Here is a 288358-nt window from a genome sequence, read left to right on the forward strand (position 1 = left end):
ATGCCGTTCGGACTTGCCAATGCTCCATCAGTGTTTCAGTCTTTTATGCATGACATCTTCCGTGAGTACCTGGATAAATTCCTGATTGTGTACTTGGATGACATTTTGATCTTCTCGGATGATTGGGAGTCTCATGTGAAGCAGGTCAGAACGGTTTTTCAGGTCCTGCGTGCTAATTCCTTGTTTGTGAAGGGATCAAAGTGTCTCTTTGGTGTGCAGAAGGTTTCATTTTTGGGGTTCATCTTTTCCCCTTCTACTATCGAGATGGATCCGGTTAAGGTCCAAGCCATCCATGATTGGACTCAGCCGACATCTCTGAAAAGTCTGCAAAAGTTCCTGGGCTTTGCTAATTTTTATCGTCGCTTCATCTGCAATTTTTCTAGTATTGCCAAACCATTGACCGATTTGACCAAGAAGGGTGCTGATTTGGTCAATTGGTCTTCTGCTGCTGTGGAAGCTTTTCAGGAGTTGAAGCGTCATTTTTGTTCTGCCCCTGTGTTGTGTCAACCAGATGTTTCTCTTCCGTTCCAGGTCGAGGTTGATGCTTCTGAGATTGGAGCAGGGGCGGTTTTGTCACAAAGAGGTTCTGGTTGCTCAGTGATGAAACCATGCGCTTTCTTTTCCAGGAAGTTTTCGCCTGCTGAGCGAAATTATGATGTGGGCAACCGAGAGTTGCTGGCCATGAAGTGGGCATTCGAGGAGTGGCGTCATTGGCTTGAGGGAGCTAAGCATCGCATGGTGGTATTGACTGATCATAAGAACTTGACTTATCTCGAGTCTGCCAAGCGCTTGAATCCTAGACAGGCCCGTTGGTCGTTGTTTTTTGCCCGTTTTGACTTTGTGATTTCGTACCTTCCGGGCTCTAAAAATGTGAAGGCGGATGCTCTGTCTAGGAGTTTTGTGCCCGACTCTCCGGGTTTATCTGAGCCGGCGGGTATCCTCAAGGAAGGAGTCATTGTGTCTGCCATCTCCCCTGATTTGCGGCGGGTGCTGCAAAAATTTCAGGCTAATAAACCTGATCGTTGTCCAGCGGAGAAACTGTTTGTCCCTGATAGGTGGACGAATAAAGTTATCTCTGAACTTCCTTGTTCGGTGTTGGCTGGTCATCCTGGAATCTTTGGTACCAGAGAGTTAGTGGCTAGATCCTTTTGGTGGCCGTCTCTGTCGCGGGATGTGCGTACTTTTGTGCAGTCCTGTGGGATTTGTGCTCGGGCTAAGCCCTGCTGTTCTCGTGCCAGTGGGTTGCTTTTGCCCTTGCCGGTCCCGAGAGGCCTTGGACACATATCTCTATGGATTTTATTTCTGACCTTCCCGTTTCTCAAAAGATGTCTGTCATTTGGGTGGTCTGTGATTGCTTTTCTAAGATGGTCCATCTGGTACCCTTGTCTAAATTGCCTTCCTCCTCTGATTTGGTGCCTTTGTTCTTCCAGCATGTGGTTCGTTTGCATGGCATTCCGGAGAACATCGTTTCTGACAGAGGTACCCAGTTTGTTTCGAGGTTTTGGCGAGCCTTTTGTGGTAGGATGGGCATTGACTTGTCTTTTTCCTCGGCTTTCCATCCTCAGACTAATGGCCAGACCGAACGAACCAATCAGACCTTGGAAACATATCTGAGATGCTTTGTTTCTGCTGATCAGGATGACTGGGTGTCCTTTTTGCCTTTGGCTGAGTTCGCCCTTAATAATCGGGCCAGCTCGGCTACCTTGGTTTCGCCGTTTTTCTGCAATTCTGGGTTCCATCCTCGTTTCTCTTCAGGACAGCTTGAGTCTTCGGACTGTCCTGGTGTGGATACTGTGGTGGACAGGTTGCAGCAGATTTGGACTCAGGTAGTGGACAATTTGACCTTGTCCCAGGAGAAGGCTCAACTTTTCGCTAATCGCAGACGCCGTGTGGGTCCCCGACTTCGTGTTGGGGATCTGGTTTGGTTATCTCCTCGTCATATTCCTATGAAGGTTTCCTCTCCTAAGTTTAAACCTCGTTTTATTGGTCCGTATAGGATTTCTGAGGTTCTTAATCCTGTGTCTTTTCGTCTGACCCTCCCAGATTCTTTTTCCATACATAATGTATTCCATAGGTCGTTGTTGCGGAGATACGTGGCACCTATGGTTCCATCTGTTGAGCCTCCTGCCCCGGTTTTGGTGGAGGGGGAGTTGGAGTATATTGTGGAGAAGATTTTGGATTCTTGTGTTTCTAGACGGAAACTCCAGTATCTGGTTAAATGGAAGGGTTATGCTCAGGAAGATAATTCCTGGGTTTTTGCCTCTGATGTCCATGCTCCCGATCTTGTTCGTGCCTTTCATGTGGCTCATCCTGGTCGGCCTGGGGGCTCTGGTGAGGGTTCGGTGACCCCTCCTCAAGGGGGGGGTACTGTTGTGAATTCTGTGGCAGAGTTCACTCCTGTGGTCACTAGTGGTACTTCGGCTGATTCTCTCTGGGAGCTATTGTTTGTGGAGGAAAGTGGTACTGCAGCTTCTGAGTTTCCTCCCTCAGGTGATCTGGTGAGGTCGTTAGCTGCTTCTCTACTTAACTCCACCTGATGCTTTGATCCATGCTTCCTGTCAATGTTCCAGTGTTGGACTTGTGTTTCTCTGGATCATTCCTGTGGCCTGCTGCTCTGCATAGCTAAGTGCTTCTTTGCTATTTGTTGCTATTTTTTCTGTCCAGCTTGTCTATTTGTTTTGCTGGAAGCTCTGGGACGCAAAGGGTGTACCTCCGTGCCGTTAGTTCGGTACGGAGGGTCTTTTTGCCCCCTTTGCGTGGTTTTCTTTAGGGTTTTATGTAGACCGCAAAGTTATCTTTACTCTCCTCGTTCTGTCTAGAATATCGGGCCTCACTTTGCTGAATCTATTTCATCCCTACGTTTGTCTTTTCATCTTACTCACAGTCATTATATGTGGGGGGCTGCCTTTTCCTTTGGGGTATTTCTCTGAGGCAAGGTAGGCTGATTTTTCTATCTTCAGGCTAGTTAGTTTCTCAGGCTGTGCCGAGTTGCATAGGGAGCGTTAGGCGCAATCCACAGCTGCCTCTAGTTGTGTTTGGAGAGGATCAGGAATTGCGGTCTACAGAGTTCCCACGTCTCAGAGCTCGTTCTACTATTTTGGGTTATTGTCAGATCACTGTATGTGCTCTGATCGCTATGTACATTGTGTTACTGAATTGCCTATCATAACAAATGGCCACACATGATGCTCCATACTGTATAATGGCCGCGCATGATGCTCCATACTGTATAATGGCCACACATGATGCTCCATACTGTATAATGACCCCACATGATGCTCCATACTGTATAATGGCCTCACATGATGCTCCATACTGTATAATGGCCACACATGATGCTCCATACTGTATAATGGCCACACATGATGCTCCATACTGTATAATGGCCGCACATGATGCTCCATACTGTATAATGGCCACACATGATGCTCCATACTGTATAATGACCCCACATGATGCTCCATACTGTATAATGGCCACACATGATGCTCCATACTGTATAATGGCCACACATGATGTTCAATACTGTATAATGGCCACACATGATGCTCCATACTGTATAATGGCCACACATGATGCTCTATACTGTATAATGGCCACACATGATGCTCAATACTGTATAATGGCCCCACATGATGCTCCATACTGTATAATTACCCCACATGATGCTCAATACTGTATGATGCCCCCTCCCATCTTGTATGCATGGCTAATCTCCCTCCCATCCCATATGCATGGCTCATATTCCCCCCTCCTCCTGTATGCATGGCTCATATTCCCCCCCTACAGTATGCATGGCTCATATTTCCCCCCTCCTGTATGATGGCTCATAATCCCCCCCTCCTGTATGCATGGCTCATAATTCCCCCCCACCTCCTGTATGCATGGCTCATATTCCACCACCGTCCCCCTCCTGTATGTATGGCTCATAATTCCCCCCCTGTATGCATGGCTCATAATTCCCCCCCCCTCCTGTATGCATGGCTCATATTCCCCCCCTCCTGTATGCATGGCTCATAATTCCCCCCTGTATGCATGGCTCATATCCCCCCTCCTGTATGCATGGCTCATAATTCCCCCCCTCCTGTATGCGTGGCTCATAATTCCCCCCCTGTATGCATGGCTCATATTCCCCCCCTCCTGTATGCATGACTCATAATTCCCCCCCTGTATGCATGGCTCATAACCCCCCTCCTGTATGCATGGCTCATAATTCCCCCCCTCCTGTATGCATGGCTCATAATTTCCCCCCTGTATGCATGGCTCATATCCCCCCCTCCTGTATGCATGGCTCATAATTCCCCACCCCCTGTATGCATGGCTCATATCCCCCCTCCTGTATGCATGGCTCATAATTCCCCCCCTCCTGTATGCATGGCTCATATTTCCCCCGCTGTATGCATGGCTCATATTCCCCCCCCCTGTATGCATGGATCATAATCCCCCCGTATGCATGGCTCACCTCTCCACCCCCCCCCGCTCCTTCTCTCATGGCTCTGCTCCCCGTCCTCTTTCTTCCCCCGTCCCTCATACTCACCTGTCCCGCCGACATCCCTCTGGCTCTGTCTCAACTCCCGGCGCAGCACCTTCTTCCTGAGTGAGCGGTCATGTGGTACCGCTCATTAAGGTTCATGAATATGCGCATATTCATGACCTTAATGAGAAGTACCACGTGGTCGGTCGGGAGGTGACCCAGGACTTTAAAAAAAAAAAAAAAACCTTGCTCAGGTGCCGCCACCCCGCATCGTCCCCGCCCTAGGCACGTGCCCTCAAGTGCCTAGTGGCAAATATGGCCCTGGTAACCGTGCACTTCCATTACTCTTATATATATATGATCCAGTCCTGTCTCAGTATACTAGCATTTTTTCATGTATATTTGTATATGTGTGTATATATCTTTATGTAGGATTCCTAGTCCACAGATTCAGGTGGACCTGTCGTTATTTTTCCCCTTCATTTACAGATTGTGTGTATATACTTTGTATATATTTATTTGCACCAGGAGGACCCCACGCTATATAGATTAGTCACAGATGTTCTTTATTATTTTGAATTTCCATTCTGGTTTTATTTATTTGGTTTCTTTTCTCTCTATTTACAGCGATTGGTGACAAAGGCTCCGGCGTTTTTCTTGTATGTCGCTTATTGTTTAAGATTCTGTTACGCTCCCAGATTATGCTATAATACATTTTGATTTTTTTTGCATGATATCCACAAGAGAGTGCGGTGAACTTTAAAAATGATCTAGATTGGGGCCATTCGGTCCATTACACCAGCACCTCGCCTTATCAGGTAGAGTGCACGCTAAATTTATATCTATCCACCTTTATGGAGGACAGAGAGAACTGTGAGGACCTTATCAGAAGCCATAGGCAGTAAGGAACTACAACACCACCGCACTATGAGGAAGGCTTTTAACTCCACCTGGTAAAGGGTGCTCTGAACTTGCTTCCAAGCCGTCCGGACCCTGCCTGTACCTGTGGGCTGGTGCCCTGGACTGTGGATGCCTGAAGTCTACAGTAAACCTGGTAAAGATACTGCAAACCTGTGTCCTCCATTCTTTACTGCACCATTCACCATCTTCCATCTACACACCGGGAGCCCTGGGGACATACTTCACCTGTAGGAAGTTATACGATCTAGCTGCCATAACATCACCCCAGAGGACCCCTTAAAGCAGCGTCGGTCACCCTGACCGAATACCACAGGTGGCGTCACAAACACAAACTATAATCAATACCCCTTTTTACATGGGTGCCCAGGGCTACAGACCGGGTCGCCACCATGACATCCCCTGTGAATACCGGACCCGGAACCGGGTACCCCACGGCCCTGGCGGGCGACTATTATATTGGGCGGTAAGGGGAGACGTTATTGTACCACACAGCAGGTGCAGTAATAGGGACACATATGGCAGCAGCGGCTCAGTATTGGGGTATCAGGTGCAGTAATAGGGACACATACGGCAGCAGCGGCTCAGTATTGGGGTATCAGGTGCAGTAATAGGGACACACACGGCAGCAGCGGCTCAGTATTGGGGTATCAGGTGCAGTAATAGGGACACATACGGCAGCAGCAGCTCAGTATTGGGGTATCAGGTGCAGTAATAGGGACACATACGGCAGCAGTGGCTCAGTATTGGGGTATCAGGTGCAGTAGTAGGGACACATACGGCAGCGGCGGCTCAGTATTGGGGTATTAGGTGCAGTAATAGGGGCACATATGGCAGCAGCGGCTCAGTATTGGGGTATCAGGTGCAGTAATAGGGACACCTACAGCAGCGGCTCAGTACTGGGGTATCAGGTGCAGTAATAGGGACACATACGGCAGCAGCGGCTCAGTATTGGGGCATCAGGTGCAGTAATAGGGACACATACTGCAGCAGCGGCTCAGTATTGGGGCATCAGGTGCAGTAATAGGGACACATACGGCAGCAGCGGCTCAGTATTGGGGTATCAGGTGCAGTAATAGGGACACATACGGCAGCAGTGGCTCAGTATTGGGGTATCAGGGGCAGTAACAGGGACACATACGGCAGCAGTGGCTCAGTATTGGGGTATCAGGGGCAGTAACAGGGACACATACAACAGCAGCGGCTCAGTATTGGGGTATCAGGTGCAGTAATAGGGACACATACGGCAGCGGCGGCTCAGTATTGGGGTATCAGGTGCAGTAATAGGGACACATACGGCAGCAGCGACTCAGTATTGGGGTATTAGGTGCAGTAATAGGGGCACATATGGCAGCAGCGGCTCAGTATTGGGGTATCAGGGGCAGTAATAGGGACACCTACAGCAGCGGCTCAGTACTGGGGTATCAGGTGCAGTGATAGGGACACATACGGCAGCAGCGGCTCAGTATTGGGGCATCAGGTGCAGTAATAGGGACACATACGGCAGCAGCGGCTCAGTATTGGGGCATCAGGTGCAGTAATAGGGACACATACGGCAGCAGCGGCTCAGTATTGGGGTATCAGGTGCAGTAATAGGGACACATACGGCAGCAGTGGCTCAGTATTGGGGTATCAGGGGCAGTAACAGGGACACATATGGCAGCAGTGGCTCAGTATTGGGGTATCAGGGGCAGTAACAGGGACACATACAACAGCAGCGGCTCAGTATTGGGGTATCAGGTGCAGTAATAGGGACACATACGGCAGCAGCGGCTCAGTATTGGGGTATCAGGTGTAGTAATAGGGACACATACGGCAGCAGCGGCTCAGTATTGGGGTATCGGGCAGTAATAGGGACACATACGGCAGCAGCGGCTCAGTATTGTGATATCAGGTGAAGTAATAGGGACACATACGGCAGCAGCGGCTCAGTATTGGGGTATCAGGTGCAGTAATAAGGACACATACGGCAGCAGCGGCTCAGTATTGGGGTATCAGGTGCAGTAATAGGGACACATACGGCAGCAGCGGCTCAGTATTGGGGTATCAGGTGCAGTAATAGGGACACATATGGCAGCAGTGGCTCAGTATAGGGGTATCAGGGGCAGTAATAGGGACACATACGGCAGCAGCGGCTCAGTATTGGGGTATCAGGGGCAGTAATAGGGACACATACGGCAGCAGTGGCTCAGTATTGGGGTATAAGGGGCAGTAATAGGGACACATACGGCAGCAGCGGCTCAGTATTGTGATATCAGGTGCAGTAATAGGGACACATACGGCAGCAGCGGCTCAGTATTGGGGTATCAGGTGCAGTAATAGGGACACATATGGCAGCAGTGGCTCAGTATTGGGGTATCAGGTGCAGTAATAGGGACACATACGGCAGCAGCGGCTCAATATTGGGGTATTAGGGGCAGTAACAGGGACACATACGGCAGCAGTGGCTCAGTATTGGGGTATCAGGGGCAGTAACAGGGACACATATGGCAGCAGCGGCTCAGTATTGGGGTATCAGGGGCAGTAATAGGGACACATACGGCAGCAGCGGCTCAGTATTGGGATATCAGGGGCAGTAACAGGGACACATGGCAGCAGCGGCTCAGTATTGGGGTATCAGGGGCAGTAACAGGGACACATATGGTAGCAGCGGCTCAGTATTGGGGTATCAGGGGCAGTAATAGGGACACATACGGCAGCAGCGGCTCAATATTGGGATATCAGGGGCAGTAACAGGGACACATATGGCAGCAGCGGCTCAGTATTGGGGTATCAGGGGCAGTAATAGGGACACATACGGCAGCAGCGGCTCAGTATTGGGGTATCAGGGGCAGTAACAGGGACACATATGGCAGCAGCGGCTCAGTATTGGGGTATCAGCAGAATGAGGAGTTTGTGCAGATTGTGGATAGATATAGATGATGCTGGAAATGTGAGAATTCAGATGTGGCTTTGTTATAATCTCTGCAGATCAGTCATGTTTGGAGAAGTTGTCATGTTGGTCTGGACCAGATGGAGTAGATGAGAAAAGTGAACGATTCCTTCAGAAAGAACATCAGCGGTAAGTCACCATCTATAACTGCTGTAATATCTTATATGGCTGCAGGACCGGTATCTACCTCTACAGTATAAGGTCTCCATATAGGAATATCAGTGTTTTTGTATATAGATGTATTTTAAATCACAGCGCGTCATCTGCTGATGTTCCCCTATACTCACAATTAGGGTGCACCACGTAGCTGTAGTCAGGATTAGCTGGTTAGGGGCCCACTCATATTTTTTCCCCCCACCCCAAGCTGAAGCCCTAACTGCACCTCTAGTCACAATACCTTCTGTTACATTTGTGGAGAGTACACGCTTAAGCTCCACAGATGCACCATGACAGCTCTCATCATGAAAGCCTATGATTTTGCTCATGACAAATCCTGGGCTCCTCACATCTGTTGTGTGAGATGTGCTGTTGATCTTAGAGGTTAACTGAGAGGTTCTCGCAAGTCAATGCCGTTTGCTGTCCTAATGATCAATGATTTGGCAGGAGCAGAAGGATCATGTGACGAACTGTTACTTCTCTGCTAAGAATAAGAAGTCCACTGAATATCCCAATCTGTCTTCAGCTATGAGACCGGTGCCACATGATGACGCTTGTTATAATCCGGTGACCTTGGAGCCGCATGGAACTTTCTCTGAGTTGGTGGAAGCTGTACTCACCGCAAATCCTGAACTTAACACCGCAACTAGAAGTAGCCGTGGGGTGTGCCTAACAAATCCTAGACACCTTGACACAGCCGGAGGACTAAATACCCCTATAGATAGAAATAGGAAATCTACCTTGCCTCAGAGCAGAACCCCAAAGGATAGGCAGCCCCCCACAAATATTGACTGTGAGTAGTAGAGGAAAAGACACACGCAGGCAGGAAACAGGATTTAGCAAAAGAGGCCACTCTAGCTAAAATAGGAAAGGATAGGACAGAATCCTAAGCGGTCAGTATTAAAACCCTTCCAAAAATATCCACAGCAGAAAATACAAAAAATTCCACCATCTAACTAAAGATGTGGAGCGTATATCTGCAACTCCAGAGAATCCAACAAGACTGAGAAAATACTGACACAGTCTAAGCTGGACAAGAGAATACAAATGAATAGCACAGAATTATTAAGCACACAGCATGTGTGCCACAGAAACAAAAACCACTTATCTTTGCTGAATTGGCAGCAAGGCAGGAGGAACCAGACAAAGATCCAAAACCTCCCAGAACCATGGGCAACTGGCAAGGACTAAAGAATCCTGCACACCTAAATATCCCAGTCAGAACTGCAATCAGCAGATACACCTGGCCAGGACTGCAACTCAGGGACAACTGCATTCCCACCTACAACCACTGGAGGGAACCCAAAAGCAGAATTCACAACAGTACCCCCCCCCCCCTTGAGGAGCGGTCACCGAACCCTCACCAGGGCCCCCACGACGATCAGGACGAGCCAGATGAAAGGCACGGACCAAATCAGCAGCATGGACATCAGATGCAAAAACCCAAGAATTATCCTCCTGGCCATAACCCTTCCATTTGACAAGGTACTGAAGCCTCCGCCTCGAAAAACGAGAATCCAAAATCTTCTCAACCACATACTCCAACTCTCCATCAACCAACACAGGGGCCGGAGGATCAACAGAGGGAACAACGGGCACCACATATTTCCGCAATAAAGATTTATGGAAGACATTATGGATAGCAAAAGAGGCCGGAAGGGCCAATCGAAAAGACACCAGATTAATAATCTCAGAAATCTTATAAGGATCAATAAACCGAGGCTTAAACTTAGGGGAAGAAACCTTCATAGGATATAAAAGATCACTGCACACGCTCAAAGCGAAGATATGCTCTCAAGTGGAAGTTTATTGATAGTTGATGCAGGAAAAAGCGACTGGTCAATTTTTGACGTTTCGGCTAAAGCATAGCCTTGGTCACAACGTCGCTGCAACAAATACAGAAATACAAATATTTACAAAAATATATACAATGAAATCGTGTTATGTACACTATATATAAACAATCTACATAAAGGAAACTTGTGATGAACATGTACAGAGAAATAGCTCTGTAAGACAATGTAACGAGATGTATTTTAAAATAAGATGATACACTGTAGAGGGATATCTATAAAAAGAGAAACTGGAAAAAGGAACTGGGTTCACCTGGGCATAGGTGTATATGTAAATGTGACCGTAGAATAGTACATGCAATATGACACACATAGATGTTAAGAACAAAGTTTCAAAGGTAAAAGGTGGCCTATGTGGTTCTATCGTGCCAGAGAGTAGTGTCTAACTGAATTGGGGCGACAAGAGGAGTAGCCCACCTAGAGTGCAGAGTCCGTCTCAGTTTAAGGGTAGTGCAGGTGTAGCACTGGTATGAGGTAGCGGCCTGGTAGGGATGAATGATAGAAATGAAAACCACTGTACACTGCAGGTTATGATAAAATTCGTGGAGAAGAACAAGGACCTACCCTGTGGAAGGCTTGAATTCAGGGCTGAGCAATGTCTCTTTGCAAGAGTGATAAAATGGGTAAAGCTCCAGGTACTGTGCCGAAGGCCTGTTGAGAGGCATGATAATGAATACATATGTTCATATTTTCATAACTATGTGTTGTAGTAGTTACAGGTTAAAAAAAGGGGCACCTGACCTGTGGGTATGTGAAACGGCAAAGGTACTTTACTAAGTGGTGTGCCCGGAAAATCACGAGTAGGAGTATTTACTAGATGATTCTTGGGGTACCGCAACCAAGTATACAGCACTGGCAGGAAAAGAAAATGTGTGGCGTTAAATAAGGGGGTAGAAAGAGGGGGGTTTGAATAAAATGACAATACTCATCTGCTGGCTTTCACATACGTCCATGTAAGTTGTAACTGACGCAGCCGTGTCAGATTAGGAGTAAAGGCTGATGCTCCTGGTGGTCCCTTCAAGTGGGCAGCGGTTTGCGCTGTAAGGCGAACGGCGTTGCTGGAGACACAGCCGTGTCTCAATAGGTGCTAGCGCTGGTGCTGGGACTTCCCAAGGAGGGCCGGTGCCGACACTCCCGTGTCTCAGCTGTGCCCGGCGTGGAGGGGAAGTGAGCGCTGGTACGGAGCCGCGCTCAGATATAGAGCGCTGTAGGGTAATGTGGCCGGAAGTGTGGTGAACGCCGGCGCCTGCGCACATAAAGTAGGCTGACCGAGAGGAGAGCGAGAGTACAGAGGAAGGGGCGCGTGCGCAATGGAATGCTTGCAGACAATGATGTCTGCGCAAGTCAGGTGGTGATAAATGCTGTGTGGTCATTCTATGAGCAGCTAAGTTGTTGAGTTGGAGCAGAGTGTTGGGAAAGCTCAGAATGCATATGATTGTACTCAATATGTGCCTGTGCGATCAGTCAATATGCAAATGTTCTACCGGTTGGAGTAGAGTTTTGAGAACGGATCAAAATGCATAGAGTAACAACTGCAGTGATATACGTACGCTACTCACCTGGTAGCAGTGTTTTTTCAGGAGCCATGACAGCACAACGAGAGAGGGGATCCGCCCTTCAGGGACAGGAAACCTCAGACATAAAAGGGCGGCACCTCACTCACCCGCCAGTTGGTTTACAGAGTATGAAAGGACCTTCTAGGTTAGTAGCACATAAACAATATTAATATATGGTACAATTCACCCAGTGAATAAACTTAGGAATTTTTCTAAAGGAAGTGTTGAACCCATAAACAAAGAGGGTAGGGAATATAAGGGTGCTGTCATGGCTCCTGAAAAAACACTGCTACCAGGTGAGTAGCGTACGTATTTATTCAGTCGCCATGACAGCACAACGAGAGACTTTCAGAGAAGTGAAAAAGTGACTAGGGAGGGATAATAGCTTCCAGCACCCTTCTCCCAAACGTGAGGTCGGAGGAGCCACCTAGATCTAATCTATAGTGTCTAAGAAAGGTGGATGGAGAAGACCATGTGGCCGCCTTACAGATGTCCTCAATCGATACTTCTGCTCTTTCAGCCCAGGATGTGGCTACCGCACGAGTGGAGTGTGCCTTTATACCTTCTGGAATTTCCACGCCACCTGCGGTATAAGCAAGAGATATCGCCTCCCTAATCCATCTGGCTAGGGTATTTTTTGATACTCTAAGTCCCTTCCTAACCCCCTGGTAGGATAAAAATGAAGCGTGGTCTTTTTTCCAGGTGTCTGTTACCGAAATGTATTTGAGAAGGCACCTACGTACGTCCAAACAATGAAATCTCTGCTCCTTATTGTTAGAGGGATTAGGACAAAATGAAGGTAGGATCACCTCCTGGGATCTATGAAATTTTGAGGCAACCTTTGGAAGATAAAGAGGGTCAGGCCTCATCACCACTCTATCTTCCAAAAATTGCATATATGGACGTTGCCTGGATAATGCCTGAAGATCACTAACCCTTCTTGCCGATGTAAGGGCAACTAAGAGGGCTGTTTTGACCGACAGGATCTTGATTGGAACAGAGTCAATAGGCTCGAACGGAGCTTGTGTTAGAGCCGAGAGCACAAGATTTAGATCCCATGGCACTATCTTTTGTTTAACAACCGGCCTGGATCTGGTGACCGCTTTGAAAAACCTTGTTATCCAGTGATTACTGGCTATGTTGGAATTATATAGTGCCCCTAGAGCTGAAACCTGAACTCTAAGGGTGCTGGTGGCTAAGCCTAACTCTAGGCCCTTCTGTAAAAATTCTAGGATTTGAGCAATATCAGGTTTTTGATTGATTTGTGCTCCTGAACTTGCTAGGAACTTCCTCCATACCCTAACATAAATGCTAGTCGTGGAGGCTTTTTTACTTTTAAGTAGAGTATTTACAAGATTTTGGGAGAATCCCTTTCCTTTCAGAAGTGACCTCTCAAGTTCCACGCTGTCAGGTGCAAGTTGGTTACTCGTGGATGCAAGACTGGACCCTGGGAAAGGAGGTCCGGTATTTCTGGGAGGATCCATGGCTGGGAAATGGACATGCTTCTCAACCATGGGAACCATGACCTTCTGGGCCAGAACGGGGCTATTAAAATCACTCGGGCTCCGTCTTCCCGAATTTTCCTCAGAACTATAGGAATGAGATTCAGAGGAGGGAAAGCGTAGGCGAGACTGAAATTCCAGGGGATCAGAAGAGCGTCGACTGCGTACGGGTTGTCCCTTGGGTCTAGGGAACAGAATTGATGGAGTTTCTTGTTTCCTCGACTGGCAAACAGATCTATCTCTGGACATCCCCACAACCGTACGATCTGATTGAAGACAGCCGGTTTTAGAGACCAGTCCCCTTGTTTGAGCTCGTTGCGGCTTAAGTAATCGGCCATGGTATTTAGATTTCCCTTTATATGAAGGGCCGTAAGGGAGAGCAGGTGATTTTCGGCCATCTGAAAAATATGATTTGTAACGTTCATTAATGACCTAGACCGTGTACCTCCTTGGTGGTTCACATAAGCAACGGTCACCTGGTTGTCAGAGAGTAGTCTAACATGTCTACCCTGCAGAGGTATAAGGAACCTATCTAAGGCGCGTTCCACCGCCATCAATTCCTTCAAATTGGAGGACGTGTCTCGCTCCGATTGGGACCACAGACCCTGAATGTAATTGTCTTCCCAGTGTGCCCCCCAACCCGTGGGGCTAGCATCAGTTGTTATCACCCGTGTTATCTGATTTGTCCAAGGTACACCTCTACGAAGATTAGGGATGTGCGTCCACCAACTTAGGGAACCCGTGGCGTCTATAGATAGGGAAAATTTTTTATCAAGGTTAGCGCCCAGCCGCCGAAAATTATGCAGAACATCCCATTGCAGAGACCTGGAGTGAAACTGTGCCCACATCACCGCCGGAAAACAAGAAGTAAGTGAACCTAAGAGTGACATAGCATTTCTTAAGGAGACTACGGGATTATTAATTGCTCTGGAGGCCAGCCGACGAATAGAATCGACTTTTGAGTCTGGCAGGCGACATTCCTGCTGACCCGAATCCACCGTAAGACCCAAAAACTGCTGTGACGTTGAGGGCTGAAGACGCGACTTTTTGAGATTGATAATCCATCCTAAGTTGTGTAATGCTGCTATCACTTTCTCCAACTGCTCTTTACAGTGTGACTCTGAACGCCCAACAATCAATAAATCATCCAGGTAGGGAATTATTAGTATGTTTTGCTCATGAAGGTGTGCCATAACCTCTACCATAATCTTAGTGAAAACCCGAGGTGCGACTGCAACACCAAAGGGGAGTGCCTGATATTGAAAGTGCTCTACTGTGCCGGCAAGAGAAACCGCCACCCTGAGAAAGCGCTGATGAGTTGCATGTATCGGGACATGGTAATAGGCGTCTTTCAGATCTAAGACAACCATGAAGCAATTGTGAAAAAGAAGCTTTATTGCCGACTTCACAGATTCCATTTTAAAGGATGGGACCCGCAGGAATACATTCAGGCCCTTTAGATTGATGATGGTACGATATGATCCATCTGGCTTCTTTATCAGGAATAAAGGGGAGTAAAACCCCGTACCTTGTTCCTTCGTAGGTACTTTAACGAGAACCCCCTTTCTTTGGAGATCTCGAACTTCTGACTACAACGCCAATTGTTCTGCGGGAGAAGAACGGATAGGGGTTAATTTAAATTTGTCCTGGGGGGTATGGTGGAATTGGAACTTTAACCCCTCTTTAATGATACTGAGTATCCATGGACTATTGGTGATTTTCAACCAGGCTGGGTAGAAGGCCAACAGCCTACCGCCCACCTGGTCCGCCAGTCATTGAGGCTTTTTAGAGTCTCTAGAGGAGTTAAACATATAACCTCTACCTCTTCTTCTATAAGAGTTATATCTGGTCGAATCTCTATTTGAATCTCTGTCCGATCTTCGGCGATACAGCCCTCCTCTGTTGTAGTCTCGTCTATAGAAGGGTCTTGTTAGAAGAGGGAATCGCTTTTTATTGTCACCTGCTTTTTCTAGAAGCTCATCCAGGACTGGGCCAAACAAATGAACCCCCTCACAGGGGATGCCACATAGTTTCGATCTGGCCTGTAAGTCTCCTGGCCAGCATTTTATCCAAAGAGCTCTACGGGCCGCATTAGACAGTGCTGATGACCTTGCAGCTAGCCTAACGGAATCGGCTGACGCATCCGAAAGGAAGGCTGCTGCATCCTGAATCATAGACATAGATGATAGGATCTCGCACCTAGGAACCTTATCCTTGAGCTGGTCTTCTAGATTACCCAACCATACCATCAACGACCGGGCAGTGCAGGTGGCCGCAATCGCCGGTCTCAGGGAACCTGCTGATGTTTCCCAAGCTCCTTTAAGGAATACCTCAGCTTTCCTATCAAGCGGGTCCTTTAGGTTTCCCAGATCCTCAAATGGGAGAGACTTTTTTTACAAGCTTTGGCCACCGCCGCATCCAGCTTCGGGACCTTGTCCCAGGAGGAAGAAGCCTCTTCCTCAAAGGGATATCTTCTTTTGAATGCTGGTGGGAGTGACCCCTTCCTTTCGGGTTTCTTTCATTCTCTCGTAATCAGTGATTTAACTTTATCAACTACCGGAAATACTCTTTTGGATTTGCGATCTATGCCTTTAAACATTATGTCCTGAATGGAACATTCCGCCTGGGTCTCCTCAATGCCCATGGTGTTGTTGACAGCTTTGACTAAGCGGTTAATCCTATCAAGTGATAGACAGGCTCGACTAGATTCCATGTCCTCTGATGATGATGACGGATGAGAATCCGAGCTTACACCACCCGTGTCTGAATCCACATCTGAGGCTGGGGATAATATCTCCTTCCTCTTTTTTGAAACTGACTTCTGAGACCTCATGGAATCTCTGACCTCCTGTCTAACCAGATCCCTAAGAGTAGACGTAAGGTCAGGGGCCTCGTCCTCAATTAACCGTTGAATGCAGATGCTACACATTTTCTTTTCATGTCCATCTGGAAGTGGCTCCGTACAGATGGCACACTCCCTATGTTTGGATTTGGACACAGATTTCCTCCCCTAATAAGGAGAGAGGGAATACAAGGAGGGACAGCTATCAGAAACGTACTTTCACGAAGCTCACTTACCCATCCCTGCAGCAAAAGGTACCGTGATCGGGGGGTCCTTCTTAGCCGGAGATCTCTTACGGCCTGAGGACTTAGTTGGTTTCTGAGCCTCTTTAGCTCTACCAGCGCGACTACTGCCACTAGAACGCCGCTGGGAGCTGCTCAAAGGCTGTTCAGGTTGCTGCTGCTGCTCACCGCCCAGCTGCGGTGTTCCTTCCAGAGACTCCATATTGGAAATGGTGGACAGGAACAAGCTGTGGCTTCAGTACGCCGTTTAAATTCCTCCCCCTGGGTACCACCCCCGGATGGGGGCCAGCAGGGAAATCACTTGCCGACGACCGGTACTGCGCTGGTAGGGTCGTGACCGCTAGGCGTCCGCTTAAAGCGCTGGACCCCTCGTGGCCAGAAAATCCCTCCCCAGACGCCGGGCGCCGCCATTAGCCAGAAGAAGTCGCTACCGCGCATGCGCGGCCGCGTCATCGCCCTGCGCCGCTCGCGACGTCATCCGGACACGCCTCTTCCGGACGCCGCTGCGGCGCTGAGAGCGGACGCGCCGGACAAGGACGGCAGCTCTCCCTAGCCACCGCAGACCCCGGCGCAAGCGGCGGACCGACCCCGGAGGCCCCAGCAGAAGCGGCACCCTGGAGACCCCCAGGTAAAAAGCAGCTGTCGTAGAAGCAAGGCCCTTAATGCCTCGGGCCGCTTCCTCCTGCCGACACCTACACCAACAGTACCCCTGCCGTGTGGTGCTTCCATCTACCTGACCAGGCCGAGGTAGGGGGACCCCGCTACCTGCATCGGTCTGTCAGGCGTGGGATAAATTCTTTCTTCGACCCTCTTCTCGGGGCCTGTCTGAAGAGGTTCCACTGTCAGGGACAGGAAACCAACTGGCGGGTGAGTGAGGTGCCGCCCTTTTATGTCTGAGGTTTCCTGTCCCTGAAGGGCGGATCCCCTCTCTCGTTGTGCTGTCATGGCGACTGAATAAAAACAGTAGTACATGTATATATACAATCTGGTGTGTCAAGAGTTACAATTACAATAATGCAAAAAAATCCAAATAAACGCTCTACGATAGGACAATAATACTTCATATATAATCTTATTGTATCAAGAATTACGATATGAATAATAGAGCAACCCAAATAAGCGCTCTGCGATGGGACGACATGGATGAACATGGTCTGTCTGGAGATAAAATAGCATAGATGACTCAATTATGTATAAGTACAGTATGGTAAACTGCAGTCTGAGTAGGAGTCCAAACCGTGGAACTAGAAAAACCAGGTATAAAGGAAACTTAGGAAAAAGAGTTAAGAAAGAAAATAGAAGGAAACTTAGAAAAAAACTGCACTACGGAGGGAGATCTTACCAACTCCACAAAGAAGATTGCCGAGTGGTTGCGTGCGACTATTCAGTGGGTCTAGGGGAAAAAAACATTCATTTAGTTAGCCAGTCTATTTCACGATTGAGTCCTCTCGGACTAAGTGTGTCCAATGTGTAAATCCAGTATGTTTCACGTTCTTTTAGTAGTTGGACATGGTTACCACCCCGTCTTGGTCTGCGGACTTTTTCTAGAACCTGGAATCGTAATTGGGATATGTTGTGCCTGGCTTCCTTGAAGTGTGCCGGCAGAGGCAGCCATGTTTTTTCACATCTAATAGTAGATTTATGGCTAGTGATCCTATCCCTGATTGCCTGGATGGTTTCGCCCACGTAAAGTAGGCCACATGGGCATTTGATAATATATATCACAAAGTTGGATTCACAGGTGTGATAGTCCCTAATTGGGTATGATTTCCCCGTACGAGGATGAACCACTTCACTCCCTTTGATGTTCGAACAGCATGTGCAATTTAAGCATGGGAATGTGCCCCTTCTAGACAGTCCACAAAGAGTACGGGTAGTAGTTAGTTTCGGGGAGCCCACGTCGGCCCTAACCAGTCTATCCTTGATGTTAGGTGGTCTACGTAAACACATTAGAGGGGGATTTTTAAAGACCGTAATACCGGGGTATGCTTTAGTAAGTAAGGGCCATTGTTTGTGAATCAGGTTGTGAACTCTTTGCATGGATGGATGGTGACTGTGGACGAAAGGTAATCTGGGTGGTTTAGGTAAGGGGATGGGTGTGGGGTCCGTTTCGGATAAGACTTTGGTCATCTCAGTGTTGAGAAGTGTGCATGGGTATGCTCTGTCCTCAAACTTTTTGGACATTTCTTGTAGTCTGGTTTGTCTAATCGTGGGGTTGGATACAATTCTTGAAACTCTTTTAAATTGAGATCGGGGAAGGCTGTTTCTTGTGGATTTCGGATGACAGCTATTGTGCAGTAGAAGATTATTACGGTCGGTCGGTTTAGTATAGATATCAGTTGTAAGGGAACCATGAATGTCCTTGCACACTTTAGTGTCCAGAAATGTGATGGTCTTCATGTGATGTGAGATGGAGAATTTGAGCTCCGTTCGTATGTCATTAATGGCGTTGTAGAATTTGGTTAAGGAGGTGTGATCACCTTGCCAGATACAGAAAATGTCGTCTATGTAACGATACCATAGAAGAGCATGTTGTTGAAATAGCGTGTCGGGATAGACAAAGTCCCTTTCAAACCGATCCATATATAGATTTGCATACGCGGGCGCTACATTTGAACCCATAGCGGTTCCGCATATTTGAACATAAAAGTCATCCTCAAATAGAAAATAATTTTCTCTGAGTACCAGATTGAGCAGTTCGAGACAGAGATCTTGTGAGCGTGTATCTACACCTGCTTCTGATAAGGTAAGAGAGACTGCCTTGATACCTGTGTCATGTGTAATCGAGGTGTATAAACTGTTGACATCTAAGGTACATAGGATACTGTTGGCTGGGATTGTGTTGATATCCCTAATTTTTTTCAGGAAATCGCCTGTGTCAAGGATGAAGGATTTAGTTTGATGAGTGTAAGGCGTGAGTAATTTTTCTAAATAGATGGATACAGGATTGAGAATGGAATCCGTGGACGCCACGATAGGGAGTCCAGGGGGATTCAGTAGGTTTTTGTGGATTTTAGGGAGAATGTATAGAACTGGAGTAACCGGATGATCATTTGTCAAGAATGCTTTGGTTTTGGCGTCAATAGTTTGTAGTTGTGTGTGTTTGGTCAGAATGGTGTCAATCTTTCTCCGAATGTTGAAGACTGGGTCTGATTGAATTTTCCTATATCAATCAAAGAAACTGAAGAAAAAATCGTAACCATCGAGACGCAACTTACCTCCACTCTCACCAACTCCGAATTCAATACCTTAAAGAGCAAGGTTGACTCCATCCTATCATCACATCAAAAAACCTTGGAAGAAAGAAAACGGACTAAATTTCAAAGAGACACCGAAGATTATCTAACAAACAGAGTATATCGATGGGAAGAAACATCTCACAGGCGACCATATCCAAGATCACGCCGCCCGGCAGGAAGATATGCAGCTTCCGGGGACTCCTCACCGGCTGGGGGATCCTCACCAGGTTCCGGGAGCGATATCGGCGGAGCTTCTTCCACCACGAGAACGCCTTTTTTAGGCCCAAGCGGTCGCCCACCAGGAGGTCGAGAACGAAAGGATCGAGAACAACAGATGACTCTTCGATCACAGGTAGGGGTCCAAACCTAGTAGTGAACATCTCTGACTACTCTCTTTCCCCCCTTGAACTTAGGGTATTGAACAAGGGTTTGTCATTTTGCCCGACTCCCAAATGGGATTCCTTTCAGTTAGAAAAAGACTTACAAAGCTTTTACCGTAACTTGAGACTTAAAGTACACTTTGAGGACAATCCACACGTCACCAGTAACACATTAGGGACGGTACCAGACAGAGACAGTGGGCCTCTGATCACATTAGACCATTAGGTCTAAGGAACCCCAGCAAGTTCATGCCTCCCAAGACTAACCATGCAATAGAGACCTTTATCACTCTCCTTGACAGAGATATCAAAGAAACCATCCGTGACCAACGACTAGGTTTCCTTCCGGTCCGACACAATTTAACACCTCTAGAAAAACAAGCACTCACCTCACTTAAGGACAACAACCACATCGTAATCAAACCGGCAGATAAAGGTGGGGCCACCGTAGTGATGAATAAAAATCAATACATAGCCGAAATTAAACGACAACTGGCCGACACTATCACATATAGCAAAATTCAATCAGACCCAGTCTTCAACATTCGGAGAAAGATTGACACCATTCTGACCAAACACACACAACTACAAACTATTGACGCCAAAACCAAAGCATTCTTGACAAATGATCATCCGGTTACTCCAGTTCTATACATTCTCCCTAAAATCCACAAAAACCTACTGAATCCCCCTGGACGCCCTATCGTGGCGTCCACGGATTCCATTCTCAATCCTGTATCCATCTATTTAGAAAAATTACTCACGCCTTACACTCATCAAACTAAATCCTTCATCCTTGACACAGGCGATTTCCTGAAAAAAATTAGGGATATCAACACAATCCCAGCCAACAGTATCCTATGTACCTTAGATGTCAACAGTTTATACACCTCGATTACACATGACACAGGTATCAAGGCAGTCTCTCTTACCTTATCAGAAGCAGGTGTAGATACACGCTCACAAGATCTCTGTCTCGAACTGCTCAATCTGGTACTCAGAGAAAATTATTTTCTATTTGAGGATGACTTTTATGTTCAAATATGCAGAACCGCTATGGGTTCAAATGTAGCGCCCGCGTATGCAAATCTATATATGGATCGGTTTGAAAGGGACTTTGTCTATCCCGACACGCTATTTCAACAACATGCTCTTCTATGGTATCGTTACATAGACGACATTTTCTGTATCTGGCACGGTGATCACACCTCCTTAACCACATTCTACAACGCCATTAATGACATACGAACGGAGCTCAAATTCTCCATCTCACATCACATGGAGACCATCACATTTCTGGACACTAAAGTGTGCAAGGACATTCATGGTTCCCTTACAACTGATATCTATACTAAACCGACCGACCGTAATAATCTTCTACTGTACAATAGCTGTCATCCGAAATCCACAAGAAACTGCCTTCCCCGATCTCAATTTAAAAGAGTTTCAAGAATTGTATCCAACCCCACGATTAGACAAACCAGACTACAAGAAATGTCCAAAAAGTTTGAGGACAGAGCATACCCATGCACACTTCTCAACACTGAGATGACCAAAGTCTTATCCGAAACGGACCCCACACCCATCCCCTTACCTAAACCACCCAGATTACCTTTCGTCCACAGTCACCATCCATCCATGCAAAGAGTTCACAACCTGATTCACAAACAATGGCCCTTACTTACTAAAGCATACCCCGGTATTACGGTCTTTAAAAATCCCCCTCTAATGTGTTTACGTAGACCACCTAACATCAAGGATAGACTGGTTAGGGCCGACGTGGGCTCCCCGAAACTAACTACTACCCGTACTCTTAGTGGACTGTCTAGAAGGGGCACATTCCCATGCTTAAATTGCACATGCTGTTCGAACATCAAAGGGAGTGAAGTGGTTCATCCTCGTACGGGGAAATCATACCCAATTAGGGACTATCACACCTGTGAATCCAACTTTGTGATATATATTATCAAATGCCCATGTGGCCTACTTTACGTGGGCGAAACCATCCAGGCAATCAGGGATAGGATCACTAGCCATAAATCTACTATTAGATGTGAAAAAACATGGCTGCCTCTGCCGGCACACTTCAAGGAAGCCAGGCACAACATATCCCAATTACGATTCCAGGTTCTAGAAAAAGTCCGCAGACCAAGACGGGGTGGTAACCATGTCCAACTACTAAAAGAACGTGAAACATACTGGATTTACACATTGGACACACTTAGTCCGAGAGGACTCAATCGTGAAATAGACTGGCTAACTAAATGAATGTTTTTTTCCCCTAGACCCACTGAATAGTCGCACGCAACCACTCGGCAATCTTCTTTGTGGAGTTGGTAAGATCTCCCTCCGTAGTGCAGTTTTTTTCTAAGTTTCCTTCTATTTTCTTTCTTAACTCTTTTTCCTAAGTTTCCTTTATACCTGGTTTTTCTAGTTCCACGGTTTGGACTCCTACTCAGTTAGACTGCAGTTTACCATACTGTACTTATACATAATTGAGTCATCTATGCTATTTTATCTCCAGACAGACCATGTTCATCCATGTCGTCCCATCGCAGAGCGCTTATTTGGGTTGCTCTATTATTCATATCGTAATTCTTGATACAATAAGATTATATATGAAGTATTATTGTCCTATCGTAGAGCGTTTATTTGGATTTTTTTGCATTATTGTAATTGTAACTCTTGACACACCAGATTGTATATATACATGTACTACTGTTTATCACTGCAGTTGTTACTCTATGCATTTTGATCCGTTCTCAAAACTCTACTCCAACCGGTAGAACATTTGCATATTGACTGATCGCACAGGCACATATTGAGTACAATCATATGCATTCTGAGCTTTCCCAACACTCTGCTCCAACTCAACAACTTAGCTGCTCATAGAATGACCACACAGCATTTATCACCACCTGACTTGCGCAGACATCATTGTCTGCAAGCATTCCATTGCGCACGCGCCCCTTCCTCTGTACTCTCGCTCTCCTCTCGGTCAGCCTACTTTATGTGCGCAGGCGCCGGCGTTCACCACACAGCGCTCTATATCTGAGCGCGGCTCCGTACCAGCGCTCACTTCCCCTCCACGCCGGGCACAGCTGAGACACGGGAGTGTCGGCACCGGCCCTCCTTGGGAAGTCCCAGCACCAGCGCTAGCACCTATTGAGACACGGCTGTGTCTCCAGCAACGCCGTTCGCCTTACAGCGCAAACCGCTGCCCACTTGAAGGGACCACCAGGAGCATCAGCCTTTACTCCTAATCTGACACGGCTGCGTCAGTTACAACTTACATGGACGTATGTCAAAGCCAGCAGATGAGTATTGTCATTTTATTCAAACCCCCCTCTTTCTACCCCCTTATTTAACGCCACACATTTTCTTTTCCTGCCAGTGCTGTATACTTGGTTGCGGTACCCCAAGAATCATCTAGTAAATACTCCTACTCGTGATTTTCCGGGCACACCACTTAGTAAAGTACCTTTGCCGTTTCACATACCCACAGGTCAGGTGCCCCTTTTTTTAACCTGTAACTACTACAACACATAGTTATGAAAATATGAACATATGTATTCATTATCATGCCTCTCAACAGGCCTTGGGCACAGTACCTGGAGCTTTACCCATTTTATCACTCTTGCAAAGAGACATTGCTCAGCCCTGAATTCAAGCCTTCCACAGGGTAGGTCCTTGTTCTTCTCCACGAATTTTATCATAACCTGCAGTGTACAGTGGTTTTCATTTCTATCATTCATCCCTACCAGGCCGCTACCTCATACCAGTGCTACACCTGCACTACCCTTAAACTGAGACGGACTCTGCACTCTAGGTGGGCTACTCCTCTTGTCGCCCCAATTCAGTTAGACACTACTCTCTGGCACGATAGAACCACATAGGCCACCTTTTACCTTTGAAACTTTGTTCTTAACATCTATGTGTGTCATATTGCATGTACTATTCTAGGGTCACATTTACATATACACCTATGCCCAGGTGAACCCAGTTCCTTTTTCCAGTGTCTCTTTTTATAGATATCCCTCTACAGTGTATCATCTTATTTTAAAATACATCTCATTACATTGTCTTACAGAGCTATTTCTCTGTACATGTTCATCACAAGTTTCCTTTATGTAGATTGTTTATATATAGTGTACATAACACGATTTCATTGTATATATTTTTGTAAATATTTGTATTTCTGTATTTGTTGCAGCGACGTTGTGACCAAGGCTATGCTTTAGCCGAAACGTCAAAAATTGACCAGTCGCTTTTTCCTGCATCAACTATCAATAAACTTCCACTTGAGAGCATATCTTCGCTTTGAGCGTGTGCAGTGATCTTTTATATTCAGTGACTTCGGAACTCCTAGTTCCCTTCACTAGCACCGTCACCTCTACTCCAGTCGAGTGCTAGCCATCACTACCTTTGAAACCTTCATAGGAACATGACGGGAAGACAACCAGACCAGATCCCCAACCCGAAGCCGGGAACCAACACACCGACGACGGTTAGAAAAACGTTGAGCCTCCTCCTGAGACAACACCAAATTGTCCACCACATGAGCCCAAATCTGCTGCAACCTGTCAACCACAGAATCCACGCCAGGACAGTCAGAAGGCTCAACCTGCCCAGAAGAGAAACGAGGATGAAAACCAAAATTACAAAAGAAAGGCGAAACCAAAGTAGCCGAACTAGCCCGATTATTAAGGGCAAACTCGGCCAATGGCAAGAAGGCCACCCAATCATCCTGATCAGCAGACACAAAGCATCTCAAATAAGTCTCCAAAGTTTGATTAGTTTGCTCGGTCTGGCCATTTGTCTGAGGATGAAATGCAGAAGGAAAAGACAAATCAATGCCCAGCCTAGCACAAAAGGTCCGCCAAAACCTAGAAACAAACTGGGAACCTCTGTCGGACACAATATTCTCCGGAATACCATGCAAACGAACCACATGCTGAAAAAACAATGGAACCAAATCTGAAGAGGAAGGCAATTTAGGCAAAGGCACCAAATGAACCATCTTAGAGAACCGGTCACAAACAACCCAGATAACAGACATCTTCTGGGAAACCGGAAGATCAGAAATAAAATCCATAGAAATATGCGCCCAGGACCTCTCAGGGACTGGCAATGGCAAAAGCAACCCACTAGCACGGGAACAACAAGGCTTGGCCCGTGCACAAGTCCCACAGGACTGCACAAAAGAATGCACATCACGTGACAAAGAAGGCCACCAAAAGGACCTACCAACCAAATCTCTGGTACCAAAAATACTAGGGACTTTAAAATACTAGGGACTTTAACTACCCGGATATTAACTGGGAAACAGAAACCTGTGAAACCCATAAAGGCAACAGGTTTCTGCTAATAACCAAGAAAAATTATCTTTCACAATTGGTGCAGAATCCAACCAGAGGAGCAGCACTTTTAGACCTAATACTATCTAATAGACCTGACAGAATAACAAATCTGCAGGTAGTTGGGCATTTAGGAAATAGCGACCACAATATTGTGCAGTTTCACCTGTCTTTCACTAGGGGGACTTTCAGGGAGTCACAAAAACATTGAACTTTAGGAAGGCAAAGTTTGAACAGCTTAGAGATGCCCTTAATCTGGTAGACTGGGACAATATCCTCAGAAATGAGAATACAGATAATAAATGGGAAATGTTTAAGAACATCCTAAATAGGCAGTGTAAGCGGTTTATACCTTGTGGGAATAAAAGGACTAGAAATAGGAAAAACCCAATGTGGCTAAACAAAGAAGTAAGACAGGCAATTAACAGTAAAAAGAAAGCATTTGCACTACTAAAGCAGGATGGCACCATTGAAGCTCTAAAAAACTATAGGGAGAAAAATACTTTATCTAAAAAACTAATTAAAGCTGCCAAAAAGGAAACAGAGAAGCACATTGCTAAGGAGAGTAAAACTAATCCCAAACTGTTCTTCAACTATATCAATAGTAAAAGAATAAAAACTGAAAATGTAGGCCCCTTAAAAAATAGTGAGGAAAGAATGGTTGTAGATGACGAGGAAAAAGCTAACATATTAAACACCTTCTTCTCCACGGTATTCACGGTGGAAAATGAAATGCTAGGTGAAATCCCAAGAAACAATGAAAACCCTATATTAAGGGTCACCAATCTAACCCAAGAAGAGGTGCGAAACCGGCTAAATAAGATTAAAATAGATAAATCTCCGGGTCCGGATGGCATACACCCACGAGTACTAAGAGAACTAAGTAATGTAATAGATAAACCATTATTTCTTATTTTTAGTGACTCTATAGCGACAGGGTCTGTTCCGCAGGACTGGCGCATAGCAAATGTGGTGCCAATATTCAAAAAGGGCTCTAAAAGTGAACCTGGAAATTATAGGCCAGTAAGTCTAACCTCTATTGTTGGTAAAATATTTGAAGGGTTTCTGAGGGATGTTATTCTGGATTATCTCAATGAGAATAACTGTTTAACTCCATATCAGCATGGGTTTATGAGAAATCGCTCCTGTCAAACCAATCTAATCAGTTTTTATGAAGAGGTAAGCTATAGGCTGGACCACGGTGAGTCATTGGACGTGGTATATCTCGATTTTTCCAAAGCGTTTGATACCGTGCCGCACAAGAGGTTGGTACACAAAATGAGAATGCTTGGTCTGGGGGAAAATGTGTGTAAATGGGTTAGTAACTGGCTTAGTGATAGAAAGCAGAGGGTGGTTATAAATGGTATAGTCTCTAACTGGGTCGCTGTGACCAGTGGGGTACCGCAGGGGTCAGTATTGGGACCTGTTCTCTTCAACATATTCATTAATGATCTGGTAGAAGGTTTACACAGTAAAATATCGATATTTGCAGATGATACAAAACTATGTAAAGCAGTTAATACAAGAGAAGATAGTATTCTGCTACAGATGGATCTGGATAAGTTGGAAACTTGGGCTGAAAGGTGGCAGATGAGGTTTAACAATGATAAATGTAAGGTTATACACATGGGAAGAGGGAATCAATATCACCATTACACACTGAACGGGAAACCACTGGGTAAATCTGACAGGGAGAAGGACTTGGGGATCCTAGTTAATGATAAACTTACCTGGAGCAGCCAGTGCCAGGCAGCAGCTGCCAAGGCAAACAGGATCATGGGGTGCATTAAAAGAGGTCTGGATACACATGATGAGAGCATTATACTGCCTCTGTACAAATCCCTAGTTAGACCGCACATGGAGTACTGTGTCCAGTTTTGGGCACCGGTGCTCAGGAAGGATATAATGGAACTAGAGAGAGTACAAAGGAGGGCAACAAAATTAATAAAGGGGATGGGAGAACTACAATACCCAGATAGATTAGCGAAATTAGGATTATTTAGTCTAGAAAAAAGACGACTGAGGGGCGATCTAATAACCATGTATAAGTATATAAGGGGACAATACAAATATCTCGCTGAGGATCTGTTTATACCAAGGAAGGTGACGGGCACAAGGGGGCATTCTTTGCGTCTGGAGGAGAGAAGGTTTTTCCACCAACATAGAAGAGGATTCTTTACTGTTAGGGCAGTGAGAATCTGGAATTGCTTACCTGAGGAGGTGGTGATGGCGAACTCAGTCGAGGGGTTCAAGAGAGGCCTGGATGTCTTCCTGGAGCAGAACAATATTGTATCATACAATTATTAGGTTCTGTAGAAGGACGTAGATCTGGGTATTTATTATAATGGAATATAGGCTGAACTGGATGGACAAATGTCTTTTTTCGGCCTTACTAACTATGTTACTATGTTACTATGACCAGCCAACACAGAACAGTGAACCTCAGAAATCACTCTACTAGTCCATCTGTCAGGAACAAACAGTTTCCCCACTGGACAGCGGTCAGGTCTGTCAGCCTGAAATTCCTGAAGAACCCGTCGTAAATCAGGGGAAATGGCAGAAAGGACCACCCCTTCTTTCAGAATGCCGACCGGTTCAAGGACCTCAGGAGAATCAGGCAAAAAACTCCTAGAGAGGGCATCAGCCTTAATATTCTTAGAACCCGGAAGATACGAAACTACAAAATCAAAACGGGAAAAAATCAAGGACCATCGAGCCTGTCTAGGATTCAGCCGTTTGGCAGACTCGAGGTAAATCAGATTCTTATGATTGGTCAAGACCACAATACAGTGCTTAGCTCCCTCAAGCCAATGTCGCCACTCCTCAAACGCCCACTTCATAGCCAACAACTCCCGATTGCCGACATCATAATTGCGTTCAGCAGGCGAAAACTTACGAGAAAAGAAGGCACACGGTTTCATCAAAGAACCAACAGGATCCCTCTGAGACAAAATGGCCACTGCCCCAATCTCAGAAGCGTCAATCTCAACCTGAAACGGAAGAGAAACATCCGGTTGGCGCAACACCGGAGCAGAAGTAAATCTGCGTTTAAGCTCCTGAAAGGCAGAGACAGCCGCAGAGGACCAATTCGCCACATCAGCGCCTTTCTTCGTCAAATCAGTTAAGGGTTTAACCACACTAGAGAAGTTAGCAATGAAACGGCGATAAAAATTAGCAAAACCCAAAAATTTCTGAAGGCTCTTCACGGATGTGGGTTGAATCCAATCATGAATGGCCTGAACATTAGCCGGATCCATCTCCATAGATGAGGGAGAAAAAAATGAAGCCCAAAAAAGAAACCTTCTGCACCCCAAAGAGACACTTAGACCCCTTCACAAACAAAGCATTGTCACGAAGGATCTGAAACACCATCCTGACCTGTTGCACATAAGACTCCCAATCATTGGAAAAAATCAAAATATCGTCCAAATATACAATCAAGAATTTATCAAGATAAGTCCGGAAGATATCATGCATGAAGGACTGAAAAACAGATGGAGCATTAGTGAGCCCGAATGGCATCACAAGATATTCAAAATGACCTTCGGGCGTATTAAACACAGTTTTCCATTCATCACCCTGCTTAATACGAACAAGATTATATGCCCCCTGAAGGTCAATCTTAGTAAACCAACTAGCCCCCTTAATCCTAGCAAACAAATCAGAAAGCAAAGGTAAAGGGTATTGAAACTTGACCGTGATCTTATTCAAGAGGCGATAATCAATACAGGGTCTCAAGGAGCCATCCTTCTTAGCAACAAAAAAACATCCTGCTCCCAACGGTGAAGAAGATGGCCGAATATGCCCTTTCGCCAAAGACTCCCGTCAGGAATCCCCTGACCGCTGCCACCAATTCGTCACGATTCACACCGTGACCGTCACCCCTACGTCACAGGTTGGGGTGACTTTAGGCCAACAGACCGCTATCACATGTGCAGGGGGGCTTATCTTAGTTATCCCTCCACTGCTAACAATGTGATGAGAAAACACACACAAGGCTATTGACCTCTTAGTTTACAGCAGGGGCTTATTCTAGGTATCCCACTGCTTTCAATATACCACAAACTGCAGGGATTTATGTATATCCCGCTTACAGTTCCACTTAACACTTACAGCTCTCTGGCGCCCCCCTTACTCTCAGGTCAGATTAGGTACTGCACCCTGGGTAATTAGTCGCCAGAAAGGCTGCCTGCTATGTACTGGCTATTGGGCACGCTGCAGCGACGCGATAACTACTCCCACTCAGGCAGGAACAATAATTATCAACGCCGCAGTCGCTACAGCCTCACTCAACAGTCTGCACACTTATCGCTGCCACCAGCTTCGATTAAACGGGTCCGAAGCTAACCCAACACAGTAGCGTAATTCTCTTCCAGAGACAGGGTACGTTTAGAGCAGGAGAATGAACTAAATATATTAAATATTATATCCCATAAAAAATTAGGCAGTGCTTTATCAAAAATATTTTATAAAGATGTTACAAATGAGTCAATTGCAAATATGTACAAGGGTAATTATGAAATAAACAGGGATTAAATGAGGAAAGGTAACACTCACATGTTCAAAGAATGGCAGGCAACCATACGTCCCAGCTCATTGGGATGTGCTGCTGGCTTCAGGAGAAGACAAGAAGTCCAGAAGAAGAAATCAAGCAGAAGACTGAGCTGGGGATGTGTGCAGACAGTTATAGCTAAGCCTGTAACATCCCAGAAAGGGGTTGGATCACCTCGTCCCTCCTACCTCTTCAGTTAAATCATTTTATTCTAATCTATATCTAATTTCGATAACTCCGTTACAAAACATGTCATAGTCCTAACAAACCCATCATTCATCTCGGATTAACGTGGGCATTCTAATGAGATCAAATATGTCCTATCTGGGATACATATTTACAGAGAAATCCCTACTTCTTTACCAGATGGAGTTAGAAGCCCGAGTTTCAAGGGATGGGTAGATACACCGAGTGGGAATACGAATATATATTTTCGTGTTCTTAACGTAAACATTGTGCATAATATCGTACAAAAACCAAACAAAGAATCTTTCATGAATTTTGGAGCCATTTTTCCAGTTCTAGCTGGAGGAAGATTCTAACCTGGTCGTAAATACCTTTCGGCCATAAAACCTCTCTTCCCCCATACATTGGCAAAGCAGCTCTTGGCTGAGTGAAAGGGAAGGAATTTGAAGCTACAAACTGTTGCAGCATCACTCCAAGAAGGGGGGCTTAGCCCACGCAGGCTAGCAAGAGAACTACTTATGATATTTCATACCATATTGTGACAACTCCTTAATATAATTACGCATGGCGGTATGTTCAGGCACAGACAGGTTGAAAAGTCGGCCTTTAGGAAACTTACAGCCTGGAATCAAGTCAATAGCACAATCACAGTCCCTGTGCGGTGGAAGGGAACTGGACTTGGGCTGATCGAATACATCCTGAAAATCAGACAAAAACTTAGGAATTTCAGAAGAGGAAGAAGAGGAGATTGACATCAAAGGAACATCATTATGAATCCCCTGACAACCCCAACTGTTGTGAATTCTGTGGCTGAATTCACTCCTGTGGTCACAAGTGGTACTGCAGCTTCTGAGCTTCCTCCCTCAGGTGTTCTGGTGAGCTCGTTAGCTGCTTCGTTACTTAACTCCACCTGATGCTGCTATCCTGGCTCCTTGTCAATGTTCCAGTGTTGGATCTGAGCTTCTCCTGATTGTTCCTGTGACCTGCTGCTCTGTATAGCTAAGTGCTTTTTTGCTATTTTGTTGCTTTTTTTCTGTCCAGCTTGTCTTTGGTTTTGCTGGAAGCTCTGAGACGCAAAGGGTGTACCGCCGTGCCGTTAGTTCGGCACGGTGGTTTTTTTTTGCCCCCTTTGCGTGGTTTTTGCTTTAGGGTTATTTGTAGACTGCAAAGTTGCTTTACTGTCCTCGCTCTGTCTAAGAATATCGGGCCCCACTTTGCTGAATCTATTTCATCCTACATTTTGTCTTTTCATCTTACTCACAGTCATTATATGTGGGGGGGCTGCCTTTTCCTTTGGGGTATTTCTCTGGGGCAAGTCAGGCCTATTTTTCTATCTTCAGGCTAGCTAGTTTCTTAGGCTGTGCCGAGTTGCATAGGTAGTTGTTAGGCGCAATCCACAGCCGCTTTTAGTTGTGTTTACGATAGGATCAGGTGTGCAGTCTACAGAGCTTCCACGTCTCAGAGCTCGTTCTTTTGTTTTTGGGTATTTGTCAGATCACTGTGTGCGCTCTGATTGCTAGGCACACTGTGTCTCTGGATTGCCTTCATAACACCTTTCATTAGCACACATAACAGTACAAGGAGCCGAACTAATGATTCTCAATAGAGGGAAAGAAAAAGTTCTGACATCATTTTTTTTTTTTCTCTGCTCTGTGTTCATTTTTTTTTTTTTTCCCCTAGACATTTGGGTGTTTCTGGACACAGGTGTGGACATGGATATTCAGGGTCTGTGCTCTTCAATGGATAATCTCGTTATAAATGTACAAAAGATTCAAGATACTATTGATCAGAAATCGATGTTAGAACCAAGAATTCCTATTCCTGATTTGTTTTTTGGAGATAGAACTAAGTTTCTGAGTTTCAAAAATAATTGTAAGCTATTTCTGGCCTTGAAACCTCGTTCTTCTGGTAATCCTGTTCAACAAGTTTTGATTATTATTTCTTTTTTGCGCGGCGACCCTCAAGACTGGGCATTTTCTCTTGCGCCAGGGGACCCTGCATTGAGTACTGTCGATGCGTTTTTCCTGGCGCTTGGATTACTGTACGATGAGCCTAATTCAGTGGATCAGGCTGAGAAAAATTTGCTGGCTTTGTGTCAGGGTCAGGATAACATAGAGGTATATTGTCAGAAATTTAGGAAATGGTCAGTACTCACTCAGTGGAATGAATCTGCGCTGGCAGCTTTGTTCAGAAAGGGTCTCTCTGAGGCTCTTAAGGATATCATGGTGGGATTTCCTATGCCTGCTGGTTTGAATGAGTCTTTGTCTTTGGCCATTCAGATCGGTCGACGCTTGCGCGAGCGTAAATCTGTGCACCATTTGGCGGTATTGCCTGAGGTTAAACCTGAGCCTATGCAGTGCGATAGGACTATGACCAGAGTTGAACGGCAGGAATACAGACGTCTGAATGGTCTGTGTTTCTACTGTGGTGATTCCACTCATGCTATTTCTGATTGTCCTAAGCGCACTAAGCGGTCCGCTAGGTCTGCCACCATTGGTATGGTACAGTCCAAATTCCTTCTGTCCATTACCTTGATATGCTCTTTGTCGTCGTTTTCTGTCATGGCGTTTGTGGATTCAGGCGCTGCCCTGAATCTGATGGATTTGGATTATGCTAAACGTTGTGGGTTTTTCTTGGAGCCTTTGCGGTGTCCTATTCCATTGAGAGGAATTGATGCTACACCTTTGGCCAAGAATAAACCTCAGTACTGGGCCCAGCTGACCATGTGCATGGCTCCTGCACATCAGGAAGTTATTCGCTTTCTGGTGTTGCATCATCTGCATGATGTGGTCGTGTTGGGGTTGCCATGGCTGCAAACCCATAATCCAGTATTGGATTGGAATTCCATGTCGGTATCCAGCTGGGGTTGTCAGGGGGTACATGGTGATGTTCCATTTGTGTCGATTTCGTCATCCACCCCTTCTGAGGTCCCAGAGTTCTTGTCTGATTATCAGGATGTATTTGAAGAGCCCAAGTCCGATGCCCTACCTCCGCATAGGGATTGTGATTGTGCTATCAATTTGATTCCTGGTAGTAAATTCCCTAAAGGTCGATTATTTAATTTATCCGTGCCCGAAAACGCCGCTATGCGCAGTTATGTGAAGGAATCCCTGGAGAAGGGACATATTCGCCCATCGTCATCACCACTGGGAGCAGGGTTCTTCTTTGTAGCCAAGAAGGATGGTTCGCTGAGACCGTGTATTGATTACCGCCTTCTTAATAAGATCACTGTTAAATTTCAGTATCCCTTGCCATTGTTATCTGACTTGTTTGCTCGGATTAAGGGGGCTAGTTGGTTCACTAAGATAGATCTTCGTGGTGCGTATAATCTGGTGAGAATCAGGCAAGGAGATGAATGGAAAACTGCATTCAATACGCCCGAGGGTCATTTTGAGTATCTAGTGATGCCGTTCGGACTTGCCAATGCTCCATCTGTGTTTCAGTCTTTTATGCATGACATCTTCCGTGAGTATCTGGATAAATTCCTGATTGTTTACTTGGATGACATTTTGATCTTTTCGGATGATTGGGAGTCTCATGTGAAGCAGGTCAGAATGGTTTTTCAGGTCCTGCGTGCTAATTCTTTGTTTGTGAAGGGATCAAAGTGTCTCTTCGGTGTGTAGAAAGTTTCATTTTTGGGGTTCATCTTTTCCCCTTCTACTATCGAGATGGATCCAGTTAAGGTCCAAGCCATCCAGGATTGGATTCAGCCGACATCTCTGAAAAGTCTGCAAAAGTTCCTGGGCTTTGCTAATTTTTATCGTCGCTTCATCTGTAATTTTTCTAGCATTGCCAAACCATTGACCGATTTGACCAAGAAGGGTGCTGATTTGGTTAATTGGTCTTCTGCTGCTCTGGAAGCTTTTCAGGAGTTGAAGCATCGTTTTTGTTCTGCCCCTGTGTTGTGTCAACCAGATGTTTCTCTCTCCAGGTCGAGGTTGATGCTTCTGAGATTGGAGCAGGGGCGGTTTTGTCACAGAGAGGTTCTGATTGCTCAGTGATGAAACCATGTGCTTTCTTTTCCAGGAAGTTTTCGCCCGCTGAGCGTAATTATGATGTGGGCAACCGAGAGTTGCTGGCCATGAAGTGGGCATTCGAGGAGTGGCGTCATTGGCTTGAAGGAGCTAAGCATCGCGTGGTGGTATTGACTGATCATAAGAACTTGACTTATCTCGAGTCTGCCAAGCGCTTGAATCCTAGACAGGCCCGTTGGTCGTTATTTTTTGCCCGCTTCGACTTTGTGATTTCGTACCTTCCGGGCTCTAAAAATGTGAAGGCGGATGCTCTGTCTAGGAGTTTTGTGCCCGACTCTCCGGGTTTATCTGAGCCAGCGGGTATCCTCAAGGAAGGAGTCATTGTGTCTGCCATCTCCCCTGATATGCGGCGGGTGCTGCAAAAATTTCAGGCGAATAAACCTGACCGTTGTCCAGCGGAGAAACTGTTCGTCTCTGATAGGTGGACTAATAAAGTTATCTCTGAACTTCATTGTTCGGTGTTGGCTGGTCATCCTGGAATCTTTGGTACTAGAGAGTTAGTGGCTAGATCCTTCTGGTGGCCATCTCTGTCACGGGATGTACGTACTTTTGTGCAGTCCTGTGGGATTTGTGCTCGGGCTAAGCCCTGCTGTTCTCGTGCCAGTGGGTTGCTTTTGCCCTTGCCGGTCCCAAAGAGGCCTTGGACACATTTCAATGGATTTCATTTCTGACCTTCCTGTTTCTCAAAAGATGTCAGTCATTTGGGTGGTCTGTGATCGCTTTTCTAAAATGGTCCATCTGGTGCCCTTGGCTACATTGCCTTCCTCCTCTGATTTGGTACCTTTGTTCTTTCAGCATGTGGTTCGGTTGCATGGCATTCCTGAGAATATTGTTTCTGACAGAGGTTCCCAGTTTGTTTCAAGGTTTTGGCGAGCCTTTTGTGGTAGGATGGGCATTGACCTATCCTTTTCCTCGGCTTTCCATCCTCAGACTAATGGCCAGACCGAACGAACCAATCAGACCTTGGAAACATATCTGAGATGTTTTGTTTCTGCAGACCAGGATGATTGGGTGTCCTTTTTGCCGTTGGCTGAGTTCGCCCTTAATAATCGGGCCAGCTCGGCTACCTTGGTTTCTCCTTTTTTTTGCAATTCTGGGTTCCATCCTCGTTTCTCTTCAGGACAGGTTGAGTCTTCGGACTGTCCTGGTGTGGATTCTGTGGTGGACAGGTTGCAGCAGATCTGGACTCAGGTAGTGGACAATGTGACCTTGTCCCAGTAGAAGGCTCAACTTTTCGCTAATCGCAGACGCCGTGTGGGTCCCCGACTTCGTGTTGGGCATCTGGTTTGTTTATCTTCTCGTCATATTCCTATGAAGGTTTCCTCTCCTAAATTTAAACCTCGTTTTATTGGTCCGTATAGGATTTCTGAGGTTCTCAATCCTGTGTCTTTTCGTCTGACCCTCCCAGACTCCTTTTCCATACATAATGTATTCCATAGGTCGTTGTTGCGGAGATACGTGGCACCTATGGTTCCATCTGTTGAGCCTCCTGCCCCGGTTTTGGTGGAGGGGGAATTGGAGTATATTGTGGAGAAGATTTTGGATTCTCGTGTTTCTAGACGGAAACTCCAGTATCTGGTTAAATGGAAGGGTTATGCTCAGGAAGATAATTCCTGGGTTTTTGCCTCTGATGTCCATGCTCCAGATCTTGTTCGTGCCTTTCATGTGGCTCATCCTGGTCGGCCTGGGGGCTCTGGTGAGGGTTCGGTGACCCCTCCTCAAGGGGGGGTACTGTTGTGAATTCTGTGGCTGAATTCACTCCTGTGGTCACAAGTGGTACTGCAGCTTCTGAGCTTCCTCCCTCAGGTGTTCTGGTGAGCTCGTTAGCTGCTTCGTTACTTAACTCCACCTGATGCTGCTATCCTGGCTTCTTGTCAATGTTCCAGTGTTGGATCTGAGCTTCTCCTGATTGTTCCTGTGACCTGCTGCTCTGTATAGCTAAGTGCTTTTTTGCTATTTTGTTGCTTTTTTTTCTGTCCAGCTTGTCTTTGGTTTTGCTGGAAGCTCTGAGACGCAAAGGGTGTACCGCCGTGCCGTTAGTTCGGCACGGTGGGTTTTTTTTGCCCCCTTTGCGTGGTTTTTGCTTTAGGGTTTTTTGTAGACTGCAAAGTTGCTTTACTGTCCTCGCTCTGTCTAAGAATATCGGGCCCCACTTTGCTGAATCTATTTCATCCTACGTTTTGTCTTTTCATCTTACTCACAGTCATTATATGTGGGGGAGCTGCCTTTTCCTTTGGGGTATTTCTCTGGGGCAAGTCAGGCCTATTTTTCTATCTTCAGGCTAGCTAGTTTCTTAGGCTGTGCCGAGTTGCATAGGTAGTTGTTAGGCGCAATCCACAGCCGCTTTTAGTTGTGTTTAGGATAGGATCAGGTGTGCAGTCTACAGAGTTTCCACGTCTCAGAGCTCGTTCTTTTGTTTTTGGGTATTTGTCAGATCACTGTGTGCGCTCTGATTGCTAGGCACACTGTGTCTCTGGATTGCCTTCATAACACCTTTCATTAGCACACATAACACCCAACTAGTCACAGACATAGACTTCCAGTCCAACACAGGATTATGTACCTGCAACCACGGAAAACCCAGCACGATAGCATCATGCAAATTATGCAACACCAGATATCGACAATCTTCCTCATGGGCTGGCGCCATGCGCATGGTCACCTGTGTCCAAAACTGGGGCTTATTTTTAGCCAAAGGTGTAGCATCAATGCCCCTTAAAGGAATAGGGTTCTGCAAAGACTGCAAGGAAAAACCACAACACCTGGCAAATTCAAAGTCCATTAAGTTCAAGGCGGCGCCTGAATCCACAAACGCCATGACAGAAAATGATGACAATGAGCAGATCAAGAACACAGATAACAGAAATTTAGGTTGTACAGTACTGATGGTAAATGAACTGGCAATCCTCTTTGTCCGCTTAGGGCAGACAGAAATGACATGAGAAGCATCGCCACAATAATAACACAACCTATTCTGACGTCTGAAACCTTGTCGTTCCGTTCTAGACAGAATCCTATCACACTGCATTGGCTCAGGAATTTGCTCTGAGGACAACGCCACAGCGCGCAAAGTTCTGCGCTCCCGCAAGTGCCGGTCAATCTGAATGGCCAGAGACATAGAATCACTCAGACCGAAAGGTGTGGGAAACCCCACCATAACATCTTTAACGGATTCAGAAAGACCCTTTCTGAAAATTGCCGCCAAAGCATCATCATTCCATTTAGTCAACACAGACCATTTTCTAAATTTCTGACAATACAATTCTGCCGCCTCTTGACCCTGAGACAGGGCCAACAAGGTCTTCTCCGCTTGATCCAGAGAATTAGGTTCATCATATAATAATCCAAAAGCCTGAAAAAAGGAGTCTACATTAAACAAAGCCGGATTTCCAGATTCCAGGGAAAATGCCCAATCCTGTGCATCGCCACGCAGCAGGGAGATGATGATTTTAACCTGTTGAATGGAATCACCAGAGGATCGAGGTCTCAGAGCAAAAAACAGTTTACAGTTGTTTTTAAAACTCAAAAATTTGGACCTGTCACCAAAAAACAAATCAGGAGTAGGAATCTTTGGCTCTAAAACAGGAGTCTGAACAATATAATCAGAAATACCCTGTACCCTAGCAGCAAACTGGTCCACACGAGAAGCTAATTCCTGAATATCCATGCTAGCACAAGACTCCTCAGCCACCCAGAGAAAAAGAGCGAAGAGAAGAGAAAGCAGACTGCAGAAAAAAAAATGGCTCAACACCTTTCTTCCCTTCTTCTGAGATGCATTTAACTCATTATTGGCCAGTTGTACTGTTATGATCCGGTGACCTTGGAGCCGCATGGAACTTTCTCTGAGTTGGTGGAAGCTGTACTGACCGCAAATCCTGAACTTAACACAGCAACTAGAAGTAGCCGTGGGGTGTGCCTAACAAATCCTAGACACCTTGACACAGCCGGAGGACTAAATACCCCTATAGATGGGGGCGTGGCCTAGCAGGCGATGTGAACAGACGTGCAACAGAGCTCTCCCGCTTCATTATCTCTGTATTAACCCCTTAGAGGCGCCGCCGAGCGCAAATCATACTCTCAGGAGTGCACATAGTCTCGGGGAGCGAGGTGTGACCCGAAGGAACGGAATCTTATCTGAGGATGACACGCAGGAGACAGAAGGAGCTGACAGCTGCGGGAAGCTCACAGGCCCAAGATGGCGCTGAGACTGCAGAGGAGGCGGCGAGGGCAAGCGCTGCTTATCAGAGGAAGATGGATGTGATTGCTAAGTTGGAGCGATTTGCCAGGTCAGAGGAGGCTGTAAATCTACAGTCAGAGGCTGGAAGTGTGGAGTCTGGAGCAGCTGGTGCCCCCGGAGATCAGCAGGAAGGAGGGGCTCAGCTACAGTGCAGTGGGTCAGACCAGGGATCTCCTACAAGGGCCGCAGGAGCTGTTCTGCCTGCACAGTCTGACATGCCAGAAATGGAGGAGCCGACTCTGAAGGACATATTTTCAGTGGTGATGTACTGTAAGTCTGCCCTGGGGGCTCTAAACCTACGAGCGGATGAATTAAAGGGAGAGATGGTCGCTTTAAACTCTGCTATGCGTAAAGTTGAAAAGAGAGTGGAAGAGGTGGAAGAAAGGGTTGGGAGTGCAGAAGATCGGATTGGTGAATTGTTAAACAGGGAAAAAAAGTATATTCAACGTATTGCTGATCTGGAGTTTAAGACTGATGACCTTGAAAACCGATCCCGCAGGAACAACCTAAGGATTGTGGGGGTCCCAGAAAAGGCGGAAGGGAGCAACCCCACGGCTTATATTGAGGCATGGCTAAAAAACGCTGTGGGTGGAGATGGCCTTACTAAGATGTTTGCCGTTGAAAGAGCGCACCGTGTGCCCACCAGACCCCTCCCCCCCGGCTCGGCCCCAAGAGTTATCTTGGCTAAAATTCTGAACTATCAGGACCGAGACATTTTGTTGAGGAAAGCCAGGAATTGTGATGAGCTGACCATTGATGGTAATCGGGTCTCCCTTTATCCGGATTACTCTGCGGCGGTCCAAAAGCTTCGGATGAAGTTTGGAGAGGTCAAGAGGAGGTTGCGAGACTTAGATGTCCGTTATTCAATGATTTACCCAGCAAAATTAAGGGTGGTGGCTCTGGATCGGGTGCATTTTTTCCAAAATCCAGAGGAGGCGTCACAATGGCTGGATCTCAATACTAAGCATGTCAAAACGGGGCAGACCCGCTGAAACTGATTTAAGTGCTACTGAGGCAATTGTTAACCCTTCACTGTTATGTTTGGTTTGATAGTTAACTGGTACTTATACTGTGACTTTATGGTATATTGATATCATCAGGTTGTGTTCGGCGGCGCAACGAAATTTGCATTTTGGCTATGGTGGGCGGGGGAGCTGAAGGAACGCAGAGTTTTTATCGTTAGGCTGTGAAACAGCGTTCCCAGATCTCAAATTGAGAGGGAGAGTTTATTTTGATATTCTAAGAGTAGAGAGGAGTTGGGTGGGCTTAAAGAGAGGGGAGAGATAGAGAGTTATTTCAGTTGGGAATTGGGGATGGGGGGGGGGAGGAGGGAGGGGGTGGGAGTTGGGGTTGAGACCTTAGGGAGCTTGAACTCATTCATTGTTTCTATAAGCTATAATGGGTGGGGAGGTTAAAATCCTAAGTTGGAATGTTAGGGGCCTTGCAAATGCTACTAAAAGAACAGCTATTTTCCAATATGTACTGAAACAGAGGCCTTCAGTGATATGTCTGCAGGAAACTCACCTAGTGAAGGAAAAGGTTGCTATTCTACAGAAGAGATGGGTGAGAAAGGCGTATCACTCAACGTTCTCAAATTATGCCAGAGGTGTGTCAATTATGATACACGTTAGTGTTCCGTTTGAAGAGATTGAGGTAACCACCGATAAAGACGGCCAATTTGTGTTTTTAGTATGCAAGATATTTAACAGGTTAATTTGTATTGTGTCAATTTATATTCCACCACCATATTCCAAGAAAAAGATACAGGAGATTCTGGAAATTACGGGTAGGTGGGATGGGGTGCCCCTCCTTATAGTGGGGGATGTGAACAATATATCTAATGATCACTGGGACAAGGGTAGACATGCAGAGTTGAGAAGTGAAGGGAACTCTACTCCTTTTGGAAATTATCTAAGAGAAATAGGATGGATAGATTTGTGGCGGGTGCGTAATCCTAGGACATATGCCTACTCATGTTATTCAGCAACATACGGATCTTTATCTCGCATTGATGTGGCTTTGGGAAATGGGGGGGTGAATAATCTAATACATGAGGTGGAGTATAGGCCTAGAGTAATATCGGACCATAGCCCAGTACTGGTCTCTGTACAAATGACTGGGAAGAGTGGTCTGACGGGGTTGGGATGGAAATTTCACCCCTCCTGGCTACAGTATTTGGATATGGAACAGGTGGGAACTGAACTCGGGGAGTTTTTCAGGATAAATGAAGGGAGTGCGGGGAATCTTGTAGTGTGGGACACCATGAAGGCATACCTGAGAGGAATTTTATTCCGGGACATCTCGAGACATAAAACTAAGTCTAAAATTCAAGACAATGCAGTGATGGAGGAACTGAGGGTGGCGGAAGAGACACTGGCCTCTCAGAATTCAAGAGAAGCACAACTTCGTATGAGGGTGGCTCAGGTAGCGGTCGATGAACTCCATATGCGTAGGGCAGATAGGTTGAGAGCCTTTCAAAAGGAAACATTTTATTCTGAGGGAGAGAAGGTAGGACATTTGCTCTCGGTGGTGGTTTCTGCGCAGCGGGATTCTTCACATGTATACTCCATAAGAACAGAGGAAGGTAAAACGGTTACTCAGGGGGGGGAAATTTTAGACGTTTTTCAGAGATTTTATAGTAAATTATATTCCTCTAGGGTGGATAAAAGTCCTGAGGAAATGAATAGATATCTGAAAGAGGTTGACTTACCCAGACTAGGTAGAGAGGAAAGGGAGTGGATGGATAGACCGCTTGGGGAGGAAGAATTGAAGGCGGCTTTGGCGAATATGGCGGGGGGCAAGGCTCCGGGGACGGACGGTATCCCAGTAGAGGTTTATAAAATTCTTAATGCAGAGTTAATGCCCAAATTGGAGCGAGTGTTCTCTGAGTCGTTGGAGAGGGGAGTGCTGCCCCCATCAATGAGAGAGGCCATCGTGGTGGTTATTCCTAAAGCTGATAAAGATCCTCAACAGCCGGAGTCGTATAGACCAATTTCACTTCTAACGGCTGACATAAAGATTTTGGCGAAGGCCCTGGCGAACAGGCTGACCCAAGTGATCGATAAATTGATTCACCCAGACCAGTCTGGCTTTATGCCCAATAAATCCACGGCAATTAACTTGAGAAGGCTATTTTTAAATATGCAAATTCCTGCAGACAATGCCGGAAAAAGAGTTGTGGTGTCTTTAGATGCCCACAAGGCCTTTGATTGTGTGGAGTGGAGTTACTTGTGGTCGGTACTGGATCGCCTGGGGTTTGGTCCAAAATTCATCTCCTGGGTTAAGTTGCTGTACTCGTTCCCAATGGCAAAAATTAGAGTTAATAATAATTTGTCAGAGAGTTTCCCGCTGTTTAGGGGTACCAGACAGGGGTGTCCGCTGTCCCCGTTGCTCTTCGCTCTGGCCGTGGAGCCGTTAGCGGCTAAAATAAGAGGTGCTCAGGAGGTTAGAGGTTACATCTATGGTAGGAGGGAAGACAAAATTGCATTATATGCTGACGATATTTTGTTGTTCCTGGAGGATTCTGAAAGGTCCCTGTGCAATGCGGTTGCTTTGATTGAGGAGTTTGGTCGGTTTTCGGGTCTCACAATAAACTGGGATAAGTCTTGTATGTTGTTGATTGAGGGGGACAGTATGGGCAGTGGAGAGAGGGCGATAACCACAAAATTAAAGATTGTTCAAAAATTCAAATATTTGGGTATTCAGATTGCTCTTCCTCTAACTACCTTTGAGGAACTGAATTTAAGTCCATTAATGCAGAAAATTCGTACCAAGATTGCGGCATGGAACAAATTACATTTATCGGTGGTTGGTAGGGTGAACCTCTTAAAGATGATTGTAATGCCACAGTTGTTGTACGTGCTACATAACTCTCCCATTTGGATTACACAATGCAGATTCCGTAAGATTAGGTCTTTGTTTGGGGAATTAATATGGGGAGGAAAGAGTCCTAGGTTTAAACAGGAGATACTTCAGAGGGCCAAAACAGAGGGGGGTCTTGCACTTCCTAATCCATGGCTATACTTCTTAGCAGCACAGTGTCAACATCTCAAAGGATGGGGGGAGGAGGCAGGGAGTGTGCAAATACCTAATAGCTTGAGGTTCTTACTACAGGCAGACATTTTGAGTGACAGTTTGGAGGGAGGACAATTCAAAAAAATGGGTTCACATGGGTGCACTATCAAATTAATTCACAGAGTATGGGAAAAAGTCAAACTCATTAGGGAAGTGAGTGGGTTCACCAGATTCTCGCCTATTTGGGACAACATTTATCTACCGGAATTTAGGCAGAGGGAGGGTTTTCACTTTTGGTCTGCAGCAGGTATTAAATGGCTGGGGCAGCTGATAAGTCAGGGCAGACTTAAAACATTTGATGAGTTGCAGGAAGAATTTCAGTTGCCACGGTCTGAATTGTTCCAGTATAATCGTATCTCTCATGCTTATCAGGCACAGAATAAAAGGGGAGCCATAGTGGTACAGATTGATCTCATGATCGACTATATCCTTAAGAATAGCTGCACGAAGGGGGCGATTTCAGAAATATATGGGTTTCTACTTTTTTCTTTCCTGGAAAAATATCCCATCCGAGCCAAAGGGAAATGGGAAGCTGAATTGGGAATAATTGACAATGATAGATGGGAGTCGGTCCTAGAATATGTGCCCAAGATATCAATGAGTGAACCAGGCAGGCTATCACAGTTATTCGTAATCCATAGGGCCTATAGAACCCCTGACAGGTTGTTCAAGGCTGGGCTTAGGCAGAACTCGGACTGCCCTCGCTGCTCACAATCCCAGGCGGGGATATTGCATATGATGTGGCAGTGCCCTAGACTGTCCTCCTTCTGGATAGTTGTTTTAAATCGTATTGAACTGGTGTATGGATGTTCTGTCCCTAGGGTTCCACTGACTTGCATATTGGGATATGTGGAGGAAATTGTTACGGACAACATGTTTAAAATAGCTATTGCACGATTGTTATTCATTGCTAGGAAATTGATCGCCAAATTTTGGATTAGAGAGGAACCTCCAACAAGAAGAGACTTTCTTAAGCAAGCGGAGCATATACTTACTTTGGAGAAAAGTATCTACACCAAAAGGAATAAGCTGGACATCTTCCACAAGCTGTGGCAACCGTGGATGGACTTGAATTAGGATGATAAATGAGAATATAGGGAACCTAGTATTCAATGGAAATATAACGGATGTTTATTCAAATGGTTGTATGATGATGGGAAGTGGGGTGGCTCTGGCTGAGGTCTCGGGTTGGGCAGGGTGGGGGGGCTCTGGGTCGGGGGGGAAAAAGTTATCTGTAAATGTTTAATGAAACATTGCCATGAGAAATATTCTGATTGTTTATTCTTTGCGGATAATAAAAATCTATCTGATAAAAAAAAAAAAATACCCCTATAGATGGAAATAGGAAATCTACCTTGCCTCAGAGCAGAACCCCAAAGGATAGGCAGCCCCCCACAAATATTGACTACTAGATTGTGGCCCGATTCTAACGCATCGGGCATTCTAGAATATGCATGTCCCCGTAGTATATGGACAACGATGATTCCAGAATTCGCGGCAGATTGTGCCCGTGGCTGATTGGTCGAGGCAACCTTTATGACATCATCGTCGCCATGGCAACCATTATGACATCTACGTCGATACTGTGCCCGTCGCTGAATCAGAAACGTGGGATTTCTACGTCCTTTATGACATCATCATCGCTGTGCCCGTTGCTGATTGGTCGAGGCCTGGCGGCCTCGACCAATCAGAGACGCGGGATGTCTACGTCCTTTATGACATTATCGTCGCTGTGCCCGTCGCTGATTGGTCGAGGCCTTGGCGGCCTCGACCAATCAGACGCGGGATTTCCAGGACAGACAGACGGAAAAACCCTTAGACAATTATATATATAGACTAGATTGTGGCCCGATTCTAACGCATCGGGTATTCTAGAATATGCATGTCCCCGTAGTATATGGACAACGATGATTCCAGAATTCGCGGCAGACTGTGCCCATCGCTGATTGGTCGAGGCAACCTTTATGACACCATCGTCGCCATGGCAACCATTATGACATCTACATCGATACTGTGCCCGTCGCTGAATCAGAAACGTGAGATGTCTACGTCCTTTATGACATCATCGTCGCTGTGCCCGTTGCGGATTGGTCGAGGCCTAGCGGCCTCGACCAATCAGAGACGCGGGATTTCTACGTCGATGCTGTGTCGGTCTCTGATTGGTCGAGGCCTGGCGGCCTCGATCAATCAGAGACGCGGGATTTCCAGGACAGACAGACAGAAAGACAGACAGACACACAGACAGACAGACAGACGGAAAAACCCTTAGACAATTATATATATAGATGAGTAGTAGAGGAAAAGACACACGCAGGCAGGAAACAGGATTTGGCAAAAGAGGCCACTCTAGCTAAAATAGGAAAGGATAGGACAGAATCCTAAGCGGTCAGTATTAAAACCCTTCCAAAAATATCCACAGCAGAAAATACAAAAAATTCCACCATCTAACTAAAGATGTGGAGCGTATATCTGCAACTCCAGAGAATCCAACAAGACTGAGAAAACACTGACACAGTCTAAGCTGGACAAGAGAAAACAAATGAATAGCACAGAATTATTAAGCACACAGAATGTGTGCCACAGAAACAAACACAAAACACTTATCTTTGCTGAATTGGCAGCAAGGCAGGAGGAACCAGACAAAGATCCAAAACCTCCCAGAACCATGGGCAACTGGCAAGGACTCAAGAATCCTGCACACCTAAATATCCCAGTCAGAACTGCAATCAGCAGATACACCTGGCCAGGACTGCAACTGAGGGACAACTGCATTCCCACCTACAACCACTGGAGGGAACCCAAAAGCAGAATTCACAACAGACGCTCTTCCAGTATCAAAGCCACTAGAGTCATGGAGCCTAGAGCAGGCAGCCAACAAAGATGTTGCAGTCCATGGGTCAGAGACGGGGAACAACGCTGATTCTTAGCCATGTATGTCTGGTGAGCCTCATGTTCTAACACAGCCAGAACTGAATGACTTGTTCCGGGACTTACGTTTCTCAAAACCAAATGCAGAGTTCGTGGATTCAAGACTTCAAGGATGGCATTTTCTGCCTCTATCTACAATTAAGAGCTGGCTCAGGGATAGGAAACAAAGGGTGGTTATTAATGGAGCACACTCGGACTGGGTCGTGGTTAGCAGTGGGGGTACCACAGGGGTCAGTATTGGGCCCTCTTCTTTTTAACATATTTATTAATGATCTTGTAGGGGGCATACAGAGCAGAATTTCAATATTTGCAGATGACACTAAACTCTGCAGGGTAATCAATACTGAGGAGGAAAATTTTATATTACAGGATGATTTTTTTAAACTTGAAACTTGGGCTGATAAATGGCAAATGAGCTTTAATGGGGATAAATGTAAGGTCATGCACTTGGGTAGAAGTAATAAGATGAATAACTATGTGCTTAATTCTAAAACTCTGGGCAAAACCATCAATGAAAAAGACCTGGGAGTATGGGTGGATGAAAAACTCATGTTCAGTGGCCAGTGTCAGGCAGCTGCTACAAGGGCAAATAAAATAATGGGATGCATTAAAAGAGGCATAGATGCTCATGAGGAGAACATAATTTTACCTCTATACAAGTCACTAGTGCGACCACACTTAGAATACTGTGCACAGTTCTGGTCTCCGGTGTATAAGAAAGACATAGCTGAACTGGAGCGGGTGCAGAGAAGAGCGACCAAGGTTATTAGAGGACTGGGGGGTCTGCAATACCAAGATAGATTATTACTCTTGGGGCTAATTAGTTTGGAAAAACGAAGACTAAGGAGAGATCTTATTTTAATGTATAAATATATGAGGGGACAGTACAAAGACCTTTCTGATGATCTTTTTAATCATAGACCTGAAACAGGGACAAGGGGGCATCCTCTACGTCTGGAGGAAAAAAGGTTTAGGCATAATAACAGACGCGGATTCTTTACTGTAAGAGCATTGAGACTATGGAACTCTCTGCCAAATGATGTTGTAATGAGTGATTCATTACTTAAATTTAAGAGGGGACTGGATGCCTTTCTGGAAAAGTATAATGTTACAGGGTATATATACTAAAACATAATAAATGAAAATTGGAGGGAAACTCAATTTAAAATGATGCATGGAGCAATCTCTGCTTTTAATATTCATAAACCAGATATAAGACCTAACAGACTTACAGCCTGCCCTAGATGTCAGCAACCTAGCTCTGATTTATTACATGGCCTATGGTCCTGCGGTTACATAGTCCCGTTTTGGGGCCTAGTTTCTGGATTACCAGCCTTTGGAGTAATGTGACAATGGCGATCTTACATTATTGGGAGAATATGAGTGGCGAGAGTTGCGGAGGGAGGGGTCCCCCAATACTAATACATACTATACTTATCATCGTCTACCCCTCAGTTGTCAGATTTAATAGCTCGACTTACATGGCGGTGGAGCAAGGGGACGCACTCACAAATAAGGAGGTACAAGCGGGCAAATTTCTTAAAAAATGGAGACAGTTTCTTGGAAAACGTGCGGGGCCGATGCAAGGCGGAAGATGATAACTCCCTTCTCTTCCACTAGATGGTTCCTCTTGGAAAAATTGAAGAATAATCTGGGTCCACTACAATTACCAGAGGATTGTTCTTTCCATGATTAGCGTTAGATGTTTTACTACTTTAATGGATAATGGGAAGGCGGGCTAGACTGCCGGTTGGAATGGGTTAGGCGACTCGGTGAAGGCTCCCAGCTCCTTTTCTTACTCTCCTCCCTCCCTTTCCCCCTTCCCTTCTTCTTTTATTTCTTTGTTTGTTTTTGTATTTTTGACAATTCTCTCCGCTATCCCATATAGACGTTATAATATTGGCTAAGATTACCTTCGTTATCTCCAAAAGAAGATATTCTTAATCGGTAACCTTTACAAGTACAATGTACAATGTCTAAATCCTATGATTGATGCCAATGGATTGTTGTTTCATATGGTTGTAAATGCAAATTTTCAATAAAAATTTATATTAAAAACAAAAACAAAAGGCCATTCAGAAATTGGGGGAGATTCACAAGGAGCGGACTGCTGCTGTCCACACTGCCAAAAGTACCAATACCGGGTTTACAGTCAACAGTATCACTGGGCTTGATTAGCAGCAAACTCGCCTGACCTTAACCTCATAGAGAATCTATGGAGTATTGTCAAGAGGAAGATGAGAGACACCAGACCCAACAATGCAGATGAGCTGAAGGCTGCTATCAAAGCAACCTGGGCTTCCATAACCCCTCAGCAGTGCCGCAGGCTGATCGCCTCAATGCCACGCCACATTGATGCAGTAATTGATGGAAAAGGACCAAGTATTGAGGGCATTTACTGAACATACATTTCAGTAGGACAACATTTCGGATTTTACAATCATTTTTCAAGCTGGTGATATAAAGTATTCTAATTTACTGAGATAATGACTTTTGGGATTTCATTGGCTGTAAGCCATAATCATCAACATTAACAGAAATAAACACATGAAATAGATTACTCTGTGTGTAATGACTCTGTGTGTGATGTAGTTAACTTTTTGATGATATTCTAATTTTGTGAGAAGCACCTGTACATATATAGAAATTAAAGCAATTTTTTACAAATAGTGTATATATATATATATAATTACTGCTTTCTCATTGACTTCATACATTGTGCTCACTATGGGGACATAAAAGAGGGGCATTTCACAATTTAAGTAAAGGATGAAACTTTCCAAAGACAAAAAGATTAATGTTAACGATGTCATGATTTTTAATGATTGATTACTTGGGTCATTGATGATTACCTCTTCAATATTTGTCACAGTTGTAAATAGTAAACTCTGCAACTAAGGAGTTAAATGATCTATGGAGAAGAAAAAAGACCCGTGAGGTAATAAACATATCCAGTATTTCCATTCCTATGATGGAGGATTAGTGGTGAGCGAGCGTGCTCTGATGAGGTGTTAACTCAGCATGCTCAAGTGCTAATCCAACATTTCGGCGTGCCATAAAAGTATGCTCGAGACGCCGCAGGGATTTCTGAAATCTCAGCTTTTTTTTTTAAAGCAGCGCTTTGTCAAGTCTCTCAGTTTTGCAGCGTATTTCACCCATTCAAGTGAATGATAAAAAACGCCGGTAAAAACAGCAAAACGTATATTCGGCGTGAGGAAAAAAACTGCAGCATTCTGTGATTACAGTCCAAAATCGGACACTGGCAAGAAACAGTCGCACGCCTTATGGAGCATCAGAGGGACAAGCGGTTTTTACAGATACATTCCATTTCTGTAGCAAAGAAGCCTGTAAATGGTCGTGTAAAAGATTAATAGCTGCGGAATAACAGGACGGATTCTACACGGACAGAACACGGAGGACAAGTGAGAAAACCTCGCCCCACTCTCCTGGATTATTGGTACACAAGTGTGAGCAAACCCGAAATATTGCCGGGCAGCAAGTATCTGTGCAGAGCCGATGCTGGAAAATTCTATCACAAGATTCCGTGATGACATCACTGGTGATTGTCGGCCAGGATGACATCACTGGTGATTGTCGGCCATTGTGACATCACTGGTGATTGTCGGCCACTGTGACATCACTGGTGATTGTCAGCCAGGATGACATTACTGGTGATTGTCGGCCACTGTGACATCACTGGTGATTGTCAGCCAGGATGACATCACTGGTGATTGTCGGCCACTGTGACATCACATTTTATGAAGAGGTAAGCTATAGGCTGGACCACGGTGAGTCATTGGACGTGGTATATCTCGATTTTTCCAAAGCGTTTGATACCGTGCCGCACAAGAGGTTGGTACACAAAATGAGAATGCTTGGTCTGGGGGAAAATGTGTGTAAATGGGTTAGTAACTGGCTTAGTGATAGAAAGCAGAGGGTGGTTATAAATGGTATAGTCTCTAACTGGGTCGCTGTGACCAGTGGGGTACCGCAGGGGTCAGTATTGGGACCTGTTCTCTTCAACATATTCATTAATGATCTGGTAGAAGGTTTACACAGTAAAATATCGATATTTGCAGATGATACAAAACTATGTAAAGCAGTTAATACGAGAGAAGATAGTATTCTGCTACAGATGGATCTGGATAAGTTGGAAACTTGGGCTGAAAGGTGGCAGATGAGGTTTAACAATGATAAATGTAAGGTTATACACATGGGAAGAGGGAATCAATATCACCATTACACACTGAACGGGAAACCACTGGGTAAATCTGACAGGGAGAAGGACTTGGGGATCCTAGTTAATGATAAACTTACGTGGAGCAGCCAGTGCCAGGCAGCAGCTGCCAAGGCAAACAGGATCATGGGGTGCATTAAAAGAGGTCTGGATACACATGATGAGAGCATTATACTGCCTCTGTACAAATCCCTAGTTAGACCGCACATGGAGTACTGTGTCCAGTTTTGGGCACCGGTGCTCAGGAAGGATATAATGGAACTAGAGAGAGTACAAAGGAGGGCAACAAAATTAATAAAGGGGATGGGAGAACTACAATACCCATATAGATTAGCGAAATTAGGATTATTTAGTCTAGAAAAAAGACGACTGAGGGGCGATCTAATAACCATGTATAAGTATATAAGGGGACAATACAAATATCTCGCTGAGGATCTGTTTATACCAAGGAAGGTGACGGGCACAATGGGGCATTCTTTGCGTCTGGAGGAGAGAAGGTTTTTCCACCAACATAGAAGAGGATTCTTTACTGTTAGGGCAGTGAGAATCTGGAATTGCTGCCTGAGGAGGTGGTGATGGCGAACTCAGTCGGGGGGTTCAAGAGAGGCCTGGATGTGTTCCTGGAGCAGAACAATATTGTATCATACAATTATTAGGTTCTGTAGAAGGACGTAGATCTGGGGATTTATTATGATGGAATATAGGCTGAACTGGATGGACAAATGTCTTTTTTCGGCCTTACTAACTATGTTACTATGTTACTGGTGATTGTCGGCCATTGTGACATCACTGGTGATTGTCGGCCACTGTGACATCACTGGTGATTGTCGGCCATTGTGACATCACTGGTGATTGTCGGCCATTGTGACATCACTGGTGATTGTCGGCCACTGTGACATCACTGGTGATTGTCGGCCACTGTGACATCACTGGTGATTGTCGGCCACTGTGACATCACTGGTGATTGTCGGCCAGGATGACATCACTGGTGATTGTCGGCCAGGATGACATCACTGGTGATTGTCGGCCATTGTGACATCACTGGTGATTGTCGGCCATTGTGACATCACTGGTGATTGTCGGCCACTGTGACATCACTGGTGATTGTCAGCCAGGATGACATCACTGGTGATTGTCGGCCAGGATGACATCACTGGTGATTGTCGGCCACTGTGACATCACTGGTGATTGTCGGCCATTGTGACATCACTGGTGATTGTCGGCCACTGTGACATCACTGGTGATTGTCGGCCATTGTGACATCACTGGTGATTGTCAGCCAGGATGACATCACTGGTGATTGTCGGCCATTGTGACATCACTGGTGATTGTCGGCCAGGATGACATCACTGGTGATTGTCGGCCATTGTGACATCACTGGTGATTGTCGGCCAGGATGACATCACTGGTAATTGTCGGCCACTGTGACATCACTGGTGATTGTCGGCCATTGTGACATCACTGGTGATTGTCAGCCAGGATGACATCACTGGTGATTGTCGGCCATTGTGACATCACTGGTGATTGTCGGCCAGGATGCCATCACTGGTGATTGTCGGCCATTGTGACATCACTGGTGATTGTCAGCCACTGTGACATCACTGGTGATTGTCGGCCATTGTGACATCACTGGTGATTGTCGGCCACTGTGACATCACTGGTGATTGTCGGCCAGGATGACATCACTGGTGATTGTCGGCCACTGTGACATCACTGGTGATTGTCGGCCATTGTGACATCACAGCCCCTATAAATAGAAGCCGTGCAGGGTGTTATGTCTGCTAATGAAAGGTGTTATGAAGGCAATCCAGAGACACAGTGTGCCTAGCGATCAGAGCGCACACAGTGATCTGACAAATACCCAAAAACAAAAGAACGAGCTCTGAGACGTGGAAACTCTGTAGACTGCACACCTGAACCTATCCTAGACACAACTAAAAGCGGCTGTGGATTGTGCCTAACAACTACCTATGCAACTCGGCACAGCCTAAGAAACTAGCTAGCCTGAAGATAGAAAAATAGGCCTGACTTGCCCCCAGAGAAATACCCCAAAGGAAAAGGCAGCCCCCCACATATAATGACTGTGAGTAAGATGAAAAGACAAAACGTAGGGATGAAATAGATTCAGCAAAGTGGGGCCCGATATTCTTAGACAGAGCGAGGACAGTAAAGCGAACTTTGCAGTCTACAAAAAACCCTAAAGCAAAAACCACGCAAAGGGGGCAAAAAGACCCACCGTGCCGGACTAACGGCACGGCGGTACACCCTTTGCGTCTCAGAGCTTCCAGCAAAACAAAAGACAAGCTGGACAGAAAAAAAGCAACAAAATAGCAAAAAAGCACTTAGCTATACAGAGCAGCAGGTCACAGGAACAATCAGGAGAAGCTCAGATCCAACACTGAAACATTGACAAGGAGCAAGGATAGCAGCATCAGGTGGAGTTAAGTAACGGAGCAGCTAACGAGCTCACCAGAACACCTGAGGGAGGAAGCTCAGAAGCTGCAGTACCACTTGTGACCACAGGAGTGAATTCAGCCACAGAATTCACAACAGTACCCCCCCTTGAGGAGGGGTCACCGAACCCTCACCAGAGCCCCCAGGCCGACCAGGATGAGCCGCATGAAAGGCACGAACAAGATCGGAAGCATGAACATCAGAGGCAAAAACCCAGGAATTATCTTCCTGAGCATAACCCTTCCATTTAACCAGATACTGGAGTTTCCGTCTAGAAACACGAGAATCCAAAATCTTCTCCACAATATACTCCAACTCCCCCTCCACCAAAACCGGGGCAGGAGGCTCAACAGATGGAACCATAGGTGCCACGTATCTCCGCAACAACGACCTATGGAATACATTATGTATGGAAAAGGAGTCTGGGAGGGTTAGACGAAAAGACACAGGATTGAGAACCTCAGAAATCCTATACGGACCAATAAAACGAGGTTTAAATTTAGGAGAGGAAACCTTCATAGGAATATGACGAGAAGATAACCAAACCAGATCCCCAACACGAAGTCGGGGACCCACACGGCGTCTGCGATTAGTGAAAAGTTGAGCCTTCTCCAGGGACAAGGTCAAATTGTCCACTACCTGAGTCCAGATCTGCTGCAACCTGTCCACCACAGAATCCACACCAGGACAGTCCGAAGACTCAACCTGTCCTGAAGAGAAACGAGGATGGAATCCAGAATTGCAAAAAAATGGAGAAACCAAGGTAGCCGAGCTGGCCCGATTATTAAGGGCGAACTCAGCCAACGGCAAAAAGGACACCCAATCATCCTGGTCTGCAGAAACAAAACATCTCAGATATGTTTCCAAGGTCTGATTGGTTCGTTCGGTCTGGCCATTAGTCTGAGGATGGAAAGCCGAGGAAAAGGATAGGTCAATGCCCATCCTACCACAAAAGGCTCGCCAAAACCTTGAAACAAACTGGGAACCTCTGTCAGAAACAATATTCTCAGGAATGCCATGCAACCGAACCACATGCTGAAAGAACAAAGGTACCAAATCAGAGGAGGAAGGCAATTTAGCCAAGGGCACCAGATGGACCATTTTAGAAAAGCGATCACAGACCACCCAAATGACTGACATCTTTTGAGAAACAGGAAGGTCAGAAATGAAATCCATTGAAATGTGTCCAAGGCCTCTTTGGGACCGGCAAGGGCAAAAGCAACCCACTGGCACGAGAACAGCAGGGCTTAGCCCGAGCACAAATCCCACAGGACTGCACAAAAGTACGTACATCCCGTGACAGAGATGGCCACCAGAAGGATCTAGCCACTAACTCTCTGGTACCAAAGATTCCAGGATGACCAGCCAACACCGAACAATGAAGTTCAGAGATAAGTTTATTAGTCCACCTATCAGGGACGAACAGTTTCTCCGCTGGACAACGATCAGGTTTATTCGCCTGAAATTTTTGCAGCACCCGCCGCAAATCAGGGGAGATGGCAGACACAATGACTCCTTCCTTGAGGATACCCGCTGGCTCAGATAAACCCGGAGAGTCGGGCACAAAACTCCTAGACAGAGCATCCGCCTTCACATTTTTAGAGCCCGGAAGGTACGAAATCACAAAGTCGAAGCGGGCAAAAAATAACGACCAACGGGCCTGTCTAGGATTCAAGCGCTTGGCAGACTCGAGATAAGTCAAGTTCTTATGATCAGTCAATACCACCACGCGATGCTTAGCTCCTTCAAGCCAATGACGCCACTCCTCGAATGCCCACTTCATGGCCAGCAACTCTCGGTTGCCCACATCATAATTACGCTCAGCGGGCGAAAACTTCCTGGAAAAGAAAGCACATGGTTTCATCACTGAGCAATCAGAACCTCTCTGTGACAAAACCGCCCCTGCTCCAATCTCAGAAGCATCAACCTCGACCTGGAACGGAAGAGAAACATCTGGCTGACACAACACAGGGGCAGAACAAAAACGACGCTTCAACTCCTGAAAAGCTTCCACAGCAGCAGAAGACCAATTAACCAAATCAGCACCCTTCTTGGTCAAATCGGTCAATGGTTTGGCAATGCTAGAAAAATTACAGATGAAGCGACGATAAAAATTAGCAAAGCCCAGGAACTTTTGCAGACTTTTCAGAGAAGTCGGCTGAATCCAACCCTGGATGGCTTGGACCTTAACTGGATCCATCTCGATAGTAGAAGGGGAAAAGATGAACCCCAAAAATGAAACCTTCTGCACACCGAAGAGACACTTTGATCCCTTCACAAACAAAGAATTAGCACGCAGGACCTGAAAAACCATTCTGACCTGCTTCACATGAGACTCCCAATCATCTGAGAAGATCAAAATGTCATCCAAGTAAACAATCAGGAATTTATCCAGATACTCACGGAAGATGTCATGCATGAAAGACTGAAACACAGAGGGAGCATTGGCAAGTCCGAACGGCATCACTAGATACTCAAAATGACCCTCGGGCGTATTGAATGCAGTTTTCCATTCATCTCCTTGCCTGATTCTCACCAGATTATACGCACCACGAAGATCTATCTTAGTGAACCAACTAGCCCCCTTAATCCGAGCAAACAAGTCAGATAACAATGGCAAGGGATACTGAAATTTAACAGTGATCTTATTAAGAAGGCGGTAATCAATACACGGTCTCAGCGAACCATCCTTCTTGGCTACAAAGAAGAACCCTGCTCCCAGTGGTGATGACGATTGGCGAATATGTCCCTTCTCCAGGGATTCCTTCACATAACTGCGCATAGCGGCGTGTTCGGGCACGGATAAATTAAATAATCGACCTTTAGGGAATTTACTACCAGGAATCAAATTGATAGCACAATCACAATCCCTATGCGGAGGTAGGGCATCGGACTTGGGCTCTTCAAATACATCCTGATAATCGGACAAGAACTCTGGGACCTCAGAAGGGGTGGATGACGAAATCGACAAAAATGGAACACCACCATGTACCCCCTGACAACCCCAGCTGGACACCGACATGGAATTCCAATCCAATACTGGATTATGGGTTTGTAGCCATGGCAACCCCAACACGACCACATCATGCAGATTATGCAACACCAGAAAGCGAATAACTTCCTGATGTGCAGGAGCCATGCACATGGTCAGCTGGGCCCAGTACTGAGGTTTATTCTTGGCCAAAGGTGTAGCATCAATTCCTCTCAATGGAATAGGACACCGCAAAGGCTCCAAGAAAAACCCACAACGTTTAGCATAATCCAAATCCATCAGATTCAGGGCAGCGCCTGAATCCACAAACGCCATGACAGAAAACGATGACAAAGAGCATATCAAGGTAATGGACAGAAGGAATTTGGACTGTACAGTACCAATGACGGCAGACCTAGCGGACCGTTTAGTGCGCTTAGGACAATCAGAAATAGCATGAGTGGAATCACCACAGTAAAAACACAGCCCATTCAGACGTCTGTATTCCTGCCGTTCAACTCTGGTCATAGTCCTATCGCACTGCATAGGCTCAGGTTTAACCTCAGGCAATACCGCCAAATGGTGCACAGATTTACGCTCGCGCAAGCGTCAACCGATCTGAATGGCCAAAGACATAGACTCATTCAAACCAGCAGGCATAGGAAATCCCACCATGACATCCTTAAGAGCCTCAGAGAGACCCTTTCTGAACAAAGCTGCCAGCGCAGATTCATTCCACTGAGTGAGTACTGACCATTTCCTAAATTTCTGACAATATACTTCTATATCATCCTGACCCTGGCATAAAGCCAGCAAATTTTTCTCAGCCTGATCCACTGAATTAGGCTCATCGTACAGTAATCCAAGCGCCAGGAAAAACGCATCGACACTACTCAATGCAGGGTCTCCTGGCGCAAGAGAAAATGCCCAGTCTTGAGGGTCGCCGCGCAAAAAAGAAATAATAATCAAAACCTGTTGAATAGGATTACCAGAAGAATGAGGTTTCAAGGCCAGAAATAGCTTACAATTATTTTTGAAACTTAGAAACTTAGTTCTATCTCCAAAAAACAAATCAGGAATAGGAATTCTTGGTTCTAACATAGATTTCTGATCAATAGTATCTTGAATCTTTTGTACATTTATAACGAGATTATCCATTGAAGATCACAGACCCTGAAAATCCATGTCCACACCTGTGTCCAGAATCACCCAAATGTCTAGGGAAAAAAAAAAGTGAACACAGAGCAGAAAAAAAAAAAAATGATGTCAGAACTTTTTCTTTCCCTCTATTGAGAATCATTAGTTGGCTCCTTGTACTGTTATGTCTGCTAATGAAAGGTGTTATGAAGGCAATCCAGAGACACAGTGTGCCTAGCGATCAGAGCGCACACAGTGATCTGACAAATACCCAAAAACAAAAGAACGAGCTCTGAGACGTGGAAACTCTGTAGACTGCACACCTGAACCTATCCTAGACACAACTAAAAGCGGCTGTGGATTGCGCCTAAAAACTACCTATGCAACTCGGCACAGCCTAAGAAACTAGCTAGCCTGAAGATAGAAAAATAGGCCTGACTTGCCCCCAGAGAAATACCCCAAAGGAAAAGGCAGCCCCCCACATATAATGACTGTGAGTAAGATGAAAAGACAAAACGTAGGGATGAAATAGATTCAGCAAAGTGGGGCCCGATATTCTTAGACAGAGCGAGGACAGTAAAGCGAACTTTGCAGTCTACAAAAAACCCTAAAGCAAAAACCACGCAAAGGGGGCAAAAAGACCCACCGTGCCGGACTAACGGCACGGCGGTACACCCTTTGCGTCTCAGAGCTTCCAGCAAAACAAACGACAAGCTGGACAGAAAAAAAGCAACAAAATAGCAAAAAAGCACTTAGCTATACAGAGCAGCAGGTCACAGGAACAATCAGGAGAAGCTCAGATCCAACACTGAAACATTGACAAGGAGCAAGGATAGCAGCATCAGGTGGAGTTAAGTAACGGAGCAGCTAACGAGCTCACCAGAACACCTGAGGGAGGAAGCTCAGAAGCTGCAGTACCACTTGTGACCACAGGAGTGAATTCAGCCACAGAATTCACAACAGCAGGGTTCCGGGTGCCATTTTTGGTTCTATAGTGACGGAGAGCATTTGCAATTTCTCACTATGGCTGAATTACATCTGAATGATTTTCAGGTACAAGCGCTATTGGAGGTTCTTATCTTCCATCGCCCTAACATTGCGCTTCTACCACCCGATGGCATCCTCTGCTTCACTCACCGGCTGGTGGTGCAGCTAGTAAAGGATTGCCTGACTAAACACCGACAAGATCAACTGACGTCAGAGTATCTGACAGATTTATGTCACAACATCAAGACTTTACTACAGCAGGTAAGTGGCGGACGCTCCGCACACAACTTCTCTGTACTCAGAGATAATAATGGTGGGACAGAAGCTTCTTCTTTCCTCCCATATAAAACACGACGAGTCCCCAAATCCTGTATGGAGTCAGTGTATCTGCAGAGAGGAGCAGATGACACATACAATGGCCACCAATCATCTCAGATTGTTCTTTTTTGTTTCTTTTCTTCTTTATAGGCTGAAAAAAAGTCTCAATCTGGAGACTTGGCTTATATTACAGAACTGTCCGAAAAAATCCTGCGTGTACTAGAACTTCCGGACCGCTCGTCGGACCGCCAGGTAAGCAGAGTCGGACTGGAGCACCTTGGGCCCACCATAGAAAATCATTCTTGGGGCCCACTATGTAGCTACAAAGAAATAAATACAAGACCACCAATTGTGGGGTAAAATACTAATATCAGGGTGTAATATAAGGTAGTACACTTCTTAATTATATAGCACTGGTTGGAGTAGCCCCATCATAGAATATAAAGTAGGCCCCTCATAGAATAAAAAGTAGCCCCCTCATAGAATTTAATGTAGCCCCCTCATAGAATATAATGTAGCCCCCTCATAGAATAAAAAGTAGCCCCCTCATAGAATAAAAAGTAGCCCCCTCACAGAATTTAATGTAGCCCCCTCATAGAATATAATGTAGCCCCCTCATAGAATAAAAAGTAGCCCCCTCATAGAATTTAATGTAGCCCCCTCATAGAATATAATGTAGCCCCCTCACAGAATTTAATGTGGCCCCCTCATAGAATATAATGTAGCCCCCTCATAGAATAAAAAGTAGCCCCCTCATAGAATTTAATGTAGCCCCCTCATAGAATATAATGTAGCCCCCTCATAGAATAAAAAGTAGCCCCCTCATAGAATTTAATGTAGCCCCCTCATAGAATATAATGTAGCCCCCTCATAGAATAAAAAGTAGCCCCCTCACAGAATTTAATGTAGCCCCCTCATAGAATATAATGTAGCCCCCTCATAGAATAAAAAGTAGCCCCCTCATAGAATTTAATGTAGCCCCCTCATAGAATATAATGTAGCCCCCTCACAGAATTTAATGTGGCCCCCTCATAGAATATAATGTAGCCCCCTCATAGAATAAAAAGTAGCCCCCTCATAGAATTTAATGTAGCCCCCTCATAGAATATAATGTAGCCCCCTCGTAGAATAAAAAGTAGCCCCCTCATAGAATTTAATGTAGCCCCCTCATAGAATATAATGTAGCCCCCTCATAGAATATAATGTAGCCCCCTCATAGAATAAAAAGTAGCCCCCTCATAGAATATAATGCAGCCCCCATAGAATATAATGTAGCCCCCTCATAGAATAAAAAGTAGCCCCCTCATAGAATATAATGCAGCCCCCATAGAATATAATGTAGCCCCCCTCATAGAATTTAATGTAGCCCCCTCATAGAATATAATGCAGCCCCCCTCATAGAATATAATGCAGCCCCCCTGTCACCCACTGCTGCTTCGCTGGCATCAGGCGGGTCCCCCTGACTCACGGGCCCCATAGCAGCTGCATGGTCTGTCGCTTTTAGCAATACGCCACTGGCTAGGGCCCCTGGAGCAGCAGGAGCCCTAGGCAGCTGCCTGCCCTGTATGCCAGCAGGTGTCAATGCCTGGGCCCCCTGGAGAATCCTCCAGTTCTCTGGAGGGCCAGTTGGACCCTTCCGGTAAGGAGCCATCAATTGGTGCATCAGTAAATGTTGGTTTCATCCATCCTGATTGATGGATTTGGGGATTTAGTGAAATCTTCCACATATTAATTATCTCTATTATATCTATTAGAAAACACCAGAAGGCGACGACGAATATGGGGAGAATGTGACCCCGGAAATCCCTGACTCTAATAGGAGTCAGCTGGAGCCGAGCAGCGATCTGATTGCAGGTGAGCCGATCACATGACCGTCTACAAGGAATCTCCAGATATTACACAGCAGGGAATAATGGTGGATTTACTCTCTACTCCGTGAAATGGGACCTGTCAGCACATGATACATATAGGAGTGGTGGGATGATGGCAGAGGACGTTCCCCCCATTATATCCAGATATTACACAGCAGGGAATAATGGCGGATTTACTCTCTACTCCGTGAAATGGGACCTGTCAGCACATGATACATATAGGAGTGGTGGGATGATGGCAGAGGACGTTCCCCCCATTATATCCAGATATTACACAGCAGGGAATAATGGTGGATTTACTCTCTACTCCATGTAATGGGACCTGTCAGCACATGATACATATAGGAGTGGTGGGATGACGGCGTAGGACGTTCCCATTATATCCAGATATTACACAGCAGGGGATAATGGCGGATTTACTCTCTACTCCATGTAATGGGACCTGTCAGCACATGATACATATAGGAGTGGTGGGATGACGGCGTAGGACGTTCCCCCCATTATATCCAGATATTACACAGCAGGGAATAATGGCGGATTTACTCTCTACTCCGTGAAATGGGACCTGTCAGCACATAATACATATAGGAGTGGTGGGATGACGGCAGAGGACGTTTCCCCCATTATATCCAGATATTACACAGCAGGGGATAATGGCGGATTTACTCTCTACTCTATGTAATGGGGACCTGTCAGCAAATGATACATATAGGAGTGGTGGGATGACGGCGTGGGACGTTCCCCCCATTATATCCAGATATTACACAGGAGGGAATAATGGCGGATTTACTCTCTACTCCATGTAATGGGGACCTGTCAGCACATGATACATATAGGAGTGGTGGGATGATGGCAGAGGACGTTCCCCCCATTATATCCAGACATTACACAGCAGGGAATAATGGCGGATTTACTCTCTACTCCATGTAATGGGGACCTGTCAGCACATGATACATATAGGAGTGGTGGGATGACGGCGGAGGACGTTCCCCCCATTATATCCAGATATTACACAGCTGGTAATAATGGCGGATTTACTCTCTACTCCATGTAATGGGACCTGTCAGCACATGATACATATAGGAGTGGAGGGATGACGGCGGAGGACGTTCCCCCCATTATATCCAGATATTACACAGCAGGGGATAATGGTGGATTTACTCTCTACTCCATGTAATGGGGACCTGTCAGCACATGATACATATAGGAGTGGTGGGATGACGGCGGAGGACGTTCCCCCCATTATATCCAGATATTACACAGCAGGGAATAATGGCGGATTTACTCTCTACTCCATGGAATGGGACCTGTCAGCACATGATACATATAGGAGTGGTGGGATGGCGGCGGAGGACGTTCCCCCCATTATATCCAGATATCACACAGCAGGGAATAATGGCAGATTTACTCTCTACTCCATGTAATGGGGACCTGTCAGCACATGATACATATAGGAGTGGTGGGATGACGGCGGAGGACGTTCCCCCCATTATATCCAGATATTACACAGCAGGGAATAATGGCGAATTTACTCTCTACTCCATGTAATGGGGACCTGTCAGCACATGATACATATAGGAGTGGAGGGATGACGGCAGAGGACATTCCCCCCATTATATCCAGATATTACACAGCAGGGAATAATGGCGGATTTACTCTCTACTCCATGTAATGGGGACCTGACGGCACATGATACATATAGGAGTGGAGGGATGAAGGCGTGGGACGTTCCCCCCATTATATCCAGATATTACACAGCAGGGAATAATGGTGGATTTACTCTCTACTCCATGGAATGGGACCTGTTAGCACATGATACATATAGGAGTGGTGGGATGACGGCAGAGGACGTTCCCCCCATTATATCCAGATATTACACAGCAGGGAATAATGGCGGATTTACTCTCTACTCCATGTAATGGGGACCTGACGGCACATGATACATATAGGAGTGGAGGGATGACGGCGGAGGACGTTCCCCCCATTATATCCAGATATTACACAGCAGGGAATAATGGCGGATTTACTCTCTACTCCATGTAATGGGACCTGTCAGCACATGATACATATAGGAGTGGTGGGATGATGGCGGAGGACGTTCCCCCCATTATATCCAGATATTACACAGCAGGGAATAATGGCGGATTTACTCTCTACTCCATGTAATAGGGACCTGTCAGCACATGATACATATAGGAGTGGTGGGATGATGGCGCAGGACGTTCCCCCCATTATATCCAGATATTAAACATCAGGGAATAATGGCGGATTTACTCTCTACTCCATGTAATGGGACCTGTCAGCACATGATACACATAGGAGTGGTGGGATGATGGCAGAGGACATTCCCCCCATTATATCCAGATATTACACAGCAGGGAATAATGGCGGATTTACTCTCTACTCCATGGAATGGGGACCTGTCAGCACATGATACATATAGGAGTGGTGGGATGATGGCGGAGGACGTTCCCCTCATTATATCCAGATATTAAATATCAGAGAATAATGGCAGATTTACTCTCTACTCCATGTAATGGGGACCTGTCAGCACATGATACATATAGGAGTGGTGGGATGACGGCGGAGGACGTTCCCCCCATTATATCCAGATATTACACAGCAGGGAATAATGGCGGATTTACTCTCTACTCCATGGAATGGGACCTGTCAGCACATGATACATATAGGAGTGGTGGGATGGCGGCGGAGGACGTTCCCCCCATTATATCCAGATATCACACAGCAGGGAATAATGGCAGATTTACTCTCTACTCCATGTAATGGGACCTGTCAGCACATGATACATATAGGAGTGGTGGGATGACGGCGGAGGACGTTCCCCCCATTATATCCAGATATTACACAGCAGGGAATAATGGCGGATTTACTCTCTACTCCATATAATGGGGACCTGTCAGCACATGATACATATAGGAGTGGAGGGATGACGGCAGAGGATGTTCCCCCCATTATATCCAGATATTACACAGCAGGGAATAATGGCGGATTTACGCTCTACTCCATGTAATGGGACCTGTCAGCACATGATACATATAGGAGTGGTGGGATGTAGGCGGAGGACGTTCCCCCCATTATATCCAGATATTACACAGCAGGGAATAATGGTGGATTTACTCTCTACTCCATGTAATGGGGACCTGTCAGCACATGATACATATAGGAGTGGAGGGATGACGGCGGAGGACGTTCCCCCCATTATACCCAGATATTACACAGCAGGGAATAATGGCGGATTTACTCTCTACTCCATGTAATGGGGACCTGTCAGCACATGATACATATAGGAGTGGTGGGATGACGGCGGAGGACGTTCCCCCCATTATATCCAGATATTACACAGCAGGGAATAATGGTGGATTTACTCTCTACTCCATGTAATGGGACCTGTCAGCACATGATACATATAGGAGTGGTGGGATGACGGCGTGGGACGTTCCCCCCATTATATCCAGATATTACACAGCAGGGAATAATGGTGGATTTACTCTCTACTCCATGGAATGGGACCTGTTAGCACATGATACATATAGGAGTGGTGGGATGACAGCAGAGGACGTTCCCCCCATTATATCCAGATATTACACAGCAGGGAATAATGGCGGATTTACTCTCTACTCCATGTAATGGGGACCTGACGGCACATGATACATATAGGAGTGGAGGGATGACGGCGGAGGACGTTCCCCCCATTATATCCAGATATTACACAGCAGGGAATAATGGCGGATTTACTCTCTACTCCATGTAGTAGGGACCTGTCGGCACATGATACATATAGGAGTGGTGGGATGACGGCGGAGGACGTTCCCCCCATTATATCCAGATATTACACAGCAGGGAATAATGGCGGATTTACTCTCTACTCCATGGAATGGGACCTGTCAGCACATGATACATATAGGAGTGGTGGGATGGCGGCGGAGGACGTTCCCCCCATTATATCCAGATATCACAAAGCAGGGAATAATGGCGGATTTACTCTCTACTCCATGTAATGGGGACCTGTCAGCACATGATACATATAGGAGTGGTGGGATGACGGCGGAGGACGTTCCCCCCATTATATCCAGATATTACACAGCAGGGAATAATGGCGAATTTACTCTCTACTCCATGTAATGGGGACCTGTCAGCACATGATACATATAGGAGTGGTGGGATGACGGCGGAGGACGTTCCCCCCATTATATCCAGATATTACATAGCAGGGAATAATGGCGGATTTACTCTCTACTCCATGTAATGGGACCTGTCAGCACATGATACATATAGCAGTGGTGGGATGACAGCGGAGGACGTTCCCCCCATTATATCCAGATATTACACAGCAGGGAATAATGGCGGATTTACTCTCTACTCCATGTAATGGGGACCTGTCAGCACATGATACATATAGGAGTGGAGGGATGACGGCGGAGGACGTTCCCCCCCATTATATCCAGATATTACACAGCAGGGAATAATGGCGGATTTACTCTCTACTCCATGTAATGGGGACCTGTCAGTACATGATACATATAGGAGTGGTGGGATGACGGCGGAGGACATTCCCCCCATTATATCCAGATATTACACAGCAGGGAATAATGGCGGATTTACTCTCTACTCCATGTAATGGGGACCTGTCAGCACATGATACATATAGGAGTGGTGGGATGACGGCGGAGGAGGTTCCCCCCATTATATCCAGATATTACACAGCAGGGAATAATGGCGGATTTACTCTCTACTCCATGTAATGGGACCTGTCAGCACATGATACATATAGGAGTGGTGGGATGACGGCAGAGGACGGTCCCCCCATTAAATCCAGATATTACACAGCAGGGAATAATGGCGGATTTACTCTCTACTCCATGTAATGGGGACCTGTCAGTACATGATACATATAGGAGTGGTGGGATGACGGCGGAGGACATTCCCCCCATTATATCCAGATATTACACAGCAGGGAATAATGGCGGATTTACTCTCTACTCCATGTAATGGGGACCTGTCAGCACATGATACATATAGGAGTGGTGGGATGATGGCAGAGGATGTTCCCCCATTATATCCAGATATTACACAGCAGGGAATAATGGTGGATTTACTCTCTACTCCATGGAATGGGACCTGTTAGCACATGATACATATAGGAGTGGTGGGATGACGGCAGAGGACGTTCCCCCCATTATATCCAGATATTACACAGCAGGGAATAATGGTGGATTTACTCTCTACTCCATGTAATGGGGACCTGTCAGCACATGATACATATAGGAGTGGTGGGATGATGGCGGAGGACGTTCCCCCCATTATATCCAGATATTACACAGCTGGGAATAATGGCGGATTTACTCTCTACTCCATGGAATGGGGACCTGTCAGCACATGATACATATAGGAGAGGTGGGATGACGGCGGAGGACGTTCCCCCCCATTATATCCAGACATTACACAGCAGGGAATAATGGTGAATTTACTCTCTACTCCATGTAATGGGACCTGTCAGCACATGATACATATAGGAGTGGTGGGATGATGGCGGAGGACGTTCCCCCCATTATATCAAGATATTACACAGCTGGGAATAATGGCGGATTTACTCTCTACTCCATGTAATGGGACCTGTCAGCACATGATACATATAGGAGTGGTGGGATGACGGCATGGGACGTTCCCCCCATTATACCCAGATATTACACAGCAGGGAATAATGGCGGATTTACTCTCTACTCCATGTAATGGGGACCTGTCAGCACATGATACATATAGGAGTGGTGGGATGACGGCGGAGGACGTTCCCCCCATTATATCCAGATATTACACAGCAGGGAATAATGGCGGATTTACTCTCTACTCCATGTAATGGGGACCTGTCAGCACATGATACATATAGGAGTGGTGGGATGACGGCGGAGGACGTTCCCCCCCATTATATCCAGACTAGCTATTGAACCCGTTCTACGCCCGGGTGGCGAGCATTTATATTGGTATATTGTCTCCATTCTGGTATGTGCTGCTCTATCCTGCGTCCCCATCCTGTCATGTGCTGCTCCATCCTGCGTCCCAATCCTGTCATGTGCTGCTCCATCCTGCGCCCCCATCCTGTCATGTGCTGCTCCCATCCTGCGCCTCCATTCTGTCATTTGCTGCTCCCATCCTGTCATTTGCTGCTCCCATCCTGCGCCCGTTCTGTCATGTGCTGCTCCCATCCTGCGCCCCCGTTGTCATTTGCTGCTCCCATCCTGCGCCCGTTCTGTCATGTGCTGCTGCCATCCTGCGCCCGTTCTGTCATGTGCTGCTGCCATCCTGCGCCCGTTCTGTCATGTGCTGCTGCCATCCTGCGCCCGTTCTGTCATGTGCTGCTGCCATCCTGCGCCCGTTCTGTCATGTGCTGCTGCCATCCTGCGCCCGTTCTGTCATGTGCTGCTGCCATCCTGCGCCCGTTCTGTCATGTGCTGCTGCCATCCTGCGCCCGTTCTGTCATGTGCTGCTGCCACCCTGCGCCCGTTCTGTCATGTGCTGCTGCCATCCTGCGCCCGTTCTGTCATGTGCTGCTGCCACCCTGCGCCCGTTCTGTCATGTGCTGCTGCCATCCTGCGCCCGTTCTGTCATGTGCTGCTGCCATCCTGCGCCCGTTCTGTCATGTGCTGCTGCCATCCTGCGCCCGTTCTGTCATGTGCTGCTCCCATCCTGCGCCCGTACTGTCATGTGCTGCTGCCATCCTGTGCCCGTTCTGTCATGTGCTGCTGCCATCCTGCGCCCGTTCTGTCATGTGCTGCTGCCATCCTTCGCCCGTTCTGTCATGTGCTGCTCCCATCCTGCGCCCGTTCTGTCATGTGCTGCTGCCATCCTGCGCCCGTTCTGTCATGTGCTGCTGCCATCCTTCGCCCGTTCTGTCATGTGCTGCTGCCATCCTGCGCCCGTTCTGTCATGTGCTGCTGCCATCCTGCGCCCGTTCTGTCATGTGCTGCAGCCATCCTGCGCCCGTTCTGTCATGTGCTGCTGCCATCCTGCGCCCGTTCTGTCATGTGCTGCTGCCATCCTGCGCCACCCCCCGCTCCTGTGTATGCCCCCGAATGCTGCTGCCATATAAAAAAAAAAAAATACCATACTCACCTATCGTCCGGCTCCACTGCAGGTATGTCTTCAAGAAAATGGCGCCGGAAAGCGAGGACTGCGCAGGCGCCGATTCCGGCAGCAGGAATCGGCGCCTGCGCAGTCCGCGCTTTCCGGCGCCATTTTCTTGAAGACACACCTGCAGTGGAGCCGGAGTGTGTCTTCAAGAAAATGGCGCCGGAAAGCGCGGACTGCGCAGGCGCCGATTCCGGCAGCAGGAATCGGCGCCTGCGCAGTCCGCGCCCTCCGGAGCTGGGAGCAGAGGAGCCGGGAGACGGAGCCGCAAGCAGCGCTGGAACCGGGAAAGGTGAGTATACTTACCCTCCCTCCTGGCGGTCCCTGCTTCTGCGGGGGAGATCGCGGTGTGCGTTCAGTGTGAACGCACACCGCGATCTCCCGGGGGCGTCGCTCTGTGAGGCCCAGACTGCGCCGGCGCTTGCGCTTGCGCAGTCTATAGAGGCTTCGGACAGAGTGACGCTCCCAGCGTTATATTATAGATATTACACAGCAGGGAATAATGGCGGATTTACTCTCTACTCCATGTAATGGGGACCTGTCATTACATGATACATATAGGAGTGGTGGGATGACGGCGGAGGACGTTCCCCCCATTATATCCAGATATTACACAGCATGGAATAATGGTGGATTTACTCTCTACTCCATGTAATGGGGACCTGTCAGCACATGATACATATAGGAGTGGTGGGATGACGGCGGAGGGCGTTCCCCCCATTATATCCAGATATTACACAGCATGGAATAATGGTGGATTTACTCTCTACTCCATGTAATGGGACCTGTCAGCACATGATACATATAGGAGTGGTGGGATGACGGCAGAGGACGTTCCCCCCATTATATCCAGATATTACACAGCTGGGAATAATGGTGGATTTACTCTCTACTCCATGTAATGGGGACCTGTCAGCACATGATACATATAGGAGTGGTGGGATGACGGCGGAGGACGTTCCCCCCATTATATCCAGATATTACACAGCTGGGAATAATGGTGAATTTACTCTCTACTCCATGTAATGGGGACCTGTCAGCACATGATACATATAGGAGTGGTGGGATGATGGCGGAGGACGTTCCCCCCATTATATCAAGATATTACACAGCTGGGAATAATGGCGGATTTACTCTCTACTCCATGTAATGGGACCTGTTAGCACATGATACATATAGGAGTGGTGGGATGACGGCGGAGGACGTTCCCCCCATTATACCCAGATATTACACAGCAGGGAATAATGGCGGATTTACTCTCTACTCCATGTAATGGGGACCTGTCAGCACATGATACATATAGGAGTGGTGGGATGACGGCAGAGGACGGTCCCCCCATTAAATCCAGATATTACACAGCAGGGAATAATGGCGGATTTACTCTCTACTCCATGTAATGGGGACCTGTCAGCACATAATACATATAGGAGTGGTGGGATGACGGCGGAGGACATTCCCCCCATTATATCCAGATATTACACAGCAGGGAATAATGGCGGATTTACTCTCTACTCCATGTAATGGGGACCTGTCAGCACATGATACATATAGGAGTGGTGGGATAACGGCGGAGGACGTTCCCCCCATTATATCCAGATATTACACAGCAGGGAATAATGGTGGATTTACTCTCTACTCCATGTAATGGGGACCTGTCAGCACATGATACATATAGGAGTGGTGGGATGATGGCGGAGGACGTTCCCCCCATTATATCCAGATATTACACAGCAGGGAATAATGGTGGATTTACTCTCTACTCCATGTAATGGGGACCAGTCAGCACATGATACATGCAGGAGTGGTGGGATGACGGCGGAGGACGTTCCCCTTTAATAAAAAGTATTTCTTTGCTGAAATCCAATGTGCCAGTCAGGAGAAATGTAACATAGAAGCCATATGCAAATCAGGATGGAAGTGCACTGGGGGCGGGGACGAAGGAGTCCGAGTGCAGTGACACGCCCCCAGTGCACTTCCAGGATAATTTGCATATGGCTGCTATGCTTCAGCTCTCTTCCCATCACTCACATGTGCAGTGAGGGTGGGGGCTCCTCATTCATGTGGTGATTGGGGGTCCGCCACCACTTACATTACCTTTATCTGTGGGTGCGCTGTACGTTCTCATATGTAGAGTCCCCATATAACGAGTATTAATCCCATTTACAGACGTCTTGTCATTTCTCCCTTATATTACGGTATTATGTATGTAGGACTGATATCGACTAATACATTTTATTTTCTCATCACTTTATCATTATTTTAGTACCATCAGCGCTGGCGAATCCCGACAGTGGAATCTGTAAGATCCTGGAGATCCAAGAATCCGCCGATGTAAGTATCATAGAGATATGGGGGGTGTCTGTGTATCACCAGATCATGGGGTGTGAGTGACCCGTCCAGTATTATCCCCATATAACCATGGGACGGCTCTGTTCTAAGTGTAGAGGACACTGTGGTCTTAGAGAATGGCATTTATATTAAATGGAGTCTGTCACCAGGTTTATGCTGTAGCATAATCTAGGGACAGAGACCCTGATTCCAGCGATATATCACTTAATTTACTGGGGTCAGCAGATGTGATAATATCCCTGTCTTCTCTGCTGCAGATCTAGCAGAGCTATGAATGCTGAACCTTGTAGAACACTGCCCACACCATTGATTGGCAGCTTTTCTGTATACACTGTGCATAGGCAGAAATCTGCTATACCGTGGTGGTGGGTTTACAGAGTACTAGGACAACATGGCATGAGGCACATAGTCCTAGTGATAATCTCCGGCTGATAAAACACTGATTTTATTAAAGCAACAGCAGAAAGTCTAGTAAGTAACACATCGCTGGAATCAGGGTCTCTGCACTTATATCATAACTGCTCCCAGATTACATAGCACAGACCTGCTGACAGATTCTCTGCAAGTTCTACCCTGTGTGATCTCGCGTTTTATCCAGCACTTTACAATTATATCGATATATAGAGGATCCGCTTTATATTTCATCCGTGTCTGCAAAGCGTCGGCTCGTATCGTCCCCTACATCGGATCAGTGTAAATTAGCTGGGACATAATAAAGGAGGAAAAGTTATTACATCCTGAGATGTTTTCCAGCATCTACTGAATCTTACCAAGACAACAACGAAAAAAGGGCGAGTGATAGTCCTGAAGACAATTGTAACAATTTTTATTGAAAATACATATAAAATAACAAGTATATAATAAAAAAATCTTACATGTAAGGACAAGATTGAATGAGAAGCCAAATGAGAACAGAAAAAAACGACCCTCCATAATGCTGGTGAAGTGGATATGGGGAGTGAATCCTGGAGCTAGTGTGAGGAGATTAGTAGAAAGAAATGCCCCCATAAAGTGCTGGTGCAGATCTAAGGACAAGCACCATAAAGTGCTGGTGCTAGTGCAGATCTTAGGACATGCACCATAAAGTGCTGGTGCTAGTGCAAATCTTAGGACATGCACCATAAAGTGCTGGTGCTAGCGCAGATCTTAGGACATGCACCATAAAGTGCTGATGCTAGTGCAGATCTTAGGACATGCACCATAAAGTGCTGGTGCTAGTGCAAATCTTAGGACATGCACCATAAAGTGCTGGTGCTAGTGCAGATCTAAGGACAAGCACCATAAAGTGCTGGTGCTAGTGCAGATCTGAGGACAAGCACCATAAAGTGCTGGTGCTAGTGCAGATCTTAGGACATGCACCATAAAGTGCTGGTGCTAGTGCAAATCTTAGGACATGCACCATAAAGTGCTGGTGCTAGCGCAGATCTTAGGACATGCACCATAAAGTGCTGGTGCTAGTGCAGATCTTAGGACATGGTTTTCTGGGGAGGATGGAATACAAATGATATAATTTTCGGGTTATGAAGGTGAAACCTTATCCCATACTAGTAGTGGAACACTAAACCACCCCAGCAAAATCAAGTCCACAGCTCCCGAGGAAGCCCATTCAAAACGCGCGTTGGGGCTGGCTGAGCGCCCATCCTAGTGGGATACTATGGGGAACATCCTGGACTGATGGGGTAGACGTCATTGTTTGATATGTACTTGATTTATACTCACACTAGCTCCAGGATTCACTCCACATATCCACTTCACTAGCATTATGGAGGGTCGCTATTTCTGTTCTCATTTGGCTTCTCATTCCATCTTGTCCTTACATGTAAGATTTTTTATTATATACTTGTTGTTTTATATGTATTTTCAATAAACATTGTTACAATTGTCTTCAGGACTATCACTCGCCCTTTTTTCGTTGTTGTTTTGGTTAGTATTTGTGGAGTGTCCTTGAAATATTGGGCGCATTATACTCACTGGGTCATGGCGCTGATTTCATTATCTATACTATTATGGTTTCTGCTTTAGTATTATTGTATTCAGCTTCTATATCTTAGTATTATTTCTTATTCTTTTCTAGGACTTGATTAAATCATTGATCCCGGCAGGAGAGCCGCGTATAAGCGACTATGAAACTATCAAACTGATCAGCAGCGGTGCTTTTGGGTGAGATTTCTATTAACATAATCCCCATTTCTCAGGGTTCCCTATGACAATGCTTCGGCCTCTGTGCTCTGCCATTCAGTGTTATCATAGGGAGAAGATCTGAGTCCACATCACTGTCCACATCTCAATGTCACTATTCAGCTCCATTATATACAGCAGAGCGAACTGATCTGTAACACATCTGTCTGTAAGGAAAGGGATGATATCATAGAATACATGACACCCACCGGTCCTAGACCTCCTCTGTTCTTATGCTTCCTCCTGATCTTTCGGGGCCCCATTATGAAGCTGGTAATAGTGATTGGCTGCACACGGTCACGTGAGGGGTGACGCGATACTGACGCCGATGACATCTCCACCCTCCACCATGACCATGTCAGTCCAATCACTGGCCTCAGCAGCAGAAGGGAGAACAACCAAAGACAGAGGATGGCGGACTGCAGTGATGGACCGGGGAAGGACCAAGACAAGTGGGTGTAATGTGTTTAATTACTTTTTATCGTCTTCTTGTCCCTCCATTATTTATTCTGCCTTGGGCTGTGGAGAAAGACTAAAAACCATCTTCTTACAACAATTGGAGCAATTTACATTTTGACTAATTATTATTGTTACTGACTTGTATCTACTGGTCGGTTATAGCGAATCTGCCCAAGATGAATGTCAGCAGATTCTCTCATCTATAATGTGACCTGGTGAGGGCAGACGGGGCGCGGTGCGACCTCCCATCATCTATGTAGTGTTATTTCATGGATTTCTAGATGTGGATTTCTAGTGATGGCCGGACTGCTGCCATTAATCATTAGTGCAAATGATCATGTAATGACTTCTATATCCAGACTGTTAAGGGTTCATTATAAACCATGGATTCTCCTTCTCTCCAGGGCCGTCTGCTTAGTGCGCCATAAGGAATCACAAAACATCTTTGTTATGAAGAAAATGGCCAAGAGGAACCTGACTACTTCTAATAAAATGGAAAGGACATATATCGAGAGGGACATCCTAACATTCGCAGATTGTCCCTTTGTGGTCTCCATGCTCTGCTCCTTCCCTACTAGATATCACCTGTGTATGGTCATGGAGTATGTGGGAGGTAGGACACGAACATTGTGTAGTATTCAACTCATGTCTGCTGACATCTTATCACCTCTCATATCATTAAGACTTGTCCCCGTGGATGTTACATTCCCACAGAGCATTTACTATAGGTTGTCTATTAAAGTCATTGATGTGTGTGATCTCCCCGTATGTCCGCACTGAGAACGTCAGTATCTCCAGGTGTAGACCAGATACGAGATCACTTTATGTCATGAGCTACTTGGACGACAATTTCATCATGACCTCAGACTAATATTATGTACATTATATCTTTATATATTATCCCCTGCCCCAATGTTTCCACTCACTTCTCTTCATACATCATGGTGCTCCGCTGTATAAACCCCTCACCGGTCATATTTCCTTTCTTCTGTAGGTGGAGACTGTGCGACCCTTCTAAGCACCAGGGGTCCTTTCTCTGTCCCGATGGCCCGCTTGTACTTTGCAGAAGCAGTCCTTGGTGTGGAATACCTGCATAGTCACGGTGTGGTGCACAGAGACCTGAGGCCACAGAAGTAAGTGAATACCTGTAGTATAACAAAGGGGGGGAGTTATCCTTTATTATCTCACGGTCTATGAAGCTAAAATCATCTTCTCTTTCACAGCCTCCTGATAACATCTACTGGACATATTAAAATTACCGACTTTGGATGTTCAAAACTTGGTGTCATGATACCAAACACCAACACCTACAAGCAATCAGCAGAGAACATCTCCAGAGAGTTCCAGGACCATGAGGTCAGCATTACCTACAGGAACTTAGCTTGTTCTGTACAAATCTCATAACTCTATTTTGTCTTCCCTACGTTCTTCATTTCTAGAGAGCTTTTCCACTGATATTTTTTCTTCTGTAATTCTGATTTTATGTCAAGAGCTTATCATAATAATAGTTTCATCGATTCTCATTGCTTTTTTCTGTTGGTTTCTAGGAGTGTGGCAGCCCTTATTACACAGCCCCTGAGGTCATCCTGAAGAACGCCTATGGAAGACCTGTTGACTGGTGGGATATGGGCATCATATTAAATGAATTTTTCATGGGAATTGCACCATTTGATGGGGCTTCCCTATCTGAGTTTTATGAAAATGTTGTCACTGGTAAGTAAAATAATCTGATCATTGCTTTTACTGGTTATCTTGGTTTAGTTACTTCCTTTGCTTTATCTTACAGTCCTGTAAATAGGTTTTATGTTCTTTAATTTTCTATATAACAGGAAATATCATTTGGGATCATCATTACAGTCCTCCACCCGATGCTAAGGACCTCATCACTCAGCTGCTGAAAACAAATCCTGTGGATAGACTTGGGACAGGTAACAGATACAATAATATCAATATTCCCTTGTTACACCGAGGACACATCACTAATGTCCATGAGGAACATTAATTCTCTATCAGCTTCTCCATTTATAGTTCTCTTTGCTAAAATTTTCATTCTATTTCCTACATGTTTGCGCAGTTGTGTAATTAGTTCAAATTAAGATACGTTGTTCAGATATGAAGTTGTCTCTGACAATGTCCGCATCACTTTTGTTTTCCTTTATCCAGGAGGAGCTTTTGAGATCAAGGGTCATCCATTTCTTAATGACTTAGACTTTGACACCCTTCTAAGTCAAAATCCGGTATACGTTCCTCACCTTGCATCAGGATGTGGACACCAGCCTATTTATCAGTAAGTAGGAGACGTCATCTAAACTAAGTATCTGTTTGCCTCGTCTTCCTTATTTTGTGACAATTGGTTCCCATTAATAAATGGTGACTGTGTTATACTGACAACCTCTAATAACACTTCATTACCTATGTCTTGCAGACCATTCTAATATGGAAAAACATCTGGTCTCAGAGGGTGAGAAGGGCATAAGTGAGGACAATGAGAGCCTTGTCTTCAGAAATTTTACATCATCTTCTGAAAGGCTTTCTAAAGTAAGTATGTGTTAATACATCCAAAATATATATAAAAGACCTATGAAGGTAGACATACAATTATTTAATATCTTATTGCTTCCGCATGTAGCTCTGTACCACCGTTACCAGGATGAAGATTAATGAGAATCCTAAGTCTTCTCCAGATCATACCCAAGAATCCAGCACAAATATTTCAGAAATGTGAGTAGATTATGGGGTCATTATTGGGAGGTCTAGGCTGATTTATGTGCACAACACCAAATATAGGACATAATTACCATAGTATCAAATGCAGAATCCACCATCCCAAGGTTAGAGGAAACCGCTCGTGATAACAGCCCATATCTGCGTACCTGTGACCGGTCATGCATTTTTCATGCTGCCTACACTGTAGGAGAGATGTATTATTACATGCCAGACATTCTTAGTTCCGCTCCAATCTATAGAAGGTAGCGTTGAGCAGAAGACCTTCCCCACTATGGCAGTCATATGTCTTATTAGGCCCATTAGTCCATGTTCTTCTAGTGAGACAACCCCTTTTATACTGTGTTTTCTTGCAATTTACATGTTTTTATTCTTCGAAACAGGCAGAAAGAATCTGATGACGACGCTATTATCATCTTGTCATCCTCGTCCCCACTATCAGGTATGTCCATGTCTACAGCACCAACAATGGGAATGTTGACTTCAAGGCTCAAATATATCCACATGGTTTTTCTGTAATAGTTATCCTATGTTATCCATGTTTCATGGATCCCAATTATGTTGCCCATGGGCCCATACTGTACCTCTAGTTCCCTAATTTTGTAGTTTCTTTCATGGATTCTGTGAGATACGTTGTAGCGTCCAGTAACCTCCATCATCATAAGGTGACATAATCTCTTATAGTAGAATATCATCAGTGATGCACCACATGGTGGCACACAGGGCCCTTACTGCTCTAGATCAGTGACACATCTAATGCCCCTCAGATGGGATTATGTACATTATATAGGACTTATTCTGCCCTATTATGATATAACTAGATGGTAGCCCGATTCTAACGCATCGAGTATTCTAGAATATGTATGTAGTTTATTTATGAAGATTTTAGAATAATACATTGAATACACAGTCTTCGGCCGGCCGCGACCAATTAGCGAAGCGTGGTTCAAATCCCGCGCCAATTCGTGGCCAGACTCCGCCTGTCTCTGATTGTTCGCGGCCGGCCACGTAGTATGTAGCACAGCCACGTAGTATATAACAGCCCACGTAGTAAATAGCACAGCCACGTAGTATATTGCACAGCCACATAGTATATTGCACAGCCACATAGTATATTGCACAGCCACGTAGTATATTGCACAGCCACGCAGTATATAGCACAGCCACGTAGTATATCGCACAGCCCACGGAGTATATAGCACAGCCCACGGAGTATATAGCACAGCCACGTAGTATATAACACAGCCCACGGAGTGTATAACAGCCCACATAGCATATAACACAGCCACATAGTTTATAATAGCCCATGTAGCATATAACATAGCCCACGTAGCGCATAACAGCCCATGTAGTGTATAACACAGGCCACGTAGTGTATAACACAGGCCACGTAGTGTATAACACAGGCCACATAGTGTATAGCACAGTCCACGTAGTGTATAGCACAGCCATGTAGTGTATTGCACAGCCACATAGTACATTGCACAGCCCACGTAGTATATTGCACAGCCCACGTAGTATATTGCACAGCCCAGTTAGTATATTGCACAGCCCACGTAGTATATAGCACAGCCCACGCAGTATATTGCACAGCCCACGCAGTATATTGCACAGCCCACGCAGTATATTGCACAGCCCACATAGTATATTGCACAGCCCACGTAGTATATTGCACAGCCCACGCAGTATATTGCACAGCCCACATAGTATATTGCACAGCCCACGTAGTATATTGCACAGCCCATGCAGTATATAGCACAGCCCACGCAGTATATTGCACAGCCCACGCAGTGTATTGCACAGTCCACACAGTATATAGCACAGCCCACGTAGTATATTGCACAGCCCACGTAGTATATTGCACTGCCCATGCAGTGTATTGCACAGCCCACGTAGTATATAGCACAGCCCACGCAGTATATTGCACAGCCCACGTAGTATATTGCACAGCCCACGCAGTATATTGCACAGCCCACACAGTATATTGCACAGCCCACACAGTATATTGCACAGCCCATATAGTATATTGCACAGCCCACGTAGTATATTGCACAGCCCATGCAGTGTATTGCACAGCCCACACAGTATATAGCACAGCCCACGTAGTATATTGCACAGCCCACGTAGTATATTGCACAGCCCACGTAGTATATTGCACAGCCCACGTAGTATATTGCACAGCCCACACAGTATATAGCACAGCCCACACAGTATATTGCACAGCCCATATAGTATATTGCACAGCCCACACAGTATATTGCACAGCCCATATAGTATATTGCACAGCCCACGTAGTATATTGCACAGCCCATGCAGTGTATTGCACAGCCCACACAGTATATAGCACAGCCCACACAGTATATTGCACAGCCCACGTAGTATATTGCACAGCCCATGCAGTGTATTGCACAGCCCACGCAGTATATAGCACAGCCCACGTAGTATATTGCACAGCCCACGTAGTATATTGCACAGCCCACGTACTATATTGCACAGCCCACGTAGTATATAGCAATGTGGGCATCATATCCCTGTTAAAAAAAGAATTAAAGTAAAAAATAGTTATATACTCAACTTCCGTTGGCCCACGGATCCAGGCGAAGCGCTTACCGATGCTCCTCGCACACTCCGGTCTCAAGAGTGCATTGCGGTCTCGCAAGATGATGACGTAGCGGTCTCGCGAGATCGCAATGCAAGGAGCGGTCAACGGAGCGTCGCGAGGAGAAGGAAAGGCCTATTCTGGATCCGAGGGGCCGACGGACGGTGAGTATATAACTATTTTTTATTTTTTTTAATTATTTTTAACATTAGATCTTTTTACTATTGATGCTGCATAGGCATCTTCAATAGTAAAAAGTTGGTCACACAGGGTTAATAGCTGCGTTAACGGAGTGCATTACACCGCGGCATAACGCGGTTCGTTAACGCTGCCATTAACCCTGTGTGAGCGCTGACTGGGGGGGGAGTATGGACTGCGGGCACTGACTGCGGGGAGTAAGGAACGGCCATTTTGCCGCCGGACTGTGCCCGTCGCTGATTGGTCGCTGAATGATCCCTGACCTCACATGTGTGATGGCTGACAATGATCCCTGACCTCACATGTGTGATGGCTGACAATGATCCCTGACCACACATGTATGATGGCTGACAATGATCCCTGACCTCACATGTATGATGGCTGACAATGATCCCTGACCTCACATGTATGATGGCTGACAATGATCCCTGACCTCACATGTGTGATGGCTGACAATGATCCCTGACCTCACATGTGTGATGGCTGACAATGATCCCTGACCTCACATGTGTGATGGCTGACAATGATCCCTGACCTCACATGTGTGATGGCTGACAATGATCCCTGACCTCACATGTGTGATGGCTGACAATGATCCCTGACCTCACATGTATGATGGCTGACAATGATCCCTGACCTCAAATGTATGATGGCTGACAATGATCCCTGACCTCACATGTATGATGGCTGACAATGATCCCTGACCTCACATGTATGATGGCTGACAATGATCCCTGACCTCACAAGTATGATGGCTGACAATGATCCCTGACCTCACATGTGTGATGGCTGACAATGATCCCTGACCTCACATGTATGATGGCTGACAATAATCCCTGACCTCAAATGTATGATGGCTGACAATGATCCCTGACCTCACATGTATGATGGCTGACAATGATCCCTGACCTCACATGTATGATGGCTGACAATGATCCCTGACCTCACATGTGTGATGGCTGACAATGATCCCTGACCTCACATGTGTGATGGCTGACAATGATCCCTGACCTCACATGTATGATGGCTGACAATGATCCCTGACCTCACATGTATGATGGCTGACAATGATCCCTGACCTCACAAGTATGATGGCTGACAATGATCCCTGACCTCACATGTGTGATGGCTGACAATGATCCCTGACCTCACATGTATGATGGCTGACAATAATCCCTGACCTCAAATGTATGATGGCTGACAATGATCCCTGACCTCACATGTATGATGGCTGACAATGATCCCTGACCTCACATGTATGATGGCTGACAATGATCCCTGACCTCACAAGTATGATGGCTGACAATGATCCCTGACCTCACATGTATGATGGCTGACAATGATCCCTGACCTCACATGTATGATGGCTGACAATGATCCCTGACCTCACATGTATGATGCCTGACAATGATCCCTGACCTCACATGTATGATGGCTGACAATGATCCCTGACCTCACTTGTATGATGGCTGACAATGATCCCTGACCTCACATGTATGATGGCTGACAATGATCCCTGACCTCACATGTATGATGGCTGACAATGATCCCTGACCTCACATGTATGATGGCTGACAATGATCCCTGACCTCACATGTATGATGGCTGACAATGATCCCTGACCTCTGTGTGATAATATTCCTCTGCCGTGCAGCCACAGTGACCGCACAGTAGTATGGTGCCATATGGAGTCCCATCACTTACATTATATTTACTTCTGTTCTCACAGGTTCCGTCTTCCGCCGGATCTTATCATCCCACCGGCGCGGATTATCCAGGGCTGCTCGAGCATTTGCTTGTTGCGCCTGTTGCCCTAAAACCATCTGAAAGACAAGAAGTCCAGCAGATCCACCATCACTGCTTCTACTGATCACCTGGCATCTGACCCCGGCTGACTCCCTGACTATGATTGTCTCTACTGATTCTGTCCTTTATCCTTCTATCCTATTATTAATTACAAAAAAAAAATTGTCCTTCTATCCTATTATTAATTACCTGTATAGAAGGACCTTCACATTCTTCTACTGATCACCTGGCATCTGACCCCGGCTGACTCCCTGACTATGATTGTGTCTACTGGTTCTGTTCCTAGTTTTACCCCTCCCTTATCCTTCCATCCTATTATTAGTTATATGGGCAGCACGGTGGCTCAGTGGTTAGCACAGCAGCCTTGCAGCGCTGGGTTCAAATCCCACCTTGGACAACATCTGCAAAGAGTCTGTATGTTCTCTCCGTGTTTGCGTGGGTTTCCTCCGGGTTCTCCGGTTTCCTCCCACATTCCAAAGACATACTGATAGGGAATTTAGCACTATCTAAAAATAAAGATTATTAATTACAATAAAAAATAAATAAAAATACTTCTAGGTTTACTTACATTTTTTTCACATTTATCAAACGTAACTATGTATTCTGTTAACTGATAAAATTCAGTCTTTATACAGATAGTGGCCGGTGGCCGGACCTTATTCTACAAACACTTATTACCTTTTGTGTCCAACACTCAGTGTCTGACATTGAACCTGGAACCTCTGAATGGTGAAACACCATGGAATAGCGACATCATTGTATTATTAGTATATAAAATACATCACAGTTTTACTTTTGTGTTTTATGATATTGATCAGTTAAATGTTTTTAGTTCGTGTTTCCTCATTTTTCTCAATGACTCTCCCTAGACTGTGGTCATGTTTCAGGGGGCAGTAATAAGGCTATGGATGTGCCCGATATTCAGGGATCGTTTACTGTGAGGCTTTAGTCTATGGCCTTATACCCTGACATAGTCGTCCTAACTAGATCGTTAGACTGGCTCCATCATCGCCCTCTAAACTGTGGATAGAATTGGTATTAAAAAAAAAAACAACAACTTTGCTCACACACCGCCTGCTGAGATTTTCTGACAGCACTACCAAAACATACAATGAATAAATAACAGGACCAAGCAAAATGGATAACAACATATTGCACTACATCTCTTTTCATTATTAACACTTTTTTATGACATTTATTACCTTATACCCAGAACATAGATTAATAACAGCATAGGGAGGGAGAGTGGACAACTCTAATGTACAGTTGTGGCCAAAAGTACTGACACCCAGTGGCGTAGGAAGGAGGGTGCAGGGGGGGGGGGGGGGGTGTGAGGCGGGTCCGACCCAGAGAGGAGGAGGAGGAGGAAGAAAAAAAAATAGAGACGCGGGCCCTTTAAATCTTCGGGCGGCGCCGACCGCCGCCACGACTAGGGCCCCCCCCCTGATGCCAGCGCTGGCATTGGTCCCCCCGTTCTAATACTCACCTCTCCTGGTTCCTGCGGCAGCTGCAGTGTCCTCAGCGCCCTCTGACTCTGCGACGTCTCAGGGCAGGGGGTGCGATGACGTCATCACTGCACACTTAGCCTCTCTGTCCTGAGCGTTGCAGAGCCAGAGAGACGCTGAGTGCACCGGACCTGCGCTGGGAACGGAAGAGGTGAGGATTTTACTTTTTTTTTTCTTTATGTCTGACTCAGACACACTGGAGGTAATATGCTGGACACACTGGGGCAGATAGATTGCTGGGCACACTGTCTGGGGGCAATGCTGGACACACTGGGGCAATGCTGGAGACCCTGGGGCAGATTGCTGGACACACTGGAGCAATGCAGGACACTGGGGCAGATTGCTGGACACACTGGAGCAATGCTGGAGACCCTGGGGCAGATTGCTGGACACACTGGGGCAATGCAGGACACTGGGGCAGATTGCTGGACCCTGGGGCAGATTGCTAGACACACTGGAGCAATGCTGGAGGCCCTGGGGCAGATTGCTGGACACTGGGGGCAATGCTGGACACACTGGGGGCAATGCTGGACACTGGGGCAGATTGCTGGACACACTGGAGCAATGCAGGACACTGGGGCAGATTGCTGGACACTGGGGCAGATTGCTGGACACACTGGAGCAATGCTGGATACTGGGGCAGATTGCTGGACACACTGGGGCAGATTGCTGGACACACTGGAGCAATGCTGGATACTGGGGCAGATTGCTGGACACACTGGAGCAATGCTGGAGACCCTGGGGCAGATTGCTGGACACACTGGGGCAATGCAGGACACTGGGGCAGATTGCTGGACACTGGGGGCAATGCTGGACACTGGGGCAGATTGCTGGACACACTGGGGGCAATGCTGGACACTGGGGCAGATTGCTGGACACTGGGGCAGATTGCTGGACACTGGGGCAGATTGCTGGACACACTGGGGGTAATATGCTGGACACTGGGGCAGATTGCTGGACACACTGGGGGTAATATGCTGGACACACTGGGGCAGATTGCTGGACACACTGGGGCAGATTGCTGGACACTGGGGCAGATTGCTGGACACTGGGGCAGATTCCTGGACACACTGGGGCAATGCTGGACACTGGGGCAGATTGCTGGACACTGGGGCAGATTGCTGGACACTGGGGCAGATTGCTGGACACACTGGGGGTAATATGCTGGACACTGGGGCAGATTGCTGGACACTGGGGCAGATTCCTGGACACACTGGGGCAGATTCCTGGACACACTGGGGCAATGCTGGACACTGGGGCAGATTGCTGGACACTGGGGCAGATTGCTGGACACACTGGGGGTAATATGCTGGACACTGGGGCAGATTGCTGGACACACTGGGGCAGATTGCTGGACACTGGGGGCAATGCTGGACACACTGGGGCAGATTGCTGGACACTGGGGCAGATTGCTGGACACTGGGGCAGATTCCTGGACACACTGGGGCAATGCTGGATACTGGGGCAGATTGCTGGACACTGGGGCAGATTGCTGGACACACTGGGGGTAATATGCTGGACACTGGGGCAGATTGCTGGACACACTGGGGGTAATATGCTGGACACTGGGGCAGATTGCTGGACACACTGGGGGTAATATGCTGGACACTGGGGCAGATTGCTGGACACAATGGGGCAATGCTGGAGACACTGGGGCAGATTGCTGGACACACTGGGGGTAATATGCTGGACACTGGGGCAGATTGCTGGACACACTGGGGCAATGCTGGACACTGGGGGTAATATGCTGGACACTGGGGCAGATTGCTGGACACACTGGGGCAATGCTGGAGACACTGGGGCAGATTGCTGGACACACTGGGGGTAATATGCTGGACACTGGGGCAGATTGCTGGACACACTGGGGGTAATATGCTGGACACTGGGGCAGATTGCTGGACACACTGGGGGTAATATGCTGGACACTGGGGCAGATTGCTGGACACACTGGGGCAATGCTGGACACTGGGGCAGATTGCTGGACACACTGGGGCAATGCTGGAGACCCTGGGACAGATTGCTGGACACACTGGGGGCAATGCTGGAGACACTGGGGTAGATTGCTGGACACACTGGGGGTAATATGCTGGACACTGGGGCAGATTGCTGGACACACTGGGGCAATGCTGGACACTGGGGCAATGCTGGACACTGGGGCAGATTGCTGGACACACTGGGGCAATGCTGGAGACCCTGGGGCAGACTGGGGGCAATGCTGGAGACACTGGGACAGATTGCGGACACACTGGGGGTAATATGCTGGACACTGGGGCAGATTGCTGGACACACTGGGGCAATGCTGGACACTGGGGCAGATTGCTGGACACACTGGGGCAGATTGCTGGACACACTGGGGCAGATTGCTGGACACACTGGGGCAATATGCTGGACAAACTGGGGCAGATTGCTGGACACACTGGGGGCAATGCTGGAGACACTGGGGCAGATTGCTGGACACACTGGGGGTAATATGCTGGACACTGGGGCAGATTGCTGGCCACACTGGGGCAATGCTGGACACTGCGGCAGATTGCTGGACACACTGGGGCAATGCTGGACACACTGGGGCAGATTGCTGGACACACTGGGGCAATGCTGGACACACTGGGGCAGATTGCTGGACACCCTGGGGGCAATGCTGGACACTGGGGCAGATTGCTGAACACACTGGGGGCAATGCTGGACACACTGGGGGAAATGCTGGACACACTGGGGGTAATATGCTGGACACATTGGGGCAAAGTGCCGGACACACTGGGGCAGATTGCTGGACACACTGTCCGGGGGCAATACTGGACACACTGGGGCAATATGCTTGACATACTGGGGCAATATGCTGGACATACTGGGGCAGATTGCTGGACACACTGGGGCAATATGCTTGACATACTGGGGTAGATTGCTGGACACTGGGGCAAGATGCTGGACATACTGGGGCAGGTTGCTGGACACACGGGGGGTAATATGCTGGACACACTGGGGCAGATTGCTGGACACACTGGGGGCAGGACTGGAGGCATGGGCAGAATGTAGATACGGGGCATGATTGGAGACACGGGGCAGAATGAAAGACATGGGGCAGGATGGATACGATGGAGACAGATGGGGCAGGATGGGGAGATCATATGGGGCAGGATGGATACTCATGAGGGCAGGATGCGAGAACATATGGCTGGAGCCAGGAATGAGATACACGGGGCCAGGATGGGGAATATTATTACCATAGGGGCTAATTAAGGGATATTATTACTGCAGTGATGTATATATTTTATTTTTTGAGTATACTGTTTTAAATGGGGGGGGCGGTCCGGTTACTGTGCAGAGTGACACTATATCACCTTTTTTTCTTCATGTGGTGTAATGTAGAAGTTGTGAAAAATTAAGTAATGTGTTCTGCAAGCGGAGCTTGAGATAACTGTGTTATTTCGTGCAGAAACGAGCCCTGGCTGGAAGAAATGATGGCGGTCTGTGCTGGATGAAAGATGAAGGACTTCACCTAGAGACGTCACTGGTGAGTCACTGTTACCTTTACACTGACACTATACACTGTATACTATATACAGAGGTCCTGTGTATAATGTCACCAGTGCTCACTGTATTACCTGTACATTATATACAGAGCTCCTGTGTATAACACCACCAGTGATCTCTGTATTACCTATACATTATATACAGAGCTCCTGTGTATAACACCACCAGTAATCTCTGTATTACCTCTACACAGACACTGCATACTAAGTACAGATCTCCTGTGAATACTGGCACTTATGGTGATAGTATTGTGTTTTTTTTTATTATTACTGATCAGTAATAATAATAAAATAATAATCTTTATTTTTATATAGCGCTAACATATTCCACAGCGCTTTACAGTTTTGCACACATTATCATCACTGTCCCCGATTGGGCTCACAATCTAGAATTCCTATCAGTATGTCTTTGGAATGTGGGAGGAAACCGGAGTGCCCGGAGGAAACCCACGCAAACACGGAGAGAACATACAAACTCTTTGCAGATGTTGTCCTGGGTGGGACTAGAACCCAGGACTCCAGCGCTGCAAGGCTGTAGTGCTAACCACTGCGCCACCGTGCTGCCCAGTATTGTAGTATTCAGTCACTATGTGGTGGTAATATGTGGTCTGGAAATGGTGTTGTGGTATTTGTCCCTTGTATGTGCTATTTGGTCACCAAGTGGTGGTAATATGTGATCTGGTCATGGTGTGGCGGTATTTGTCCCTTATATGTAGTATTATTCGGTCACTATGTGGTGTGGTCTGGTCATGGTGTGGTGGTATTTCTTCCTGTATGTGGTGGTATTGGTCTTGGTATGGTGGATTGTGTTGTGTATGGCGGTCATTTGTGCTCTCTGATATTAATTAGGAGAAGATTGTTTATTTCCAATAGAGTTTTAATGCTTTGTACACAGCGGCAGAGATGCACTTACAGGGGGTTTCCTGTGGAAAAAAGTAATCACCTCTCCACAGGATAAGTGATAACGTATTGATTGGTGGGGGTCTGACTGCTTGGACCCATTCAGCAAAATGTGGAACTGTTTATCCCCATTAGACTGGAGTAGCAAGTCCGACTAGATCACTGATCCATTCATTCACTCTGTGGCTGCACTTGTTTTTTTCTGGAAGCCCCAAAGAGAATGAATGGAGCTGCGGTCAGAAATCCCACCTGCCGCTGCATTTTAAAATAGTGATAAAAGTGTCCTGTCAGGGATAAAAATTCCCCATTCTTCCGATCGGTGCAGTTTCTAATGGTCGGATCTAAGCGATCACCTATCCTGTGGAGCCCATGGATGGGTGATAACTTGTTTTAACCAAGAACCCCATTAATGTAAACTACCGTAATTATACATCCCAGTTATTGGGGCACATGGTAGATGTGCAGCAGCCGCCGGTGTTTTACAGCTGATGCTCCACTATAATGACAGATAATTGCATATAGCTGTAGGGTGGGCCCCTAGAGTCCATTCCTCTGGTGGGCCCCAGACACCCCAGTCCGACTGTCACCCCCTCCAGCCGTTATAAACTAAAAGAGCCACCTTGTGCAGCAGTGATGCTGTATTCTAACAAGGTGGCTCTTTTAGTTTTAGGTGCATGTATTACCAAAATAAAGCGTTTTATATTTTCGCCAAAATACCTGTCTTTATCCACGGAGGCAGGTCCTCACCCCCCTGCTTGTAACACCACATTGCCGTCACTCAAATCTTCAGGGGCTCCGGGCGCCACCCCCTCCGTGCTGTTTACCCATGAAATCCGGCGCCTGCGCTGTGTATCACTGTCTGGTGCAGGCGCAGAGAGCTCTGGCCGTCTGACGTCACAGCCAGGCTTGCAGACTGCGCCTGTGTGGCCGCCCTGCTTGTGAATCCCAGCCCCGCACTCTGCATAATGCATAACACACTGCGGGGCTGGGTTTACCAAGGTGGGTGGCCGCACTCGCCGCACAGGCGCAGTCTGCAAGCCTAGCTGTGACATCAGATGGCCAGAGCTCTCTGCGCCTGTACCAAACAGAGATACACAGCGCAGGCGCCGGATTTCATGGGTAAACAGCGCTGAAGGGGCGGTGCCCGGCGTTGAGTGACGGCAATGGGGGGGGGGCGCCAAACTCGGGAACAGCCCCGGGCGGCAAAAGCGCTAGCTACGCCAGTGCTGACACCCCTGCAATTCTGTCAGATAATACTCGATTTCTTCCTGAAAATGATTGCAATCACAAATTCTTTGGTATTATTATCTTCATTTAATTTGTCTTAAATGAAAAAACACAAAAAGAATTGTCCTAAAGCCAAATTGGATATAATTCCACACCAAACATAAAAAAGGAGGTGGACAAAAGTATTGGCACTGTTACAAAAATCATGTGATGCTTCTCTAATTAGTGTAATTAAAAGCACCTGTAACTTACCTGTGGCACCTAACAGGTGTTGGCAATAACTAAATCACACTTGCAGCCAGTTGACATGGATTAAAGTTGACTCAACCTCTGTCCTGTGTCCTTGTGTGTACCACATTGAGCATGGAGAAAAGAAAGAAGACCAAAGAACTGTCTGAGGACTTGAGAAACCAAATTGTGAGGAAGCATGAGCAATCTCAAGGCTACAAGTCCATCTCCAAAGACCTGAATGTTCCTGTGTCTACCGTGCGCAGTGTCATCAAGAAGTGTAAAGCCCATGTCACTGTGGCTAACCTCCCTAGATGTGGACGGAAAAGGAAAATTGACAAGAGATTTCAACGCAAGATTGTGCGGATGTTGGATAAAGATCCTCAACTAACATCTAAACAAGTTCAAGCTGCCCTGCAGTCCGAGGGTACAAAAGTAAAGGGCAGTATGGTAGGAGACCCAGGAAGACCCCACTTCTTACCCCGAGACATAAAAAAGCCAGGCTGGAGTTTGCCAAAACTTACCTGAGAAAGCCTAAAACGTTTTGGAAGAATGTTCTCTGGTCAGATGAGACAAAAGTAGAGCTTTTTGGGCAAAGGCATCAATGTCACGATTCACACCGTGACCGTCACGGATCGGGGTGTCTTTAGGCCAACAGACGGCTATCACATGTGAAGGGTGGCTTATCTTAGTTATTCCTCCACTTCTACAATGTGATGAAAACACACACAAGGCTATTGACCTCTTAGTTTACCGCAGGGGCTTATTTTAGTTATCCCACTGCTCTGCAATAGAACACGAACTGCAGGGATTTATGTATATCCCGCTTTACAGTTCCGCTTGCAAACTTGCAGCTCTCTGGCGCCCCCTTACCCTCAGGTCAGATTAGGTACTGCACCTAGGGTAATTAGTTGCCAGAAAGGCTGCCTGCTAGGTACTGGCTATTGGGCACGCTGCAGCAAGGCGATATAACTACTCCCACTCAGGCAGGAACAATAATTATCAACGCCGCCGTCGCTATGACAACTCCCAAAAGCACAAAACAAGGTATTCTGCCATTAGCTTCAATTAAACGGGTCCGAAGCTAACCCAAAACAGTAACGTAATTCCCTTCAGAAGACTTAGGGTACATTTTAGAGCAGGAAGAACAAAACTAGTAGTTTAAATATTTTACTCCGAAAGATTAGGCAGTGTTTATCAAAATATTACAAGGATGTTACAAATGAGACAATTGAAAATATGTACAAGGGTAATTATAAAATAACAGGGATTAAATGAGAAGTTAACACTTACATGTGTTCAGGTCATTTCAGGCAAAACCAGGCTAGTGGGCGGAGCTCCAAATATCCCAGTTCATCAGGGAGCTGGCAGTAAGAGCTCCTCAGGTAAGACTGAAGGCTGGGTTAAGTGTAGAGACTTATAAACTGCAGCCTCGTGACATCACTAAAGGGCTGGTTAATGAAATGTACTGAGGTCAGAGATATTTATGTTCTTAGACTACAACAACAGGTGGCTTTGCAGGATTGGTCACCTGCAGTTTAAAGCCACACCCTGCTCACACACAAGCTTCAAGTTACCCAGTGTCTGCCCTAGGGCTGGTTTGTTGTATTCAGTGGGGGAGAGAGAGAGAGAGAGAGGGGTCACAGCTGCCATATGCTTTCAGGACCATGGTCAGATGTGCAAAAATCCCTCAGCTATGGTTTTTTGCATTATCGTGTCAATCAACATAGAGTTTACAGGAGAAAAAAAAGAGGCAAAGAAAAGAACACGGTCCCTACAGTCAAACATGGCGGAGGTTCCCTGATGTTTTGGGGTTGCTTTGCTGCCTCTGGCATTGAATAGCTTGACCGTGTGCATGGTATTATGAAGTCTGAAAACTACCAACAAATTTTACAACATAATGTAGGGCCCAGTGTGAGAAAGCTGGGTCTCCCTCAGAGGTCATGGGTCTTCCAGCAGGACAATGACCCAAAACACACTTCAAAAAGCACTAGAAAATGGTTTGAGAGAAAGCACTGGAGACTTCTAAGGTGGCCAGCAATGAGTCCAGACCTGAATCCCATAGAACACCTGTGGAGAGATCTAAAAATGGCAGTTTGGAGAAGGCACCCTTCAAATATCAGGGACCTGGAGCAGTTTGCCAAAGAAGAATGGTCTAAAATTCCAGCAGAGCATTGTAAGAAACTCATTGATGGTTACCAGAAGCGGTTGGTCGCAGTTATTTTGGCTAAAGGTTGTGCAACCAAGTATTAGGCTGAGGGTGCCAATACTTTTGTCTGGCCCATTTTTGGAGTTTTGTGTGAAATTATCAATGTTTTGCTTTTTGCTTCATTCTCTTTTATGTTTTTTTTCATTTAAGACAAATTAATTGCGAGGGATGGCCTCACATTTCATCCGCTTTTCGCCAGATCCGTCGAAAATAGTTTATCCGGCACCCGGAGAAAACCGACATAGTAACTTTTTTTGTGTCCGTCGAAAAAACGGACAGCGACGGATTCGGCGACTGATCCCGTTTTTTAACTGAGCATGCTCCGATTTTTTTAGGATCCAATTAGCTGGATCAGCTAGTCAGATCCGGCAAAAATAAACATCTGTCGCATCAGTTTTTCACAATCTGCGACGGATCCGTTTTTTTCACAATTCGATGGATTGTGATGGATGGCAAAAAACTGATGTGTGAAAGCAGCCTAAGAGGGAGTCACGCATCCCTATTATCTGTTTTTCACCACTTTAACCCCTCTCTGACCTTAGATGTACTATCCCGTCGAGGTGACCTGGGCCTATCTGACCCTCGACGGGATAGTACGTCATAGCGATCGGCCGCGCTCACGGGGGGAGCGCGGCCGATCGTGGCCGGGTGTCAACTGACTATCGCAGCTGACGTCCTGCAGGGAGGTGGCTTCACAGCGCCTGCTCGGAGCAGGCGCCGGGAAGCCTCCAGGAGTGCACGTCAGATCGCTGATCTGACACAGTGCACAGCAAAGTGTCAGATCAGCGATCTTACACTATAACATGATGCCCCTTCTGGGGCAATGTTATAGTGTAAAAAAAAAATATATTCACATGTGTAAAAAAATTTTAAAAAAAATTCCTAAAAAATATATATAAGCTTGAGAAAGGATACCATATCCGAAACGTTGCCACGCCGTTCAGGCATTAAAGCCCGTTTTTGTTTAATTTTTGTGCTGTTTTCCTTTTTTTATCTCTATTATTGGAAGCCATTTGAACATTGGTTGGGAAAGCGCTGCACGACAACTGCGGTAATACGTGATGCTGTTCCAATTCTGACTAATACATATATATATATATATATATGCGTCCGTAACGTCCCGACCTGTAAAACTGTCCCGCTAATTACCCCCTTCAGTGAACACTGTAAAATAAAAAAAAAAAACAAGGCAAAACACAACGCTTTATTATCATACCGCCAAACAAAAAGTGGAATAACACGCGATCAAAAAGACGGATATAAATAACCATGGTACCGCTGAAAGCGTCATCTTGTCCCACAAAAAACGAGCCACCATTCAGCATCATCAGCGAAAAAATAAATAAGTTATAGTCCTGAGAATAAAGCGATGCAAAAATAATTATTTTTTCTATACCATAGTTTTTATCATATAAGCGCCAAAACCTAAAAATAAAAAGATATAAATGAGGTATCGCTGTAATCGTACTGACCCGAAGAATAAAACTTCTTTATCCATTTTACCAAACGCGGAACGGTATAAACGCCTCCCCCAAAAGAAATTCATGAATAGCTGGTTTTTGGTCATTCTGCCTCACAAAAATCTGAATAAAAAGCGATCAAAAAATGTCACATGCCCGAAAATGTTACCAATAAAAACGTCAACTCATCCCGCAAAAAACAAGACCTCACATGACTCTGTGGACCAAAATATGGAAAAATTATAGCTCTCAAAATGTGGTAACGCAAAAAATATTTTTTGCAATAAAAAGCGTCTTTCAGTGTGTGACGGCTGCCAATCATAAAAATCCGCTAAAAAACCCGCTATAAAAGTAAGTCAAACCCCCCTTCATCACCCCCTTAGTTAGGGAAAAATTTAAAAAATGTATTTATTTCCATTTTACCGTTAGGGTTAGGGTTAAGGTTAGGGCTAGGGTTAGGGCTGGGGCTAGGGTTAAGGCTACAGTTAGGGTTGGGGCTAAAGTTAGGGTTAGGGTTGGGGCTAAAGTTAGGGTTTGGATTACATTTACGGTTGGGAATAGGGTTGGGATTAGGGTTAGGGGTGTGTCAAGGTTAGGGGTGTGGTTAGGGTTACCGTTGGGATTAGGGATAGGGATGTGTTTGGATTAGGGTTTCAGTTATAATTGGGGGGTTTCCACTGTTTAGGCACATCAAGGGCTCTCCAAACGCGACATGGCGTCTGATCTCAATTCCAGCCAATTCTGCGTTGAAAAAGTAAAACAGTGCTCCTTCTCTTCCGAGCTCTCCTGTGGGCCCAAACAGGGGTTTACCCCAAAATATGGGGTATCAGCTACTCAGGACACATTAAACAACAACTTTTGTGGTCCAACTTCTCCTGTTACCCTAGGGAAAATACAAAACTGGGGGCTAAAAAATAATTTTTTGTGGAAAAAAAAAAAGATTTTTTATTTTCACGGCTCTGTTTTATAACTGTAGTGAAACACTTAGGGGTTCAAAGTGCTCACCACACATCTAGATTAGTTCCTTAGGGGGTCTACTTTCCAAAATGGTGTCACTTGTGGGGGGTTTCAATATTTAGGCACATCAGTGGCTCTCTAAACGCAACATGGCATCCCATCTCAATTCCTGTCAAACAGCACTCCTTACCTTCCGAGCTCTCCCATACGCCCAAACAGTGGTTTTCCCCCACATATGGGGTATCAGCGTACTCAGGATAAATTGTACAACAACTTTTGGGGTCCAATTTCTTCTCCTACCCTTGGGAAAATAAAAAATTGGGGGCAAAAAGATAATTTTTGTGAAAAAATATGATTTTTTATTTTAACGGCTCAGCATTATAAACTTCTGTGAATCACTTATTGGGTCAAAGTACTCACCATGCATCTAGATAAGTTCCTTAGGGGGTCTACTTTCCAAAATGGTGTCACTTGTGGGGGATTTCAATGTTTAGGCACATCAGGGGCTCTCCAAACACAACATGGCGTCCCATCTCAATTCCAGTCAATTTTGCATTGAAAAGTCAAATTGCCCTCCTTCCCTTCCGAGCTCTACAATGCGCCCAAACAATGTTTTACCCCCACATATGGGGTATCGGCGTACTCAGGACAAATTGTACAACAACTTTTGGGGTCCAATTTCTCCTGTTACCCTTGGTAAAATAAAACTAATTGGAGTTGAAGTAAATTTTTTGTGAAAAAAAGTTAAAATGTTCATTTTTATTTAAACATTCCAAAAATTCCTGTGAAACCCCTGAAGGGTTAATGAACTTCTTGAATGTGGTTTTGAGCACCTTGAGGGGTGCAGTTTTTAGAATGGTGTCACACTTGGTTATTTTCTATCATATAGACCCCTCAAAATGACTTCAAATGAGATGTGGTCCCTAAAAAAAAAAAATGGTGTTGTAAAAATGAGAAATTGCTGGTCAACTTTTAACCCTTATAACTCCCTAAAAAAAATGTTGGTTCCAAAATTGTGCTGATGTAAAGTAGACATGTGGGAAATGTTACTTATTAAGTATCTTGTGTGACATATCTCTGTGATTTAAGGGCATAAAAATTCAAAGTTGGAAAATTGCGAAATTTCAAAATTTCTTCTGCCCCCTGGACCTCTATTAGGATGGGTATTTTTGGTCATGTTCTATTGGTATAGCTGCTTCTAGCCTGGAGCATTCTGCCCTATGTAGTGGGCCTTATTCTTCTATATGCTGCGTACATTGTGTATTGGGGCTGTATCGATATATAGTGGGGCTCTGGATAGCTTCACCAGGTCCAGATAGTCCCTAAGAACAGTACCAGTCTGTTTTCCTCAGGTTTACATGCCCAGGCTGAGGACTATTACAACATTCAGTCTAATTTCTTAGCATATGGGACAAATGCCAACCCCCATAAGTGAACTTCAGCATTAGAGGCTGATCACCTCTTGGCTGTCTATACATCTGATATATATGTGGGGGCGTTTAAAGTGATTTACTTCACTAATCCTAGATACTGTGTACCTTTTCTATCTAGCCCTTGGTCACTATCTGTCCATAAGGGATACATTCGTCGTCTATACATCTACATATTGATCTTTATTTGCCTATATGGACATATTTGTTGTATATGGTATACATCTGGGATATTTGCTAGATTTATTTCTATAGCTACCATCTGGCCTCATAACAGGACCACATATTCTTGTACTAGTGCCTATGACTGTGTGCTGGGAACTGGGCCAGGCATATATACTTATTTTCACTTTGTACTGATATGCTATGCTATGTACTGTTTTGTCACCTGTCCGAATGTGTTTCTAGAGCAGCTGTACCTTTGATCTAACAATCATTTTGTCATTTGTACTCCTATCATATACTATATATCATGTGTCCAGGGGGAGGTTCCTTATAGGAATCTATGATGTTATTTTTGTCTCTTTTAAATGTTTTTAAATTGTAGTGTGTTGTTTTGTGTCTTTTTGGTCGACATAATAAAGTATTTGAAGTTATTATTTTTAATACACTTTCGTTATTGTGTGGTGGTCCCCTTTATATAGCATGACATCTTTTTCTTGGTGTTTATGGATCTTACTGTAGGTCATGCTGTGGGTTGAACCCCTGTCTTTTGTGATTATATTAGATGGAGCCCTCCACCTCTGTTTTGAATATCTCTGTGATTTAGTTGCATAAAAATTCAAAGTTGGATAATTGCGAAATTTTTGCCAAATTTTCATTTTATATATATATATTTGATATATCAATATCAAAGAAATGTTACCACTATCATGAAGTACAATATGTCTCGAGAAAACAATGTCAGAATCACCGGGATCCGTTGAAGCGTTCCAGAGTTATGACCTTATAAAAGGACAGTGGTCAGAATTGTAAAAATTGGCCCGGTCATTAACGTGCAAACCACCCTTGGGGGTAAAGGGGTTAACACAAAAAGATCCATTATCCATTGTAATATAGTTGTGCACCAAATAGCTCAACCTCTGTTTTGAAGGTGGGATCGACTCTTTGATTCTAAGCGCCCCCAAAGATCAGAAAACAAAAATAGCCAAAAAAAGAACATTTCTCTCTCGCCAGCTCTGATCAGAAGTGATGAGCTAAGAACAGAGCGCACAGTCAGTCCACATTGTAAGGAGAAAGTGAGCAATCAGAGACCAGTCCCGCCATCGCAAGTGATGTCATTTGTAGGGGTGGCGCTGGCCTCTGCTCGCTCATTCTTTACTGACACTGTACAATGACAGTGCGCTCTAAAGCCGGCTTGTCGCTTTTGATCAGAGCTTATTAAAAAGTGCATTGTCACTGTGTGCTGAGAAGAACAGTTCATATTGACAAGAATCTACTGAGCATCTGTTGGAATGGACATTTGATGTATGCTGAGTAGAGCAGGTGTCAACAGGTAACAGGATGCAGTAACAGACAGCAGGCAGAGCAAGAGTTAACAGGTTTATTAACAGGGGTATACGCCACGCAGGGAGGTAATGAACTAAGCAGGATGTATAGGGGGTTGTTATTGGCAAGATATGGATACGGGGCGAGGTAACAGGTTAAGCAACTATTAATAAAAGGGTAAACTTATCAGTCCGCCGGCTTCCTGGCTGCAGAGCCTTTAAAGGGAACCTGTCACCTGAATTTGGCGGGACCGGTTTTGGGTCATATGGGCGGAGTTTTTGGGTGTTTGATTCACCCTTTCCCTACCCGCTGGCTGCATGCTGGCTGAAATATTGGATTGAAGTTCATTATCTATCCTCCGTAGTACACGCCTGCATAAGGCAATCTTGCCTTGTGCAGGTGTGTACTACGGAGGACATAGAATGAACTTCAATCCAATATTGCAGCCAGCATGCAGACAGCGAGTAAGGAAAGGGTGAATCAAACACCCGAAAACTCCGCCCATATGACCCAAAACCGGTCCCGCCAAATTCAGGTGACAGGTTCCCTTTAAGTTCCAACGGTGGTGCCTGCGCAACTGGTGCATGATGACTCCGGTTTAGTTCTGTCGAAGCTGGAGCTCCAGTTCCCGGTGATGGGGATGAGTCCTCTTTGTTCCAAGTGGGGTCCTGGATCCTAGGTTCGTCATACGGGGTGCAGCACAGTCTGTTACACCGCCGTAGCGTGACTCATCTCGGCGGGGGTATACAGGTGAGCAATAACGCAGTTATGGTTGAGTCACCCGGTTTGTCTTAGGCAGAATGGGCACAGTATCCACCGGCCCGAAACGTCTGTAACTAGCAGTAACAGGGGCCAACGGGCACCCGTCAGAAGTCTGTCCAAAGTCAGTGTAACTGGACACAGGGAATCTCTAGCGCGGGCCTGTGCTCACACAATGCTCATAGGATGGAGCACAAACCTTCCCCTGCTGCGCGCTCTGTCTTCCCACCAAGTCTACCCTCTCTTTCCCACACGGAGCCTTTTATCATGGTCCTGCCCCCTGCTGTCAAGTGCAAAGGTCAGTCCGGGTTAGAAAACTTTCCCCAGGCAACAATGGTGACAGCCCCGATGGTTTCGAAGCCGATGCAAGAGAGGTACCCCAGTCAGGTCTGGTCTATCTTCTTACACTCTCCCTTTCCTTTTCCTCACCACTCCATGGATAAGAGTTCCTGTAAAGTACATTGACATTCTTCAATTCCTTGAACAATTTGTTGCCAAATAAATTGGTCTTGATTGTATCGGTTGGGGGGTATTCCGGCTGTTGCCTATTCGGAGCGCTGCAAGTCAGAAAGAGTAGCTGAGTCCAATTGGGTAGACGAGTTGTACAGTGAGGGCGGGGACATGCCCATTTCCAACGGTACAGCCATTATAGGGACTGCAAGCTCTCGCCTCTCTTTGTCTCACAGGCGGCTATTCAGGATCTTCCTCTTCTTCACAATCAGAAATGTCTGATGGGGGTACTTCGGGAGCATCTTGCACCTCCTCTATTCGGTCAGGATCTCTTGACAGAGTTGAAGCATGTTTCGGTGGACTATACGAGTGGAAGCGTTTTCTTCCCCTTCAGGTTGGAGCTCTTAGACGGGCCCTTCGGAGTTGATTCATCGCTTCACCTGATACAGAATATTCTCCCACCGGTACTCCAGCTTATCTTGAGGGCGTTTATCTCGAACCAACACCCGGTCCCTAGCTTGAAGAGCTGTCTCTCGCAGAGGGGTAGTTTCTGAATGCTCCATTTCCTGTAATCTGGTCTTTAAAGTCTGCAGGCGATTACAATGTTCTCGGACCCAGGTAGACACCCCCGTCCATGGGTAGTCCTCCTCTGGGTCCAGCTCCAGTCGGTAATGTCACTTCCTGGGTCACCGAACAACAAGGTATAAGGAGTGTAACCGATGGTGCGATGTATTCGGTTGTTGTACACCCACACTAACTCAGCTACGAATTTAGGCCTCGGGGCTATATAGGCAATTATATTGAGGGGTATTTACACTATGTGAATCTGAATTGATATTGAATAAAGGTTATACATTTTACGGGTGTCTTTCAGTAAACTACACCCACACTAACTCAGCTACGAATTCAGGCCTCCGGGCTCTTCCTCCAGCGTTCTTAACATCTGTATAGCAAAATGTTAGAAATGTTCTACCAATCTGTGGTGGCAAGTGCCATCTTTTTTGCAATCACGTGCTGGGGTAGTAGTGTGCAGGCCTCTGATGCTAATAAGCTGAATAAGATTATTAAGAAGGCAAGTTCTGCTGTCGGCTGCAATCTGGACTCTTTTGGGGAGGTAGTGGAGAAAAGAACTCTGAGAAAGTGTATGGCAATTATGAACAATAATGCACATCCATTATATGAGCTATTCATGAGACAGAAGAGCACCTTCAGTAACCGGCTAATACTTCTGAGGTGTAAGAAGGAAAAATATAGGAAATCGTTTGTGCCCCATGGCATTTGGCACAAACGATTTCCTATATTTTTCCTTCTTATGTATGGCAATTATGAACAATAACATTAGGGTTAAACCACCAAGGTGAATGTCTACTTATTTCTCTACATTTCAGTTCACTTGTTGTGTATGTCCTATTCTAATGTATAATGTTCTTCTGTCAACAAACTGTAATGTCAACTATGTAATTCCTTTATGATTTTTATGATTTAAGTCGTGCTGCTGTGATACCATAATTTCCCACGGGATCAATAAAGTGTATCGTATCGTATAAGAGTGCGGTTGAACTGTTCACAGGCTCTATTTCCCTGAGGGTGGTAAGGTGTTGTCCGAGATGTTGTGATCTGGTACAGATGGTTCAATTCTTCCATCACTTCCATCTTCCATGCGCAAGTGTGAACAGATTCATATCTAGCAAGCTTTGCTCAGGGTATTTTATCCATCCATCACTCCTGTGTTTTTATTTTTTCCCTGTTTTTGGTTTCTGATTTAAAGTGTTCAAAGCTAATTTTTTTTCTTTCCCAATAAGGTAGATGGTGATGGTGTAAGGTGCAGTCAATAAAGAGGACACAAGGTTGCAGTCTCTTTACTTCTTTACTGAAGACTTCAGGATCCTCAATCCAGAGCACGGTTAACAGGGCTGTCTGAGACCGGTCGGTCCGATGGGCACATCCAGAGTTCCCTTCGCAGGTGGAAACCGTTGCCTACCACTAGCGCCTGTGTGTTGTAGTGCTACCCTGCTGAGCATTTGGAATAGTCCTCACAACTGCTGTTCTCGTTCGTTCTCTACAGCTCTCGCTCTTTAGTTCCAGATGTTTCTAGTTTCTCGTCCCCCAGGTATGTTATGGCTAGGACGCACCCGTATGATGGGAAGGCTCGGAGCTCTTCCGGGATCCTAGAGACACCCCTCTCCACGCGTTGCCCCCTATGTCTTCGTAGGAAATGTAAGGTAGACAGCCAACCTATAATTAACTGTCCTGCGGAGTTCGAAGTAAGGCCTAGAGTCAGTTACTCCCGCGGTGTTCCGGCCACGCGCCTCAGTAGGATGTTGCCTCGGTCTCACGGCACGACTCCTACTGGCTCTCCTTTGTGCTTGATCTCGTTTCTCACTGTTCCACAATATCCTTCTCTTCGTGTCTCTCTCTTAGGATACCGCCGCGGGGTGTGCAGGCGCGGTTCCGTAACGTTCTGCTCTGTTCGCTAGGTACCTGCCAGGTTCCCACGCCTGACAGGGACCCCCCTGTGTCTTCTCCCTGCAACACCCCCTGCCACAGGATGTTGCCTGAATCCAACCCAGTCAGCTTCTCACTAACTTCCTATCCAACCCCTAGTTTTACAAGTGTGAGTGGCCCAATAAATAAAGCCTTTTTCTCCCCCTAGTGGCCGGAGTGTGAAGTGTAATGTGTGCTGGTGATACCTGGTCAGAACTCCTTTAGTGCCATCAGACGTACCATCAGTCCCCTTAGTGGCAGAGTGACATACTGCAACGACCAGATCTCTGGGGCGCTGCATATCCACCCCTCCCTTCTCCCATGTATAACTCTGAGGCTCTACTGACATTTCTTACCCACTCCAAACCAGCCACTACCGCCATGCAGCACTCAAAACGTTCATACAAATCATCCCACCACCTGCTGTTTCTGTTTTTCTCCTTCTACTAGCTGCAGGTAACATGTCCCCAAACCCTGGACCTCCCTCCACCAGCATACATTACTCTCCTCCAGCTACATATAGAAACCCTGCTAATCTTATTAACATTCAGTGTAAGCCTTCTCCTACTGCTTTCCACTGTGCTCTCTGGAATGCACGGTCTGTGTGTAACAAACTAACTTACATTCACGATCTTTTCCTCTCTAGTTCCCTTAACCTTCTGGCTATTACAGAAACCTGGATCCAGCACTCAGACACCACCGCCGCTGCCGCTCTCTCGTTTGGTGGGCTGAAATTTTCACATACCACCAGACCTGAGAACAGACAGGGTGGAGGTGTTGGTTTACTCCTTTCATCACAATGTGCTTTCCAGGTCATCCCCCTTACATTTCCTTCCTTTGAAGTCCACGACGTCAGACTCTATAAGCCCTTCCACTTGCGGGTGGCGGTTGTTTATCGCCCTCCAGGCTCCCCCCGCCTGTTTCTAGACCACTTTGCCACCTGGCTTACTCACTTTCTATCCTGTGACATCCCCACCTTCATCATGGGAGACTTTAACATCCCCATCAATGATCCCCTCTCCCAATCTGCCTCATCTTCTCTCTCTAACTTCTTCATTCAACCTCACAGTTTACCAATTCTCCTACACATGAGGATGGGAATACTCTGGACCTGGTTTTCTCCCGTCCCGGATCGCTGCACGACTTTACTAACTCCACTCTCCCGCTCTCGGACCACAACCTTCTATCCTTCTCTGTCAACAATTGTCTCCTCACCCGGGACACCGCCACTTACCACACTTATCGGAATACACGTACCATTAATACCCAGCAGCTTATGGACAATCTCCACACATCTTTAGCCCCCATCTCCTCACTCTCCTGTCCAGACTTGGCATTGTCACACTTCAATATTACACTGAAGAATGCCCTGGATGAAGCAGCACCTTCTACACGCAGAAAGACCCAACACAGACAACGGCAGCCCTGGCACACTATGCAAACATGCTTTCTTCAGCGTTGCTCAAGGTGTGCAAAGCGGCAGTGGAGAAAATCTCTCTTCGCAGAAGACTTCATCCACTATAAGTTCATGCTCAAAACCTATAACTCTGCCCTTTCTCTGGCCAAACAATCCTACTTCACCACTCATCACCTCACTATCCAACAACCCAAAATGACTTTTTGAAACCTTAAACTCCCTCCTGAAACCTAATGTACAGGCCCCCATCTCCAATCCCAGTGGCGAGGATCTGGCCACTTATTTCCTAGAAAAAAAATCAACCACATCCATCAGGATATCTCAGCCCAATCTCCTCAGTGCCTGGATCCCCTTCCCTGCCGCACCTCAAGCTCACTAGACATCTTTGAGCCTGTTTCAGAAGAAGTTTCCAAGCTCCTCACTTCTGCTCGGCCTACAACCTGCAATAGTGACCCAATTCCTTCACCTCTCCTGCAGTCTCTGTCACCAGTGGTCACCACTCACCTGACTAAAATATTTAACCTCTCTCTTTCCTCAGGCATCTTTCCCTCCTCATTTAAACATGCCATCATTACCCCTTTTGTTGTGAATTCTGTGGCAGAGCTCCCTCCTGTGGTCACAAGTGGTACTTCGGCTGATTCTCTCTATGAGCTTCCGTTAGTGCAGGAGAGTGGTACTGCGGCTTCTGAGTTTCCTTCCTCAGGTGATGTGGTGAAGTCGTTAGGTGCTGCTCTATTTAACTCCACCTAGTGCTTTGATCCTTGCCTCCAGTCAATGTTCTAGTATTGGACTTGCTTCCTCCTGGATCGTTCCTGTGGCCTGCTGCTCTGCATAGCTAAGTTGCTCTTGTGTTTTTTTTTGTTTGCTGTTTTTTCTGTCCAGCTTGTTTATTTGGTTTTTCTTGCTTGCTGGAAACTCTGGGACGCAGAGGGTGTACCTCCGTGCTGTTAGTCTGTACGGAGGGTCTTTTTGTCCCCTTTGCGTGGTTGTTTGTAGGGTTTTGTGTTGACCGCAAAGTTGCCTTTCCTATCCTCGCTCTGTTCAGAAAGTCGGGCCTCACTTTGCTAAATCTATTTCATCTCTACGGTTGTCTTTTCATCTTAACTCACAGTCATTATATGTGGGGGGCTGCATTTTCCTTTGGGGTATTTCTCTGAGGCAAGGTAGGCTTATTTTCTATCTTCAGGCTAGCTAGTTTCTCAGGCTGTGCCGAGTTGCATAGGGAGCGTTAGGTGCAATCCACGGCTGCCTCTAGTGTGGTTGGAGAGGATTAGGGATTGCGGTCAGCAGAGTTCCCACGTCTCAGAGCTCGTTCTATGTTTTTGGGTTATTGTCAGATCACTGTATGTGCTCTGACTTCTATGTCCATTGTGGTACTGAATTACCAGCCACAACACCCTTTACTTAAAAAGCCATCCCTGGACCAGAACTGCACAGCTAACTACAGACCTGTCTCTAACCTTTCCTTCATCTCTAAACTCCTGGAAAGCTTGGTCCACTCCCGTCTAATCCGCTATCTCTCGGATAACGCTCTTCTCGACCCCTTACAATCTGGTTTCCGCTCTTTACACTCCACTGAAACTGCCTTCACTAAAGTCTCTAATAACCCAATAACAGCTAAATCCAAAGGTCATTGCTCTCTGCTGATTCTCCTGGATCTGTCATATTTGATACTGTGGATCACCAGCTCCTTCTCACCATGCTCCTCTCCATAGGCCTCAAGGACACAGCCCTCTCCTGGTTCTCCTCCTACCTCTCTGACCGCTCCTTCACTGTATCTTTTGCCGGCTCCTCTTCCTCTCCTCGTCCCCTTACTATCGGGGCTCCGCAGGGCTCAGTCCTGGGCCCCCTCTTCTTCTCTATACACTGCCCCTATTGGACAAACAATCAGCAGATTTGGGTTCCAGTACCATCTCTATGCTGACGACACCCAATTATACACTTCTTCCCCTGACATCACCCCCAATCTAATTCAAAACACCAAGGATTGTCTGTCTGCCGTCTCTAACATCATGTCCTCCCTCTATCTGAAACTAAATCTCTCCAAAACTGAACTTCTTGTGTTTCTTCATTCTACTAACCTCACTCTACCCAACATCGAAATTACCCTGGAGGGTTCAACCATAACTCCCAAACAGCATGCCCGCTGTCTTGGGGTCATATTCGACACCGAACTTTCCTTTACTCCCTATAACCGATCACTCACTCGCTCTTGTCCCCTGCGTCTTAAAAACATCTCCAGAATCTAACATTTTCTCACCTTTGAAACTGCTAAGACTCTTACTGTCGCTCTCATTCATTCTCATCTGGACTACTGCAACTCTCTTCTGATCGGTCTCCCTCTTACCAAACTTTCTCCTCTCCAATCCATCTTAAATGGGGCAGCCAGGGTCATATTTCTGTCCAACCGCTTCACCGATGCCTCCATCTTGTGCCAGTCATTACACTGGCTACCCATTCGCTACAGGGTCCAGTATAAACTCATCTCTCTCACCCACAAAGCCCTCCGCAGTTCTGCACCGCCTTATATCTCCTCTCTCATCTCTGTCTATCGCCCTACATGTGCCCTCCGTTGTACAAATGACCTAAGACTAACATCCCCCGTAATCCGAACCTCACACCTCCGTCTCCAAGACTTCTCTCATGCTGCGCCAGCTCTCTGGAATGCACTTCCCCAGACGATCAGACTGATACCTCGCCCCAACCTATTCAAGCGCGCTCTGGAAACCCATCTCTTCAAACAAGCCTACCACATCAACTACTCAGTAAACTAACTTTGTCCTGTTCCCTCCTTCCAAATATTATCTGCATGTGAATCTGCACCCTACTACTCATCTGTCTCCACACCCTCCATACACATGATAACTGCACTTGATACTTGACTATTGCACTTAAACACACGGGCTGATGACCGGATCATGCAGCTTCATATGAAAATCCCTATTTATTATAATTGCCAGACCTGAAATAACAAGCACTTTTCACCTATTGTGTCCCCCCCATTTCCTTGTAGATTGTAAGCTTGCGAGCAGGGACCTCACTCCTAATGTCACTGTTTAAATTCTCTTAACTTGTATTGAATTTGTCGGTATATGTCCCCGCTTAATTGTAAAGTGCTGCGGAATATGTTGGCGCTATATAAATAAAGATTATTATTATTACAACAAGTTTTGGGGTCCAATTTCTTCTCTTATCCTTGGAAAAATAAAAATTTGGGGGCGAAAAGATCATATTTTTTCACAAAAATTATTTTTTTATTTTCACGGCTCTGCATTATAAACTTCTGTGAAGCACTTGTTGGGTCAAAGTGCTCACCACACATCTAGATAAGTTCCTTAAGGGGTCTACTTTCCAAAATGGTGTCACCTGTGGGGGGTTTCAATGTTTAGGCACATCAGGGGCTCTCCAAACGCAACATGGCGTCCCATCTCAATTCCTGTCAATTTTGCATTGAAAAGTCAAATGGCACTCCTTCCCTTCCGAGCTCTGCCATGCGCCCAACAAGTGGTTTACCCCCAGATATGGGGTATCAGCGTACTCAGCACAAATTGTACAACAACGTTTGGGGTCCATTTTATCCTGTTACCCTTGGTAAAATAAAACAAATTGGAGCGGAAATAAATTTTGTGTGAAAAAAAGTTAAATGTTCATTTTTATTTAAACATTCCAAAAATTCCTGTGAAACACCTGAAGGGTTAATAAACTTCTTGAATGTGGTTTTGAGCACCTTGAGGGGTGCAGTTTTTGAAATGGTGTCACACTTGGGTATTTTCTATCATATAGACCCCTCAAAATGACTTCAATGTGATGTGGTCCCTAAAAAAAAAAATGGTGTTGTAAATATGAGAAATTGCTGGTCAACTTTTAACCCTTATAACTCCCTAACAAAAAAAAAAATTTTGGTTCCAAAATTGTGCTGATGTAAAGTAGACATGTGGGAAATGTTACTTATTAAGTATTTTGTGTGACATATCTCTGTGATTTAAGGGCATAAAAATTCAAAGTTGGAAAATTGCGAAATTTCAAAATTTTCGCCAAATTTCCGTTTTTTTCCCCACAAATAACCGCAAGTTATATTTAAGAAATTTTAGCACCATCATGAAGTACAATATGTCACGATCTGTAGAAGCGTTCTAGAGTTATAACCTCATAAAAGGGACAGTGGTCAGAATTGTAAAAATTGGCCCGGTCATTAACGTGCAAACCACCCTTGGGGGTAAAGGGGTTAAACATTAAAGACAAATTAATGACAAAAAGCAAAACACATTTTGTACCAAAGTCCCCTGTGCTTTAGCTGCAAAAACAGTATTGTGGTGCTTAAAGGGAACCTGTCACCCCCAAAATCGAGGGCGAGCTAAGCCCACCAGTATCAGGGGCTTATCTGCAGCATTCTGTAATGCATTCTGGAATGCTGTAGATAACCCGCCGATGTATCCAAAAATAAAAATAATTAAAAATGAGAAAAAGAGGTTATATTATACTCACCAAGGGACAGTCCAGGTCCGGTCCGATGGGCATCGCGGTCCGGCGCCTCCAATCTTCATCAGACGACGTCCTCTTCTTGTCTTCACGCTGCGGCTCCAGCGCAAAGTACTGCAGTGCGCAGGCCCCAGGCCTCTCTGACCTTTCCCGGCGCCTGCGCACCACAGCGTGAAGACAAGAAGAGGACGTCATCCTATCAAGATGGGAGGCCCAGGATCGGACCGCCCAGGTGAAAATAATATAACCTCTTTTTGTCATCTTTGAGGATACATCGGGGGCTTATCTACAGCATTACAGAATGCATTACAGAATGCTGGAGATAAGACCCTGGTGCCGGTGGGCTGAGCTCAACGTCAATTTTGGGGGTGACAGGTTCCCTTTAACACAAAATTCCTCTCTCAAGCGGGCGGGGCGGGGACACAGAGGAGCGGGCGGGGCGGGGACACAGAGGAGCGGGCGGGGCGGGGACACAGAGGAGCGGGCGGGGCGGGGACACAGAGGAGCGGGCGGGGCGGGGACACAGAGGAGCGGGCGGGGCGGGGACACAGAGGAGCGGGCGGGGCGGGGACACAGAGGAGCGGGCGGGGCGGGGACACAGAGGAGCGGACGGGGCGGGGACACAGAGGAGCGGACGGGGCGGGGACACAGAGGAGCGGACGGGGCGGGGACACAGAGGAGCGGACGGGGCGGGGACACAGAGGAGCGGACGGGGCGGGGACACAGAGGAGCGGACGGGGCGGGGACACAGAGGAGCGGACGGGGCGGGGACACAGAGGAGCGGACGGGGCGGGGACACAGAGGAGCGGACGGGGCGGGGACACAGAGGAGCGGACGGGGCGGGGACACAGAGGAGCGGACGGGGCGGGGGACACAGAGGAGCGGACGGGGCGGGGACACAGAGGAGCGGACGGGGCGGGGACACAGAGGAGCGGACGGGGCGGGGACACAGAGGAGCGGACGGGGCGGGGACACAGAGGAGCGGACGGGGCGGGGACACAGAGGAGCGGACGGGGCGGGGACACAGAGGAGCGGACGGGGCGGGGACACAGAGGAGCGGACGGGGCGGGGACACAGAGGAGCGGACGGGGCGGGGACACAGAGGAGCGGACGGGGCGGGGACACAGAGGAGCGGACGGGGCGGGGACACAGAGGAGCGGACGGGGCGGGGACACAGAGGAGCGGACGGGGCGGGGACACAGAGGAGCGGACGGGGCGGGGGACACAGAGGAGCGGACGGGGCGGGGACACAGAGGAGCGGACGGGGCGGGGACACAGAGGAGCGGACGGGGCGGGGACACAGAGGAGCGGACGGGGCGGGGACACAGAGGAGCGGACGGGGCGGGGACACAGAGGAGCGGACGGGGCGGGGACACAGAGGAGCGGACGGGGCGGGGACACAGAGGAGCGGACGGGGCGGGGACACAGAGGAGCGGACGGGGCGGGGACACAGAGGAGCGGACGGGGCGGGGACACAGAGGAGCGGACGGGGCGGGGACACAGAGGAGCGGACGGGGCGGGGACACAGAGGAGCGGACGGGGCGGGGACACAGAGGAGCGGACGGGGCGGGGACACAGAGGAGCGGACGGGGCGGGGACACAGAGGAGCGGACGGGGCGGGGACACAGAGGAGCGGACGGGGCGGGGACACAGAGGAGCGGACGGGGCGGGGACACAGAGGAGCGGACGGGGCGGGGACACAGAGGAGCGGACGGGGCGGGGACACAGAGGAGCGGACGGGGCGGGGACACAGAGGAGCGGACGGGGCGGGGACACAGAGGAGCGGACGGGGCGGGGACACAGAGGAGCGGACGGGGCGGGGACACAGAGGAGCGGACGGGGCGGGGACACAGAGGAGCGGACGGGGCGGGGACACAGAGGAGCGGACGGGGCGGGGACACAGAGGAGCGGACGGGGCGGGGACACAGAGGAGCGGACGGGGCGGGGACACAGAGGAGCGGACGGGGCGGGGACACAGAGGAGCGGACGGGGCGGGGACACAGAGGAGCGGACCGGGGCGGGGACACAGAGGAGCGGACGGGGCGGGGACACAGAGGAGCGGACGGGGCGGGGACACAGAGGAGCGGACGGGGCGGGGACACAGAGGAGCGGACGGGGCGGGGACACAGAGGAGCGGACGGGGCGGGGACACAGAGGAGCGGACGGGGCGGGGACACAGAGGAGCGGACGGGGCGGGGACACAGAGGAGCGGACGGGGCGGGGACACAGAGGAGCGGACGGGGCGGGGACACAGAGGAGCGGACGGGGCGGGGACACAGAGGAGCGGACGGGGCGGGGACACAGAGGAGCGGACGGGGCGGGGACACAGAGGAGCGGACGGGGCGGGGACACAGAGGAGCGGACGGGGCGGGGACACAGAGGAGCGGACGGGGCGGGGGACACAGAGGAGCGGACGGGGCGGGGGCACAGAGGAGCGGACGGGGCGGGGGCACAGAGGAGCGGACGGGGCGGGGGCACAGAGGAGCGGACGGGGCGGGGGCACAGAGGAGCGGACGGGGCGGGGGCACAGAGGAGCGGACGGGGCGGGGGCACAGAGGAGCGGACGGGGCGGGGGCACAGAGGAGCGGACGGGGCGGGGGCACAGAGGAGCGGACGGGGCGGGGGCACAGAGGAGCGGACGGGGCGGGGGCACAGAGGAGCGGACGGGGCGGGGGCACAGAGGAGCGGACGGGGCGGGGGCACAGAGGAGCGGACGGGGCGGGGGCACAGAGGAGCGGACGGGGCGGGGGCACAGAGGAGCGGACGGGGCGGGGGCACAGAGGAGCGGACGGGGCGGGGGCACAGAGGAGCGGACGGGGCGGGGGCACAGAGGAGCGGACGGGGCGGGGGCACAGAGGAGCGGACGGGGCGGGGGCACAGAGGAGCGGACGGGGCGGGGGCACAGAGGAGCGGACGGGGCGGGGGCACAGAGGAGCGGACGGGGCGGGGGCACAGAGGAGCGGACGGGGCGGGGGCACAGAGGAGCGGACGGGGCGGGGGCACAGAGGAGCGGACGGGGCGGGGGCACAGAGGAGCGGACGGGGCGGGGGCACAGAGGAGCGGACGGGGCGGGGGCACAGAGGAGCGGACGGGGCGGGGGCACAGAGGAGCGGACGGGGCGGGGGCACAGAGGAGCGGACGGGGCGGGGGCACAGAGGAGCGGACGGGGCGGGGGCACAGAGGAGCGGACGGGGCGGGGGCACAGAGGAGCGGACGGGGCGGGGGCACAGAGGAGCGGACGGGGCGGGGGCACAGAGGAGCGGACGGGGCGGGGGCACAGAGGAGCGGACGGGGCGGGGGCACAGAGGAGCGGACGGGGCGGGGGCACAGAGGAGCGGACGGGGCGGGGGCACAGAGGAGCGGACGGGGCGGGGGCACAGAGGAGCGGACGGGGCGGGGGCACAGAGGAGCGGACGGGGCGGGGGCACAGAGGAGCGGACGGGGCGGGGGCACAGAGGAGCGGACGGGGCGGGGGCACAGAGGAGCGGACGGGGCGGGGGCACAGAGGAGCGGACGGGGCGGGGGCACAGAGGAGCGGACGGGGCGGGGGCACAGAGGAGCGGACGGGGCGGGGGCACAGAGGAGCGGACGGGGCGGGGGCACAGAGGAGCGGACGGGGCGGGGGCACAGAGGAGCGGACGGGGCGGGGGCACAGAGGAGCGGACGGGGCGGGGGCACAGAGGAGCGGACGGGGCGGGGGCACAGAGGAGCGGACGGGGCGGGGGCACAGAGGAGCGGACGGGGCGGGGGCACAGAGGAGCGGACGGGGCGGGGGCACAGAGGAGCGGACGGGGCGGGGGCACAGAGGAGCGGACGGGGCGGGGGCACAGAGGAGCGGACGGGGCGGGGACACAGAGGAGCGGACGGGGCGGGGGACACAGAGGAGCGGACGGGGCGGGGACACAGAGGAGCGGACGGGGCGGGGACACAGAGGAGCGGACGGGGCGGGGACACAGAGGAGCGGACGGGGCGGGGACACAGAGGAGCGGACGGGGCGGGGACACAGAGGAGCGGACGGGGCGGGGACACAGAGGAGCGGACGGGGCGGGGACACAGAGGAGCGGACGGGGCGGGGACACAGAGGAGCGGACGGGGCGGGGACACAGAGGAGCGGACGGGGCGGGGACACAGAGGAGCGGACGGGGCGGGGACACAGAGGAGCGGACGGGGCGGGGACACAGAGGAGCGGACGGGGCGGGGACACAGAGGAGCGGACGGGGCGGGGACACAGAGGAGCGGACGGGGCGGGGACACAGAGGAGCGGACGGGGCGGGGACACAGAGGAGCGGACGGGGCGGGGACACAGAGGAGCGGACGGGGCGGGGACACAGAGGAGCGGACGGGGCGGGGACACAGAGGAGCGGACGGGGCGGGGACACAGAGGAGCGGACGGGGCGGGGACACAGAGGAGCGGACGGGGCGGGGACACAGAGGAGCGGACGGGGCGGGGACACAGAGGAGCGGACGGGGCGGGGACACAGAGGAGCGGACGGGGCGGGGACACAGAGGAGCGGACGGGGCGGGGACACAGAGGAGCGGACGGGGCGGGGACACAGAGGAGCGGACGGGGCGGGGACACAGGAGCGGACGGGGCGGGGACACAGAGGAGCGGACGGGGCGGGGACACAGAGGAGCGGACGGGGCGGGGACACAGAGGAGCGGACGGGGCGGGGACACAGAGGAGCGGACGGGGCGGGGACACAGAGGAGCGGACGGGGCGGGGGCACAGAGGAGCGGACGGGGCGGGGGCACAGAGGAGCGGACGGGGCGGGGGCACAGAGGAGCGGACGGGGCGGGGGCACAGAGGAGCGGACGGGGCGGGGGCACAGAGGAGCGGACGGGGCGGGGGCACAGAGGAGCGGACGGGGCGGGGGCACAGAGGAGCGGACGGGGCGGGGGCACAGAGGAGCGGACGGGGCGGGGACACAGAGGAGCGGACGGGGCGGGGACACAGAGGAGCGGACGGGGCGGGGACACAGAGGAGCGGACGGGGCGGGGACACAGAGGAGCGGACGGGGCGGGGACACAGAGGAGCGGACGGGGCGGGGACACAGAGGAGCGGACGGGGCGGGGACACAGACCCTAGCAATATAAATGGAGAGAAAGGGAGGTTTTGGTGTTTTTTCTTTTAGGAATTATACTCGTCTCTCTGACATTATCAGACGCCCACAGTGTCATCCCTTTGGGTCCTCGCATGGATTGTGGGGGCTCCAGCATTCCACTTGGTGAAGAGAAGTCCAGTGATGAGATGACATCTGCAGGGAGGTCACTGGATGGGGAAAAGCGACAATACCTAGAATAAAACAGAAAAAAAAAATCATGCAGAAACCTGGACACAAGTAGTGGCCGCCACCAGTGGCCTCCGGGCTAATACTGACCAGCACAGCGTGCGAGGACAATAAAGCCCGGGATCTGGAGACATTGTTATCACGCAGTGTCGCTCCCAGAGGTCATAGGACAGTCATCAACCTGACGTCATGTGTGCCCAATAATATTAATGAGAAAACGTTTTATGTAAAAAAAAATAAATAAAACAGGACGGACTCCGCACCATCAGGCAGATTCTCATGTTAATATCAATCCCTCAAATCTCCATCATCATTCATCCCCTCCCCTGTCCCCCCCCCCCCCACACACACACACGTAGCGCTATACATCCCTGCACCCCCCACCGCAAGAGACATCACACACTGACCTGCACAACGCGTGACATCAGCCCCCCACACCATGCAGACCCATGCGAGTAACATCAGCCCCATTCTGCAGGTAGACACCCCCCCCCCCCCCGCACACAGATCCCCCCACCGTCCAGCATGCACATGCAGCCCCATGCAAGCAACATCACCCCTCTCTCCCCAGGCAGATCCCCCCTTCCAGCACGCGCATGCAGCCCCATGCAAGCAACATCACCCCTTTCTCCCCCAGGCAGATCCCCCCACCGTCCAGCACGCACATGCAGCCCCATGCAAGCAACACCACCCCTTTCTCCCCAGGCAGATCCCCCCCTTCCAGCACGCGCATGCAGCCCCATGCAAGCAACATCACCCCTTTCTCCCCAGGCAGATGCCCCCGTTCCAGCACGCGCATGCAGCCCCATGCAAGCAACATCACCCCTTTCTCCAAAGGCAGATGCCCCCACCGTCCAGCATGCACATGCAGCCCCATGCAAGCAACATCACCCCTTTCTCCCCAGGCAGATGCCCCCACCGTCCAGCACGCACATGCAGCCCCATGCAAGCAACATCACCCCTTTCTCCCAGGCAGATGCCCCCACCGTCCAGCATGCACATGCAGCCCCATGCAAGCAACATCACCCCTTTCTCCCAGGCAGATGCCCCCACCGTCCAGCATGCACATGCAGCCCCATGCAAGCAACATCACCCCTTTCTCCCCCAGGCAGATCCCCCCACCGTCCAGCATGCACATGCAGCCCCGTGCAAGCAACATCACCCCTTTCTCCCAGGCAGATCCCCCCACCGTCCAGCATGCACATGCAGCCCCATGCAAGCAACATCACCCCTTTCTCCCCAGGCAGATGCCCCCACCGTCCAGCATGCACATGCAGCCCCATGCAAGCAACATCACCCCTTTCTCCCAGGCAGATCCCCCCACCGTCCAGCATGCACATGCAGCCCCGTGCAAGCAACATCACCCCTTTCTCCCAGGCAGATGCCCCCACCGTCCAGCATGCACATGCAGCCCCGTGCAAGCAACATCACCCCTTTCTCCCAGGCAGATGCCCCCACCGTCCAGCATGCACATGCAGCCCCATGCAAGCAACATCACCCCTTTCTCCCCAGGCAGATGCCCCCACCGTCCAGCATGCACATGCAGCCCCATGCAAGCAACATCACCCCTTTCTCCCAGGCAGATCCCCCCACCGTCCAGCATGCACATGCAGCCCCGTGCAAGCAACATCACCCCTTTCTCCCAGGCAGATCCCCCCACCGTCCAGCATGCACATGCAGCCCCGTGCAAGCAACATCACCCCTTTCTCCCAGGCAGATGCCCCCACCGTCCAGCATGCACATGCAGCCCCGTGCAAGCAACATCACCCCTTTCTCCCAGGCAGATGCCCCCACCGTCCAGCATGCACATGCAGCCCCATGCAAGCAACATCACCCCTTTCTCCCAGGCAGATGCCCCCACCGTCCAGCATGCACATGCAGCCCCATGCAAGCAACATCACCCCTCTCTCCCCCAGGCAGATGCCCCCACCGTCCAGCATGCACATGCAGCCCCATGCAAGCAACATCACCCCTTTCTCCCAGGCAGATGCCCCCACCGTCCAGCATGCACATGCAGCCCCATGCAAGCAACACCACCCCTTTCTCCCCAGGCAGATCCCCCCACCGTCCAGCATGCACATGCAGCCCCATGCAAGCAACATCACCCCTTTCTCCCCAGGCAGATGCCCCCACCGTCCAGCATGCACATGCAGCCCCATGCAAGCAACACCACCCCTTTCTCCCCAGGCAGATCCCCCCCTTCCAGCATGCACATGCAGCCCCATGCAAGCAACATCACCCCTTTCTCCCCAGGCAGATCCCCCCACCGTCCAGCATGCACATGCAGCCCCATACAAGCAACATCACCCCTTTCTCCCAGGCAGATCCCCCCACCGTCCAGCATGCACATGCAGCCCCGTGCAAGCAACATCACCCCTTTCTCCCCAGGCAGATGCCCCCACCGTCCAGCATGCACATGCAGCCCCATGCAAGCAACATCACCCCTTTCTCCCAGGCAGATCCCCCCACCGTCCAGCATGCACATGCAGCCCCGTGCAAGCAACATCACCCCTTTCTCCCAGGCAGATCCCCCCACCGTCCAGCATGCACATGCAGCCCCGTGCAAGCAACATCACCCCTTTCTCCCAGGCAGATGCCCCCACCGTCCAGCATGCACATGCAGCCCCGTGCAAGCAACATCACCCCTTTCTCCCAGGCAGATGCCCCCACCGTCCAGCATGCACATGCAGCCCCATGCAAGCAACATCACCCCTTTCTCCCAGGCAGATGCCCCCACCGTCCAGCATGCACATGCAGCCCCATGCAAGCAACATCACCCCTCTCTCCCCCAGGCAGATGCCCCCACCGTCCAGCATGCACATGCAGCCCCATGCAAGCAACATCACCCCTTTCTCCCAGGCAGATGCCCCCACCGTCCAGCATGCACATGCAGCCCCATGCAAGCAACACCACCCCTTTCTCCCCAGGCAGATCCCCCCACCGTCCAGCATGCACATGCAGCCCCATGCAAGCAACATCACCCCTTTCTCCCCAGGCAGATGCCCCCACCGTCCAGCATGCACATGCAGCCCCATGCAAGCAACACCACCCCTTTCTCCCCAGGCAGATCCCCCCCTTCCAGCATGCACATGCAGCCCCATGCAAGCAACATCACCCCTTTCTCCCCAGGCAGATCCCCCCACCGTCCAGCATGCACATGCAGCCCCATGCAAGCAACATCACCCCTTTCTCCCCAGGCAGATGCCCCCACCGTCCAGCATGCACATGCAGCCCCATACAAGCAACATCACCCCTTTCTCCCCAGGCAGATCCCCCCACCGTCCAGCACGCACATGCAGCCCCATGCAAGCAACATCACCCCTTTCTCCCCCAGGCAGATCCCCCCACCGTCCAGCGTGCAGCCCCATGCAAGCAACATCACCCCTTTCTCCCCCAGGCAGACTCCCACTTACCTGGTCTGTGACTATGGAGGAGGAACCCAAAACACCCCAAATCCTGCACACAGTCCTCGAAATCCCGCCATGACGTCCACAGCTTCCGTTTCTCCTGTCTGCTCTATGGAGGGAGAGGCGCCGCCCCTTCCGGTCACATGGGCGTGACGTCACCAGAGGTCCTTTAGCCGCCTTGGATTTAGCCTCTAGCCTGAGACCAGGCTTCGCTGGAGTAGGTGAGTATGACGTCTTCAAGGAGGCGGGAAGTGGGAGGGGCCCGGGGCGGGGGGAGGAGCCCGGGGGGCGGGGGGAGGCGGCTCCGGACTCTAATTTAAAAAAAAAAAAGACCAGAAAGAAAACTTGCTCCCGTGCCGCCCCCCCTCCCCCCATCGTCCTGCCGTAGGCACGAGCACACAAGTGCGTAAACATATAATAAGTGATGATCCAGAAAGGAGAAGTCTTATTTGATTGGTGCACATTTATGGCATAAAATGCTTTATTATAAGGGGGATCCAGACACGTGTCGGCCCCGTAGTAACTGCCCGCTCCTCGCGTGGGCATCAGTTGGCACCATGAGGCGGCCATGCTGTGCCCTGACAGTGACAGTTTACCAGGAGCCGCCATCAGGATCTGACTGGAGACAAGATAGGAACAAGGTGATTACCGACATATTGTGCAGAGTCTGTGAGTCCAAAGTCGGCACAACCTGAAATCTTTGCGGAGGAAAGTGAAGAATTCTAGAATCGTAAGTTCTCTAATCAGCGCCACATGTCAGGCCGGCGTCACACTCGGCGTAAGACAATACGCTCCGTAATTTACGGCTGTAATACGCAGAAAAGTCCCCAAAATCGTGGTCCGTAGCTCCTCCGTAGGCAGGGTGTGTCAGCGTATTCTGTGCATGGCATCCTCCGTATGTAATCCGTATGGCAGCCGTACAATGGATCCATGTGCTCAAAAAATAATAAAAACATATATACTGTCTATATATATATATATATATGTATGTCAGTGAGACACATGTATGTATATATATTAATATTTCATCCAGCGCGATATAGCAGAAAGCCGGTAATTCAATTGCCGTCTTTTGCTATCTCCTTCCTAAACCCGACATGATATGAGACATGTCTACATACAGTAAACCATCTCATATCACCATTTTTTCTTGCATATTCCACACTACTAATGTTAGTATGTGCAAAATTTGGGCGCTCTAGCTATTAAATTAAAGGGTTAAATGGCGGAAACAATTGGCGTGGGCTCCCACGCAATTTTCTCCGCCAGAGTAGTAAAGCCAGTGACTGAGGGCAGATATTAATAGCCTGGAGAGGGTCCACGGTTATTGCCCCCCCCCCCCCCCCCCGGCTAAAAACACCTGCCCCCAGCCGCCCCAGAAAAGGCACATCTGGAAGATGCGCCTATTCTGGCACTTGGCCACTCTCTTCCCATTCCCGTGTAGCGGTGGGATATGGGGTAATGAAGGGTTAATGTCATCTTGCTATTGTAAGGGGACATTAAGCCTAATTAATAATGGAGAGACGTCAATTATGACACCTATCCATTATTAATCCAATAGTAGTAAAGGGTTAAAAAAACACACACATTATTACAAAGTCTTTTAATGAAATAAACACACAGGTTGTTGGAATAATTTATTATTCTGGTAACCCACCTGAAGACCCTCGCTCTGTAACAAAGGAAAATATCTATCAGCATATGTACGGGTGTTTAATCCATATTTTAAGCACTATCATTACTAAGTGCATACATTTGATAGCACTTTGGTTCAGGATTTATTTAGCAACATTTCAATAGAGCATGCGGTTTGAGCCTCTATTTCTTCATCTCGCTTTAGTCAGTATAATTATAAGTAAATAGATGACTTTAATATTGAAATTCCTCATCAATTGGTGATTTGAAGTTAGTGGAGGTATTTTCTCAGCATGCTCTATTGTTGAAAAATTTGTTGTATCCAGGAATGTTTATTTTATCTCTTGCTCCCTCACTAGTATTATATTTTGCTCTACACCTACCTGCCATTACATTTATCTGTACGGTTTTAAGGCATTGTTTTATTTTTTGTATTTGTCTGTATTAATAAAGTTATAACTTTTTATTGAAAAGAATCAAAACACTCTTTGATTTAGCACGCAGTTTAATAATTGCCTAGCTGATCAGTATGTTTTATTATTGATGTGTAAATTAACTTGGACAATTAATTATTCGGCCTTCAGATGAGCTCACTGGTGGATTCACAGTTACCTCGTTTTGCAGTATTACATGTACTGTGATACATAGAGGCTGTAGAAACCAAACGGCTCAACATACTAAATTACATTTTACTGTAAAAATTATATTTACCCATAAATACAAGAATAAAAAAAACCAAGATGTCAATTTGACTTTGTTTTAGTGAAGCGGTGAAATCTACCAGTTCTTTAAAGCATGTGTCTGGGACTTTAACATTGATGGACTATCCTTAGGGTAGGTGATGAATGTCTGATTGGTAAGTACCCCCGGAGATCAGCCCTTCCTGGTGTCGTCGGCAGCCGGAACTGCTCAGTTATGGAGCTGCACAGCACAGCTTTGTCTACAGAATAGTGACACATGCACATACTATTCAATAGAGAAGGCATGTGCAGTACCTGGCCGTGGCCACTATACTGTCGATGGAGCTGTTCTGGACAGAGCCACAACTCAGCACTTCCAGCCGCCACCGCCACCGCCACGATCGGTTGGGTACCGGGTGTCGCACCCCCAGTAATCAGACATTGATGACCTCTCCGAAGAATAAGCCATCAATGTTACAGCGCCAGATAGCCCCTTTAAAGCTGCTCATACACATTAGATAAATGTTGTCTGACTTTGGCGGGATCGGCAGGCCTTATACTGTGTATCGGGGTCCCCAGCTTCACCCTGAACAGAGGACGGGGGCAGAGAATGATCCGCCCTGTTGAATGTCCTTTTGTTCGGGGTGTAGATAAGCTATGGTCAGGCTGCGGCTAATGTGCATGGCCAGCTTTGGCGTGTGACTGCCATGTAATGCTTTTCAAAAACCTGACCAGCACATCCAAACATAGACTAAGTGTGAACAGGTGCATCTTTCAGCGCTGCAGTGTGCTGCCTTATTTACTTAACTTGCCATGTAATGCTGACATGTTATTATCAAGGTGTTTTTCTTACAATCTCCTTTATTTTAGTGACCCTGCTAATAATGGCCACTAGCGCACTCAGCCACAGTACAGCAACCCTGTATGTTGGGGATCTCCTTCCGGAGGTCACAGAGGAGATGCTGCATGAAAAGTTCACTCCTGCCGGCAACATTTTGTCAGTCATCATATGCAGAGACAAGATCACCGGTCAGTCTCTTGGCTACGCTTACATCAATTTCCAGCAGCCGGAGGACGGTGAGAAGCAATACACAACTATAGCTATACATTGCAGCCCTGCCAGCAACAAGGCTGGGGTGAAATATTGCAACTGTTCCACAAATATCATGGACATACAAGATTGTAGATACAGTGGGGAAAATAAGTATTTGATACGCTGCCGATTTTACATGTTTTCCCACCTACAAAGAATGCAGAGGTCTGAAATTTTTATCGTAGGTACACGTCACCTGTGAGAGACAACCTAAAAATAAAAACCAAACAATCACATTGAATGATTTTTACACAATTTACATTTTATTGCTTGAAATACTGTATATTTTTTTTAATTTCTGGCAATTTTTTAGCTTAACATATAATGTATTAAAAATAAAAAAAATCTTGCAACTTTCAAACTGGACATGGGTGCTTTTATAGATTATAACTTCCTGTTGTTTCAGGAAACAACAGGTGTACATAGCTACAGTCATCAGACCTGAGTCCAATAATTTTATTAAAGCATCTAATGAGCGTGTACAAGTGTCATTGTGAAGGGAGGGTGAGCAGGGTCAGCTGTGACATCTCCTATTGTAATTAGTGGATCTTGTATTATCAGCTGTATGTAGAAGCGTTACCGTCATCCTTCCTCTGCTGATAAGGAGCCTGCTGAAAACTCTTCCTGAAAGGGCAGAAAGTATGAACAGTTCAAGATTTCTAAAAAAATTTTAGAACAAGAAAAATTTGCAAATTATTTTTTTTTAAATAAAATTAATGCAAAACAAAATATAGTAAAAAATGTTGTAGCATGGAATGCTGGAGCTGATCAACAATTCCTATCATGGCATGGCATCCTATCAGGGCGCAGAGGTCACCGAGGTGGATAAAGTCATTGATAGTCTCTTTCTTTGAAAATGTCCCCCATCCTTTCCCGCCAGCGGAGCGAGCTCTGGATACCATGAACTTTGAAGACATGAATGGCAAAGCGATGCGCATTATGTGGTGTCAGCGCAACCCGTCCGTAATAAAGAGCAGGATCGGCAACATTTTTATCAAGAACCTGGATAAGACCATCGATAGTAAATTACTGTACGACACATTTTCTGCTTTTGGCAGCATCATGTCGTGTAAGGTAAGTCAGTCATCCACCACATACGGATGTGTGAGGTCTGTGCAGTAGTAAGGTCCCTTATTAATATGAGGTGTTGCAGGTCGTGTGTGACGAAAATGGATCTAAAGGTTATGGGTTTGTACATTTCGAGACCCGCGAATCAGCCCAGAAGGCCATTGACTCGTTGAATGGCAAGATCCTAAATGACCAGAAAGTGTAAGTATGCCCTCATGTAAGGCCGGCTTCACGTGTCTGGGATTTCTGGACTCCTGGACCCCAAATCAACATTCTCATAGGTATATTTCAAGCTTTAGGGTTCGGGTCAGGAGACCTTCGGCTGGTCTGCAAACCGCGACCTGTATACAGACTGAGACGTGCCAAGACGGCCTAACACAAAGAATCCACAATCGATTATTGACTTACATGTCGCCAGTGGCAGGGGTTATCCACCTCTGGGGACTTTTTTTTTTACTTAATTGCATTTATTTGGGGCTAAAAGTCATTTTTGCAATTCAGTTTCCTTACAAAATTTGCACCTTTTGGCTTTTACAGGCTGTTTGTCTCCTCCTCCCTGCACATTCAACTTTTCTGTGGTCAGTGGTCATAAATCAGCTGAGAAGAGCTCAGAAATAGACAGATAAGTGTTAGAAGCTCTCTTTCTGGATCCTTAGGCTATGTTTACACACAGCAGCAAAATCTGCAGCGTTTCCGCAGCAGTTTCCCATGCGTTGTACAGTACAAAGTAAACCTATGGGAAACTCAATCCGCAGTGCACATGCTGTGGAAAAAAACGCGCGGAAACGCAGCGGTTTACATTCGGCAGCATGTCAATTCTTTGTGCGGGATCCGCAGCGGTTTTACACCTGCTCCATAACAGAAAACCGCAGGTGTAAAAACGCAGTAAATCCGCAGTGGACCATTCTACGTGTGCACATACCCTTAGGCCGGCCTCACACTCAGCGTATAAAAATATGGTCCGTAAATTACGTAGAAAAGTCCCCAAAATAGTGGTCCGTATCTCCTCCGTAGGCAGGGTGTGTCAGCGTATTTTGCGCATGGCATCCTCCATATGTAATCCGTATGGCATCCGTACTGCGAGATTTTCTCGCAGGCTTGCAAAACCGACATATGGACATACAATGGATCCATGTGCTCAAAAAATCGTAACAACATATATGCTGTCTATATATATATATATATATATATATATATATTAACCCCTTTCTGACCTCGGACGGGATAGTACGTCCAAGGTCAGATCCCCTGCTTTGATGCAGGGCTCCGCGGTGAGCCCGCATCAAAGCCGGGACATGTCAGCTGTTTTGAACAGCTGACATGTGCCCGTAATAGGCGCGAGCAGAATCGCGATCTGCCCGCGCCTATTAACTAGTTAAATGCTGCTGTCAAACGCAGACAGAGGCATTTAACTACCGCATCCGTCCGGGCGTCCGGAAATGACGTCATCGCCGACCCCGTCACATGATCGGAGGTAGGCGATGCTTCTCCATAGTAACCATAGAGCTCCTTGAGACCTCTATGGTTACTGATCGCCGGTAGCTGTGAGCGCCACCCTGTGGTCAGCGCTCACAGCACACCTGCAGTTCTGCTACATAGTAGCGATCAGCAGATCGCTGCTATGTAGCAGAGCCGATCGTGCTGTGCCTGCTTCTAGCCTCCCATGGAGGCTATTGAAGCATGGCAAAAATTAAAAAAAAGTTTAAAAAAATGTGAAAAAAATAAAAAAAATATAAGTTTAAATCACCCCCCTTTCGCCCCAATCAAAATAAATCAATAAAAATATCAAATCTACACATATTTGGTATCGCCGCGCTCAGAATCGCCCGATCTATCAATTAAAAAAAAGCATTAACCTGATCGCTAAACAGCGTAGTGAGAAAGAAATTTGAAACGCCAGAATTATGTTTTTTTGGTCGCCGCAACATTGCATTAAAATGCAATAACGGGCGATCAAAAGAACGTATCTGCACCAAAATGCTATCATTAAAAACGTCATCTCGGCAAGCAAAAAATAAGCCCTCAACCGACCCCAGATCATGAAAAATGGAGACGCCACGAGTATGGAAAAATGGCGCAATTTTTTTTTTCTGCAAACCTTGGAATTTTTTTTCACCACACTTAGGTAAAAAATAACCTACACATGTTAGGTGTCTATGAACTCGTAGTGACCTGGAGAATCATAATGTCAGGTCAGTTTTAGCATTTAGTGAACCTAGCAAAAAAGCCAAACAAAAAACAAGTGTGGGATTGCACTTTTTTTGCAATTTCACTGCACTTGGAATTTTTTTCCCGTTTTCTAGTACACGACATGCTAAAACCAATGATGGCGTTCAAAAGTACAACTCGTCCCGCAAAAAATAAGCCCTCACATGGCCAAATTGACGGAAAAATAAAAAAGTTATGGCTCTGGGAAGGAGGGGAGTGAAAAACGAACACGGAAAAACTAAAAATCCCAAGGTCATGAAGGGGTTAATATTTTATCCAGCGAGAGATAGCTTTAAAGCCAGTAATTCAATTGCCGGCTTTTGCTATCTCCTTCCCAAACCCGACATGATATGAGACATGGTTTACATACAGTAAACCATCTCATATCCCCATTTTTGTTACATATTACACACTACTAATGTCAGTAGTGTGTATGTGCAAAATTTGGGCGCTCTAGATATTAAATTAAAGGGTTAAATGGTGAAAAAAATTGGCGTGGGCTCCCGCGCAATTTTCTCCGCCAGAGTAGTAAAGCCAGTGACTGAGGGCAGATATTAATAGCCTGGAGAGGGTCTATGGTTTTCGCCCCCCCCCCCCCCCACCCACCCCCCCGGCTAAAAACATCTGCCCCCAGCCACCCCAGAAAAGGCACATCTGGAAGAGGCTGGGAAAATATTCTGAAAAGTTCCCACGCTCGAGGTCATATGAGGACAACCAGCAGATGGTGCATCACCGCGAATGAAGGTAACTACAGGTCATTGTCCTACTTTCCATTCATTCGCTGGGGTTTTACAGGCAGGAGCACAGCTGCATTATAGCAGAACTCCTGCCTGTAAAATAATTTAACCCCTTCAGATGGATTTACATCGTGGGACGTGACAGATCATCGGAAGGTATGGGATATTGTTTTTTAACCATTTCATACTATTGGATTAATAATGGATAGGTGTCATAATTGACGCCTCTCCATTATTAATCTGGCTTAATGTCACCTTACAATAGCAAGGTGACATTAACCCTTCATTACCCCATATCCCACCGCTACACGGGAATGGGAAGAGAGTGGCCAAGTGCCAGAATAGGCGCATCTTCCAGATGTGCCTTTTCTGGGGTGGCGGGGGGCAGGTGTTTTTAGCCGGGGGGGGGGGGGGGCAATAACCATGGACCCTCCAGGCTATTAATATCTGCCCACACTCACTGGCTTTACCACTCTGGCGGAGAAAATTGTGCGGGAGCCCACGCCAATTGTTTCCGCCCAAATTTTGCACATACACACTACTAACATTAGTAGTGTGGAATATGCAAAAAAATGGTGATATGAGATGGTTTACTGTATGTAAACCAGGTCTCATATCATGTCGGGTTTAGGGAGGAGATAGCAAAAGCCGGCAATTGAATTACCGGCTTTAAAGCTATCTAGCGCTGTATGAAATATTAATATATACATATATGTGTCTCAATGACATATATATAAATATATATATATATATATATATACCTATTCTATGTGTACACATTTATTCTACCTATTCTATTGTAACCTGTCAGTGTGATTTTACTGTACACCGCGCTGAATTGCCGGCTTTTCTCTCTAACACCGCAGCGTATTTCTCGCAAGTCACACTGCTGGTCCGTGTGTAATCCGTATTTTTCTGGCCCCCATAGACTTTCATTGGCGTATTTTTTGCGCAATACGGTGACAAACGCAGCATGCTGCGATTTTCTACGGCTGTAGAAGACCGTATAATACGGATCAGTAAAATACGGCTGATAGGAGCAGGGGCATAGAGAAGCATTGTACCGTATGCAATCCGTATTTTCTGCACCTCTCTTACGTCCGTAAAACACGGTAGTGTGACGCCGGCCTTAGAATGAGCTCACTCTTGGATTTTCAGTTAACCCATTCTGCAGCCAGCACTAGACAGAGCAACACTGAGGCTATACAAGGCAAATGGTGCAACATTCTTAATGAAACCCAATTGCAAAACTAAATTTTAGCCAAGAATATATGCATTTAAGTAAGAAACAAAGTGTCCCCAAAGGTGGATAACCGCGCTGCCAGCTATAGGGAAAATTGGGGTTCCCAGACCCTGTTCTACCAGGCTCCACGTATCTAGGACAGTGTGTGTGCCACAAATTTTTATGGGTACATCCAAACATTGCCAAAATGTCTGCAACTAAAAATCAGTTCTATATATCCGAATAAATGTTTTCTGCAATTAATGGTACAGTGGCAGAGATTTCACAATGTATATACAGAAATAAATATAAATATACTACACACATACAGTGGGGCAAAAAAGTATTTAGTCAGTCAGCAATAGTGCAAGTTCCACCACTTAAAAAGATGAGAGGCGTCTGTAATTTACATCATAGGTAGACCTCAACTATGGGAGACAAACTGAGAAAAAAAAATCCAGAAAATCACATTGTCTGTTTTTTTAACAATTTATTTGCATATTATGGTGGAAAATAAGTATTTGGTCAGAAACAAAATTTCATCTCAATACTTTGTAATATACAGTGGGGCAAAAAAGTATTTAGTCAGTCAGCAATAGTGCAAGTTCCACCACTTAAAAAGATGAGAGGCGTCTGTAATTTACATCATAGGTAGACCTCAACTATGGGAGACAAACTGAGAAAAAAAAATCCAGAAAATCACATTGTCTGTTTTTTTTAACATTTTATTTGCATATTATGGTGGAAAATAAGTATTTGGTCAGAAACAAACAATCAAGATTTCTGGCTCTCACAGACCTGTAACTTCTTCTTTAAGAGTCTCCTCTTTCCTCCACTCATTACCTGTAGTAATGGCACCTGTTTAAACTTGTTATCAGTATAAAAAGACACCTGTGCACACCCTCAAACAGTCTGACTCCAAACTCCACTATGGTGAAGACCAAAGAGCTGTCAAAGGACACCAGAAACAAAATTGTAGCCCTGCACCAGGCTGGGAAGACTAAATCTGTAATAGCCAACCAGCTTGGAGTGAAGAAATCAACAGTGGGAGCAATAATTAGAAAATGGAAGACATACAAGACCACTGATAATCTCCCTCGATCTGGGGCTCCACGCAAAATCCCACCCCGTGGGGTCAGAATGATCACAAGAACGGTGAGCAAAAATCCCAGAACCATGCGGGGGGACCTAGTGAATGAACTGCAGAGAGCTGGGACCAATGTAACAAGGCCTACCATAAGTAACACACTACGCCACCATGGACTCAGATCCTGCAGTGCCAGACGTGTCCCACTGCTTAAGCCAGTACATGTCCGGGCCCGTCTGAAGTTTGCTAGAGAGTATTTGGATGATCCAGAGGAGTTTTGGGAGAATGTCCTATGGTCTGATGAAACCAAACTGGAACTGTTTGGTAGAAACACAACTTGTCGTGTTTGGAGGAAAAAGAATACTGAGTTGCATCCATCAAACACCATACCTACTGTAAAGCATGGTGGTGGAAACATCATGCTTTGGGGCTGTTTCTCTGCAAAGGGGCCAGGACGACTGATCCGGGTACATGAAAGAATGAATGGGGCCATGTATCGTGAGATTTTGAGTGCAAACCTCCTTCCATCAGCAAGGGCATTGAAGATGAAACGTGGCTGGGTCTTTCAACATGACAATGATCCAAAGCACATCGCCAGGGCAACGAAGGAGTGGCTTCGTAAGAAGCATTTCAAGGTCCTGGAGTGGCCTAGCCAGTCTCCAGATCTCAACCCTATAAAAAAACCTTTGGAGGGAGTTGAAAGTCCGTGTTGCCAAGCGAAAAGCCAAAAACATCACTGCTCTAGAGGAGATCTGCATGGAGGAATGGGCCAACAACAGTGTGTGGCAACCTTGTGAAGACTTACAGAAAACGTTTGACCTCTGTCATTGGCAACAAAGGATATATTACAAAGTATTGAGATGAAATTTTGTTTCTGACCAAATACTTATTTTCCCTCATAATATGCAAATAAAATGTTAAAAAAACAGACAATGTGATTTTCTGGATTTTTTTTTCTCAGTTTGTCTCCCATAGTTGAGGTCTACCTATGATGTAAATTACAGACGCCTCTCATCTTTTTAAGTGGTGGAACTTGCACTATTGCTGACTGACTAAATACTTTTTTGCCCCACTGTATCCTTTGTTGGCCATGACAGAGGTCAAACGTTTTCTGTAAGTCTTCACAAGGTTGCCACACACTGTTGTTGGTATGTTGGCCCATTCCTCCATGCAGATCTCCTCTAGAACAGTGATGTTTTTGGCTTTTCGCTTGGCAACACGGACTTTCAACTCCCTCCAAAGGTTTTCTATAGGGTTGAGATCTGGAGACTGGCTAGGCCACTCCAGGACCTTGAAATGCTTCTTACGAAGCCACTCCTTCATTGCCCTGGCGGTGTGCTTTGGATCATTGTCATGTTGAAAGACCCAGCCACGTTTCATGTTCAATGCCCTTGCTGATGGAAGGAGGTTTGCACTCAAAATCTCACGATACATGGCCCCATTCATTCTTTCATGTACCCAGATCAGTCGTCCTGGCCCCTTTGCAGAGAAACAGCCCCAAAGCATGATGTTTCCACCACCATGCTTTACAGTAGGTATGGTGTTTGATGGATGCAACTCAGTATTCTTTTTCCTCCAAACACGACAAGTTGTGTTTCTACCAAACAGTTCCAGTTTGGTTTCATCAGACCATAGGACATTCTCCCAAAACTCCTCTGGATCATCCAAATGCTCTCTAGCAAACTTCAGACGGGCCCGGACATGTACTGGCTTAAGCAGTGGGACACGTCTGGCACTGCAGGATCTGAGTCCATGGTGGCGTAGTGTGTTACTTATGGTAGGCCTTGTTACATTGGTCCCAGCTCTCTGCAGTTCATTCACTAGGTCCCCCCGCGTGGTTCTGGGATTTTTGCTCACCGTTCTTGTGATCATTCTGACCCCACGGGGTGGGATTTTGCGTGGAGCCCCAGATCGAGGGAGATTATCAGTGGTCTTGTATGTCTTCCATTTTCTAATTATTGCTCCCACTGTTGATTTCTTCACTCCAAGCTGGTTGGCTATTGCAGATTCAGTCTTCCCAGCCTGGTGCAGGGCTACAATTTTGTTTCTGGTGTCCTTTGACAGCTCTTTGGTCTTCACCATAGTGGAGTTTGGAGTCAGACTGTTTGAGGGTGTGCACAGGTGTCTTTTTATACTGATAACAAGTTTAAACTGGTGCCATTACTACAGGTAATGAGTGGAGGAAAGAGGAGACTCTTAAAGAAGAAGTTACAGGTCTGTGAGAGCCAGAAATCTTGATTGTTTGTTTCTGACCAAATACTTATTTTCCACCATAATATGCAAATAAAATGTTAAAAAAACAGACAATGTGATTTTCTGGATTTTTTTTTCTCAGTTTGTCTCCCATAGTTGAGGTCTACCTATGATGTAAATTACAGACGCCTCTCATCTTTTTAAGTGGTGGAACTTGCACTATTGCTGACTGACTAAATACTTTTTTGCCCCACTGTATATACAAATATCTACATAGGAATACCCCTCTAAGGCCACGTTCACACGCTCAGTATTTGTAGCCAAAACCAGGAGCAGGTGATAAATCCAGAAGTGGTGCAGGTGTTTCTATCACACTTTTCCTCTGATAGTTCCTCTCCTGGTTTTGGCTACAAATACTGACTGAATACTGATCGGGTGAAAGTGGGCTAAATGTTTGGAGTTTTTTTGCCGCTTGTAAATAACAATTTTGGATAAACGTGTCTGCATTCTCTGTAAAGGTATATTGAACATTCCAAGTCCAGTCACAAACGAGAACCTGAAGTTGTTGCCAGTTCTTTATACACTAATGTTTACATCAATAACTTTGGAGAAAATATGGACGATGAACGGCTCAAGGAATTGTTCAGCAAATACGGTAAATATGAATCGTGTAGCTACGAGAATCACGGTTATTTCAGAAGACCGTATTGTGGCCATATTTTATTCTCTGTATTATTGCTCCACGTCCCGACCCATCAGCGGGTCTCATAACCTGAGGTAACCGCATCGCAGCCATTTATGATGTACGTTCTGGGCCAGGAGGCCCGCTGATGGGTCGGGACATCGAGCAATAACACAAAGAATAAAATATGGCCACAATACAGTCTTCTGAAGTCAGACTTATATATGGGTTGTCCTAAAGCTTCCGAAACCTAAATTTGGGCAATACTCTCACTTTAGGGCCTACACGGAGCGTTAAAGTCATGACTGATCAAAATGGGACGTCCAAGGGATTCGGCTTTGTGAGCTTTAAGAAACACGAGGACGCCCTAAAAGTGAGATGGAGACTTACGAAATATCTGGAGTCAGGATTGGTATCTCTGTTATTGTAGGCCGTCTAAGTTGGTGGAAGATGAGCAGCAATAATCATTTATCAGTCTGTATACCACTCTCGTGAGACAGCATTCCCCTTTGTACTGTTAGTTGGGATCTCAGGGCCTATACCCCTACGGCATTGTTTTACATTTTGGAGCAGAAATTGCCTATGTGCATTAGATTCTGGCGCAGCTGCCGACTTTTCTCAGGTGAAGCTACTTCAGTCGGTGGCTTTTTTTTTCCTATTTTTGCTCTGACATCTTCTCCCTTATATCTTCATTATGAGAGAATAAACATGTTACCTCTTTTAATTGCTCCAAGGTTTCCAAACCCTGAAGCAGTGAAAAGAAGTAACAAAATACTGAACATGGGCAGAGTAATGGATTTTGACACTGCTGTGTATTATGTTAATTTTTTTAAGAGCTTTTGAGACACTTTTTCAGATGGATTCCGCTCGGAATCCACTTGAAAAAGATGATGTATGCACACAGCCACTGAGCGGAAACTCTCTGAATCCTCCTCTGAGACTCAAAACTCCTCACAAACTTGGTAGTTCCTGCTTCAAAAACTCAGCAAAAAGACTCAGTGTGCACATACTCTAAGGGGGTTTTACTTTTTCAGACATTTACTGAATACCCACAAAACAGGGGTCCCTGTGGGAAGTGGCGTGGCTGTGCGTGTGCTCAGCTATCTAAGGATGTGTACATGTGCAACCACCTCTTCATTCTCCACCTGGATGCAGCAGCCATCCACTGGCCATCCAGACAGGTTGGAGGTTGAGGGACCCCTTTTCTTGAGATCGGGTGCCACCTCTGGAACCTTATCTATCAGGCAGGGATAGCATCAGATGATTACGCCATCAATGCCTAAGATGGGAATACCCCTCCTGGCGAGGATAATATAGGTTGCAATCATTTTGCAATCTACAATAGTCAGGTGTGCACCATGTGAACAAAGAACCAGGGGAAGATCAGCTCTCTCAGGATGGGATGAAACCCTGTCCTTAGGAGATCAAAAAATGACAGTCCGTAGGAAATGGTGTCCTGATCCCTCAGGGTGAGAGATCTTGTTCTTGTGACCAACGTATGGGAGTAAAGTAACTATTTTCCTACTTCTATAAGGCCGTGAATGAAATGAATGGTAAAGATGTGAATGGTAAGGCCATTTATGTTGGAAGAGCCCAGAAGAAGTTGGAAAGACAACCAGAGGTTAGGAGGACGTTCGAGCAAATAAACCAAGAATGGATCACCAGTTCCCAGGTGAGTGACTTCACTCCCTTTGTATTTAATTTGTGTGAGTGTTTGAAAAAAATTCTGCATTTTTAATAACTTTTTTCTTCTTCTAATTTTAGGGTGTCAATCTCTACATTAACAATCTTGCAGATTGCATTGATGACAGGCTACTGCATCAGGTGTTTTCCCGTTATGGCACCATCATCAGTGCTAAGGTGAGCTCAGCTTGTATCTGCTTCTTTCTTCTTTCTATCCTCACATTCATTTTCATCTACGTAACATTAAGGGTTATACTTATGGCCAACATTAGACGTTTTCATCGATACATAGGAGAGGTGATAACTTGTGGATTTGCGGTGGTCTTACTGCTGGGACCCCATGGATCCTTTAGGAATAGAGTGATGAGTAGATGATAACTTTCAATGTCGGGAATGACCCTTTAGCGTGAACCTTCTTAGGTGAGGGTGTACTATTTATTTTCCTATGTTTCATTGTAAGGATGTCAGGTGATGTAATATTTCAGGTCATGATGGAAGGTAGACGCAGCAAAGGGTTTGGTTTTGTCTGCTTCTCCGCTCCCGAGGAAGCAACCAAAGCGGTCACAGAGATGAACGGAAGGATTGTAGACTCCAAGCCATTGTATGTCGCCTTTGCACAGTGTAAGAAGGATCGGCTAGCTCCTCTAGCCAACCAGAAGAAGATGGATCATATCCGAATTGTACCCAACCAAGTCATCAATACCTACCAACCACCACCACCTCCCAGCTTTATAATGCCACCTGCTTCACAAGTAAGTCTCCAGATAAAAACAACCTACAGAAAGCTTTCTTACAGAAACAGTGCCATCCTTGTTCTAAGGTTGTGGCTGGTCTTGCAGATCAGCTCCATTCGAGAGAATAGGGCTGAGTTACAAAACCACACTCGACGTGTGGAAAGATGGGAACTGTTACAGAAAGAAAGTAGCCATGTTTTTCTAACGATATACAATCCATTTATTACAACCTAAACTTGTTTTTAGGTCCAGAACCATGCAGGATGCTGTCATACAGTACCGAAACCGCAGGTTGTGCCAAGTCCTAGCCGGACACCACAAAGTATGTTCAATTAAGTAACAGCCCCAGGTACACCAATCACTGTATGATAAATAACAAATCAATAAAAGAATATTAAAAGAATATTAAAATTATAATTACAAGTGTCAGTGACTAGTGTCCTGTGGAGAGAAATGTGGAAACCACCACCGTACCAAGGGAAAGCAACCACAGCCAATATAGCAAAGCCAAAGAAGATCTCCCAAGCAGGAATGAGATTAAAATGCCTTTATTATATATACACTTGGCAATAAGTAACAATGATAAAAGACACAAATGTGCACAATGAGATTATTTGTATAATAAAATCAATATGAATAATAGTACAGACTGACCCCTTGAAAATTATATCCTATATTATACTACCATGACAGGTTTAAACATCGCCCCAGGATGACATATATTATTAGCTGGATTTATATATAAAAAAAGACTTTCTGCATATATTGCAAGTACAGACCTATAGATACAAAATGTGCAAAATTGGTAGCAAATAGTAATTTATGTGCAATAAAGCAATATAAAGTGCAACAGGAGGGGGAAGGGAAAAAGGTCAATTATAACCATACAGTGTACTGAATATGTCAGTATATACACCTTATTATAACACGTGCACAACTATGTCAGAAAAAATAAAAAAACTTTTTTTGTGCAAAGAGAAAAAAAGGGGGGTTATATATACCCATAAGATATGCTGGATTATACCAGAAAGTGCTATGTGCAAAAAGAAAGTGTAAAAACTGAAAAAAAGCCACAATTGCAGGTTACACTATTCTAAGAGGATAGAAGGAGTAATCCGAAACGCGCGTCGGGGTGCGTTTCTTTGGGATTCAGCTGACCTCACAGGTATATTTAAAGATTTAAGTACATCCCCCTGCATTACACCATAGTGATTAGTATCCGGCCCTCTGGTGGTCAGAGTGTGCCAGTGGTGACTTTATGGTGGTGATTTAGCTGCTCTTTTATTTTTTTGGCCACTATAATTAGTACTATTGGAAACATATAGATATATTTGATACTTTCTTATAGACCTATTTTTGTGCAGTATGGTTTAGTATACACTCCTCTTAGAATAGTGTAACCTGCAATTGTGGCTTTTTTTCAGTTTTTACACTTTCTTTTTGCACATAGCACTTTCTGGTATAATCCAGCATATCTTATGGGTATATATAACCCCCCTTTTTTTCTCTTTGCACAAAAAAAGTTTTTTTATTTTTTCTGACATAGTTGTGCACGTGTTATAATAAGGTGTATATACTGACATATTCAGTACACTGTATGGTTATAATTGACCTTTTTCCCTTCCCCCTCCTGTTGCACTTTATATTGCTTTATTGCACATAAATTACTATTTGCTACCAATTTTGCACATTTTGTATCTATAGGTCTGTACTTGCAATATATGCAGAAAGTCTTTTTTTATATATAAATCCAGCTAATAATATATGTCATCCTGGGGCGATGTTTAAACCTGTCATGGTAGTATAATATAGGATATAATTTTCAAGGGGTCAGTCTGTACTATTATTCATATTGATTTTATTATACAAATAATCCCATTGTGCACATTTGTGTCTTTTATCATTGTTACTTATTGCCAAGTGTATATATAATAAAGGCATTTTAATCTCATTCCTGCTTGGGAGATCTTCTTTGGCTTTGCTATATTGGCTGTGGTTGCTTTCCCAAAGTATGTTCAATGTATTGTGAGAATGGGGTTTAGTGTGTACGCCGAGTGTCTTCTCCCGCTAAACCTTACTAGTGCACATCACAGTCTATACAGCGATATTACATAAACTCTGTGGTCTACTATACCAGTCCTCACCATTTTTAAGATTTGCACTTGCCGTGGGGGCATGGTCTGCCAGCGATGTGAGAGGATGCATGCCCGGTCAGCTCCGTGTGCAGATCCTTATACGATCCTCAAGCTGCCCTTTTTTTCACCCTCTGGTCGGGTATACTTACCTGCTTATGCCTGGACACTGTAAACAGCCTTTTCCCTGGCACGGAGCCCGCCATGAAGAAAGGGAACGTGCTCAAAGGCCAGGAGTGCAATCTACAAGGTGGGGTCGACACAATTGTGGCAGAGAGTGCAAGCTGAGCGGGTGAGCACTAAAAGGAGGATGTGGCTAGTTTAGAAAGATTTGCAAGATCAGGAGTGGAAGAAACGGGATGACACGTTGAGAGGGATTCATCCAGACCCAAATTCCTTCTCCCACCTGCTTACTACAGATCAGCCTGAGTATGAACCAGATGAGAACCGGGGAGTCCATGCTGTTTCTCCTACATGCCAACTAGCAGCTACAGAGCCCAAGATATCATGCAAGCCATTGGGGATTGTAGTAGCTCTCTTTCATCTCTGGTGCTGCAGGTAGGAGGAATTATGAAGAACATTTCAGTGGTCAGACAAGATATACGCAGTATCTCAGAGAGGACCACAGACCTCGGGAAGAGCGTTAATGAATTATAGGACATCCTACTTCCAATGAGGCAAGATTTGCAGCAACACACCAAGTTATCAGAGGCAAATCGCATCAACCAGGATGATTTGGAGAACCGCCCGTGCAGGAAAAATATCTGGATTGTTGGAGTCCCTTAAAAATCCTAGGGCGCAAAGACCACAGAATTCTTTGAAACCTGGCTAGTGATGGTGTGTGGGAAGGATACTCTTAGCCCCCTCTTTGCAGTGGAACGGGTGCAGACAAGGCCACTACCGCCTGGAAGTCAGCCATGCACAGTCCTGGCCAAGATACTTCACTATAGGGATACCATCCTATGAAGCTCCATAAATGGTCCAAGAATCTCCATATTCACAGATTATTTTGCTGATGTACAGAAGAGAAGTGCGCAGTTCGTGGAAAATAAAAAAACAACTGTGGACAATGGTTTGCTCCTACTCTAGGTAATATCTGGCCCACCTGTGGGTTGCTGCTATGAATTCAATATCCTTCTTTAGTTTTGCTACTTTAGAACGATGGAGAATTTAGAAGGTTGCTTGGTTACCCCCATTGTGACTGCTACATCCAAGGTTTCGACTTAGGCCCTGGTCCCTTAGAGAGCGCCTGTTAGGGCATGGTCGCAGTGGCCAAAATGTTAGTGTTGAAATTTGGGTTATGTTGAAGCATAAAGGGGGCACAACCGGCCCTCAGATTGCTGTTTAGGTTTACATCAGATCTAGAGTGGTTCTTCTAATCTTGTGCAATGCCACCGATGGAGATAGCCTTTTCTGGAATACCCCTATCTATTCCACAAGGCTGACTCTCAAGGCTAAAAAGATTACCTTATTGTCGTGGAACGTAAGGGGAGTACATGAACCTGATAAAAGGAAGGCGATCTTCGATACCATGAAGAAATGTCAGCACGTAATATTATGCCTCCAAGAGACTCACATGAAGGAGCATAATATATATCTATTAACCCCAGCCTAAGTGGGCTCGAGCTATCATGCAACATTCTCCAAATATTCACGCGGAGTTAGTATTTTAATTAATCATACAATTCCCTTTCACTGTATTGACCAAGAAATAGCTAAAAAGGGACGATACATCTGTCTGCGGGGGAGATTCTATAATATTTTAATCCTTATTGATGCGGTTTATATCTCTCCTCCATACACAGGAACGGTCCTTCAGAAAATAATCGAATTTTGTTAGTAAAGCCCCTGGCTGCCCCCTAGTACTAATGGATGACTTCAACAATACGATACATTGGCTATGAGTTTAGCTGGGATGCGGGAGGGACTTACTCCTTTGGAGAGAAGTTAGAGGAGGTAGCACTTAGATGTTTGGCCATTACCTTACCCTAAAGTTAAGACTTTTTCCTGTTATTATGCTGTCCACAGCTAATTGTCCCGTATAGGTTTGTTACTATGTAATTCCGCAGCTGTGGGAATGATGGGAAGAATAGAATACTTACCTCCGAGTCTCTCTGACCACTCTCCACTTATGGGGCGCCTCACTTCACTCCTGCAAGTTTAACCCTTTCTGGGTTTTTTTGATGGTGTCCATCAGTTCATGTAAAGAACATGCCTACAATTGTGAAGATTTGGTTTTTTTTATTGTGAAGTAAGCAACAAATGGGACAAAATACCTGACAACTTCAGTGTGCATAACTATTCATCCCCCTAAAGTCAGTACTTTGTGGAGCCTCCTTTTGAGGCAATAATGGTTGCAAGTCGCTTTGGATAAGTCTCTATGAGCGTTCCACATCTTGCCACTGGGATTTTTGACCATTCCTGAAGGCAAAACTGCTCCAGCTCCTTCATGATAGATGGTTTCCTCTGGTGAACATCAATCTTCAAGTCTGGCTAAACAATAAAGGGCAGGGTGCACCACAGTATATATTTCAAATGCAATTATAATCACAGGGTGCTACTAACGCATAGAAAGGAGGAGCAATAACTGGAGGAAAGACTAATGTGTATGTAGAAAGTCCACACCCGAGGTACAAAAAATATCAAAAACTACTTTATTATCACCAAAGCACAAACATGACTAAAAACATTTAAAAGCAACAATGATAACACCCCCATCCATGTACAATAATGCATCTATGTGACCCTAGGACATGATACCGTAGGAGGGAGTACCCGTGCCAAAGACACTGCCGAGAACCAGCTGACGGTACTGGAACCCGGATGGGTAGCAGAAGGTACAAGAGCCAATGGAACTACCGAGGACCAGCTGATGGTACTGGAACCCGGTTACTAAGCAGGAGGTACCCGTGCCAGAAAGCACTACCAAGGACCACCAGACATTGGTGGAACTCGGATACCGAGAAGGAGGCACCTAAGCCAAAGGCTCTGCCTGGAACCAGCTGACGGTACTTGAACCAGGATGGGTAGCAGAAGGTACAAGAGCCAATGGAACTACCGAGGACCAGCTGATGGTACTGGAACCCGGTTACTAAGCAGGAGGTACCCGTGCCAGAAAGCACTACCAAGGACCACCAGACATTGGTGGAACTCGGATACCGAGAAGGAGGCACCTAAGCCAAAGGCTCTGCCTGGAACCAGCTGACGGTACTTGAACCAGGATGGGTAGCAGAAGGTACAAGAGCCAATGGAACTACCGAGGACCAGCTGATGGTAGTGGAACCCGGTTATTAAGCAGGAGGTACCCGTGCCAGAAAGCACTACCAAGGACCACCAGACATTGGTGGAACTCGGATACCGAGAAGGAGGCACCTAAGCCAAAGGCTCTGCCTGGAACCAGCTGACGGTACTTGAACCAGGATGGGTAGCAGAGGGTACAAGAGCCAGTGGAACTACTGAGGACCAGCTGATGGTACTGGAACACGGTTACTAAGCAGGAGGTACCCGTGCCAGACAGCACTACCAAGGACCACCAGACGTTGGTGGAACTCGGATACCGAGAAGGAGGCACCAAAGCCAAAGGCTCTGCCTGGAACCAGCTGACGGTAGGCAGCAGAAGGTCCACATGAAAAAAAAGTTGCAAGGCCGCGAGTTGACCGCAGTTACCGAAACCCACAGTCCTACAGGGGGAGCTTGTCCACTTGGCACTATGGAACCAGCCTTGATTGCCAGATCCCGCAGCCCACATAGGAAGCATCTAAACTGCAGGCACCATGGAGTCGGCTAACCCGACCGCAACCCGACAGGACAACGTATTGGAGGCAAAGTGACCTTGACACTACCCGGAAACAGCTGGCGTGCTGGAACCAGGCTGGGCAGGAGGGAGTACCCGTGCCAAAGACACTGCCGAGAACCAGCTGACAGTACTGGAACCCGGATGGGTAGCAGAAGGTACAAGAGCCAATGGAACTGCCGAGGACCAGCTGATGGTACTGGAACCCGGTTACTAAGCAGGAGGTACCCGTGTCAGAAAGCAATACCAAGGACCACCAGACGTTGGTGGATCTCAGATACCGGGAAGGATGCACCAAAGCCAAAGGCTCTGCCTGGAACCAGCTGATGGTACTGGAACCAGGATGGGTAGCAGAAGGTACAAGAGCCAAAGACACTGCCGAGAACCAGCTGACGGTACTGGAACCCGGATGGGTAGCAGAAGGTACAAGAGCCAATGGAACTACCGAGGACCAGCTGATGGTACTGGAACCCGGTTACTAAGCAGGAGGTACCCGTGCCAGAAAGCACTACCAAGGACCACCAGACATTGGTGGAACTCGGATACCGAGAAGGAGGCACCTAAGCCAAAGGCTCTGCCTGGAACCAGCTGACTAGACAACGTATTGGAGGCAAAGTGACCTTGACACTACCCAGAAACAGCTGGCGTGCTGGAACCAGGCTGGGCAGGAGGGAGTACGCGTGCCAAAGACACTGCCGAGAACCAGCTGACGGTACTGGAACCCGGATGGGTAGCAGAAGGTACAAGAGCCAATGGAACTGCCGAGGACCAGCTGATGGTACTAGAACCCGGTTACTAAGCAGGAGGTACCCGTGTCAGAAAGCACTACCATGGACCACCAGACGTTGTTGGATCTCGGATACCGGAAAGGAAGCACCAAAGCCAAAGGCTCTGCCTAGAACCAGCTGACGGTACTGGAACCAGGATGGGTAGCAGAAGGTACAAGAGCCAAAGACACTGCCGAGAACCAGCTGACGGTACTGGAACCCGGATGGGTAGCAGAAGGTACAAGAGCCAATGGAACTACCGAGGACCAGCTGATGGTACTGGAACCCGGTTACTAAGCAGGAGGTACCCGTGCCAGAAAGCACTACCAAGGACCCCAGACGTTGATGGAACTCGGATACCGAGAAGGAGGCACCTAAGCCAAAGGCTCTGCCTGGAACCAGCTGACGGTACTGGAACCAGGATGGGTAGCAGAAGGTACAAGAGCCAATGGAACTACCGAGGACCAGCTGATGGTACTGGAACCCGGTTACTAAGCAGGAGGTACCCGTGCCAGAAAGCACTACCAAGAACCACCAGAAGTTGGTTGATCTCGGATACCGAGAAGGAGGCACCAAAGCCAAAGGCCCTGCCTGGGACCAGCTGATGGTACTGGAACCAGGATGGGTAGCAGAAGGTACAAGAGCCAAAGACACTGCCAAGAACCAGCTGACGGTACTGGAACCAGGATGGGTAGCAGAAGGTACAAGAGCCAATGGAACTACCGAGGACCAGCTGATGGTACTGGAACCCGGTTACTAAGCAGGAGGTACCCATGCCAGAAAGCACTACCAAGGAACACCAGACGTTGGTGGATCTCAGATACCGAGAAGGAGGCACCAAAGCCAAAGGCTCTGCCTGGAATCAGCTGACGGTACTGGAACCAGGATGGGTAGCAGAAGGTACAAGAGCAAAAGACACTGCCGAGAACCAGCTGATGGTACTGGAACCCGGATGGGTAGCAGAAGGTACAAGAGCCAATGGAACTACCGAGAACCAGCTGATGGTTCTGGAACCCAGTTACTAAGCAGGAGGTACCCGTGCCAGAAGGCACTACCAAGGACCACCAGACGTTGGTGCAACTCGGATGCCGAGAAGGAGGCACCTAAGCCAAAGGCTCTGCCTGGAACAAGCTGACGGTACTGGAACCCGGATGGGTAGCAGAAGGTACAAGAGCCAATGGAACTACCGAGGACCAGCTGATGGTTCTGGAACCCAGTTACTAAGCAGGAGGTACCCGTGCCAGAAAGCACTACCAAGGACCACCAGACGTTGTTGGAACTCGGATACTGAGAAGGAGGCACCTAAGCCAAAGGCTCTGGCTGGAACCAGCTGACAGTACTGAAACCCAGGGGGACCTATTCAAGATTGACTGCTAAAGAACCAGCTAATGGTGCTGGAACTCAGATATGCAGCAGAAGGTCCACATGAAAAAATAAGTTGTAAGGCCGCGAGCAGGCCGCAGTTACCGAAACCCACAGTCCTACAGAGGGAGCTTTGTTATGATCAGGTTACCTTGGAGCAGCATGAAAACTTTCACTGGAGTAGGTGGTAACTATACTGACCGCAAACCCTGATCTTATCACCGCAACTAGAAGTAGCCGTGGGGTGTGCCTAACAAAACCTAGACACCTCGACACAGCCGGAGAACTAAATACCCCTAAAGGTGGAAATAGGAATACTATCTTGCCTCAGAGCAGATCCCCAAAGGATAGGCAGCCCCCTGTTGTGAATTCTGCTCTTGGGCTCCCTCCGGTGGTTGAACCCAGGACAGGGCCCAGTACTAAACGAGAGAAAGGTTTGTTAAACTATTAGATACACAGGTCTCCCTTCCACATACAGGGGTCACAGGGCAGAAAAGAAAAGGGGCCCCCAATACTGCACAGGGGCGACAGGAAGCATCCGGTGAGACTACACCAGGAGGCCTCTACAGCCATCGGTAGCACAGACATGGGAGAAAAGGCGCCCATACTCAGCAAATCACCCCCGAGCACAGGCTCTGAATGCAGGCATTGCAAAACTACTGTCCCTTGAAATGCTCTCATTCAGGCTGGTGGAGACTGACACCTTCCGTAACTTCATGGCATTGGCAGTCCCACAGTACAACGTGCCCAGCCGCTTTTATTTCAGCAGGCAAGCCGTCCCTGCCCTGCAAAAGCATGTGGAGGGAAAAATTAAACATGCGCTACTAAACGCGTCAGTAGCCAGGTCCACCTGACCACCGATGTGTGGACCAGTAACCATGGACTGGGAGGATACCTTTCCCTCACTGCCCATTGGGTAATTGTTGTGGAGCCGGGTACAGATCTTGAGAGTGGCGCTGTACATGTTCTGCCAACTCCAAGGATTGCAGGAATCCAGTCTGTACACATTGACTCCTCATACTCCAGTTCCTCTGAATCATTGCTGCAGGAGCCATCACAGTCTACCTCCACATGGAACCGTGAAGGCTTACCTGTTACGACCGATATGAACACAGTCATGGCCAAACGTCAACAGGCCGTATTGAAATTAATTTCTTTGGGGAATCGAAGCCACACAGCACAGGAGCTCTGGAATGCCATCAATTAGGAGAGCGACGTGTGGTTTGTGCCAGCGAATCTCCAGCCAGGCATGGTAGAGTGTGACAATGGCCGAAATCTGGTGGCAGCTCTGGGCCTAGGCAATCTCACTCACATCCCATGTCTGGCACATGTGCTCAACTTGGTCGTGCAGAGTTCTTTGAGGGACTATCCGGATCTTGATGCACTGCTGCACAAGGTCCGCCTTGAGTGTGCTCACTTGCGGCGTTCCAGCATGGCAAGATCGCGCATTGCAGCTCTGCAGCACTGATTCCGCCTTCCGGAACATCGCATCATATGTGACCTACCCACCAGGTAGAATTCAACGTTACATATGTTGGAGCGGTTGTGTGAGCAGCAGGCAGCAGTAATGGAGTACCAGCTGACAATGATCCAAAGCACACCGCCAGGGCAACGAAGGAGTGGCTTCGTAAGAAGCATTTCAAGGTCCTGGAGTGGCCTAGCCAGTCTCCAGATCTCAACCCAATAGAAAACCTTTGGAGGGAGTTGAAAGTCCGTGTTGCCAAGCGAAAAGCCAAAAACATCACTGCTCTAGAGGAGATCTGCATGGAGGAATGGGCCAACATACCAACAACAGTGTGTGGCAACCTTGTGAAGACTTACAGAAAACGTTTGACCTCTGTCACTGCCAACAAAGGATATATTACAAAGTATTGAGATGAAATTTTGTTTCTGACCAAATACTTATTTTCCACCATAATATGCAAATAAAATGATAAAAAAACAGACAATCTGATTTTCTGGAATTTTTTTTCTCAGTTTGTCTCCCATAGTTGAGGTCTACCTATGATGTAAATTACAGACGCCTCTCATCTTTTTAAGTGGTGGAACTTGCACTATTGCTGACTGACTAAATACTTTTTTGCCCCACTGTATACTGTGTATATATATACAAACATATCAATTAGTAAGTTAATCACCTGGAGAGAAAGCCGGCTGGCAAGGGAGCAGACAGAAAGCACATGGTAGCAGCCATCTTGTCAGTGTCCGTCTGTCGTCAATAGTCAATAAAGTCAGTTGAAAGTACAATCGCGCATGCAGAGATTGCCACGTGACGCGTGCGCGGGTCGCGCTATGAATTGTGTCTAGCAGCACAGGCCCAAAACAAAGCCGCAAAAGCGCGGGCGCCGTCACCTAGCAACACCAGGATCAGACAGACAGTAAAATACAAACACATAATGAATTTGTTAGCGTACGCGCAGTATATCTGTTATCAACATAAAAAAGGTGAGCCTGAGCGACTATATTGCAATTATTCATTGATATAAATAGATTGAATAATATATGGACTAAACATAGAAAGATAGCACAGAAAATATCAACTATGAGGCTAATATGCATCGGCAATGATTGCGATACACAGAAGCACAAAATGGCTAAAAAATTAAATGAATTAAATTAATAAAGAAGGGTGAAAAGCATGTGAAGGCACAAATTATTGAAAAAGAAAGAAAATGAAAAAAATATATAACATAAAAAAATGAAACATATATAGAGTACAGACCAAAAGTTTGGACACACCTTCTCATTTAAATACTTTTCTGTATTTTCATGACTCTGAAAATTGTAAATTCACACTGAAGGCATCAAAACTATGAATTAATACATGTGGAATTATATACTTAACAAAAAAGTGTGAAATAACTCAAAATATATCTTATATTCTAGGTTCTTCAAAGTAGCCACCTTTTGCTTTGATGACTGCTTTGCACATTCTTGACATTGTCTTGATGAGCTTCTAGAGGTAGTCACCGGGAATGATTTTCACTTCACAGGTGTGCCCTGTCAGGTTTAATAAGTGGGATTTCTTGCCTTATAAATGGGGTTGGGACCATCAATTGGGTTGAGCAGAAGTCTGGTGGATACACAGCTGATAGTCCTACTGAATAGACTGTTAGAATTTGTATTATGGCAAGAAAAAAGCAGCTAAGTAAAGAAAAACAAGTGGCCATCATTACTTTAAGAAATGAAGGTCAGTCAGTCCGAAAAATTGGGAAAACTTTGAAAGTGTCCCCAAGTGCAGTTGCAAAAACCATCATGCACTACAAAGAAACTGTCTCACATGAGGACCGCCCCAGGAAAGGAAGACCAAGAGTCACCTCTGCTTCTGAGAATAAGTTTATCTGAGTCACCAGCCTCAGAAATCGCAGATTAAAAGCAGCTCAGATTAGAGACCAGGTCAACACCACAGAGTTCTAGCAGCAGACACATCTCTACAACAACTGTTAAGAGGAGACTTTGTGCAGCAGGCCTTCATGGTAAAATAGCTGCTAGGAAACCACTGCTAAGGACAGGCAACAAGCAGAAGAGACTTGTTTGGGCTAAAGAACACAAGGAATGGACATTAGACCAGTGGAAATATGTGCTTTGGTCTGATGAGTCCAAATTTGAGATCTTTGGTTCCAACCACCGTGTCTTTGTGCGACGCAGAAGAGGTGAACGGATGGACTCTACATGCCTGGTTCCCACCGTGAAGGAGGACGTGTGATGGTGTGGGGGGTGCTTTGCTGGTGACACTGTTGGGGATTTATTTAAAATTGAAGGCATACTGAACCAGCATGGCTACCACAGCATCTTGCAGCAGCATGCTATTCCATCCGGTTTGCGTTTAGATGGACCATCATTTATTTTTCAACAGGACAATGACCCCAAACACACCTCCAGGATGTGTAAGGGCTATTTGACCAAGAAGGAGAGTGATAGGGTGCTACGCCAGATGACCTGGCCTCTACAGTGGTTTGGAGTGAGCTGGACCGCAGAGTGAAGGCAAAAGGGCCAACAAGTGCTAAGCTTCTCTGGGAACTCCTTCAAGATTGTTGGAAGACCATTCCCGGTGACTACCTCTTGAAGCTCATCAAGAGAATGCCAAGTGTGTGCAAAGCAGTCATCAAAGCAAAAGGTGGCTACTTTGAAGAACCTAGAATTAAGACATCATTTCAGTTGTTTCACACTTTTTTGTTAAGTATATAATTCCACATGTGTTAATTCATAGCTTTGATGCCTTCAGTGTGAATTTACAGTTTTCAGAGTCAAGAAAATACAGAAAAATCTTTAAATGATAAGGTGTGTCCAAACTTTTGGTCTGTACTGTATATAATAAAGTTAATGAAAATAAATATAAAAAAATAATAATAAAATAATAATAAAGAGATAGATGATGTAATAGAGTAAGATAACACAGAACCACATGAGAATATTTAATAACTATCACACTGTATAATGCATACTGAATCTTTATTGAACCATTAGGCAAAATACAAAAATACAAAAAAGAAACCCGAAAGTCTCCTTCAACAAACTGCCCGAGACTAAACATGACTTTATAAATAGATGAAAAAGGTCAAAATGCAGGGAAAAAAATCTGAAACAAATCGAGGAGGCTGGCCCATGACAATACATGGTACATATACATAAGTCTCAAGTCGTACTGAACTGCCAATCATCCACGATTAATGATCCAGAATATAGGAAACAAACACTTGTTAGATAAGTGTCGGACCCAGCTGAACAATTAGAATAAAGGAAAACTCAAAAAAACATAAATGAAGATATGGTACTGTGAATAGACGCTTCAGGAAAGAGATCTGATGACTAGAAAATAAGGCCGGGTTCACATTGCGTTTACAGCAGCCCGTTCAACACATACGTTAACGGGCTGCTGATGCAAGTGCCGGTATGGCAGCACGCTAGCGCAGATAGAGCATCTGCTAGCTCTATCTGCGCTAGCAGTGACGGACTAGGAAACGCTGCAGCCCGCGTCTCAGGGTCCGTCACTCAATGACGGCACATCCCTAGCGCACGCCCATTGTGCGATGCATCCCACATAGGAATTAATGGCGGCCTTAACGGACTACGTTACACCGTGTTTATGCCGCGGTGTAACGTAGTCCGTATAACGGGCGCCCATAACGCAATGTGAACCCAGCCTAATTCTCTGATGAAAATAGCCATAATACTCCAAGCAAGCACCAAGGTGAGAGTAAGATGTAAATCCTCTCCAGGGAAAGTGAATGTGCTTCCATCACAGAACAACGAATACCAATGTCTACTGGTCCAGGGTATATCTAAAAAAAATAGAAATAGAATAGAGATGAGCCATATAACTAAACAAAAAGACATATAATTATGGTGTGTATTTTAACCATAGAACCCAGAAAACGAGAATTCCTCCTTTAGACCTCCAGGGGACATGCTCTTTAAATTGAAAATCCAACGGGACTCCCGGCGAAGGAGGTCCTTAGTTGGATTCCCACCCCGAATGTTGCCAATAACCTGGTCCACCATCATTACACGTATTTTGTGATGTCTACTCCCATGGTGTTCTATATTGGAAATGTGCTGCTGAATTCTGCGTTTGATTTCTTGGCTACTTTGTCCCACATACTGTATATCTTTGGGCATTGACAGATAAGAATATATATCACACTAGATGGTGGCCTGATCCTAACGCATCGGGTATTCTAAAATATGTGGACAGAACTTGTTCAGTAAACGTGACTAAACTATGTGGCACTGTGACTGACAGAACTTGTTCAGTAAACGTGACTGAACTGCGTGGCACTGTGACAGACAGGACTTGTTCAGTAAACGTGACTGAACTACGTGGCTCTGTGACTCACAGAACTTGTTCAGTAAACGTGAGTGAACTGCATGGCACTGTGACTGACAGAACTTCTTCAGTAAACGTGACTGAACTGCGTGGCACTGTGACTGACAGAACTTGTTCAGTAAACGTGACTGAACCACGTGGCACTGTGACTGACAGAACTTATTCAGTAAACGTGACTGAACTGCATGGCACTGTGACTGACAGAACTTGTTCAGTAAACGTGACTGAACTGCGTGGCACTCTGACTGACAGAACTTGTTCAGTAAACGTGACTGAACTACGTGGCACTGTGACTGACAGAACTTGTTCAGTAAACGTGACTGAACTACGTGGCACTGTGACTGACAGAACTTGTTCAGTAAACGTGACTGAACTGGGTGGCACTGTGACTTACAGAACTTGTTCAGTAAACGTGACTGAACTATGTGGCACTGTGACTGGCAGAACTTGTTCAGTAAACGTGAGTGAACTATGTGGCACTGTGACAGACAGGACTTGTTCAGTAAACGTGACTGAACTGCATGGCACTGTGACTAACAGAACTTGTTCAGTAAACGTGACTGAACTGCGTGGCACTGTGACTGACAGAACTTGTTCAGTAAACGTGACTGAACTATGTGGCACTGTGACTGGCAGAACTTGTTCAGTAAACGTGAGTGAACTATGTGGCACTGTGACTTACAGAACTTGTTCAGTAAACGTGACTGAACTATGTGGCACTGTGACAGACAGGACTTGTTCAGTAAACGTGACTGAACTGCATTGCACTGTGACTGACAGAACTTGTTCAGTAAACGTGAGTGAACTATGTGGCACTTTGACTTACAGAACTTGTTCAGTAAACGTGAGTGAACTGCATGGCACTGTGACTGATGGAACTTGTCCAGTAAACGTGACTGAACTACATCACACTGTGACTGACACACTATGACTGCGCCTGTCGCTGATTGATCGTGTGCGGCTGGCGCGACCAATCAGGGACGCGGGATTTCCATTACAAACAGACAGAATTAGACAATATAGTAGATTCCTCGAGCGACAGTTTGAATAAGGTTTAAAGTGCCTGGAAACATTGGGAGGGTAACATTATCAGCTGCAACCATGTAGGGGCAAATATTGCAACCACCACATGGAAATGACTCCGTGAGGTGATTCCCCGTGCCCAATCTAGTGGTTGGTCGTTAGTTGATTCTCTTTCTCGTTTCCAGTTCGAGCGTTTCCGGTCTTTGGCTCCGGAGGCAGAAACCATCGGTTTGGATTGCCCAGCGGACCTTTGGCTCGTGGCATCGGGGATGCTGAAGATCTGATAAGGTCGTCGTTGGCTCCCAAAACATGGGAGGCTTATCAGATGGCTTGGTCTTCTTGGGAAGGGGTCTTGGCATCCTGCCCGGGTGGAGGTAATGCTGATGATCAGGTGGGGATTTTGTTGTCCTGGATTAGCCGTGGTTTGGATGAGGGTTGGTCGTGGGCGAAGGTATCACGCTTGCTGGCGGCTTTGGCGTTTGGTTTCAAATTGAGGGGGCAGTGTGATTTGTCTAAAGCTTTCCTGGTGAGGCAAGCCGTAAAAGGTTTCCGGAGACAATATGGTAGGTTGGATTCCCGGCGTCCCGTGTCTTTTGCGATGTTGGAGCGATTGGGTGAGATTTTGGGGGACTGTTGTGGGTCACTGTTTGAACAACGTCTTTTCAGTTTGGCTTTCTCGTTGGCATATTTTGGTGCAATGAGAATTAGTGAACTGGTGTCTCCTAATAAGTATACAGCTGGGGGAGTTTTGGCAAGGGATGTTCTCTTGTCTGAAGGGCGTGTGGAGTTCTGGTTGCGTCGATCCAAGACGGATCAGATGGGGCGCGGTAGAAAAATTGAGTTGGGTGCGGTAGTTGGTTCACTGATGTGCCCAGTTAGTTGTTTGAAAAGTTTTTGGGGGCTAGGGCCTCGCAGGGAGGGATCTTTACTTTGTCATGAGGACGGTTCTGCTTTGTCAAGATATCAGTTTCAGATGATTTTCAAGAGAGCGCTTGATGTATTGGGGTTGGATGATTCGCGTTTTACTCCTCATTCCTTTCGGATTGGGGCAGCTACGGATGCGGCTGCGGGAGGTTTGGATGCGGAGGCTATCAAGCGTATTGGGAGATGGAAGTCGAATAGATATCGCAGTTATGTTAGGTGTTAAGTGGGGGTGTGTGTTTTCGTCCTGGAAAGGTTCGTTTTGATAAATCGCGGTCTTTAGGTGGTGGATTGAACTTTGTGTTTGTATTTTTAGGTTCCTTACCGTTTTTGGTGTGGATTTTCGGCCATTCCTATGTGCATTGGGGAGCCCGGCGCGCTGACGTACGGTCGAAGGGTAGACAACTCGGTTTCGATCGGTCGGTAGCAGTGGTCCGGTGGATTGGTTTTAGAGGTTTGTCCTGGAACAGGGTGCTGAAGGAGATCAATGCTGCGGTAGTTTTGGACAGGTCACCGTAGATTTTGGTGCTACACGTGGGAGGTAATGATTTGGGTATGCGCCCATTTAGAGAACTAATTAAGGACATCAAGCAGGACTTGTTGCGGTTGTGGCGGTTATATCCGGGGATATCGGTGGTCTGGTCGGAGATTGTACCGCGAAAACGGTGGAGGAATATGCGGTCCTTGGAAAAACTTAATAAGGCCAGGATCAAGGTCAACAGAGCGGTGTCCGCGTTTGTGGCCAGGAATGGTGGAGTAGCCGTAAGGCATTTTGAGTTGGAAAAAGGTGACGGGGCGTTCTGGCTGGCAGACGGTGTGCTTCTGAATGCCGTTGGGATTGATTTTTGGGCACTTGGGCTGCAGGAAGGTGTGGAGAAGGCCATAGCGTTTCGGAGTGGTGGGGTCTCAGGTCTTTAAGGTTTCAAAGTCCCTCGTTGTGGTGGCTGGGGGGAGTCCTTGGAGTTGATGGAAATTGGGTTGGGGGGATTCATTGGCTTATGGCTCCCCGTTATTTTGTGTTAAAACTGGTTTTGGATCTGGTGACTTGGGGGGTTCCGGCGGGGGTGGTCGGTTCCCCGGGAATTGTAACGTGAACAGGGAACCCGCTGGGGTTTTGGTGCTCCTGAGCCAGGCGGTATCGGCTGGGAGTAATTTGGTTTTGGTAACGTTCACGTTGTGCTGTGTGTTTGATCACCAGATCCATGGGAGCTCCAAGGACCCCTCCTAGTTTAAAGTTATTGGATGTTATAATTTATTATGTTTGTTTGTATTTAAATAAAAAGGCTGCAGTGGCCGACATTATTCCAAAAGAATATGTAGTTTGAGTCTTTATTTAGGGGTAAGAGGGCATGGGTTATGGGGGGGGGTTATTAAAAGGGAAGGTTTGTGCTGTTTATCTACCCCAACTGCTCGACATTACCAGGGTCAAGAGCTAGAGGCTGAGTCAGCAAGGAAAGCCAAAACTTTTTCCTGCTGTTCCGGCTTTAAAAGCGGTTTTCCTACTCCCAGATAAGGGAGCCTTTGAGGCCTTGTGTAGCCAGACGATGACGCTGGCTCAACACCTCGAGCCTTATGTGCTATTTTGCTTTTTCCACTACCACCATCATTACCAGCTGGCAACGACCGCCCACGGCCTCTTCCACCAGACTTCCTCATTTTTGGGAAAATGTAACCAAAATAACAACCGTTATATGGTACTATAAAACAAGGTAGGTGTATATAAACTTGTTGAGAATTTAAATCTCCCTTTTTTGGGGGGGAGACTGCACCTAAACTCAGGCCCAGTGTATTTCACTACACAATGTAAGTGGCAGAACATGGCTGGAAGATATACGACAAACAGAACTGACGTAGATCCACTTAGTGCCAATTTAAATCTCCCTTTTTTGGGGAGGAGAATACACCCAAACTCAGGCCCAGTGTATTTCACTACACAATGTTAGTGGCAGAACGTGGCTGGAAGATATATCAAAAAATACAAGGACTGTAGTACAATTTCAATCTCCCTACAATGAGCTCAGGACAAGTTTGGCAGCCAGCAATAAAAAGGACTGCTGCACACAAAAGTGTGGAGTGGTCAAATAAACAAGATAACTGTGCAGAAAGGAGCAACAGGATTTTTGCTTTTCAAAAAGCAGTTGGTTTGCACAGCGGCGTACAAACAGCAATGCAGCTATCAGGGAGCCTTATAAGGCAGCCTAATAAGCTACAGAGCTGATGCACAAAAATATAAACTCCACTGTCCCTGCAAAGAAAAGGTGGTGTTGGACAGTGGAAATCGCTACAGCACAAGCAGTTTCGGGGTTAATCTTCCCTCCCTAACTATATCCCTTCTTCTGATGCAGCTGCAGCAACCTCTCCCTATGCTAAGATCGGCAGAAGTAAGATGGCGGTCGGCGTGCATGCCCCTTTATAGCCCCTGCGTCGCCGCAGAAAGCAAGCCAATCACTGCAATGCCCTTCTCTAAGATGGTGGGGACCAGGACCTATGTCATCACGCTGCCCACACTCTGCATCCTCCTTCATTGGCTGAGAAATTGTGCTGAAAACGTCATACGAAACACGACTTTGGCGCGCTGATCGCCGACCTCGTGGCCGATCCCACATTAGGATTGGGTCGGGTTTCATGAAACCCGACTTTGCCGAAAGTCGGAGATTTTTCAATTTGTCCGATCCTTTTCACTCAACCCTAATTATCACTCTGTTTTCGTGAAATATCTAATGTTTTCATCCCTTGACCAAGGCATTGCACTATTTAACGCTTTTCAGCAGTAGAGAAATCCTTTTTATTTCTCATATTGCTTGAAACCTGTGGCCTGTTTGATAATGTGGAACATCATTTTTAAGTAGTTTTCCTTTAATTAGAATCACCTGGAAAACTAATTATCACATGTGTTTAAGATTGATTTCAGTGAGCCATTGAGCCCTGAGACACAATACCATCCACGAGTTTCTTTGAAAAACAAAACAATTAAATCTTTATGACACTTAAATCCAATTTGCATAATAATTTGGAACATGGTGTAGACCTTTATGGCCTGCCTCTCTGGAACAGAAAAATTATATAATAGCCCCATTGAATATTAGATAATGGCCCCATCAATAAGATTAATAGCACAATCATAAGGACTATGAGGAAGGAGGTCTTGACACCCCTGTTCTGAAAACACATCCCCGAAGTCAGACAGGTATTCCGGCAGAGACCGGGTATCCACCCTGGCTAACCGGGTGCCCAACCAGTGTCCTTGACAATACTCGCTCCACTTTACCACCTCCCGAGTCTGTCAGTCCACTACAGCATTGTTCAGCATACGCCAAGGTAGTTCAAATGCCACAGGAGAGGGCAAACTATCTAGCACATAACACTTGATTAATTCTGAGTGCATTGCCCCTATCAGCAGATGTATCATTCGAATGACCTGAGTAAAATACCCCTGGCTCAAGGGTACAGAGTCAATGGCAATTGTGGGCATAGACTAGACAGTTTATGTGTCTTGAGACCCTTGTCCTGGACGAACCTGGCATTAATCTAATAAAACACTGCCTCACTGTCTAGAAAGGCTTAAATAACCACTTTAATTTTACCAAAATGGATCTTGGCTGGTAAAAAAATTGTGACCTTACCACAGAGGAAATATATACACCTGGGTTGTTAACTTACCCACAACCCGGGCTCCTTACTTTTCTCGTGGCTGTTTGCGGTTATGTATGGAAGGACAAGTACCCACAAAACGATCCTTCTCACCAACAAAACACACTTCCCCTGTATGCCAAACTGCAGTGGGACAAATAAACAAGCCATTCCCGCCAAATGCATTGGTTCTTTGGTTGAGTAAGCCCTAGGTTCCCTTGACCCCGGATCCCTCGAAAATTGGGGTGTCTGTTTATGTCTCTGCTGAAGACGGCAGTCCACCTGGATAGCCAGAGACATGGCCGCCTTCATCCTTTACCCTCACAGAAAGCCCTTGACAGAACTGGACCACCTACGAGACTCGGAGCAATACACCTCCACTGTCCGGTCTCCCTGCGGAAGCTCACAGTTTAGATTCGGCCAGAGAAACAAGGTCGGGGTCATCGTATATATGACCCAGAGCCTGAAAAAAAATCCTCAACCGTCTGAAGAGACAGAGTCACACGGAATACAAAATGCCCAGGCGATCCCCACCCATTGCTCCTCGGTACCTGAGTAGTGATTATGTAATATAAAATAAAGTTTACAGGTTTCCCTGAAAACAACAAACATCCCAACTCCTAGAGAACCTATCTGGCAATGTGATCTTGGGCTCAACTAAGGGTTGCCCGAGAGCCCTAAGCCTGAAGTGTTAGGGGTTGCCAAACAACTGGGCGCAAGTCTGCCAAGCTGAGTGGCTGCACTTAACCTGTCAGAGCAGCCGCCGGATCCATGATGGATCAAAAAAGTTATGGGCCAGTGTTAATGTCACGAAATACCTTGTGACTGTGGGCGCTAACCAGGTCCCTAAAAATAGGGGAGCTCTAGACTATCCCTGTTTCCTTGGATTACTTTTGAAGAATGAGACACCTGGTTCACGTGCTTTGCTGTGCTCCTATATCAACCCTTATCTGTTCCCTCCCCCACCCAGGAAGGTGAGAAGCCAAAGTGTATAGGAGAACACTAACCAGACAAACAAGGGAAGACGGACAGAGATAAATGAAAATAAGAATCTTATAAAATACACTCATTAAACAACAGAGTGGAACACACGGGAGTAAAAGGAAGGAGAAACCAAGTAGGAGAGGATGAGGATGTGCACACAAAAAAAACTGAGCAACAATAACAAATCTCCAAACAAGAACTACACCTCCAACTCCAAACCAGGCAGTGAGAGCTAGCACTGACAATTCCAAAGGTGATCATGTATAGTAGAGGGGAGTGGCAAACATTAAAGAGCTGACAGATTGACCCTTGCACTGCCAGCAAGGAAAAAACCTGCACCATTTAATAAGATGGTGAAGTACTTCTAGTACCAGTAGAGGGTGAAACGTACGTCTTTATAGGATCTAGAATGCTACAAAGGCCCATACAGGGCTCATGGATTCTGTTATTGTGGATATACAGTATGTACTGGATTTATCATATCTGGACTTGGCTTCAGGACACACATTACAATGTACGGCACTGTATATGACACATAATCAGTGTCTGGCCCACGAAGAACCATCTCCAGAACCCCACTTTTCAACTACGTGCAAATGTGACATTATCCTTAATCACAAATTTGTATAACAATGAACTGGGTAGATTGTTCAATTAATAAGATGCTGCCTGTGTCCGTACATAATGATTCAATTATAAAGTGTCAAGTGCTGCTTATATAAGAGGGTGGTGACCCATTCGTGCACGTGGGCCCACCGGAGGAGCCAGTCCAAGCCTGCATATAATTTATGATGTCCTTTAGGAGCTGTTAGTGCACTTCGGTGTATGCTGAGTTCGGTAGAAGAAGCTGTCGACCAGATGATCATTTATCCGACAACTATGAGGCTTTACAATGCATGGAGGAAGAGTGGAATTGTAATGTACAAAGAACAAATGGCTTTTCTTATCTAAAATTGACATCGTATTCGCTTATCTTAATAAAACTCATGCTGGAATAAAATGCAAAAAGGAGCATACAAATTTGCAACAATGTACTCGGCAAGCTGTGACTGCCTTTCTCGGTACATTATCTACCTTACCCTACATAAAAAGAATATTCCAAATAGAAAATGTTTGGCCATTTCCACAGAAAGATTTGGTTTCCGTAAGTTTTTCATGTGTAGGAGGCCCCACTAACGCTCATTAGAGCAGTCTATACTTCAAAATGTATTCACTATCGTTTGGACAACTTTTCTCAGGAGCTTTCAGATTTTAGGAAAAGAGGCGTTCTTGAAAAATGTGCAACTGTTTCCATAGTTTTTTCACCCCTACATACAGTTCTTATTTCTCTTTCAATCCCAGATAAATGCTGCTATAAAACAACAGCAGACATTAACCCCTTAGCGACCGCCGATACGCCTTTTAACGGCGGCCGCTAAGGGTACTTAAACCACAGCGCCGTTAATTAACGGTGCTGTGGAAAAAGTAAATAGCGCCCCCCAGAGTCGGATTTTCTCCGGGGTCTCAGCTGCCGGGGGTAGCCGAGACCCCAGAGAACATGATTCGGGGGGTTTTTAACCCACCCCGCATTTGCGATCGCCGGTAATTAACCGTTTACCGGCGATCGCAAAAGAAAACGCGATCTCTTTTTAATTTCTCTATCCTACGATGTGATCGCACATCGGAGGATAGAGAAAAGGGGTCCCAGGTAGCCCCCCAATACTTACCTATCTCTCCCGATGCTCCTCGTGGCTCCCGGTGGGCGCCGCCATCTTGAAAATGGGCGCATGCGCAGTGCGCCCGCCGGCCCCGCGAGAATCTTTGGGGTCTCGGCTCCGGGGGTAGCCGAGACCCCAAAGAGCATGATCGGGGGTCGGTTTTAGCGACCCCTGTTTTGCAATCGCCGGTAATTAACTGTTTACCGGCGACCGCAAAAAAAAAAAAAAAAAAAGCTAAGTGTAATTCTCTGTCCTCTGATGTGATCGCACATCAGAGGACAGAGAAATAGGGGGATTCGGGGACCCTGCCATACTCACCTGTGTCCCTGGATCCTCCTGCTGCTCCTCCTGGCCGCCGGCATCTTCTGGGCAAAAGAAAATGGCGGGCGCATGTGCAGTGCGCCCGCCATCTGTCTCCATCTGCCGGCCGGCAGGAGAAGAGCAGTTGGGGCTAAAATTAGGGTTAGGGGTAGGGTTAGGGGTAGGGCTAGGGTTAGGGGTAGGGTTAAGGCTAGGGTTAGGGCTAAATTTAGGGTTAGGGTTGGGGCTAAATTTAGAGTTAGGGTTGGCGCTAAATTTAGGGTTAGGCTTCTTTCACACGTCGGTACGGGGCCGTCGCAATGCATCGGCTCGACATACCGACGCACGTTGTGAAAATTGTGCACAACGTGGGCAGCGGATGTAGTTTTTCAACGCATCCGCTGCCCAATCTATGTCCTGGGGAGGAGGGGGCGGAGTTACGGCCACGCATGTGTGGTCAGAAATGGCGGATGCGACATACAAAAAAACGTTACAATGAATGTTTTTTTGTGCTGACGGTCCGCCAAAACACTGATCCAGTGCACTACGGACGCGACGTGTGGCCATCCGTCACGATCCGTCGGCAATACAAGTCTATGGGCAAAAAACACATCCTGCGGGCACATTTGCAGGATCTGTTTCTTGTCCAAAATGACGGATTGCGACGGATGCCAAACGACGCAAGTGTGAAAGTAGCTTTAGGGTTAGGGTTGGGGCTAAAGTTAGGGTTAGAGTTGGGATTAGGGTTAGGGTTTGGATTAGGGTTGGTATTAGGGTTAGGGTTGGCATTAGGGTTACGCTTGGGATTAGGGTTAGGTTAGGGATTAGGGTTAAGGTTAGGGTTGTGATTAGGGGTGTATTGGGATTAGGGTTAGGTTTGAGGTTAGTGTTGAGATTAGGATTAGGGGTGTGTTGGATTTAGGGTTTTGATTAGGGTTATGGTTAGGGTTGACATTAGGGTTGTTTTGGGGTAAGGGTTGGGATTATCGTTAGGGTTAGTGATTAGGATTATGGATCGGGTTGGGATTAGGGTTAGGGGTGTGTTGGAGTTGGGTTGGAGCTAGAATTGGGGGGTTTCCACTGTTTAGGTACATCAGGGGGTCTCCAAACACGACAGCCAATTTTGCGCTCAAAAAGTCAAATGGTGCTCCCTCCCTTCTAAGCTCTGCCGTGCGCCCAAACAGTGGGTTACCCCCACATATTTGGCATCAGCATACTCGGGATACATTGGATAACAACTTCTGGGGTCCAATTTCTCTTGTTACCCTTGTGAAAATAAAAACTTGGGGGCTACAAAATCCTTTTTGTGGAAAAATATATATATATATTTTTTTTATGACTCTGCATTATAAACTTCTGTGAAGCACTTGGGCATTCAAAGTTCTCACCACACATCTATATAAGTTCCATGGGGGGTCTAGTTTCCAAAATGGGGTCACTTGTGGGGGATTTCTACTGTTTAGGCACATCAGGGGCTCTCCAAACGCGACATGGCGTCCAATCTCAATTCCAGCCAATTCTACATTGAAAAAGTAAAACGGTACTCCTTCTCTTCCAAGCTCTGCGGTGCGCCCAAACAGTGGTTTACCCCCACATATTGGGTATCAGCGTACTCAGGAGAAATTGCACAACAACTTTTCTGGTCTAATTTCTCCTGTTACCCTTGTGAAAATAAAAATTTGTGGGCAAAAAGATCATTTTTGTAGAAAAAATGCGATTTTTTTTTTTTCACGGCTCTACATTATAAACTTCTGTGAAGCACATGGGGGTTCAAAGTGCTCACCACACATCTAGATAAGTTCCTTAAGGGGTCTAGTTTCCAAAATGGGGTCACTTGTGGGGGGTTTCTACTGTTTAGGCACATCAGGGGCTCTCCAAACGCGACATGGCGTCCAATCTCAATTCCAGCCAATTCTACATTGAAAAAGTAAAACGGCGCTCCTTCACTTCCAAGCTCTGCGGTGCGCCCAAACAGTGGTTTACCCTCACATATGGGGTATCGAGAAATCGCACAACAACTTTTGTGGTCTAATTTCTCCTGTTACCCTTGTGAAAATAAGAATTTGTGGGCGAAAAGATCATTTTTGTGTAAACAAAAGCGATTTTTTATTTTCACGGCTCTACGTTATAAACTTCTGTGAATCACTTGGGGGTTCAAAGTGCTCACCACACATCTAGATAAGTTCCTTAAGGGGTCTAGTTTCCAAAATGGTGTCACTTGTGGGGGGTTTCCACTGTTTAGGCACATCATGGGGCTCTGCAAACGCAACATGGCGTCCAATCTCAATTCCAGCCAATTCTGCATTGAAAAAGTCAAACGGCGCTCCTTCACTTCTAAGTTCTGCGGTGCGCCCAAAAAGTGGTTTACTCCCACATATGGGGTATTGGCGTATTCAGGAGAAATTGCATAACAAAATTTATGGTTACATTTCTGTTTTTACACTTGTGAAAATAAAAAAAATGGTTCTGAATTAAGATGTTTGCAAAAAAAAGTTAAATGTTCATTTTTTCCTTCCACATTGTTTCAGTTCCTGTGAAGCACGTAAAGGGTTAATAAACTTCTTGAATGTCGTTTTGAGAACCTTGAGGGGTGTAGTTTTTAGAATGGTGCCACACTTCATTATTTTCTATCATATAGACCCCTCAAAATGACTTCAAATGAGATGTGGTCCCTAACAAAAAAATGGTGTTGTAAAAATGAGAAATTGCTGGTCAACTTTTAACCCTTATAACTCCCTAACAAAAAAAAATTTTGTTTCCAAAATTGTGCTGATGTAAAGTAGACATGTGGGAAATGTTATTTATTAACTATTTTTCGTGACATATCTCTCTGATTTAAGGGCATAAAAATACAAAGTTTGAAAATTGCAAAATTTTAAAAATGTTCGCCATATTTCCGTTTTTTTCATAAATAATCGCAAGTAATATCGAAGACATGTTACCACTAACATGAAGTACAATATGTCACGAAAAAACAATCTCAGAATCAGCGGGATCCATTGAAGCGTTCCAGAGTTATAACCTCATAAAGTGACAGTGGTCAGAATTGCAAAAATTGGCCCGGTCATTAAGTACCAAATTGGCTCTGTCACTAAGGGGTTAAACAGTTCTTGTATCTTTCACATCCACATTCTGGCTGTATTTTGCAACCATATTTAATTTGTATTTTGTCTGAATATATAACTAAAAATTAACAGAACACAAACACTAAAGAGCTGGCGACGGAGAAGAATATCCGACTTCTCTTTTTATCCCGCGGTCACCACTCACCTGGGCGGTGATCTGTAGGGGTCTCGTCTTTACACCGCTGACCGCCCCTCACATTAGGGGTCTCCTCTTTACACCGCTGATCGCCCCTCATATTAGGGGTCTCCTCTTTACACCACTGATCGCCCCTCATATAAGGGGTCTCCTCTTTACACCGCTGATCGTCCCTCATATTAGGGGTCTCCTCTTTACACCGCTGATCGCCCCTCACATTAGGGGTCTCCTCTTTACACCGCTGATCGTCCCTCACATTAGGGGTCTCCTCTTTACACCGCTGATCGCCCCTCACATTAGGGGTCTCCTCTTTACACCGCTGATCGCCCCTCACATTAGGGGTCTCCTCTTTACACCGCTGATCGCCCCTCACATTAGGGGTCTCCTCTTTACACCGCTGATCGTCCCTCACATTAGGGGTCTCCTCTTTACACCGCTGATCGTCCCTCACATTAGGGGTCTCCTCTTTACACCGCTGATCGCCCCTCATATTAGGGTTCTCCTCTTTACACCGCTGATCGTCCCTCATATTAGGGGTCTCCTCTTTACACCGCTGATCGTCCCTCATATTAGGGGTCTCCTCTTTACACCGCTGATCGTCCCTCATATTAGGGGTCTCCTCTTTACACCGCTGATCGTCCCTCACATTAGGGGTCTCCTCTTTACACCGCTGATCGCCCCTCACATTAGGGGTCTCCTCTTTACACCGCTGATCGCCCCTCACATTAGGGGTCTCCTCTTTACACCGCTGATCGCCCCTCACATTAGGGGTCTCCTCTTTACACCGCTGATCGCCCCTCACATTAGGGGTCTCCTCTTTACACCGCTGATCGCCCCTCACATTAGGGGTCTCCTCTTTACACCGCTGATCGTCCCTCACATTAGGGGTCTCCTCTTTACACCGCTGATCACCCCTCATATTAGGGGTCTCCTCTTTACACCGCTGATCGTCCCTCACATTAGGGGTCTCCTCTTTACACCGCTGATCGCCCCTCACATTAGGGGTCTCCTCTTTACACCGCTGATCGCCCCTCACATTAGGGGTCTCCTCTTTACACCGCTGATCGCCCCTCACATTAGGGGTCTCCTCTTTACACCGCTGATCGCCCCTCACATTAGGGGTCTCCTCTTCACACCGCTGATCGCCCCTCATATTAGGGGTCTCCTCTTTACACCGCTGATCGCCCCTCATATTAGGGGTCTCCTCTTTACACCGCTGATCGCCCCTCACATTAGGGGTCTCCTCTTCACACCGCTGATCGTCCCTCATATTAGGGGTCTCCTCTTTACACCGCTGATCGCCCTTCACATTAGGGGTCTCCTCTTTACACCGCTGATCGCCCTTCACATTAGGGGTCTCCTCTTCACACCGCTGATCGCCCCTCATATTAGGGGTCTCCTCTTTACACCGCTGATCGCCCCTCACATTAGGGGTCTCCTCTTTACACCGCTGATCGCCCCTCACATTAGGGGTCTCCTCTTCACACCGCTGATCGCCCCTCATATTAGGGGTCTCCTCTTTACACCGCTGATCGCCCCTCACATTAGGGGTCTCCTCTTCACACCGCTGATCGTCCCTCATATTAGGGGTCTCCTCTTCACACCGCTGATCGCCCCTCATATTAGGGGTCTCCTCTTTACACCGCTGATCGTCCCTCATATTAGGGGTCTCCTCTTTACACCGCTGATCGCCCTTCACATTAGGGGTCTCCTCTTTACACCGCTGATCGCCCTTCACATTAGGGGTCTCCTCTTTACACCGCTGATCGCCCCTCATATTAGGGGTCTCCTCTTTACACCGCTGATCGCCCCTCACATTAGGGGTCTCCTCTTTACACCGCTGATCGCCCCTCACATTAGGGGTCTCCTCTTCACACCGCTGATCGCCCCTCATATTAGGGGTCTCCTCTTTACACCGCTGATCGCCCCTCACATTAGGGGTCTCCTCTTCACACCGCTGATTGCCCCTCATATTAGGGGTCTCCTCTTTACACCGCTGATTGCCCCACACATTTCTCTTTGGACCATTAATATTGTTCAGATCTTTTTCCGGATCCAAAATCTGCAAAACAAATATTGTAAAAGTCCCCGATGATCGGAGAAGTCCCTGGGGTTGTCCTTTTACTGGAGAGAACTGAGGAGACACAGACGGGACTGACATCGTTATTACATACAGAGAATTATAGGCCGTGTGTATTTAGTCCTGACTATTACCTGGTGATGTGCGGGGCCGGTGCTCCTCCATCATCACCTCCTGGTACCGATCCTTGGGTCCTTCTAGATACTCCCATTCCTCCATGGAGAAATAGACGGTGACGTCCTGACACCTTATAGGAACCTGACACACAATGATACCGTCATCACCCAGAATCCTCCAGTGCTGTCCTGTATAATGTCCCAGCATTCCCAGCAGCGTCACCTCTCCAGTCAGCAGCTCAATCATCTTGTTGGCGAGTTCTAGGATCTTCTGGTCATTGATCTCCTCATGTATCTGGGAGTGAGGTGGAGGCTCCAGGATTGGGCTCAGGGTTCCTCCCCGTCCTTCAGACACAGGGGCCTGACAGCGATCACTAGAGATCTTCACTACTATGTAATCCTGAGTGTGGAGACATTAATAATATCACTACAGACATCTCCAGAGTCCATCACCTCTCCGGTCATATCCCCTGTTATTCCCATAGATAATGAGGTCATGTGATGACATCAGAGCCTCTCTCCTCTCCGGTCATATCCTGTTATTCCCATAGATAATGAGATCATGTGATGACATCAGAACCTCTCACCTCTCCGGTCACATCCCCTGTTATTCCCATAGATAATGAGGTCATGTGATGACATCAGAGCCTCTCACCTCTCCAGTCATATCCCCTGTTATTCCCATAAATAATGAGGTCATGTGATGACATCAGAGCCTCTCTCCTCTCCGGTCATATCCTGTTATTCCCATAGATAATGAGGTCATGTGATGACATCAGAACCTCTCACCTCTCCGGTCATATCCCCTGTTATTCCCGTAGATAATGAGGTCATGTGATAGACTCAGTCTGCTGAAAATCATCTTTTAACTTCCATCTTTTAAATTACATCTTTTTAATTATGATTCTGAATTAGACTGAATTCTAGAATGCATTTGGCTACTCATCACTACTACAATATTATCATCATCTGCACCATCTAATCGAGCTGTTCTCCTCTTCCCACAGGTATGCACTGACTTTACCCAGCTCTCCCTGGCTCCAGAATATCTCTGTATACTGCATTGATTTTCCATGGTATGCACTGACTTTACCCAGCTCTCCCTGGCTCCAGAATATCTCTGTATACTGCATTGATTTTCCATGGTATGCACTGACTTTACCCAGCTCTCCCTGGCTCCAGAATATCTCTGTATACTGCATTGATTTTCCATGGTATGCACTGACTTTACCCAGCTCTCCCTGGCTCCAGAATATCTCTGTATACTGCATTGATTTTCCATGGTATGCACTGACTTTACCCAGCTCTCCCTGGCTCCAGAATATCTCTGTATACTGCATTGATTTTCCATGGTATGCACTGACTTTACCCAGCTCTCCCTGGCTTCTGAATGTCTCTGTATATTGCACTGACTTTTCTATGCTTCCCCTGGACCTGAGTGTCTTGGTGCAGCACATATAATCCTTTTAGTATGCTTTCTTACCTATGAGCTTGTTTCCATGACCTGTTTTCATGTATCCCATTGTGTGATCCTGGCATCTCTTTGAGTGGTCAGTCTTACCCCTCCCTCACTTTATGACCTTTGCTTAACTCTCTACATCTGGTCTCCCATACCCAGCCACCCCCTCATTCACACCTGATTGCCCTTAACTGGGGATATATTCACATGCAGGAGTCTGCTATAGACTCAGTCTGCTGCAAATCATCTTTTAAATTACATCTTTTTAATTATGATTCTGAATTAGACTGAATTGGACTGGAATTGACTGGAAGGTAACAGAACACCAACCACTACAATGTTTCGGTTTCTTTTCTCTTTCACCCCCATACTACTTTCCTTCTTACAATCTCCTGCAATCCCTCCTCCTAGTAAGGAACTAGTCATTTCTTCCTCCATACTCCCCAGCCATCTCACCTTCCCCTCAGAACTGTTCCTCCACATACAATCCTTTTTATCCAGACACACACGGCCAATCATGTCCTATCCTGCTCCCACCTTCTAATGATCTGTCTGTTACTCCTCATTGCTGGTGACATATCCCGGCCCTCCCCAATTCATCCCCACACTCGTTTCTAACCCCCTGCCACGATCCTCCGCACGTTTTCCCAACCACGACAACCTCATACCCATTCATCCAGCCCCCACTCCCCCGCTCCCCCTACTTGGAGCACTATGGAACGCACGCTCCATCTGCAACAAACTGCCATTTATCCATGACCTCTTCATCACCAACAAACTCTCCTTCCTCGGCCTCACTGAAACCTGGCTCACCCCCTCTGACTCGGCCTCTCCAGCTGCGCTCTCCTATGGCGGATTCCACCTCTCTCACACCCCTCGCCCCAGCAACAAACGCGGTGGAGGAGTTGGCTTGCTCCTGTCCGACACCTGCTCCTTTACTCCAATCCCGCTACCACCCTCCGCTACTCTTCCCTCGTTTGAGGTGCACTCTGTCCGCATCTATTCCCCCTCCAACCTCCAGCTGGCTGTCATCTACCGCCCCCCAGAACTAGCCATCTCCACCTTTCTCGACCACTTCACCACCTGGCTACTTCATTTCCTCTCTGTTGACATCCCCACTATCATCATGGGTGATTTCAATGTCCCCATTGACACTTTCACCTCAGCTACCTCTAAACTTTTATCACTGACTGCCTCCTTTGGCCTCACTCAATGGTCCTCTGAGGCCACTCACAAAGATGGCCACACGCTGGACCTCATCTTCACCCGCCTCTGCTCCCTTACTAACCTCACTAACACACCCCTCCCCCTGTCTGACCACAACCTACTGACATTCTCGTCCCTCTCCTCTCCTAGTGTGCAACCCCCACTCCACAAACTCACTCACCCTCGCAGAAATCTCAAACATCTCAACTTACAATCACTCTCTGAGTCCCTTCTCCCTCTCACAGACATAGCCTCCCTTCATGACACAGATGCTGCTGCCACTTTTTATAACACCACAATAACAACAACACTCGATTCGGCCACCCCACTCATGCATAGTAAAACTCGTACAATTAACAGGCAGCCCTGGCTGACCAGCCTGACCAAAGAATTGAGACGGGCTTCCAGGATTGCTGAGCGGAGATGGAAGCGATCCCACTCTGCCGACCACTTCACTGCATACAAGCAGTCCCTCGCCAGCTTCAAGTCTGCGCTCACTGCCGCAAAACAAACTTACTTCTCATCCCTCATATCCTCCCTGTCCCACAACCCTAAACAGCTTTTCAACACTTTCAATTCTCTACTCCGTCCCCCCGCACCTCCTCCCTCCCCCCTCATTTCTGCTGATGACTTCGCCTCTTTCTTTAAACAGAAGATCGACACGATCAGAGAAAGCTTTGGCCCACAGCTCCCACTGCCCCTCTTAGCTGCTCAACCCTGCTCCTCCAAAACCAGCTTCTCCACCATGACAGAAGATCAGCTCTCCACCCTCCTGTCAAGATCACACCTCACCACCTGCACGCTTGACCCGCTCCCATCCCACCTCATCCCTAACCTTTCCACGGTCTTCATCCCAACCCTAACACACCTCTTCAACCTCTCACTCACAACAGGTGTCTTTCCCTCATCCTTCAAGCATGCCAAGATCACACCCATCCTCAAAAAGCCCTCCCTCGACCCATCCTCTGTGTCTAGCTATCGCCCAATATCTCTTCTCCCTTATGCCTCCAAATTGCTGGAGCAACACGTCCATCTTGAACTGTCCTCCCACTTCTCCTCCTGCTCCCTCTTTGATCGGTTACAATCAGGCTTCCGTTCCCATCACTCAACTGAAACTGCCCTAACTAAAGTCACCAATGACCTACTAACTGCCAGGAGCAAGCGACACTACTCTGTCCTCCTTCTCCTGGACTTGTCTTCTGCCTTTGACACTGTAGACCACTCCCTTTTGCTACAAATCCTCTCATCCCTTGGCATCACAGACTTGGCCCTTTCCTGGATCTCGTCATATCTGACAGACCGAACATTCAGTGTCTCCCTCCCCCACACCACCTCCTCACTTCGCCCCTTGTCAGTCGGTGTTCCTCAAGGCTCTGTTCTAGGACCCCTACTCTTCTCCATCTACACTTTCGGCCTGGGACAGCTCATAGAATCCCACGGTATGCAGTACCATCTCTACGCTGACGACACGCAGATCTACCTCTCCGGACATGACCTCTCCTCCTTGCTTACCAAAATCCCGCACTGTCTGTCTGCCATTTCAGCCTTCTTTTCTGCTCGCTTTCTACAACTGAACATGGACAAAACAGAATTCATCATCTTTCCCCCATCTCACTCTACCCCTCCACCAGACCTATCCATCAATGTCAATGGCTGCTCACTATCCCCAGTCCCACACGCCCGGTGCCTCGGGGTGATCCTCGACTCTGCCCTCTCTTTCAAGCCACATATCCAAGCCCTTGCCTCCTCCTGTCGTCTCAAACTCAAAAATATTTCCCGGATCCGTGCTTTCCTTGACCGCAACACTGCAAAAACGCTAGTGCATGCCCTTATCATCTCCCGCCTCGACTACTGCAACCTCCTACTCTCTGGACTCCCCTCTAGCACTCTGGCACCACTCCAATCCATCCTACACTCTGCTGCCCGACTAATCCACCTGTCCCCCCGCTATTCCCCAGCCTCTCCCCTGTGTCAAGCCCTTCACTGGCTTCCTATCGCCCAGAGACTCCAGTTCAAAACCCTCACACTGACATACAAAGCCATCCACAACCTGTCTCCTCCATACATCTGTGACATGGTCTCCCGGTACCTACCTACACGCGACCTCCGATCCTCCCAAGACCTCCTTCTCTACTCCCCTCTCATCTCTTCTTCCCATAACCGCATCCAAGACTTCTCCCGTGCTTCCCCCATACTCTGGAACTCTCTACCCCAACACATCAGACTTGCGCCTACCATAGAAACCTTCAAAAAGAACCTGAAGACTCATCTCTTCCGACAAGCCTACAGCCTGCAGTGATCCTCAACCTACTGAACAGCCGCACAGCCAGCTCTTCCCTCTCCTAGTGTATCCTCACCCACCCCCTGCAGACTGTGAGCCCTCGCGGGCAGGGTCCTCCCTCCTTATGTACTCGTGTGCCTTGTTATCTGCTCATGTTTAATGTATTTGTCTATATTTGCCCCGTATTCACATGTAAAGCGCCATGGAATAAATGGCGCTATAAAAATGTATAATAATAATAATAATGTGATGACATCAGAGCCTCTCACCTCTCCGGTCATATCCCGTTATTCCCATAGATAATGAGGTCATGTGATGACATCAGAACCTCTCTCCTCTCCGGTCATATCCTGTTATTCCCATAGATAATGAGGTCATGTGATGACATCAGAACCTTTCACCTCTCCGGTCATATCCCCTGTTATTCCCGTAGATAATGAGCTCATGTGATGATATCAGAGCCTCTCACCTCTCCGGTCATATCCCGTTATTCCCATAGATAATGAGGTCATGTGATGACATCAGAGCCTCTCACCTCTCCGGTCATATCCCGTTATTCCCGTAGATAATGAGCTCATGTGATGATATCAGAGCCTCTCACCTCTCCGGTCATATCCCGTTATTCCCGTAGATAATGAGCTCATGTGATGATATCAGAGCCTCTCACCTCTCCGGTCATATCCCGTTATTCCCATAGATAATGAGGTCATGTGATGACATCAGAGCCTCTCACCTCTCCGGTCATATCCCGTTATTCCCATAGATAATGAGGTCATGTGATGACATCAGAACCTCTCACCTCTCCGGTCATATCCCGTTATTCCCATAGATAATGAGGTCATGTGATGACATCAGAGCCTCTCACCTCTCCGGTCATATCCCGTTATTCCCATAGATAATGAGGTCATGTGATGACATCAGAGCCTCTCATCTCTCCGGTCATATCCCGTTATTCCCATAGATAATGAGGTCATGTGATGACATCAGAACCTCTCACCTCTCCGGTCATATCCCGTTATTCCCATAGATAATGAGGTCATGTGATGACATCAGAGCCTCTCACCTCTCCGGTCATATCCCGTTATTCCCATAGATAATGAGGTCATGTGATGACATCAGAGCCTCTCTCCTCTCCGGTCATATCCTGTTATTCCCATAGATAATGAGGTCATGCGATGACATCAGAACCTCTCACCTCTCCGGTCATATCCTGTTATTCCCATAGATAATGAGGTCATGTGATGACACCAGAGCCTCTCACCTCTCCAGTAAGATGGAAGATTATCTCCAGGGTGAGGTTTATTATCCTCTCCTCCATCTTCTTCTTCTCTCTATCCATCCTTGGTGGGTGAACCAGTAAAATTATTTGACATTAAAAGAACTAACGGACAGGATTATTCAGTGCAAGACCCTGAGTAGAAAAAAAGATGAACCAATATAAAAACATACCGAAAATCTTATGGAAAAATTACAATTACTGGAGATAATCCGATGCTGAAGTTGGTTTCTTATTTGGCAATTTCTTTTCTTTCTTTACCCCTTCATGACCCAGCCTATTTTGACCTTAATGACCTGGCCGTCTTTTATAATTCTGACCACTGTCCCTTTATGAGGTAATAACTCAGGAACGCTTCAACGAATCCTAGCAGTTCTGAGATTGTTTTTTGTGACATATTGGGCTTCATGTTAGTGGTAAATTTAGGTCGATAATTTTTGCGTTTATTCGTGAAAAAAATGGAAATTTGGCTACAATTTTGAAAATTTTGCAATTTTCAAATTTTGAATTTTTATTCTGTTAAACGAGAGAGTTATGTGACACAAAATAGTTAATAAATAACATTACCCACATGTCTACTTTACATCAGCACAATTTTGGAACCAAATTTTTTTTTTGCTTGGAAGTTATAAGGGTTAAAATTTGACCAGCGATTTCTCATTTTTACAGCAAAATTTACAAAACCATCAGTTTGAGGGGTCTATATGGCTGAAAATACCCAAAAGTGACACCATTCTAAAAACTGCACCCCTCAAGGTGCTCAAAACCACATTCAAGAAGTTTATTAACCCTTCAGGTGCTTCACAGCAGCAGAAGCAACATGGAAGGAAAAAATGAACATTTAACTTTTTAGTCACAAAAATTATGTTTTAGCAACAATTTTTTTATTTTCCCAAGGGTAAAAAGAGAAACTGGACACCAAAAGTTATTGTACAATTTTTCCTGATTACACCGATGCCCCATATGTGGGGGGGAACCACTGTTTGGGCGCACGACAGGGCTCGGAAGGGAAGGAGCGCCATTTGACTTTTTCAATGAAAAATTGGCTCCAATCTTTAGCGGACACCATGTCGCGTTTGGAGAGCCCCTGTGTGCCTAAACATTAAAGCTCCCCCAAATTTGACCCCATTTTGGAAACTAGACCCCCCAAGGAGCTTATCTAGATGGATAGTGAGCACGTTGATCCCCCAGGTGCTTCACAAATTGATCCATAAAAATGAAAAAGTACTTTTTTTTCACGAAAAAATTCTTTTAGCCTCAATTTTTTTCATTTTCACATGGGTAACAGGATAAAATGGATCCTAAAATGTGTTGGGCAATTTCTCCTGAGTACACTGATACCTCACATGTAGGGGTAACCACTGTTTGGGCACACGGCAGGGCTCGGAAGGGAAGGAGCGCCATTTGACTTTTTGAATGAAAAATTAGCTCCAATCGTTAGCTGACACCATGTTGCGTTTGGAGAGCCCCTGTTTGCCTAAACATTGGAGCTTCCCCACATGTAACCCCATTTTGGAAACTAGACCTCCCAAGGAACTAATCTAGATGTGCGGTGACCACTTTAAACCCTCAAGTGCTTCACAGAAGTTTATAACGCAGAGCCGTGAAAATAAAAAATCATTTTTCTTTCCTCAAAAATTATTTTGTAGCCCACAATTTTTATTTTCACAAGAGTAACAAGAGAAATTGGACCCCAAAAGTTGTTGTCCAGTTTGTCCTGAGTACGCTGATACCCCATATGTGGGGGTAAACCACTGTTTGGGCACACGTTGGGGCTCAGAAGGGAAGTAGTGACTTTTGAAATGCAGACTTTGATGGAATGGTCTGCGGTCGACACGTTGCGTTTGCAGAGCCCCTGATGTGCCTAAACAGTAGAACCCCCCCACAAATGACCCCACTTTGGAAACTAGACTCCCCAAGGAACTTATCTAGATATGTGGTGAGCACTTTGAACCCCCAAGTGCTTCACAGAAGTTTACAACACAGAGCCGTGAAAATAAAAAATCATGTTTCTTTCCTCAAAAATGATGTTTTAGCAAGCAATTTTTTATTTTCACAAGGGTAACAGGAGAAATTGGACCCCAATAGTTGTTGCCGAGTTTGTCCTGAGTACGGTGATACCCCATATGTGGGGGTAAACCACTGTTTGGGCACACGTCGGGGCTCGGAAGGGAAGTAGTGACTTTTGAAATGCAGACTTTGATGGAATGGTTTGTGGGCGTCATGTTGCGTTTGCAGAGCCCCTGATGTGCCTAAACAGTAGAAACCCCCCACAAGTGACCCTACTTTGGAAACTAGACCCCCCAAGGAACTTATCTAGATATGTGGTGAGCACTTTGAACCCCCAAGTGCTTCACAGACGTTTACAGCGCAGAGCCGTGAAAATAAAAAATCATGTTTCTTTCTCAAAAATGATGTTTTAGCAAGCATTTTTTTATTTTCACAAGGGTAACAGGAGAAATTGGACCCCAATAGTTGTTGGCGAGTATGTCCTGAGTACACTGATACCCCATATGTGGGGGTAAACCACTGTTTGGGCACACGTCTGGGCTCGGAAGGGAAGTAGTGACTTTTGAAATGCAGCCTTGATGTAATGGTCTGCGGGCGTCACGTTGCGTTTGCAGAGCCCCTGATGTGCCTAAACAGTAGAAACCCCCCACAAGTGACCCTACTTTGGAAACTAGACCCCAAGGATCTTATCTAGATATGTGGTGAGCACTTTGAACCCCCAAGTGCTTCACAGAAGTTTACAGCGCAGAGCCGTGAAAATAAAAAATCATTTTTCTTTCCTCAAAAATTGTTTTAGCAAGCAATTTTTTATTTTCATAAGGGTAACAGGAGCAATTGGACCCCAATAATTGTTGCCCAGTTTTTTCTGAGTATGCTGGTACCCCATGTGTGGGGGTAAACCACTGTTTGGGCGCACGTCGGGGCTCGGAAGGGAGGGAAAACCATTTGACTTTTTGAATGCAAGATTGACTGGAATCAATGGTGGCGCCATGTTGCGTTTGGAGACCCCTGATGTGCCTAAACAGTGGAAACCCCTCAATTCTAACACTAACCCCAACACACCCCTAACCCTAATCCCAACTGTAGCCATAACCCTAATCACAACCCTAACCCCAACACACCCCTAACCACAACCCTAACCCCAACACACCCCTAACCCTAATCCCAACCCTAATCCTAACCCTAATCCCAACCCTAACCACAACACACCTCTAACCCTAATCCCAACCCTAATCCTAACCCTAATCCCAACCCTAACCACAACACACCCCTAACCACAACCCTAACCACAGCCTAATCTTAACCCTATTTCCAACCTTAGCCCTAATTCCAACCCTAACCCTAAGGCTATGTGCCCACGTAGCGGATTCGTGTGAGATTTTTTTTTGAAAAAAATTTTTTTTTTTTTAAAATCCGCAGGTAAAAGGCACTGCATTTTACCTGCGGATTTACCGCTGATTTCCAGTGTTTTTTGTGTGGATTTCACCTGTGGATTCCTATTGAGGAACAGGTGTAAAACGCTGCGGAATCCACACAAAGAATTGACATGCTGCGGAAAATACAACACAGCGTTCCCGCGCGGTACTTTCCGCACCATGGGCACAGCGGATTTGGTTTTCCATAGGTTTACATGGTACTGTAAACCTGATGGAAAACTGCTACGAATCCGCAGCGGCCAATCCGCTGCGGATCTGCAGCCAAATCTGCACCGTGTGCACATAGCCTAATTCTAACCCTAATTCTAGCCGTAACCCTAAGGCCAGGTTCACACTGCGCTAGCAGCAGCCCGTTCAGCACATACACTAACGGGCTGCTAGCGCAAGTGCCAATGTTTGCATTGCGCTAGCGCAGATAGAGCATCTGCTAGCTCTATCTGCACTAGCAGACACGGACCCGGAAACGCTGCAGCCCGCGTTTCCGGGTCCGTCACTCAATGACGCTAGTGATGCATCCGACATTGCTGTCTATGGCGGCCGTAACGGACCGTGGCATAAACACGGTGTAACGTAGTCCATCTAATGGACTGCTTAGACGCAGTGTGAACCAACCCTAACCCTAACCCTAGTGGGGCAAAGGAAAAAAAAAATGTTTTCTTTATTTTATTATTGTCCCTATCCATGGGGGTGATAAAGGGGGGTTTATTTATTATTTTTTTTACACAGTGATCAAAATGTACCTGTAACGAATCTGCCGGCAGATTCGGCGGGCGCATTTGGAAGATGGCGGCGCCCATCGAACACACGGACGGACACCGGGAGGGGCCCAGGTCGGTAAGTATGAGGGGGGGGGGAGGGGTGATCGGACAGCGGGAGGGGAGCGGACAGCGGGGGGTGGGGCGGACAGGAGATCGGAGGGGAGCGGGGGACAGTAGATGACAGGACGGAGGACCGGAGGGGAGGAGATCGGTGGCGGTGGGGGGGTCAGATCACGATCTCCAGCCATGGGTGGATTGTAATATTTCACCAATTTTCATTGGTGAAATATTACTATCGCTCTGATTGAAAGTGAAAGGTCACTTTCAACAGCCAATCAGAGCAACCGTAGCCACGGGGGGGGGGGGGGGGGAGGGGGGGGGTTGAAGCCCCCTTGGGCTAAAGTACAACTCCCCGTGTCCCTGCAGGCCAGGTGAAATTACAGTTAACCCTTTCACTCGGCCTGCAGGAGCCCAATCCTGCCATGACGCATATGCTGCGTCACAGGTCGGAATGGCACAGGTTTTCATGATGCATACGGTGCGTCAAAGGTCGGGAAGGGGTTAATGAAAAAAATAACAATAATAAAATACAATGCAGTTAGGTGCCCTGATGTGAATACGCATAAAACAGCTACAAAAGTTATAAAACTGTAACAAAAACGGGCACTGAAGGGGCGTTATTGAAAGGTTTAAATGACTTTGGGCCACTGAGCTCACACTATAGTGATGGCCCGCATCATATTCTGGGGTCTGGGCATGAGCCCATTTGGGCCAAACTGGAGTCACACCTGAATTTGATGCTGGACCTCATGGACCACTATATGAATTGCTCCTGGAGTAAAATCTTTGTTGGTCGTCCATTACTGTTGTTGGTCCTCCATTTGTACAGAAGAAAACAGGGATGGAGGGCACCATCGTATTATCAAAAGACTGGGATCCACCTGGAGTATGTCAAACCAGAGTAATGAAAAGGAAGAAAAGATACATACACAACACCAGGGATCACCAAAAAATAATAAATCCTAGATAAATAATATAACAAATGGGGGGCGTGTCCTAGCTGGCCATGTGAGTGGAAGCAGGGAAGAGTGCTCCTGCTGCCAGAAGGACAAAAATCCTGCTTTAACCCCGATTTTCGGGTAAACTCACCTAAATCCGGCTGGCTGAAGGTCCGGAGAGTGCAGCGGTGCGGAGCGGCGGGTCCGGAGTCGGCAGCGATGACCAGGAGGCGGCAGAAAGACGCTGGCACCAGCGATGCAGGAGCCGGCCAAGATGGTGCCAATGCTAGGGAGGACGCCGAGAAGGAGAACGCCGCATGTCAGCGGCGCATGGAGGTGGCCGCAAAGCTGCAGCAGTATGCCAGAGTGGAGGCTGCTGAGGAGGCAGAACCAGGAGCTGGAGCTGGAGCTGACCAGGAGGAGGAGGAAGCAAGCAAGGCTGAGCAGCATGAGGTACAGAGGGGGAAGGAGAGAGGCAGCATGGCTGGGGCTAGTGGGGGACCTGAAGCCATATCACAGGGAGAGGAGCCGACCCTTAGGGATGTAATCACCCTGATCTCTTCATGTCAGCAATCCCTGAACTCCTTGGCCCAGCAGATGCAGGAAGTTAAAGGGGACACGGCACAGATTAATGCGGCTCTGCAGAAAATGGACAAACATATAGGAGTGGTGGAGGAGAGGGTGAGCACGGCAGAAGATCACATAGTTAAGCTACAAAAAGCTGAAAAGAAGTTCGCCCAAGCAATAGCCGAGCTCGCTGCTAAAAATGAGGATCTGGAAAATAGATCCAGAAGAAATAATATACGTATAGTGGGGCTGCCTGAAAAGACTGAGGGGAGAAATCCCACTGAGTTTGTGGAGAACTGGCTGCTGGAGAAGATTGGGAACACAGTGTTGACTAAAGTTTTTGCTGTTGAACGGGCTCATAGGGTCCCGCCGCAGCCCCCTGCCCCAGGAGCGAATCCCCGTACCATGCTTGCTAAAATACTCAATTACAGAGACAGAGACATTATCCTTAGAAAGGCTAGAGAGATGGAGGATCTGACGGCTGGAGGTCAGAAAATCGCCATTTATCTGGATTATTCCGCTGCGGTTCAGAAACAGCGGATGAAGTTTACTGGAGTCAAGCGGCGACTGAGGGAGCTGGGAGTGCAGTACTCAGTGATGTTTCCTGCCAAGCTGAGACTGGTGGCTTTTAATAAGACCCACTTTTTCTTGACGCCGGAGGACGCTACCCAGTGGCTTGATACTCATGAGAAAAAACTTAAGGGAATGGGCGACTGACATTTCGGCGAGATCCAATTGGGATTTGTTTTCTCTGTCGATAGTTAGCAATGGTTAAAGAGTTGAGCAACTGTTGGGGGTTTTGCTGGGCCATATTGAAGGAATGGCCGGAGGGGACAGTACCAACTACTAAGTACGGGGGAGGAGGGTTATGCTGGGTACTGTGAACTGGTTTGGTACTTTTTCTATATGTTAATATAAGTTGAAATGAATAATAAAGTGAAAGTTGGGGGGGCAATTGTGATTGCTATGGCAGCGGGACGCGAATGGAGAGGGTTAAGTAAGGGAGAGTGTTCGCAGTGGGCAGTGGAGCCCCACTCTTGATGAGAGGAAGAATGCGTTATATTGGGGGGGTTAGGGGGGCAAGTTGGGAGGGGGCAGGGGAGGTGGGAGGGTTGGGGCAGCTCATACTTGGGAAATTGGATACTTTAAGAAATGATGAGCCACATTATGGGAGATTGTATTAAAATATTGAGTTGGAATGTGAGAGGTCTGGCGGATAAAACACGGCGGGCGGCAAGTCTGCAGTATGTCCGAGAACAGAAGGTCTCAATGATATGTCTGCTGGAGACACATTTAGTGCGGGAGAGGGTAAACTGTTATGACCCCAATGGCGAGGGTCTCAGAGGAACGTGGAAGTCTGCAAGATACAAAAATCCAGCTCATAGGGCAGTGGTAACTGGGTTGACCATATATCTACTCCTAACGCCAACACTAGAAGTAGCCGGGGGTCATACCTACGTTGATCCTAGATGACTCGCGCCAGCCGGAGAATCTAAATACCCCTAGTAGAGGAAAACAAAGACCTCTCTTGCCTCCAGAGAAAGGGACCCCAAAGCAGGATAGAAGCCCCCCACAAATAATAACGGTGAGGTAAGAGGAAATGACAAACACAGAAATGAACCAGGTTTAGCACAGAGAGGCCCGCTAACTAATAGCAGAATATAGAAAGGTAACTTATATGGTCAACAAAAAACCCTATCAAAAATCCACACTGGAAATTCAAGAACCCCCGAACCGTCTAACGGTCCGGGGGGAGAACACCAGCGCCCTAGAGCTTCCAGCAAAAGTCAGGATACAGATTAGGAACAAGCTGGACAAAAATACAAAACCAAAAACAAATAGCAAAAAGCAAAGTAAATGACTTAGCTGAATAACCGGACCAGGATCAGTAGACAAGAGCACAGCAGATAAGCTCTGATAACTACGTTGCCAGGCATAGAACTGAGTGTCCAGGGAGCTTATAAAGCAACGCCCCTAACTAACGACCCAGGTGCGGATAAAAGGAAAGACAGAAAAACCAGAGTCAAAAAACTAGTAACCACTAGAGGGAGCCAAAAAGCAAATTCACAACAGTACCCCCCCCTTAGTGAGGGGTCACCGAACCCTCACCACGACCACCAGGGCGATCAGGATGAGCGGCATGAAAGGCACGAACTAAATCGGCCGCATGAACATCAGAGGCGACCACCCAGGAATTATCCTCCTGACCATAGCCCTTCCACTTGACCAGGTACTGAAGTCTTCGCCTGGAGAGGCGAGAATCCAAGATCTTCTCCACCACGTACTCCAACTCGCCCTCAACCAACACCGGAGCAGGAGGCTCAGCAGAAGGAACTACAGGCACAACGTACCGCCGCAACAAGGACCTATGAAATACATTGTGAATAGCAAACGACACAGGAAGATCCAGACGAAAAGATACAGGATTAAGGATTTCCAATATCTTGTAAGGACCAATAAAACGAGGTTTAAATTTGGGAGAGGAGACCTTCATAGGAACAAAGCGGGAAGAAAGCCATACCAAATCCCCAACGCGTAGTCGGGGACCCACACCGCGGCGGCGGTTGGCAAAGCGCTGAGCCCTCTCCTGTGACAACTTCAAGTTGTCCACCACATGATTCCAGATCCGCTGCAACCTATCCACCACAGAATCCACCCCAGGACAGTCAGAAGACTCCACATGACCTGAAGAAAAGCGAGGATGGAAACCAGTGTTGCAGAAAAAAGGCGAAACCAAGGTGGCGGAACTAGCCCGATTATTAAGGGCCTGGCAAACTGTTATGACCCCAATGGCGAGGGTCTCAGAGGAACGTGGAAGTCTGCAAGATACAAAAATCCAGCTCATAGGGCAGTGGTAACTGGGTTGACCATATATCTACTCCTAACGCCAACACTAGAAGTAGCCGGGGGTCATACCTACGTTGATCCTAGATGACTCGCGCCAGCCGGAGAATCTAAATACCCCTAGTAGAGGAAAACAAAGACCTCTCTTGCCTCCAGAGAAAGGGACCCCAAAGCAGGATAGAAGCCCCCCACAAATAATAACGGTGAGGTAAGAGGAAATGACAAACACAGAAATGAACCAGGTTTAGCACAGAGAGGCCCGCTAACTAATAGCAGAATATAGAAAGGTAACTTATATGGTCAACAAAAAACCCTATCAAAAATCCACACTGGAAATTCAAGAACCCCCGAACCGTCTAACGGTCCGGGGGGAGAACACCAGCGCCCTAGAGCTTCCAGCAAAAGTCAGGATACAGATTAGGAACAAGCTGGACAAAAATACAAAACCAAAAACAAATAGCAAAAAGCAAAGTAAATGACTTAGCTGAATAACCGGACCAGGATCAGTAGACAAGAGCACAGCAGATAAGCTCTGATAACTACGTTGCCAGGCATAGAACTGAGTGTCCAGGGAGCTTATAAAGCAACGCCCCTAACTAACGACCCAGGTGCGGATAAAAGGAAAGACAGAAAAACCAGAGTCAAAAAACTAGTAACCACTAGAGGGAGCCAAAAAGCAAATTCACAACAGTAAACGTATTGAATAGGCGCTGGATACAGAGGGCGTATCATTCTACTTTCTCGACGTATTCTAGGGGTGTGTCTGTGTTAATACCTGCGGGGGTGCAGTATGAGGAGGTAATGGTAAAAGAGGATGTGGATGGTCAGTATGTGGTGGTGAAATGTAAAATAAATGGAGTGTTGATGTGTATAGCGGCAATGTATATTCCGCCCCCATACTCAAGTAAGAAGATAAGAGAGGTGCTGGAGAGGGTAGAGCGTTGGGGACCGTTACCATCTCTAATTATTGGCGACCTTAATAATATCTGTGATGACTTTTGGGATAAAAACAAAAATCCCCAGAATAGAACAGGGGGACATATCACTATGTTTGGGACCTATGTCCGGGAAGTAGGTATGATTGATTTATGGAGAGTTAGACATATTGGGGAAAGGACGTACTCATGCTACTCGCCAGCTCATGGTACTTTGTCTAGGATTGACTTGGCGCTGGGTAACTGTTTACTGGACACGATGGTAGGGGAGGTGAGATATTTGCCTAGGGCTCTTTCAGACCATAGTCCAGTTGAGGTGGAATTTCGGCTGGTGGGGACACGGATCGGGAGCAGGAAGGAGTGGAAGATTCACCCTAATTGGCTACACAGTATGGACTTGGAAAAGATAAAGAAGGAGTTGGTGGAATTTTTTGAGATCAACGAGGGAAGTGTAGATGTTCTTACTGTGTGGGAAGCCATGAAGGCGTACTTGAGGGGACTGCTGTTCAGGGATATTAGCAGGTGTAAGAGGAAATCAAGAGAGACAGAGAGGTTGGCGGTTGAAGGGCTGAGAATAGCCGAGGATGAGATGGTAATAGCGGGTACTCCGGAAGCTGGGAGGAGGCTAAAGGCAGCTCAGAGTCAGTTGGAGGAGGTATTGCTCGGCAAGGCTGAAAGGAAGAGGGAATTCATGAATCTGGCTTTTTACCAGGATGGCGAATCTGTGGGTCATTTGCTATCGATGGTGGCTTCTGCCCAGAGAAACACTTCCTTTGTTCATTCTTTGGTATCGGGGAGCGGTGTGGCTGTCTCTGAGACTTCAGAGATTTTGGCCTTTTGTGCGGATTTTTATGCGGACCTATATTCCTCTCAGGTAGATGGGTCGGTGGAGGACATGGTGGCGTTCCTTGAGGAATTGGAGCTCCCAAGGCTGAGTGACATAGATAGAGAAGATTTGGAAGCTCCCATTACGGAGGAGGAATTGGGTCGGGCACTGCAGTCTATGGCTAATGGGAAGGCACCTGGCGTAGATGGATTTCCTGCTGAAATTTATAAAAACTTTGGGGAAGTGCTGATCCCTAAATTAAGGGTACTTCTGGAGGAGGCTAGGAGTGGCGGTCGTCTACCGGCATCTATGCGGGAGGCCATAATAGTGGTGATTCCTAAGGAGGGGAAGGACCCGACACAGCCGGATTCATATCGGCCAATCTCCTTGCTTACTACAGACGTTAAACTTCTGGCTAAGGTGTTGGCGATGAGGTTGACAAGTGTTATTTCCGGCCTGGTGCACTCAGACCAGTCCGGCTTTATGCCTGATCGGTCCACTGCGATCAACTTACGAAGGCTGTATATGAATTTGCAACTCAGATCCGACAACTGTGGCCAGAGAGTTATTGCATCTTTAGACGCTCATAAGGCGTTCGATAGTGTGGAGTGGGGATATCTCTGGCAGGTGCTCCGGAGTATGGGGTTTGGACCGCAGTTCATATCCTGGATTCGACTGATTTGAAACCAGGGATTCAAGCTTGAGGAGGCTAATTTGCATATTCCAGGTGCCTTCTGGGAAAAGCGAAGAGTCTCCCTAAGCTAGAAGATCGTTGGGTACAGCCGGGACCAGCTGCTTGGAAAGCATCACCAAATTTTTGCCTGTAGGACATTATTGCAAGAGAGCTTGGCTGAGTAGATTACACAAGAAGGAAAACACACAGCAAGTCAGCAGGATCTAGGAGCAACATGGCAGATGTGACAACCTACATGGTGAGCTGCAGCATCTGCTACATGTTCACAGATCGACCAGAAGAAGAATCCAATTTCACCTGCCAGAAGTGTAGACTAGTGGCCCTTTTAGAAGAAAAGGTGCGGGGTCTTGAAGAAAGAATAGCAACTTTGAAACTCATCAAAGAGAATGAAGACTTTCTAGACAGAACAGAAGCATCTCTACTGGTCACAGAAGGTTAAAAAAGTGTCAGAGAACCTCCAAAAGCAGATGAGTGAAAGCATGTGACCAAAAGAAGCAAGAAGACCATGGAGAAATCACCAACCACACAACTGAAGAACCGATATCAAATCTTTGTAGAGGATGAAGATGGCACACCTAAGGATGAAGCAATACCAGCAAGCAAAAAAGAAAAGGGCACACAGCAACAAGTGACAGCAAAAAGTACAGCCAAGAAGCAACGAAGAGTGGTGGTGGTGGGAGACTCACTACTGAGAGGCACCGAAGCAGCCATCTGCAGACCGGACATAACTGCAAGAGAAGTATGCTGCCTTCCAGGTGCGATGATCAAGGATGTGACCGATAGGATACCAAAGCTCTTCAGCTCCAAGGACGTCCACCCATTTCTTCTGATACATGTTGGCACCAATGACACGGCAAGGAAGGACCTACCGACAATCTGCAAGGACTTTGAAGAGTTGGGGAAGAAAGTAAAGGAACTGGATGCACAGGTAGTTTTTTCTTCTATCCTTCCAGTAGACGGGCATGGCACCAGGAGATGGAACAGGATCCTTGATGCAAACAACTGGCTAAGACGATGGTGCAGACAACAAGGATTCGGATTCCTGGACCACGGTGTGAATTACTTGTACGATGGACTCCTCGCCAGAGACGGACTACACCTCAACAAACCTGGGAAACACACATTCGCCAGAAGACTCGCTACACTCATCAGGAGGGCGTTAAACTAGAAGAAGAGGGGACGGGAAGAAAAACATTAGACTCGAACAAAGAAGACCCAGGAAAACATACTCAGAAGGGAGGTAAGAACATTTCTAAAACAATCCACAGCAAGGAGATTGGAACAAAACAAAATCCTCTAAACTGCATGCTCGCAAACGCCAGAAGCCTGACAAACAAGATGGAAGAACTAGAAGCAGAAATATCTACAGGTAACTTTGACATAGTGGGAATAACCGAGACATGGTTAGATGAAAGCTATGACTGGGCAGTTAACTTACAGGGTTACAGTCTGTTTAGAAAGGATCGTAAAAATCGGAGAGGAGGAGGGGTTTGTCTCTATGTAAAGTCTTGTCTAAAGTCCACTTTAAGGGAGGATATTAGCGAAGGAAATGAGGATGTCGAGTCCATATGGGTCGAAATTCATGGAGGGAAAAATGGTAACAAAATTCTCATTGGGGTCTGTTACAAACCCCCAAATATAACAGAAACCATGGAAAGTCTACTTCTAAAGCAGATAGATGAAGCTGCAACCCATAATGAGGTCCTGGTTATGGGGGACTTTAACTACCCGGATATTAACTGGGAAACAGAAACCTGTGAAACCCATAAAGGCAACAGGTTTCTGCTAATAACCAAGAAAAATTATCTTTCACAATTGGTGCAGAATCCAACCAGAGGAGCAGCACTTTTAGACCTAATACTATCTAATAGACCTGACAGAATAACAAATCTGCAGGTGGTTGGGCATTTAGGAAATAGCGACCACAATATTGTACAGTTTCACCTGTCTTTCACTAGGGGGACTTGTCAGGGAGTCACAAAAACATTGAACTTTAGGAAGGCAAAGTTTGAACAGCTTAGAGATGCCCTTAATCTGGTAGACTGGGACAATATCCTCAGAAATAAGAATACAGATAATAAATGGGAAATGTTTAAGAACATCCTAAATAGGCAGTGTAAGCGGTTTATACCTTGTGGGAATAAAAGGACTAGAAATGGGAAAAACCCAATGTGGCTAAACAAAGAAGTAAGACAGGCAATTAACAGTAAAAAGGAAGCATTTGCACTACTAAAGTAGGATGGCACCATTGAAGCTCTAAAAAACTATAGGGAGAAAAATACTTTATCTAAAAAAACTAATTAAAGCTGCCAAAAAGGAAACAGAGAAGCACATTGCTAAGAAGAGTAAAACTAATCCCAAACAGTTCTTCAACTATATCAATAGTGAAAGAATAAAAACTGAAAATGTAGGCCCCTTGAAAAATAGTGAGGAAAGAATGGTTGTAGATGACGAGGAAAAAGCTAACATATTAAACACCTTCTTCTCCACGGTATTCACGGTGGAAAATGAAATGCTAGGTGAAATCCCAAGAAACAATGAAAACCCTATATTAAGGGTCACCAATCTAACCCAAGAAGAGGTGCGAAACCGGCTAAATAAGATTAAAATAGATAAATCTCCGGGTCCGGATGGCATACACCCACGAGTACTAAGAGAACTAAGTAATGTAATAGATAAACCATTATTTCTTATTTTTAGGGACTCTATAGCGACAGGGTCTGTGTCGCAGGATTGGCGCATAGCAAATGTGGTGCCAATATTCAAAAAGGGCTCTAAAAGTGAACCTGGAAATTATAGGCCAGTAAGTCTAACCTCTATTGTTGGTAAAATATTTGAAGGGTTTCTGAGGGATGTTATTCTGGATTAGCTCAATGAGAATAACTGTTTAACTCCATATCAGCATGGGTTTATGAGAAATCGCTCCTGTCAAACCAATCTAATCAGTTTTTATGAAGAGGTAAGCTATAGGCTGGACCATGGTGAGTCATTGGACTTGGTATATCTCGATTTTTCCAAAGCGTTTGATACCGTGCCGCACAAGAGGTTGGTACACAAAATGAGAATGCTTGGTCTGGGGGAAAATGTATGTAAATGGGTTAGTAACTGGCTTAGTGATAGAAAGCAGAGGGTGGTTATAAATGGTATAGTCTCTAACTGGGTCGCTGTGACCAGTGGGGTACCGCAGGGGTCAGTATTGGGACCTGTTCTCTTCAACATATTCATTAATGATCTGGTAGAAGGTTTACACAGTAAAATATCGATATTTGCAGATGATACAAAACTATGTAAAGCAGTTAATACAAGAGAAGATAGTATTCTGCTACAGATGGATCTGGATAAGTTGGAAACTTGGGCTGAAAGGTGGCAGATGAGGTTTAACAATGATAAATGTAAGGTTATACACATGGGAAGAGGGAATCAATATCACCATTACACACTGAATGGGAAACCACTGGGTAAGTCTGACAGGGAGAAGGACTTGGGGATCCTAGTTAATGATAAACTTACCTGGAGCGGCCAGTGCCAGGCAGCAGCTGCCAAGGCAAACAGGATCATGGGGTGCATTAAAAGAGGTCTGGATACACATGATGAGAGCATTATACTGCCTCTGTACAAATCCCTAGTTAGACCGCACATGGAGTACTGTGTCCAGTTTTGGGCACCGGTGCTCAGGAAGGATATAATGGAACTAGAGAGAGTACAAAGGAGGGCAACAAAATTAATAAAGGGGATGGGAGAACTACAATACCCAGATAGATTAGCGAAGTTAGGATTATTTAGTCTAGAAAAAAGACGACTGAGGGGCGATCTAATAACCATGTATAAGTATATAAGGGGACAATACAAATATCTCGCTGAGGATCTGTTTATACCAAGGAAGGTGACGGGCACAAGGGGGCATTCTTTGCGTCTGGAGGAGAGAAGGTTTTTCCACCAACATAGAAGAGGATTCTTTACTGTTAGGGCAGTGAGAATCTGGAATTGCTTGCCTGAGGAGGTGGTGATGGCGAACTCAGTCGAGGGGTTCAAGAGAGGCCTGGATGTGTTCCTGGAGCAGAGCAATATTGTATCATACAATTATTAGGTTCTGTAGAAGGATGTAGATCTGGGGATTTATTATGATGGAATATAGGCTGAACTGGATGGACAAATGTCTTTTTTCGGCCTTACTAACTATGTTACTATGTTACTATGATGTACTCGATGCCGATGGCTAGGGTTAGGGTAAATGGGGAGTTATCACAGACCATACAACTGGCTAAAGGGACGAGACAGGGGTGTCCGCTCTCTCCTCTTTTGTTTGCTCTGGATGTGGAACCACTGGCTGCTAAGCTTCGACGATCTGATGAGGTGACTGGGTTTAAATATGGGATGATTGAAGAAAGGGTGGCGTTGTATGCGGATGACATTCTGCTATTTCTGGCTGACCCGGGTACGTCCTTGGAGGGAGCCATTGGGATTATTGAGCGTTTCGGATCGGTGTCGGGACTTAGGATAAACTGGAGTAAGTCTGTCTTGTTTAAGGTGGATGATGATGGTGGGGAGCCACTGGAGGATGGGCGACTGGAGGTGACTAGCCAATTTAAGTACCTTGGAATATGGGTATCTATGCCGGTCACTGAGTATATACATAGAAATCTGACTCCAATCTTAGGTGTTCTTAAAGCGAAAGCGGATGCTTGGCTTAAACTGCATTTATCTGTGGTAGGTAGGGTGAATCTTATTAAAATGATTTTGATGCCAAAAATACTGTATATTCTTCATAATGCGCCAGTTTGGATACCACGTGGGAGATTTAGACAGATTAACTCTCTGTTCAGGAATTTGATATGGGGGAGACAGCATCCGCGTATCAAACTGGAGACACTTCAGCGACCCAAGGAAGATGGGGGATTGGCATTGCCTAACCCTGAAATATATTATCTTGCAGCCCAGAGTCAGCATTTAAAAGGCTGGGCGCATGAAGGGTCATCTGGGGCGGTACAGCAGCTGATGGAAGTGGTGACAAAAAGAAGGCCAGTGGTACAATGTTTGGAGGATGGATCCCTGGGGGCTCTGGGGAAATTATACCCAACTGTGTTGTTGATACGCAGGCTGTGGGGTAGGCTGAGACATATACCGGGGGTCACGGATTTGACTAGATTCTCACCGCTATGGCATAACAGCAACTTACAGGAGTTTGAGGCACTGGGGGTACTGACAGAATGGCAGGTCAAAGGGATTCAGTACGTGTATCAAATAATTGAGCGTGGTGAATTGAAATCATTTTCCCAATTACAGGCGGAATTTGGTCTTGGGACTGTGGGGGAATTTCAGTATTTGCGGATGAGGCATGCTTTTGGAGCTCAGAGTAGAAACGGAGGTATTGGAATTCAGAGGGATATAGTACTGGAGTATGTGTGTAATGAAGGGACTACTGGGGGAGTCATATCTACTTTGTATAAAGATCTGTTGCACACTTTCCTATTGGGGTTTCCAATAATGGCGAGAGCTAAGTGGGAGAGGGATCTGGGTCCAATGGAGAACGAGACTTGGGAGTCGGTGCTAGAATGGGTCCCACGATTGTCACTGAGCGAACCGTATAGACTGTCACAGCTCTATGTGATACACAGGGTTTATAAGTCACCGATGGTGCTATATAAGGCTGGTTTGCGTGATGATTCTGAATGCCCGAGGTGTAAAACTGCAGATGCTGATATACTCCATATGATGTGGACGTGTCCGAGACTGGCTGCTTTTTGGGTGGTAGTTTTGAGTCGTATGGAAGGTGCGTATGGATGTAAGGTGCCAAGGGATCCACTTGTGTGCTTGTTGGGATGTGTGGATGAGATTGGAGTGGATAACAACCTGAAGATAGCTATAGCCAGATTGTTCTACATGGCTAGGAAGGTAATAGCTCGAAATTGGATTAGGGAAGAACCGCCGTCAAGAGGAGAGTTCCTCCAGTATGTGAAGCAGGGCCTGACACTGAAAAAGGGGTTTTATAAAAAAAGAGGGAAAATCGAAATGTTCAATAAAATGTGGTCTCCGTGGATTGCTATGGGATAGGGGTATTATAGAGGGAGAGTTAATTAAGGTTCCTAATTAATGGTAATGTTAAATGTGGCTTATATTATTGGCCGAGGGATTAGATAGTATATTGGTCTAATGATGGAAGTGCTAAGCAAGGTGAGCTGCTTTGTTGGGTGGGGTTGGGGGGGTGGTGGGATTGAAGGGGAATGTTTGAAGGGGGGGGGGAAAGCTTTGTATTGAAAATGAGAATGTAACATGTCATTTATCTTGTTATTCTTAATAAAAATTTATTTGAATAAAAAAAAATAATATAACAAATTTTATTAAGGTCAAACAAGACACTGCAAACAATTAAAAACATTTAAAAACCAAAACGGTACATATCCCAAATAGGGAATACCCCCCCAAGACCCAGAAAATGACTTCATACCAGACAATACATACAGATATAGCATGTAGATTCACACTACAATATGTGATATCAATGAATAAACAATATACAGCTGTTCAGGGCTCAAAAACAATAAGATGTGCTCTATAGGCGTATAGAGATTATATCCATAATGGATAAAAAGTAGAGCTCCCAAAAAAAGGCCCACACACACAATGTATCAATAATATACGGGTAGGGCAGTGTCCTAAGTTAGATGGATCTAATACTTTAGATGTGTACACATCCCGTATGCCTAATGAGCCAAAGGACAACCTCCAGCAGGGCCGGCTCCAGGTTTTTGAGGGCCCCGGGCGAAAGAGTCTCAGTGGGCCCCCCCTTTAACACATACCCCGATTCATGATCGCATATAAACACAGCCATGTAGTATATAACACTGCCCACGTAGTATATAGCAGCCCATGTAGTATATAGCAGCCCACGTAGCATATAGCAGCCCACGTAGTATATAGCAGCGCTGCCCACATAGTATATAGCAGCGCCACTCACTCATGCACTGGTAGGACTAGGAGCTCCTCCTGAATCTGCCTCATAACTTCAGCAGCACGGCAGCCAGCCAGGGGCGGAGATCAGAGCAGAGAATGTGCTCTCTCCCCCCACAAACAATGTCACACTGGCTGCCTTCTCTTAACCCCTATTTGTGCCTGCCTGGCTGCACTCACTGAGTGATAAGATGCTTGTGTCAGAGCTGGCACATAGGGGTTAAGAGAACGCAGCCAGCAGTGACTTTATAGGCCAAGAGAGCATGTTATCTCCTGCTCTGCTCTCCCAGCTGTATCTATGACAGCATGAGTGGGCCCCCCTCTCTCCCCAGGGCCCCGGCATTTGCCCGCTGTGCCGGGTGCTGACGCCGGCCCTGGGGCTGCCCCTCAGTGGGGAGATACTATAGAGCAGCCATATTATACACCCCAATAACAGAACTGGGCTGCCCCTCAGTGGGGAGATACTATAGAGCAGTTATATTATACACCCCAATAACAGAGGGAGGACTGGGCTGCCCCTCAGTGGTGAGATACTATAGAGCAGCCATATTATACACCCCAATAACAAGACTGGGCTGCCCCTCAGTGGGGAGATACTATAGAGCAGCCATATTATACACCCCAATAACAGAACTGGGCTGCCCCTCAGTGGTGAGATACTATAGAGCAGCCATATTATACACGCCAATAACAGAACTGGGCTGCCCCTCAGTGGTGAGATACTATAGAGCAGCCATATTATACACCCCAATAACAGAGGGAGGACTGGGCGGCCCCTCATTGGTGAGATACTATAGAGCAGTTATATTATACACCCCAATAACAGAGGGAGGACTGGGCTGCCCCTCAGTGGTGAGATACTATAGAGCAGTTATATTATACACCCCAATAACAGAGGGAGGACTGGGCTGCCCCTCAGTGGTGAGATACTATAGAGCAGCCATATTATACACCCCAATAACAGAGGGAGGACTGGGCGGCCCCTCAGTGGTGAGAAATTATAGAGCAGCCATATTATACATCCCAATAACAGAGGGAGGACTGGGCTGCCCCTCAGTGGTGAGATACTATAGAGCAGCCATATTATACACCCCAATAACAGAGGGAGGACTGGGCGGCCCCTCAGTGGTGAGAAATTATAGAGCAGCCATATTATACATCCCAATAACAGAGGGAGGACTGGGCTGCCCCTCAGTAGTGAGATACTATAGAGCAGCCATATTATACACCCCAATAACAGAGGGAGGACTGGGCTGCCCCTCAGTAGTGAGATACTATAGAGCAGCCATATTATACACCCCAATAAGAGGGAGGACTGGGCTGCCCCTCAGTGGTGAGATACTATAGAGCAGCCATATTATACACCCCAATAACAGAACTGGGCTGCCCCTCAGTGGTGAGATACTATAGAGCAGCCATATTATACATCCCAATAACAGAGGGAGGACTGGGCTGCCCCTCAGTGGTGAGATACTATAGAGCAGCCATATTATACACCCCAATAACAGAACTGGGCTGCCCCTCAGTGGTGAGATATTATAGAGCAGCCATATTATACATCCCAATAACAGAGGGAGGACTGGGCTGCCCCTCAGTGGTGAGATACTATAGAGCAGCCATATTATACACCCCAATAACAGAGGGAGGACTGGGCTGCCCCTCAGTGGTGAGATACTATAGAGCAGCCATATTATACATCCCAATAACAAGACTGGGCTGCCCCTCAGTGGGGAGATACTATAGAGCAGCCATATTATACACCCCAATAACAGAACTGGGCGGCCCCTCAGTGGGGAGATACTATAGAGCAGCCATATTATACACCCCAATAACAGAACTGGGCTGCCCCTCAGTGGTGAGATACTATAGAGCAGCCATATTATACACGCCAATAACAGAACTGGGCTGCCCCTCAGTGGTGAGATACTATAGAGCAGCCATATTATACACCCCAATAACAGAGGGAGGACTGGGCTGCCCCTCAGTGGTGAGATACTATAGAGCAGCCATATTATACATCCCAATAACAGAGGGAGGACTGGGCTGCCCCTCAGTGGTGAGATACTATAGAGCAGCCATATTATACATCCCAATAACAGGAGGAGGACTGGGCTGCCCCTCAGTGGTGAGATACTATAGAACAGCCATATTATACATCCCAATAACAAAGGGAGGACTGGGCTGCCCCTCAGTGGTGAGATATTATAGAGCAGCCATATTATACACCCCAATAACAGAGGGAGGACTGGGCTGCTCCTCAGTGGTGAGATACTATAGAGCAGCCATATTATACACCCCAATAACAGGACTGGGCTGCCCCTCAGTGGTGAGATATTATAGAGCAGCCATATTATACACCCCAATAACAGAGGGAGGACTGGGCTGCCCCTCAGTGGTGAGATACTATAGAGCAGCCATATTATACACCCCAATAACAGAGGGAGGACTGGGCTGCCCCTCAGTGGTGAGATACTATAGAGCAGCCATATTATACATCCCAATAACAGAGGGAGGACTGGGCTGCCCCTCAGTGGTGAGATACTATAGAGCAGCCATATTATACACCCCAATAACAGAGGGAGGACTGGGCTGCCCCTCAGTGGTGAGATACTATAGAGCAGCCATATTATACACCCCAATAACAGAACTGGGCTGCCCCTCAGTGGTGAGATACTATAGAGCAGCCATATTATACACCCCAATAACAGAACTGGGCTGCCCCTCAGTGGTGAGATACTATAGAGCAGCCATATTATACACCCCAATAACAGAACTGGGCTGCCCCTCAGTGGTGAGATACTATAGAGCAGCCATATTATACACCCCAATAACAGAACTGGGCTGCCCCTCAGTGGTGAGATATTATAGAGCAGCCATATTATACATCCCAATAACAGGAGGAGGACTGGGCTGCCCCTCAGTGGTGAGATACTATAGAGCAGCCATATTATACACCCCAATAACAGGAGGAGGACTGGGCTGCCCCTCAGTGGTGAGATACTATAGAGCAGCCATATTATACACCCCAATAACAGAACTGGGCTGCCCCTCAGTGGTGAGATATTATAGAGCAGCCATATTATACATCCCAATAACAGAGGGAGGACTGGGCTGCCCCTCAGTGGTGAGATACTATAGAGCAGCCATATTATACATCCCAATAACAGAGGGAGGACTGGGCTGCCCCTCAGTGGTGAGATACTATAGAGCAGCCATATTATACATCCCAATAACAGAGGGAGGATTGGGCTGCCCCTCAGTGGTGAGATACTATAGAGCAGCCATATTATACACCCCAATAACAGAGGGAGGACTGGGCTGCCCCTCAGTGGTGAGATACTATAGAGCAGCCATATTATACATCCCAATAACAGAGGGAGGATTGGGCTGCTCCTCAGTGGTGAGATACTATAGAGCAGCCATATTATACATCCCAATAACAGGCGGAGGACTGGGCTGCCCCTCAGTGGTGAGCTACTATAGAGCAGCCATACTATACATCCCAATAACAGAGGGAGGACTGGGCGGCCCCTCAGTGGGGAGATACTATAGAGCAGCCATATTATACACCCCAATAACAGGAGGAGGACTGGGCTGCCCCTCAGTGGTGAGATATTATAGAGCAGCCATATTATACATCCCAATAACAGGCGGAGGACTGGGCTGCCCCTCAGTGGTGAGCTACTATAGAGCAGCCATACTATACATCCCAATAACAGAGGGAGGACTGGGCGGCCCCTCAGTGGGGAGATACTATAGAGCAGCCATATTATACACCCCAATAACAGGAGGAGGACTGGGCTGCCCCTCAGTGGTGAGATACTATAGAGCAGCCATATTATACACCCCAATAACAGAGGGAGGACTGGGCTGCCCCTCAGTGGTGAGATACTATAGAGCAGCCATATTATACATCCCAATAACAGAGGGAGGACTGGGCTGCCCCTCAGTGGTGAGATACTATAGAGCAGCCATATTATACACCCCAATAACAGAGGGAGGACTGGGCTGCCCCTCAGTGGTGAGCTACTATAGAGCAGCCATATTATACATCCCAATAACAAAGGGAGGACTGGGCTGCCCCTCAGTGGTGAGCTACTATAGAGCAGCCATATTATACACCCCAATAACAGAGGGAGGACTGGGCTGCCCCTCAGTGGTGAGATACTATAGAGCAGCCATATTATACACCCCAATAACAGAGGGAGGACTGGGCTGCCCCTCAGTGGTGAGATACTATAGAGCAGCCATATTATACACCCCAATAACAGAGGGAGGACTGGGCTGCCCCTCAGTGGTGAGATACTATAGAGCAGCCATATTATACATCCCAATAACAGAGGGAGGACTGGGCTGCCCCTCAGTGGTGAGATACTATAGAGCAGCCATATTATACACCCCAATAACAGAGGGAGGACTGGGCTGCCCCTCAGTGGTGAGATACTATAGAGCAGCCATATTATACACCCCAATAACAGAGGGAGGACTGGGCTGCCCCTCAGTGGTGAGATATTATAGAGCAGCCATATTATACATCCCAATAACAGAGGGAGGACTGGGCTGCCCTTCAGTGGTGAGATATTATAGAGCAGCCATATTATACATCCCAATAACAGGAGGAGGACTGGGCTGCCCCTCAGTGGTGAGATACTATAGAGCAGCCATATTATACACCCCAATAACAGGAGGAGGACTGGGCTGCCCCTCAGTGGTGAGATACTATAGAGCAGCCATATTATACACCCCAATAACAGAGGGAGGACTGGGCTGCCCCTCAGTGGTGAGATACTATAGAGCAGCCATATTATACATCCCAATAACAGGAGGAGGACTGGGCTGCCCCTCAGTGGTGAGCTACTATAGAGCAGCCATATTATACATCCCAATAACAGAGGGAGGACTGGGCTGCCCCTCAGTGGTGAGATACTATAGAGCAGCCATATTATACATCCCAATAACAGAGGGAGGACTGGGCTGCCCCTCAGTGGTGAGATACTATAGAGCAGCCATATTATACATCCCAATAACAGAGGGAGGATTGGGCTGCCCCTCAGTGGTGAGATACTATAGAGCAGCCATATTATACACCCCAATAACAGAGGGAGGACTGGGCTGCCCCTCAGTGGTGAGATACTATAGAGCAGCCATATTATACATCCCAATAACAGAGGGAGGATTGGGCTGCTCCTCAGTGGTGAGATACTATAGAGCAGCCATATTATACATCCCAATAACAGGCGGAGGACTGGGCTGCCCCTCAGTGGTGAGCTACTATAGAGCAGCCATACTATACATCCCAATAACAGAGGGAGGACTGGGCGGCCCCTCAGTGGGGAGATACTATAGAGCAGCCATATTATACACCCCAATAACAGGAGGAGGACTGGGCTGCCCCTCAGTGGTGAGATATTATAGAGCAGCCATATTATACATCCCAATAACAGGCGGAGGACTGGGCTGCCCCTCAGTGGTGAGCTACTATAGAGCAGCCATACTATACATCCCAATAACAGAGGGAGGACTGGGCGGCCCCTCAGTGGGGAGATACTATAGAGCAGCCATATTATACACCCCAATAACAGGAGGAGGACTGGGCTGCCCCTCAGTGGTGAGATACTATAGAGCAGCCATATTATACACCCCAATAACAGAGGGAGGACTGGGCTGCCCCTCAGTGGTGAGATACTATAGAGCAGCCATATTATACATCCCAATAACAGAGGGAGGACTGGGCTGCCCCTCAGTGGTGAGATACTATAGAGCAGCCATATTATACACCCCAATAACAGAGGGAGGACTGGGCTGCCCCTCAGTGGTGAGCTACTATAGAGCAGCCATATTATACATCCCAATAACAAAGGGAGGACTGGGCTGCCCCTCAGTGGTGAGCTACTATAGAGCAGCCATATTATACACCCCAATAACAGAGGGAGGACTGGGCTGCCCCTCAGTGGTGAGATACTATAGAGCAGCCATATTATACACCCCAATAACAGAGGGAGGACTGGGCTGCCCCTCAGTGGTGAGATACTATAGAGCAGCCATATTATACACCCCAATAACAGAGGGAGGACTGGGCTGCCCCTCAGTGGTGAGATACTATAGAGCAGCCATATTATACATCCCAATAACAGAGGGAGGACTGGGCTGCCCCTCAGTGGTGAGATACTATAGAGCAGCCATATTATACACCCCAATAACAGAGGGAGGACTGGGCTGCCCCTCAGTGGTGAGATACTATAGAGCAGCCATATTATACACCCCAATAACAGAGGGAGGACTGGGCTGCCCCTCAGTGGTGAGATATTATAGAGCAGCCATATTATACATCCCAATAACAGAGGGAGGACTGGGCTGCCCTTCAGTGGTGAGATATTATAGAGCAGCCATATTATACATCCCAATAACAGGAGGAGGACTGGGCTGCCCCTCAGTGGTGAGATACTATAGAGCAGCCATATTATACACCCCAATAACAGGAGGAGGACTGGGCTGCCCCTCAGTGGTGAGATACTATAGAGCAGCCATATTATACACCCCAATAACAGAGGGAGGACTGGGCTGCCCCTCAGTGGTGAGATACTATAGAGCAGCCATATTATACACCCCAATAACAGAACTGGGCTGCCCCTCAGTGGTGAGATACTATAGAGCAGCCATATTATACACCCCAATAACAGAGGGAGGATTGGGCTGCCCCTCAGTGGTGAGATATTATAGAGCAGCCATATTATACATCCCAATAACAGGAGGAGGACTGGGCTGCCCCTCAGTGGTGAGATACTATAGAGCAGCCATATTATACACCCCAATAACAGAGGGAGGACTGGGCTGCCCCTCAGTGGTGAGATACTATAGAGCAGTTATATTATACACCCCAATAACAGAGGGAGGACTGGGCTGCTCCTCAGTGGTGAGATACTATAGAGCAGCCATATTATACACCCCAATAACAGAGGGAGGACTGGGCTGCCCCTCAGTGGTGAGATACTATAGAGCAGCCATATTATACATCCCAATAACAGGAGGAGGACTGGGCTGCCCCTCAGTGGTGAGATACTATAGAACAGCCATATTATACATCCCAATAACAAAGGGAGGACTGGGCTGCCCCTCAGTGGTGAGATATTATAGAGCAGCCATATTATACACCCCAATAACAGAGGGAGGACTGGGCTGCCCCTCAGTGGTGAGATACTATAGAGCAGCCATATTATACACCCCAATAACAGAGGGAGGACTGGGCTGCCCCTCAGTGGTGAGATATTATAGAGCAGCCATATAATACATCCCAATAACAGGAGGAGGACTGGGCTGCCCCTCAGTGGTGAGATACTATAGAGCAGCCATATTATACATCCCAATAACAAAGGGAGGACTGGGCTGCCCCTCAGTGGTGAGATACTATAGAGCAGCCATATTATACACCCCAATAACAGAGGGAGGACTGGGCTGCTCCTCAGTGGTGAGATACTATAGAGCAGCCATATTATACATCCCAATAACAGGAGGAGGACTGGGCTGCCCCTCAGTGGTGAGATACTATAGAGCAGCCATATTATACACCCCAATAACAGAGGGAGGACTGGGCTGCTCCTCAGTGGTGAGATACTATAGAGCAGCCATATTATACACCCCAATAACAGAGGGAGGACTGGGCTGCTCCTCAGTGGTGAGATACTATAGAGCAGCCATATTATACATCCCAATAACAAAGGGAGGACTGGGCTGCCCCTCAGTGGTGAGATACTATAGAGCAGCCATATTATACACCCCAATAACAGAGGGAGGACTGGGCTGCTCCTCAGTGGTGAGATACTATAGAGCAGCCATATTATACACCCCAATAACAGAGGGAGGACTGGGCTGCCCCTCAGTGGTGAGATATTATAGAGCAGCCATATTATACATCCCAATAACAGAGGGAGGACTGGGCTGCCCCTCAGTGGTGAGATACTATAGAGCAGCCATATTATACACCCCAATAACAGAGGGAGGACTGGGCTGCCCCTCAGTGGTGAGATACTATAGAGCAGCCATATTATACACCCCAATAACAGAACTGGGCTGCCCCTCAGTGGTGAGATACTATAGAGCAGCCATATTATACACCCCAATAACAGAGGGAGGACTGGGCTGCTCCTCAGTGGTGAGATATTATAGAGCAGCCATATTATACATCCCAATAACAGGAGGAGGACTGGGCTGCCCCTCAGTGGTGAGATACTATAGAGCAGCCATATTATACACCCCAATAACAGGAGGAGGACTGGGCTGCCCCTCAGTGGTGAGATACTATAGAGCAGCCATATTATACACCCCAATAACAGAGGGAGGACTGGGCTGCCCCTCAGTGGTGAGATATTATAGAGCAGCCATATTATACATCCCAATAACAGGAGGAGGACTGGGCTGCCCCTCAGTGGTGAGATACTATAGAGCAGCCATATTATACACCCCAATAACAGGAGGAGGACTGGGCTGCCCCTCAGTGGTGAGATACTATAGAGCAGCCATATTATACATCCCAATAACAAAGGGAGGACTGGGCTGCCCCTCAGTGGTGAGATACTATAGAGCAGCCATATTATACACCCCAATAACAGAGGGAGGACTGGGCTGCCCCTCAGTGGGGAGATACTATAGAGCAGCCATATTATACACCCCAATAACAGAACTGCGCTGCCCCTCAGTGGGGAGATACTATTATAATTGACAAATGCTTGAGAAGAACGATGGCAAAAAACGTGCTGGGGTTGGACGACTTGTCATTTTGCTACTTTTGATTTTCCACACCAATTATCTATCGTCTCCATATTTACGGATTCAGTTTTTGTTTATTTTGACCACCAGGAAATTATTGTATTTCTATTAGGCAGTTTTTAATACTGCAATTTGTACAGTCAATATTACATCGTTGCCTTATTTGTGCATAATGTAAAAATACTTATATTTCCTCATTTATTTCATGTGTGTTTATATTTCTGTGGTCAATTAATTTTTTATAATCAAAAATTAAATAATTTTAGTTTACAGCAAGTTCATGAATGACTGCTGCAACGGGTCCTCCAGCTACCTGTGGGTAGTATAACAGAAGTACAACATAGGGTGCAGGGCGACGCCTAAACCACAAAACCGGCAGGTAAAGAACACATGCACAGATAGAATAAAGAGATCAGGTAAAAACCTGCCTGTAAGCAGTAGCTAAATCTGACCGATAAGGGGAAGGCATAAAGGTGGTAATATACAGATAAAAAACAAGCGAGAGTTCAGAACGCCATATAGAACCTGCCCATGAAAGGAACAGCACTAGTCCGGTAGGAAGTCAGTCATGGGGGGCAAAAAGAAGCCCAACGCGTGTCGCCACGGAGTGGCTTCGTCAGGGGCAGAGGTAACAATGTCCGTATGTTGACGCTTATATATACAACTATCTAAATAAGTTACCATAACAGCTGAGCGGATCCTCCTCAGGGAACAACAGCAGGCTCCATAATAGACGCAATAGCGCCATGTTGGAGACCAGAAGTGTAACCACGGTACCGGATGTGACGCCGGCGGGTATACCAAGATGGAAAGTATCGGCTAGTGCGCATGCGCTAAGAGCGGTCACCTACTGCAAATCACCAAGAGAGCTGGTCAGAAGGTGTACAAACATGGAGGCGCCACAGCACAATGCGCAAGCGCATTTAGTGCGTACAGAGCATCCAGCATATCGTAAAAATTTTTAGAGTTCAAGAGATATGAACACAAAAGGCTAGTACGCCCCGTATACAACATGAAAGAAGCGATACATGTTGTTAGATGTTATTTTATATGCTCGCCAACGGGTGTGACAGGATGGAAGGCCGCAAATAATATACGCATGCGCAAAGAAGGGTCGCCTATTACAAGGCACTGAAGGTGTAGAAAGTAAGGCGTACCAAAGAATAGGGGCGCAACAAAATGGTGCGCAGGCGCCAGAGCACATTAGATGCTTATACAACGTCCTACTTGCCATAGGTAATAATAAGGCATATACACAATAAACAAATAATTAATAAACCCCATATATAGACCTTGAAAAAAGGTGATAGTCCACAATGCTATATATTAGTTCAGATGCTCAGATTTGACGCGAATATCAAATAAAGAGATGATAGAAGTGATATGCATGCTAGAACCGATGACCAATCAGTTGTTATATTATAGAAGTATACGTATAGAATGTCCGGATCGTACAAAGATCGACAAAGATGTATGTACCGCATACATTGACAGAGGTCCCCAGTATTGTTATATTCATATAATAGCTATTACATAGTAACATAGTAACATAGTTAGTAAGGCCGAAAAAAGACATTTGTCCATCCAGTTCAGCCTATATTCCATCATAATAAATACCCAGATCTACGTCCTTCTACAGAACCTAATAATTGTATGATACAATATTGTTCTGCTCCAGGAAGACATCCAGGCCTCTCTTGAACCCCTCGACTGAGTTCGCCATCACCACCTCCTCAGGCAAGCAATTCCAGATTCTCACTGCCCTAACAGTAAAGAATCCTCTTCTATGTTGGTGGAAAAACCTTCTCTCCTCCAGACGCAAAGAATGCCCCCTTGTGCCCGTCACCTTCCTTGGTATAAACAGATCCTCAGCGAGATATTTGTATTGTCCCCTTATATACTTATACATGGTTATTAGATCGCCCCTCAGTCGTCTTTTTTCTAGACTAAATAATCCTAATTTCGCTAATCTATCTGGGTATTGTAGTTCTCCCATCCCCTTTATTAATTTTGTTGCCCTCCTTTGTACTCTCTCTAGTTCCATTATATCCTTCCTGAGCACCGGTGCCCAAAACTGGACACAGTACTCCATGTGCGGTCTAACTAGGGATTTGTACAGAGGCAGTATAATGCTCTCATCATGTGTATCCAGACCTCTTTTAATGCACCCCATGATCCTGTTTGCCTTGGCAGCTGCTGCCTGGCACTGGCTGCTCCAGGTAAGTTTATCATTAACTAGGATCCCCAAGTCCTTCTCCCTGTCAGATTTACCCAGTGGTTTCCCGTTCAGTGTGTAATGGTGATATTGATTCCCTCTTCCCATGTGTATAACCTTACATTTATCATTGTTAAACCTCATCTGCCACCTTTCAGCCCAAGTTTCCAACTTATCCAGATCCATCTGTAGCAGAATACTATCTTCTCTTGTATTAACTGCTTTACATAGTTTTGTATCATCTGCAAATATCGATATTTTACTGTGTAAACCTTCTACCAGATCATTAATGAATATGTTGAAGAGAACAGGTCCCAATACTGACCCCTGCGGTACCCCACTGGTCACAGCGACCCAGTTAGAGACTATACCATTTATAACCACCCTCTGCTTTCTATCACTAAGCCAGTTACTAACCCATTTACACACATTTTCCCCCAGACCAAGCATTCTCATTTTGTGTACCAACCTCTTGTGCGGCACGGTATCAAACGCTTTGGAAAAATCGAGATATACCACGTCCAATGACTCACCGTGGTCCAGTCTATAGCTTACCTCTTCATAAAAACTGATTAGATTGGTTTGACAGGAGCGATTTCTCATAAACCCATGCTGATATGGAGTTAAACAGTTATTCTCATTGAGATAATCCAGAATAACATCCCTCAGAAACCCTTCAAATATTTTACCAACAATAGAGGTTAGACTTACTGGCCTATAATTTCCAGGTTCACTTTTAGAGCCCTTTTTGAATATTGGCACCACATTTGCTATGCGCCAGTCCTGCGGAACAGACCCTGTCGCTATAGAGTCACTAAAAATAAGAAATAATGGTTTATCTATTACATTACTTAGTTCTCTTAGTACTCGTGGGTGTATGCCATCCGGACCCGGAGATTTATCTATTTTAATCTTATTTAGCCGGTTTCGCACCTCTTCTTGGGTGAGATTGGTGACCCTTAATATAGGGTTTTCATTGTTTCTTGGGATTTCACCTAGCATTTCATTTTCCACCGTGAATACCGTGGAGAAGAAGGTGTTTAATATGTTAGCTTTTTCCTCGTCATCTACAACCATTCTTTCCTCACTATTTTTTAAGGGGCCTACATTTTCAGTTTTTATTCTTTTACTATTGATATAGTTGAAGAACAGTTTGGGATTAGTTTTACTCTCCTTAGCAATGTGCTTCTCTGTTTCCTTTTTGGCAGCTTTAATTAGTTTTTTAGATAAAGTATTTTTCTCCCTATAGTTTTTTAGAGCTTCAATGGTGCCATCCTGCTTTAGTAGTGCAAATGCTTTCTTTTTACTGTTAATTGCCTGTCTTACTTCTTTGTTTAGCCACATTGGGTTTTTCCTATTTCTAGTCCTTTTATTCCCACAAGGTATAAACCGCTTACACTGCCTATTTAGGATGTTCTTAAACATTTCCCATTTATTATCTGTATTCTCATTTCTGAGGATATTGTCCCAGTCTACCAGATTAAGGGCATCTCTAAGCTGTTCAAACTTTGCCTTCCTAAAGTTCAGTGTTTTTGTGACTCCCTGACAAGTCCCCCTAGTGAAAGACAGGTGAAACTGCACAATATTGTGGTCGCTATTTCCTAAATGCCCAACCAACCAGGACCTCATTATGGGTTGCAGCTTCATCTATCTGCTTTAGAAGTAGACTTTCCATGCTTTCTGTTATATTTGGGGGTTTGTAACAGACCCCAATGAGAATTTTGTTACCATTTTTCCCTCCATGAATTTCAACCCATATGGACTCGACATCCTCATTCCCTTCGCTAATATCCTCCCTTAAAGTGGACTTTAGACAAGACTTTACATAGAGACAAACCCCTCCTCCTCTCCGATTTTTACGATCCTTTCTAAACAGACTGTAACCCTGTAAGTTAACTGCCCAGTCATAGCTTTCATCTAACCATGTCTCGGTTATTCCCACTATGTCAAAGTTACCTGTAGATATTTCTGCTTCTAGTTCTTCCATCTTGTTTGTCAGGCTTCTGGCGTTTGCGAGCATGCAGTTTAGAGGATTTTGTTTTGTTCCAATCTCCTCACTGTGGATTGTTTTAGAAATGTTCTTACCTCCCTTCTGAGTATGTTTTCCTGGGTCGTCTTTGTTCGAGTCTAATGTTTTTCTTCCCGTCCCCTCTTCTTCTAGTTTAACGCCCTCCTGATGAGTGTAGCGAGTCTTCTGGCGAATGTGTGTTTCCCAGGTTTGTTGAGGTGTAGTCCGTCTCTGGCGAGGAGTCCATCATACCAGTAATTCACACCGTGGTCCAGGAATCCAAATCCTTGTTGTCTGCACCATCGTCTTAGCCAGTTGTTTGCATCAAGGATCCTGTTCCATCTCCTGGTGCCATGCCCGTCTACTGGAAGGATAGAAGAAAAAACTACCTGTGCATCCAGTTCCTTTACTTTCTTCCCCAACTCTTCAAAGTCCTTGCAGATTGTCGGTAGGTCCTTCCTTGCCGTGTCATTGGTGCCAACATGTATCAGAAGAAATGGGTGGACGTCCTTGGAGCTGAAGAGCTTTGGTATCCTATCGGTCACATCCTTGATCATCGCACCTGGAAGGCAGCATACTTCTCTTGCAGTTATGTCCGGTCTGCAGATGGCTGCTTCGGTGCCTCTCAGTAGTGAGTCTCCCACCACCACCACTCTTCGTTGCTTCTTGGCTGTACTTTTTGCTGTCACTTGTTGCTGTGTGCCCTTTTCTTTTTTGCTTGCTGGTATTGCTTCATTCTTAGGTGTGCCATCTTCATCCTCTACAAAGATTTGATATCGGTTCTTCAGTTGTGTGGTTGGTGATTTCTCCATGGTCTTCTTGCTTCTTTTGGTCACATGCTTCCACTCATCTGCTTTTGGAGGTTCTCTGACACTTTTTGCACCTTCTGTGACCAGTAGAGATGCTTCTGTTCTGTCTAGAAAGTCTTCATTCTCTTTGATGAGTTTCAAAGTTGCTATTCTTTCTTCCAGACCCCGCACCTTTTCTTCTAAAAGGGCAACTAGTCTACACTTCTGACAGATGAAATTGGATTCTTCTTCTGGTCGATCTGTGAACATGTAGCACATGCTGCAGCTCACCATGTAGGTTGTCACATCTGCCATGTTGCTCCTAGATCCTGCTGACTTGCTGTGTGTTTTCCTTCTTGTGTAATCTACTCAGCCAAGCTCTCTTGCAATAATGTCCTACAGGCAAAAATTCGGCGCGCGGTTTGGTGATGCTTTCGAAGCAGCTGGTCCCGGCTGTACCCAACGATCTTCTAGCTTAGGGAGACTTCGCTTCTCCCAGAAGGCACCTGGAATATGCAAATTAGCCTCCTGAAGCTTGAATCCCTGGTTTGGTGATGCTTTCGAAGCAGCTGGTCCCGGCTGTACCCAACGATCTTCTAGCTTAGGGAGACTTCGCTTCTCCCAGAAGGCACCTGGAATATGCAAATTAGCCTCCTGAAGCTTGAATCCCTGGTTTGGTGATGCTTTCGAAGCAGCTGGTCCCGGCTGTACCCAACGATCTTCTAGCTTAGGGAGACTTCGCTTCTCCCAGAAGGCACCTGGAATATGCAAATTAGCCTCCTGAAGCTTGAATCCCTGGTTATTAATGGGTATTGAACCCATTCTACGCCCGGGTGGCGAGCATTTATATTGGTATATGGTCTCCATCCTGGTATGTGCTGCTCCATCCTGCGTCCCCATCCTGTCATGTGCTGCTCCATCCTTCGTCCCCATCCTGTCATGTGCTGCACCCATCCTGCGTCCCCATCCTGTCATGTGCTGCACCCATCCTGCGTCCCCATCCTGTCATGTGCTGCACCCATCCTGCGTCCCCATCCTGTCATGTGCTGCACCCATCCTGCGTCCCCATCCTGTCATGTGCTGCACCCATCTTGCGTCCCCATCCTGTCATGTGCTGCACCCATCTTGCGTCCCCATCCTGTCATGTGCTGCACCCATCCTGCGCCTCCATTCTGACATGTGCTGCTCCCATCCTGCGCCCCCATTCTGACATGTGCTGCACCCATCCTGCGCCTCCATTCTGACATGTGCTGCACCCATCCTGCGCCTCCATTGACATGTGCTGCACCCATCCTGCGCCTCCATTCTGGCATTTGCTGCTCTCATCCTGCGCCCCCATCCTGTGATGTGTTGCTCCCATCCTGCGCCCTCGTTCTGTCATGTGCTGCTTCCATCCTGCGCCCCCGTTCTGTCATGTGCTGCTGCCATCCTGCGCCCCCGTTCTGTCATGTGCTGCTCCCATCCTGCGCCCCCGTTCTGTCATGTGCTGCTCCCATCCTGCGCCCCCCGTTCTGTCATGTGCTGCCCTATTCTGTCATGTGCTGCTCCCATCCTGCGCCCCCATTCTGTCATGTGCTGCCCTATTCTGTCATGTGGTGCTCCCATCCTGCGCCTCCATTCTGACATGTGCTGCACCCATCCTGCGCCTCCATTCTGACATGTGCTGCACCCATCCTGCGCCTCCATTCTGACATGTACTGCACCCATCCTGCGCCTCCATTCTGTCATTTGCTGCTCTCATCCTGCGCCCCCATCCTGTCATGTGCTGCTCCCATCCTGCGCCCCCGTTCTGTCATGTGCTGCCGCCATCCTGCGCCCCGTTCTGTCATGTGCTGCCGCCATCCTGCGCCCCGTTCTGTCATGTGCTGCTTCCATCCTGCACCCCCGTTCTGTCATGTGCTGCCGCCATCCTGCGCCCCCGTTCTGTCATGTGCTGCTCCCATCCTGCGTCCCCATCCTGTCATGTCCTGCTCCCATCCTGCGCCACCGTTCTGTCATGTGCTGCCCTATTCTGTCATGTGCTGCTCCCATCCTGCGCCCCCTTCTGTCATGTGCTGCTCCCATCCTGCGCCACCATTCTTTAATTTGCTGCTCCCATCCATATGCCCCATACGCTGCTCCATAAAGGTTTATGGCCCCCATAAAATGCTCCATAGTATATGCTCCCGTACACTGCTCAATTATGGTTTATGGCCCCATAAGATGCTCCATTATGGTTTATGGCCCCATAAGATGCTCCATTGTATATGCCCCGTATGCTGCTGCAATATATATAAAAAAAAAATACCATACTCACCTATGGTCGCTGGGCGCCGAGTGCTGGGGGGCCTGAGCAGGCGGGGACATCGGCGCGCTGTGGGAGTCAGGTGCCGGTATCGCCGCCAGCTCAGGCCCCCCAGCACTTACTATATTCACCTGGCCCCGTTCCACAACTGCGCGCATTAAGCGCGTCATCATGCCCTCTGAACTGAAGGTCACAGGCCGAGGACCGGGAAGATGGCGGCGCGCAGCGGTGGAACGGGGCCAGGTGAATATAGCCGATACTCACCCTCCTTGGGGTCCCTGCTTCTCTGTTGGAGATCGTGGTGTGCGTTCAGTGTTTATGCATACCGCGATCTCCTGGGAGCGCCACTCTGTGAGGCCCAGACTGCGCCGGCGCTTGCGCAGTCTAGAAAGGCTTCGGACAGAGTGACGCTCCCAGCGTTATATTATAGATATCCCCAATTTCATAACAAAAATGCTTAAATGGAGGGGTAGTAATAAACATTTACGCATGCGCCAGAGCGAAATAGTAGGTGCGATGCCTCACACCAAAATAATAAAATATATAGAGTGTGCTACACACAAGGCATAACAAACTCAGTACCAATGGATGTGGCGTACCTTATAGTATCTGTGATAGTCTGCATAACTATGACTAAAGACGCCAAATAAGATGGTACGCGTGTCCTATGTCGTAGTATCTAGAGCAGTTACTGAAAATAATATTTTCCATTGATATAACATATATCCAAAATAAATACTATATGAAGCGTAATAATAAGAACACCCATATAGGTACATTGTATAATTGGAGCCCAAAAGAAATTTAGAATGCCATAGAGTGGTAATAGTGCAAATATAGCTCCAACCGGCATCTATGCACCCAAAGAGATAATGCTGTCTAACAGACATGGCAAATGTAGTCCAAAAAGGTGGAGGCAGTGAATATACTATATAGAACTCTGACGATAATGATAGTACTGGGTCACGTGCCACAACACAATTTATAGCAAGCATTCCCACGCTTGGAATCTTTTGAAAACCACAGCAGTCCAAAGGACCAAATGCGGTTAATGACGCATGAAAATATTTATACAGCATATATACGCACCATCCCAAGTGGTACTGCACACAAAGCAATACGATATGGATTGTCTCACAAGATTGTAGCCAAAGGTTATACAACTTTCTTTATTATTGTTTATCGTCCAGGGAAAGACATTCTCATATCAGTTGAAGAACGATAGGTACCTAAAGAAAGAGGCCATCGAGCCTTAAGGGTCACATGATCAATGCTGTAAGGCAATAGACTACAGCAATAGGCGAATAAAGGTGTAGAAAGCACAACAATATCTCAAAGTCTTATACACGTGACCAGCTACAAGATATCGAGAATCTAGACTCCTAAAAGAGGAGGAGGGGAAAAGATAAAAGAGAGAAGTCACAGAAAGCAAAAAAATGACTTGATCAAGGGCGCACCCCATATATATAGACCAGATACACTGCCCCCAGAAAGAACAACCCATATGGTATAGATCCTTAATAATAGAGTCATATACTCATTACAAAGGAGGATAATATGGACAGAACCTCTTGGAAGCCACCAGGAGCAGGCTGACAACTTTGACGACAGATTTCCCAAGTCACAGTTTTTTATAGAAACCGGTGAAAAGCATTTCCTCATTGAGCCCTTGAGGTGCCAGACTCTTTAAGTTAAAGATCCACTTAGTTTCACAGCGGAGTAAGTTGTTTGTGATATCACCTCCTCTAATATTAGTCCGAACACTTTCAAGTCCCATAACTTTGAACCCGGACGTGTTGCCCTGATGGACATCCAAGAAATGCATTGCCACTGATGTTAACACCTTCTTCCTCTCTCGATCTCTACGGGCCGTGGAGATATTGGATAGATGTTGCTGTGTCTGTCTTCTGAGTTCTTGTGTCGTTTGTCCGACGTAAATTTTCGGACAATCGCAGAATATCGCATAAATGATGTTTCTGGATCTACAGGTGAAAAATTCTCTGGGTCGAATCTGAAAAGAGAGGGTAGAGACTGAAAAGCCATCCTGTGCTATCATATATTGGCAGATGGTACAGTTGCCACATGGATAGGAGCCATAAATCCTAGTGCCCCTGTTTAGTCTTGTAGTGGGCCGTTGGTAGTGGCTGTGACACAGAGAGTCCCTCAAATTTTTGGCTCTTCTGGCCAGCAAACAAGGTGATCTGGACACAAAAGGCACGATTCTTTTTTCACTCATAAGGATATCCCAATTGTTGTTGAGTATTTTACGGATATCCGCCCACCGATTATTAAAGGTGGTAATTACAGAAAGGGGACGAGAAACATCACGTACCTTTTTTGTGAGCAGGTTACTCCTATCTTGCTGTAAGGCATGTTGAAAAGCACCCGAGATAGCCCTTCCAGGATACCCCCTCTTCTTGAATCGGCACAAGAGATCTTTGGACTGTTGCAAGACGTCTGTATCAGTACTGCAGTTTCTTCTTAACCGAAGGAACTGTCCCTTTGGGATCCCCTTCTTCAGATAGTGCGGATGGAAACTTGTATAGTGGAGGAGACTATTGGTGGCGGTGGTTTTTCTGAATAGAGAGCTCACGATACCTGAGTTCTGGATGGAAAGTTTAAGATCAAGAAAATCAATGCTATGATCAGAGACAACAGATGTGAGTTTGATGTTACAAGAGTTCTCGTTTAGGTCCATAATGAACCTATTACAATCCTCCAAAGGGCCAGTCCATAGCAGCAGAATGTCATCAATGTAGCGTTGCCACACCAAAACATTGGATGTAAACGCCTGAGGTTTATAGACAATCAACTCCTCCCACCATCCAAGAAATAGATTGGCATATGATGGTGCACAACGTGCCCCCATCGCCGTACCAAATAACTGACGAAAGAACTTCCTATCGAAGAATGTCTTTCCCTGGACGATAAACAATAATAAAGAAAGTTGTATAACCTTTGGCTACAATCTTGTGAGACAATCCATATCGTATTGCTTTGTGTGCAGTACCACTTGGGATGGCGCGTATATATGCTGTATAAATATTTTCATGCGTCGTTAACCGCATTTGGTCCTTTGGACTGCTGTGGTTTTCAAAAGATTCCAAGCGTGGGAATGCTTGCTATAAATTGTGTTGTGGCACGTGACCCAGTACTATCATTATCGTCAGAGTTCTATATCGTATATTCACTGCCTCCACCTTTTTGGACTACATTTGCCATGTCTGTTAGACAACATTATCTCTTTGGGTGCATAGATGCCGGTTGGAGCTATATTTGCACTATTACCACTCTATGGCATTCTAAATTTCTTTTGGGATCCAATTATACAATGTACCTATATGGGTGTTCTTATTATTACGCTTCATATAGTATTTATTTTGGATATATGTTATATCAATGGAAAATATTATTTTCAGTAACTGCTCTAGATACTACGACATAGGACACGCGTACCATCTTATTTGGCGTCTTTAGTCATAGTTATGCAGACTATCACAGATACTATATGGTACGCCACATCCATTGGTACTGAGTTTGTTATGCCTTGTGTGTAGCACACTCTATATATTTTATTATTTTGGTGTGAGGCATCGCACCTACTACTATTTCGCTCTGGCGCATGCGTAAATGTTTATTACTACCCCTCCATTTAAGCATTTTTGTTATGAAATTGGGGATATATATGAATATAACAATACTGGGGACCTCTGTCAATGTATGCGGTACATACATCTTTGTCGATCTTTGTACGATCCGGACATTCTATACGTACAGTGGGGCAAAAAAGTATTTAGTCAGTCAGCAATAGTGCAAGTTCCACCACTTAAAAAGATGAGAGGCGTCTGTAATTTACATCATAGGTAGACCTCAACTATGTGAGACAAACTGAGAAAAAAAAATCAAGAAAATCACATTGTCTGTTTTTTTATCATTTTTTTTGCATATTATGGTGGAAAATAAGTATTTTCTTGAACTCTAAAAAATTTTTACGATATGCTGGACGCTCTGTACGCACTAAATGCGCCTGCGCATTGTGCTGTGGCGCCTCCATGTTTGTACAACTTCTGACCAGCTCTCTTGGTGATTTGCAGTAGGTGACCGCTCTTAGCGCATGCGCACTAGCCGATACTTTCCATCTTGGTATACCCGCCGGCGTCACATCCGGTACCATGGTTACACTTCTGGTCTCCAACATGGCGCTATTGCGTCTATTATGGAGCCTGCTGTTGTTCCCTGAGGAGGATCCGCTCAGCTGTTATGGTAACTTATTTAGATAGTTGTATATATAAGCGTCAACATACGGACATTGTTACCTCTGCCCCTGACGAAGCCACTCCGTGGCGACACGCGTTGGGCTTCTTTTTGCCCCCCATGACTGACTTCCTACCGGACTAGTGCTGTTCCTTTCATGGGCAGGTTCTATATGGCGTTCTGAACTCTCGCTTGTTTTTTATCTGTATATTACCACCTTTATGCCTTCCCCTTATCGGTCAGATTTAGCTACTGCTTACAGGCAGGTTTTTACCTGATCTCTTTATTCTATCTGTGCATGTGTTCTTTACCTGCCGGTTTTGTGGTTTAGGCGTCGCCCTGCACCCTATGTTGTACTTCTGTTATACTACCCACAGGTAGCTGGAGGTTGTCCTTTGGCTCATTAGGCATACGGGATGTGTACACATCTAAAGTATTAGATCCATCTAACTTAGGACACTGCCCTACCCGTATTTTATTGATACATTGTGTGTGTGGGCCTTTTTTTGGGAGCTCTACTTTTTATCCATTATGGATATAATCTCTATACGCCTATAGAGCACATCTTATTGTTTTTGAGCCCTGAACAGCTGTATATTGTTTATTCATTGATATCACATATTGTAGTGTGAATCTACATGCTATATCTGTATGTATTGTCTGGTATGAAGTCATTTTCTGGGTCTTGGGGGGTATTCCCTATTTGGGATATGTACCGTTTTAGTTTTTAAATGTTTTTAATTGTTTGCAGTGTCTTGTTTGACCTTAATAAAATGTATTATATTATTTATCTAGGATTTATTATTTTTTGGTGATCCCTGGTGTTGTGTATGTCTCTTTTCTTCCTTTTCATTACTCGATTTGTACGCAACCATTCTGACTGGATTGGTGGAGTCCAAACCCTTTGGAGGTGATTTTGTAAACATTTCTAGCTTTATGAACATATCTTCTTTGGAGTTCATCAGAAATCTCCTTTGTTCTTCCCATAATACACTTCCACAAATATGGTTTGAGGACATCAGACTTTGATAGATCCCTATTCTTTGAATAAAACAGGCTGCCCACTCTCACCCGATTGTCATCTCATAGATTGACAGCACCAGACTCTAAAGGTTCACATACTTTTTTCACTCACAGTCATGTAATATTGGATCACTTTCATAAAAAAATAAAATGAAAAATTCTAATATTTTTTACTCATTTGTTTTATTACTTTTAGGAATGGTGTGAAAATCTTGTGTAGTTTTAGGTCAAATTTATGCAGAAAAATTGAAAATTCTGAAGGGTTCACAAATGTTTGTGTAGCAATGCATTGACAATAACAATGTGCAATTAGCATGATAACACAGAAAATAATGTTATAACATATATACATTAGTATAAAATAAGCTATAAGGAGGTAGAGAAAAGAGAAAACTCACAAAAGCAGGGACAGGGCACGCCACATATACCGCTATATTATTACTACTTATTACAAGATAGCGGGACATGGACAATATATGAAGAAAAACTCAGTGTAAAAAAGGACGTGTGCAGAGGGTGGTAAATGCCGCAAGGACCGTGGATGACGTGATGGCCGTGTGATCAGTCACATTCGTGTGGAAACAGTAAGGTTCCTGGCTGGGCAGCAAAAGGAGCTTCATATAGTTCTTTTTATACAGTTAAGTCCATATATATTTGGACAGAGACGACTTTTTTCTAATTTTGATTATAGACATTACCACAATGAATTTTAAACAAAACAATTCAGATGCAGTTGAAGTTCAGACTTTCAGCTTTCTTTTGAGGGTATCCACATTAAAATTGGATGAAGGGTTTAGGAGTTTCAGCTCCTTAACATGTGCCACCCTGTTTTTAAAGGGACCAAAGGTAATTGGACAATTGACTCCAGGGCTATCTCATGGACAGGTGTAGACAATCCCTTCGTTATGTCATTCTCAATTAAGCAGATAAAAGGCCTGGAGTTGATTTGAGGTGTGGTGCTTGCATTTGGAAGGTTTTGCTGTGAAGTAAACATGCGGTCAAAGGAGCTCTCCATGCAGGTGAAACAAGCCATCCTTAAGCTGCGAAAACAGAAAACACCCATCCGAGAAATTGTTGCAATATTAGGAGTGGCAAAATCTACAGTTTGGTCCATCCTGAGAAAGAAAGAAAGCACTGGTGAACTCATCAATGGAAAAAGACCTGGGCGCCCACGGAAGACAACAGTGGTGGATGATGGCAGAATAATCTCCATGGTGAAGAGAAACCCCTTCACAACAGCCGACCAAGGGAACAACACTCTCCAGGAGGAAGGCGTATCAATATCCAAATCTACCATAAAGAGAAGACTGCATGAAAGTAACTACAGAGGGTTCACTGCACGGTGCAAGCCACTCATAAGAATCAAGAATAAAAAGGCTAAAAAACATCTAAAAAAGCCGCACAGTTCTGGAAGAACATTCTATGGACAGATGAAACCAAGATCAACCTCTACCAGAATGATGGAAAGAGAAAACTATGGCGAAGGCGTGGTCCAGCTCATGATCCAAAGCATACCACATCATCAGTAAACCCGGCGGAGGCAGTGTGATGGCGCGGGCATGCATAAACCCGGCGGAGGCAGTGTGATGGCGTGGGCATGCATGGCTGCCAGTGGCACTGGGTCACTAGTGTTTATTGATGATGTGACACAGGGCAGACGAATGAATTCTGAGGTCTTCAGAGCCGCCATACTGTGTGCTCAGATCCAGCCACATGCAGCCAAACTACATACTACAGATGGACAATGACCCAAAACAAAGCCAAAGCAACCAGGAGTTTATTAAAGCAAAGAAGTGGAATATTCTGGAATGGCCAAGTCAGTCACCTGGTCTCAACCCAATTGAGCAGCATTTCACTTGTTAAAGACTAAACTTCAGTCAGAAAGGCCCACAAACAAACAGCAACTGAAAACCACCGCAGTGAAGGCCTGGAAGAGCATCAAAAAGGAGGAAACACAGCGTGTGGTGATGTCCATGAGTTCAAGACTTCAGGCAGTCATTGCCAACAAGGGGTTTTTAACCAAGTACTAAAAATGAACATGTTATTTAAAATTATTGAATCTGTCCAATTACTTTTGGTCCCTTTAAAAACAGGGTGGCACATGTTAAGGAGCTGAAACTCCTAAACCCTTCATCCAATTTTAATGTGGATACCCTCAAATGAAAGCTGAAAATCTGAACTACAACTGCATCTGAATTGTTTTGTTTAAAATTCATTGTGGTAATGTCTATAACCAAAATTAGAAAAATGTTGTCTCTGTCCAAATATATATATGGACTTAACTGTATATGATTGTATGAAAATGTCCTCATTAACAGAAAATAGAAATCTTTCTTTTGCCTCCATGCTGGAGGGGGACCAGCGACCCCAGCACCTACTTCAGCTGGATGAGAGTCAGAGGACGCACATCCAGCTGAAGTAGGTACTGGGGTCGGCTACTCCCCTTCCCACAGGCCCAGAAGACGATGACGAAGAGGATGTCGCATGTCGAGGGAGCAGAGGATGGTGAGAAGAAAGGGTTTTTTTGTAGAGCAGGGAACATATATACCACAAAGGTGTACAGGAAGAGGGACATGCAAAGATAGGGGACATATATACCAGGATGGGAGGCATATATACCCGGATGTGGGATTATATATACCAGGATGGGGACATATATACCCGGATGGGGGACCTATATAACAGGATAGGATACATATATACCAGGATGGGGGACACATATACCAGGATGGGAGACATATATACCAGGATGGGAGACATATATACCAAGATGGGGACATATATACCAGGATGGGAGACACATATACCAGGATGGGGGACATTTATACCAGGAAGGGAGACATATATACCAGGATGGGGGACATATATACCAGGATGGTGGACACATATACCAGGATGGGGGATTATATATACCAGGATGGGGGATTATATAAACCAGGATGGGGGACACATATACCAGGATGAGGGACACATACACCAGGATGGGGGACATATATACCAGGATGGGGGACACATATACCAGGATGGGGGACAAATATACCAGCATGGGGGACACATATGCCAGGATGGGAGACACATATACCAGGATGGGGGACATTTATACCAGGATGGGGGACACATATACCAGGATGGGGGACACATATACCAGGATGGGGGACACATATACCAGGATGGGGGATTATATATACCAGGATGGGGATTCCTATACCAGGTTGGGGGACACATATACCAGGTTGGGGGACATTATATATATATAAGTTGAATGGAGCTGGTCAGATGTGACATCATTTAAAGTGACATCTTTTTAAATCTATCATCAGAAATACACCACAATGGTAACCTATGGTATATTCTCCTTCATGCGGTCATGCACTGATCCATCTGCTTTCATCCACAGGTACGTCTGAACTGTCTCCTAATCTGGAATAGCCACTGCATACCAGAATCCCATGTACTTCTCTCCCTCTGTTTTAACTGGTACGCTGCTACTTTTTCCCTGACTTTAAAGGGAATCTGTCAGCCCTAAAATCGTATGAGCTAAGGCCACCGGCATCAGTGGCTTATCTACCGCATTCTGTAGACAACCTTCAATCTCCAACCACTGCCTACTGCTACAGATTCTTTCTTCCCTCGGCATCAAAGGCCTTGCCCTGTCCTGGATTGCCTCATACCTTTCCGACCGCACATTTAGTGTTTCCCACTCCCACACTACCTCCTCATCCTGCCCTCTCTCTGTTGGAGTCCCTCAAGGCTCTGTCCTAGGGCCCCTACTCTTTTCCATCTATACCCTTGGCCTAGGACAACTCATAAAGTCCCATGGCTTCCAGTATCACCTTATGCGGACGACACTCAGATCTACCTCTCTGGCCCAGATGTCACCCCTCTGCTGTCCAGAATCCCGAAGTGTCTATCAGCCATATCCTCCTTCACCTCTCGCTTCCTAAAACTCAATGTAGACAAAACATCATCTTTCCCCCATCTCACGTATCCCCCCTACCTGACCTATCTATTATGGTAAACGGCATCACGCTCTCTCCCGCACCTGAAATGCGCTGCCTCGGGGTAACTCTCGACTCTGCACTGTCCTTAAAACCGCACGTCTAAACTCTTGCCACCTCCTGTCGCCTCCAACTCAAAAATATTGCCAGAATCCGTCCCTTCCTCAGCTCACAATCTACTAAAACTCTTATGCATGCCCTCATCATTTCCCGCCTCGATTACAGCAACACCCTCCTCTGTGGCCTCCCCACTAACTCTCTTGCACCGCTCCAGTCTGTCCTCAACTCTGCTGCCCGGCTAATCCACCTCTCTCCTCGCTACTCCCCTGCTTCTCCCCTCTGCAAATCCCTCCACTGGCTCCCAATTCTCCAACGAATCCAGTTCAAACTACTAACACTGATCTACAAAACCATCCACAACCTGTCCCCCCTATATCTCTGAACTTCCCTCACGTAATCTCCGATCCTCCCAAGACCTCCTACTCTCCTCCACACTTATTTCTCCCGAATAGCCCCCATCCTCTGGAATTCCACGCCTCAAAATGTCCGATTATCCACCACCCTCGGATCCTTCAGACGGAACCTGAAAACCCATCTCTTCAGGAAAGCCTACAGCCTGCAATAACCATTCTGCCGCCTCACCAACCACCTGAGCTGCCGCCTCACCAACACCTGAGCTGCCGCCTCACCAATTGCCTGAGCTGCCGCCTCACCAATTGCCCGAGCTGCCGCCTCACCAACCACCAGAGCTGCCACCTCACCAACCACCAGAGCTGTCGCCTCACCATCACCAGAGCTGCCAACTCACCACCACCTGAGCTGCCGCCTCACCACCACCAGAGCTGCCAACTCACCACCACCTGAGCTGCCGCCTCACCACCACCAGAGCTGCCGCCTCACCAACCACCCGAGTTGCCGCCTCACCACCACCAGAGCTGCCGCCTCACCAACCACCCGAGTTGCCGCCTCACCACCACCAGAGCTGCCGCCTCACCAACCACCCGAGTTGCCGCCTCACCATCACCAGAGCTGCCGCCTCACCACCACCCGAGCTTTCGCCTCACCACCACCAGAGAGGCCGCACCCCCGACCTTCTGTCTCTTCCCCATTACCCTGTAGAATGTAAGTCCGCAAGGAAAGGGTCCTCTCCCCTCTGCACCAGTCTGTCACTGTAAATTTGTTTACTGTAAATATTATCTATAATCCTGTATGTAACCCCTTTTCTCATGTACAGCACCATGGAATTAACGGTGCTATATAAATAAATCATAATAATAATATTATATACTGTGACAAAACACTCCGTGATCGCCTTTGCTGGGGTCAAAGGTCACGTGTTTTGTGCATTGAATTTCTGAGGCGTACAGCAGGTTTCCAAGTAGGCTGACCTCAGGTCAGATTTATTAAAGTGAAAGCAACACAGAAAAACAAAACATAAAAATAAATCCTAGCCTGTCCTGCACTAACTAAACAAACACTTTGCTAACTTAACAACTGGGGGGGCTTCTCCCACCCACCTAACATCACACAATTCTTGAGCAGAGCTCTCACTCACGTTTGTCTCACACAGACAGGCAATCTGTGTGCCCCAGGCAGACGCTGGAAACCCCCAGCTGGTCATCTTTTATTCCTGCAATCATTAACCCATTAGCACCCTGAAGATACTGAGTGGCCTAATTCACATAGGACAAACACCTAGGCGAGATATACCTGCCTCCAACTACCACACCAGCATGAGTCTTACATACCCACCCCCCCCCCCCCCTTGCTCAGACCACTCCGGTCGAGCAAGAACACTCTTGAAACAGTGCACTCGGGATAGGGCATCGGCGTTCCCCATCTGCACCCCAGGTCGGTGCTCCACCGTAAAAGAGTAAGCCTGCAGGGCAAGGAACCACCGGGTTACCCGACTATTACGGTCTTTGTGGAGGTGCATCCACTTGAGATGGGCATGGTCTGTGACCAGCCTAAACTTCCTACCGGCCAGGTAATACTTGAGGGAGTCAAGAGCCCATTTAATGGCTAGGCACTCTTTTTCAACCACCGCATACCTCTGCTCATGTACATTCAGTTTCCGACTGAGATAGAGGACCGGGTGTTCGACTCCGTCCCTCACCTGGGAAAGTACAGCTCCGACACCAGTATCAGAGGCATCAGTTTGCACCACAAACTCGCTGCTGAAATCAGGAGTCACTAGTACGGGCTGAGAGCACAAAGCCCGTTTCAGGCTGTGGAAGGCCTCTTCAGCAGCTGAGGTCCATTTTACCATGACGGAACCCTTCCCCTTGGTAAGATCCGTCAAGGGAGTAGCCATGGCTGCAAAATTGGGTATGAACCGGCGATAATAGCCGGCAATCCCCAGGAAAGCCTGTACTTGTTTTTTGTTCACTGGTTGTGGCCAGCCCTGAATTGCCTGTATTTTGTCGATCTGGGGTTTAACCACTCGTCGGCCAATCACGTAGCCCAAGTATCGGGCTTCTTCAAGCCCGATGTGGCATTTCTTGGGGTTTGCCGTTAAACCTGCATCTCGCAGGTCATCAATCACCGCTTGTACCTTCTGGAGATGAGTTTCCCAGTCCATGCTGTAAATTACGATGTCATCCAGGTAGGCAGAAGCGTACTGTCTGTGAGGCCTCAAGACTCGATCCATCAATCTCTGGAACGTTGCGGGAGCTCCGTGAAGTCCAAACGGCATATAGACATACTGGAACAGACCTTCCGGTGTAGCAAATGCCGTCTTCTCTCTGGCCGCCTCGGCCAGAGGAATCTGCCAGTACCCCTTTGTTAAATCCAGGGTCGTAATGTATCGGGCTTTACCAAGCCGGTCGATCAACTCATCGACCCGGGGCATAGGGTACGCATCAAATTTAGAAACTGCATTCAGTTTCCTAAAGTCATTACAAAACCGGATGGAGCCATCCGGTTTATGTATCAGCACAATTGGACTGGACCAGGCGCTGTGCGACTCTTCAATGACTCCTAAGTCCAACATTGCCATCACTTCCCGGGAGACGGCTTCACGGCGGGCTTCCGGAATCCGGTAGGGCTTCACATGAACAGTGACGCCAGGCTCTGTGACAATCTCATGTTTCATCAACTTAGTCCGGCCAGGTTTTTCGGAGAAAAACTGTCGGTTCTGTAACAAAAATTGCTTAACCTCAGATTTTTGTCGTTCTGAGAGAGTCTCGGCAACCTGCACCTCCGGTACAGTAGGTGAACAAACCGGACGGGGCAGATCCGCCGTTAGGGCAGAGCGGTCTTTCCAGGATTTTATCAGATTCACATGATAAATCTGTTCTGGTTTTCTCTTACCCGGCTGGTACACTTTATAGTTCACTTCACCAACTCTTTCTCGGACCTCAAATGGGCCCTGCCATTTCGCCAGGAATTTACTATCCACCGTAGGGATTAGGACCAACACCCTATCGCCGGGTGCAAATGTACGGACCTTAGCGCCTCTATCATAACTTTGCCTCTGGGCTCCCTGGGCCTGTAACATATGGTCCCTAACAATGGGCATGACAGCGGCAATACGATCCTGCATTTGTGTTACATGGTCGATCACCATTTTAAAGGGAGTGACTTGACCTTCCCAGGTTTCTTTTGCGACGTCCAGCAGTCCCCGGGGACGACGGGCGTACAACAGTTCGAAAGGCGAAAACCCTGTGGAAGACTGGGGAACTTCCCTAATGGCAAACAGCAAATAGGGTAACAAGTAATCCCAGTTCTTCCCATCTTTGTCTATCGCCTTCCGGAGCATCTGTTTTAAGGTTCTGTTGAAGCGCTCAACCAGGCCATCTGTTTGAGGGTGATAGACAGACGTACGCAACGGGTCTATTTGTAAGAGCCTGCAGAGCTCCTTCATTACCCTTGACATAAAGGGAGTCCCCTGGTCGGTGAGTATCTGTTTTGGAATTCCCACCCGACTAAACACTTGTACCAATTCCTTGGCGATCGTCTTGGTAACTGTGTTACGCAAAGGGACGGCTTCCGGGTAACGAGTGGCATAGTCCACGATGACGAGGATATGTTGGTGCCCACGTGCGGATCGGGGAAGGGGCCCAACCAAATCCATCCCAATTCTCTCAAAAGGGACCCCGATGATAGGAAGGGGTACCAAAGGGCTACGGAACTGAGATTTAGGGGCCGCGATTTGGCACTCTGGACAGGACTCACAATAGTTACGCACATCATAATGTATTCCAGGCCACACAAAACAATGCAATATCCTTTCTGTGGTTTTCTGTACCCCCAGATGTCCCCCCATTATATGTCCGTGGGCCAAATCCAGTACCTTCCGCCGATAAGGTTTGGGTACCACTAACCGTTGCACTGTGTCTTCCCCTTTTTTTTCTACCTGGTAGAGCAAATCATTTTCCAGAACCATATACGGGTACGCTAGCCTAGTGTCAGGTTCTACGGGTACCCCATCTATCATTTTTACATTTTTCCTAGCCGGAGTCAGGGTAGGATCTTTAATTTGCTCGCTGTGGAAGTCATCCACCTGGACTCCCAAATCTGGCAGGCAGGGTGCCGGATGGCTGTCTGCCTCCGCCTCTCGCTGAGGTTCCTCAGTTTCCCCCACCATGACGGAGAAGGGGTACTGAAGGTTAGATTCACTAACCTCCCCAGCAACATCTTCCTGTGGGGTCTCCTCTAGGGGCTCGGGACCTCCAGACAGCATGGGAGAAGATTCACGGGTACAGCTACCGTGAAGGAGCAACTGATTCTCTCACAACTGCCAGAAATAGGGAAAATCCCTGCCCAGGATTACATCCTGTAACAATGCTGGAACGAGTCCCACTTTGTGCTGCACTGACCCATAGGGAGTAGAAATCCATATGACCGGTACGAGCGGGTGTCACCATGCACACACGTCACAGAAAACTTGTCAGACGGACCAGACGGAAGTGCCACCAGACTAGCTTTCACCAGAGTCACCACACTTCCAGAGTCTAGTAATGCCACAACATTTTTCCCATCAACAGATAATTCACACAGGTGTTTCGCTGTATCATTTTGACCCGCATTCACACTCACTAGCTGTGTAACCAAAGACATGCGTTTTCTAGAGTCTATAACGTCGCACTGCATGGGTTCAGCGGTAACAGGACAGTTCGCAGAAACATGACCCTTCTCATGGCAGCGGAAACACCTAACAGGTCCCCTACTGAGACCACCGTCCAATACTCTTGGTCTCGGAGTGCGAGCAGTCCCGGACTCCTCCCCCACAGTTTTAAGCGATTTTCCTTCACCCGTGGTCCCTGGAACAGTCTTACCGGTTCCACGAGCAGGAGGCACAGACCGGGGGCTGGCGGTGTCGTCGGGAAGTCCTTCTGCCACGGAATAACGCTCGACCAACTCCACAAGTTGATCCGCTGTCGTGGGATTTCCTTGGCTTACCCACCTTTTCAGCGCTGGGGGTAGTACTCTCAGGTACTTGTCCAGGACAACCCGCTGGATTATTTCGGGTATTGTCAGTACCTTGGGTTGCAGCCATTTCTTTGTTAAGTAGATCAGGTCGAACATCTGAGACCGCGCCGGTTTATCTTGCTGGTATGTCCACTGATGTACCCTCTGTGCCCGGACAGCCGTCGTCACACCCAGCCGGGCCAGGATCTCAGCTTTCAGTTTCTCAAAGTCCTGAGCGACCTCCGGGGCAATCAAATCGGCCCATCGTGCCTTCGGCCACTTCTCTCTCAATGCCGTCCGCTCAAACGTTGTCAGGTATGCCTCGACGTCATCTTCTGCAGTCAGCTTTTGCCAGTATCGACTCACATGGATCCTCCTGGACTCTGCTTCCGGGTCAGCGTCAGGCATGCTCACCAGGCGCTGCGCCACCTGTTGGAGAAGTTGGCGGTCTGCAACCGTCATGTCCACTAACTCCTTCAGCTGTGCGGCCATCAAGCGATTAGCTTCGTAGTGGACTGTACTAAGGCTTTCACCACGTCTTCCATGCTGTTGCCTGTGCCACGGTATGCCCGCATTCTCCACCACAATGTGACACAACACTCCGGGATCGCCTTTGCTGGGGTCAAAGGTCACGTGGTTTGTGCATTGAATTTCTGAGGCGTACAGCAGGTTTCCAAGTAGGCTGACCTCAGGTCAGATTTATTAAAGTGAAAGCAACACAGAAAAACAAAACATAAAAATGAATCCTAGCCTGTCCGGCACTAACTAAACAAACACGTTGCTAACTTAACAACTGGGGGGGCTTCTCCCACCCAGCTAACATCACACAATTCTTGAGCAGAGCTCTCACTCACGTTTGTCTCACACAGACAGGCAATCTGTGTGCCCCAGGCAGACGCTGGAAACCCCCAGCTGGTCATCTTTTATTCCTGCAATCATTAACCCATTAGCACCCTGAAGATACGGAGTGGCCTAATTCACATAGGACAAACACCTGGGCAAGATATACCTGCCTCCAACTACCACTTTCCCAGTGGCAGCAGGATTCGCCGGATGTATCATCACTAAGCTGTAACCCAGCTTTCCCAGTGGCAGCAGGATTCGCCGGATGTATCATCACTAAGCTGTAACTCAGCTTTCCCAGTGGCAGCAGGATTCACCGGATGTATCATCACTAAGCTGTAACCCAGCTTTCCCAGTGGCAGCAGGATTCGCTGGATGTATCATCACTAAGCCGTAACCCAGCTTTCCCAGTGGCAGCAGGATTCACCGGATGTATCATCACTAAGCTGTAACAAAGCTTTCACAGTGGCAGCAGGATTCGCCAGATGTATCATCACTAAGCTGTAACCCAGCTTTCCCAGTGGCAGCAGGATTCGCTGGATGTATCATCACTAAGCTGTAAGAAAGCTTTCCCAGTGGCAGCAGGATTCACCGGATGTATCATCACTAAGCTGTAATAAAGCTTTCACAGTGGCAGCAGGATTCGCCAGATGTATCATCACTAAGCTGTAACCCAGCTTTCCCAGTGGCAGCAGGATTCGCTGGATGTATCATCACTAAGCCGTAAGAAAGCTTTCCCAGTGGCAGCAGGATTCACCGGATGTATCATCACTAAGCTGTAACCCAGCTTTCCCAGTGGCAGCAGAATTCGCCAGATGTATCATCACTAAGCTGTAACCCAGCTTTCCCAGTGGCAGCAGGATTCGCTGGATGTATCATCACTAAGCTGTAAGAAAGCTTTCCCAGTGGCAGCAGGATTCACCGGATGTATCATCACTAAGCTGTAACCCAGCTTTCCCAGTGGCAGCAGGATTCGCTGGATGTATCATCACTAAGCTGTAAGAAAGCTTTCCCAGTGGTAGCAGGATTCACCGGATGTATCATCACTAAGCTGTAACAAAGCTTTCACAGTGGCAGCAGGATTCGCCAGATGTATCATCACTAAGCTGTAACCCAGCTTTCCCAGTGGCAGCAGGATTCGCTGGATGTATCATCACTAAGCCGTAAGAAAGCTTTCCCAGTGGCAGCAGGATTCACCGGATGTATCATCACTAAGCTGTAACCCAGCTTTCCCAGTGGCAGCAGGATTCGCCAGATGTATCATCACTAAGCTGTAACCCAGCTTTCCCAGTGGCAGCAGGATTCACCGGATGTATCATCACTAAGCTGTAAGAAAGCTTTCACAGTGGCAGCAGGATTCACCGGATGTATCATCACTAAGCTGTAACCCAGCTTTCCCAGTGGCAGCAGGATTCGCTGGATGTATCATCACTAAGCTGTAAGAAAGCTTTCCCAGTGGCAGCAGGATTCACCGGATGTATCATCACTAAGCTGTAAGAAAGCTTTCACAGTGGCAGCAGGATTCACCGGATGTATCATCACTAAGCTGTAACCCAGCTTTCCCAGTGGCAGCAGGATTCGCTGGATGTATCATCACTAAGCTGTAAGAAAGCTTTCCCAGTGGCAGCAGGATTCACCGGATGTATCATCACTAAGCTGTAACAAAGCTTTCACAGTGGCAGCAGGATTCGCCAGATGTATCATCACTAAGCTGTAACCCAGCTTTCCCAGTGGCAGCAGGATTCGCTGGATGTATCATCACTAAGCTGTAAGAAAGCTTTCCCAGTGGCAGCTGGATTCACCGGATGTATCATCACTAAGCTGTAACCCAGCTTTCCCAGTGGCAGCAGCAGACTATGGAATCACACTATGCTGTAACCCAGCTTTCCCAGTGGCAGCAGGATTCGCCAGATGTATCATCACTAAGCTGTAACCCAGCTTTCCCAGTGGCAGCAGGATTCGCTGGATGTATCATCACTAAGCTGTAAGAAAGCTTTCCCAGTGGCAGCTGGATTCACCGGATGTATCATCACTAAGCTGTAACCCAGCTTTCCCAGTGGCAGCAGCAGACTATGGAATCACACTGTGCTGTAGCCCCTCTCACCCATTGTGAGCTGCAGCCTTCAACATATCATTCATAGCACAGCTTTTCCAGTCTCAGGATGGATTACTACTGAGCTATAACCCAACTTTCCAATGCTCTGCTACCATCTCAGACTGTATAATCAGTAAACTGTAACCCAGCTTTCCCACTGTCCGCGGCGGCCACAGAATGAGCCATAACAATATCTCCTGAAGATGGAGAGGCTCCACATAGAGGAGGGAAATGATTGCACAATTTAATGGAATTTATTCTCTTATTATTCTATTCTCTATATTTCAGGCAGAAACTTCTAAAGAAACATAAGAAGAAATTTGTAAACTAAAGTGCGTTACACTGAGGGGCAAAACAGGGAATAAAAGCATCAGAAACACAAGGTGAAAACAAGGACAGTGTGCAGCCTGCGGCCTACAAGGGAAAATGAGAAAAGGCTCCAAGTGTCCAAACAAAAGCGCAGAATTACCCGGGGTGTAATGTGCACAGGGACGGAGACAGGGAGACACTCACCGTGTGCTGAGGAGGAGGAGAAGGACCTGCGGTGACGTCATCACTGAGAGCAGTCAGTGCGGGAGGAGAAGGACCTGCGGTGACGTCATCACTGAGAGCACTCAGTGCAGGAGAAGGACCTGCAGTGACGTCATCACTGAGAGCAGTCAGTGCGGGAGGAGAAGGACCTGCAGTGACGTCATCACTGAGAGCAGTCAGTGCGGGAGGAGAAGGACCTGCAGTGACGTCATCACTGAGAGCAGTCAGTGCGGGAGGAGAAGGACCTGCGGTGACGTCATCACTGAGAGCAGTCAGTGCGGGAGGAGAAGGACCTGCGGTGACGTCATCACTGAGAGCAGTCAGTGCGGGAGGAGAAGGACCTGCGGTGACGTCATCACTGAGAGCACTCAGTGCAGGAGAAGGACCTGCAGTGACGTCATCACTGAGAGCAGTCAGTGCGGGAGGAGAAGGACCTGCAGTGACGTCATCACTGAGAGCAGTCAGTGCGGGAGGAGAAGGACCTGCAGTGACGTCATCACTGAGAGCAGTCAGTGCGGGAGGAGAAGGACCTGCGGTGACGTCATCACTGAGAGCAGTCAGTGCGGGAGGAGAAGGACCTGCGGTGACGTCATCACTGAGAGCAGTCAGTGCGGGAGGAGAAGGACCTGCGGTGACGTCATCACTGAGAGCACTCAGTGCAGGAGAAGGACCTGCAGTGACGTCATCACTGAGAGCAGTCAGTGCGGGAGGAGAAGGACCTGCGGTGACGTCATCACTCAGAGCAGTCAGTGCGGGACTGAGCCAGGGGCTCTCCTGCTCTTCACACACGGCTCTGCTCTACACACACGGCTCTGCTCTACACACACACGGCTCTGCTCTACACACACACACATGGCTCTGCTCTACACACACACACGGCTCTGCTCTACACACACACGGCTCTGCTCTACACACACGGCTCTGCTCCACACACACACACGGCTCTGCTCCACACACACACACGGCTCTGCTCCACACACACACACGGCTCTGCTCCACACACACACACGGCTCTGCTCTACACACACACACGGCTCTGCTCCACACACACACACGGCTCTGCTCTACACACACACACGGCTCTGCTCTGCACACACACGGCTCTGCTCTACACACACACGGCTCTGCTCTACACACACACACACGGCTCTGCTCTACACACACACACGGCTCTGCTCTACACACACACGGCTCTGCTCCACACACACACACGGCTCTGCTCCACACACACACACGGCTCTGCTCTACACACACACACGGCTCTGCTCCACACACACACACGGCTCTGCTCTACACACACACACGGCTCTGCTCTGCACACACACGGCTCTGCTCTACACACACACGGCTCTGCTCTACACACACACACATGGCTCTGCTCTACACACACACACGGCTCTGCTCTACACACACACGGCTCTGCTCCACACACACACACGGCTCTGCTCTACACACACGGCTCTGCTCCACACACACACACGGCTCTGCTCCACACACACACACGGCTCTGCTCCACACACACACACGGCTCTGCTCTACACACACACACGGCTCTGCTCTACACACACACACGGCCCTGCTCTACACACACACGTGGCTCTGCTCTACACACACACACGGCTCTGCTCTACACACACACGGCTCTGCTCTACACACACACACGGCTCTGCTCTACACACACACACACACGGCTCTGCTCTACACACACACACGGCTCTGCTCTACACACACACACACACGGCTCTGCTCTACACACACACACGGCTCTGCTCCACACACACACACGGCTCTGCTCTACACACACACACGGCTCTGCTCCAAACACACACACGGCTCTGCTCCACACACACACACGGCTCTGCTCTACACACACACACGGCTCTGCTCTACACACACACACGGCTCTGCTCTACACACACACACGGCTCTGCTCCACACACACACACGGCTCTGCTCTACACACACACACGACTCTGCTCTGCACACACACGGCTCTGCTCTACACATACACGGCTCTGCTCTACACACACACACGGCTCTGCTCTACACACACACGGCTCTGCTCTACACACACGGCTCTGCTCTACACACACACACGGCTCTGCTCTACACACACACACGGCTCTGCTCTGCACACACACGACTCTGCTCTACACACACACACGGCTCTGCTCTGCACACACACGGCTCTGCTCTGCACACACACGGCTCTGCTCTACACACACACGGCTCTGCTCTACACACACACACACGGCTCTGCTCTACACACACACACGGCTCTGCTCTACACACACGTGGCTCTGCTCTACACACACACACACGGCTCTGCTCTACACACACACACACACACACGGCTCTGCTCTGCACACACACGACTCTGCTCTACACACACACACGGCTCTGCTCTACACACACACGGCTCTGCTCTACACACACACGGCTCTGCTCTACACACACACACACGGCTCTGCTCTACACACACACACACACACACATGGCTCTGCTCTACACACACACACACACGGCTCTGCTCTACACACACACACGGCTCTGCTCTACACACACACACGGCTCTGCTCCACACACACGGCTCTGCTCTACACACACACGGCTCTGCTCTACACACACACACGGCTCTGCTCTACACACACGGCTCTGCTCTACACACACACACGGCTCTGCTCTACACACACGGCTCTGCTCTACACACACACACGGCTCTGCTCTACACACACACACGGCTCTGCTCTACACACACATACGGCTCTGCTCTACACACACACACGGCTCTGCTCTACACACACGGCTCTGCTCTACACACACACACGGCTCTGCTCTACACACACACGGCTCTGCTCTACACACACACACGGCTCTGCTCTACACACATACACACATGGCTCTGCTCTACACACACACACGGCTCTGCTCCACACACACACACGGCTCTGCTCTACACACACACACGGCTCTGCTCCACACACACACACGGCTCTGCTCTACACACACACACGGCTCTGCTCTACACACACGGCTCTGCTCTACACACACACACGGCTCTGCTCTACACACACACGGCTCTGCTCCACACACACACGGCTCTGCTCTACACACACACACGGCTCTGCTCTACACACACGGCTCTGCTCTACACACACACGGCTCTGCTCTACACACACGGCTCTGCTCTACACACACACGGCTCTGCTCTACACACACACACGGCTCTGCTCTGCACACACACGGCTCTGCTCTACACACACACACACGGCTCTGCTCTACACACACACGGCTCTGCTCTACACACACACACGGCTCTGCTCTACACACACACACACGGCTCTGCTCTACACACACACACGGCTCTGCTCTACACACACACACGGCTCTGCTCTACACACACGGCTCTGCCCTACACACACACGGCTCTGCTCTACACACACACGGCTCTGCTCTACACACACACACACGGCTCTGCTCTACACACACACACGGCTCTGCTCTACACACACACACGGCTCTGCTCTGCACACACACGGCTCTGCTCTACACACACACACATGGCTCTGCTCTACACACACACACGGCTCTGCTCTACACACACACGGCTCTGCTCTACACACACACACGGCTCTGCTCTACACACACACACGGCTCTGCTCTACACACACACACGGCTCTGCTCTACACACACACGGCTCTGCTCTACACACACACACACGGCTCTGCTCTACACACACACGGCTCTGCTCTACACACACGGCTCTGCTCCACACACACACACGGCTCTGCTCTACACACACACACGGCTCTGCTCCACACACACACACGGCTCTGCTCTACACACACACACGGCTCTGCTCTACACACACGGCTCTGCTCTACACACACACACGGCTCTGCTCTACACACACACACGGCTCTGCTCCACACACACACACTGCTCTGCTCCACACACACACACGGCTCTGCTCTACACACACACACGGCTCTGCTCTACACACACACACGGCTCTGCTCTACACACACACGGCTCTGCTCTACACACACACACGGCTCTGCTCCACACACACACACGGCTCTGCTCTACACACACACGTCTCTGCTCTACACACACACGGCTCTGCTCTACACACACACACAGCTCTGCTCTATACACACTCGGTTCTGCTCTACACACACACACGGCTCTGCTCTACACACACACACACGGCTCTGCTCTACACACACACGGCTCTGCTCTACACACACACGTCTCTGCTCTACACACAGCTCTGCTCTACACACATGGTTCTGCTCTACACACACACACACATGGCTCTGCTCTACACACACACGGCTCTGCTCTACACACACACACGGCTCTGCTCTACACACATACACACATGGCTCTGCTCCACACACACACACGGCTCTGCTCCACACACACACACGGCTCTGCTCCACACACACACACGGCTCTGCTCCACACACACACACGGCTCTGCGCTACACACACACACGGCTCTGCTCTACACACACACACGGCTCTGCTCTACACACACACGGCTCTGCTCTACACACACACACGGCTCTGCTCTACACACACACGGCTCTGCTCTACACACACACGGCTCTGCTCTACACACATGGTTCTGCTCTACACACACACACACATGGCTCTGCTCTACACACACACGGCTCTGCTCTACACACACACACGGCTCTGCTCTACACACATACACACATGGCTCTGCTCTACACACACACACGGCTCTGCTCCACACACACACACGGCTCTGCTCCACACACACACACGGCTCTGCTCCACACACACACACGGCTCTGCTCTACACACACACACGGCTCTGCTCTACACACACACACGGCTCTGCTCTACACACACACGGCTCTGCTCTACACACACACACGGCTCTGCTCCACACACACACGGCTCTGCTCTACACACACACACGGCTCTGCTCTACACACACACGGCTCTGCTCTACACACACACGGCTCTGCTCTACACACACACACGGCTCTGCTCTACACACACACGGCTCTGCTCTACACACATGGTTCTGCTCTACACACACACACACATGGCTCTGCTCTACACACACACGGCTCTGCTCTACACACACACGGCTCTGCTCTACACACACACACGGCTCTGCTCTACACACATACACACACGGCTCTGCTCTACACACACACACGGCTCTGCTCCACACACACACACGGCTCTGCTCCACACACACACACGGCTCTGCTCCACACACACACACGGCTCTGCTCTACACACACACACGGCTCTGCTCCACACACACACACGGCTCTGCTCTGCACACACACGGCTCTGCTCTACACACACACACGGCTCTGCTCTACACACACGGCTCTGCTCTACACACACACACGGCTCTGCTCTACACACACACACGGCTCTGCTCTACACACACATACGGCTCTGCTCTACACACACACACGGCTCTGCTCTACACACACGGCTCTGCTCTACACACACACACGGCTCTGCTCTACACACACACGGCTCTGCTCTACACACACACACGGCTCTGCTCTACACACATACACACATGGCTCTGCTCTACACACACACACGGCTCTGCTCAACACACACACACGGCTCTGCTCTACACACACACACACGGCTCTGCTCCACACACACACACGGCTCTGCTCTACACACACACACGGCTCTGCTCTACACACACGGCTCTGCTCTACACACACACACGGCTCTGCTCTACACACACACACGGCTCTGCTCTACACACACACGGCTCTGCTCTACACACACACACGGCTCTGCTCTGCACACACACGGCTCTGCTCTACACACACACACACGGCTCTGCTCTACACACACACGGCTCTGCTCTACACACACACACGGCTCTGCTCTACACACACACACACGGCTCTGCTCTACACACACACACGGCTCTGCTCTACACACACACACGGCTCTGCTCTACACACACGGCTCTGCCCTACACACACACGGCTCTGCTCTACACACACACGGCTCTGCTCTACACACACACACACGGCTCTGCTCTACACACACACACGGCTCTGCTCTACACACACACACGGCTCTGCTCTGCACACACACGGCTCTGCTCTACACACACACACATGGCTCTGCTCTACACACACACACGGCTCTGCTCTACACACACACGGCTCTGCTCTACACACACACACGGCTCTGCTCTACACACACACGGCTCTGCTCTACACACACGGCTCTGCTCCAAACACACACACGGCTCTGCTCTACACACACACACGGCTCTGCTCCACACACACACACGGCTCTGCTCTACACACACACACGGCTCTGCTCTACACACACACACGGCTCTGCTCTACACACACACACGGCTCTGCTCTACACACACACACGGCTCTGCTCCACACACACACACGGCTCTGCTCTACACACACGGCTCTGCTCTACACACACACACGGCTCTGCTCCACACACACACAGCTCTGCTCTACACACACACACGGCTCTGCTCTACACACACACGTCTCTGCTCTACACACACACGGCTCTGCTCTACACACACACACGGCTCTGCTCTATACACACTCGGTTCTGCTCTACACACACACACGGCTCTGCTCTACACACACACGGCTCTGCTCTACACACACACGGCTCTGCTCTACACACACACGTCTCTGCTCTACACACAGCTCTGCTCTACACACATGGTTCTGCTCTACACACACACACACATGGCTCTGCTCTACACACACACGGCTCTGCTCTACACACACACACGGCTCTGCTCTACACACACACACGGCTCTGCTCTACACACACACACGGCTCTGATCTACACACACACAGGGCTCTGCTCTACACACACACACGGCTCTGCTCCACACACACACACGGCTCTGCTCCACACACACACACGGCTCTGCTCCACACACACACACGGCTCTGCGCTACACACACACACGGCTCTGCTCTACACACACACACGGCTCTGCTCTACACACACACGGCTCTGCTCTACACACACACACGGCTCTGCTCTACACACACACGGCTCTGCTCTACACACACACGTCTCTGCTCTACACACGGCTCTGCTCTACACACATGGTTCTGCTCTACACACACACACACATGGCTCTGCTCTACACACACACGGCTCTGCTCTACACACACACATGGCTCTGCTCTACACACATACACACATGGCTCTGCTCTACACACACACACGGCTCTGCTCCACACACACACACGGCTCTGCTCTACACACACACACGGCTCTGCTCTACACACACACACGGCTCTGCTCTACACACACACGGCTCTGCTCTACACACACACACGGCTCTGCTCCACACACACACGGCTCTGCTCTACACACACACACGGCTCTGCTCTACACACACACGGCTCTGCTCTACACACACACGGCTCTGCTCTACACACACACACGGCTCTGCTCTACACACACACACGGCTCTGCTCTACACACACACACACGGCTCTGCTCTACACACATGGTTCTGCTCTACACACACACACACATGGCTCTGCTCTACACACACACGGCTCTGCTCTACACACACACGGCTCTGCTCTACACACACACACGGCTCTGCTCTACACACATACACACACGGCTCTGCTCTACACACACGGCTCTGCTCTACACACACACACGGCTCTGCTCCACACACACACACGGCTCTGCTCCACACACACACACGGCTCTGCTCCACACACACACACGGCTCTGCTCTACACACACACACGGCTCTGCTCCACACACACACACGGCTCTGCTCCACACACACACACGGCTCTGCTCCACACACACACACGGCTCTGCTCTACACACACACACGGCTCTGCTCTACACACACACACACACGGCTCTGCTCTACACACACACACGGCTCTGCTCTACACACACACGGCTCTGCTCTACACACACACGGCTCTGCTCTACACACACACACGGCTCTGCTCCACACACACACACGGCTCTGCTCCACACACACACACGGCTCTGCTCTACACACACACACGGCTCTGCTCTACACACACGGCTCTGCTCTACACACACACGGCTCTGCTCTACACACACACACGGCTCTGCTCTACACACATACACGGCTCTGCTCTACACACACACACAGCTCTGCTCTACACACACACACGGCTCTGCTCTACACACACACACGGCTCTGCTCTACACACACACGGCTCTGCTCTACACACACACGGCTCTGCTCTACACACACACGGCTCTGCTCTACACACAGCTCTGCTCTACACACACACACGGCTCTGCTCTACACACACACGGCTCTGCTCTACACACACACACGTGTCGCCGCTCCTATGCATATATATATATACAGTATATAATGCCATGGATGAGGCCAGTAAGCTGAGTCGCTGCTCCTATATATATAGATATACAAGCTCTTCCCATGGTAAAAAATCCAAAAAACTAATCAAGACAAGGATATAATCATAAAATATAATTTTATTAAATTCCACATATAAAAACAATTTATTACAAGAGAAAAAAATGAAAAAAATAAATATCAATATATATGCAACCAAATAATTAATATGTGCCCCAATGCAACTGGCTATTTATAGTCTGAATCACCATAAGGTCACTACTCATTCCTACCACCTGTTACTAATATTAAAAAATATATATATTAAAAAACCAATTGAATAGAAAGTGAAAAAGTGCAATGTGCCTCAGTGTAATAACATACATGTGATGTAATGGATCTAGTTGTAATAGCTTGCAAGAAACAATAAAGTGCTACTGTAAAAGGTGTAAGCACAGGAAAGGTAGGCAGAAGCCAGAAGACACTTACTCTGATTATCTCTTATGTACTCCACTGTGGGTAGCCAGGACATTTAGGGGCACCCCGACGCGCGTTTCGGACGCACTTGCTCCTTCGTCAGGACATAAGAGATAATCAGAGTAAGTGTCTTCTGGCTTCTGCCTACCTTTCCTGTGTTTACACTTTTTACAGTAGCACTTTATTGTTTCTTGCAAGCTATTACAACTAGATCCATTACATCACATGTATGTTATTACACTGAGGCACATTGCACTTTTTCACTTTCTATTCAATTGGTTTTTTAATATATATATTTTTTAATATTAGTAACAGGTGGTAGGAATGAGTAGTGACCTTATGGTGATTCAGACTATAAATAGCCAGTTGCATTGGGGCACATATTAATTATTTGGTTGCATATATATTGATATTTATTTTTTTCATTTTTTTCTCTTGTAATAAATTGTTTTTATATGTGGAATTTAATAAAATTATATTTTATGATTATATCCTTGTCTTGATTAGTTTTTTGGATTTTTTACCATGGGAAGAGCTTGATTTTTCTATACTTTTGGTAGTGGTTCACTACATCTCTAATGCACTGGGTGTTCTCAAGGTTTTTATAGAGAAATAGATTTTATTATATTTATATATTATATGATATAATTTTACCTGAACAACATTCGTGTATTTTTATTAATATAGATATACAGTATATAATGCCATGGATGAGGCCAGTATGCTGAGTCGCTGCTCCTATACATATATATATATATATATATATACAGTATATAATGCCATGGATGAGGCCAGTATGCCGAGTCGCTGCTCCTATATATATATATATACAGTATATAATGCCATGGATGAGGCCAGTATGCTGAGTCGCTGTTCCTATACATATATATATACAGTATATAATGCCATGGATGAGGCCAGTATGCTGAGTCGCCGCTCTTATACATATATATATATACAGTATATAATGCCATGGATGAGGCCAGTATGCTGAGTCGCCGCTCTTATACATATATATATATACAGTATATAATGCCATGGATGAGGCCAGTATGCTGAGTCGCTGTTCCTATACATATATATATATACAGTATATAATGCCATGGATGAGGCCAGTATGCTGAGTCGCTGCTCCTATACATATATATATATATATATACAGTATATAATGCCATGGATGAGGCCAGTATGCTGAGTCGCTGTTCCTATACATATATATATATACAGTATATAATGCCATGGATGAGGCCAGTATGCTGAGTCGCTGCTCCTATACATATATATATATATACAGTATATAATGCCATGGATGAGGCCAGTATGCTGAGTCGCTGTTCCTATACATATATATATATATATACAGTATATAATGCCATGGATGAGGCCAGTATGCTGAGTCGCTGCTCCTATATATATATATATACAGTATATAATGCCATGGATGAGGCCAGTAAGCTGAGTCGCTGCTCCTATACATATATATATACAGTGCCTAAAAGTAGTATTCAACCCCCTGCAGATTTAGCAGGTTTACACATTTGGAATTAACTTGGCATTGTGACATTTGGACTGTAGATCAGCCTGGAAGTGTGAAATGCACTGCAGCAAAAAAGAATGTTTTTTTTTTTTTTTGTAAATTGTGAAAAGTCTTTTCAGAGCGTCATTTATTATTCAACCCCTCAACCCACCAGAATTCTGTTTGGTTTCCCTAAAGTATTAAGAAGTAGTTCAGGCACAAAGAACAATGAGCTTCACGCTTGGATTAATTATCTCTTTTTCCAGCCTTTTCTGACTATTTAAGACCCTCCCCAAACTTCTGAACAGCACTCATACATGGTCAACATGGGAAAGACAAAGGAGCATTCCAAGGCCATCAGAGACAAGATCGTGGAGGGTCACAAGGCTGGCAAGGGGTACAAAACCCTTTCCAAGGAGTTGGGCCTACCTGTCTCACTGTTGGGAGCATCATCCGAAGTGGAAGACTTATGGAACTACTGTTAGCCTTCCACGGCCTGGACAGCCTTTGAAAGTTTCCTCCCGTGCCGAGGCCAGGCATATCCGAAGAGTCAGGGCTAACCCAAGGACAACAAGGAAGGAGCTCCGGGAAGATCTCATGGCAGTGGGGACATTGGTTTCAGTCAATACCATAAGTAACGTACTCCACCGCAATGGTCTCCGTTCCAGACGAGCCCGTAAGGTACCTTTACTTTCAAAGCGTCATGTCAAGGCTCGTCTACAGTTTGCTCATGATCACTTGGAGGACTCAGACTGACTGGTTCAAGGTTCTCTGGTCTGATGAGACCAAGATCGAGATCTTTGGTGCCAACCACACACGTGATGTTTGGAGACTGGATGGCACTGCATACGACCCCAAGAATACCATCCCTACAGTCAAGCATGGTGGTGGCAGCATCATGCTGTGGGGCTGTTTCTCAGCCAAGGGGCCTGGCCATCTGGTCCGCATCCATGGGAAGATGGATAGCACAGCCTACCTGGAAATTTTGGCCAAGAACCTCCGCTCCTCCATCAAGGATCTTAAGATGGGTCTTCATTTCATCTTCCAACAAGACAACGACCCAAAGCACACAGCCAAGAAAACCAAGGCCTGGTTCAAGAGGCAAAAAATCAAGGTGTTGCAGTGGCCTAGTCAGTCTCCTGACCTTAACCCAATTGAAAACTTGTGGAAGGAGCTCAAGATTTAAGTCCACATGAGACACCCAAAGAACCTAGATAACTTGGAGAAGATCTGCATGGAGGAGTGGGCCAAGATAACTCCAGAGACCTGTGCCGGCCTGATCAGGTCTTATAAAAGACGATTATTAGCTGTAATTGCAAACAAGGTTATTCCACAAAATATTAAACCTAGGGGTTGAATAATAATTGACCCACACTTTTATGTTTAAAATTTATAAAAATTTAACGGAACAACAAAACTTTTTGGTTTGTAAGATTTATGCATCTGTTAATAAATCCTGCTCTTGTTTGAAATTTGAAGGCTCTAACTTATTTGCATCTTATTAAACCTGCTAAATCTGCAGGGGGTTGAATACTACTTGTAGGCACTGTATATACAGTATGTAATGCCATGGATGAGGCCAGTATGCTGAGTCGCTCCTCCTATACATATATATATATATATACACAGTATATAATGCCATGGATGAGGCCAGAATGCTGAGTCGCTGCTCCTATACATATATATATATATATATATATATATATATATATATATATATACAGTATATAATGCCATGGATGAGGCCAGTATGCTGAGTCGCCGCTCCTATACATATATATATACAGTATATAATGCCATGGATGAGGCCAGTATGCTGAGTCGCCGCTCCTATACATATATATATATATATATATATATATATATATATACAGTATATAATGCCATGGATGAGGCCAGTATGCTGAGTCGCTGCTCCTATACATATATATATATATAGTATATAATGCCATGGATAAGGCCAGTATGCTGAGTCGCTGCTCCTATACATATATATATATATATATATATATATATATATATATATATATATATATATACAGTATATAATGCCATGGATGAGGCCAGTATGCTGAGTCGCTGCTCCTATACATATATATATATATATATATATATATATATATATATATATATATATATATATATACAGTATATAGTTACATAGTTACATAGTTATTAAGGTTGAAGGAAGACTATAAGTCCATCTAGTTCAACCCATAGCCTAACCTAAAATGCCCTAACATGTTGATCCAGAGGAAGGCAAAAAAAACCCATGTGGCAAAGAGTAAGCTCCACATTGGTGAAAAGAATTCCTTCCCGACTCCACATACGGCAATCAGACTAGTTCCCTGGATCAACGCCCTATCAAGGAATCTGGTGTATATACCCTGTAACATTATACTTTTCCAGAAAGGCATCCTGTCCCCTCTTAAATTTAAGTAATAATCACTCATTACAACATCATACGGCAGAGAGTTCCATAGTCTCACTGCTCTTACAGTAAAGAATCCGCGTCTGTTATTATGCTTAAACCTTTTTTCCTCCAGACGTAGAGGATGTCCCCTTGTCCCTGTTTCAGGTCTATGATTAAAAAGATAATCAGAAAGGTCTTTGTACTGTCCCCTCATATATTTATACATTAAAATAAGATCTCTCCTTAGTCTTCGTTTTTCCAAACTAATTAGCCCCAAGTGTAATAATCTATCTTGGTATTGCAGACCCCCCAGTCCTCTAATAACCTTGGTCGCTCTTCTCTGCACCCGCTCCAGTTCAGCTATGTCTTTCTTATACACCGGAGACCAGAACTGTGCACAGTATTATAAGTGTGGTCGCACTAGTGACTTGTATAGAGGTAAAATTATGTTCTCCTCATGAGCATCTATGCCTCTTTTAATGCATCCCATTATATTATTTGCCCTTGTAGCAGCTGTCTGACACTGGCCTCTGAATATGAGTTTATCATCCACCCATACACCCAGGTCTTTTTCATTGACGGTTTTGCCCAGAGTTTTAGAATTAAGCACATAATTATACATCTTATTACTTCTACCCAAGTGCATGACCTTACATTTATCCCCATTAAAGCTCATTTGCCATTTATCAGCCCAAGCTTCTAGTTTACATAAATCATCCTGTAATATAAAATTGTCCTCCTCTGTATTGATCACCCTGCAGAGTTTAGTGTCATCTGCAAATATTGAAATTCTACTCTGAATGCCCCCTACAAGGTCATTAATAAATATGTTAAAAAGAAGAGGGCCCAATACTGACCCCTGTGGTACCCCACTGCTAACCGCGACCCAGTCCGAGTGTGCTCCATTAATAACCACCCTTTGTTTCCTATCCCTGAGCCAGCTCTCAACCCACTTGCACATATTTTCCCCTATCCCTATTATTCTCATTTTATGAATCAACCTTTTGTGTGGCACCGTATCAAAAGCTTTTGAAAAGTCCATATACACTACATCCACTGGGTTCCCTTGGTCCAATCCGGAACTTACCTCTTCATAGAAACTGATCAAATTAGTCTGACATGAACGGTCCCTAGTAAACCCGTGCTGATACTGGGTCATGAGGTTATTCCTCCTCAGATACTCCAGTATAGCGTCCCTTAGAATGCCCTCCAGGATTTTACCCACAGTAGAGGTTAAGCTTACTGGCCTATAATTTCCGAGTTCAGTTTTTGTCCCCTTTTTGAATATTGGCATCACATTTGCTATACGCCAGTCCTGTGGTACAGACCCTGTTATTATGGAGTCTTTAAAGATTAAAAATAATGGTCTATCAATGACTGTACTTAATTCCTGCAGTACTCGAGGGTGTATCCCATCCGGGCCCGGAGATTTGTCAATTTTAGTGATTTTTAGACGCCGCCGCACTTCCTGCTGGGTTAAGCAGGTGACACTTAATGGGGAATTTTTATCACTAGACATTTTGTCTGCCATGGGATTTTCTTGTGTAAATACTGATGAAAAAAAGTCATTTAGCATATCGGCTTTTTCCTCATCCTCATCCACCCATATAATCCATATAATGCCATGGATGAGGCCAGTATGCTGAGTCGCTGCTCCTATACATATATATATATATATATATATATACAGTATATAATGCCATGGATGAGGCCAGTATGCTGAGTCGCTGCTCCTATACACATATATATATATACAGTATATAATGCCATGGATGAGGCCAGTAAGCTGAGTCGCTGCTCCTATACATATATATATATACAGTATATAATGCCATGGATGAGGCCAGTATGCTGAGTCGCTGCTCCTATACACATATATATATATATACAGTATATAATGCCATGGATGAGGCCAGTAAGCTGAGTCGCTGCTCCTATACATATATATATATATATATACAGTATATAATGCCATGGATGAGGCCAGTATGCTGAGTCGCCGCTCCTATACATATATATATATACAGTATATAATGCCATGTATGAGGCCAGTAAGCTGAGTCGCTGCTCCTATACACATATATATATATACAGTATATAATGCCATGGATGAGGCCAGTAAGCTGAGTCGCTGCTCCTATACATATATATATATACAGTATATAATGCCATGGATGAGGCCAGTATGCTGAGTCGCTGCTTTTATACACATATATATATATATACAGTATATAATGCCATGGATGAGGCCAGTAAGCTGAGTCGCTGCTCCTATACATATATATATATATATATACAGTATATAATGCCATGGATGAGGCCAGTATGCTGAGTCGCCGCTCCTATACATATATATATATACAGTATATAATGCCATGGATGAGGCCAGTATGCTGAGTCGCTGCTCCTATACATATATATATATATATATATATATATATATATATATACAGTATATAATGCCATGGATGAGGCCAGTATGCTGAGTCGCCGCTCCTATATATATATATATATATATATATACAGTATATAATGCCATGGATGAGGCCAGTATGCTGAGTCGCCGCTCCTATACATATATATATATATATATATATATATACACAGTATATAATGCCATGGATGAGGCCAGTAAGCTGAGTCGCCGCTCCTATACATATATATATATATATATATATATATATATACAGTATATAATGCCATGGATGAGGCCAGTACATACATATATATATATATATATATATACAGTATATAATGCCATGGATGAGGCCAGTAAGCTGAGTCGCTGCTCCTATACATATATATATATATATATATATATATATATATATATATATATATATATATATATATACAGTATATAATGCCATGGATGAGGCCAGTAAGCTGAGTCGCTGCTCCTATACATATATATATATATATGGAAACAGGAACACATGGGCTACTTGCACAGTGAACAAGTCTGTATGATCATGTTCACACACCACCAAGAAACCTGAAGACACAAAAGAGAATAGTAAAACCAAAAACACTCAGTTTGAAAAAATGTTGCAGTAATCCGCAAGTGCTAGTAAAAGATGTAAAAAACAGGGTATTTGGTTGATCCGTTTTTTGCAAAAAATGTATACTAAGCTGCTCTACCAATCTTCACGGTATACCCTTATCAGAGCAGTCCTAACTAATGTATGCAATCCCTATCTGATGTATTTAAAAACCTGATCATCTGTATATAACCTGTGTGAACAGGGTTCAGAGAGGAAAAATCCATGTGTGCATACAGGGTAGAACAGCTTTTGTGCAGATAGCCCAAGAGGAGTGGTGGAACTCCCCAGTCTTGTAGACACAAGAGAACAATTATGGAAACAGGAACACATGGGCTACTTGCACAGTGAACAAGTCTGTATGATCATGTTCACACACCACCAAGAAACCTGAAGACACAAAAGAGAATAGTAAAACCAAAAACACTCAGTTTGAAAAAATGTTGCAGTAATCCGCAAGTGCTAGTAAAAGATGTAAAAAACAGGGTATTTGGTTGATCCGTTTTTTGCAAAAAATGTATACTAAGCTGCTCTACCAATCTTCACGGTATACCCTTATCAGAGCAGTCCTAACTAATGTATGCAATCCCTATCTGATGTATTTAAAAACCTGATCATCTGTATATAACCTGTGTGAACAGGGTTCAGAGAGGAAAAATCCATGTGTGCATACAGGGTAGAACAGCTTTTGTGCAGATAGCCCAAGAGGAGTGGTGGAACTCCCCAGTCTTGTAGACACAAGAGAACAATTATGGAAACAGGAACACATGGGCTACTTGCACAGTGAACAAGTCTGTATGATCATGTTCACACACCACCAAGAAACCTGAAGACACAAAAGAGAATAGTAAAACCAAAAACACTCAGTTTGAAAAAATGTTGCAGTAATCCGCAAGTGCTAGTAAAAGATGTAAAAAACAGGGTATTTGGTTGATACGTTTTTTGCAAAAAATGTATACTAAGCTGCTCTACCAATCTTCACGGTATACCCTTATCAGAGCAGTCCTAACTAATGTATGCAATCCCTATCTGATGTATTTAAAAACCTGATCATCTGTATATAACCTGTGTGAACAGGGTTCAGAGAGGAAAAATCCATGTGTGCATACAGGGTAGAACAGCTTTTGTGCAGATAGCCCAAGAGGAGTGGTGGAACTCCCCAGTCTTGTAGACACAAGAGAACAATTATGGAAACAGGAACACATGGGCTACTTGCACAGTGAACAAGTCTGTATGATCATGTTCATGTTCACACACCACCAAGAAACCTGAAGACACAAAATGGGACCCAGAGGCCAGTACATACATATATATATATATATATATATATACAGTATATAATGCCATGGATGAGGCCAGTAAGCTGAGTCGCTGCTCCTATACATATATATATATATATATATATATATATATATATATATATATACACACAGTGGGGCAAAAAAGTATTTAGTCAGTCAGCAATAGTGCAAGTTCCACCACTTAAAAAGATGAGAGACGTCTGTAATTTACATCATAGGTAGACCTCAACTATGGGAGACAAACTGAGAAAAAAAAATCCAGAAAATCACATTGTCTGTTTTTTTATCATTTTATTTGCGTATTATGGTGGAAAATAAGTATTTGGTCAGAAACAAACAATCAAGATTTCTGGCTCTCACAGACCTGTAACTTCTTCTTTAAGAGTCTCCTCTTTCCTCCACTCATTACCTGTAGTAATGGCACCTGTTTAAACTTGTTATCAGTATAAAAAGACACCTGTGCACACCCTCAAACAGTCTGACTCCAAACTCCACTATGGTGAAGACCAAAGAGCTGTCAAAGGACACCAGAAACAAAATTGTAGCCCTGCACCAGGCTGGGAAGACTGAATCTGCAATAGCCAACCAGCTTGGAGTGAAGAAATCAACAGTGGGAGCAATAATTAGAAAATGGAAGACATACAAGACCACTGATAATCTCCCTCGATCTGGGGCTCCACGCAAAATCCCACCCCGTGGGGTCAGAATGATCACAAGAACGGTGAGCAAAAATCCCAGAACCACGTGGGGGGACCTAGTGAATGAACTGCAGAGAGCTGGGACCAATGTAACAAGGCCTACCATAAGTAACACACTACGCCACCATGGACTCAGATCCTGCAGTGCCAGACGTGTCCCACTGCTTAAGCCAGTACATGTCCGGGCCCGTCTGAAGTTTGCTAGAGTGCATTTGGATGATCCAGAGGAGTTTTGGGAGAATGTCCTATGGTCTGATGAAACCAAACTGGAACTGTTTGGTAGAAACACAACTTGTCGTGTTTGGAGGAAAAACAATACTGAGTTGCATCGATCAAACACCATACCTACTGTAAAGCATAGTGGTGGAAACATCATGCTTTGGGGCTGTTTCTCTGCAAAGGGGCCAGGACGACTGATCCGGGTACATGAAAGAATGAATGGGGCCATGTATCGTGAGATTTTGAGTGCAAACCTCCTTCCATCAGCAAGGGCATTGAAGATGAAACGTGGCTGGGTCTTTCAACATGACAATGATCCAAAGCACACCGCCAGGGCAACGAAGGAGTGGCTTCGTAAGAAGCATTTCAAGGTCCTGGAGTGGCCTAGCCAGTCTCCAGATCTCAACCCTATAGAAAACCTCTGGAGGGAGTTGAAAGTCCGTGTTGCCAAGCGAAAAGCCAAAAACATCACTGCTCTAGAGAAGATCTGCATGGAGGAATGGGCCAACATACCAACAACAGTGTGTGGCAACCTTGTGATGACTTACAGAAAACGTTTGACCTCTGTCATTGCCAACAAACGATATATTACAAAGTATTGAGATGAAATTTTGTTTCTGACCAAATACTTATTTTCCACCATAATACGCAAATAAAATGATAAAAAAACAGACAATGTGATTTTCTGGATTTTTTTTTCTCAGTTTGTCTCCCATAGTTGAGGTCTACCTATGATGTAAATTACAGACGCCTCTCATCTTTTGAAGTGGTGGAACTTGCACTATTGCTGACTGACTAAATACTTTTTTGCCCCACTGTATATATACAGTACATAATGCCATGGATGAGGCCAGTAAGCTGAGTCGCTGCTCCTATACATATATATATATATATATACAGTATATAATGCCATGGATGAGGCCAGTATGCTGAGTTGCTGCGCAGTCATAGTGTGTCAGTCACAGTGTGATGTAGTTCAGTCACGTTTACTGGACAAGTTCCATCAGTCACAGTGCCATGCAGTTCACTCACGTTTACTGAACAAGTTCTGTAAGTCAAAGTGCCACATAGTTCACTCACGTTTACTGAACAAGTTCTGTCAGTCACAGTGCAATGCAGTTCAGTCACGTTTACTGAACAAGTCCTGTCTGTCACAGTGCCACATAGTTCAGTCACGTTTACTGAACAAGTTCTGTAAGTCACAGTGCCACATAGTTCACTCACGTTTACTGAACAAGTTCTGCCAGTCACAGTGCCACATAGTTCAGTCACGTTTACTGAACAAGTTCTGTCAGTCACAGTGCCACGCAGTTCAGTCACGTTTACTGAACAAGTTCTGTTAGTCACAGTGCCATGCAGTTCAGTCACGTTTACTGAACAAGTCCTGTCTGTCACAGTGCCACATAGTTCACTCACGTTTACTGAACAAGTCCTGTCTGTCACAGTGCCACATAGTTCACTCACGTTTACTGAACAAGTTCTGCCAGTCACAGTGCCACATAGTTCAGTCACGTTTACTGAACAAGTTCTGTAAGTCACAGTGCCACCCAGTTCAGTCACGTTTACTGAACAAGTTCTGTCAGTCACAGTGCCACGTAGTTCAGTCACGTTTACTGAACAAGTTCTGTCAGTCACAGTGCCACGTAGTTCAGTCACGTTTACTGAACAAGTTCTGTCAGTCAGAGTGCCACGCAGTTCAGTCACGTTTACTGAACAAGTTCTGTCAGTCACAGTGCCATGCAGTTCAGTCACGTTTACTGAATAAGTTCTGTCAGTCACAGTGCCATGCAGTTCAGTCACGTTTACTGAATAAGTTCTGTCAGTCACAGTGCCACGTGGTTCAGTCACGTTTACTGAACAAGTTCTGTCAGTCACAGTGCCACGCAGTTCAGTCACGTTTACTGAAGAAGTTCTGTCAGTCACAGTGCCATGCAGTTCACTCACGTTTACTGAACAAGTTCTGTGAGTCACAGAGCCACGTAGTTCAGTCACGTTTACTGAACAAGTCCTGTCTGTCACAGTGCCACGCAGTTCAGTCACGTTTACTGAACAAGTTCTGTCAGTCACAGTGCCACATAGTTTAGTCACGTTTACTGAACAAGTTCTGTCCACATATTCTAGAATACCCGATGCGTTAGGATCAGGCCACCATCTAGTGTGATATATATTCTTATCTGTCAATGCCCAAAGATATACAGTATGTGGGACAAAGTAGCCAAGAAATCAAACGCAGAATTCAGCAGCACATTTCCAATATAGAACACCATGGGAGTAGACATCACAAAATACGTGTAATGATGGTGGACCAGGTTATTGGCAACATTCGGGGTGGGAATCCAACTAAGGACCTCCTTCGCCGGGAGTCCCGTTGGATTTTCAATTTAAAGAGCATGTCCCCTGGAGGTCTAAAGGAGGAATTCTCGTTTTCTGGGTTCTATGGTTAAAATACACACCATAATTATATGTCTTTTTGTTTAGTTATATGGCTCATCTCTATTCTATTTCTATTTTTTTTAGATATACCCTGGACCAGTAGACATTGGTATTCGTTGTTCTGTGATGGAAGCACATTCACTTTCCCTGGAGAGGATTTACATCTTACTCTCACCTTGGTGCTTGCTTGGAGTATTATGGCTATTTTCATCAGAGAATTAGGCTGGGTTCACATTGCGTTATGGGCGCCCGTTATACGGACTACGTTACACCGCGGCATAAACACGGTGTAACGTAGTCCGTTAAGGCCGCCATTAATTCCTATGTGGGATGCATCGCACAATGGGCGTGCGCTAGGGATGTGCCGTCATTGAGTGACGGACCCTGAGACGCGGGCTGCAGCGTTTCCTAGTCCGTCACTGCTAGCGCAGATAGAGCTAGCAGATGCTCTATCTGCGCTAGCGTGCTGCCATACCGGCACTTGCATCAGCAGCCCGTTAACGTATGTGTTGAACGGGCTGCTGTAAACGCAATGTGAACCCGGCCTTATTTTCTAGTCATCAGATCTCTTTCCTGAAGCGTCTATTCACAGTACCATATCTTCATTTATGTTTTTTTGAGTTTTCCTTTATTCTAATTGTTCAGCTGGGTCCGACACTTATCTAACAAGTGTTTGTTTCCTATATTCTGGATCATTAATCGTGGATGATTGGCAGTTCAGTACGACTTGAGACTTATGTATATGTACCATGTATTGTCATGGGCCAGCCTCCTCGATTTGTTTCAGATTTTTTTCCCTGCATTTTGACCTTTTTCATCTATTTATAAAGTCATGTTTAGTCTCGGGCAGTTTGTTGAAGGAGACTTTCGGGTTTCTTTTTTGTATTTTTGTATTTTGCCTAATGGTTCAATAAAGATTCAGTATGCATTATACAGTGTGATAGTTATTAAATATTCTCATGTGGTTCTGTGTTATCTTACTCTATTACATCATCTATCTCTTTATTATTATTTTATTATTATTTTTTTATATTTATTTTCATTAACTTTATTATATACAGTACAGACCAAAAGTTTGGACACACCTTATCATTTAAAGATTTTTCTGTATTTTCATGACTCTGAAAACTGTAAATTCACACTGAAGGCATCAAAGCTATGAATTAACACATGTGGAATTATATACTTAACAAAAAAGTGTGAAACAACTGAAATGATGTCTTAATTCTAGGTTCTTCAAAGTAGCCACCTTTTGCTTTGATGACTGCTTTGCACACACTTGGCATTCTCTTGATGAGCTTCAAGAGGTAGTCACCGGGAATGGTCTTCCAACAATCTTGAAGGAGTTCCCAGAGAAGCTTAGCACTTGTTGGCCCTTTTGCCTTCACTCTGCGGTCCAGCTCACTCCAAACCACTGTAGAGGCCAGGTCATCTGGCGTAGCACCCTATCACTCTCCTTCTTGGTCAAATAGCCCTTACACATCCTGGAGGTGTGTTTGGGGTCATTGTCCTGTTGAAAAATAAATGATGGTCCATCTAAACGCAAACCGGATGGAATAGCATGCTGCTGCAAGATGCTGTGGTAGCCATGCTGGTTCAGTATGCCTTCAATTTTAAATAAATCCCCAACAGTGTCACCAGCAAAGCACCCCCCACACCATCACACGTCCTCCTTCACGGTGGGAACCAGGCATGTAGAGTCCATCCGTTCACCTCTTCTGCGTCGCACAAAGACACGGTGGTTGGAACCAAAGATCTCAAATTTGGACTCATCAGACCAAAGCACATATTTCCACTGGTCTAATGTCCATTCCTTGTGTTCTTTAGCCCAAACAAGTCTCTTCTGCTTGTTGCCTGTCCTTAGCAGTGGTTTCCTAGCAGCTATTTTACCATGAAGGCCTGCTGCACAAAGTCTCCTCTTAACAGTTGTTGTAGAGATGTGTCTGCTGCTAGAACTCTGTGGTGTTGACCTGGTCTCTAATCTGAGCTGCTTTTAATCTGCGATTTCTGAGGCTGGTGACTCAGATAAACTTATTCTCAGAAGCAGAGGTGACTCTTGGTCTTCCTTTCCTGGGGCGGTCCTCATGTGAGACAGTTTCTTTGTAGTGCATGATGGTTTTTGCAACTGCACTTGGGGACACTTTCAAAGTTTTCCCAATTTTTCGGACTGACTGACCTTCATTTCTTAAAGTAATGATGGCCACTTGTTTTTCTTTACTTAGCTGCTTTTTTCTTGCCATAATACAAATTCTAACAGTCTATTCAGTAGGACTATCAGCTGTGTATCCACCAGACTTCTGCTCAACCCAATTGATGGTCCCAACCCCATTTATAAGGCAAGAAATCCCACTTATTAAACCTGACAGGGCACACCTGTGAAGTGAAAATCATTCCCGGTGACTACCTCTAGAAGCTCATCAAGACAATGTCAAGAATGTGCAAAGCAGTCATCAAAGCAAAAGGTGGCTACTTTGAAGAACCTAGAATATAAGATATATTTTGAGTTATTTCACACTTTTTTGTTAAGTATATAATTCCACATGTATTAATTCATAGTTTTGATGCCTTCAGTGTGAATTTACAATTTTCAGAGTCATGAAAATACAGAAAAGTATTTAAATGAGAAGGTGTGTCCAAACTTTTGGTCTGTACTCTATATATGTTTCATTTTTTTATGTTATATATTTTTTTCATTTTCTTTCTTTTTCAATAATTTGTGCCTTCACATGCTTTTCACCCTTCTTTATTAATTTAATTCATTTAATTTTTTAGCCATTTTGTGCTTCTGTGTATCGCAATCATTGCCGATGCATATTAGCCTCATAGTTGATATTTTCTGTGCTATCTTTCTATGTTTAGTCCATATATTATTCAATCTATTTATATCAATGAATAATTGCAATATAGTCGCTCAGGCTCACCTTTTTTATGTTGATAACAGATATACTGCGCGTACGCTAACAAATTCATTATGTGTTTGTATTTTACTGTCTGTCTGATCCTGGTGTTGCTAGGTGACGGCGCCCGCGCTTTTGCGGCTTTGTTTTGGGCCTGTGCTGCTAGTCACAATTCATAGCGCGACCCGCGCACGCGTCACGTGGCAATCTCTGCATGCGCGATTGTACTTTCAACTGACTTTATTGACTATTGACGACAGACGGACACTGACAAGATGGCTGCTACCATGTGCTTTCTGTCTGCTCCCTTGCCAGCCGGCTTTCTCTCCAGGTGATTAACTTACTAATTGATATGTTTGTATATATATACACAGTATACAGTGGGGCAAAAAAGTATTTAGTCAGTCAGCAATAGTGCAAGTTCCACCACTTAAAAAGATGAGAGGCGTCTGTAATTTACATCATAGGTAGACCTCAACTATGGGAGACAAACTGAGAAAAAAAATTCCAGAAAATCAGATTGTCTGTTTTTTTATCATTTTATTTGCATATTATGGTGGAAAATAAGTATTTGGTCAGAAACAAAATTTCATCTCAATACTTTGTAATATATCCTTTGTTGGCAGTGACAGAGGTCAAACGTTTTCTGTAAGTCTTCACAAGGTTGCCACACACTGTTGTTGGTATGTTGGCCCATTCCTCCATGCAGATCTCCTCTAGAGCAGTGATGTTTTTGGCTTTTCGCTTGGCAACACGGACTTTCAACTCCCTCCAAAGGTTTTCTATAGGGTTGAGATCTGGAGACTGGCTAGGCCACTCCAGGACCTTGAAATGCTTCTTACGAAGCCACTCCTTCGTTGCCCTGGCGGTGTGCTTTGGATCATTGTCAGCTGGTACTCCATTACTGCTGCCTGCTGCTCACACAACCGCTCCAACATATGTAACGTTGAATTCTACCTGGTGGGTAGGTCACATATGATGCGATGTTCCGGAAGGCGGAATCAGTGCTGCAGAGCTGCAATGCGCGATCTTGCCATGCTGGAACGCCGCAAGTGAGCACACTCAAGGCGGACCTTGTGCAGCAGTGCATCAAGATCCGGATAGTCCCTCAAAGAACTCTGCACGACCAAGTTGAGCACATGTGCCAGACATGGGATGTGAGTGAGATTGCCTAGGCCCAGAGCTGCCACCAGATTTCGGCCATTGTCACACTCTACCATGCCTGGCTGGAGATTCGCTGGCACAAACCACACGTCGCTCTCCTAATTGATGGCATTCCAGAGCTCCTGTGCTGTGTGGCTTCGATTCCCCAAAGAAATTAATTTCAATACGGCCTGTTGACGTTTGGCCATGACTGTGTTCATATCGGTCGTAACAGGTAAGCCTTCACGGTTCCATGTGGAGGTAGACTGTGATGGCTCCTGCAGCAATGATTCAGAGGAACTGGAGTATGAGGAGTCAATGTGTACAGACTGGATTCCTGCAATCCTTGGAGTTGGCAGAACATGTACAGCGCCACTCTCAAGATCTGTACCCGGCTCCACAACAATTACCCAATGGGCAGTGAGGGAAAGGTATCCTCCCAGTCCATGGTTACTGGTCCACACATCGGTGGTCAGGTGGACCTGGCTACTGACGCGTTTAGTAGCGCATGTTTAATTTTTCCCTCCACATGCTTTTGCAGGGCAGGGACGGCTTGCCTGCTGAAATAAAAGCGGCTGGGCACGTTGTACTGTGGGACTGCCAATGCCATGAAGTTACGGAAGGTGTCAGTCTCCACCAGCCTGAATGAGAGCATTTCAAGGGACAGTAGTTTTGCAATGCCTGCATTCAGAGCCTGTGCTCGGGGGTGATTTGCTGAGTATGGGCGCCTTTTCTCCCATGTCTGTGCTACCGATGGCTGTAGAGGCCTCCTGGTGTAGTCTCACCGGATGCTTCCTGTCGCCCCTGTGCAGTATTGGGGGCCCCTTTTCTTTTCTGCCCTGTGACCCCTGTATGTGGAAGGGAGACCTGTGTATCTAATAGTTTAACAAACCTTTCTCTCGTTTAGTACTGGGCCCTGTCCTGGGTTCAACCACCGGAGGGAGCCCAAGAGCAGAATTCACAACAGGGGGCTGCCTATCCTTTGGGGATCTGCTCTGAGGCAAGATAGTATTCCTATTTCCACCTTTAGGGGTATTTAGTTCTCCGGCTGTGTCGAGGTGTCTAGGTTTTGTTAGGCACACCCCACGGCTACTTCTAGTTGCGGTGATAAGATCAGGGTTTGCGGTCAGTATAGTTACCACCTACTCCAGTGAAAGTTTTCATGCTGCTCCAAGGTAACCTGATCATAACAAAGCTCCCTCTGTAGGACTGTGGGTTTCGGTAACTGCGGCCTGCTCGCGGCCTTACAACTTATTTTTTCATGTGGACCTTCTGCTGCATATCTGAGTTCCAGCACCATTAGCTGGTTCTTTAGCAGTCAATCTTGAATAGGTCCCCCTGGGTTTCAGTACTGTCAGCTGGTTCCAGCCAGAGCCTTTGGCTTAGGTGCCTCCTTCTCAGTATCCGAGTTCCAACAACGTCTGGTGGTCCTTGGTAGTGCTTTCTGGCACGGGTACCTCCTGCTTAGTAACTGGGTTCCAGAACCATCAGCTGGTCCTCGGTAGTTCCATTGGCTCTTGTACCTTCTGCTACCCATCCGGGTTCCAGTACCGTCAGCTTGTTCCAGGCAGAGCCTTTGGCTTAGGTGCCTCCTTCTCGGCATCCGAGTTGCACCAACGTCTGGTGGTCCTTGGTAGTGCCTTCTGGCACGGGTACCTCCTGCTTAGTAACTGGGTTCCAGAACCATCAGCTGGTTCTCGGTAGTTCCATTGGCTCTTGTACCTTCTGCTACCCATCCGGGTTCCAGTACCATCAGCTGGTTCTCGGCAGTGTCTTTTGCTCTTGTACCTTCTGCTACCCATCCTGGTTCCAGTACCGTCAGCTGATTCCAGGCAGAGCCTTTGGCTTTGGTGCCTCCTTCTCGGTATCTGAGATCCACCAACGTCTGGTGTTCCTTGGTAGTGCTTTCTGGCATGGGTACCTCCTGCTTAGTAACCGGGTTCCAGTACCATCAGCTGGTCCTCGGTAGTTCCATTGGCTCTTGTACCTTCTGCTACCCATCCTGGTTCCAGTACCGTCAGCTGGTTCTTGGCAGTGTCTTTGGCTCTTGTACCTTCTGCTACCCATCCTGGTTCCAGTACCATCAGCTGGTCCCAGGCAGAGCCTTTGGCTTTGGTGCCTCCTTCTCGGTATCCGAGATCAACCAACTTCTGGTGGTTCTTGGTAGTGCTTTCTGGCACGGGTACCTCCTGCTTAGTAACCGGGTTCCAGTACCATCAGCTGGTCCTCGGTAGTTCCATTGGCTCTTGTACCTTCTGCTACCCATCCTGGTTCCAGTACCGTCAGCTGGTTCTCGGCAGTGTCTTTGGCTCTTGTACCTTCTGCTACCCATCCTGGTTGCAGTACCATCAGCTGGTCCCAGGCAGAGCCATTGGCTTAGGTGCCTCCTTCTCGGTATCCGAGTTCCACCAACGTCTGGTGGTCCCTGGTAGTGCTTTCTGGCATGGGTACCTCCTGCTTAGTAACCGGGTTCCAGTATCATCAGCTGGTCCTCGGTAGTTCCATTGGCTCTTGTACCTTCTGCTACCCATCCTGGTTCCAGTACCGTCAGCTGGTTCCAGGCAGAGCCTTTGGCTTAGGTGCCTCCTTCTCGGTATCCGAGTTCCATCAACGTCTGGGGTACTTGGTAGTGCTTTCTGGCACGGGTACCTCCTGCTTAGTAACCGGGTTCCAGTACCATCAGCTGGTCCTCGGTAGTTCCATTGGCTCTTGTACCTTCTGCTACCCATCCGGGTTCCAGTACCGTCAGCTGGTTCTCGGCAGTGTCTTTGGCTCTTGTACCTTCTGCTACCCATCCTGGTTCCAGTACCGTCAGCTGGTTTTAGGCAGAGCCTTTGGCTTTGGTGCTTCCTTTCCGGTATCCGAGATCCAACAACGTCTGGTGGTCCATGGTAGTGCTTTCTGACACGGGTACCTCCTGCTTAGTAACCGGGTTCTAGTACCATCAGCTGGTCCTCGGCAGTTCCATTGGCTCTTGTACCTTCTGCTACCCATCCGGGTTCCAGTACCGTCAGCTGGTTCTCGGCAGTGTCTTTGGCACGCGTACTCCCTCCTGCCCAGCCTGGTTCCAGCACGCCAGCTGTTTCTGGGTAGTGTCAAGGTCACTTTGCCTCCAATACGTTGTCTAGTCAGCTGGTTCCAGGCAGAGCCTTTGGCTTAGGTGCCTCCTTCTCGGTATCCGAGTTCCACCAATGTCTGGTGGTCCTTGGTAGTGCTTTCTGGCACGGGTACCTCCTGCTTAGTAACCGGGTTCCAGTACCATCAGCTGGTCCTCGGTAGTTCCATTGGCTCTTGTACCTTCTGCTACCCATCCGGGTTCCAGTACCGTCAGCTGGTTCTCGGCAGTGTCTTTGGCTCTTGTACCTTCTGCTACCCATCCTGGTTCCAGTACCATCAGCTGGTTCCAGGCAGAGCCTTTGGCTTTGGTGCATCCTTCCCGGTATCTGAGATCCACCAACGTCTGGTGGTCCTTGGTATTGCTTTCTGACACGGGTACCTCCTGCTTAGTAACCGGGTTCCAGTACCATCAGCTGGTCCTCGGCAGTTCCATTGGCTCTTGTACCTTCTGCTACCCATCCGGGTTCCAGTACAGTCAGCTGGTTCTCGGCAGTGTCTTTGGCACGGGTACTCCCTCCTGCCCAGCCTGGTTCCAGCACGCCAGCTGTTTCCGGGTAGTGTCAAGGTCACTTTGCCTCCAATACGTTGTCCTGTCGGGTTGCGGTCGGGTTAGCCGACTCCATGGTGCCTGCAGTTTAGATGCTTCCTATGTGGGCTGCGGGATCTGGCAATCAAGGCTGGTTCCATAGTGCCAATTGGACAAGCTCCCCCTGTAGGACTGTGGGTTTCGGTAACTGCGGTCAACTCGCGGCCTTGCAACTTTTTTTTCATGTGGACTTTCTGCTGCCTACCGTCAGCTGGTTCCAGGCAGAGCCTTTGGCTTTGGTGCCTCCTTCTCGGTATCCGAGTTCCACCAACGTCTGGTGGTCCTTGGTAGTGCTGTCTGGCACGGGTACCTCCTGCTTAGTAACCGTGTTCCAGTACCATCAGCTGGTCCTCAGTAGTTCCACTGGCTCTTGTACCCTCTGCTACCCATCCTGGTTCAAGTACCGTCAGCTGGTTCCAGGCAGAGCCTTTGGCTTAGGTGCCTCCTTCTCGGTATCCGAGTTCCACCAATGTCTGGTGGTCCTTGGTAGTGCTTTCTGGCACGGGTACCTCCTGCTTAGTAACCGGGTTCCACTACCATCAGCTGGTCCTCGGTAGTTCCATTGGCTCTTGTACCTTCTGCTACCCATCCTGGTTCAAGTACCGTCAGCTGGTTCCAGGCAGAGCCTTTGGCTTAGGTGCCTCCTTCTCGGTATCCGAGTTCCACCAATGTCTGGTGGTCCTTGGTAGTGCTTTCTGGCACGGGTACCTCCTGCTTAGTAACCGGGTTCCAGTACCATCAGCTGGTCCTCGGTAGTTCCATTGGCTCTTGTACCTTCTGCTACCCATCCTGGTTCAAGTACCGTCAGCTGGTTCCAGGCAGAGCCTTTGGCTTAGGTGCCTCCTTCTCGGTATCCGAGTTCCACCAATGTCTGGTGGTCCTTGGTAGTGCTTTCTGGCACGGGTACCTCCTGCTTAGTAACCGGGTTCCAGTACCATCAGCTGGTCCTCGGTAGTTCCATTGGCTCTTGTACCTTCTGCTACCCATCCGGGTTCCAGTACCGTCAGCTGGTTCTCGGCAGTGTCTTTGGCACGGGTACTCCCTCCTACGGTATCATGTCCTAGGGTCACATAGATGCATTATTGTACATGGATGGGGGTGTTATCATTGTTGCTTTTAAATGTTTTTAGTCATGTTTGTGCTTTGGTGATAATAAAGTAGTTTTTGATATTTTTTGTACCTCGGGTGTGGACTTTCTACATACACATTAGTCTTTCCTCCAGTTATTGCTCCTCCTTTCTATGCGTTAGTAGCACCCTGTGATTATAATTGCATTTGAAATATATACTGTGGTGCACCCTGCCCTTTATTGTTTAGCCAGACTTGAAGATTGATGTTCACCAGAGGAAACCATCTATCATGAAGGAGCTGGAGCAGTTTTGCCTTCAGGAATGGTCAAAAATCCCAGTGGCAAGATGTGGAACGCTCATAGAGACTTATCCAAAGCGACTTGCAACCATTATTGCCTCAAAAGGAGGCTCCACAAAGTACTGACTTTAGGGGGATGAATAGTTATGCACACTGAAGTTGTCAGGTATTTTGTCCCATTTGTTGCTTACTTCACAATAAAAAAAACCAAATCTTCACAATTGTAGGCATGTTCTTTACATGAACTGATGGACACCATCAAAAAAACCCAGAAAGGGTTAAACTTGCAGGAGTGAAGTGAGGCGCCCCATAAGTGGAGAGTGGTCAGAGAGACTCGGAGGTAAGTATTCTATTCTTCCCATCATTCCCACAGCTGCGGAATTACATAGTAACAAACCTATACGGGACAATTAGCTGTGGACAGCATAATAACAGGAAAAAGTCTTAACTTTAGGGTAAGGTAATGGCCAAACATCTAAGTGCTACCTCCTCTAACTTCTTTCCAAAGGAGTAAGTCCCTCCCGCATCCCAGCTAAACTCATAGCCAATGTATCGTATTGTTGAAGTCATCCATTAGTACTAGGGGGCAGCCAGGGGCTTTACTAACAAAATTCGATTATTTTCTGAAGGACCGTTCCTGTGTATGGAGGAGAGATATAAACCGCATCAATAAGGATTAAAATATTATAGAATCTCCCCCGCAGACAGATGTATCGTCCCTTTTTAGCTATTTCTTGGTCAATACAGTGAAAGGGAATTGTATGATTAATTAAAATACTAACTCCGCGTGAATATTTGGAGAATGTTGCATGATAGCTCGAGCCCACTTAGGCTGGGGTTAATAGATATATATTATGCTCCTTCATGTGAGTCTCTTGGAGGCATAATATTACGTGCTGACATTTCTTCATGGTATCGAAGATCGCCTTCCTTTTATCAGGTTCATGTACTCCCCTTACGTTCCACGACAATAAGGTAATCTTTTTAGCCTTGAGAGTCAGCCTTGTGGAATAGATAGGGGTATTCCAGAAAAGGCTATCTCCATCGGTGGCATTGCACAAGATTAGAAGAACCACTCTAGATCTGATGTAAACCTAAACAGCAATCTGAGGGCCGGTTGTGCCCCCTTTATGCTTCAACATAACCCAAATTTCAACACTAACATTTTGGCCACTGCGACCATGCCCTAACAGGCGCTCTCTAAGGGACCAGGGCCTAAGTCGAAACCTTGGATGTAGCAGTCACAATGGGGGTAACCAAGCAACCTTCTAAATTCTCCATCGTTCTAAAGTAGCAAAACTAAAGAAGGATATTGAATTCATAGCAGCAACCCACAGGTGGGCCAGATATTACCTAGAGTAGGAGCAAACCATTGTCCACAGTTGTTTTTTTATTTTCCACGAACTGCGCACTTCTCTTCTGTACATCAGCAAAATAATCTGTGAATATGGAGATTCTTGGACCATTTATGGAGCTTCATAGGATGGTATCCCTATAGTGAAGTATCTTGGCCAGGACTGTGCATGGCTGACTTCCAGGCGGTAGTGGCCTTGTCTGCACCCGTTCCACTGCAAAGAGGGGGCTAAGAGTATCCTTCCCACACACCATCACTAGCCAGGTTTCAAAGAATTCTGTGGTCTTTGCGCCCTAGGATTTTTAAGGGACTCCAACAATCCAGATATTTTTCCTGCACGGGCGGTTCTCCAAATCATCCTGGTTGATGCGATTTGCCTCTGATAACTTGGTGTGTTGCTGCAAATCTTGCCTCATTGGAAGTAGGATGTCCTATAATTCATTAACGCTCTTCCCGAGGTCTGTGGTCCTCTCTGAGATACTGCGTATATCTTGTCTGACCACTGAAATGTTCTTCATAATTCCTCCTACCTGCAGCACCAGAGATGAAAGAGAGCTACTACAATCCCCAATGGCTTGCATGATATCTTGGGCTCTGTAGCTGCTAGTTGGCATGTAGGAGAAACAGCATGGACTCCCCGGTTCTCATCTGGTTCATACTCAGGCTGATCTGTAGTAAGCAGGTGGGAGAAGGAATTTGGGTCTGGATGAATCCCTCTCAACGTGTCATCCCGTTTCTTCCACTCCTGATCTTGCAAATCTTTCTAAACTAGCCACATCCTCCTTTTAGTGCTCACCCGCTCAGCTTGCACTCTCTGCCACAATTGTGTCGACCCCACCTTGTAGATTGCACTCCTGGCCTTTGAGCACGTTCCCTTTCTTCATGGCGGGCTCCGTGCCAGGGAAAAGGCTGTTTACAGTGTCCAGGCATAAGCAGGTAAGTATACCCGACCAGAGGGTGAAAAAAAGGGCAGCTTGAGGATCGTATAAGGATCTGCACACGGAGCTGACCGGGCATGCATCCTCTCACATCGCTGGCAGACCATGCCCCCACGGCAAGTGCAAATCTTAAAAATGGTGAGGACTGGTATAGTAGACCACAGAGTTTATGTAATATCGCTGTATAGACTGTGATGTGCACTAGTAAGGTTTAGCGGGAGAAGACACTCGGCGTACACACTAAACCCCATTCTCACAATACATTGAACATACTTTGGGAAAGCAACCACAGCCAATATAGCAAAGCCAAAGAAGATCTCCCAAGCAGGAATGAGATTAAAATGCCTTTATTATATATACACTTGGCAATAAGTAACAATGATAAAAGACACAAATGTGCACAATGGGATTATTTGTATAATAAAATCAATATGAATAATAGTACAGACTGACCCCTTGAAAATTATATCCTATATTATACTACCATGACAGGTTTAAACATCGCCCCAGGATGACATATATTATTAGCTGGATTTATATATAAAAAAAAGACTTTCTGCATATATTGCAAGTACAGACCTATAGATACAAAATGTGCAAAATTGGTAGCAAATAGTAATTTATGTGCAATAAAGCAATATAAAGTGCAACAGGAGGCAGTATGCGAAGGATCAACGGGCTTCTATGATATGCTTGCTAGAGACGCACTTGATACAGGAGAAAGTGGACGTACTAAATAGACGTTGGATACAGAAAGGGTATCACTCTACCTTCTCGACGTACTCAAGGGGTGTGTCAGTGTTGGTGCCGGTGGGAGTGCAGTATGAAGAGGTGAAAGTATGCGTGGATGCTGAGGGTCAGTATGTGGTGATACAATGTATATTGTATGGAGTGAGATTGTGTGTTGCGGCAATGTATATTCCACCTCCATATTCAAGTAAGAAGATCAGGGAGGTATTGGAGAGGGTGGAACGATGGGAACCACTGCCACTCTTAATTATTGGGGATTTGAACAATATATGCGATGACTTTTGGGATAAAAATAAGAACGCCCAGAATAGGTCGGAGGGGCACACTACAACATTTGGAACCTATGTGCGTGAATTAGGCATGATTGATCTATGGAGAGTCAGACATGTTGGGGAGAGAGGATACTCGTGCTATTCGCCGGCTCATGCTACGCTATCCAGAATTGATATGGCACTGGGTAACCGCCTGTTGGACACAATGGAGGGGGAGGTGCGTTATCTGCCGAGGGCCCTTTCGGATCATAGTCCAATTGAGGTGGAGGTTAGGTTGTTGGGGACACGGACTACAAGCGGGAGAGAATGGAAGATCCATCCTAACTGGTTACAGAGTATTGACTTGGAGGGTATAGGGAAGGAGGTGACGGAATTCTTTGCGTTAAATGATGGGAGTACTGATGCTCTGACTGTTTGGGATGCAATGAAAGCGTACCTGAGAGGGCTACTTTTTAGAGACATTAGTAGGTGTAAGAGGAGGACAAGGGAAGCGGAGAGAGTGGCGTTGGAGGAGCTGAAAGCCGCGGAGGACGAGATGGTAGTACTGGGGACCTCCGAGGCAGAGAAAAGGTTGAGAACAGCGCAAAATTGTATGGAAAAGATTCTGCTGGGAAAAGCTGAAAGGAAGCGGGAGTTTCAGAGGGTGGCTTATTTTCAGGAGGGAGAAACAGTGGGACACATGCTATCGGTGGTAGCCGCGGCTCAGCGTAGTACCTCATATGTACACTCGTTGGTTTCGGATGGGGGGAGCAGGGTATCTGAAACACCTGATATTATAAAGGTCTTTGCGGACTTTTACGCGGACTTATATTCCTCCAGGGTCAATGAGTCAGCCGGAGATACGGAGACTTTCCTTGAGAGTCTGGGTCTTCCGAAATTGAGTGAGGAGGATAGGGTGAGCCTCGATGCCCCTATCACCGAGGAGGAACTGAGTCGGGCGCTGAAGTCTATGGCCAATGGGAAGGCACCTGGGGTTGATGGGTTACCAGCCGAAATCTATAAAAGTTTGGAGGAAGTGCTGATTCCCAGATTAAAGTTAGTACTGGAGGAGGCTGGATGTAAAGGGTATCTCCCAGCATCTATGAGGGAGGCTATTATAGTGGTTATTCCGAAGGAGGATAAGGATCTGGGGAAGCCTGAGTCATATCGGCCAATCTCTCTGTTAACCATTGATGTCAAACTCTTGGCCAAGGTGTTAGCTACCCGTCTGTCTAGTGTCATTACTAACCTTGTGCATCCGGATCAGTCTGGTTTTATGCCTGACAGATCTACAGCGGTTAATCTGCGGAGGCTGCATATGAACCTGCAGCTGAAGTCTGACAATTGTGGCCGAAGGGTTATTGCATCCTTGGACGCCCATAAGGCGTTTGACAGTGTGGAGTGGGGATATCTCTGGCGGGTGTTGAAATGTATGGGTATTGGCCCGCAATTTGTGGCGTGGACTCAACTGTTATATTCACTACCAACAGCTAGAATTAGAGTGAATGGGGAACTTTCTCAGCCTATAAAGCTGGCCAGAGGTACGAGGCAGGGTTGCCCACTGTCGCCCCTTCTGTTTGCCTTAGCTGTGGAGCCATTGGCCGCCAAGATCCGACAGTCGGATGAAGTCCCTGGGTTCAGTTATGGGAGTGTTGAGGAGAAGATTGCGTTATATGCAGACGACATCCTACTGTTCCTAGCGGACCCGGATGAAGCCTTGAATGGGGCTATCGAGATCGTTGGGAAATTTGGAGACTTATCGGGATTGAGGATAAACTGGGATAAATCGGTCCTCTTTGAGGTGGATGGGGTGGAGGAGAGCAGAAGTGAGCCATTGGGAGAGGGGCGGCTTAGGGTAGTATCCCTTTTCAGATACCTGGGAATATGGATCTCGATGCCAGTTACAGAGTTTCTGTATAGGAATTTGACACCTCTCGTGGGCGCCCTTAAAGCAAAAGTGGATGCATGGAATAAATTGCACTTATCGGTGGTGGGGAGGGTTAATCTAATTAAAATGGTTCTGATGCCCAAATTACTCTACGTCCTACATAACGCGCCAGTTTGGATTCCACGTGGGAAATTCCGGCAGATTAATGCTCTATTTAGAAGTCTGATATGGGGGAGGCGGTACCCACGTATTCGCCTGGAGACGCTTCAGCGACCCAAGGAAGATGGAGGATTGGCTTTACCCAATCCTGAGTTATACTTTCTTGCAGCCCAGAGCCAACATTTGAAGGGCTGGGCACGGGAGGTGTCCTCCAGTGCGGTACAGCACTTGATGGAGAGGGTGACAGACCGACGACCGGTAGCGCAGTGTCTGGAGGATGGTTCCTTGGGAGTATTGGGGAAATTATACCCAACTATGTTTTTGATATATAAATTATGGACCAGACTGCGACAGATTCGGGGGGTTACGGGGCTGACTAAATTTACACCGATATGGTTTAATAATAATTTGGTTGAGTTTGCGGCCCTTGGAGTGCTGACGGAGTGGAGGGCCAAAGGAATCCACTTGGTGGCTCAGATAGTTCAACAACGAGGATTAAAGTCCTTTTCGCAGCTGCAAGGGGAGTTTGGACTGAGACCGACTGGGGAGTATCAATATGCTCAGATGAAACATGCTTTTAAAGCTCAAAACAGGGGCGGTGGTGTTGAGATCCAAGAGGACATAGTTCTGGAATACGTGTGTGGGGAAGGGTCCACAAGGGGAGTCATTACCACCCTTTATAAGGACCTTCTACATGCATATTTGTTAGACTTCCCTTTAAAAGCGAGAGCGAAATGGGAAAGAGATTTAGGCCCAATGGAGGATGAAACCTGGGAGTCGGTGTTGGAGTCGGTTCCACGAGTGTCGCTGAGCGAGCCGTATAGACTATCGCAGCTGTACATCTTGCACAGAGTCTATAAATCACCGGAAGTGTTGTGCAGAGCGGGGTTGCGTGCTGACTCTGAATGCCCGAGATGTAAGACTGGGAATGCAGGAATATACCACATGATGTGGACATGTCCAAGACTGGTTGCTTTCTGGTTGGTGGTAATGAGCCGTGTGGAAGGGGCGTATAAATGCAGAGTGCCGAGAGATCCGATAGTGTGTATACTAGGATATGTAGAGGAAATTAGAGTGGATAACATCTGGAAGATAGCAATAGCTAGGCTATTATACATGGCAAGGAAGGTAATAGCAAGGAACTGGATCAAGGAGGAACCGCCTACGAGGGGTGAATTCCTGAATTATGTTAAACATGGTCTCAATCTGGAAAAGGGGGTCTATAAAAGACATGGGAAAATAGAAACGTTTGACAAAATGTGGTCTCCGTGGCTCGAGCTGGGATGAGTAGTTATGGGAAATGGGAGAGTGAGAGCCTCTGAAAGGAAGAGAGTGCTAGAGGAACAAGCGATACACACATGCTAGCCACCTTAGGGAGAGACCCAAGTTGGGCTAAATGTAGCGGGACGAAAGAGACCGAAAAGCCCTCTACTTAAAGGAAATACATAGTGGATGCTTTCCTGAAACGGAAAGTACTTGCAAGCAGCATAATACAAAGAATAGCTGGTTTACCCAGAATCCTTTGCAGTAGGCGGAGCTATGCAAATCATCTCTTTCCACCCCAGTCTAATCCACAGCGCTTGGAACCGCCAAGCGTGCAATGCTGCGGATTAGTTTCTAAATTTACACAGCCAACCAATTCCTACCTGTGGACACGTGTTTCGGGCTTTAGGCCCTCATCAGCACAGGGCTGGAATTGGTTGGCTGTATGGAGTGGGGCTCGGTGAGCAAGCGATACACACATGCTAGCCACCTTAGGGAGAGACCCAAGTTGGGCTAAATGTAGCGGGACGAAAGAGACCGAAAAGCCCTCTACTTAAAGGAAATACATAGTGGATGCTTTCCTGAAACGGAAAGTACTTGCAAGCAGCATAATACAAAGAATAGCTGGTTTACCCAGAATCCTTTGCAGTAGGCGGAGCTATGCAAATCATCTCTTTCCACCCCAGTCTAATCCACAGCGCTTGGAACCGCCAAGCGTGCAATGCTGCGGATTAGTTTCTAAATTTACACAGCCAACCAATTCCTACCTGTGGACACGTGTTTCGGGCTTTAGGCCCTCATCAGCACAGGGCTGGAATTGGTTGGCTGTATGGAGTGGGGCTCGGTGAGCAAGCGATACACACATGCTAGCCACCTTAGGGAGAGACCCAAGTTGGGCTAAATGTAGCGGGACGAAAGAGACCGAAAAGCCCTCTACTTAAAGGAAATACATAGTGGATGCTTTCCTGAAACGGAAAGTACTTGCAAGCAGCATAATACAAAGAATAGCTGGTTTACCCAGAATCCTTTGCAGTAGGCGGAGCTATGCAAATCATCTCTTTCCACCCCAGTCTAATCCACAGCGCTTGGAACCGCCAAGCGTGCAATGCTGCGGATTAGTTTCTAAATTTACACAGCCAACCAATTCCTACCTGTGGACACGTGTTTCGGGCTTTAGGCCCTCATCAGCACAGGGCTGGAATTGGTTGGCTGTATGGAGTGGGGCTCGGTGAGCAAGCGATACACACATGCTAGCCACCTTAGGAACCTTAGAGGAACAAGCGAACATAAGTGAGTCAAATGGCTCAAGGAACCATCAATACTGGTAACAAAAGTATAACTGGGAAGGAGCTGTCAGGGGAGGGGGAGGTTTGGGTATGGTTGGGATTGTTGGGGGTTTGGAAAATGTTAAAATTTTTGTAAAATACTGGACAGTGCATAAATTGTATTGTGCATGTTTGCTTTCAATAAAAAAACTATTTAAACAAAAAAAAAAAAAGTGCAACAGGAGGGGGAAGGGAAAAAGGTCAATTATAACCATACAGTGTACTGAATATGTCAGTATATACACCTTATTATAACACGTGCACAACTATGTCAGAAAAAATAAAAAAACTTTTTTTGTGCAAAGAGAAAAAAAGGGGGGTTATATATACCCATAAGATATGCTGGATTATACCAGAAAGTGCTATGTGCAAAAAGAAAGTGTAAAAACTGAAAAAAAGCCACAATTGCAGGTTACACTATTCTAAGAGGATAGAAGGAGTAATCCGAAACGCGCGTCGGGGTGCGTTTCTTTGGGATTCAGCTGACCTCACAGGTATATTTAAAGATTTAAGTACATCCCCCTGCATTACACCATAGTGATTAGTATCCGGCCCTCTGGTGGTCAGAGTGTGCCAGTGGTGACTTTATGGTGGTGATTTAGCTGCTCTTTTATTTTTTTGGCCACTATAATTAGTACTATTGGAAATATATAGATATATTTGATACTTTCTTATAGACCTATTTTTGTGCAGTATGGTTTAGTATACACTCCTCTTAGAATAGTGTAACCTGCAATTGTGGCTTTTTTTCAGTTTTTACACTTTCTTTTTGCACATAGCACTTTCTGGTATAATCCAGCATATCTTATGGGTATATATAACCCCCCTTTTTTTCTCTTTGCACAAAAAAAGTTTTTTTATTTTTTCTGACATAGTTGTGCACGTGTTATAATAAGGTGTATATACTGACATATTCAGTACACTGTATGGTTATAATTGACCTTTTTCCCTTCCCCCTCCTGTTGCACTTTATATTGCTTTATTGCACATAAATTACTATTTGCTACCAATTTTGCACATTTTGTATCTATAGGTCTGTACTTGCAATATATGCAGAAAGTCTTTTTTTATATATAAATCCAGCTAATAATATATGTCATCCTGGGGCGATGTTTAAACCTGTCATGGTAGTATAATATAGGATATAATTTTCAAGGGGTCAGTCTGTACTATTATTCATATTGATTTTATTATACAAATAATCCCATTGTGCACATTTGTGTCTTTTATCATTGTTACTTATTGCCAAGTGTATATATAATAAAGGCATTTTAATCTCATTCCTGCTTGGGAGATCTTCTTTGGCTTTGCTATATTGGCTGTGGTTGCTTTCCCAAAGTATGTTCAATGTATTGTGAGAATGGGGTTTAGTGTGTACGCCGAGTGTCTTCTCCCGCTAAACCTTACTAGTGCACATCACAGTCTATACAGCGATATTACATAAACTCTGTGGTCTACTATACCAGTCCTCACCATTTTTAAGATTTGCACTTGCCGTGGGGGCATGGTCTGCCAGCGATGTGAGAGGATGCATGCCCGGTCAGCTCCGTGTGCAGATCCTTATACGATCCTCAAGCTGCCCTTTTTTTCACCCTCTGGTCGGGTATACTTACCTGCTTATGCCTGGACACTGTAAACAGCCTTTTCCCTGGCACGGAGCCCGCCATGAAGAAAGGGAACGTGCTCAAAGGCCAGGAGTGCAATCTACAAGGTGGGGTCGACACAATTGTGGCAGAGAGTGCAAGCTGAGCGGGTGAGCACTAAAAGGAGGATGTGGCTAGTTTAGAAAGATTTGCAAGATCAGGAGTGGAAGAAACGGGATGACACGTTGAGAGGGATTCATCCAGACCCAAATTCCTTCTCCCACCTGCTTACTACAGATCAGCCTGAGTATGAACCAGATGAGAACCGGGGAGTCCATGCTGTTTCTCCTACATGCCAACTAGCAGCTACAGAGCCCAAGATATCATGCAAGCCATTGGGGATTGTAGTAGCTCTCTTTCATCTCTGGTGCTGCAGGTAGGAGGAATTATGAAGAACATTTCAGTGGTCAGACAAGATATACGCAGTATCTCAGAGAGGACCACAGACCTCGGGAAGAGCGTTAATGAATTATAGGACATCCTACTTCCAATGAGGCAAGATTTGCAGCAACACACCAAGTTATCAGAGGCAAATCGCATCAACCAGGATGATTTGGAGAACCGCCCGTGCAGGAAAAATATCTGGATTGTTGGAGTCCCTTAAAAATCCTAGGGCGCAAAGACCACAGAATTCTTTGAAACCTGGCTAGTGATGGTGTGTGGGAAGGATACTCTTAGCCCCCTCTTTGCAGTGGAACGGGTGCAGACAAGGCCACTACCGCCTGGAAGTCAGCCATGCACAGTCCTGGCCAAGATACTTCACTATAGGGATACCATCCTATGAAGCTCCATAAATGGTCCAAGAATCTCCATATTCACAGATTATTTTGCTGATGTACAGAAGAGAAGTGCGCAGTTCGTGGAAAATAAAAAAACAACTGTGGACAATGGTTTGCTCCTACTCTAGGTAATATCTGGCCCACCTGTGGGTTGCTGCTATGAATTCAATATCCTTCTTTAGTTTTGCTACTTTAGAACGATGGAGAATTTAGAAGGTTGCTTGGTTACCCCCATTGTGACTGCTACATCCAAGGTTTCGACTTAGGCCCTGGTCCCTTAGAGAGCGCCTGTTAGGGCATGGTCGCAGTGGCCAAAATGTTAGTGTTGAAATTTGGGTTATGTTGAAGCATAAAGGGGGCACAACCGGCCCTCAGATTGCTGTTTAGGTTTACATCAGATCTAGAGTGGTTCTTCTAATCTTGTGCAATGCCACCGATGGAGATAGCCTTTTCTGGAATACCCCTATCTATTCCACAAGGCTGACTCTCAAGGCTAAAAAGATTACCTTATTGTCGTGGAACGTAAGGGGAGTACATGAACCTGATAAAAGGAAGGCGATCTTCGATACCATGAAGAAATGTCAGCACGTAATATTATGCCTCCAAGAGACTCACATGAAGGAGCATAATATATATCTATTAACCCCAGCCTAAGTGGGCTCGAGCTATCATGCAACATTCTCCAAATATTCACGCGGAGTTAGTATTTTAATTAATCATACAATTCCCTTTCACTGTATTGACCAAGAAATAGCTAAAAAGGGACGATACATCTGTCTGCGGGGGAGATTCTATAATATTTTAATCCTTATTGATGCGGTTTATATCTCTCCTCCATACACAGGAACGGTCCTTCAGAAAATAATCGAATTTTGTTAGTAAAGCCCCTGGCTGCCCCCTAGTACTAATGGATGACTTCAACAATACGATACATTGGCTATGAGTTTAGCTGGGATGCGGGAGGGACTTACTCCTTTGGAAAGAAGTTAGAGGAGGTAGCACTTAGATGTTTGGCCATTACCTTACCCTAAAGTTAAGACTTTTTCCTGTTATTATGCTGTCCACAGCTAATTGTCCCGTATAGGTTTGTTACTATGTAATTCCGCAGCTGTGGGAATGATGGGAAGAATAGAATACTTACCTCCGAGTCTCTCTGACCACTCTCCACTTATGGGGCGCCTCACTTCACTCCTGCAAGTTTAACCCTTTCTGGGTTTTTTTGATGGTGTCCATCAGTTCATGTAAAGAACATGCCTACAATTGTGAAGATTTGGTTTTTTTTATTGTGAAGTAAGCAACAAATGGGACAAAATACCTGACAACTTCAGTGTGCATAACTATTCATCCCCCTAAAGTCAGTACTTTGTGGAGCCTCCTTTTGAGGCAATAATGGTTGCAAGTCGCTTTGGATAAGTCTCTATGAGCGTTCCACATCTTGCCACTGGGATTTTTGACCATTCCTGAAGGCAAAACTGCTCCAGCTCCTTCATGATAGATGGTTTCCTCTGGTGAACATCAATCTTCAAGTCTGGCTAAACAATAAAGGGCAGGGTGCACCACAGTATATATTTCAAATGCAATTATAATCACAGGGTGCTACTAACGCATAGAAAGGAGGAGCAATAACTGGAGGAAAGACTAATGTGTATGTAGAAAGTCCACACCCGAGGTACAAAAAATATCAAAAACTACTTTATTATCACCAAAGCACAAACATGACTAAAAACATTTAAAAGCAACAATGATAACACCCCCATCCATGTACAATAATGCATCTATGTGACCCTAGGACATGATACCGTAGGAGGGAGTACCCGTGCCAAAGACACTGCCGAGAACCAGCTGACGGTACTGGAACCCGGATGGGTAGCAGAAGGTACAAGAGCCAATGGAACTACCGAGGACCAGCTGATGGTACTGGAACCCGGTTACTAAGCAGGAGGTACCCGTGCCAGAAAGCACTACCAAGGACCACCAGACATTGGTGGAACTCGGATACCGAGAAGGAGGCACCTAAGCCAAAGGCTCTGCCTGGAACCAGCTGACGGTACTTGAACCAGGATGGGTAGCAGAAGGTACAAGAGCCAATGGAACTACCGAGGACCAGCTGATGGTACTGGAACCCGGTTACTAAGCAGGAGGTACCCGTGCCAGAAAGCACTACCAAGGACCACCAGACATTGGTGGAACTCGGATACCGAGAAGGAGGCACCTAAGCCAAAGGCTCTGCCTGGAACCAGCTGACGGTACTTGAACCAGGATGGGTAGCAGAAGGTACAAGAGCCAATGGAACTACCGAGGACCAGCTGATGGTAGTGGAACCCGGTTATTAAGCAGGAGGTACCCGTGCCAGAAAGCACTACCAAGGACCACCAGACATTGGTGGAACTCGGATACCGAGAAGGAGGCACCTAAGCCAAAGGCTCTGCCTGGAACCAGCTGACGGTACTTGAACCAGGATGGGTAGCAGAGGGTACAAGAGCCAGTGGAACTACTGAGGACCAGCTGATGGTACTGGAACACGGTTACTAAGCAGGAGGTACCCGTGCCAGACAGCACTACCAAGGACCACCAGACGTTGGTGGAACTCGGATACCGAGAAGGAGGCACCAAAGCCAAAGGCTCTGCCTGGAACCAGCTGACGGTAGGCAGCAGAAGGTCCACATGAAAAAAAAGTTGCAAGGCCGCGAGTTGACCGCAGTTACCGAAACCCACAGTCCTACAGGGGGAGCTTGTCCACTTGGCACTATGGAACCAGCCTTGATTGCCAGATCCCGCAGCCCACATAGGAAGCATCTAAACTGCAGGCACCATGGAGTCGGCTAACCCGACCGCAACCCGACAGGACAACGTATTGGAGGCAAAGTGACCTTGACACTACCCGGAAACAGCTGGCGTGCTGGAACCAGGCTGGGCAGGAGGGAGTACCCGTGCCAAAGACACTGCCGAGAACCAGCTGACAGTACTGGAACCCGGATGGGTAGCAGAAGGTACAAGAGCCAATGGAACTGCCGAGGACCAGCTGATGGTACTGGAACCCGGTTACTAAGCAGGAGGTACCCGTGTCAGAAAGCAATACCAAGGACCACCAGACGTTGGTGGATCTCAGATACCGGGAAGGATGCACCAAAGCCAAAGGCTCTGCCTGGAACCAGCTGATGGTACTGGAACCAGGATGGGTAGCAGAAGGTACAAGAGCCAAAGACACTGCCGAGAACCAGCTGACGGTACTGGAACCCGGATGGGTAGCAGAAGGTACAAGAGCCAATGGAACTACCGAGGACCAGCTGATGGTACTGGAACCCGGTTACTAAGCAGGAGGTACCCGTGCCAGAAAGCACTACCAAGGACCACCAGACATTGGTGGAACTCGGATACCGAGAAGGAGGCACCTAAGCCAAAGGCTCTGCCTGGAACCAGCTGACTAGACAACGTATTGGAGGCAAAGTGACCTTGACACTACCCAGAAACAGCTGGCGTGCTGGAACCAGGCTGGGCAGGAGGGAGTACGCGTGCCAAAGACACTGCCGAGAACCAGCTGACGGTACTGGAACCCGGATGGGTAGCAGAAGGTACAAGAGCCAATGGAACTGCCGAGGACCAGCTGATGGTACTAGAACCCGGTTACTAAGCAGGAGGTACCCGTGTCAGAAAGCACTACCATGGACCACCAGACGTTGTTGGATCTCGGATACCGGAAAGGAAGCACCAAAGCCAAAGGCTCTGCCTAGAACCAGCTGACGGTACTGGAACCAGGATGGGTAGCAGAAGGTACAAGAGCCAAAGACACTGCCGAGAACCAGCTGACGGTACTGGAACCCGGATGGGTAGCAGAAGGTACAAGAGCCAATGGAACTACCGAGGACCAGCTGATGGTACTGGAACCCGGTTACTAAGCAGGAGGTACCCGTGCCAGAAAGCACTACCAAGGACCCCAGACGTTGATGGAACTCGGATACCGAGAAGGAGGCACCTAAGCCAAAGGCTCTGCCTGGAACCAGCTGACGGTACTGGAACCAGGATGGGTAGCAGAAGGTACAAGAGCCAATGGAACTACCGAGGACCAGCTGATGGTACTGGAACCCGGTTACTAAGCAGGAGGTACCCGTGCCAGAAAGCACTACCAAGAACCACCAGAAGTTGGTTGATCTCGGATACCGAGAAGGAGGCACCAAAGCCAAAGGCCCTGCCTGGGACCAGCTGATGGTACTGGAACCAGGATGGGTAGCAGAAGGTACAAGAGCCAAAGACACTGCCAAGAACCAGCTGACGGTACTGGAACCAGGATGGGTAGCAGAAGGTACAAGAGCCAATGGAACTACCGAGGACCAGCTGATGGTACTGGAACCCGGTTACTAAGCAGGAGGTACCCATGCCAGAAAGCACTACCAAGGAACACCAGACGTTGGTGGATCTCAGATACCGAGAAGGAGGCACCAAAGCCAAAGGCTCTGCCTGGAATCAGCTGACGGTACTGGAACCAGGATGGGTAGCAGAAGGTACAAGAGCAAAAGACACTGCCGAGAACCAGCTGATGGTACTGGAACCCGGATGGGTAGCAGAAGGTACAAGAGCCAATGGAACTACCGAGAACCAGCTGATGGTTCTGGAACCCAGTTACTAAGCAGGAGGTACCCGTGCCAGAAGGCACTACCAAGGACCACCAGACGTTGGTGCAACTCGGATGCCGAGAAGGAGGCACCTAAGCCAAAGGCTCTGCCTGGAACAAGCTGACGGTACTGGAACCCGGATGGGTAGCAGAAGGTACAAGAGCCAATGGAACTACCGAGGACCAGCTGATGGTTCTGGAACCCAGTTACTAAGCAGGAGGTACCCGTGCCAGAAAGCACTACCAAGGACCACCAGACGTTGTTGGAACTCGGATACTGAGAAGGAGGCACCTAAGCCAAAGGCTCTGGCTGGAACCAGCTGACAGTACTGAAACCCAGGGGGACCTATTCAAGATTGACTGCTAAAGAACCAGCTAATGGTGCTGGAACTCAGATATGCAGCAGAAGGTCCACATGAAAAAATAAGTTGTAAGGCCGCGAGCAGGCCGCAGTTACCGAAACCCACAGTCCTACAGAGGGAGCTTTGTTATGATCAGGTTACCTTGGAGCAGCATGAAAACTTTCACTGGAGTAGGTGGTAACTATACTGACCGCAAACCCTGATCTTATCACCGCAACTAGAAGTAGCCGTGGGGTGTGCCTAACAAAACCTAGACACCTCGACACAGCCGGAGAACTAAATACCCCTAAAGGTGGAAATAGGAATACTATCTTGCCTCAGAGCAGATCCCCAAAGGATAGGCAGCCCCCTGTTGTGAATTCTGCTCTTGGGCTCCCTCCGGTGGTTGAACCCAGGACAGGGCCCAGTACTAAACGAGAGAAAGGTTTGTTAAACTATTAGATACACAGGTCTCCCTTCCACATACAGGGGTCACAGGGCAGAAAAGAAAAGGGGCCCCCAATACTGCACAGGGGCGACAGGAAGCATCCGGTGAGACTACACCAGGAGGCCTCTACAGCCATCGGTAGCACAGACATGGGAGAAAAGGCGCCCATACTCAGCAAATCACCCCCGAGCACAGGCTCTGAATGCAGGCATTGCAAAACTACTGTCCCTTGAAATGCTCTCATTCAGGTGGAGACTGACACCTTCCGTAACTTCATGGCATTGGCAGTCCCACAGTACAACGTGCCCAGCCGCTTTTATTTCAGCAGGCAAGCCGTCCCTGCCCTGCAAAAGCATGTGGAGGGAAAAATTAAACATGCGCTACTAAACGCGTCAGTAGCCAGGTCCACCTGACCACCGATGTGTGGACCAGTAACCATGGACTGGGAGGATACCTTTCCCTCACTGCCCATTGGGTAATTGTTGTGGAGCCGGGTACAGATCTTGAGAGTGGCGCTGTACATGTTCTGCCAACTCCAAGGATTGCAGGAATCCAGTCTGTACACATTGACTCCTCATACTCCAGTTCCTCTGAATCATTGCTGCAGGAGCCATCACAGTCTACCTCCACATGGAACCGTGAAGGCTTACCTGTTACGACCGATATGAACACAGTCATGGCCAAACGTCAACAGGCCGTATTGAAATTAATTTCTTTGGGGAATCGAAGCCACACAGCACAGGAGCTCTGGAATGCCATCAATTAGGAGAGCGACGTGTGGTTTGTGCCAGCGAATCTCCAGCCAGGCATGGTAGAGTGTGACAATGGCCGAAATCTGGTGGCAGCTCTGGGCCTAGGCAATCTCACTCACATCCCATGTCTGGCACATGTGCTCAACTTGGTCGTGCAGAGTTCTTTGAGGGACTATCCGGATCTTGATGCACTGCTGCACAAGGTCCGCCTTGAGTGTGCTCACTTGCGGCGTTCCAGCATGGCAAGATCGCGCATTGCAGCTCTGCAGCACTGATTCCGCCTTCCGGAACATCGCATCATATGTGACCTACCCACCAGGTAGAATTCAACGTTACATATGTTGGAGCGGTTGTGTGAGCAGCAGGCAGCAGTAATGGAGTACCAGCTGACAATGATCCAAAGCACACCGCCAGGGCAACGAAGGAGTGGCTTCGTAAGAAGCATTTCAAGGTCCTGGAGTGGCCTAGCCAGTCTCCAGATCTCAACCCTATAGAAAACCTTTGGAGGGAGTTGAAAGTCCGTGTTGCCAAGCGAAAAGCCAAAAACATCACTGCTCTAGAGGAGATCTGCATGGAGGAATGGGCCAACATACCAACAACAGTGTGTGGCAACCTTGTGAAGACTTACAGAAAACGTTTGACCTCTGTCACTGCCAACAAAGGATATATTACAAAGTATTGAGATGAAATTTTGTTTCTGACCAAATACTTATTTTCCACCATAATATGCAAATAAAATGATAAAAAAACAGACAATCTGATTTTCTGGAATTTTTTTTCTCAGTTTGTCTCCCATAGTTGAGGTCTACCTATGATGTAAATTACAGACGCCTCTCATCTTTTTAAGTGGTGGAACTTGCACTATTGCTGACTGACTAAATACTTTTTTGCCCCACTGTATACTGTGTATATATATACAAACATATCAATTAGTAAGTTAATCACCTGGAGAGAAAGCCGGCTGGCAAGGGAGCAGACAGAAAGCACATGGTAGCAGCCATCTTGTCAGTGTCCGTCTGTCGTCAATAGTCAATAAAGTCAGTTGAAAGTACAATCGCGCATGCAGAGATTGCCACGTGACGCGTGCGCGGGTCGCGCTATGAATTGTGTCTAGCAGCACAGGCCCAAAACAAAGCCGCAAAAGCGCGGGCGCCGTCACCTAGCAACACCAGGATCAGACAGACAGTAAAATACAAACACATAATGAATTTGTTAGCGTACGCGCAGTATATCTGTTATCAACATAAAAAAGGTGAGCCTGAGCGACTATATTGCAATTATTCATTGATATAAATAGATTGAATAATATATGGACTAAACATAGAAAGATAGCACAGAAAATATCAACTATGAGGCTAATATGCATCGGCAATGATTGCGATACACAGAAGCACAAAATGGCTAAAAAATTAAATGAATTAAATTAATAAAGAAGGGTGAAAAGCATGTGAAGGCACAAATTATTGAAAAAGAAAGAAAATGAAAAAAATATATAACATAAAAAAATGAAACATATATAGAGTACAGACCAAAAGTTTGGACACACCTTCTCATTTAAATACTTTTCTGTATTTTCATGACTCTGAAAATTGTAAATTCACACTGAAGGCATCAAAACTATGAATTAATACATGTGGAATTATATACTTAACAAAAAAGTGTGAAATAACTCAAAATATATCTTATATTCTAGGTTCTTCAAAGTAGCCACCTTTTGCTTTGATGACTGCTTTGCACATTCTTGACATTGTCTTGATGAGCTTCTAGAGGTAGTCACCGGGAATGATTTTCACTTCACAGGTGTGCCCTGTCAGGTTTAATAAGTGGGATTTCTTGCCTTATAAATGGGGTTGGGACCATCAATTGGGTTGAGCAGAAGTCTGGTGGATACACAGCTGATAGTCCTACTGAATAGACTGTTAGAATTTGTATTATGGCAAGAAAAAAGCAGCTAAGTAAAGAAAAACAAGTGGCCATCATTACTTTAAGAAATGAAGGTCAGTCAGTCCGAAAAATTGGGAAAACTTTGAAAGTGTCCCCAAGTGCAGTTGCAAAAACCATCATGCACTACAAAGAAACTGTCTCACATGAGGACCGCCCCAGGAAAGGAAGACCAAGAGTCACCTCTGCTTCTGAGAATAAGTTTATCTGAGTCACCAGCCTCAGAAATCGCAGATTAAAAGCAGCTCAGATTAGAGACCAGGTCAACACCACAGAGTTCTAGCAGCAGACACATCTCTACAACAACTGTTAAGAGGAGACTTTGTGCAGCAGGCCTTCATGGTAAAATAGCTGCTAGGAAACCACTGCTAAGGACAGGCAACAAGCAGAAGAGACTTGTTTGGGCTAAAGAACACAAGGAATGGACATTAGACCAGTGGAAATATGTGCTTTGGTCTGATGAGTCCAAATTTGAGATCTTTGGTTCCAACCACCGTGTCTTTGTGCGACGCAGAAGAGGTGAACGGATGGACTCTACATGCCTGGTTCCCACCGTGAAGGAGGACGTGTGATGGTGTGGGGGGTGCTTTGCTGGTGACACTGTTGGGGATTTATTTAAAATTGAAGGCATACTGAACCAGCATGGCTACCACAGCATCTTGCAGCAGCATGCTATTCCATCCGGTTTGCGTTTAGATGGACCATCATTTATTTTTCAACAGGACAATGACCCCAAACACACCTCCAGGATGTGTAAGGGCTATTTGACCAAGAAGGAGAGTGATAGGGTGCTACGCCAGATGACCTGGCCTCTACAGTGGTTTGGAGTGAGCTGGACCGCAGAGTGAAGGCAAAAGGGCCAACAAGTGCTAAGCTTCTCTGGGAACTCCTTCAAGATTGTTGGAAGACCATTCCCGGTGACTACCTCTTGAAGCTCATCAAGAGAATGCCAAGTGTGTGCAAAGCAGTCATCAAAGCAAAAGGTGGCTACTTTGAAGAACCTAGAATTAAGACATCATTTCAGTTGTTTCACACTTTTTTGTTAAGTATATAATTCCACATGTGTTAATTCATAGCTTTGATGCCTTCAGTGTGAATTTACAGTTTTCAGAGTCATGAAAATACAGAAAAATCTACTGTATTTTTATATTTTTATAGTACTGGGTCACGTGCCACAACACAATTTATAGCAAGCATTCCCACGCTTGGAATCTTTTGAAAACCACAGCAGTCCAAAGGACCAAATGCGGTTAATGACGCATGAAAATATTTATACAGCATATATACGCACCATCCCAAGTGGTACTGCACACAAAGCAATACGATATGGATTGTCTCACAAGATTGTAGCCAAAGGTTATACAACTTTCTTTATTATTGTTTATCGTCCAGGGAAAGACATTCTCATATCAGTTGAAGAACGATAGGTACCTAAAGAAAGAGGCCATCGAGCCTTAAGGGTCACATGATCAATGCTGTAAGGCAATAGACTACAGCAATAGGCGAATAAAGGTGTAGAAAGCACAACAATATCTCAAAGTCTTATACACGTGACCAGCTACAAGATATCGAGAATCTAGACTCCTAAAAGAGGAGGAGGGGAAAAGATAAAAGAGAGAAGTCACAGAAAGCAAAAAAATGACTTGATCAAGGGCGCACCCCATATATATAGACCAGATACACTGCCCCCAGAAAGAACAACCCATATGGTATAGATCCTTAATAATAGAGTCATATACTCATTACAAAGGAGGATAATATGGACAGAACCTCTTGGAAGCCACCAGGAGCAGGCTGACAACTTTGACGACAGATTTCCCAAGTCACAGTTTTTTATAGAAACCGGTGAAAAGCATTTCCTCATTGAGCCCTTGAGGTGCCAGACTCTTTAAGTTAAAGATCCACTTAGTTTCACAGCGGAGTAAGTTGTTTGTGATATCACCTCCTCTAATATTAGTCCGAACACTTTCAAGTCCCATAACTTTGAACCCGGACGTGTTGCCCTGATGGACATCCAAGAAATGCATTGCCACTGATGTTAACACCTTCTTCCTCTCTCGATCTCTACGGGCCGTGGAGATATTGGATAGATGTTGCTGTGTCTGTCTTCTGAGTTCTTGTGTCGTTTGTCCGACGTAAATTTTCGGACAATCGCAGAATATCGCATAAATGATGTTTCTGGATCTACAGGTGAAAAATTCTCTGGGTCGAATCTGAAAAGAGAGGGTAGAGACTGAAAAGCCATCCTGTGCTATCATATATTGGCAGATGGTACAGTTGCCACATGGATAGGAGCCATAAATCCTAGTGCCCCTGTTTAGTCTTGTAGTGGGCCGTTGGTAGTGGCTGTGACACAGAGAGTCCCTCAAATTTTTGGCTCTTCTGGCCAGCAAACAAGGTGATCTGGACACAAAAGGCACGATTCTTTTTTCACTCATAAGGATATCCCAATTGTTGTTGAGTATTTTACGGATATCCGCCCACCGATTATTAAAGGTGGTAATTACAGAAAGGGGACGAGAAACATCACGTACCTTTTTTGTGAGCAGGTTACTCCTATCTTGCTGTAAGGCATGTTGAAAAGCACCCGAGATAGCCCTTCCAGGATACCCCCTCTTCTTGAATCGGCACAAGAGATCTTTGGACTGTTGCAAGACGTCTGTATCAGTACTGCAGTTTCTTCTTAACCGAAGGAACTGTCCCTTTGGGATCCCCTTCTTCAGATAGTGCGGATGGAAACTTGTATAGTGGAGGAGACTATTGGTGGCGGTGGTTTTTCTGAATAGAGAGCTCACGATACCTGAGTTCTGGATGGAAAGTTTAAGATCAAGAAAATCAATGCTATGATCAGAGACAACAGATGTGAGTTTGATGTTACAAGAGTTCTCGTTTAGGTCCATAATGAACCTATTACAATCCTCCAAAGGGCCAGTCCATAGCAGCAGAATGTCATCAATGTAGCGTTGCCACACCAAAACATTGGATGTAAACGCCTGAGGTTTATAGACAATCAACTCCTCCCACCATCCAAGAAATAGATTGGCATATGATGGTGCACAACGTGCCCCCATCGCCGTACCAAATAACTGACGAAAGAACTTCCTATCGAAGAATGTCTTTCCCTGGACGATAAACAATAATAAAGAAAGTTGTATAACCTTTGGCTACAATCTTGTGAGACAATCCATATCGTATTGCTTTGTGTGCAGTACCACTTGGGATGGCGCGTATATATGCTGTATAAATATTTTCATGCGTCGTTAACCGCATTTGGTCCTTTGGACTGCTGTGGTTTTCAAAAGATTCCAAGCGTGGGAATGCTTGCTATAAATTGTGTTGTGGCACGTGACCCAGTACTATCATTATCGTCAGAGTTCTATATCGTATATTCACTGCCTCCACCTTTTTGGACTACATTTGCCATGTCTGTTAGACAACATTATCTCTTTGGGTGCATAGATGCCCGTTGGAGCTATATTTGCACTATTACCACTCTATGGCATTCTAAATTTCTTTTGGGATCCAATTATACAATGTACCTATATGGGTGTTCTTATTATTACGCTTCATATAGTATTTATTTTGGATATATGTTATATCAATGGAAAATATTATTTTCAGTAACTGCTCTAGATACTACGACATAGGACACGCGTACCATCTTATTTGGCGTCTTTAGTCATAGTTATGCAGACTATCACAGATACTATATGGTACGCCACATCCATTGGTACTGAGTTTGTTATGCCTTGTGTGTAGCACACTCTATATATTTTATTATTTTGGTGTGAGGCATCGCACCTACTACTATTTCGCTCTGGCGCATGCGTAAATGTTTATTACTACCCCTCCATTTAAGCATTTTTGTTATGAAATTGGGGATATATATGAATATAACAATACTGGGGACCTCTGTCAATGTATGCGGTACATACATCTTTGTCGATCTTTGTACGATCCGGACATTCTATACGTACAGTGGGGCAAAAAAGTATTTAGTCAGTCAGCAATAGTGCAAGTTCCACCACTTAAAAAGATGAGAGGCGTCTGTAATTTACATCATAGGTAGACCTCAACTATGTGAGACAAACTGAGAAAAAAAAATCCAGAAAATCACATTGTCTGTTTTTTTATCATTTTTTTTGCATATTATGGTGGAAAATAAGTATTTTCTTGAACTCTAAAAAATTTTTACGATATGCTGGACGCTCTGTACGCACTAAATGCGCTTGCGCATTGTGCTGTGGCGCCTCCATGTTTGTACAACTTCTGACCAGCTCTCTTGGTAATTTGCAGTAGGTGACCGCTCTTAGCGCATGCGCACTAGCCGATACTTTCCATCTTGGTATACCCGCCGGCGTCACATCCGGTACCATGGTTACACTTCTGGTCTCCAACATGGCGCTATTGCGTCTATTATGGAGCCTGCTGTTGTTCCCTGAGGAGGATCCGCTCAGCTGTTATGGTAACTTATTTAGATAGTTGTATATATAAGCGTCAACATACGGACATTGTTACCTCTGCCCCTGACGAAGCCACTCCGTGGCGACACGCGTTGGGCTTCTTTTTGCCCCCCATGACTGACTTCCTACCGAACTAGTGCTGTTCCTTTCATGGGCAGGTTCTATATGGCGTTCTGAACTCTCGCTTGTTTTTTATCTGTATATTACCACCTTTATGCCTTCCCCTTATCGGTCAGATTTAGCTACTGCTTACAGGCAGGTTTTTACCTGATCTCTTTATTCTATCTGTGCATGTGTTCTTTACCTGCCGGTTTTGTGGTTTAGGCGTCGCCCTGCACCCTATGTTGTACTTCTGTTATACTACCCACAGGTAGCTGGAGGTTGTCCTTTGGCTCATTAGGCATACGGGATGTGTACACATCTAAAGTATTAGATCCATCTAACTTAGGACACTGCCCTACCCGTATTTTATTGATACATTGTGTGTGTGGGCCTTTTTTTGGGAGCTCTACTTTTTATCCATTATGGATATAATCTCTATACGCCTATAGAGCACATCTTATTGTTTTTGAGCCCTGAACAGCTGTATATTGTTTATTCATTGATATCACATATTGTAGTGTGAATCTACATGCTATATCTGTATGTATTGTCTGGTATGAAGTCATTTTCTGGGTCTTGGGGGGTATTCCCTATTTGGGATATGTACCGTTTTAGTTTTTAAATGTTTTTAATTGTTTGCAGTGTCTTGTTTGACCTTAATAAAATGTATTATATTATTTATCTAGGATTTATTATTTTTTGGTGATCCCTGGTGTTGTGTATGTCTCTTTTCTTCCTTTTCATTACTCGATTTGTACGCAACCATTCTGACTGGATTGGTGGAGTCCAAACCCTTTGGAGGTGATTTTGTAAACATTTCTAGCTTTATGAACATATCTTCTTTGGAGTTCATCAGAAATCTCCTTTGTTCTTCCCATAATACACTTCCACAAATATGGTTTGAGGACATCAGACTTTGATAGATCCCTATTCTTTGAATAAAACAGGCTGCCCACTCTCACCCGATTGTCATCTCATAGATTGACAGCACCAGACTCTAAAGGTTCACATACTTTTTTCACTCACAGTCATGTAATATTGGATCACTTTCATAAAAAAATAAAATGAAAAATTCTAATATTTTTTATTCATTTGTTTTATTACTTTTAGGAATGGTGTGAAAATCTTGTGTAGTTTTAGGTCAAATTTATGCAGAAAAATTGAAAATTCTGAAGGGTTCACAAATGTTTGTGTAGCAATGCATTGACAATAACAATGTGCAATTAGCATGATAACACAGAAAATAATGTTATAACATATATACATTAGTATAAAATAAGCTATAAGGAGGTAGAGAAAAGAGAAAACTCACAAAAGCAGGGACAGGGCACGCCACATATACCGCTATATTATTACTACTTATTACAAGATAGCGGGACATGGACAATATATGAAGAAAAACTCAGTGTAAAAAAGGACGTGTGCAGAGGGTGGTAAATGCCGCAAGGACCGTGGATGACGTGATGGCCGTGTGATCAGTCACATTCGTGTGGAAACAGTAAGGTTCCTGGCTGGGCAGCAAAAGGAGCTTCATATAGTTCTTTTTATACAGTTAAGTCCATATATATTTGGACAGAGACGACTTTTTTCTAATTTTGATTATAGACATTACCACAATGAATTTTAAACAAAACAATTCAGATGCAGTTGAAGTTCAGACTTTCAGCTTTCTTTTGAGGGTATCCACATTAAAATTGGATGAAGGGTTTAGGAGTTTCAGCTCCTTAACATGTGCCACCCTGTTTTTAAAGGGACCAAAGGTAATTGGACAATTGACTCCAGGGCTATCTCATGGACAGGTGTAGACAATCCCTTCGTTATGTCATTCTCAATTAAGCAGATAAAAGGCCTGGAGTTGATTTGAGGTGTGGTGCTTGCATTTGGAAGGTTTTGCTGTGAAGTAAACATGCGGTCAAAGGAGCTCTCCATGCAGGTGAAACAAGCCATCCTTAAGCTGCGAAAACAGAAAACACCCATCCGAGAAATTGTTGCAATATTAGGAGTGGCAAAATCTACAGTTTGGTCCATCCTGAGAAAGAAAGAAAGCACTGGTGAACTCATCAATGGAAAAAGACCTGGGCGCCCACGGAAGACAACAGTGGTGGATGATGGCAGAATAATCTCCATGGTGAAGAGAAACCCCTTCACAACAGCCGACCAAGGGAACAACACTCTCCAGGAGGAAGGCGTATCAATATCCAAATCTACCATAAAGAGAAGACTGCATGAAAGTAACTACAGAGGGTTCACTGCACGGTGCAAGCCACTCATAAGAATCAAGAATAAAAAGGCTAAAAAACATCTAAAAAAGCCGCACAGTTCTGGAAGAACATTCTATGGACAGATGAAACCAAGATCAACCTCTACCAGAATGATGGAAAGAGAAAACTATGGCGAAGGCGTGGTCCAGCTCATGATCCAAAGCATACCACATCATCAGTAAACCCGGCGGAGGCAGTGTGATGGCGCGGGCATGCATAAACCCGGCGGAGGCAGTGTGATGGCGTGGGCATGCATGGCTGCCAGTGGCACTGGGTCACTAGTGTTTATTGATGATGTGACACAGGGCAGACGAATGAATTCTGAGGTCTTCAGAGCCGCCATACTGTGTGCTCAGATCCAGCCACATGCAGCCAAACTACATACTACAGATGGACAATGACCCAAAACAAAGCCAAAGCAACCAGGAGTTTATTAAAGCAAAGAAGTGGAATATTCTGGAATGGCCAAGTCAGTCACCTGGTCTCAACCCAATTGAGCAGCATTTCACTTGTTAAAGACTAAACTTCAGTCAGAAAGGCCCACAAACAAACAGCAACTGAAAACCACCGCAGTGAAGGCCTGGAAGAGCATCAAAAAGGAGGAAACACAGCGTGTGGTGATGTCCATGAGTTCAAGACTTCAGGCAGTCATTGCCAACAAGGGGTTTTTAACCAAGTACTAAAAATGAACATGTTATTTAAAATTATTGAATCTGTCCAATTACTTTTGGTCCCTTTAAAAACAGGGTGGCACATGTTAAGGAGCTGAAACTCCTAAACCCTTCATCCAATTTTAATGTGGATACCCTCAAATGAAAGCTGAAAATCTGAACTACAACTGCATCTGAATTGTTTTGTTTAAAATTCATTGTGGTAATGTCTATAACCAAAATTAGAAAAATGTTGTCTCTGTCCAAATATATATATGGACTTAACTGTATATGATTGTATGAAAATGTCCTCATTAACAGAAAATAGAAATCTTTCTTTTGCCTCCATGCTGGAGGGGGACCAGCGACCCCAGCACCTACTTCAGCTGGATGAGAGTCAGAGGACGCACATCCAGCTGAAGTAGGTACTGGGGTCGGCTACTCCCCTTCCCACAGGCCCAGAAGACGATGACGAAGAGGATGTCGCATGTCGAGGGAGCAGAGGATGGTGAGAAGAAAGGGTTTTTTTGTAGAGCAGGGAACATATATACCACAAAGGTGTACAGGAAGAGGGACATGCAAAGATAGGGGACATATATACCAGGATGGGAGGCATATATACCCGGATGTGGGATTATATATACCAGGATGGGGACATATATACCCGGATGGGGGACCTATATAACAGGATAGGATACATATATACCAGGATGGGGGACACATATACCAGGATGGGAGACATATATACCAGGATGGGAGACATATATACCAAGATGGGGACATATATACCAGGATGGGAGACACATATACCAGGATGGGGGACATTTATACCAGGAAGGGAGACATATATACCAGGATGGGGGACATATATACCAGGATGGTGGACACATATACCAGGATGGGGGATTATATATACCAGGATGGGGGATTATATAAACCAGGATGGGGGACACATATACCAGGATGAGGGACACATACACCAGGATGGGGGACATATATACCAGGATGGGGGACACATATACCAGGATGGGGGACAAATATACCAGCATGGGGGACACATATGCCAGGATGGGAGACACATATACCAGGATGGGGGACATTTATACCAGGATGGGGGACACATATACCAGGATGGGGGACACATATACCAGGATGGGGGACACATATACCAGGATGGGGGATTATATATACCAGGATGGGGATTCCTATACCAGGTTGGGGGACACATATACCAGGTTGGGGGACATTATATATATATAAGTTGAATGGAGCTGGTCAGATGTGACATCATTTAAAGTGACATCTTTTTAAATCTATCATCAGAAATACACCACAATGGTAACCTATGGTATATTCTCCTTCATGCGGTCATGCACTGATCCATCTGCTTTCATCCACAGGTACGTCTGAACTGTCTCCTAATCTGGAATAGCCACTGCATACCAGAATCCCATGTACTTCTCTCCCTCTGTTTTAACTGGTACGCTGCTACTTTTTCCCTGACTTTAAAGGGAATCTGTCAGCCCTAAAATCGTATGAGCTAAGGCCACCGGCATCAGTGGCTTATCTACCGCATTCTGTAGACAACCTTCAATCTCCAACCACTGCCTACTGCTACAGATTCTTTCTTCCCTCGGCATCAAAGGCCTTGCCCTGTCCTGGATTGCCTCATACCTTTCCGACCGCACATTTAGTGTTTCCCACTCCCACACTACCTCCTCATCCTGCCCTCTCTCTGTTGGAGTCCCTCAAGGCTCTGTCCTAGGGCCCCTACTCTTTTCCATCTATACCCTTGGCCTAGGACAACTCATAAAGTCCCATGGCTTCCAGTATCACCTTATGCGGACGACACTCAGATCTACCTCTCTGGCCCAGATGTCACCCCTCTGCTGTCCAGAATCCCGAAGTGTCTATCAGCCATATCCTCCTTCACCTCTCGCTTCCTAAAACTCAATGTAGACAAAACATCATCTTTCCCCCATCTCACGTATCCCCCCTACCTGACCTATCTATTATGGTAAACGGCATCACGCTCTCTCCCGCACCTGAAATGCGCTGCCTCGGGGTAACTCTCGACTCTGCACTGTCCTTAAAACCGCACGTCTAAACTCTTGCCACCTCCTGTCGCCTCCAACTCAAAAATATTGCCAGAATCCGTCCCTTCCTCAGCTCACAATCTACTAAAACTCTTATGCATGCCCTCATCATTTCCCGCCTCGATTACAGCAACACCCTCCTCTGTGGCCTCCCCACTAACTCTCTTGCACCGCTCCAGTCTGTCCTCAACTCTGCTGCCCGGCTAATCCACCTCTCTCCTCGCTACTCCCCTGCTTCTCCCCTCTGCAAATCCCTCCACTGGCTCCCAATTCTCCAACGAATCCAGTTCAAACTACTAACACTGATCTACAAAACCATCCACAACCTGTCCCCCCTATATCTCTGAACTTCCCTCACGTAATCTCCGATCCTCCCAAGACCTCCTACTCTCCTCCACACTTATTTCTCCCGAATAGCCCCCATCCTCTGGAATTCCACGCCTCAAAATGTCCGATTATCCACCACCCTCGGATCCTTCAGACGGAACCTGAAAACCCATCTCTTCAGGAAAGCCTACAGCCTGCAATAACCATTCTGCCGCCTCACCAACCACCTGAGCTGCCGCCTCACCAACACCTGAGCTGCCGCCTCACCAATTGCCTGAGCTGCCGCCTCACCAATTGCCCGAGCTGCCGCCTCACCAACCACCAGAGCTGCCACCTCACCAACCACCAGAGCTGTCGCCTCACCATCACCAGAGCTGCCAACTCACCACCACCTGAGCTGCCGCCTCACCACCACCAGAGCTGCCAACTCACCACCACCTGAGCTGCCGCCTCACCACCACCAGAGCTGCCGCCTCACCAACCACCCGAGTTGCCGCCTCACCACCACCAGAGCTGCCGCCTCACCAACCACCCGAGTTGCCGCCTCACCACCACCAGAGCTGCCACCTCACCAACCACCCGAGTTGCCGCCTCACCATCACCAGAGCTGCCGCCTCACCACCACCCGAGCTTTCGCCTCACCACCACCAGAGAGGCCGCACCCCCGACCTTCTGTCTCTTCCCCATTACCCTGTAGAATGTAAGTCCGCAAGGAAAGGGTCCTCTCCCCTCTGCACCAGTCTGTCACTGTAAATTTGTTTACTGTAAATATTATCTATAATCCTGTATGTAACCCCTTTTCTCATGTACAGCACCATGGAATTAACGGTGCTATATAAATAAATCATAATAATAATATTATATACTGTGACAAAACACTCCGTGATCGCCTTTGCTGGGGTCAAAGGTCACGTGTTTTGTGCATTGAATTTCTGAGGCGTACAGCAGGTTTCCAAGTAGGCTGACCTCAGGTCAGATTTATTAAAGTGAAAGCAACACAGAAAAACAAAACATAAAAATAAATCCTAGCCTGTCCTGCACTAACTAAACAAACACTTTGCTAACTTAACAACTGGGGGGGCTTCTCCCACCCACCTAACATCACACAATTCTTGAGCAGAGCTCTCACTCACGTTTGTCTCACACAGACAGGCAATCTGTGTGCCCCAGGCAGACGCTGGAAACCCCCAGCTGGTCATCTTTTATTCCTGCAATCATTAACCCATTAGCACCCTGAAGATACTGAGTGGCCTAATTCACATAGGACAAACACCTAGGCGAGATATACCTGCCTCCAACTACCACACCAGCATGAGTCTTACATACCCACCCCCCCCCCCCCCCTTGCTCAGACCACTCCGGTCGAGCAAGAACACTCTTGAAACAGTGCACTCGGGATAGGGCATCGGCGTTCCCCATCTGCACCCCAGGTCGGTGCTCCACCGTAAAAGAGTAAGCCTGCAGGGCAAGGAACCACCGGGTTACCCGACTATTACGGTCTTCGTGGAGGTGCATCCACTTGAGATGGGCATGGTCTGTGACCAGCCTAAACTTCCTACCGGCCAGGTAATACTTGAGGGAGTCAAGAGCCCATTTAATGGCTAGGCACTCTTTTTCAACCACCGCATACCTCTGCTCATGTACATTCAGTTTCCGACTGAGATAGAGGACCGGGTGTTCGACTCCGTCCCTCACCTGGGAAAGTACAGCTCCGACACCAGTATCAGAGGCATCAGTTTGCACCACAAACTCGCTGCTGAAATCAGGAGTCACTAGTACGGGCTGAGAGCACAAAGCCCGTTTCAGGCTGTGGAAGGCCTCTTCAGCAGCTGAGGTCCATTTTACCATGACGGAACCCTTCCCCTTGGTAAGATCCGTCAAGGGAGTAGCCATGGCTGCAAAATTGGGTATGAACCGGCGATAATAGCCGGCAATCCCCAGGAAAGCCTGTACTTGTTTTTTGTTCACTGGTTGTGGCCAGCCCTGAATTGCCTGTATTTTGTCGATCTGGGGTTTAACCACTCGTCGGCCAATCACGTAGCCCAAGTATCGGGCTTCTTCAAGCCCGATGTGGCATTTCTTGGGGTTTGCCGTTAAACCTGCATCTCGCAGGTCATCAATCACCGCTTGTACCTTCTGGAGATGAGTTTCCCAGTCCATGCTGTAAATTACGATGTCATCCAGGTAGGCAGAAGCGTACTGTCTGTGAGGCCTCAAGACTCGATCCATCAATCTCTGGAACGTTGCGGGAGCTCCGTGAAGTCCAAACGGCATATAGACATACTGGAACAGACCTTCCGGTGTAGCAAATGCCGTCTTCTCTCTGGCCGCCTCGGCCAGAGGAATCTGCCAGTACCCCTTTGTTAAATCCAGGGTCGTAATGTATCGGGCTTTACCAAGCCGGTCGATCAACTCATCGACCCGGGGCATAGGGTACGCATCAAATTTAGAAACTGCATTCAGTTTCCTAAAGTCATTACAAAACCGGATGGAGCCATCCGGTTTATGTATCAGCACAATTGGACTGGACCAGGCGCTGTGCGACTCTTCAATGACTCCTAAGTCCAACATTGCCATCACTTCCCGGGAGACGGCTTCACGGCGGGCTTCCGGAATCCGGTAGGGCTTCACATGAACAGTGACGCCAGGCTCTGTGACAATCTCATGTTTCACCAACTTAGTCCGGCCAGGTTTTTCGGAGAAAAACTGTCGGTTCTGTAACAAAAATTGCTTAACCTCAGATTTTTGTCGTTCTGAGAGAGTCTCGGCAACCTGCACCTCCGGTACAGTAGGTGAACAAACCGGACGGGGCAGATCCGCCGTTAGGGCAGAGCGGTCTTTCCAGGATTTTATCAGATTCACATGATAAATCTGTTCTGGTTTTCTCTTACCCGGCTGGTACACTTTATAGTTCACTTCACCAACTCTTTCTCGGACCTCAAATGGGCCCTGCCATTTCGCCAGGAATTTACTATCCACCGTAGGGATTAGGACCAACACCCTATCGCCGGGTGCAAATGTACGGACCTTAGCGCCTCTATCATAACTTTGCCTCTGGGCTCCCTGGGCCTGTAACATATGGTCCCTAACAATGGGCATGACAGCGGCAATACGATCCTGCATTTGTGTTACATGGTCGATCACCATTTTAAAGGGAGTGACTTGACCTTCCCAGGTTTCTTTTGCGACGTCCAGCAGTCCCCGGGGACGACGGGCGTACAACAGTTCGAAAGGCGAAAACCCTGTGGAAGACTGGGGAACTTCCCTAATGGCAAACAGCAAATAGGGTAACAAGTAATCCCAGTTCTTCCCATCTTTGTCTATCGCCTTCCGGAGCATCTGTTTTAAGGTTCTGTTGAAGCGCTCAACCAGGCCATCTGTTTGAGGGTGATAGACAGACGTACGCAACGGGTCTATTTGTAAGAGCCTGCAGAGCTCCTTCATTACCCTTGACATAAAGGGAGTCCCCTGGTCGGTGAGTATCTGTTTTGGAATTCCCACCCGACTAAACACTTGTACCAATTCCTTGGCGATCGTCTTGGTAACTGTGTTACGCAAAGGGACGGCTTCCGGGTAACGAGTGGCATAGTCCACGATGACGAGGATATGTTGGTGCCCACGTGCGGATCGGGGAAGGGGCCCAACCAAATCCATCCCAATTCTCTCAAAAGGGACCCCGATGATAGGAAGGGGTACCAAAGGGCTACGGAACTGAGATTTAGGGGCCGCGATTTGGCACTCTGGACAGGACTCACAATAGTTACGCACATCATAATGTATTCCAGGCCACACAAAACAATGCAATATCCTTTCTGTGGTTTTCTGTACCCCCAGATGTCCCCCCATTATATGTCCGTGGGCCAAATCCAGTACCTTCCGCCGATAAGGTTTGGGTACCACTAACCGTTGCACTGTGTCTTCCCCTTTTTTTTCTACCTGGTAGAGCAAATCATTTTCCAGAACCATATACGGGTACGCTAGCCTAGTGTCAGGTTCTACGGGTACCCCATCTATCATTTTTACATTTTTCCTAGCCGGAGTCAGGGTAGGATCTTTAATTTGCTCGCTGTGGAAGTCATCCACCTGGACTCCCAAATCTGGCAGGCAGGGTGCCGGATGGCTGTCTGCCTCCGCCTCTCGCTGAGGTTCCTCAGTTTCCCCCACCATGACGGAGAAGGGGTACTGAAGGTTAGATTCACTAACCTCCCCAGCAACATCTTCCTGTGGGGTCTCCTCTAGGGGCTCGGGACCTCCAGACGGCATGGGAGAAGATTCACGGGTACAGCTACCGTGAAGGAGCAACTGATTCTCTCACAACTGCCAGAAATAGGGAAAATCCCTGCCCAGGATTACATCCTGTAACAATGCTGGAACGAGTCCCACTTTGTGCTGCACTGACCCATAGGGAGTAGAAATCCATATGACCGGTACGAGCGGGTGTCACCATGCACACACGTCACAGAAAACTTGTCAGACGGACCAGACGGAAGTGCCACCAGACTAGCTTTCACCAGAGTCACCACACTTCCAGAGTCTAGTAATGCCACAACATTTTTCCCATCAACAGATAATTCACACAGGTGTTTCGCTGTATCATTTTGACCCGCATTCACACTCACTAGCTGTGTAACCAAAGACATGCGTTTTCTAGAGTCTATAACGTCGCACTGCATGGGTTCAGCGGTAACAGGACAGTTCGCAGAAACATGACCCTTCTCATGGCAGCGGAAACACCTAACAGGTCCCCTACTGAGACCACCGTCCAATACTCTTGGTCTCGGAGTGCGAGCAGTCCCGGACTCCTCCCCCACAGTTTTAAGCGATTTTCCTTCACCCGTGGTCCCTGGAACAGTCTTACCGGTTCCACGAGCAGGAGGCACAGACCGGGGGCTGGCGGTGTCGTCGGGAAGTCCTTCTGCCACGGAATAACGCTCGACCAACTCCACAAGTTGATCCGCTGTCGTGGGATTTCCTTGGCTTACCCACCTTTTCAGCGCTGGGGGTAGTACTCTCAGGTACTTGTCCAGGACAACCCGCTGGATTATTTCGGGTATTGTCAGTACCTTGGGTTGCAGCCATTTCTTTGTTAAGTAGATCAGGTCGAACATCTGAGACCGCGCCGGTTTATCTTGCTGGTATGTCCACTGATGTACCCTCTGTGCCCGGACAGCCGTCGTCACACCCAGCCGGGCCAGGATCTCAGCTTTCAGTTTCTCAAAGTCCTGAGCGACCTCCGGGGCAATCAAATCGGCCCATCGTGCCTTCGGCCACTTCTCTCTCAATGCCGTCCGCTCAAACGTTGTCAGGTATGCCTCGACGTCATCTTCTGCAGTCAGCTTTTGCCAGTATCGACTCACATGGATCCTCCTGGACTCTGCTTCCGGGTCAGCGTCAGGCATGCTCACCAGGCGCTGCGCCACCTGTTGGAGAAGTTGGCGGTCTGCAACCGTCATGTCCACTAACTCCTTCAGCTGTGCGGCCATCAAGCGATTAGCTTCGTAGTGGACTGTACTAAGGCTTTCACCACGTCTTCCATGCTGTTGCCTGTGCCACGGTATGCCCGCATTCTCCACCACAATGTGACACAACACTCCGGGATCGCCTTTGCTGGGGTCAAAGGTCACGTGGTTTGTGCATTGAATTTCTGAGGCGTACAGCAGGTTTCCAAGTAGGCTGACCTCAGGTCAGATTTATTAAAGTGAAAGCAACACAGAAAAACAAAACATAAAAATGAATCCTAGCCTGTCCGGCACTAACTAAACAAACACGTTGCTAACTTAACAACTGGGGGGGCTTCTCCCACCCAGCTAACATCACACAATTCTTGAGCAGAGCTCTCACTCACGTTTGTCTCACACAGACAGGCAATCTGTGTGCCCCAGGCAGACGCTGGAAACCCCCAGCTGGTCATCTTTTATTCCTGCAATCATTAACCCATTAGCACCCTGAAGATACGGAGTGGCCTAATTCACATAGGACAAACACCTGGGCAAGATATACCTGCCTCCAACTACCACTTTCCCAGTGGCAGCAGGATTCGCCGGATGTATCATCACTAAGCTGTAACCCAGCTTTCCCAGTGGCAGCAGGATTCGCCGGATGTATCATCACTAAGCTGTAACTCAGCTTTCCCAGTGGCAGCAGGATTCACCGGATGTATCATCACTAAGCTGTAACCCAGCTTTCCCAGTGGCAGCAGGATTCGCTGGATGTATCATCACTAAGCCGTAACCCAGCTTTCCCAGTGGCAGCAGGATTCACCGGATGTATCATCACTAAGCTGTAACAAAGCTTTCACAGTGGCAGCAGGATTCGCCAGATGTATCATCACTAAGCTGTAACCCAGCTTTCCCAGTGGCAGCAGGATTCGCTGGATGTATCATCACTAAGCTGTAAGAAAGCTTTCCCAGTGGCAGCAGGATTCACCGGATGTATCATCACTAAGCTGTAATAAAGCTTTCACAGTGGCAGCAGGATTCGCCAGATGTATCATCACTAAGCTGTAACCCAGCTTTCCCAGTGGCAGCAGGATTCGCTGGATGTATCATCACTAAGCCGTAACCCAGCTTTCCCAGTGGCAGCAGGATTCGCTGGATGTATCATCACTAAGCCGTAAGAAAGCTTTCCCAGTGGCAGCAGGATTCACCGGATGTATCATCACTAAGCTGTAACCCAGCTTTCCCAGTGGCAGCAGAATTCGCCAGATGTATCATCACTAAGCTGTAACCCAGCTTTCCCAGTGGCAGCAGGATTCGCTGGATGTATCATCACTAAGCTGTAAGAAAGCTTTCCCAGTGGTAGCAGGATTCACCGGATGTATCATCACTAAGCTGTAACAAAGCTTTCACAGTGGCAGCAGGATTCGCCAGATGTATCATCACTAAGCTGTAACCCAGCTTTCCCAGTGGCAGCAGGATTCGCTGGATGTATCATCACTAAGCCGTAAGAAAGCTTTCCCAGTGGCAGCAGGATTCACCGGATGTATCATCACTAAGCTGTAACCCAGCTTTCCCAGTGGCAGCAGGATTCGCCAGATGTATCATCACTAAGCTGTAACCCAGCTTTCCCAGTGGCAGCAGGATTCACCGGATGTATCATCACTAAGCTGTAAGAAAGCTTTCACAGTGGCAGCAGGATTCACCGGATGTATCATCACTAAGCTGTAACCCAGCTTTCCCAGTGGCAGCAGGATTCGCTGGATGTATCATCACTAAGCTGTAAGAAAGCTTTCCCAGTGGCAGCAGGATTCACCGGATGTATCATCACTAAGCTGTAAGAAAGCTTTCACAGTGGCAGCAGGATTCACCGGATGTATCATCACTAAGCTGTAACCCAGCTTTCCCAGTGGCAGCAGGATTCGCTGGATGTATCATCACTAAGCTGTAAGAAAGCTTTCCCAGTGGCAGCAGGATTCACCGGATGTATCATCACTAAGCTGTAACAAAGCTTTCACAGTGGCAGCAGGATTCGCCAGATGTATCATCACTAAGCTGTAACCCAGCTTTCCCAGTGGCAGCAGGATTCGCTGGATGTATCATCACTAAGCTGTAAGAAAGCTTTCCCAGTGGCAGCTGGATTCACCGGATGTATCATCACTAAGCTGTAACCCAGCTTTCCCAGTGGCAGCAGCAGACTATGGAATCACACTATGCTGTAACCCAGCTTTCCCAGTGGCAGCAGGATTCGCCAGATGTATCATCACTAAGCTGTAACCCAGCTTTCCCAGTGGCAGCAGGATTCGCTGGATGTATCATCACTAAGCTGTAAGAAAGCTTTCCCAGTGGCAGCTGGATTCACCGGATGTATCATCACTAAGCTGTAACCCAGCTTTCCCAGTGGCAGCAGCAGACTATGGAATCACACTGTGCTGTAGCCCCTCTCACCCATTGTGAGCTGCAGCCTTCAACATATCATTCATAGCACAGCTTTTCCAGTCTCAGGATGGATTACTACTGAGCTATAACCCAACTTTCCAATGCTCTGCTACCATCTCAGACTGTATAATCAGTAAACTGTAACCCAGCTTTCCCACTGTCCGCGGCGGCCACAGAATGAGCCATAACAATATCTCCTGAAGATGGAGAGGCTCCACATAGAGGAGGGAAATGATTGCACAATTTAATGGAATTTATTCTCTTATTATTCTATTCTCTATATTTCAGGCAGAAACTTCTAAAGAAACATAAGAAGAAATTTGTAAACTAAAGTGCGTTACACTGAGGGGCAAAACAGGGAATAAAAGCATCAGAAACACAAGGTGAAAACAAGGACAGTGTGCAGCCTGCGGCCTACAAGGGAAAATGAGAAAAGGCTCCAAGTGTCCAAACAAAAGCGCAGAATTACCCGGGGTGTAATGTGCACAGGGACGGAGACAGGGAGACACTCACCGTGTGCTGAGGAGGAGGAGAAGGACCTGCGGTGACGTCATCACTGAGAGCAGTCAGTGCGGGAGGAGAAGGACCTGCGGTGACGTCATCACTGAGAGCACTCAGTGCAGGAGAAGGACCTGCAGTGACGTCATCACTGAGAGCAGTCAGTGCGGGAGGAGAAGGACCTGCAGTGACGTCATCACTGAGAGCAGTCAGTGCGGGAGGAGAAGGACCTGCAGTGACGTCATCACTGAGAGCAGTCAGTGCGGGAGGAGAAGGACCTGCGGTGACGTCATCACTGAGAGCAGTCAGTGCGGGAGGAGAAGGACCTGCGGTGACGTCATCACTGAGAGCAGTCAGTGCGGGAGGAGAAGGACCTGCGGTGACGTCATCACTGAGAGCACTCAGTGCAGGAGAAGGACCTGCAGTGACGTCATCACTGAGAGCAGTCAGTGCGGGAGGAGAAGGACCTGCAGTGACGTCATCACTGAGAGCAGTCAGTGCGGGAGGAGAAGGACCTGCAGTGACGTCATCACTGAGAGCAGTCAGTGCGGGAGGAGAAGGACCTGCAGTGACGTCATCACTGAGAGCAGTCAGTGCGGGAGGAGAAGGACCTGCGGTGACGTCATCACTGAGAGCAGTCAGTGCGGGAGGAGAAGGACCTGCGGTGACGTCATCACTGAGAGCACTCAGTGCAGGAGAAGGACCTGCAGTGACGTCATCACTGAGAGCAGTCAGTGCGGGAGGAGAAGGACCTGCAGTGACGTCATCACTGAGAGCAGTCAGTGCGGGAGGAGAAGGACCTGCAGTGACGTCATCACTGAGAGCAGTCAGTGCGGGAGGAGAAGGACCTGCGGTGACGTCATCACTGAGAGCAGTCAGTGCGGGAGGAGAAGGACCTGCGGTGACGTCATCACTGAGAGCAGTCAGTGCGGGAGGAGAAGGACCTGCGGTGACGTCATCACTGAGAGCACTCAGTGCAGGAGAAGGACCTGCAGTGACGTCATCACTGAGAGCAGTCAGTGCGGGAGGAGAAGGACCTGCAGTGACGTCATCACTGAGAGCAGTCAGTGCGGGAGGAGAAGGACCTGCAGTGACGTCATCACTGAGAGCAGTCAGTGCGGGAGGAGAAGGACCTGCAGTGACGTCATCACTGAGAGCAGTCAGTGCGGGAGGAGAAGGACCTGCGGTGACGTCATCACTGAGAGCAGTCAGTGCGGGAGGAGAAGGACCTGCGGTGACGTCATCACTGAGAGCACTCAGTGCAGGAGAAGGACCTGCAGTGACGTCATCACTGAGAGCAGTCAGTGCGGGAGGAGAAGGACCTGCAGTGACGTCATCACTGAGAGCAGTCAGTGCGGGAGGAGAAGGACCTGCAGTGACGTCATCACTGAGAGCAGTCAGTGCGGGAGGAGAAGGACCTGCGGTGACGTCATCACTGAGAGCAGTCAGTGCGGGAGGAGAAGGACCTGCAGTGACGTCATCACTGAGAGCAGTCAGTGCGGGAGGAGAAGGACCTGCAGTGACGTCATCACTGAGAGCAGTCAGTGCGGGAGGAGAAGGACCTGCAGTGACGTCATCACTGAGAGCAGTCAGTGCGGGAGGAGAAGGACCTGCGGTGACGTCATCACTGAGAGCAGTCAGTGCGGGAGGAGAAGGACCTGCGGTGACGTCATCACTGAGAGCACTCAGTGCAGGAGAAGGACCTGCAGTGACGTCATCACTGAGAGCAGTCAGTGCGGGAGGAGAAGGACCTGCAGTGACGTCATCACTGAGAGCAGTCAGTGCGGGAGGAGAAGGACCTGCAGTGACGTCATCACTGAGAGCAGTCAGTGCGGGAGGAGAAGGACCTGCGGTGACGTCATCACTGAGAGCAGTCAGTGCGGGAGGAGAAGGACCTGCGGTGACGTCATCACTGAGAGCAGTCAGTGCGGGAGGAGAAGGACCTGCGGTGACGTCATCACTGAGAGCACTCAGTGCAGGAGAAGGACCTGCAGTGACGTCATCACTGAGAGCAGTCAGTGCGGGAGGAGAAGGACCTGCGGTGACGTCATCACTCAGAGCAGTCAGTGCGGGACTGAGCCAGGGGCTCTCCTGCTCTTCACACACGGCTCTGCTCTACACACACGGCTCTGCTCTACACACACGGCTCTGCTCTACACACACACGGCTCTGCTCTACACACACACACACGGCTCTGCTCTACACACACACGGCTCTGCTCTACACACACACACATGGCTCTGCTCTACACACACACACGGCTCTGCTCTACACACACACGGCTCTGCTCCACACACACACACGGCTCTGCTCTACACACACGGCTCTGCTCCACACACACACACGGCTCTGCTCCACACACACACACGGCTCTGCTCCACACACACACACGGCTCTGCTCCACACACACACACGGCTCTGCTCTACACACACACACGGCTCTGCTCTGCACACACACGGCTCTGCTCTACACACACACGGCTCTGCTCTACACACACACACACGGCTCTGCTCTACACACACACGGCTCTGCTCTACACACACACACATGGCTCTGCTCTACACACACACACGGCTCTGCTCTACACACACACGGCTCTGCTCCACACACACACACGGCTCTGCTCTACACACACGGCTCTGCTCCACACACACACACGGCTCTGCTCCACACACACACACGGCTCTGCTCCACACACACACACGGCTCTGCTCTACACACACACACGGCTCTGCTCTGCACACACACGGCTCTGCTCTACACACACACACGGCTCTGCTCCACACACACACACGGCTCTGCTCCACACACACACACGGCTCTGCTCTACACACACGGCTCTGCTCCACACACACACACGGCTCTGCTCCACACACACACACGGCTCTGCTCCACACACACACACGGCTCTGCTCCACACACACACACGGCTCTGCTCTACACACACACACGGCTCTGCTCTGCACACACACGGCTCTGCTCTACACACACACACGGCTCTGCTCTACACACACACACACGGCTCTGCTCTACACACACACACGGCTCTGCTCTACACACACACACGGCTCTGCTCTACACACACGGCTCTGCCCTACACACACACGGCTCTGCTCTACACACACACACGGCTCTGCTCTACACACACACACACGGCTCTGCTCTACACACACACGGCTCTGCTCTACACACACACACACGGCTCTGCTCTACACACACACGGCTCTGCTCTACACACACACACATGGCTCTGCTCTACACACACACACGGCTCTGCTCTACACACACACGGCTCTGCTCTACACACACACACGGCTCTGCTCCACACACACACGGCTCTGCTCTACACACACACACGGCTCTGCTCCACACACACACACGGCTCTGCTCCACACACACACACGGCTCTGCTCCACACACACACACGGCTCTGCTCCACACACACACACGGCTCTGCTCTGCACACACACGGCTCTGCTCTACACACACACACGGCTCTGCTCTACACACACACACACGGCTCTGCTCTACACACACACACGGCTCTGCTCTACACACACGGCTCTGCCCTACACACACACGGCTCTGCTCTACACACACACGGCTCTGCTCTACACACACACACACGGCTCTGCTCTACACACACACGGCTCTGCTCTACACACACACACATGGCTCTGCTCTACACACACACACGGCTCTGCTCTACACACACACGGCTCTGCTCTACACACACACACGGCTCTGCTCTACACACACACACACGGCTCTGCTCTACACACACACACGGCTCTGCTCTACACACACACACGGCTCTGCTCTACACACACACACGGCTCTGCTCCACACACACACACGGCTCTGCTCCACACACACACACGGCTCTGCTCTACACACACACACGGCTCTGCTCTACACACACACACGGCTCTGCTCTACACACACACGGCTCTGCTCTACACACACACACGGCTCTGCTCCACACACACACAGCTCTGCTCTACACACACACACGGCTCTGCTCTACACACACACGTCTCTGCTCTACACACACACGGCTCTGCTCTACACACACACACGGCTCTGCTCTACACACACACACGGCTCTGCTCTACACACATGGTTCTGCTCTACACACACACACACATGGCTCTGCTCTACACACACACGGCTCTGCTCTACACACACACACGGCTCTGCTCTACACACATACACACATGGCTCTGCTCTACACACACACACGGCTCTGCTCCACACACACACACGGCTCTGCTCCACACACACACACGGCTCTGCTCCACACACACACACGGCTCTGCTCTACACACACACACGGCTCTGCTCTACACACACACACGGCTCTGCTCTACACACACACACGGCTCTGCTCTACACACACACGGCTCTGCTCTACACACATACACACATGGCTCTGCTCTACACACACACACGGCTCTGCTCCACACACACACACGGCTCTGCTCCACACACACACACGGCTCTGCTCCACACACACACACGGCTCTGCTCTACACACACACACGGCTCTGCTCTACACACACACACGGCTCTGCTCTATACACACACACGGCTCTGCTCTACACACACACGTCTCTGCTCTACACACACACGGCTCTGCTCTACACACACACACGGCTCTGCTCTACACACACACACGGCTCTGCTCTACACACATGGTTCTGCTCTACACACACACACACATGGCTCTGCTCTACACACACACGGCTCTGCTCTACACACACACGGCTCTGCTCTACACACACACGGCTCTGCTCTACACACATACACACATGGCTCTGCTCTACACACACACACGGCTCTGCTCTACACACACGGCTCTGCTCTACACACACACACGGCTCTGCTCCACACACACACACGGCTCTGCTCCACACACACGGCTCTGCTCCACACACACACACGGCTCTGCTCCACACACACACACGGCTCTGCTCCACACACACACACGGCTCTGCTCCACACACACACACGGCTCTGCTCTACACACACGGCTCTGCTCTACACACACACACACATGGCTCTGCTCTACACACACACGGCTCTGCTCTACACACACACACGGCTCTGCTCTACACACATACACACATGGCTCTGCTCTACACACACACACGGCTCTGCTCTACACACACACACGGCTCTGCTCTACACACACACACGGCTCTGCTCTACACACACACGGCTCTGCTCTACACACACACACGGCTCTGCTCTACACACATGGTTCTGCTCTACACACACACACACATGGCTCTGCTCTACACACACACACACATGGCTCTGCTCTACACACATACGGCTCTGCTCTACACACACACACGGCTCTGCTCTACACACACACACACGGCTCTGCTCTACACACACACACGGCTCTGCTCTACACACATGGCTCTGCTCTACACACACACACGGCTCTGCTCTACACACACACGGCTCTGCTCTACACACACACACGGCTCTGCTCTACACACACACACACATGGCTCTGCTCTACACACACACACACGGCTCTGCTCTACACACACACGGCTCTGCTCTACACACACACATGGCTCTGCTCTACACACACACGGCTCTGCTCTACACACACACACGGCTCTGCTCTACACACACACACGGCTCTGCTCTACACACATGGTTCTGCTCTACACACACACACGGCTCTGCTCTACACACACACACGGCTCTTCTCTACACACACGGCTCTGCTCTACACACACACGTCTCTGCTCTACACACACACACGGCTCTGCTCTACACACACACACACACGGCTCTGCTCTACACACACACACGGCTCTGCTCTACACACACACACACACGGCTCTGCTCTACACACACACACGGCTCTGCTCTACACACACACACGGCTCTGTTCTACACACACACACGGCTCTGCTCTGCACACACGGCTCTGCTCTACACACACACGGCTCTGCTCTACACACACACGGCTCTGCTCTACACACACGGCTCTGCTCCACACACACACGGCTCTGCTCTACACACACACGGCTCTGCTCTACACACACACACGGCTCTGCTCTACACACACACGGCTCTGCTCCACACACACACACGGCTCTGCTCTACACACACACGGCTCTGCTCTACACACACACACGGCTCTGCTCTACACACACACACGGCTCTGCTCTACACACACACACGGCCCTGCTCTACACACACACGTGGCTCTGCTCTACACACACACACGGCTCTGCTCTACACACACACGGCTCTGCTCTACACACACACACGGCTCTGCTCTACACACACACACACACGGCTCTGCTCTACACACACACACGGCTCTGCTCTACACACACACACACACGGCTCTGCTCTACACACACACACGGCTCTGCTCCACACACACACACGGCTCTGCTCTACACACACACACGGCTCTGCTCTACACACACACACGGCTCTGCTCCACACACACACACGGCTCTGCTCTACACACACACACGGCTCTGCTCTACACACACACACGGCTCTGCTCTACACACACACACGGCTCTGCTCCACACACACACACGGCTCTGCTCTACACACACACACGACTCTGCTCTGCACACACACGGCTCTGCTCTACACATACACGGCTCTGCTCTACACACACACACGGCTCTGCTCTACACACACACGGCTCTGCTCTACACACACGGCTCTGCTCTACACACACACACGGCTCTGCTCTACACACACACACGGCTCTGCTCTGCACACACACGACTCTGCTCTACACACACACACGGCTCTGCTCTGCACACACACGGCTCTGCTCTACACACACACGGCTCTGCTCTACACACACACACACGGCTCTGCTCTACACACACACACGGCTCTGCTCTACACACACGTGGCTCTGCTCTACACACACACACAGCTCTGCTCTACACACACACACGGCTCTGCTCTACACACACACGGCTCTGCTCTACACACACACACACGGCTCTGCTCTACACACACACACACACACACACATGGCTCTGCTCTACACACACACACACACGGCTCTGCTCTACACACACACACGGCTCTGCTCTACACACACACACGGCTCTGCTCCACACACACGGCTCTGCTCTACACACACACGGCTCTGCTCTACACACACACACGGCTCTGCTCTACACACACGGCTCTGCTCTACACACACACACGGCTCTGCTCTACACACACGGCTCTGCTCTACACACACACACGGCTCTGCTCTACACACACACACGGCTCTGCTCTACACACACATACGGCTCTGCTCTACACACACACACGGCTCTGCTCTACACACACGGCTCTGCTCTACACACACACACGGCTCTGCTCTACACACACACGGCTCTGCTCTACACACACACACGGCTCTGCTCTACACACATACACACATGGCTCTGCTCTACACACACACACGGCTCTGCTCCACACACACACACGGCTCTGCTCTACACACACACACGGCTCTGCTCCACACACACACACGGCTCTGCTCTACACACACACACGGCTCTGCTCTACACACACGGCTCTGCTCTACACACACACACGGCTCTGCTCTACACACACACGGCTCTGCTCCACACACACACGGCTCTGCTCTACACACACACACGGCTCTGCTCTACACACACGGCTCTGCTCTACACACACACGGCTCTGCTCTACACACACGGCTCTGCTCTACACACACACGGCTCTGCTCTACACACACACACGGCTCTGCTCTGCACACACACGGCTCTGCTCTACACACACACACACGGCTCTGCTCTACACACACACGGCTCTGCTCTACACACACACACGGCTCTGCTCTACACACACACACACGGCTCTGCTCTACACACACACACGGCTCTGCTCTACACACACACACGGCTCTGCTCTACACACACGGCTCTGCCCTACACACACACGGCTCTGCTCTACACACACACGGCTCTGCTCTACACACACACACACGGCTCTGCTCTACACACACACACGGCTCTGCTCTACACACACACACGGCTCTGCTCTGCACACACACGGCTCTGCTCTACACACACACACATGGCTCTGCTCTACACACACACACGGCTCTGCTCTACACACACACGGCTCTGCTCTACACACACACACGGCTCTGCTCTACACACACACACGGCTCTGCTCTACACACACACGGCTCTGCTCTACACACACACGGCTCTGCTCTACACACACACACACGGCTCTGCTCTACACACACACGGCTCTGCTCTACACACACGGCTCTGCTCCACACACACACACGGCTCTGCTCTACACACACACACGGCTCTGCTCCACACACACACACGGCTCTGCTCTACACACACACACGGCTCTGCTCTACACACACGGCTCTGCTCTACACACACACACGGCTCTGCTCTACACACACACACGGCTCTGCTCCACACACACACACTGCTCTGCTCCACACACACACACGGCTCTGCTCTACACACACACACGGCTCTGCTCTACACACACACACGGCTCTGCTC

The 288358-nt window shown here is 47.2% G+C and overlaps 2 protein-coding genes and 1 long non-coding RNA gene across 7 annotated transcripts; 1 reads left to right on the top strand and 2 right to left on the bottom strand.

The window, feature by feature from the left end:
- Positions 1-102225: 102225 nt before the first annotated feature.
- Positions 102226-112254, bottom strand: LOC138656147 (uncharacterized). The gene is made up of 3 exons (XR_011316739.1): positions 112118-112254; positions 108571-108709; positions 102226-102753 (listed from the first exon to the last, which is right to left on the bottom strand). It is a non-coding gene; the product is annotated as an uncharacterized lncRNA (long non-coding RNA).
- On the top strand, positions 112254-142237 carry LOC138656145 (polyadenylate-binding protein 1-like). 4 transcript variants are annotated; one of them, XM_069743649.1, is made up of 11 exons: positions 112480-112841; positions 115297-115503; positions 116400-116593; positions 116673-116788; positions 124553-124689; positions 124995-125089; positions 126251-126388; positions 126481-126576; positions 126885-127151; positions 127380-127482; positions 142223-142237. In XM_069743649.1, the coding sequence occupies exons 2-10, from the start codon at positions 115311-115313 to the stop codon at positions 127467-127469; spliced, it is 1326 nt and encodes a 441-aa protein (XP_069599750.1). In that variant the 5' UTR covers positions 112480-112841; positions 115297-115310; the 3' UTR covers positions 127470-127482; positions 142223-142237. The 4 variants fall into 4 exon arrangements, with proteins under 4 accessions (XP_069599752.1, XP_069599751.1, XP_069599749.1 ...); XM_069743651.1 differs by lacking the exons at positions 112480-112841; positions 142223-142237 and adding an exon at positions 112254-112332 and having other exon boundaries at positions 127380-127528; XM_069743650.1 differs by lacking the exon at positions 142223-142237 and having other exon boundaries at positions 112412-112752; positions 127380-127528.
- LOC138656146 (gastrula zinc finger protein XlCGF66.1-like) lies at positions 139623-213578 on the bottom strand. Of its 2 annotated transcripts, XM_069743653.1 has the most exons (5): positions 213461-213572; positions 161234-161383; positions 155250-155426; positions 155045-155168; positions 139623-140469 (listed from the first exon to the last, which is right to left on the bottom strand). In XM_069743653.1, exons 2-5 carry the CDS (start codon positions 161309-161311, stop codon positions 140261-140263), a joined length of 588 nt encoding a protein of 195 aa, XP_069599754.1. In that variant the 5' UTR covers positions 161312-161383; positions 213461-213572; the 3' UTR covers positions 139623-140260. The 2 variants fall into 2 exon arrangements, with proteins under 2 accessions (XP_069599754.1, XP_069599753.1); XM_069743652.1 differs by having other exon boundaries at positions 155045-155426; positions 213461-213578.
- Between the last annotated feature and the right edge of the window lie 74780 nt (positions 213579-288358).

This window comes from Ranitomeya imitator, unplaced genomic scaffold (assembly GCF_032444005.1).
Source record: "Ranitomeya imitator isolate aRanImi1 unplaced genomic scaffold, aRanImi1.pri SCAFFOLD_235, whole genome shotgun sequence".
Taxonomy (NCBI): Eukaryota; Metazoa; Chordata; class Amphibia; order Anura; family Dendrobatidae; genus Ranitomeya; species Ranitomeya imitator.

Coding starts and splice junctions, on each gene's coding strand:
- LOC138656145 (XM_069743651.1), top strand. CDS start 115,311: ATGGCCACTAGCGCACTCAGCCACAGTACAGCAACCCTGTATGTTGGG. Junction 115,504..116,399: donor TTTCCAGCAGCCGGAGGACG/GTGAGAAGCAAT, acceptor CTTTCCCGCCAG/CGGAGCGAGCTCTGGATACC. Junction 124,690..124,994: donor GGAATTGTTCAGCAAATACG/GTAAATATGAAT, acceptor CTCTCACTTTAG/GGCCTACACGGAGCGTTAAA.
- LOC138656146 (XM_069743652.1), bottom strand. CDS start 161,311: ATGGATAGAGAGAAGAAGAAGATGGAGGAGAGGATAATAAACCTCACC. Junction 155,427..161,233: donor TCTTCCATCTTACTGGAGAG/GTGAGAGGCTCT, acceptor CTCCACACTCAG/GATTACATAGTAGTGAAGAT. Junction 140,470..155,044: donor CCGGCCCCGCACATCACCAG/GTAATAGTCAGG, acceptor TATTTTTTTTAG/ATATACCCTGGACCAGTAGA.